The sequence below is a fragment of the Eublepharis macularius genome, chromosome 2 (genome assembly GCF_028583425.1).
Source record: "Eublepharis macularius isolate TG4126 chromosome 2, MPM_Emac_v1.0, whole genome shotgun sequence".
In the NCBI taxonomy this organism is placed as follows: Eukaryota; Metazoa; Chordata; class Lepidosauria; order Squamata; family Eublepharidae; genus Eublepharis; species Eublepharis macularius.
In genome coordinates this window covers 146,634,233-146,881,433 of record NC_072791.1, presented here as the reverse complement: position 1 = coordinate 146,881,433, position 247,201 = coordinate 146,634,233, and the positions used below count along the sequence as shown (strand labels likewise).

The window sequence follows — 247,201 nt, the reverse complement described above, 5'->3', positions numbered from 1 at the left end:
CTGAATGTCACCTTTTTTCCTCAAGGGAGAGAAATGCTCCACTAGTTAAGTGTCTTGAAATGATGTGCATGAAGGATCTTTGCAATTTAAAAGAAGCTGCAGAAGAAGCTGCTCTGATGGGTGTACAAAAGTGCCATGTAGCGAATCAAACAAAGCACTCCAGGGACATAATTTGTTCAGAGGCATAAAACATCCCTTCTCCAGGCTAGAGCTTAATAATCTGCACGGACAATGTGAGAGCATCTCACATAGGATTTTTTGCACAGTTCTGATGTGCTAATTCAGTACATCTGGTCCTCATATACTGTAAGAAGTACCTTGCTGTATTAGACTAGAAGGTAGGCCCACCCATCTGGGCATTAATCTCTCTCTAACCACAGCAAAATGTCACTGGGAAGTTCACAGGTCATGATGCAGATTTCTCTATTATTTGTTCCTAATCATTAGTAAACCAGAGGTATCCTACTCCCAAATGTGAAATATCAATATCCTATTAAGATGCGGATCCTGGTCGCTCAAGAGGGTATTATTCTAATTATTATTATTGCACCTAAAACAATTGGATGCTTTACAAAGTAAAAGAGGAAAAATAACTTCTGAAATTTGGCTACCTTTGGAATTTGGTAGAAATGGTGTTTCCTTTCTCCTTCTCACATGGGCAGTAATCTTTTGAGGTGTCCCTTCAAGAATGTCCTGCAACCCTCATTGCCATCTAGTGGTCAAAGTTAGACCAAGAAGTGCCTTGGCTGCTTATTTCGTTGAAATACAGCAATAAAGATACTGTCCAGCTCTGTGGCTACTGCTGTTTCAGTCATCAAGAAGCTGCCTCACAGTAGAGAATGGAAGCAATAACATGTTTTGTTCCCGTTAGTACTGCCCCCCTGAAAACCCCTCCTCCTGTTACATTCTCTTTCCCACCCCACCTAGGCTGTAAAAGTACAGCATGAATGGACTAGAAAAGGAAAAGTACCCTTAAAGTGTGTGTGTGGGGGGGGGGAATCATGCAGAACAGTGAGCTACCCAGTCCCTGTGCTATTTTGGAAGTAGAGTTTGCTCCTGGCCCCCATCCCCATGCAATGAGTGGTGCATTTTGATCAAATTTAGAGTAGAAATTCCCAAGGAATGAGCACAACATTGTGTGGATGTTCCCTTTGAATGCAGGGACTTCCTGCTCTGTATGTGGAGAAAAATCCACATACGGAAGCAGCCCCTTTCCAAGTCAGATACCAGAAGCAAGACAGGAACTGAAGGGAGGAGGATGCAGCTGGAGGACGATTCAGTGCCCCTCTCCTGTGTGTTCCTTTTACTGCCAAAGACAGATATACACTTCCTATATGTAAACTGAGTTTAAAAAAAACACATTTGCTGTCTTGACGTCTAGTTTGCCCTTCTATCTCTGGGGTGTCATAACAGGCTTTTTCACTGCTAAAAATGAAGACCCCATTTAAACTCAAGCCAGGAGATGAGTAAGAAAGTTTTACCCATGCAGTATTTAATAGAACTGATATCTCATTTAAACCAAGGGTCTAATGGATACATTGCTAGTATGCCAGGGATTTGTAGTTTTGTGTGGGCAATGCACTAGGAGGTTAGTCCCAGAAATCTCTCTTTTTGAGACATTGGCTGTGTGAACCGCCGCACTTTTTGCTTCTATGCAGCCTGGTCACATTGGAATAAGTGTTAACACTATTACTCTGCTGGAATTTACTGTACAAAGCATTGCAATTATTTCTTGGGACAGAATTGATCATGTAATATGATCATTTTAATATGTAAACTCATTGAAATATGAAAGTTGTCAATTACCTAGCACTTGGACTAAACCATAAAAAGTAGCAGGATTCAATCAAAGTTCCCATTGTCCTGTGATAGAAAAGAGTCCAGTAGCACCTTTAAGACTAACCAACTTTACTGTATCATAAGCTTTTGAGAATCACAGTTCTCTTCGTCAGAGAAGAGAACTGTGGTTCTCGAAAGCTTATGCTACAGTAAAGTTGGTTAGTCTTAAAGGTGCTACTGGACTCTTTTCTATTTTGCTACTACAGACTACCATGGCTAACTCCTCTTGTCCTATGATAGTTTGCAGCCTTACATTAGCCCTGCTTCACCACCAGCTGTTTAATCTGGAATTACACAATTAATTGAAATAAAGACTAGGTTCTCTTTCAGGAGTGTCATCAAGAAAAATAGGGTGTTAGACAAGTTACATTGCATACAGTAATAAAAAACTTTTTGTGTATAACTTTTCTTTTAAAGGGGCATCTTACATTCAAGATCTCCTTTAATAAGGTGTGTATGTGTGTGCATGTGTGTGCATCATTAAGTTTCTACTAATAAGTTTCATATCCAGCTTTCTTCAAGAGGGACACTGTAAAAAAATTTCAGACCTGGCATTCTACTATTCCTTATAGCATGACAAAGTGCATCTGGAAGAAAAAAAAGTCAATAAATAAAGTGGGTTGCGTGTTTACACTGGAAACCCAAGTCCCTGTGTGTGTCTCCTTCCTCAAATCTTCTGCACCCTTATCTGCTCCATCTGTGGGTTTCAATTTCCCTCCTTTGGTGGCTTCATCTCCTGTTCTGGGTGCTGGAAAGACAGCCTGTTTCCTTTCATTTGAACCTAGATGCCCCTTGACCTGCTTTGAAGTACTGGCACACAGTAGATGATTGCTCTGTAGGCCTGCAAAGGGAGAGTCTGTGTCGGTGCAGAGGAGAGTAATGGGTGGGGCACTGCTGAAAAAGCAGCATTAGTGTAAACCAGCCACAGTGGAAAATTCACCCTCAGCCACATCCTTCAGCTGTTTATCAACTCTGAGAGATTCTCATAGAATGAGAGCAAGAACAGCTTTGGTCCACACCACAAAACATAAGTTGGCTTCTTCAGGAAGAATTGAAATAGTAACAAAGAACACCTGTTGCTACAAAAGCAAATAATAGACCATGAAGATAGGAAGTGCCCATTCAAAAACTTAGTGTCAACCACAGTCACCAAAAATAGGACATTATTATTATTATGTTTAAAAAAGACATTTTTACATTGTATTATTTTCATCTACACACTGAGAGAGAAATTTGTTTATAATCTTATAAAAAGTAAAACACAATCCTTCTTTTGTCTTAAACACAAAAAGGAGCCACCACATCTACAAATTAGGGTTGTCTACTCCAGCTTGGGAAATTCCTGGAGATTTGGGACGGTGGATCCTGGGGAGTGCAGCATTTGGCGACAGAGAGATGTGATGTCACAGAACAGGAGTCCCCAGGGGTGAGCCAGCAGGCACCTTGGAGTTTTGAAAGGAGTGGTAATAGGCTTGCCAGATTCCCACTGATGGCAGGAAATCTCCTGGAATTTGTAACCTCTCCTCACCAATCACTGGTGATGGGAGAGAAGTGAGGCCGCCCAGAGTTTGCCTGTCATTGATGGGAACCTACAATAAAAAGATAACATTTATACCAAATACAGTGGACCCCAATATTGAAATGTTTGAAAGGGTGGTATTAAGGGATATTAGAGAACGTGAAAACAATAAAAGCAATAATTGGAATAATTTGACTAGAGGGGAAAGGAGGGCCTTAGAGACTCTGGCCACGGATTCAAATATTGTGATAAAGCTGGCAGACAAGGGTGGGGGGGTATAGTGATAATAGACTCCAAGGATTATATTAGTGAAGTGACATGCCAATTGAATGATAGACGAATTATATGCCCACAATGAGGGATCCTACAGAACACATAGGAAACATCATTAAAGTGCTAACAGCAGGCTATACTACACCATCCATTCATAAGTTTCTTATCAATCCAGCACCGAGGTACCAGCATTTTACATCCTGCCAAAAATCCATAAGAAGGGATTCCCACCCCCTCCAGGGAGGCCCATAGTTTCGGACTCTAATTTGATACTAGAACCCCTGGCTCAATACGTGGATCAAAATCTCCAACCCTTGGTGAAAAAGATTCCAAGTTACATACTGGATACCAGGAAGTTTATTAAATTGGTTGAGGGACATCCTTTAAGTCATAACACAGTGATGTTTTTTTTTTAAAAAAAATTTTATTGGTGAGTATACTTTTCAAATTCAATACATACATTCCCTCAATATCTAATTAACCCTATCCCCCACCCTTTTCCTCCCCCCTCTCTATCGACTTCCAACAGCTTTCCAACCCTTAACCCCTCTTATTACTTAATAAATCCCTTACTCTAAGCACATTCTAATTCCCCCCCCCCAGGTATGCTATCATATATATCAAATATTCTATCAATATAATATACTTCTATCAATTATGCTATCAAATATTCTATCAGTATAATATACATCTATCAGTTTTACTATCAGTATAGTACAGATCTTATACCCCTCAATATAGCAGACCAGTATAATATAGTATAATATATAACAGAAGTCTTAATTTAAACATATTCTATTTCTTTTAAACCAATATTCTATCAAATATACTATTGTCATTATAATATGTATTAAAACCCCTACTGTGTGCCCTGCCACCAATGTGGCACGGCATACAACACCATACTACACCTTCATTATATAATATACAATCTGATCCACTAACATTCTAATATATATAGTATACCCCATCAGTATATTTATTTAACTATTTCCTTATTCATATACTCTAAAAAAGATATTACTTATCCTAACCTCCTTATCTTATTCTTTACAAAATCAGTTCTAATTTTCACCCCTTTTCTACTATATTATAATCCAAGCTTAGATTAAAATAGATATAAATTGGTATAATGGTAAAGTCACTTCTCTCTTCTGTTTAAAATGTCTTATTTTAAAAATTCTCAAACTGCCACAGTTCTCCTTTCACATCCCATTTTTTTCCAAAAATTGTTTCAATTTCGCCCAGTCTGCCAAATACTGTCCCGGATCTAGGTCTTTGAGTTTTCTTGTCATTTTATCCATCTCTGCCATGTACAACAATTTATAAATCCAGTCCTCTACAGTAGGTACTTCTTGCATTTTCCATTTCTGTGCATACAGTAATCTTGCTGCAGCTGTCATAAAATAACAATGTTCTATTTTGCACTGGAACATTCTCCATTCCCAAGTTTAGTGGGTTCTTATTTATTTGGGTTTGTAACACCTCATTAATTACTTCTATTATATCTCCCCAGTACTTCTTCGCTACTTCACAAGTCCACCACATGTGGTATAATGATCCTTCGTGCTTTTTACATTTCCAGCACTTATCTGACATATTAGCATTCCCCAGCGCAATTTTCTTCGGTGTTAGGTACCATCTGTATATCATCTTGTATACATTGTCTCTAATGTTCGTACACGTTGTAATCTTAATTGTGTTCTTCCACAAGTGCTCCCATGCCTCTATTGCTATTTCTTTATGAAAATTTATTGCCTACTTCACCATCTGTACTTTCACTACTTCATCTTCAGTATACCATTTTAGAAGTATCTTGTAGATCTTTGAAATTTGTTTCTTATCTTCTTGTAGCATTACTTCTTCCAATTCTGAGTTTTCCATTCTTATTCCTCCTCTGGAACAGTCCGATTTGTAAAGATCTCTAATCTGTCTATATTGAAACCAGTTATAACAAGGAGACAATTCTTCTTCTGATTTTATTTTTGGCATTAAATATTGTATTTGTATTATCTCCTTGTAGGTTAAGCATTGCTGTTCGTTCTCGACAGTTCTCGGGTCTATTACTTCATACGGGACCACCCAAGAGGGGATTTGATCTTCCAGATACATCTTATATTTCTTCCAAATTGTGAAGAGGCTTCTTCTAATATAATGATGCAGAAACAGAGAGTCCGCTTTTATTTTATTGTACCATAGGTATGCATGCCATCCGAATATTTTCTTATAACCTTCCAATGCCAGAAGTTTGCGATTTTTCAACGTTATCCAATCCTTTATCCATGTCAAACAAATTGCTTCATAATACAGTCTTAAGTTGGGCAGTTGCAAGCCACCTCTTTCTTTCGCATCCTGTAACACTTTCATTTTAACACGTGGTTTCTTGCCTGCCCACACAAAGTTCGAAATTTTTCTTTGCCATTTTTCAAATTGTTTAAAGTCTCGGATAATCGGGATCGTTTGTAACAGAAACATCACATGAGGTAGAACATTCATTTTTATTGTCGCGATTCTGCCCAGCCATGATAAATTCAGCTTGTTCCACTTTATCAAATCTCTCTTAATTTGTATCCACAACTTCTCATAGTTGTTCTTAAATAAGTCTATATTTTTTGCAGTTAGTTCAATTCCCAAATATTTTACTTTGTTTGTTACCTCGCAGTCCGTTAATTCCATCAGTTTTTGTTGTTTCTGTTTGGTCATATTTTTGCATAGTATCTTCGACTTCTTTTTATTTACAAAAAAAACCAGCCAGATCTCCAAATTCCTTTATCTTCTTTATTACCTTTGGCATATTGTCAATTGGATCCTCTACAATCAACATTATATCATCCGCAAATGCTCTGACCTTGTAGGTAAACTCTCTTATCTTTGTATTGTCGAAGGCTTTCACGGCCGGAGAACAATGGCTGTTGTGGGTTTTCCGGGCTATATTGCCGTGGTCTTGGCATTGTAGTTCCTGACGTTTCACCAGCAGCTGTGGCTGGCATCTTCAGAGGTGTAGCACCAAAAGACAGAGATCTCTCAGTGTCACAGTGTGGAAAAGATGTAGGTCATTTGTATCTACTCAGGAGGGGTGGGGTTGAGCTGAGTCATCCTGTAAGAGTTTCCCAGGGTGTGGAATGCTAATGGCGGGAGGCTTCACTGTATCCTGAGGAGGTTCTTTTGCATATGGATTGGTACTTGATGTGCTAATCTTCTCTGCAGAGCTATTGTCGGGGATAGAATGTTTTGTTAGCCTGGTGTTTTTCAGAACTGGAAACCATGCTCTGTTCATTCTTAAGGTTTCTTCTTTCCTGTTGAAGTTTTGCTTATGCTTGTGAATTTCAATGGCTTCCCTGTGCAGTCTGACAAAGTAGTTGGAAGTGTTGTCCAGTATTTTGGTGTCCTGGAATAAGATACTGTGCCCTGTTTGAGTTAGGCTATGTTCAGCCACTGCTGATTTTTCAGGTTGTCCAAGTCTGCAGTGTCTTTCATGTTCTTTTATTCTTGTCTGGATGCTACGCTTTGTGGTCCCGATGTAAACTTGTCCACAGCTGCAGGGTATACGGTATACTCCTGCAGAGGTGAGGGGGTCTCTACTGTCTTTTGCTGATCGTAGCATCTGTTGTATTTTTCGGGTGCAGTATTCAGACCCACCCAAATCTGAATCATCAATATCTCCAAAATCAATATGAACAGCAATGGAGACAATGGGCAGCCTTGCCTTGTGCCTTTGCTTATTTTCAGTTTTTTTGTCAAATCATCATTCACTACAATCGCTGCACTTTGGTCTTTATAAATTCCTTTAACTGCTTGTATGAACTTTTCTCCCATTTGCAGCTTTTCCATGGTGACGAACATAAAGTCCCAGTTCAAATTGTCAAATGCTTTTTCTGCATCTACGAAAAAGAAACCAACCTCTTTATCACAATGCTTATCATAGTATTCAATAGCATTTATTACTGTTCTCAGATTGTCTTTAATTTGTCTATTAGGTAAAAATCCCGCTTGTTCATCTGCAATGAATTCCGACATCCATCCTTTAATTCTTTCCGCCAACACCTTTGCAAATATTTTATAATCATTGTTCAACAATGAAATTGGTCTATAATTTTTAACATTAGTCAAATCTTGTCCTTCTTTTGGAATCAATGATATGTTAGCCTCCTTCCAAGAATCAGGAATCCCTTGATCCTGCATAGCACCATTCATCACCTCTTTCAGGAGAGGTGCCAATTCTTGGCCCATTATTTTATAAAATTTTGCTGTTAGTCCATCCGGGCCTGGTGCCTTCCCCAATTTCGTTGATTGAATAGCTTCTTTTATTTCTTCTTCTGTCACTTCCTTATTCAATTTCTCTTTCCATTCTTCAGAGAGTGTCAGAAGTTTCATCTTATCTAAATATTCCGCTATTGAATCTTTGTTCACCTCTTTTTTGGGGTATAATTTTGCATAAAATTTAAAAAAGGCTCTACTAATGGCGACTTGATCACTTAATAGCTTATCATCTTCTCGTATTGTACTAATAATTTTCTTCTCCTTCCTCTTTTTTAATTGCCATGCCAAATATTTCCCAGGTTTATTTGCACCTTCAAACGACCTCTGATTCATCCTCTTTAAATTCCACTCCAATTCTTTGTTGTTCATTGCCGATAACTGTTCTTGCAATATTTTTATATCCTGATATATTTTCTTTTTGCCTGGTCTCTTTTTGAGCTGAATCTCTTTGGCTTTAATTTTTTCCATAATTTCTTGTCTTTTCTCCTCCTTTTTCCTCCTGTCTCTCGCATTCAAGTCCATTAGTATCCCTCTGATCATGGCCTTATATGTGTCCCAAACCTTATTTGTCGATACTTCTTTATTCAAATTGTATTGCAAAAAGAACTTGGTCTCTCTTCGCAGCAACGCAATATTCTCTTCCATTTGTAACAGGTCTTCATTTATTCTCCATCCTCTTCTTTTACTATTCTTACCAAATTTCCACACAATTGGATTATGATCTGAGCCTACCTTTGGCATTATTTCCACCTCTTTAGTCCAAAGCGACAGTTCTTTGGAGGCCCAGATCATATCAATTCTTGATAGTGTAGAGTGTCTTGCAGAGTAATATGTATATTGTCTATTCTTGGGATACTGTCTCCTCCATACATCCTCTAAACTTTCCTGTTTCGTAATTGCAAAAAATGACTTTGGTAGTAGTCCTCTTTTTTTTTGTGTAGTCCTAGATTTCTTGTCTTCCTCCAAGTTTGTAACTCCATTAAAATCGCCTGCCAATATTATTTGGTCATAAGACAGTTCATCTAACTGTTTTTGTAAGTCCGTAAAAAAATTTTCTTTTGCACCATTAGGCGCATAAATTCCAATCACCAATGTCTTTTTTGAATTCCAAATTATTTCCACCGCCAAATATCGAGCTTCAACATCACTAAACACCACTTTAGGCTGTAGTTCCTCCTTTATATACAGCACAACACCCCTCTTTTTCTGTTTGGAGGCAGCTACAAATTCTTTTCCAAGTTTTGCCATTTTCAAATATTTTACATCTTGCTTTCTAATATGTGTCTCTTGTAGGCATACAATTTTACATTTCTGTTTTACAAGCCAGTGGAAAATAACCTTACGTTTACAAGGTGAGTTTAGTCCATTTACATTCCAAGATATAATTTTACACTCCATGATCAAGCTTTTGTGGGTTTTGGTAAGTCCTTTTCATTTTTACTAATAAAATCCTCCATTTCCTGGCCAGATCTGATGCTCTTTCTTGCTCCACCAAACTCAAATGTCAGTCCCTCTGGTATTTCCCATCGGTATTTTACTTTCATTTCTTTTAACATCTGAACTAGCTCTCTGTATTTCTTTCTTTCCAACAACACCGATCTGGGCAGTTCCTTCATAATCCTTACCGCCTTTCCATCAACTTCTAGTTGATCCTGAAACTGTTTGGTCACAATTAGTTCTCTTGTATTTCTTGTCGTAAATTGCACAATCATATCCCTTGGTAACTTCCTCTGAGACGCAAATTTTGAGTTATTTCTGTACACCACATCTAGGAGAGTTGCAATTTCCTCTTCCTCCTTCCCCAGGTACTCTGCCAAAATTTCTATAATCTGCTCTCGGGCGGTCTTTTCCTCTGTTTCCGGGATCGAATGAAATCTTAGTTGTTTTTCCATTTGTTTACTTTCCGCGATGGTCACTCTCGCTTTCAATCCTCTCATCTCTGTCTTCTGCAGATCCATCGTGTTTTCTACTACCTTAACTCTCTGCTGCGTATCTGATACGTCTTTTACCAGTTCTGCCATTTCTGATTTAAGTGTCTCTTTAAAGTCTCTAAAGTCTTTTGCCATCTCCTGTATCATACCTTTGAGCTCTTTATTGCCTTCTGTAACTTCAGAAACTTTTTTATCCAGATTCTCCATCGCAGTTTGCCACTCCTTCTTCAACATCGTGGGGCTAGATTTACCACGCTCCCACGAGTCTGCCCTTTTCCTTAAATCCGTGGCGCTGATTTATTGCTTCCAGTTGCTTTAAAAAGTCCCAATTTACTCAGTTTTTGTTAAAAGTTGTTTTGCTCAGTCCAAAATGTCAGGCGTTTTTTCTCTATGGTTTTAACTTGAAGCAAACACCCTTACCTTCTTCCAAGATGTCCTACTTCCTGTTTCCTTGAAGCCAAAACTTTGCCCTTCTCCGAAATGGCGAACTTCCACTTCCTGTATTAACACAGACCGCCTCTTGCCAGTCTCTTTATGGTCCTTACGTACTTCCTGTTTCTTTAATGTTTGCAGCAGTTCTCACGATATTCAAGCTTTCCCACAGTCCAGTATTTCTTCTCACCGCAGGTATGTAAACAATATCCAATTTTCCGCCTTATCTACTGTTTAAAATGTCACTTTTTAAATTTTCCCTTGCCGGAATCTTCCCCTTCACTTAATCAGTCTGTTGCAGTTTTTAAATCCAGTTTTAAACTTTATTGCTTACTTAAATCTGTCCCGGTTTGAGAGATAGCAATCTTTACCTTCTTAAACGTCTTTTCTTGGGTTGTAATCACTGCTTCTTTTAATCAAACGAATCCGTTTCCCTTGCTGCTTATCGAAGCTCGGGCATGCAGGTCTTGTGCCAATACAATTGACTCCTGAGCCGCTGCAGAGATCTTGGCAAACCTGTCTTCAGGTGGGACCTCAAGGGCGGGAGAGAGCTCGTTGCTTAGAGCCCCCCACCACCCGAGATCAATGCGCCCTCAGATACAGTGCGTACTTGCCTGTTCTCCGCCTGAGAACAGGGGGCCGCGGGCAATCTGTGCCCCTCCAGCCTCCACAAACAGCGGCATGGACAGCTCAGCTCTTAGAGCTGCTTTAGACCTCCATGGATCCCGAACCGGAAGTCTAACACAGTGATGTTGACGGTGGATGTATTGGTATTATAAACTTCGATACCCCATGAGGAGGCTCAAATTGTGGTGGTACAATCCCTCTATGAGAATGGACATGTAGATCATCCCATTACGTTTATTTTGACATTACTAGATATTTTCCTAGAGAAAATTTTTTTCTGCTTCCAGCAAGATTTTTTCTACCAGGTAAAGGGGGTGGCCATAGGGTGCACAGCCACCCCTAGTATTGCTAACTTATACATGGCTAAGTTAGAACAACATACCATATTGAATCAAGCAGCCAATCCTTATTATGCTAATATAGTATTTTCCCAAAGATTTATTGACGACCTGTACCTAATATATAATGAAGCCTCCACAGTCGACAGCTTTGTTAATTGGACCAAAACACTGGACTCCAAAATCCATTTCACTTGGAATTACAACAGGAATTTTGTTAGCTTTTTTGGATGTAGTCACATTTAGGACCTCGGAAAACACTGTGGGTATAAGACCCTTCAGGAAACAGACCGATAGAAATTTATATCTGCATTTCTCTTCTCATCACCCACCTCATTCACATTATAATTTACCATATGGATAGTACTTAAGGCTTCACAGAAATTCATCTAGGAAGCTTGATTTTGCCAGGGAGAAAGACTAGCTAAGAAAAGATTTTCATGAATGGGGAATGACTCCCAGAGTCATGCCCATTCTGGAGTGCACATTTCTATTTCGACATTCTTCTTCCAACTGTTTGGAAGCTACATAAGCTGCATTCACATGTCAGTTGTAACCACAGTTAAGGGAGAATGTGCGCAAGCTCTGCTTGTTGCTAGATTTATGGGCACACACATCCTCCCTAGATCCTTCTTGCACTGAGAATTAGTCCTTTTTTCCTACAACATACATGAGCAGGGACGGGAAGAGTTAAGTTTCACCCCACCATCCTTAGAAGCCTGGTTAGTTGGGAAAAGGGAGCTAATTCCAATTCCCCCATCATGGTAACTGGGATGATTGTCTAACCACGGTTCTCAGTGTGGGAAGGGAGGGGGAGGAGGGAGAGACAATTCTAGACGACTTGGGAATGTGTACATTTTTCCTTAACTGCAGTTACATGTGATGTCTGACTGCTGTGAGTTACCTATAATGGTGCTGGATGAAATATTATTATGTCACTAATGTGGCTGTGGTTTTATGTTTATGAGGTTCAAAAATGTGTGGTCAGATAATGCTTCACTCTACAGATATAATCTCTTGGCTTTGATTAGGGACAGATCAGAGTTGAAAGATGAGTTGTCAAAGGGGCAGGGCTTGTGTGAGTTTTACTGTAAATTGCTGCAGGAGGCCCTAATTTGGATCACATTTGCAGCACAGGGAAATATTTAACTCTCCCCCTACACACACACATGCACACACACTATTTTCCTTACTTCACCACCACCACCCAGCTACTCTGCTGCATCGGGGAAACATGTAGTTTACAAGCTTGCCCCTTAAAAACATCCTAGAAAGGCTGAAAGATAATTCAGCATTTGCTTTCTTACATCTCCAGAGACCCATGCTCAATAATGACAGAGGTAAGAGAATAATATCCTAAAGAGCCGCAACACCATCTCCCCAAGCAATGCAGGAGAAGCCACAATTATTACAACATCTTTTGAGTATTAGCATGGCAAGAGAACAGTCATCTCAAATGGCAATACAATTATGGATGACAACAGCAATTGTTGTTATTGTTATTATTGTTGTTCCCTTTGAAAGTAGAAGGGAAGGACAAAAGATCATAATCTTTCTTATTGAGTATTTTAGATAAGTGTTTTGTGCATCTTTCAAATAGTTTTTTACATCAACAGATTGCTATTAGGATTCCAGCAAAATGGAAAAAAAAAACCTGCCGCCTTAATAGAAGCATAATGAGAAGCATAATGGCCAATTCTACCTACTACCCAAAATCCACAAACCAGGGAATCCAGGACACCCCATTGTTTCAGGAATTGGCACTATCACTGTAGGAGTCTCAGGATATATGGACTCTATCCTCAGGCCCTATGCCACCAGCACACCCAGCTATTTACAGGACACCACTGACTTTCTCAGGAAAATACAGTCCATTGACAACCTACCAGATGACACCATCCTAGCAACCATGGATGTGGAGGCTCTGTACACCAATATCCCTCATGCAGATGGACTGCAAGCCATCAGGAATATTATCCCGGACAAAACCACAGCACACCTCACCACTGAACTTTGTCACTTCGTACTCACTCACAATTACTTCGAATTTGGTGACAGTTTATATCTACAGGTTAATGGCACAGCCATGGGCACACGCCTGGCACCACAATATGCTAACATATTCATGGCAGACTTGGAGCAATGCTTCCTCAACTCCCATCCACTGAAACCGCTCCTGTACTTAAGGTTCTTGGATGACATTTTCATCATTTGGACCCATGGGAAGGAAGCCCTTGAGGGAGTTCATCAACAACTTTCACCCTACTATCAACCTGAGTCTGGACCACTCAACACAATAGGTACACTTCCTGGAAACCACTGTACAACTACATAATGGACAGATAAATGCCACCTTATACCAGAAACCCACCCACCGATACTCATATCTACATGCCTCCAGCTACCACCCTAAACATACCACTCGGTCAATTGTCTATAGCCAAGCCTACAATCATATCTGCTACAATGCTCTTGATCAGGACTCCCACTTAAGAGATTTACAACAAGCATTTTTGTAACTACAGTACCCACCAAATGAGGTAAGGAAACAAATCAACAGGGCCAGACTAGTACCCAGAAACAGCCTGATCCAGGACAAACCTAAAGGAACTAACAACAGAACACCACTGGTTGTCACCTATAGTTCCCAGCTCAAACCCATCCAATGTATCATCAGTGATCTACAGACCATCCTGGAAAACGATGCCTCTCTCACAAGCCCTGGGTGGAAGATCTCTCATTTCCTACAGACAACCCCAACTTTAAACGACTTCTCACTAACAACCATGAATCGGCTAGCAGAGTCACCAGCACAGGTACCAGACCCTGCAACAGACCTAGATGCCAACTCTGCCCTTGTATCTACCCAGGAAATACAATTTCAGGATCCAATGGCGTCAACTACACTATCTCTGGCTCTTACAGCTGCTCATCCTCCAACGTGATATATGCCCTCATGTGCCAACAATGTCCACCTGCTCTGTACATTGGATAAACCAGCCAAACTCTGCGCAAAAGAATGAATGGACACAAAATGGCAACAAATGGACATTAAAACTGGCAACATCCAGAAACCAGTGGGAGAACACTTCAATCTACCAGGACATTTAATCAAGGACTTAAACATCACCATAGTTCAACAGAAACATTTCAAAAACAAAATCCAACGGGAAGCTGCTGAATTGGAATTCATATGTAAATTTGACTCAGTCAGACTTGGATTGAATAAAGACTATGAATGGTTATCTCATTATCAGAAGTGACTGCTTTTCGGGCATTATCAGAAGTGAATGCCTTTCAGGCATTCTATTCAGATTCAGCTATGGAGAGGAGGGGTCACACTGAGCCTGGATTGTGCACTCCACCTCTTTCATGACTTTTACAATTGATTGCATCTACTCCCCCTCCCTTCACCAGCTATATATATCTGGCCAGTTTCTTTATACCCTCCATGCATCTGACAAAGAGAACTGTGGTTCTCAAAAGCTTATGCAACAGTAAAGTTGGTTAGTCTTAAAGGTGCTACTGGACTCTTTACTATTTTGCTACTACAGACTAACATGGCTTACTCCTCTGGATCTATGATAATGGGATGTAACAGTCTGACCCTTGTATCACCATCCTGTTGTCCTCAGCTCGTGTCATCATTCAGGAGACCCCATTGGACATACAAGTCTTGCTGCACTCTCTGTAGAGATGCCAAAAACAGGGAAGCAGGAAGGGAGGGGAGGAGCAAAGGTAGGGTTGCCAACTGGTATGGAGAAAAATGTCCTGCCCTCCAATAGAGGCTTAATTTATGGAAATGGAAGGGTTGCCGGGTGCCCACCAATGGCAGGCAAATTCCCAGCGGTTTGCCCCTCTGCCTGCCAATAACTGCCAATTGGCAGGAGGAGGCAAACCACCTAGCAATGGCCCACCACCCGCAGGCAGCCTGAGAAAATGGGCACACACGCCTCAGTGCCCAACCACAATGACATCACAATGACAACTATAGTTTTACCATAGAGTTTCCTGAGACGCCTAGAACTATTCCAACTAGACCAGAGCTTTATTTTTATTTAATTTTCTCTCTCTGCTAGTCTGCTGCTCTGAGCAGCTGAGGGCAATAGAGCAAATTATCTGGAGATAAGCAGGCAAATGGTAAGCCTAACTTTGGCTCACACCCAAAAGGAACACGCATCTGGCCACATCCAAGTTTTATAGGTACCTGAATAGAAAGTGGGGGGAGGGAGGATCCTCAGCAAAGTGGTGTAGGTGGTTGAGATGTTCCTCTACTCCTTTCCTCCCTGCAGCCCATGAGACAATCAAACTTCTCACAGTTTCTTTTTTTCTATGATGCAGTGATCCTCAGGTGCTTGTAAGAATTTTGTAACATGTAAAACAGCCATAAGTTACAAACACCGCAAAATAATTAATGAAAGGTTTCTCTTTGAAAAGCTGTACAATACACGGCCTGTGATCCATAACATTTATTCCTGCAACAAATTAAGCCCAGCTGCTTTGAAATGTGCTTAACGTGAAGGCCATTGTATTAAGAATTTTTTTTAAAAAAATTATATTAATATTTTATTTATTAGCTCCAACAGCCACAATGTTGAGCTTGTTCATTTTTAATTTACAGATTTTAGCCAGATCCCAGAAAATCAATATGGAGCTAATGCCATAGCTGTGAGCCATAAATACTTGGAACTTACAAGTCTGACATATTCAGATAATAATGTGGGGCAAACCAATATGTCTAGTGGACTCCTGCACAGCTGGAAAATGAGCAAAAAATGAGGCTGAAAGATGTTGCTGATCTGGTGAAGATCCACGTGAACAGAGCTGAAAATTGGTCATGAATATGGATTTGAATTTTCAAAGCAGCTCTTTCATTCATGTATTTGATCAAATACCTCAATAGTCGGTGCACAGCCTTAATGCAAATTATGCCTGATGTGCTCATTCCTGCTGTAATTCATGCTGCTCCTCTGAGCAACATATATATGACAGCTTTAATTTATTAGTCCTCTATGTATCATGGCAGAATAAACTGCAGTCATTTGTAGAATCTTACATTATGGCATCTTCAGCACAGAGCTCTTCACCTGTTTTTGAGTCTAAACAAGAGTGGCAGGTGGGCCATCCATATGCAGATGGGATGGGACAGATTTCTAACTCTACCTGCTCGCAATAATGCCATTTTTCCTTGCATCCACCATTTCCCCCCACTGTCACCAGCAAGCTTTTTGATGGCTTCAAATAACAAATCAGTAGCTGCTATATTCCTATAGCAATATAGCTAAAAACCCTCTGGTATTGCAAGGGGGCAATGGTGGGCATGAGGTGATACCAAGGAAAATATGGAATAACATGTCCCCCCCCCCCAAATGTGGATGCATCCTCATGAGAAAGCAGCCTATGTCTGTGTCACTTTTTATACACATTACCTAATGCAAATATATCTATTATTAATCACAAGAGCTAGTCTGAGCTAGACAGACCAGTGGCATTGAATAGGGCAATAAGGCTAGAAGATTCAATCCCCAGACTCTCTATTTTAAAACAAAATGCACAACTCTGAGGTAACAGTGGTTCTGTCATTATCATTGTTGCTGGTGGGATTCTTCCTCAGTTCACACTTACAGTGATGATTCTACACTGAACAAGGGTTTTTTTTAACACTTATTAGTTGTGGGTGGGTTTTTGCACCAGATGCGGATTGGACCCTACTCCTCTCCCCTGTTGTTGTCATGCTGCTGTCATGGTTCTCCACCATCTTTTAAAATGCTTCAGTTGTCGCACAGTAGTGCTCAAGAATAGCACATTTCGTAGTGCTTCAGATCACAGGTGTAATTTTTGTGGGGGGGCTGAGGGGCTCAGACCCTCCCCAGGCAACCAGGGACACATGAGGGGCTCAGTTACACAAAGCCAGCTGAAGCACAGGACTGCCCACCCTTCCTGTTGTATCATATTACAATTATTATGGTTCTTTGGGATTTGTTCCCAGTTGTTAATATTTATTTGTGTATTTATTAAGAATTTATATGAACTATTTACAAATAAATGTTACAAAAGAATTAAGAAAGACTGAAGGAAGATATATGATTTTGAAAATCAGGCTTTTGGAAAGCAAGATTTACACACTAGCAACAATATATGCAAGAGAATGCAAGAGAAAACGTTTATGAAAATGTTTTCCTATCCATTTTAGATTTTCAAGAAGGAGAGATAGTGATCTTTGGATACATTTATGGAGTAATGGATCTAAAAAAGATAGGTGGGAAAAAACCAAAGAAGGCAAACTTCCCTGAGAGAGACAAAACATACTCAAGGATTGATATGTGCTGTATATCAAAAACCTTAGTTATTAATCTAGAGATTGCAAAGATACAACCCCAAACCTTTGCAGATCACTATCAGTTAGTAGTTACTTAGTAACAAAACAGAGGCAGAAGGGGAAGATCAGGCCGGTGCTGAGCGCAGGAGCACTCCAGGGCCCATCACACCACCCTGGCAGCATTCCTGCACTCTGCACTGGCCCAATTTGGCCTCAAACGGGCAGAAATTGGGTTGGTGCAGAGTGCGGGAGCACTCCAGGGACTGTTACGCTGCCATGGCAGCATTCCTGTGCTCTGCACCAGCCCGATTCAGCCTGAAGTGGGCAGAAATAGGCCCAATGCAGAGCACAGCAGCACTCTAGGGCCCATTGCACCAGCCCAGCAGTGTTTCTGCAATCTGCACCAACCCGATTTGGCCTCAAACAGGTGAAATCGGGCTGAGTGGAGTGCAGCCGCACTCAAGGGCCCACAACAGGCTGCCCCAGGAAGATGGAGATTAAATTATAATATTTTATTACAAGAAGACATAGTAGACTCTCGGAATGAAGCAGCGAGGGCATGGCAGCTGATTTATGAGCTCTCTGTCGTGATCTTCCCGGTTCCTTGCGACTTGAGAATTCAGGGCCCCAAGACCCCCCCCCCCGCCATGGAGAGGGGAGGCAGGCTAGAGCAAGGTGGAGGAGCTCAAGGGGACTGGCAACCCCCTGTGAAGCCCCCACACCGGCTCAAACGGCAAGGACCAAGGGAGAAGCCAAAATGGCTACGAAGCTGCAGAATCCGAAAGTCTGACAAGCGAAAATAAAGCAGATTCCTGGCAAGACAAAGCAAAGACATCTGAAAGGCTGAACAAAAGCAAACCTACTAGACTTCCCATCAAGTAAGAAGATTGTTTTATGACTTTACGAGGGCTAACCAGCTTGATAAGGAGGGGATTAATTAACCTCCAGCGAGGCGGCTGCATTTACAAATGCTGGGAGCTGGGAACTAGGCACAGAAGAGTGATTAAAAGACTCTCCCAGCAGAGAGCTGGAAAGCAATAAATTTCTGGAACTATAAAAAGTAACAGTGGAGCTTTCTACCACTTTGACAAAAGTCTTGACAGAACATCTACAAGTAACTTTAAAATCACTTTTCTGGAAGAAGTATTCCCTAAATTGCAAGAAATTGCCAAGCTGATGAGCGAGTTATTAAGTAAAGCAGATGAGATACTTGGATTGGAAATGGACAAAGACATTGTGAAAGATACTAAATCAGAAGAAAATTTCAAAGGGACAGACTTATCTGAAAGAAAATTAGAGTGGATTGATGAAAAGTTCAGTCTACAAAATGGAGGAGTATACCAGTCCTTTTTTGTGAAAATACAAGCTACAAAGAAGAAAGGGGAAAAGTAACAAAGCAGAGCTGTGGGGAAGGAACCAAGCGTACCGCTTCTGAATGAAGAAAAAAGTATGCAACGTATATTTAAAAAAGAAAATAAAACAGAGAGACCACAGCATGTTTACTGACCCCTTCCAGAATTGGCTAGAAGATAAGAAAAGTCACCTTTGGCTGAGCACTGGAAAGGAGGACTTGTTAGAGGAATTAAGAAGAAGAAAACGAGAATGAAACTCAGATTATGATCCAATAGTACAAGCTTAATACAATGTCCTATGTGTATTTTTCTTTCTATTTTGTTATACTGTTTATGTGCTCTGAAACGATTAGAGAGCGGGGAATTGATGGGTCTTTAGTGCCTTCTGTCTTCATTATTATTTCTTGAAAGAGAGAAAGAAGGAGAAATATAATGAAATTCAGATTATGACCCAGGGTTTGTTGCCTTTTTATGCTTAATAATGTTTAACATAGACTTATTGGAAGTTTAGATGTTTTATAACATGTTAGATATTGTATGTTCACTGTTAAAGGACTAGAGATAATGTGACAACTGGGTCTTTGGAGTCTTCTTCGATTATTCCTACTTTTTAGTTACTCTCCCTAGAGCATAAATTAGTGTTAGACTGGTACAAAAATATCTTTTTACATTGATATATAGTAATGGTCATTTATCTTTCCGCTCATATCCTCTGTCCTTTTCTTATATTTGGTTCCTGGAATGATTAAGGGATTAATACCCTTGGCTAAAATTCAAGGGATTGGAAATGTTTCTTAAAATGAAATATACATAACATATATAAAAGAAAAAAAATTGTAAGAAATGAGATAAGAAAAAGAGTAAGTGGATAAAAAAGCAAAGAAATTAAATAATGATTGGAGAGATTAAAAGGGAAGTTTGAAGGTATAAGGGGCAATAGCTGGGTTATGCAGTGGTTTTCTTAATTTATGGATTGATGGTTATACTGGGGAAAAAATTTTTTCCTCTTTTTCTTTTTTTTTGAAGCATTGATTACATAATGAAGGTCTTATACACGAATCTGTTACTGAAATGTTTTTTCTTTTTGTAATCCCCTTCCCCATTATAAAAACCTAATAAAAATAATTTACCAAAAAAAAGAGGACATAGTAAAAATGGTTGCTATTATCATATAATTTTAACCGTTTACAATATCATTGTTTATTATATATTTACTCTTTCTTTTCTTTTTCATTTGATGTAATTGTAATTGTGATATCATTTTTATTTTATTTTTTCTATTTATACACTGTCTTAAAATACCTGTAGCTATGGCCCACACAAAGTAGCTTAGTCCTTAAAACCCTGGCTGGCTCTACCCACTTTCAATGTAGCAACAGTCAGACTACAATGCCTCTGTTGGGCCCAACATACTGGTTTAGCTCTAATTTAAATTTGGGGAATGTTAGAAAAGGAGGAAACCCAAATCGCTTTTGGGTGCACACCCCTACTCTGTCCATTGCTCAGAAACTGAGTACACAGCAACTCTTTTGTATTCTACCCTGACTCAGAGATTTCAATCATGTATTTACCAAATCAAGGCATCTGTGAATAAGGTAAATGAATAAGGGAGAAACAAGACTCTTGTAAATGAATATCCAGGAAAACTTTTAAAATGTCCCCCTACAGGCTTTTCTGTGTCAAATTTGTGACCATTAGTTTTCCTTATGCACATGGTATGTATATTTGCAGATCTTAAAGTGACTATTCTAAAAATGAATTTCAAAAACAGGACACAGGAGATTGCTAAGATACCACTATAACCACTGGCCAACTCCCACTTTTTCCTAGATTTGGCCCAGCCCAGGAGTGTTGTTAGGGGTGCCCAGGAGTGCCCACCCCTCCCAAATTTCTGGTGAGCCTCTCCCTAAATCCCCCATGGCCCAACCTCCATAGATAGTAGCAATGGAGGCCCCTCCCTTTGATGTTGCTGGCTCCTCCCTATGATGTCACTTATAGACCTAGCTTAGCAATGCCTTTGGCCCAGCCCCACCCCCAGGAAATTGGAAAGTCTACACCCTTGCTTCAGACTATGTAATAATCTTTCAGTACATGCATAGTGCTTCAGAATAATACAATAGCTGAATCCTTCAGTAGTACTAATGGCTGGAAGGTACTGTCTGAGGGCCAAGCTACAAGTGACGAATGACACTTGAACAGCAAGTGGATTGAATGGAGCGCAAGTGAACAGGGAGAAATACATGGTTGTTGTGGGTTTTCCGGGCTGTATTGCCGTGGTCTTGGCATTGTAGTTCCTGACGTTTCGCCAGCAGCTGTGGCTGGCATCTTCAGAGGTGTAGCACCTCTTCAGAGGTGTAGCACCTTTTTTTGGTGCTACACCTCTGAAGATGCCAGCCACAGCTGCTGGCGAAACGTCAGGAACTACAATGCCAAGACCACGGCAATACAGCCCGGAAAACCCACAACAACCATCGTTCTCCGGCCGTGAAAGCCTTCGACAATACAGGGAGAAATACACTTGCCGTTCAAGTGTCATTCGTCACTTGTAGCTTCGCCCTGAGTATCCCATTGTGGCCATCGATATTGAAAAAAGTAATCAGTCTCCTCCTGCTAGCAGGAAGAGGAGACAGCGCTTCAGGAAATTTTCAAATGCTAATAAAGAGAGCAGGGGAAAAACATCATTTGGATTGTTGTAATGTAGAAACAGCACTAAAATATTACCTGATCCATTTAAAAAAAAAAAAAATCTCAGTTTTGTAGGTGTCAGCTACAACACCAAGACAATTCACTGTGAATATTCAGAGGAAGAAGGAAAAGAGGAGGTTTCCTTTCATTCAAACACAAAGCTTATCTTCCTTCCAGATACATGAAAAAACATCATGCCAGCAATGCCATGCTGGAGAAGATCAGGCTTTTTTCTGGTTTAAAACAGGGGTGGGGGTGTAGGAAAAAACACAGTTATTCACAATTTGTGCAGGAATAGCAGTCAACATCACATGGAAACAAAAAAAAAAACCCTGCTGGACAAGAGTTTCTGAAATAGAGAAAAAACTCCATGTGAAATCACCAAAAGCTGAGAAAGAGCTCTGCCTGAAGGCCAAATCACACTTTATGTCTTCTAATGTGTATTTTATTTATTCTTTCATATATGTGAACTATTTGTGTCCCACTTTCCTCTCCTGAGGGACCCAAATCAATAGCAGCAAAAAGTGCTAAATAAATAATCTAACAAAATAACAAGTAGGAGCTGGAGTTCCCCCAACCTGACTTTGACAGTTAGAAGTCAGGTGTAGGGGAACTTTTTTCAAGCCTTTCACTGTGTGTGCAGCCCCCAGTGGTGTTTTAGGTCAGGAAAATGGCACAAAGGAAAGACTGAAGCCCCTTCTCCCACTGCCCCACAGAGCCAATCCAACATAGAGGCCCTTGTGCTTAGAAAACACTAGACATCAAAAAAGCTTTTGACACTCTTGAAACATCATATTTACTTTTGTAACTACAACATATGAATTTTGGCCCTAAAATATGCCAAGCTTTAAGCACTATCTATTCTCAAGCTAAAGCCAAAATTCAAATAAACATTACATTATCAGACGAAATAAATCTTACTAGGGGCACAAGGCAAGGATGTCCCTTATCGCCACTACTCTTTGCGCTAGCTATAGAATCCCTAGCTAATGAAATACGACATAATACACAAATTCACAGAATAACAATTGCCTCCAAAAAATACAAATTAAGTATGTTTGCTGACGACATGCTATTGTATATTACAAATCCAGAAATCTCATTAATGCATTTGGAAAGTACCCTGGACAAATTTAAACAGTTATCAGGGCTGAAAGTTAATATACAAAAATCAACAATAATGCCGATCAACATTTCACAATTAGCAAGAAGCAGTATCTCTTCAAAATACAACTATCAATGGGCAAACAACTATCTCCCATACCTGGACATTAATATTCCATCTAATTTGGCCCACCTACTAAAATATAATCATTTGCAAAAAATCCAGGAAATAAAAAAAGAACTATTAGAGTGGAATAAACAACAGCACAGTTGGTACTCTAGATTCCACCTGATCAAAAATTTCTCACTCCCTAAACTTACATTCCTGTTTCGCACTATCCCGATAACAATACCTCGCAAACTGACAAGGCAGTGGCAAACAATTTTCAATAAATTTCTATGGAGCTATAAAATTAGCTCTAGCAAAATTTTGCTACTACAGACTAACACGGCAAACTCCTTTGAACCTTTACACAAGCAAACTGATCCCCACACCAAAAGGAGCTGTCTGCATCTCCATATCAAAGGAGTTGTTTACATCCCCCCTCTCCTCCTCCCCCCTCCCCTCCCCTCCTCTATATTTGACCAGTTTCCTTCTGCCCTCCATGCATCTGACGAAGAGAACGTGATTCTCGAAAGCTTATGCTACAATAAAATTGGTTAGTCTTAAAGGTGCTACTGGACTCTTTTTTATTTTGCTACTACAGACTAACACGGCTAACTCCTCTGGATCTATCTACTGGTAGAAAAGCTCTATTAAGAGGAGAATCCAACACAGCCCCAATGAACTGTATAGTATGGGCAGGAACCAGTTTAGACTTTTTGGCATTGACCACAAGTCCAAAATCATTACAAGTGGATAGGATACGGGAGATATGCTCTCTTAGGATGTCTGGAGATGAAGCAGTAATGAGCCAATCATCCAGATAAGGATATACAGAACACCTTAACTGCCTAAGGTGAGCAATCACTACAGCCAGCTTTGGACAACTCGTGGCCTCATCCTGTATGACTTTTTATCCTCAGGAAGAAGGTCCATATAAGATGATATCTTTTGCCAAAGAAGGGTCTGGTAGCCACTTATAATTGCCAGATAATTAACAATTTTAATGTTAGCAATGCCTTGGTACCAGTGGCAATGGAGGAGGCATCCAAACAGGATCTCAAGTACAATGTTTCTTCTTTTGATCCCAGAAAGGGAACGCTGAACAGGAATAACGTCTGTAAATATCTCCCCAGTTGGGCACATACAATGGTGGATCATAATAGGGATACTATGGAACCGAGTGTTGAGAATGGTGCTCACGGCCCAAGCAACAGGAATGGTGGGTACATCCCTTCTCGGGGGCAAGGACCATCTCTTCTCCTGACTCTGAAGAAGGAGAGAAAGGAGGGGCATCCAAGACCATAATCAGATCCAGAAGGTTGAATCAGATCTGGCAACTTGGGAGGTTCAAGAGGTATAGAACGAACCTCCTCTCTTGAGTGCTTCATTTTATGCTTATGCTTTCTCAGGAGAAGATCTGAGGAACCCTCCCGTGTGGCTCGCAGAACCAGTGAAGCATAACTCTTTGACACTGACAGAGCTTTTCTACCTGCTGTCAGGTCTGAAGAGGCTCAGACCAGAACCAGTGATTCCTGAGACCAGGAATGGTGCCATGGTCAGTTCTGTGAGGAGGCCATCAGGTCCAAAGACTGCTTGGCAGACATTGGATCTGATTTCAATGTGGATGGATCCTAAGATGATCAGGACACTGAGGCTGAACACACTGCTGGGGAAGATTTCTTTACTGCTGGACTTGTGGTGCTAGACATAGCCTTCTCCTATAACAGTGCCTTGAGGTGGGTGGCTTGGTCTCCTCTCACTTTACGTGTAAAAACCTGACAGTGCTAACATTTTTTGGTGATGTGCTCTTCTCCAAGACATAGAAGACACAACGAGTGGCCATCAGTTTTTGTCATCTTTGTGTCCTCACATTTTCTTCTTAAATAAAGTCTTATCAGCCATCTTTGACACCAAAGACAAAAGTACAGTAGGAAGACAAAGTTCTCAGAAAAACAATGAGAAAAACAAGGAAAAAACACATAGCCCTCTTAGAAGTGAAGGAGAGCTAGAAAAAAAGAAGAAAATAAGACAAAAAAAGCCAACAAAATCTTCTTATGAGGTAAAAGATTCATCTCAGGAACAGCACAAAGAAATGCTACAGAGACGTCTGCTCTTCGCAGTGGTGAAAAACAAACTGAGGGAAAGGGGACAATTCCTCTAGATCACATGACCATTTTGATAGGAAACTGAACCAGCCTGTGATCTGAAGAGGGAAGGGTCACCACCTCAGAAGCTGTAAAGCTACGAAATCCTATTCCAAGCAGCTGGCCTGCGCAAGTGCAGTCTCAATGTATGCCTGCACAGAAGACCGCGGATGAACCCAGCCCTTACATGTTACAAATTGCAGCATATACTTTGAGCCTGTGATACTGGAGAGCTACTTCCAGTCTGAGTAGATGGGGCAATAGCCTGGCTCTGTATAAAACTGTTCAGCCATGAAACATGATGAGAGTGATATGACGTACAGTCTAGCATGTTGAACTTGGACTGGGAAGATTTGGGATGAGAACCAAGCTTAGTTATGAAGGTCACAGGCTAGCCTTGGGCAAGTTACTCATTCTCAGCCTATCCTACCTCTATAACTCAACATTATACTGAGTTCCTTGGAGGATGGGCAGAATACTAATAGAATAAGTATGGTTAATATTATATATTTAAAAATATAAAATACAGATTAAAACCACCAAAATAAGCTAAAGTAATAATAAACAGCAGATTTAACATTCAAATGTATGGAGCCAATAAGTCAAGCTTAAAACAGTTTCACTTGGCGAAATAAATATGCTTTCATAGCCACCAGAGAATGTGCTAACTGAACTGCACAGGAGAGGAAATTCCACATCTCAGTGCCATTCCACAAGAGAAAAAGCTCTGACGCATGCTGCCACCCACTGCAAAGATAACACATACAAGAAAACCTTGCTAGATGATGTCAGTGCTTGAGTAAGTGTACTTTAGATATTCTAGTCTGAACTTATTTAGGGCTTTAAAAGTCAAGAACAGAAGTTTGAATTGTATCCAGAAACAAAATGGAAGACAGCTTAATTGTACCATTTCAATAGTTGTAATGTGAGCACATGATGAGTTCTGAACAATAGAGAGGGAGTCCAACTCGTTCCGCGTCGCTTCCGGGTGCTGCAAAAGGATTATGTGTTGAAGGAAACATACGTGGAGAGACAGGTTATATGCCCCTGATGAAGTCTTTATAGACGAAAAGCTGTGAGAAAATCTGCTGGCCCCAGTTCCGGGCATGCATTTGGATCTTAACCTTCTCCACACTACATATGTCAAGGAACAAAAGAAAGAATGTTACTAAATGAATTCTTGGGACTCAATTTGACTTACCTTTACACTCCCGAGGTCTCCTATGTGGGACTCATGGTTATCGAATTGTATTCTCGTTATTGAAGTGATTATATAAAAATAGTCAATAGAAAGTGTTAATTTCAATAAGTTGTACATTGCCTATTTTAAGTAATTATGGCATATTGTATCGATGAACATATTAAGGCTTATGTATAACTTGAATTATATGATGTTGGTTCTGTTTTTGACTATTTGTGACTAATTATCACTCCCGGGCGGTTCTCCGCTCCTTGTTTGCTATAGTTTCCGGGAGCAGCCATATCTGTTACCTTTCGGTATACCAGACTAAGCTGATAAAAGGCACTCCTGGCAACTCGCTGACCAAGCCCAACTCTGTTGAGCACTGGTTTTTACTGCCATTTATCATGTCATGTTAAACTGCTTACATTTTGTTTCAATGTTGTTTCAGCTCTATATCATATCTCTGCTTGCTTACACATGTTTGCAGTCCATACCCTGTTGTATTGTTTATTGAATGCCTAAGCTGTTGATTGTCTTGACTTACATTGTGTAATCCACCTTGAGTCTCATTGAGAAAGACGGACTATAACTAATGTAAATCAAATGAATAAATAAGTATCCCCAAACTGGGGGGATACTGAAAGCCTCATTCAACATAGGTTGAATCTTACAACCCAAGCCCACAGAACTCTCAACCAACTGTGCCCTGTCTGGGTAAAATTTCAGTTTTTTCATCATCATCCAGCATATCCAGGGCTTTTTTCCAGCAGGAATGCGGTGGAATGGAGTTCCGGAACCTCTTGAAAATGGCCACATGACTGGTGGCCCTGCCCCCTGATCTCCAGACAGAGGGCAGTTTAGATTGCTCTCCGCGCCACTCAGCGGTGCGGAGGGCAATCTAAACTCCCCTCTTTCTGGAGATTGGGGGGGTAGGGCCACCAGCCATGTGACCATTTTCTTCGAGGGCTACCCACTGAGTTCCACCACCTCTTTTTCCAGAAAAAAAGCCCTGAGCATATCACTTCCTTCAAAATAAGATCCAGACACTCCACTGCTTTCTTCGGATCAGAAGAGCAGGAGAGGTACAGGTGGAGGTCATCCATATTTTGAAGAATTCGAGGCCTAGACTTGCCAACAACTTTCATATAGATATTAAAAATACATGGGGCCAACACGTGTAGGAGAAAGTAGATCAATGCATGCAACCTGGCTGATTTCTATGTTAATTGCCTCTTTGTGCATTCTTTGGGCATTCTTTGAGCATTCTCCCATAATAAGGATTGAGGGATACTCTCCATGCTGCTACAAACTACCAAATGTGGAAAAAAATCACCCCTTCTCTGTAGGGGTCCTCTGCACACAACCAGTTTGCTACATGATAGAAAGCATCACTGACAGCGATTTAAAAGCAGCCTCCTGGTGACAGATGTTTGTTTCATCTGTGCCAGTCCTAAGTGAGAAATTCAGAATGCAGAGATTAACAAGCAATTCCATTCAGTAGATCAGATCATCACTTAATATGAATCACCAGAATCAATCAGAAACAATTGTTGAAAATGTTTTACCCAGCTTGTACTTCAACCAGCACATCCTAATAATTAGCTGTTTTAAAGGGACTTAAATTTCCTGTGAATTTCAGTGGAGATTTTCTAAGTGAAAACAAGAAGAATCATTTCAAATTATTTCAGATTCAGAACAACATGTGAGGAATGTTCTCACACAGTAAATTGCTGAAGATGAGATGTAAAATCCCCGGTTCAAATTCTTCTTAAGCAATGAACTAATATTCTTTTTGGAAATGTTTCACACACCTTACAAAAAGGAGCAATATTCACAAGAGGTCATTGGTCAGAAGGGAATATGTCCCTGTTGGTAATGTAATCAGATGCTCTCTAACCATCATTCATCAGATCAACACAGTTGATTACTTGAAGCAGTTGTTGACAGGAATGCAAATCTTCACATACAAATACCCAACTGAAAATAATGCAGTGTGAATGGGCAACATCTATATCCAGGTGCACAACCTGATGCACATCTGAATATGACAATCTACAGTGCATTACTTTCAATGGCATGTACACCCCACCCACATTCTGGGGATACCTTTGCAAGGGATATGCAATTTCCAATCTGAGTATATATCTGAAAAACATATTATTGTGTTTTTAAGATATATCTGGGTATCGAGAATGATATTCAAGATTTTTAGAATACCAGTAACTGGGTTTCAAATGTTTCTGGGAATATTTGGGAATATTCAGGAATATATAGGACTGGCATTTTAAGGCTCCCAAGCCTGGGGTTTTCCCCATTTAATATGTTCCCCAGGCAATAGGAGGGAGGGAGGCATCTCTCCCAGGCAATGGGATCAAACATTAGGAGGAGCATTAGAACTCTCTGGCCCATCTCTCACAGCCCTTCATAACTCACTGAGCATGGACAAAGAGGACAAAAAGCTCAGAAGAGCTTTTACACTGGCAAGAATGAATGCTCTTCCCTCGGCAGTTTTGGAGGGTAGATACAAGAAAGTACCATATGCTAACAGAACATGCAGATGCCCGTATGATAAAACTGAAACCACTGAACATATGATTATAGAGTGTCCCATATTTAATGAGTTAAGGATTAGCCTAATCATCACGCTACTTAAAAATATAGAACTACCAAATATGAGAGCCCAGGTGACATGGTTACTATTGGATACAAATGATTGTTACTCTTTCTGTGGCAAAATATATAGGGACAATAATTAAACATCAGAGACATGATATCAAGTAAGGTTCTTCCCATTTTAATTTCTGCTTAAGGTAATAGCCCTATGAGCAGTACTAGACAGACAGACAGAGAAGATAAAAAGCAAGCCTGTGCTGCAGCTTGACTCCATTTCAGCACTAGATTTTTTATTTTAGACCTGGTCGTGCTTGCTGTTGTTGCTCTGCTCTGCACTTTGGATTTCTACTATCGGCTGCTGCCTGTCTGGATAGACCTTGTAGTGTGCAAGACTGGTTTGCCTTTAGTATCTGTGTTTTTTGGTTTTGCCTGTGGGTGGGGGAGTTGTAATTACAGGGAGTCTTTGTTTTCCTTCTGGTTCATTTTAAAAATAGTTTTCCTTGGTTTGGTTTTGTGCTGTTTTTAAAAGAGTTTGAAAGGCTCGTGCTGTTTTGTTTGGCTCTCTTCTGTTGACTTATTTTAGAATTTTTAACTGCTTTGCATTTCTTTGTTTTTAAAAGGTTTTAAATTTTTAAATAGTTTGTGCTTTCAATAGGATTTCCAGGTTGGATTCTATGGTCTGACATTGGCTCTGTTGGGCTTGCCACACAGGCCCTGTGTTCTGCTTGGCTTCTGTGTTTTGACATTGGTACAGTCGGGCTTGCAACAGTTTTCCTTGCATAAGTTGTTTGGTTTTACATTGGTTGTACTGGACTTGCCGCACTGGTCCAACATTCTGCTGAGATTCTCTAGTTTGATGTTCTATCTGAATTGGTCTCCTTGCGAGTAATAGAGAGTGGGGGAATTAGCAGCAAGGAAGACAGCTATGCGAGAGGCAGTAACTACGGGATCTTTTCCACTAATTTTTACAGAGTCCTTTCCCAGATAACAGACGAGACCAGTGCTTTAAGTTCAAAGGGCAATATTTTATTGAAGAGGAAAAACACATGCACAAACAGGAGTAAATAATAAAATGGTTACACACAGAGAGAGTCCTAAGAAGTTAGCCGGAAGTTGGAATAGAGGGAGGGAGGGGAAATATATCTATTTATCCTAGAGAGTAGTCCAGTCCATGGAGGAAGAGAGTAGCTTCAAACTTCCAGCATCCTCAGCCAAGAGAACAAGAGGCTTAGGGTAACCTCAAGGGAGCAGCACTTCGGATCCAATAAGTGTGCATGATTTGAATGGGGCAAGGGCACTATTCTTATAGGTAAAACATGCCCTGAGGTGGGAGAGTCATCTCAGCTGTTGGAACAAAGACTCCAATGGTCAGTTCCTAGGAATAACAAAGGTATTATTACCTTGATTGCTAGATGCCGGGGTGTGTGAAAGAGAATGCAAAGTCTCTCCTGGAACTGCACAAAAGGGGCAGTTTGTTAATGGAGTCCACTGGAGCAAAGTTGATGAATTTAGTTGTGGAATGTACCTTTCCCAGGAATGAATTATTAGAGCTTATGAATGCTAATTGATTTTCTCCTCAATCATGGGCAGGAGATCTCATCATGGAAGGAGGGAAAGGAATGTGCTAAGTGGGAAGACACTGCGAGACCTTTGTTGCTCTGGATTCCATTTGGAGCTGGGAAGACTGTATTGCTGGTCACTCTGCATTTACATTTGGCATTCCATTCATGCCCTGGTCTCACGGGCGGGACTCAGCAACTGCTAGCTGGAATTTCCCTGTTTGCAAGCCAAACTGCTTTTAATCTAGGGGTCTTATAATTTTATATCACAGGTAGCTATATTAAATAGCTATTAAAGATGGCAGAGGCCGGGCTGACTGCTTACAGTTGGTTCTATTGTGCTTGTTGGTTCTTTTTGCATTTAGAGGTTTTTGGCCAGTGGTTGCTCTTGAGTGTTTGCCTATTGGCTTCCTTATCCTGGAGAAAGCATGGCATTTTTCCCATATGAAACAATAGAGACAAGTAGGGTAACTTTGGGTCACCTTGTTCAGGGGCTTGTAGAACTGGACCCCTTGATCCAATCTGCTTGAAACTTAGGGTGGTGTTTAGTAGAGAGGCAGGACCACTGAAACAGTGATCAGGGAAACAATGGTGTCTTCCACACAAGTATGGGATCTTGTGGTTTCCCCATTGCTGTTGCTGCTGCAGATAAAGCACAGCAGCAACAGGCCCTCCACATGGCAGGTTTCCTCACAGTTTCCCTGCCCAAATCCCTGGAAGAGACCACACACACACACACACATACACACACACAGAAGCCACCGGAGCTTTTGCAATTTTTTTTTAAACTAATGCTAGAATATCATTATATCAATATACAGCTGTAACTATATTTGTAGCAAGTTATCTAAATTCTCAGCTTTCATTTTTTAGAAGCAAGTTTAGCCTATTTTCACAAGTGAAGGTGCTAAAGACCTATTTTAAAAAAATAAAAATAAAAATGGAAGTTGAGAATTCAGAGAATCTGCCATAGTTATTGTTATAATAGTATATCAATATAGTAATGTTCTAATGCCATTTTTTTAAAAAAATACCAAAACCCAGTGACAGGAGGAGGAAATGGCTGCTGCAGGACAGGGTCCAGGGAAAATGGCTGCCATATGGGCCAGAGAATCCAAATGTACTCACCCACATATCCAGGCTTTACTGTGATCTTTCCCCAAACTTCAGAGTAAAGCAGGTTGAAGAAAGATTGAAGAAAAGCTGGGGAAACTCCAGGCAGTGCACTAATGCACCATGATGCTGTGGGAAAACAGGAGAGAGAAAAAACTTCCCCAAAGCATTGAACTTGGGGCAGATGACCCGTGCAGAAAACCCCAGTATGGAAAAACGGCTTGAAAGAGAGGGGCTGGGGGAGATTGAGGACCTTTTTGACCCACCTGACACAATAGCATTCCCTCTGAAAAGCGCACCTCACAAAGGTTGGATATAGCACTGCTGTGAGCTTACTGGATGGCCTTAGATGAGCCATTATATTGCAGCCTCAGTGCCTGATCTGCAGTCGTGAACCACTCAGCCTGTAAGAGTAAGGTTGGAGTACAATACTGATTAATGAGGTCATGTATATAGAACCCTCAGAACAGTAAAAAGTGCTTCATAAATGATCATCATCATCATCATCATCATTAAGTGCACATTTGTTGCATGCAAGCCCCATTTCTTCTCCCAAAGGTGTTTTCTGTTGTGGGAAAGTTACATTTCCCGAGCACTATTTTAAACCCAATATCTTGTTAGTGGGAATCTGCAACACTTCCCCCAGATATTTGTATTCACTTGCTATTGTATTTGTAGATGGCACATTACTTCAGTGTCACTGAAAAGGGATTTGGATGTCTGCTGCAGAGAGCCTGAAATGTTGCTGAGGTCCAATTTGTCTGATTGTGTGGAAAGAGCCCTTGAATTGTAAACTCCCATTTTTAAGGGTTGGCTGACTATCAGTGGATGCTTACAAGAATGTTGTCCCACTGGCATCAGTTCAGAACTGAGGGGAAATGTAGCCACTCTGTTGACGTTAGAAGGATTATGTTACAAAAGAATCTGATCTAGAGAACATCCTTAATGCTGATGTTGAGATCAGAGTCTAAGGGCAATTTTAAACTAAGCTTAAATTGCTATTGAACTTCTCTAGAGAGGGGACATTTTTAATACAAATGAACATTCTGCAGAATGTTGTATGTGTGTGTTATGACGCTAGTTATAGCAAAAGCTCTTGTGGCACAAAAAAAAAAGGCACACACCAAAACCACTAGTATCGAGTCTTCTCTCTGGCTTCAGTGTGATGTGAGTTTCACTGAATCTGTATGTTGCACTGCCCCCAAGCTGGCAACCTTTCCCAGTGAAAATGCATTGCTTGCATCTCTTCAATGATGAAAATCAGAGAGGATGAAACAAACGGTTTTGATTCAGCTAACTCTCTGGACCATCTAATGTGACAGCCTGTCCTGTCATTGAGAACAGGATACATGGCCTGAATTCAAGGCTACATGGGACAGACGCAGCAGAATAGTGAAAATGAGGTTGCTGAGAGACAGTGGGAGTGGTGCTAAGGAGAGGACAGAATGGTTTAGGAAAGATGGGGCTTGAGGAGTTTCTTGAAGGAAGGAAATTGGCTTGAGGTCTTCCAGAAATCCTTTTGTAAACTTTTTGTTGAGCAATAAATGAGCAGTAAATGAAATGCACAGTCCTTATCTGTGTGTGGGCTCGAGTACCAGTATCTTCCTCAGGTCAGCGCACTCAGAACAACCTCTCTGTAAAATGAGAATAACAGCAAATACTTTGCAAGATTGTTTAAGGATAAATGAGTTAAAGGAAGAATCCTCATTCTGATAGAAGCTCCGATAGGTTTCCTTTTATTGTCTCTGTAAATTGTGCTTCTGTAATCAGACATGGACATGGACTTTGACCAGCCCCCAACTCTTGATGCTGCACCACGAAAACTCCAGGACAGTTTTATGTCATGAACCACCTTCCTCATTGGAAGAGCTGATGCTATAGAGAATCAATAAAGCACACCCAAGGGCACAAAACAAAGAGCATGCCTGCTATGCAACAATGCAGAGACATTCATTCAATGGGGTCAACAGTGTCACGAGTGCTCATTGTTCATTATGAGTCTCAGAGCTGATTGCCAGCTACCGGGATATGGTAGTAAATTATAATGACTCCATCTGCCTCCAACTAGCAATGAAGCATATGTTTGTTCGGGAGAGTTACACACACATCTGGTGCCTTTGGACCAATTTATGGTTTTTCTGGTTTAGAATGGGTCAACACAAAGCATTCCTCTTATGGAGCTGTATCCCAATAATTTGGATTTTAAACTACCATCACATGTCTCGTTCCTTGTAACTTCTGCTCATATTTTAGAAGAAGCGAAGAGAAAATGTCTGTGATGTGACCTGGACTGGACATCAGTGGACAAACTGGCTAACTTTACTCTATTACAGTCATCTTTTATCAAAGAGGAGGACCCACAGTTCAGTATATTAGCTTTGATACCCCATAATGGTGCTCAGACAGGAATATTTGTTAAAAATGTTTCTTCACAGTGTTGCCAGTTTCCCTCTAATTCTACCCTCTGCTCAGTGAAAGCAGAGTGCCCCAAGTAGCATGTTAATATTTGTGATTTTGAAAGTCTATTTGTCCCACCCTGACACACAAATATAATTTTGGCTTTTAGCCCAGCCCAGGAATTTGATGAGGGAAAGCAGGAGCCCTCTTCCTTTTTTGCTTGGAAATGGCACTAGAGACTGTATAACATTCAAAAAAGAAATAACAACTTTATTTAACAGGCAGAGATTGAGTAAGTGTAGTCAGGGGGATGGAAATGCAGAGGTAAAATTTTGCTGGTATTACAGAATTCACTGTGTAATGGGCAAAATAGTATCCTTGAAGCTTATTTTCATACATTATTGGTTCTTAACAGTGAGAGGTGTTTTACTTAGAGTCTGTCTACACGAGATGCCTTGGCGCATGTTCGTCAAGTGTAGGGAGAGGCAATGTTAGCCGGGAAGCATCGTTTAAAAAGACAGAGCTGGCAGAGAGCACCCCTCAGAGGGTTTGTTAATTTCATTTTTGCCTCTCTGAAGGCTCTGTCAATTTCACCTCTCCAGTCTAAAACTGTGTGGGATTGCAACTAGAGGGCAGTGAGGAATGGAAATGCGCTGGAGCTGCCTTCCAGAGCCAGGCTTGGACCTGGAGAGGTTATAATAGGCTGAAGTTTCCCTTCTGGCATTTTACAGCCCCTTCACACAGCTCCAGTGTGTAGCAAAGCCTTTGCCCTGCTGCCTGCTCTGTCTTTTTAAACTACCCTTCCCAGCTAACATTGCATCTCCCAACATGTATTCTTCATGTGTCAGATGCCTCGTGTAGAGAGACTTTAAGTAATCTAGTTAAAGCAATGTTTCTTCAGGAAGTTTCCTATGACAGTTCAGGTTTTCTGGAGTTAGTCACTTTCTTTGTGCAGCTAATTCACTCCTTTCTTGAAACTAGAGGGTATTTCTATCTCCTAAGTAGTGTGAAACAATTTTTCCTTCACAACAGACTTGGAAGAAATGGCTTCTTTGAAGGGCACAGTCTGTGGTGTTATGCCCTACTGAGGACCTTCCCATCCCCAAACTCCACCCTTTTCAAGCTCCATTCCCAAATCTCCAGGAATTTGCCAACCTGGAGGTGGCAGCCCTAATTATGTTGTAGGTATTCTAGTTTCACCAAATGAGCGTACGAAAGACATGAAAAAGTTTCAAGTGCAATCCTGAAATGTGCTCAGCATGTCAGTGGGGCTGCTCAGACCATTTGGATCATATCCCAAATTTCTGAGCAATGCAATGCAATGCAATGCAATGCAATGCAAGACCAGCAAGGTATCAATACAACACTTTGTATTAACACCAGCAGGGCATCTGGTTCCCAAGAATGTCACTTTGAAGCTCTGTCAAATGTGAGCTGAAGATCTGAAGGGATTTAAAAGGTATTATGGGACTGGGCTTAATCCTACCAGACTTTGCTTTTAAGAAAAATTTCAAAGATTTAGGTTGCAGGATTGGGCCTATTTGTATTTCTTCTGGGTTGCTAGTTCATTAAAATGATTTATGATCAGCCGTTGCCCTGACGACCCCACTGGATTTCATTGGAAGCAACTGCAGCTGTTGCTAAATTTAGATTCAACTGAAGGAATGAAAAAGAAGATCTTATCTGAGAAGGGAAATGGGAGGGGTGTTTAAAAATTCATTGACTGTATGCTAGAAAGAGATGTTTCCAACAGGACATTTGGTTGCTTTGCGACAGCAAAGAAAAATCTGGCATTCAAAGGATACGGCAGGAAGGGCTGCACCACAAGCACTTGGAAAATGGATCCAGATGCAGGTGAGATAAAAGCAACACAACAAGACAAACCCGGGTCCTGTACAAAAAACAGATGTTTGGCATAACATTGAGGACAATAATCCATGCTGGTACCCCTAATATAATTATCAGGAAGCAAATCCTACTGAAATGAATAGGTTTTTCTTCCAACTAAATGAATGTGTTTCTATGTGATACAAACAAACTTCTCAAGCACTCCTGTTTGGAGCATTCCTAATTTGAATGTAATTATTTAAGTGGTCCCAAGTTATCATTTTCCCTTGTTTGTCTTAAAGGCAGCTACTGAACCCACTCATGTGAACAGTGAAACACAGCTTGGAACCGTACTCAAATAGTACAGGTCACAAAGTCAGAGTGCCCTCTAGAGAAAGTTGCACCCACACATCCCACAGAATATACGGGAGGGGGTAAACCCTCTGCTACTTGGTGCCTTTTGATAATCACTCGCCCTCAGACTCACACATTTAATGTATAACTTATATGTTTATCAGCCTTGGAGAAAGCTGTCAACTGGGCACAACCTAATTTGCTTCGATTGAGCTAAGGAAATGGATCGAAAGGGAGATGGTTCAGATTGCCCTTAGCCACTTCCAAACTCATCCTCCTCACTCGAATCCCTTGTCCCATTTCCCAGCTGCTTAAGTACTGGGAGCCAGAGGCATCTTTGAGTATCTGCATATCACCCTCACTGACAAATCAACACCAAATGCTCATGTGCTTTGTTTCTCCATCTGGGGAGTCACCCTGCAGTTTGTGGCCTTGCTGCTTGTCTGCATGTAAATCATGTGAGTTTGGGTCAAATAAATTCCCTTTTGTGTTAGGGAAAATCATTAAACAATCAATAGTTCAGACAGCAGGGAGGCTTCCCAAAGTATTACTATATCATGGTGCCTCAGAATAAGGAATCAGGTCACCTGTAACACACATCTGTTCAATATACTTTGCACAAGTGAGACAGCCAGACAAGGTCATGCCCAGAGCATCTGAAACTCCTACAGGCTTCCAGTTGTTCATTCACACCTGTAGAACAGTCGTTTTTGTCCATCCCCCCCTTCCAGGAGAGGTCATTGGTTCAAGTACCATTAATGTGATCAGATTCCTTTCAACAAGAGAGCACTGGAGACCCACAGCACATTTATATAATTGATTTATTTAAAACGTTCAAGTTGAGCAGAGTGGAAAAGCAAGCACATAGTCAATACAAAAAAAACCCCACAACCCTACAGCTATGATTTTGAGCCTATATTCAATACAACCTCTAACATTTTCTTAATGCATTATTCTTACTGTCTCCAATCAGCATTATCTTGGCAGGTTGTATATTGTAATTTATTGGCAATACATTTATACCTCCTCCTCCATTCCAGGTTTGACAGGAAGCATGCTTGGGGGGTTTTGTACACAGAAATGTTGTCTTAATTGGTACATGTATAAAAAGGAGGTAATTAACTTTACAAAGATTTAACTGTAAAAGCTGGCCAAATAGGCAGGCATGTTTTAAAAAAAGATTGTACAGCTGCAAGGGTTACTGTAGTTATACCAAACTCCGACAAAAAAATTGCATCATAGACTCAGGATAATTTGTCCCATCAAGTCTGAAATCTTGCACAGAGACTCTGTCTGGAGATAATGAAGCCTGCTTTCAGAAAATTCTAGTGTAAAATGGCTATTTTTGTTATAGAAAATTTAAAACTTGCCTTGTGACTGATCCTTTTGTGCTTTCAAAATTTGCCTTCAGCTGCTTCTTTTCCAACTTATCTCCCATCAAAAATTCACAGATAATCCAGGGTTGTTCCATAATTGGTTTACTGGAAGACTACTGCATGTTAATAAAACTATTAGATGCAGTCACAGAAGAAAGGGTGTATTTAAGTGCATGGCTAGATAATAAAGTAAGCTTCCTGTACCATGAAGAAAAATGGCCATTGCCTGCCAAGCCAAAAGTGGAGCAGGCATCCCCAGCCATGCTAACAGAGCAGGTTATTTAAGGAGGGGGATCTCAAGCAAGTTAGACTGCATAAGGAAGAGAGTTTATTTCAGCTGATGTATTTATCTTTAAAGGATTTGAATGGTGAAGATATTTTAGTTTTAAAATTACACAGTGGCACAGTATAAACCAAGCCCTTAAAAATTAAGTCATTGTGTGCCAAAAAAGCACTCTTCTTTTGACACACAAGTTGAAGTGATTTATTTTTATCTTTTTATTTCACACAGAGTTCTATATGAACTGTACCTTCTGTGGGAAGGTAAGAAGAAAAATTAAATTATACGGCCACAGAATACTCATGCAAATCGGTTTTAGGTAGGTAGCCATGCTAGTCTGTAGTAGCAGAACACCTTTTAAAGACCAACGCTTTAAAGACCAACAGCATTTTCCTTAGTGTAAACTTTTGTGGTATACACTTTGTTACTATACCACAAAAGTTTATACCCTGGAAAAAAAGTTTATACCCTGGAAAAAAATTGTTGATCTTTAAGGTGCTATGAACTCAAATTGTGTTCAGGTAAATCGCCACTTTTTCTTTTTTAAAAGACAACTCTGATTTTTTTTAAAAAAAACATTGGTTTAAGAAGCACTTACAATTTCACTCATGCTCACATGATATGTGAAGGATAAGGCAGATACTTTAACTTCTGCACCATCTGGACAGTGTAATCATAGTATCTTAGGCTCTGTCCAACATTATCTTCTCTTTTAATCTTAATTCTCTTTCTCTGCAGGTTGGAGATTCATCAGTGTACATGGAGTGAATGCAGTATTTGTGTTGAATAAGAATTTGATTCCATGGGTAAAACAATGACATGGGAATTCCCATTTGACATGCAACAGCAATGTCAGTTTGGAAAACAAGAAAAGAGTAAAGAAAAAATGAGGCTACGCAGAGCCTCTGGGGTAAGTATGCACAAAATGCCAGACTATACAATGTCTTGTACTGCTCGTACAGTAAAGAAGTTAAGATCGCAGGCATAACTTATGATTTCCATATTATTTGGAGCATAAGTGATTTATTAAGTGCCTTTACTTCTTAGAAACTTTTTTTTTTACTTTCAGATGTAGAGCTGGGAATAGATGCATTCTGTAAAGATCAGTGAATGTGTGAAATTGCTTAAAGCAGATCAACACAACAACAAACACATAGGCACATATTAAAAACCTAATAAAGGTAAGAGAGGAAAATCAGGAAAGATGCCTGCTATCATAAAGGGAATGACAGTAACATTAGTACTTTGAGATATTAAACACAGAAGTGGACTGAAAATAGGAAGAGAAACTGGCATTAGATCTTGACTACACAAATATTAGCAGGGTTTTTTTTTTCTAGAACAGATAAGGAAGTAGTTTGATACAAACAATTGTTCTGTAGCCAGTGGGCTTCTTCTTCCTCTACTGAGCATGTACACAAAAATCCAATAACATAGGCAGATGAGACCAATATTCTACCCCCGATCCATATACAGGATAACTTCACAGGTCCTGGCATAAGATCTGCATGGGAAAAAGATGGATACTTGGATGGTGCACCAATATTGATGCTGCCTCCTAAGGGCTAGTCCTCTTCAATAGTAATTGTTCCAACTTTGTGCAGATTCCTTTACACATCAAAGCTAAAGTTTAGAGGTGAAGCAGACAAGTGTTTCCACTGACTGCTATACCAGAAAATGGTAGAGCTTAAAAAACTGAGGTAGTCAAATGAGAATAAAATTCAGGAGAAATGACAAAAATTGTCAATGAAAAAGAATGTCAAAGTTAAAACAAGACCACTCTGTCTTTCTGTGCATTGTTCGTGTGCTGCAAGGACTGAAAACAGTTGACACACTCAAACTTTCTGAGAATACAACTTGTCAGGTAAAGTGGTTTGTGAAACATTGGTGAGCCCACTTTAGAGTCAGGACTGGAACAACTATTCCTTTTTTTTTGGTTAAAAGTTTTTATTGGATGAGGCAATATACAATAATTGATTAATACATTAATCTTATCCTAATTAACCCTTCAACTTATATATATACCCCACCCCCCACCCCTCCCCCTTTTCTTTGTTGACTTCCAACAACACTTGAACCCCCCTTTTATTCATAGATATTATTATTACATTGTATTGCTCTTACTCTTACCCTGATAAAGATCTTAATATATTTTTCTTTCATTAAAGTCTTTTTATATAAAATTTAAAATCCCTCCAAAGACCACAATTGTCCTTTAACATCACATTTCTTTTCTAAATATTCCTTAAGCTTCTTCCAATCTTCCAAAAACGTATCTGGATCTTGCTCATTCAAATTTCTTGTTATTTTATCCATTTCGGCCATGTACAACAGTTTCCTTGTCCATTCTTCAACATTCGGTATTTCTTCTTTTTTCCAATATTGAGCATATAAAATTCTTGCCGCAACTAACATATAATATAACAATGTCGTATCATTTCTATTGACCTCTTCTAAATGTAATGATAGTAATAGCATTTCAGGATTTTTAGCAACATTATATTGTAATATCAAAGACATTTTGGCACATATTTTAGACCAGAAGTCTCTAGCCTTTTGGCAAGTCCACCACATATGAAATAGAGAGCCTTCATGCTCCTTACATTTCCAACATTTGTTTGATAACTGTTTGTTAGCTATGGCGAATTTTTTCGGTGTTAAGTACCATCTATACATCATTTTATATCCATTCTCTTTAATACTTGTACAAGTTGATATTTTTAAGGTATTTTTCCATAATTGTTCCCATGCTTCCATGGCTATTTCCTTGTTACAATTTATAGCCCACTTTACCATTTGAACCTTAACTGTTTCATCTTCTGTGAACCACTTCAATAGCAATTTATACATTCTGGATATTACCTTAGTATTATTTCCCAGGACTGGAACAACTATTCCTGAAGGGATTATGAACAGGGTAAAAACTATGCCCTTACAAAAACTACTGTTTGGGTTAATGCAATCAAGTGGTAATCCTACTCTTGCATTGTCCTTCAGGGTGCTTGTTTCAGGCTGCTCTACCTCAGGCAGTGAATTTTTAGAAAAACTTATAGGCAGTGAACTTTGGACAAACGTCTTCCAAAATGAGCCATCAGTGCACCCAAGTCTCACCTACTTCTTGGGACTGCAGGGGAAGCAACACAAAAGTGGCACCATCTAAGAGCGTGGCTCACAACTGTCTGTATTATACAGGCAGATGAATAAGATTAGACCACCTGATGAATTAAATAAGATCTTCAGGCATCTACAGATATTAAGATAGTAGCATGATCTTCTACTGTCTGAGTCTTATCTTCTCTGAGATTAGCTCTGAGGGGTAGGATCTTTGATTGCTTCCAAGCAACAATAGATTGAAAAAGATGTCTGTAGCAATGCCTCAGTGACTTTCTAGAGGCTGAGCGTCATGGCTTAGGATGTTATTATCAAGATTAAGCTACCCCAGCTGGCACATCAGTAGCTTTCTGCAGTGCCCTATACTCCACACGTGGCTTGGTGCTGATAACAGTTTTGATTTTTGTGCTTGCATTTGCAGCCTCGCACTCCTGACAAGAGACTCTACTGTGCATATGGGCCTCAAGTCAATTCTGCACAGTTGTGCGTAAAGGTAAACCACTCCAGTAGAGTGTTGCCTGCAAATTTCCTGTCAGCAAGCAGAAAACTTTCTCACCTCAAACAGAGACCACACGTACAGATAACAAGAGAATAAATATAGAAGGAACAAAAAAAACAGACAGACCCAGGAAGTGCAAGGCTATTTATTGAAACAAAGGCAGTTATTTCTGTCAAGCAGGGTCTATTTGTATGTGACAGCCACATCAGTATTATTCCTCAGGCAGGCACCTTTGCAGGCAGCTCAGCATCTTTGCAGATACTGAGCTGAACTACTTCCTTAATAAGCTTTGGCTAATGTTATGCACAAACTTGTGCCTTAGGTGTCCCTCTCGCCAATCACAATAAGAGACACACACCACGGAGTCCTGTAGAATGAAGCAATATATGATTGTTTAATTTAAACAATGGAGGAGCCCATTTTCACAGGAGTAGGTGGTCTCCTTGTGTCCAGAGCTCATCAAAATTACAATAGAAACACAGGCAATTAATACTTTCAGATAATCATAACAATATTACAGTATTCTAATATTTGATATCTTATTGGCTCGTAACATATCTAGGGTCAGTTCTGATTTGAAGATGCAATTCTGGGCTGGCCCCTCTATTTGGGGGAATTCCAGTCTTCACAGTTTTTTTTCCTCTGCCCTCATTTTGGAAGGACACTGTCTAACCTTTTACCTACTTTCTTCTGGGCATAATACTTTCAAGGGCGCCAATGAGTCTCAATCTGGTGGACAGGAAGGGATGTTTTTCTATTCGTGTCCTTTTCCCCAGTTTCTTATCAGCTTTAAGGAAGATAATACCACAGGTGGCTAAAACCAGCTTGCTGCATCAAATCAGTTTTCTACAAAAGGCTCTCTGGTACTGATTTCTATTGGAATCTATAGAATAATATAACATATAATATAAGTGCAGCCCTAAAAGCAGTATATCAGTTCTTACAGAGTTTCAAGTCTTCTTGTTTCAAGTGTCAAATTCTTACAGGTTACATTACAAGTACTACTTTGGCTCCTAAGCATAGAAAAAGTGCAAAGGATGTAATACTGAAAAAGCATAGGTTTAGTATATAAAAATAAGTATATAAAAACCCTCCAAATCTATGTCCATCAGACCCCCCTTTTCGTGTTGTTGAAATGTTACTGTGGCACACAAGCAGCAGGAGAAGGGGGCTATCTGTTTCAAACACCCTGCACTGGGTTCAGCCGATTGGCTGAAGGTGGCATGGTGTGAGTGAAAGTGACAGCCCCGTTCTTCTGCTGCCTGTGAGCAGCAAGAGAATGGGGCTGTCTGTTTCAAACACCCCGCGCCACCTTCAGCTGATTGGCTGAAGCCTGCATGGGGTGTTTTGAAACTGACAGCCTTCCTATGCCAGTTGCAAGCAACAGGGGAAGGCTGCAACTTTCAAACACCCCGTGCTGGCTTCACCCGATCAAACACCCCACACTGGCTTAATTTGATCAAGTGAAGACAGCGCGGGGTGTTTTGAAAGTGACAGCCTTCTCCTGCCGCTTGCAAGCAACAGGGGAAGGCTGTGACTTTCAGATGCCCCGCGCTGTCTTCACTTGATCAAATTAAGCCAGCGTGGGGTGTTTTGAAACTGACAGCCTTCTCCTGCTGCTTCTGGGCAACAGGAGAAGAGAGCTGTCAGTTTCAAACACCCCGCATCAGCTTCAGCAGCTGGCACTGGGCATTTGAAATGCCACAAAACACGAACCACGAACTGATTTGTGAACCAGGGAAAGTTCATGGAAGGTCGTGGTTCCTTGTTTGTGGAACGCGATGATCCACAAATCACATGGTTCTTTTTTTTTCAATTCGTGCCCATGTCTAGTCTGAACAGAAAATAATAGATGCCTAGATACTTTATTGGGGAAAATAAGAATAAGAAATCAGAACTTGGATAAAGAACAAAAGCATCTTAATTCAGTTGTTTAAAACTACTTATGTTGTAGACATTAGTATCAGTGCCATCCTAATCAGAGCTGCACCCTTCTAATAGGGTTGCCAACTCTAGGTTGGGAAATTCCTGGAGCTTTGGGGTGGAGCCTGGGGAAAGGAAGCTTGAGGAGAAAGGTGCTCAGCAGGGATGTGACACCAAAGAGTCCACCTTCCAAAACTGCAATTTTCTCCAGGGAAACGCATGTCTGTAGTCTGGAGATCAATTGTAAATCCAGTATAACTCCAGGTTCCATCTGGATCTGGATATCAATGCACTCAGAAGGGTATAACTCTGCTTAGAATGGCACAGTAAGTCTATACTAGAGTCGTTAACTAGCCACTTAACAATAACATAAAATATATCAATCAGACAATGACTTTACAACTCCCCATTTCCAAGTTCCTGTTCAACTTTCTAGCAACACAAAGCTGCTTCACACACTGGGGCAAGGACAAGTCAGCTGGCAACCTTCTTTTCAGAAGCAGCTAGATGGGCCCTTTGCAGATGACGGCTTTTGCTAGCAGCTGAGTTTTCATTCTGGTCCCCCAGCGTGTAGAATAAGAAGGCTGAGATCTTCCTCCATCCAGGGACAGTCTTCCCCTTGGCTTTCAGACAAGCATCATCTGGTTTCATAGAATCATAGAGTTGGAAGGGGCCATACAGACCATCTAGTCCAACCCCCTGCCCAGTGCAGGATCAGCCTAAAGCATCTCTGACAAATATTCATCCAGCCTCTTCTTGAAAACTGTCAGTAAAGGGGAGCTCACCACCTCCCTAGGCAGCTGATTCCACTTTTGAACTACTCTGACTGTGAAAAAGGTCTTCCTAATATCCAACCGGTACCTTTGTGTGTGTAATTTAAGCCCATTGCTTCGCATCCTACCCTCTGCTACCAACTGGAACGGCTCCTTGCCCTCCTCCAAATGACAGCCTTTCAAATATTTAAAGAGAGCAATCATGTCCCCTCTCAATCTCTTCTCCAAACTAAACATTCCCAAGGCCCTCAGCCTTTCCTTGTAGGGCTCAGTCTCCAGACCCCTGATCATCCTCGTCACTCTCCTCTGCACCCTCTCGATTTTGTCCACATCCTTTTTGAAAAGAGGCCTCCAGAACTGCACACAATACTCCAGGTGTGGCCTGACCAAGGAAGTATAGAGAGGGGCTATGACCTCCTGCGATTTTGACGCTATGGCCCCTTTGATACAACCCAAGATTGAATTAGACTTTTTTGCCACCACATCACACTGACTGCTCATATTTACTTTACAGTCCACTCTTACCCCAAGATCCCTTTCACATATACTACTGCTCAGAAGTGTATCCCCCATCCAGTATTTGTGCTTCCCATTTTTGTGGCCCAGATGTAATACTGTGCACTTGTCTTTGTTGAATTGCATCCTATTCATAGCTGCCCACTTCTCCAGAGTATTCAGGTCTTGTTGAATTTTAATTCTATCTTCTTGGGTGTTTGCTACTCCTCCCAATTTGGTATCATCAGCAAATTTAATGAGCAGCCCTTCCACTCCTTCATCCAGATCATTGATAAAAATATTGAAAAGACATCATCTTTCTTTCAGACATCATCTCTCTCTCTCCCCCCATCTCCACCCCTTTCAGCTAACAATTTTTCAGTGGTCACTTTTCACTTTCTCTGTTAATAGTTATGAAAATTAGTTCTTTAGAAGAAAAAGAGCCTAGGGTTTAGAGATCCCAAATGTTGAAACTGGAGATCCAAGCAATCAAATCCAGGTAGAAATTCAAAGGAAAAAAGATCCAAGAAAGTGCACTTGGAAATCACACAGAGAGGATAGAGTGCAATAAGGAAGCTGATTATTGAATAGACATGGGCACGAACCAAAAAAATGTAATGAATCCGCGGTTTGTGGTTCAGTGCCGACGACAATCCCGAGGTCGCGAACCACAACGAACATTTTCCATTGCCGAACCGGTTCACAGTTCGTGGGGCTCAGAATGGCCCCCGTTGCACTTAGAGAGCCCATATTCCCAGGGAGTGTTTTGCAGGCTCTCCTACAGCCATCACCCAAGTTTGGACAAGATTGCAAAAGGGATCTTGGAGTTATACCCTCTCCAATCCAAGGCCCCCAGGAAACTCCCACAAAAATCCAACCTGAATTATACTCTCAGTTTCTCTCCCCAAAGGCTAGCAAGTGGAAAGCAAGAGCTCTGTCCGACTCCACTGCTCGCTGAAAGTGAAACCCAGCCTAGGAGCCCACGGCTATTTATAAGCACAGGTCCCATTGAGCAATGCAGGAGGTCTGTGTATGGCCGCCAGAGCTACCTATCAGGGTTTGCAGGGATGAGATTGGAGTGCCCATGGCTACAGAACAACCCCTTCCCCCTCCCTCCCCTGGGTGTCTTCTCCCAACTTGTAACCGCTTTGCAGCTCCATGGTTGGAAGGAAGACCTGCCGATCAAGGTAAGCTGGGCTTCCATTCAGGTTTCCAGGGCGACAGAAGGAGCACAGACAGAGTTCAGGCATTCCCGCGGGTCCGTTTCCAGGAAAATTGATTGCTGGCGCCTGACTGTCTGGCTTCCCAAACCGCAGCCGAACGCACCGAACCAGGCCTCTCCCAAACGCAGGTTTGTTGGATGAGGACAATCACAAACCGCCGGATCGCAATTGCCAATTTCATGGGTTTTTGAAGTTCGTAATGCGGTTCGTGCCTATCTCTATTATTGAACACATTTGGGAGGCAATCGGATGAGCCATTTCAACGTATTAACAAGTGTGTCTATACAAGTCCTAGGCTTTTAGCCAATATCAAGTTAGATAAAATGCAAAATTATATAAAATACTGGGTTTAAGATAAAATATAAATACAACCCCCCTCAGCTAAACATCCCTACAGTCTCAAAAATTATACTACCAGATTTTGGCATAATGCTGTGCCAAAAGAGTACTTTGCATCAAAATCCCTTGAGCAAAAGTCTAAGATGCTTCAGCATGTGGTGGAGTCAGTTTCTCTCATGACTTCCATTGTGCTTCTCTAGCTATAATATGATTAAACTGGGCTTCTCCTTTCCTACCTATTCTTCTGCTGACTCACTTCCTACTGTTCTGCACACACACAAAAAACTAGTTTGCAGGCTCTGAGTGAGGCAAAAGGCTGATTGGTCATGAAACCAAGATGGAAGGAAATAGAAGCCAACTTGAAGCTTAAAAGACATGGAAACACTGGTGCCAAATTTACAACATTTAAGTGCTAGCCAAAGACTTTAAACAAAATTTTCCAAGGCCCTTTAAATCCCTCTGCTCTGTGGAGTCTTATTTTTATCAAATTGTTCTGCTTTTAATTATTTTGATCGTGGTACAAAAGCAAGAAGGAGAAGAACATGCCATTGAGTCACTACACCTTCCATGGGGTTTTCCAAGACAACCTGATAAATTAACTTTTAATCAGAGCCAATGTGGTATAATGGCTAGAGTGTCAGACTTGCAAAAACCCAGGTTCTAATCCCCACTGTGCCGCGAATGCTCACTGAGTGACCTTGGGCCAGTCAATCTCTTTCAGCCAAACCTACCTCACAGGGTTGATATGAAGATAAAAGGAAGGAGAGAAGAATGAAGTTGTAAGTTGCTTTGGGTTCCCATTGGGAGGAAAGCGGGGTATAGATATCGAAAAATAAACTAAAAAAAATTTTTTTTGTTGTATGTTGGCTATTTGAGGATTTTAAGAGCTTTCTAAGTCTGTATCTGGTATAGTTTTAAATTATTTTATTATTTTTTTCTGGGTTTGTTGCTGTTTATCCTTTTGTTTTTTATATATTTATTTTATTTTTGTTGCTGTTTATCCTTTTATTTTTTATTTTTTCTAATTTACTACATTTATTATCTTGCCCTTTCTCAAAGCGGCTCATACATCAGTCTCCACTCCCCCATTTTACCCTTAGAACAAACCCGTGAGGTAGGTTAGGCAGAGAGAATGTGACTGGCCCAAGGCCACCCAGCAAGCTTCATAGCAGAATGGGATTTGAACCCTCTTTAAAACCCTAGTCTAACCATTATACCAAGCTGGCACTTGTTTCAATGTTTATAGAATTCTTATACTGCAATTTTATGCTGAGTTACTCCAGTCTAACAGCTCAAATATACACGTTAGAAAATTTTCTGTGTTTATTTTAAACTTTGATTTGGGTTTTTCTTTTTTTCCTCCCTTTTTGAAAATTTAACTGCCATGATCGATTTATCAAGGCAGGCAATGGGGTGGAGCCACTTCTGAGCTACTCTTACCTCCACTGAGGAAAACTCACAAGTACGCAGCTTTTCTCCCCCAGTGTGGGTAAAATCAGCTCTAGAGTGGCTTTCTCCCATATGAAATTGGCACAGGGAAGAAATAGTTAGTTTCTCCTCTGTCCATTAAAATAGGCATGGACTGGCATAATCCCATAGGATTGCACTGGTATTGTTGTAAACTGCCTCCTCACTGATTATAGGAAAGTAGGATATAACATTTTTAATTGAACTAATAAAAACATGTTTTAACTGTATGGCACACAACGATTCAGTGGGTACAGAACCTCCACATCCATATTTCTATGCTGGCAAAAGCAGCTGAATTTCCTGTTGTGCAATTGTTCATAGCAAAATAGTGAGATCTCAAGTTCACACTTGAGGATTGCCTTTGTTCATGGCCATTCTAGTCCAGAATGCTCAATGTCAATTTAATGAAAGGACTTGTTGTTCTCCTTTCCAAGAGATGTAAAGTTCTGTGGACTCTATCTCTGCATGTGTGGAAATTATCCTAAAAGCCTTTCTTAATGTAAACCGCAGTTTTCTCTCTTTTCATAATGAGTTTCCTCCAGTTTGATACACCCTCGGTGGGCTTTAGTCTTTATTTTTTATTTTTATGGCTAGGTGGTGATGGTGGGGAGTTCCCTCAAGTCACAGCTGACTTATAGCAACCCCTGGTGAAATTTTCATGGCAAGAGACTAACAGGTGGTTTGCCATTGCCTGCCTCTGCAACCCTGGTCTTCATTGGAGGTCTCTCATCCAATTACTAACCAAGGCCAGCCCTTCTTAGCTTCTGAGATCTGACAAGATCAGGCTCTACTGGGCTATCTAGGTCAGGGCCTTATGGGTAGGTACGATACGGAAATATGGATCTTCTGGTTGAGAAAAGCCAGCAAGCAGTTCTAGTACCCTGAACAATAGGGAGAGAAGGTTGGTAAAGCAAACTTCAAGCAACTGAGATGTGACGCAAATAACCACATCAGGAGGAAAAAGTCGCTTTGTCTTCCTCCCAACCCCCCTCCTTTTGCCCATAGCAGGTAGCAGAAGTTTCAGGGTAAGGACAGAAACATGCTATCTGTATATGTTCGGATGAGGAGGAACGAGCCGATGAGATTCAAGCATCTAGCCTTTATCCCATTGATGTTGGTGGGGATATGGGGTGAGTAGTACCAAAAGGCTCTTTCATGCATGCAATAAATTAAGATCTCTTTTATATGTGTGTGTGTGTGTGTGTATACATGCACATACATGCATGCAGAGAAAGATTCAACAGGGATGCTGATCCCATACTTGTGCAGCACAGTGAATGAGCTATGAATTGATAATCCCTGTTTCAAATAATCAGCTGAGCTGAAAACTCTCTAGTTTGCCATCAGCAGGGCACTGTTTCTCTGCCTCATTCCCAGTCCTTTCCTGGTCTGTTGGGAATATAATAATGCTGACCTGTCTGTGGTCACAAGGATTGAGTGAATCAATATGAAATACTTTAAGCATTTAGGAAATGTTCTATAGAAATGTTGTTGAGTATTATGCAGCTCTCTTTTCTCTGGAGTGTGTTCAGAAATATTACGTCCCTGGAAGGTATGTGCAGTAAACACTCATTAACAGAGCTTCATCTGGCAACAAGCCTGGGTTGGCTGAGTGAAGCCACCCAATGCCAGAGCTAATACTGGCCCGCATCCAGGATATCCAAAAGAATACTTTTCCCCATATGATGTCCTTCATACAGTTGTGTTCTTTCATTCATGGAAGTAAGGTAAAAGGCAGCTAGATCTTGGGGCATTCTTGTGAGGGCCCACTTTCTTTGGAACACATGAATAAACGCACCTGATCATGTCCCTTGCAGATTTTAAAGATTAATTAAGGCCTTTCTTTTTAGAGAAAGCCTTTGGGTTGCTGAAGTGAGATGTGTTTTTCAATGGATTTTGTGCACTGATTTGTTGCATGTTCTTTGTTGCTGTGTAATTTTTTTATTGGTAATGTCTTGTAAGATGCTGTGAAAGTCTTGCTAGCTGAGTATGTGGGTTAATTTGTTTTTAAAAAATGATATCTTCAGGATATTGTGAACCAAACTAATTTTGAGATTGCTCTGTTCTTCTGCAGCCGTTGTCTTAGTTAAGTGCAATCATATGTACTCTTAAGTCCCATGACAGTCTTTTGAGACCTGCTTCTGAGTAAACACGCCTTGGATTGAGTTGTCAGTCAGATCCCTGGCTTGAGTACATCCCATCTTTCAAGTACGAATGTAACCAGTAGATGATGTGCCCTCCACAGAATATTTATAATTCTTAGCATTGATTGTCTCCGTTGGCACTTTTGTTTGGATATAGGAAATAATTCTGTGTCTTATAGCAAAAAATTCTGATACCCAGATGTAAACTTTTCTAGGAGAATGTAATGAGATTTTTTTAACGAAAGGGATTCCAAAACTCTGTTTCTGCAGAGTTTTCATCTGATGGATCCAACCCTATTAAAACAAGCTATGACCATGTACACTGACCTGAGCTCCTTGGAGGGAGAATGGGATAAAATATATTAAACAGACAGGACAAAACCTGAGATATAAACAGTCACTTCAGTCCAGCACTGAAGATTCATGCATGCCCATTTATACTTGCAATGTTATTGGAGCCATTAAATATGAATTAGCACTTCAGGCAGTAAGTTGCTGATGAACCTTACCAATTATTTGGACTTTTGATTTGTTCTTAACCATCCACCATGACAGCCTCTGTTATCTACTCATCCTCCATTGATATCTCCTTTTAAATAGGCATCATGACTTTTGTATATCAAGGATTATCAGCGATGGAGGACGGTTCTTTTATTTCAGCACAACCCAAAGCTAATCCTTTTAGCTAGTTGGCAAATATGATGTCGTTACTAAATTAGTATAACCAGAATGTTCAGGCAGATCTTAAGTTACAATTAAAAAATCAAAATAAGGAAACAAAAAGTAAGTCTGTGCTGAATTATTTAAACAGGAACAAAGTAAAGTAAGTAAGTGTGTATTCTTGTAGGTTAATAACGGTGCTGAATATATGACAGAACTAAAATCCTGTATTTTTATAAATATGCTATGGCCTACAGCTAGCATAGTACTTTACATAATATTTATTTAGAGCTGTCAGTGATTTGTAGGCACTGCCCACAATGTGATGTATAATATACACTATATAACATTTAATATAATTTGCAAAAATCAACTTATGATAATGTATTGTACATGTCATCCATCCATGAGATTAATGGAGGTGGAAATGAATAAACAAATGAGTGAACTAATACATTTTTCCAAGTGCTGCATTCTCTAGGAAAGGCAATAAATTTTATGTTCTGCTCACAGTCAAGAAAACATCCAGTGATTAACTAGGAATAGGTGTAACTTAGAATCTCCAGGATAGTTTATTTCTATTAAGGATCACATCTACAGGTTTTTCTCAAAATAATGAAGCTTAACAGATAAGATTTTTAAAGAGAAGAAATTGGTTTTTCATACCAGTTGGTAATTGAGAGTGATTTCAGCGAGTGTGTGTAATTTCATTATCCCTTTGAGTAATCTGGATAAGCAAACCAGAATTATTTAAGGTAGAGAGAGTTGGCTTTGGACTTGAGCACCTGGAATAACAGTCACAAGTCACTAGAGAACTCCAGACACATCATTTTCTGTCAGCCATAGCAGACTGAATCAGATAAGACACAGAAAATTCCCTGAACAGAGCTCCCAGCATTTTAAAAAATTCAGTTTTCAGCCACTCCTTCCCCCACTGTTTTCACAACAAAAAAGGGCCCCAGATATTCACTAAAATGAAATAGGGAAGAATGCTTAAACTTCCCTTCCCTCACATTACAGTTCTGATTTGAACTGCTTTGCATGCCTGAATACTGAATATCAAAAAATGTGCCAGGACCTCCCTTTGTAGAACTCCCACCATCTTCCCAAGCATAATAGTGCAATAACCACAGTCAATATCTCAAGGCTGAAGGACACAGGGTCACAGTAGACCATCATTAGAAAGGGCTGGGCCTTCAACAGATCAACAACAGAACTTTCTAAATCCAAGATGCAGAGGAGTTAGCTGTGTTAGTCTGTAGTAGCAAAATCAAAAAGAGTCAAGTAGCACCTTTAAGACTAACCAACTTTATTGTAGCATAAGCTTTCGAGATTCACAGTTCTCTTCATCAGATGCATAAGCTTTCGAGAATCACAGTTCTCTTCGTCAGATGCATCTGACGAAGAGAACTGTGATTCTCAAAAGCTTATGTTACAATAAAGTTGGTTAGTCTTAAAGGTGCTACTGGACTCTTTTTGATTTTTCTAAATCCAAGTGTTCATTTGTTTTTGTTTTTCTTGAATTTTTAGTATATAAATATTAGATAAGAACGGGGGGGGGGAGTTCAAAGATTTTTGCCTATTTATAATGAACAATAAAAAAATAATTTTCTTAAGTTACCTTTCCTATCTACGCAGCCTGCATAGTAGGAGGAATCACATAATTATATAAGGCCGAGAGCAATCTTAAAAAATCCACTGGGAGATATCTTGGTTGGGATGGGTAGTAGTAGGCTACCGTTTGGAGCACTGTCAAGCGGGACATGGGGACACCAGCTACCACTGACTTTTTAAAATCAGAAATGTTCCTAAGAGGCTATTTGTTTTAAAAGCCTTTAAAAAACAGTTCTTAGGTAGGGTTAATCAGTGCTACAAGAGGGGTCGTGCACCTACTGGATCTGGGTCTACCTTAACTATGACACTAGAATGATTTAAGAAATGTAAAGCATGATTAAAATTATTAATAATAATGAATGGGAGCTAATTATTTGCACATAAACTTAGGGGAAATCATGTGTAATGCTGGGAATCCATATTTGGATTTCAAGTGGTTTCACTCAGTTGCAAAAAGCAGTTGTGTTGTGGGGAATGGATGGGGGTATACTGCTGGGGCGGGGGGCGGGAAAGCAGTCAGTTCTCTTCTTCATGCTGTATTCTCAGAAATGGCCTTCCCCTGGGTTGCTTTAAGCTCTATGAGGGGAAAAGACATTTACCTGTATTGTGTCTGCCTTTTTCCATTCACCTCCACAGTGCTGCAGCCCTGATCCATATGCCATGGCTGCATTTTGTACTATTACAAGTTTGAGGATCCAAATGCAGATCCCTTACATCATATGCGCTTTGAAGCTGAGATTCCTTTCTGAACTTTTTAAAAATAATCCTTATATGAAAATTCAGTTCATTTTACCGCATCATCATAGAAGTTAGTGTGGTGTGGTGGTTAGGGCCACAGATCAGGATCTGGGAGGCCCAAGTTGAAATCCCCACTCTCTTATCGAAGCTTGTTGGGTGACCTTGGGCCAGTCACACCCTCTCAGCCCAACCAACATCGCAGAGCTGTTTTGGGGATAAAATGGGAGAGAGGAGAATGATGTAATCTGCTTTGGGTCATGATTGAGGAGAAAGGAGATGTATAAATGAAATTAATCAATAAATAAAATTGTCATTGTGGTCATTCAGGGAATCTGTGCTCTCCAGTACTAGTAAAGGGGAGCACAGCACACAGGATTTTAAAAACAAGATAAGCTGGGGACTATTTATAAAATGGAAGGGCATTTTAGATGGCAACAGAAAGCTAGGCAGGTATTCCACCCTGTTTTCCTTTTTTTAAAGGGCTGCATAAGTGGTCTCACACTTGTGGGGCAGCACACTGATCCCTGTACTCACAAATATATTTGTCACATTTACACTTTCCATTTTAGTTGTATGCATAAAACATCTTGAACGAGATTGTTTTCTACACAGGCACAATATTCATATGCAGACTATATAGTCTTGGCATTCCTCGCTAGCTTGATCGGAGTGGATGCATAGGTATTTTTAAATTTTTTAAACTAGAAAAACAAAGACTGACAGCTAAAAGTAGGCAGAGTTCTATTTATGTTGCATGCTTAATTGTCATGTCCAGTGGAGAGCAAAGATGCTCTTGGTGCACATTTGGACTGTTCCAGTGAAGTGAGCTGAACTTAACTTGAATTTTTAAGATTCTCCTCTCCTCTTTACCCACTCATCAAAATTCCTCTTAATCAAATTATTCTTCAGAGGAGACCAGCAACAAGAAAAGATGGTAATTGGTGTGGCACTGGGTGATCATACTCGAAAGAGACAAAGAGCATAATTTGCATTTGGAAAGAATCTCTTCCAGATACAGTCTATTATAATGAATGGGGATAACATGAATTAGCATTTTTGAAATTTCCCCATTAATTTTAGTGAATGATACATTATGCCTTACACATGCAGAAAGTGAATGTCTTCATAACATATATGCAGGGCACTTCTTCATGTGCTACTTGAATCAGCTGCAGTTTAAATCAGGTTTATAAAACCTAGATTTGCCTATCTTCATTTACAACATTCAGACATTCATATAATACAAGAGAGTGGCTCAGTTCAGGCACAAAAGCATTGTTTAATTTTTAACCATGCTTAGTTTATGAAATCAGGATTGGGCTTACAGACAGTTACTCAAATCCTGGTTTGCCTTGACATACTGGTTTAATCACTTTCTCTGAACAAGTATTGTTGGGGAACGCATGAGGGCAAAACAGGAGAAAAAAACAGAATAAATGCAAGATCTTCACAGTCAAATGTAGTTAAAACTATTGCCCCAACACCCCAAATACACCATAAATACATAGACACTATTACGAGGGGTCAACTAGCTGTTTATTTATATTCATATATTTAATTATTTAAATGACTGATCTACATCATTGCTTATTTGAACAATTTTGAGGGCTGACTGCACTAAGCAACCTTCTTGAGTACCTACTAGGCAAGTCCACCCTGAATCCAAACTCACCTGGCATTTTTGCCAGCCTTGTTTATTCTCGCCCACACAGCCGTTCTGTGCCGAGAGGGATGCCCAGCATTATCTGCTCCCCTTGATGGGCCTCAAGGCAGCTACCAGGTTCGAGAGACAATGCTCAGAACCAAGGGCATTCCTTCACAGCACCACCCAGCTTCATGGCCTGCGATGACCTGTTCCAACATGCTTCTCCCATCATTGTGATTCCTTTGGGTGTTTGCCAATTAACCCTACCTATCCTGAGCAGCCCACTCAATTCCTGATGCAGGGGGTTAGCCTAGCTTAACACCCCTTGCCCCATTTGCTGACTACTAAGTCAAGTAGGCCCTGATGAAGATCAGCCAGATAGAAGTCACACTCTTGCTTGGAAAGGTGTACCGTACCGGGTCACTCCTATATAGGTACAGCCTATCATGTCGGATCCCAGCATGGGGGATAATGACCCCCACCCTCCCTGTCCAAGACTTCTTTGGTGATCGCCCAATTGGTCTTCCGTCTGCAGGTTTGGCTGTTCCCCTCCAGACCTGTCTCTGCAGGAATTCCATCCAAACCTGCAACAGCCCCAGGCTTAAATCCCTGATCTCTTCAAATCCCTCAAGACGCTAATTATAAGTGTGACACCTTTGTCTGCACCAAGTCATTTCCCCATAAATGAATGACCAGAACTTTAGGATGACTGCCCTCCCACAGAACCTGGTGAAGGGCAGAAGCTGGCCCTGCACTTGCCTCACCAACTGATGCTTGCAAGGGGGAAAAGGCCCAGCTGAGTCCCTTTTGTCACCCAAAAGACAATCAAGTGGCCCAAAATGAGGACATTGTCAGGTCTCCAAGATAAGCACACACCTGCAAGACAGTAAATCAAAGGATTACCCGCAGCTCAGGTAGGCAGAGGGGCCCCGGTTATCGAATGTACCTTTTAAAGACTCCAGATTGCCACCAGCCAACGTGCTGAATAACCTGACCTGGCAGGCCAAGACTTGCTGTTGTTGAAGCAGCCCCAATTCAAAAGTAATGCATTCCAAAAGTGCTGGCTGGCAGCCCCGTTTCCTCTAAAACACACTTTGTCATGGCTCAAACCAGAACTGGGTAAGTGGCAGCCCACTGTCATGCTGAAATAAGTAGCCTGAGGAGCCATCCATCCACGTACTCACCCAGTGCCTTCACAGAGCAAAGTCAGGCATTCTCTACAGCCTTAAGGACCACCTGGTGCACCTTGTCTGCCTGATCTGTCTTAGAATGCCAAATGAATAGTCTCACACATGCACCCCAGAACTATAGTGCCCTCTGGAATGTGTCCCCCCCATGACTTTGCCAACTCTTAACTTATCTGCAAGGCCTTGTAGAAAGCAACCAAAGCTATCACCCTGAATAGCAGCTTCTCATAGCTGCTAACACATTGTTTCTTGTACCCCCACCTGCGCAGCCTCAAGAGATTGGGTGTAAATGGCCTTTTACCATCCCTGCAACATCCTATGCATCTTAAAATCTGCAGATGAATCTTCTACTCCCTCAGCCTTGTGAAAGCCAAAGCTGCTAAGTAAGATTTAAGGGTTCTGACTGCTAAACCCCGCTGTCTCAAGAAAACCAAAAAACTGCTGAATGTGCAAGACAGGCAACCGCCAAAACACTCCCAAAACTGCCGTCCTCCTAAAGGCCCTAAACTCCCATATTTGCCTGAGATAAGCTATCCTAGTGCTCGGGGCTAGAGATGCCAACACCACTATCTGCACTTCCACCTCCCAAGCTGCTAGAGGCTCTTGGGCATTGGGATTGGTCTGGAGTTTGTGCCCAGTGCCAACTCTGCTCCTGGGAACAAAACAGCATCTGTCAATGCCTGATACATATGCCTTAAGCATAATACTAAGCTGGAGGCAACACAGCATCAGCTCCCTGACCAGCTGCATCACCCTTGTGTTACAGGAAGACTGGCTGTTCACCACATGTATCGCTGCAGCATTATCTCACCAAAAAAGGACCACCATGTTCCTGAGCTGGTCTCCCCAAATGCACACTGCAACCAATAGGGGGGGGGGAATCATCTCTCTCAATATGCCCTCAGACTCCCAGTCTTTTGGCCAACACTGGGCACACCAGTGGCCCTGAAAGTACACCCCAAAACTGTGCCTCCTGGCCGCATCATGTCCCAACAAATGCTTCTGCCTCCAAAAAGACACCCCATTGAATTTTTGCACAAACTGCAGCCATATGGAGGCATCCTGCTGCAGCCCCAAATGCCCCTCAATCTGCTTTCTACATACTCGGGATCTTTGGATCCTTGTCTATATGAGCAATTAAGTTAGCAAAACTCTAGAAAATCTTTGCTTGAATGTATCTTTAGTCATCCTATGGATTATAAACGACCCAATGGAAATGACATTTTAACCTTCCTATGGAAGTGGCAGAAAGCCCATAATTTAAGTATCTGTGTTAAGTAGAGCAAAGGATTAATTCTGTATTGACCGGGATGAATGGAGTAGATTTGCTGGGGTATGTCATTACTGGAAGCTATATATCAAGGGTCAGAAATATTTTATAATTAAAAAGCCAACCTTCATATAATTTCAGAGAAAGATTGAAAAAGAACCTTTATAACAAAGCTTATTTGCATAACTGAAAGTATGCACTTCAACAGTACTGATAATTAATATGTTGATTAATAATACATAATGTTTCCACAGTCCTAACACTGGTTGTTGCAAGTCTTTTATTAGGAAGTAGGACATAGGCACTTTGGCAGTCTTCAAGGAGCGACTGGATGAATACTTGTTGGGGATGCTTTAGGCTGTTCTTGGCTTGGGCAGGGGGTTGGATTCGACGGCCAAGGCCCCTTCCAACTCTAATGATTCTATGATACAAGTCATAAATACACACAAGCACATCTTGCACAATTTTTTAAATGCGCTGTCATAAATCTGCACATGGTACCTTTAGATTACTGGCAACTGTTCGCCTCTCCCATTTCCCTTTCTGTAAAGCATCCCTAAGAAGCCCTTTAGCTCCAAAAAAACTTTTCCTGAAATTCCCTTCACATTCTGGTTATTTTATGATCCACTTACTCCTCCAACATACCTTAACTGAAAGATTTCACTTTCTTTTTTTCAAGAGACATATTTAGTTCCACACAGAGCCGCATTTGGTTCTTGAGCCATAGGTTGCAGACCCATGCTACAGATTTTGACAGTGAGGTCATTTTTAACGAAGAGAGGGACCCATACTTGAATTCCTACTTGGGTCTATTCAATGGGGCTTACTTCCCAGAAACGCATTCTTAGGATTGCACTGATAGTCTTAATTGTTGTGGCAAGAAGGTTAGAATAAGATGTGAAGCTTCCAGTAGCCAGAGAGGCTGCTTTGTATGTATATTAGGATTAAATCACAGACAGAAAGGTTTTTTGAAATGTTTAGCTAAAAAAGATAAAGCAGTGTTGGCTAGCAGTCGTTGAGGGGGAGTAAAGCTGCTTTCAGCTTGTGGCTGTCTATCCTATTTTTCTCATCTCTGTGTTACTTTTTTTGCAGTGGTCAGCTGTGAAGGTGGAGAAAAAAAGAGACCTGAAGGTCAGTACCTTCACTCAGGCAATGCATTACTTTAATGCCATTAAGGGCCAGATGAGATGTGGGGAAAGTTCGGATGTGATTATTTCTCCTGAAGTTTTAAAAAGTTTTAAGCCCCCCTCAGTGGAGGGGGGCTTAAATCAAGACCACAGCACTGAAGGGGAGTGTACTGTTTTCTGGAGGCAAGTTACTCTTCCTAGTGGCTGTTTGCCTTCCAAAAGAGCCATGTGTTACCTGTGGATCTAATGTTTGTGAAAATGTTGTGAGTTGATTGGCTGGTCCATGCCTCATCCTGTGCCCTGTCCCTTTTCACCTCCATGTTTCTTAATTAGGAAGGGCAAAAGCCAGCCCAAATTCAGTGCTTTTAAATCCCATTGATTTCAGTGGAAGAAAGTTAGCAATGCTGCCGAAATTCAAAAGTAACAGACTTGAAAGACATATGTACTCAGTGTGTTATATATAAATGTATTTTGATACATACATCCTTGCCTCTAAAAATGGTCTTCTGCTGCTTAGATCAAGAGCATTCATTTTATTTATTTATATAATTTTTTATCCTGCTGTTCAACCAGAAATGTCTGCAAACTGGCTTATGAAACAACAAGAAAATAACTATTTAAAATACATTTGAAGCAAATAGCCAACAACAACAAAAATTAAACCAGTAGAAACAAAATAAAACCACCCACATAGAAGCAACCAGTAGAATTAAAAACTAAACCCAGCACTAAAATAACAGTAAAACAGTTTGGCAACAATAAAACAAGCCAATTTCAAATCAGCCCCAAAATATTATTTTCAACAGCCTCCTGAAGTCTAGGATAGTTGAAACAGGGTGAGCCTGTCAGGAAAGAGAATTGCACTGTTCCAGTGCAGCCACCCAAAGCCATGAACCTACACGCCTTATTTCTGTTGTCAGGAGACCACTGTATGACTCCGCCAATATTTTCATGTGGGTAAAGGTACTAAACTACCTTTGTGCCCATTTGCAGGACTTTAAAACCTGCACTTTGATTTTGTTGCAGAAATAGACTGGAATCCTTCAAGCTGCATGAGAACTGGTGTCCTTTGTTGCCAAGTAGGCCCCCTCCCCTGCTTTGAAGCCTGCCATGAACTGTGCTAAAGTTTCCTGCGTTGCTGTTTTACTGCTACACCAAAGACTGCTTTGCACGTGTGTGTTCTGGTACACGTGTCAGTTTCCTGCCTGCGTGTCAATTACCTTGCTTCTGCTATAGACTGTGTAGTTTACTGACTCCATGTTTGGGTAACTGCACAAAGGACTCTCTTTCTGGGCAGCCCTGCCCTGCCCTGTATCTGGAATTCCCAGTGTGTGTTTGGACTGTGTTCCCCGTGCCTGCATTGCCATCTGCCACGGACCGTGCCTGTTCCCTGCTTTGGACTGTGTTTTAAAGTGTTGTTCCCGCTGCCTCCATGGAAGCCTGCCTCATATGGGCCCAAGCCGCTGCTAGCAGCCGGGCGCCTGCCGGGGAAACCTCCAGCGAGCCTGGCTAGGCGCTCCCTGGTCAGTTCCCGCCTGGAGCCTCCCACGAGCCGGTCCCCGAGCTTGCCCTCGCTACCGGGCAGCCTGCTATCCAGCCCCAGCTATGCCCAGCCGGCATCCATGTTCTCAGGCACCCAGAAGACCCAGAGGAAGAGACTGCTTTGGGAAGCCATTTCGGCGAAGCGGGCACACCACGTCCGCAGCGAGAGCCCCTCGCCCCGCTCTGCATATCTTAGGAGCCGCCCCGGAGAAGGAACTAAGTGCCGACCATCCCAAGCACTTAAAGAATGCATCTCAAAGAAACCTCCGCATTCCAAAGCTGATGACATCAGGACAAGCCCTGTCCGCTGGAACATCCTTTCAGCCCACTTGGATTTCCCCCTCCCTCTTTTGTCCTCTCTTCCTGAGGTGTCACTTATCACAATCTGATTACCAAAGTGGCCCATCCAAGCCATTCAGTAGCCCATTAGACCCTTTGTTTTAATCTGTGAGAACCACCAAGTACAGCACCAGCCCCAGGGTACGTTTTGGGGTATTTAAGCTGGTCTCTCAGACCACTCGGTGCTTAGGCCATTCCTATCCAGACCCCCCCTTTCTGTCCGTGGCTTAGGCCATTCCTATCCAGACCCCCCCTTTCTGTCCGTGGCTCAGGCCATTCCCTATCCAGACCTCCTTGCTGTCCGTCTGTGGTTCCAGTGCTGGCACTGGGCCACCCTCGCTGCCGTGTCTCTGCTTCGCTCCAGGATTGTGAGTATTTCCCTTACCATCGTTGGGAACCAGCTAATGCGAACGTCTCTGTATTTCCTACTCTATATTTCTTAGACCTTGTATGTTCTTTGTATGATTGTGCAAGCTAGGCTTACGCTACACTCAATACACGTGTTTGGACCTTACTCCTTGTCTGCCTCTTTTTCACTAGAGTGTCTGGGATCGGGACCTCCGTAAACATAGGTTATGATCCTCGCTTAATATTAATAGTTACAGACTGCTACAGCTAATTCCCCATTATAATAAAAGAGCAGTTCTGGTAACAGTTTACTGGTGGAGAATGCGGGCATAACCCAGTTCGTGTGAATGCACGTGAGTCGACACGCGTGTCTTCGGCGAACTGACTTAGAGGAAAATTTTCCAGACCTCAGTGTAAAGAGCGCAATTTAGCTCAGGGAATTAAAAGTGTGAGTGTGTGTGGCTCTAGCGAGCATTTCTATCTTGTGGGTTGGCTTTTCCCCCATTTCCTCCTTCAGCCAGCTTTGGACTACTTGCCTTTTGTGGTGCACCGCGAGGCCCTCCAGCCGTTATAACCGGTGTACTGTGGGTGAGGACCTCTGAACTGGTGAAGTTCCTGGCCACCTTCCGGGCCGCCTAAACGCGTCTATGTGGGTGGGATCCCAGAAGTAGGCTCTAGATATATACGCATATATACTTCCTGAAGCAGCACATATAAAACTCTCTTCCGCCCTCCCCCGTCTCTCCTAAGTCCGTCCAAACCCCCGTTCCTGCCAGCACTTAGGCTTCAATCCCCGCTCCGGAGGAAACATGAAGGGATCGTTAGTCCGTTTGGTCAGTTTAGCTTTGGGAATCTAAAGCCAGGTTCCTGAAGCCCCGCGGCAGCCGGCCGCACCGTGCTTAAGAGTTTTAAGTTAGACTCTTGGGCGCCTTTCCGCTTGCGAGTTTTAAGTCAGACTCGTGGGCGCACCTCGCTTGGGAGTCAATGGGACTCTTGGGCACACTTTTGCTTGGGAGTTGTTAGAACTCTTGAGCGCACCTCGCTTGGGAGTACAGTAAATTTACTCCTGGGCACTTTTGCTTGGGGACTTGCAGAGGCAGTCCTTGAGCGCATTTAGTCTTTTGGTCGAGGCTTGGAGACAGTTTAATCGTTTGTCTCTGAGCACGAGGCCTGGGGACACTTTGAGTACAGTTCTTGGGCAGAGAGCTTGAGAGCATTTTGGCTTCTGAGCAGAGGCTTGGGAGCATTTCAGTTTCTAAGCAGAGGCTTGGGAGCATTTCTGGTTGCCTGAGCAGAGGCTTGGGAGACCCCCTTAGTAGCAGTTCCTGAGCAGAGGCTTGGGGACACGTTTGGTTTTCTGAGTATAGGCTTGGGAGACCCCTGAGCTTTGGCTTCTGAGCAGAGGCTTGGGAGCACTGAGCGTTTTGGTTCTTGGGCTTAGAGAGCTTGAGAGCACCTTCTGAGCCAGTAAACTTTTCCTGGTCCCGTGGCTTGTAGGTAAGCTTGAAACGGGAATAGGAATTTTCCTTCTCCCCCCCGGTGGAGAAGGATTGAGTGTAGAACCCTTAGAAATACCCTTGTGAACCTAAAAGTAGAACCTTAAAACCCCCCAGTAAAAACCCTTGAGGACCTGAGGGAAGGATAAACCTCCCAAAAGGGACATAGAGAGGAAGAAGTTGTTAAAACCCTTGAGCAGCTTTAATCGCCCCACCCCTGGTATCGCTGATCCACTCTTTAACCTCCCCCGAGATCAGCCTTAAACGAAAGTAAAAATGTACCGGGCAAACCCCACCGTGCCCCGCCTGGAGAAGTGGCTAGTTAAGAAGGGAGATTGCCCTTGGGAAGCCGGTTCCTTCAAGGGACCCGACCCACTCCAGATAGTTAGAAGTGCCTTCCAAGATTTTTGTGAAAAAGAGAAACCCAAGTCGAGCAAGAAGGACAGATACGGAGCTTGGGCACTTTTTACTGCCTTACAGGACAGCGTGTCCCTGATAAATAAATTACATATTGCGCAGGAAGATAGTGAGCAGGAAATAGAGAGGCTCAGATTAGCCCAAGACAAAGAAAGGAAGGAGCTAGAGGAAAAAGCAAAGCGAGAACAGGACGCCCTGCATCTAGAAATCCAGAGTCTCAGGGCCAAACTAGCCGAACAGGAAAGAGACCATGAGGAGAAAGCAGTTGAGTGGCGCGCTGAACGCGTCAATTTCATATTGGAAAAACAAGGATTAACCACTGCCCTTCAGGACGCCCAGCACAAGGCTGAAGCGGCCTCCGCTCGTGCCGATATGGCTGAGCATGCAGTAATCGAGGGACAGGAAAGAATCGCTAAGCTAACCCATGCCGCCCAGTTCATGGCAGAGCACAATCACTCCAAGGTAGCTTCTGCGGACCACTCCGCTTGTAAGAGGGAGCTAGAGGCCCTAAAGCAGCACCTGGGGATGCAGCAGGCCGTAATTTCCGCCGTGCATCCCGCAGCCCTCTTGGCCCTCCCCGAAGGCAGTACCGACAGTTGGTCACCTCCTTCGCCCCAGCCCGAGGAAGCTCCACAGCCCCTCCATCCGATAGCTACCAAAGAAATTGTCTCCACAGACGAGGATGGCAGGAAGACAGACCGAATAGTTAAGGAGACCCGCAATTGGAGGCCCGATGAGCTCCAGGCCATAGCGGACCGCATGGGACCCCTGAACCGAGACTCAGCTATACAATGGTTTGCACACGTGACCATGTCCCAGCCCTCCGCCAGTGGCTCCGATGTAGCTCAGCTGGCCCGCCATTGTGCCAGCCCCGAAATAGTCACCTCTCTCAACGCATATATTTCTAACCGGAGACTAGCCACTCGCAGTCAGTATGGTGCCATGAAAGAGTTGTGCGCCTTCCTGTGGCCCACCAAGAGTTTAAAAGCCCTGTATATTGCAGAGTCTCAAAAACCCGGAGAGGATCCAGAGGCATATTTAGCCAGGAAACAGCTCCTAGCCGAACTAGCAGACGAGGTAGATTTAGATTTGAGCGACATGCCGGACTTCGACGACTTAGAATTCAGGAGGGCAGTCATAGATGGACTCAACAGCACCACTCGCCTAGCCCTAGCAGGAGTCGAGCCCGGGAGCATTACATGGGGAGAGCTGGAATCCCGCATCAGGAGCATTGCTGGCCTGTTGCGAGAGACCGGCGCCATCCGCCATGTAAAGTCCCCGGCCTCTCGTAGAAAGGAAAGCGAGCCGATAAGTGCAGTCACCTATGCCAATCATGGCCCCCACTCTCAATACCGACCGCAGGGACGCAGCCCGTACCCGGAGGCAAGGGGAGGGATCCTGAGGGGAAGGAGCAGTAGCTTTAACCGGGGAAGAGGACCAAGGGACTACCGCCCGGGAGTTTCCTTTGCGCCCACCCCGAGTTACGGCTCCTCCTCCCAGCAGGGACCCCACGAGCCCCGATTACAGGAGGCGCCCCTAGCCCCTTCTCACTCGCGAGCATCACACCCGTACAATCATCAGGTCTACCCGCCTCCAGATCAGTCTAACGCTTGGGGAGCATCGCAGGGCGACCACGAGGGCTACCGGGACCGCGGCAGCACGCCCCAGTCCAGGGACTCCCTCCGTTGGGAACTGTGGATGCGCCTCAAAAACATTGGAGCGAACATGGAGCTATTCGATGGAAAGCCCACGTCCGTTCTAATGAAAGCGATCATGGAGTGGGAAGACCAGCAACAGCCCCCAGTACCTCCGTCAGCGCCCCCTTTACCGCCGGACCCTCCCTTCTCGAGTCCCCCGATAGCTGCGGTCCGGGAACGACCGAGCCCCAACAACCCCTTTAGAGGAAGCGCCGCTTCCACCGACCAGTGTGCAGGATCAGAATAGGGTTGCCCCGAGTCCCAGTCTCCCTCCGTGGGCATAGTTGCCAAACTAAAGCCGGACACATGGGGGAGACCGACAGTAAAGGCAGGGATCGGGACTCCCGGGGAAAAGAAGAAGCCTGCCACTCTCCTCATAGATACCGGAGCTTCACTTAACATACTCCGGCCCACCTTAGTCACGAAAGGCACCCAGACCCCCACAACCATGCAACTCGCCGGTTTTGGAGGCGGCATGCAGGAATCCCAGGTCTGGCAGGATATCCCCCTCTCCGTTGGGAACCTGGCCACCAGGATTTCGGCATGCGCAAACCGGGGAGAAGATGATGGACTTTTGGGCATGCCATTTTTCCGTGCCGAGGGACTGACCATTGACCTAGCAAATGGGCTCCTGTGGCGCATCCCAGGAGGCCCAGACTTCGTCAATGCAATCCATCGGTGCGCAGCCCTTAAGGCCCCCCTTCCTCTCGCCCCCATCACAGGAGACCCCTGGGTTCAGGACTTTCCCGAAGTGTGGGTGACAGACAAGGCCGAGTGTGGGATAGTGAAGGGCGCCTGCGTCCTGATTGAAGGAAAGGACCCCCCTCCCCAACGACAGTACAAGTACCCAGCGGAAGCTGAGGCAGGGATAGCCAAAACTATAGAAGGACTCCTTGAGTGGGACGTCATACTCCCGATGCAGTCCATCTGCAACGCCCCATTGTGGCCAGTTCTAAAAGCAGATGGAGTGACCTGGAGAATGACGGTCGACTTCTGTGCCCTGAATGCCACCACCCCTCCAGTTGCCCCGGTTGTGGCCAAGTACAATGAGATCCTAACGGCCATTGCCGCTGGGTCCCGGTTCTACTCGGTCATAGACCTGGCCAACGCTTTCCACTCCATCCGGTTGCATGAGTCTTGCTGGTACAAGTTCGCGTTCACTTTCCGCGGCCAGCAATACGCATTCAAACGGACACCCCAGGGATTCCACTCCAGCCCCAGTATTTGTCATGCCCATGTAGTCCAGATGTGGGAACGCCTCCAACCCTCCTCGAGGCCCCATGTACTGAGCTACGTGGATGACATTTTAGTCCACGCCCCCACGGAAGAATTAGCCCGCCAAATCACCAGGGAAGTCCTGGAACTCCTCCGAGAGACTGGGTTCAAGGCAAGCAGGGAAAAGGCCCAATTGGTTCAGACCAGCGTCAAGTACCTGGGTCTGACCCTGGGACCCGAGGGTCGCACCCCGGATGCCCAGCGAATGGAGGTCATTTCCAAGCTGCCTGCACCCACCGATGTCCCCTCCCTCAGAGCCCTTCTAGGAACCTTTAACTTTTCCCGAGACTTCATCGAGTCCTTTGCAGACAAAGCTCGCCCCCTTTACGCCCTCCTCAAGAAGAACACTCCCTGGGAGTGGGGACCGGAGCAACAGACAGCCTTAGCCGAGCTAAAGCGCAGTCTGGCCGCAGCCCCGGCCCTAGCCCATCCAGATGTCACCCAGCCATTCTTTATTCAGTTAGCAGTATCAGACAAGAGCATAGGAGCCACGCTCACCCAGCAGCAAGCGGGAACCGCTAGAGTAGTAGCCTATGCCTCTCGCAACCTAACCGCAGTAGAGACCAAGTTCAGCCCATGCGAAAAGACTTGCCTTGCTCTAGTTTGGAGTCTGACCCATTGGGAATTTATCATAGGAGGTTCACGTACAATAGTTCAAACCACTCACACGCCTCTCAAATATATCCTGTCGGGAAAAATACAAGACGGACAAGTCTCAAACGCCCGCATAGCGCAGTGGACCCTGGCCCTAGTCAACCGCGGAGTGGAATTTAAAAAGGAGACCACCGAGCCTCCAGCCCCCTATGGCCTATTGGTAACCGGGACCGAGCACGAGTGCCCCCTGGACCCGCCACCGCAGGTTGTCTGGCCAGTCACTTGGGGAGTCCCGCTAGAGGAAGCCCGACAGAACGGCTTCACATGCTGGTTCTGCGACGGCTCCTCCTTCCACGTTGGAGGCTCTCCTCGGACAGGCTACGGCGCCGTGCGAGTGAGTGACGCCCATACTCTCAAAGGTCCAGCCCGCCCCCATTCCAGCCAAGCGGCTGAGGTGCAAGCGCTTCTGGCAGTGCTCGAGTTTGAGCCCCCAGAAAGCCCGCTGGCCATTTACACAGACTCGGATTGGACGGCCAAAGCCGCCACGGTCTGGCTCCCGGTATGGCAGAATCAGGGGTGGAGAGCTAGCGATGGGAAACCCGTAGCCCACCTACAGCTATGGCAGCAAGTAGCAGCACTCCTTCAGTCCCGCTCAGGCCCAACGCAGGTTACCCATGTCAAGGGACACCAGAAGACAAACTCAGAGACCGCTTATTGGAATGACCAGGCAGACCTCGCAGCCAAGGCAGCCGCCACTGAAAATGCTCCCCTACTGGAACCAGCTACCGATTGCCCCTTACACCCTGTCACCACTCGAGCACAAGCCCGCAGCCAGGCTCAGGGAACTACGGGAACACTAGACCTAGCGCAACTACAGCTATCTGACCCAGAAATAACTGACCTCCTAACCGCAGGGAGAGATCAGACAGGAAGACTAATGATCCGAGAAGAGGAAGGCATAGTTTGGGCAGTAGATGCAGCCGGCGAACGCCACTGGGTAGTGCCACTGGAAGTCAGGGCCGACCTGATTCAGTTTGTCCACGAGCAGGGACACCGAGGCAAGGACCTGACTCTGGAAAGGGTAAAAGAGGTTGGATGGTGGCCTGGCATGCGCACCGAAGTAGCGCAATGGGTGGACAACTGTCTGTCCTGCGCTATGGTCAATGCAGACCCCACCGGACCTAGAGCCCCCCTCCAGCATCAGAGAATTAACGGACCCTGGGCTCGCATACAGATTGACTTTATCGGCCCCCTTCCCCCCACTCCTCGCGGCAATCGCTACTGTCTCACTGTCATAGACCCCTTTAGCAAATGGGTCGAAGCGTTTCCGTGCAAGCGCAACAATGCAGCCACCACAGCCAAACTATTGTTCAACAATGTCTTTTCAAGATGGGGCATCGTGAGAGTCATGGACTCTGATTTAGGCTCACACTTCATCGGAGAAGTCACCCAGGAGCTGTGCAAGGCGCTAGGCATCCAGCAGCGCTTCCACATAGCCGGCCACCCTCAAGCCTCGGGCGCCATAGAAAGAACCAACCGGACCCTCAAGGAGGCTCTCCGCAAAATGGTTCGCTCCTCCGGGAGAGACTGGGATGAAAAACTCCCCATAATCCTAATGGCCATCAGAGGCACCACCGCAGTTCACGGGCTCACCCCCCATATGGTAATGACAGGGCGAAGAATGCAGCTCCCGGAAGCCTTCTGGCTAGATACGCAGCTCCCTTCTGATATGCAGCCCGTAGTGATTAATGACGCCTGGGTCCAGGATCTGCTCTCATCCATACACGCTGTCCACATGCAAGTGGCCCAGAAGTTGGGCACCGCTCAGAAAGATATGGACCGCAAATTAGGATGGGTCAGGAACCCCAGGCAGTGGGAGGAAGGACAGCTCGTTCTGTACAGAAAGTTCTCGCAAAAGGCGCATTCACTAGCAGCCAAATGGCAGGGCCCAGTCCCCATCACGAAAAGAGTCTCCCCAGCCGTCTATCAGGTAGCTATCCAGAGAAAGACAGGAGGCACTTGGTTAAAATACTTTCACGCCTCTCAGTTAAAAGAATGGAAAGGGAAGCCGCGGCAATCTGCCCCTCCTGTGTATGACCCTGGGGGAGCCGCCACCAGCCCAGCCCCCCTCTGCCCAGTGATTCGCCAGATATCCCTTCACCCTGGGCCAGAGATACCCTGTGTCCCCTTAGACCAGACCTTTTTAGCCTTAGTATAAAAGAAACAGTAGAATATGTAGATATAGGTGTGAATGTCAAAAGTTTTTCCAGTTCTATTCTTTAACTTCATTAGGCGGGCCCCACAGTTGGGACCCTTGGGGAAGACACGGCAACCAAAGCCAAATAGGACCACCACCGAGAGTGATTCGTAATTGGATTGTAAGCCGCATGTTCGGGAAAAAATTGCACAGGCAAAAGAGATTTGCTGTGTGTGAAAGTGTTTGGAGAGGCTTTAGCCCAAGAGTGAATGCATTTCCAATATTGGAGACACACCAATGAAGGTGATCTCTGTATTTGAAAACATTTCACCCGCCGTGCTGGTGAAGATCCCGCATCTACGTAGATTCGGGGTCTCACCTGCCAGACCCACGCTTTCGCATGATGGTCGGCTTTGGCTTTGAGGGCCGTGCCTCCCCTGGAAAAGGACCCCCAAATAGCCCAACATCCCTCTTTTACTAATGTTCATATTCGTCATGGTGAGTTGCTATACGGCGCCACCAGCCAGTACGCTTTAGTGCAAAAGTAAAAGACCCGCCAGTATTTTGTAAATGTGTGCCCTCTGGAATATGTTATTGAGGTGCGTTCGCAACGCACAAGGGGCAGCGTGCCTCATTTACATAGCCAGGATCCCCCGCGCCAAGATGACCCCCGAATAACCCAGACCCAGTGGCGCCGGCAGATCTCGGCCGTCTCCGCCGCTTTTCGATAAACGCCGCCGAGCGCCCTCGGCTCCACTTCGGCCCTTTCCGTCAGCAGCCGCCCGCCCCACGTAATCTTTTCCCTTGCCCGTACCGTACAAGGGAAAAGAAGGGGGGGAGACATATTGAAGTTATAATGAAGCCATGCCAGGCCTTCCAAGTGAGGGCAACCCGAAAGTACCCCACACCCGTATGCTTCTTGCTCAGTGTATTTTTCTTTTTGTGCTCAGTGCATTTTTCTTTTTGCCCGATGTACCTTTTTTTTTTAAAACCAGAAAATGGGGCCTCCCGAGGGAGTCCCTCCAAAAATTGCTAGTCCTGCAAACATATGACGAAAGCCCATTTTTAGGAAGTTAAGCGAGGGCCCCCGTCTGCAGCAACCCTTATAGTTAATGGAAGCCGCTCTTTAGTTTTTTTCCTTTCAAAGCGGCAAGGCCAGGCCGAGCCGGACCGATAGCTCTCAGCCCGCAAAATAAAAGCAGCCCGCCACCGAGCAAGGGGCACCTGAAGGCCACATAGCCTAGGCACCCAGGGACCCCTGGGGCAAGTTTGCATAATCCCGCCTAACGTTCAGCCGACCCTTGCCCGACGCAAAGACGTTTCCCCTCTGAAATATACACGCTTTAGGAAGAAGCCTCCGCATAGGAGTTCCCCAGAGCAACAAGCTGGAAGGCTCGCTTAGTGCTCTGGGACTTCTCGTTCGAGTCCCGCCTACTAAACAGTGCTGGCAGAAAAACGCCCTCCCTTTTCTTTTTCCCTGCTTCACTTCATTTATTTTGCTGCAACAAACTCAGGGAACCTGTACTTATATCCACAGGTCTCCCCAGGATATTTTCACTACAGAAAGGAAAAAGAAGGCCAGGAGATGAGGCACCTGGCTACTCTGTGTTTGCTCGTGCTGGCAGGCACCCTAATAGAGGGACGCCCGTCCAAATTAATGCCCTACCCCCACTGGAGATGTATCAATACACTGGCAGGAAATGAAATGATGGTCTGCAAGGTTGTGCAGCAGATTAATATGACCACCCCCACGGATCGCACAAACTTCCGCAGTTGTGAAGAGCAGTGGATCCGACCCCCAGAGCTTGTTATTTTATGTGTGGGAGTAAAAACCATGTCCCAGGAGCTAGTGTGCTACTCGCCTACCGATACAGTGTCACCACTTGCTCCGATTCCATGTATGTTTCTTCCCCGTATAAGGCCAGCCCCCACCGCAGTCCCGGTGGTAGACAAATATACCACCCCTGCCAACTTCGAAACCTCGCCATTTGTCACTGAGGCTCTCGGACCATACTGTGAAGTTATTTTAGTGTCGGCCGCAGTATGGAAGGCAGGAGACCCCTTTAGGATGACCATCCTACTAGGCACTACTACAACTGAATCTGCATCAGTCACTATCACGCCCCCTTCAGGTGCAGTTCTCTCCTTTGCTATAGAGCGCTGGGAGAACCTGACCTGGATTGTAAAAGAGGAAGACCTAGCCAAACATGGCCCACCCGATTGGATTCTGGTTCAACAGACGCCCGAATGCCAAACCAAGCCCCTAGTAGAGAAATTCCACCGGCTTGGGCTGCTCTTTGTAAATTTGACTCACGAACCAGGCAATTATTCCCTGCTGATCCGGACCCAGGAGACCCACACCATCCAAATTGACCCTTTGATTGCTAGCAGTGAACAATTGAGCCAAGGCGGCACGCATATAGTGGGCTCCCATGTTTTGAAAACTGACATTCGAGAGAGAGTTCTAGTCCGCCCTCAAATGTCTTTAAAAGAGATCCGCATAGACTTAGCTGAGCTAAATGTAACCCAGAGGCTGCCGCAGTGCGCTCCCTATCTGGAGGCCGGTAGCAAGGGTTGGAATGCATGGCTACAACTGTGGATCGATCCCTCTCCCTCTCTCTCGCGTGCCAGACGAAGCATTGCCGACTGGACTGCTCCTGCAGCCGGAGGCTTAGCAATCATGGATTCGGTCAACATAGAGACTCTCGCTAATAAGTTTGCCCATGTCACGACTAGCATCTCCGACTTAGGTAAACCGGTGGTGCAGTCCCTAAATTCCATTTCGAATGGGCAACACGAGATCAGCTCCATTTTAGTTAACTGGGAGAGTCAAATTGAAAGAGATTTTTCTCTGCTGCTCAAAGGAACACAGTCTTTTGAACGCAACGTGTCAATAGCCATGGCATGTATGCAAGCCCAACAATTAAATCAGGCTGTGGCCATGGGGCTAATTCGGCAAGCCACAGACGGGCACTTGCCCCTGGAAATTAAAAGATTGATTATGCCCAAATTGTCACCCATAGAACTGGAGCTTGAATCCTGGTGGTCTCTCGTAAATTCCTCATTCTCACCGACCACCCAGGAGCTTAAATTATTTTTATTAACGGCCAGTGCGCACGAGTCATTCCATGTGTATCCAGTTGTGCCTCTGGGACTCCAAGTCAGCGACACCGACGTCCTCTACGCCAGACACCCCGACCATTGGGCCCGCTTCACCCCGACCGGATGGCAGCTCGTCAGCCTCCAAGGGTGCCAGCATCGAGACCAGACCGGCTTCATTTGCCAAGACCAAGCCTTTGCACCACATCACCCCTGTGTAGCCCCGCAAGTCGACGCCCTCAACGAGTGCTCTTTCGAGGTCGTCCGGGAGAACAGCTCCGCTGTGGTCTACCTTGGGAAAGGATGTGCCTGCGTGCGAACGGCCTGCGACTTTGTGATCCTGAACTCGTTCCAGCTTAAGCCCGTGATCCCGGGAGTCAACCGCTGCTTCTGTAACCTGTCTTCGGTGGCAGCCTGCGACTTCACTTACACGGTACCGGTCTGGACCCAAGAAGAGATCCTGGTGGCACCCTCCATCTATCGACATGTGAAGCCCATCTCCCTTGGCATCGGTCTGGAGCTAATCCACGAGCTCCTGGCACACCCGCAGCTCCACCGCACCCTCCAGAGCATCCAGAGGGACGGGGACACTACTGCTTTGGTTGTGTCCCACAACGGAAAGGAGATTTTGGATCTGGTCCAGCGGATTAAGACCACCGGCGAGCATTCCTGGTGGGAGACCCTCTTTGGCTGGAGCCCCACTGCCACTGGAATTTACAATTTGGCTTTGCACCCGATCATTGTTATTTTGGCCTTCCAAGTTTTGTTATGTGCCTCACTGCTCTATTTGGGCTGTTGGAGCCGCCGACAGCTCCAGCAACTCCAACTATCCTACCGTCTGGACCATTACAATCCAGACCTCCTCTTGCCCTAATGGTTATTCTTGGCGCCCCGTTTTCAGCCCTTGTTTGTTTTATTGCTTGTGCCGGTATGAACTATGATTATGTTTATTATGTGTATGAATCCTGCACCGGCCCCATGGACGCTCTGCTGCCGGACACCGCTCCGAGGCCCTCTTGTGGACTAGGGGGGGACCTATTACTCTGCCTCCCAGCCCACGGCCCGTCTCCAAACGACCGCCAGCAGCGCCACCTCCATGAGGACTAGAACTGTGTGCCTGAAGCCCTTCTCGCCGCCTGCCGACCCTGCCCTGCGGATTGACGCAGACAGCAAGGGGGGGTGGAAGTGTGTTTTGGAACACATGGACTAAGTTTGCTTGTTCTTGTAAATATGCAACCCAGTCTAGCAGCTGTACTGCGGACTGAGCCGTCTGTGATCTTTGCTGCTCTATTGTTTTACGTTTCTTATGAATTTCTTGCCATTGCTTCTTATGAATTTTAACTCCCATGAATTTAGCCCCGAACTAACCCCTCCCTCTATCTACTGCAAGTGCGCCCATGAACTTTATCCCGATGAATTTGGTTTTAACCTTTTGAATTGCCTTCTTAACCCGACTCCCTCCGCCGAGGCAGTTCTAGTCTATGAATTTGATTTTAATCCAGCCATATTGATTTGGTTTTTAATCGCAGAGTTTATTTTTCTGTCCCCCATGAGCCCTTCCGCCGCTTACCCCTCATGAATTGTTTCCACGCACTTGCTTTTATTCTTGCTGCTTTTGACTTCATGAACTATTGCTTTTAATCACATATATGTATTTATGATTTTAACCAGTTATGAATTAGCCTACCCTCAATGAATTATGCCATGCTTGCACATTTCACTTTACCTTGTATGAATTGCTTTTAATCCTACATTCATGAATTGAACCATGAATTGTCTTTGCTTTTAAATCTTATGCCTATGAATTGATCCATGTATATTAATTGCTCCTGGTTTTTAGTGCTTTTAACCCATCATGAATTCCGTATGAATTACCTCCCATCATGAATTAATCAATGTACACAATATGAATTATTGCTATTTATATGCATGAATTGCTCATTGCTGCCTATACTACTATGAATTGCTATTACTTATGAATTATTGCTATTTATTCTGACGATTGCACTTAGCACACCCCCTGGTGTGAACCCAGAGACCTGCAGCCCATTGGCTGATCTAAATTGCACTTATTCGGTTAGGTGGTTCTCCAAACTAAATTTTTTGAGTGACGCCTCCCCCTCCTTCCCTTCCCACTCCTCTTCCGCTCGAAGCTCGACCACCGGACATTGCCGACCACCTCGCCTTTGAAGTCAAGTTCGGAGACCCGCGCGCCTGACGTCCCGGGGTCTCCGAGGGGGGGAATTGTTGCCAAGTAGGCCCCCTCCCCTGCTTTGAAGCCTGCCATGAACTGTGCTAAAGTTTCCTGCGTTGCTGTTTTACTGCTACACCAAAGACTGCTTTGCACGTGTGTGTTCTGGTACACGTGTCAGTTTCCTGCCTGCGTGTCAATTACCTTGCTTCTGCTATAGACTGTGTAGTTTACTGACTCCATGTTTGGGTAACTGCACAAAGGACTCTCTTTCTGGGCAGCCCTGCCCTGCCCTGTATCTGGAATTCCCAGTGTGTGTTTGGACTGTGTTCCCCGTGCCTGCATTGCCATCTGCCACGGACCGTGCCTGTTCCCTGCTTTGGACTGTGTTTTAAAGTGTTGTTCCCGCTGCCTCCATGGAAGCCTGCCTCATATGGGCCCAAGCCGCTGCTAGCAGCCGGGCGCCTGCCGGGGAAACCTCCAGCGAGCCTGGCTAGGCGCTCCCTGGTCAGTTCCCGCCTGGAGCCTCCCACGAGCCGGTCCCCGAGCTTGCCCTCGCTACCGGGCAGCCTGCTATCCAGCCCCAGCTATGCCCAGCCGGCATCCATGTTCTCAGGCACCCAGAAGACCCAGAGGAAGAGACTGCTTTGGGAAGCCATTTCGGCGAAGCGGGCACACCACGTCCGCAGCGAGAGCCCCTCGCCCCGCTCTGCATATCTTAGGAGCCGCCCCGGAGAAGGAACTAAGTGCCGACCATCCCAAGCACTTAAAGAATGCATCTCAAAGAAACCTCCGCATTCCAAAGCTGATGACATCAGGACAAGCCCTGTCCGCTGGAACATCCTTTCAGCCCACTTGGATTTCCCCCTCCCTCTTTTGTCCTCTCTTCCTGAGGTGTCACTTATCACAATCTGATTACCAAAGTGGCCCATCCAAGCCATTCAGTAGCCCATTAGACCCTTTGTTTTAATCTGTGAGAACCACCAAGTACAGCACCAGCCCCAGGGTACGTTTTGGGGTATTTAAGCTGGTCTCTCAGACCACTCGGTGCTTAGGCCATTCCTATCCAGACCCCCCCTTTCTGTCCGTGGCTTAGGCCATTCCTATCCAGACCCCCCCTTTCTGTCCGTGGCTCAGGCCATTCCCTATCCAGACCTCCTTGCTGTCCGTCTGTGGTTCCAGTGCTGGCACTGGGCCACCCTCGCTGCCGTGTCTCTGCTTCGCTCCAGGATTGTGAGTATTTCCCTTACCATCGTTGGGAACCAGCTAATGCGAACGTCTCTGTATTTCCTACTCTATATTTCTTAGACCTTGTATGTTCTTTGTATGATTGTGCAAGCTAGGCTTACGCTACACTCAATACACGTGTTTGGACCTTACTCCTTGTCTGCCTCTTTTTCACTAGAGTGTCTGGGATCGGGACCTCCGTAAACATAGGTTATGATCCTCGCTTAATATTAATAGTTACAGACTGCTACAGCTAATTCCCCATTATAATAAAAGAGCAGTTCTGGTAACACCTTGAAACACTGCAGCTTGCCCTTGTCAATAACCAGGCAACCACATTCTGGGTCATTTGTCAATTGTCTGCCTGTGTAGCCTGCACTCCTGCTAACTTGGCAAAAACGCTCTGTTGGACCCTTTTGTTGATTCCCAAAACTGACCTGAAATTTACACAGCAATACCCTTGGCTCTCATGTACTGAGTTACACACTGAATTTGGCCAGAAATTTCCAAGTCAGAAAAATCCCAGGCCAGACTGTTTAAGGAAAACAAAAGCCTATGCATCATATACACTAAACCAACCAAATAAAATTTTTAGCAAATCACTCAAGACATGCAGTACAGGTGATCTATGATGATCAATCTTGTGCCTGATGCATAAGGAAAGAGGAAAACATTTTGGTTATCTAGGCAACATGCATCCTACGCTTCCCTAATGAGCACATTCCTACAAAGCAATTGTGCATAGCCAGTTTAGAACCCTTGAAGAAATCTATTTTTGAAGGATTCTTTGTCTAAAGCCATGTATAATTGCTGATACCTTTGCACAGTGCTTTTTTTTCTTTAAAAAGAGATTCCAGTATTCATGATATTCACTGCCTTGGGGACCCAAGCCTACCACCCAAAAGAAATGCCAGTACTGCAGAAAGAGTTGCTGGTACTGCATACTGGCACATAGAGCCACCCCCCACCCCAAAAAAAGCCCTGGCAGAGCATCTCAAACTAAGAGGAGTTAACCAACTCGAGTATGAGAATTAAGCTGTAGGGAATGAGAAGTAGGAGGTCTTGGGTCAACAGCACTGAGAAAAAACCTATGCTTTATTCTATGTTTCATTCTAGATGGACAATATCTTCATGTCTCCCCAGCAGAATGGGATGTGACACTCACTGGTAACGACTCTAGATGTTTTGGATGGCTGGAGATTTTTCATGAAGAGAATTGGAAGAGAATTTATAGCAACAGCTGGAAGCAGCAGAATGCAGAAGTTGCATGTAAACAGCTTCATTGTGGTCCCCTTTTAGGCATGCTGAATCAGACTTCTTTATCACCAGAGAAGCAAGTCGGTTGCATGATAATAGGCTGCCAGGGGAATGAGACTACCCTGAAGGACTGCAAACCGCATAAATCTAACTGCACACAGTATCTGAACGTGGCCGTATTTTGTCAAGGTACATGCTATTCTCCTTTGCTTCTTTCTGTGTCTGTATAAGAAAAACATATACAAGCAGCAGGGGTGCTTTGAAAGCACCCTTGATGGTAATCAATATAAACAGACCTTATTCTGTCCTGGAGCAAGCTCTGAAAAACTGGTTTATAAATATTCAGTGTGGTTGAGTTTGAAAGAGAGAAAAGCTTGCAAAGAGGGCAGCTATTGGCTTTCACTTGTAACTGTACACACCTAACCCACCCTCCATGCACCCTCTGAGCAGTTTTGCAATGGTTTCAAAAAGTTTTCATAATAGTGAAACTGCTTTCAATACACTTTTCAAAAAGCGGGTGGCTTGTTCTAAAGTATGATGGGAGGAACAACATTTATGGCTGAATCAGCTTTGATTTGCTTCCATGTAAGGCAAATTGTGATACTGAGATCACACAGCTATTAAAACACAGCTCAGGATAACCACTGTTGAAATGTTACAGTGATCTTCAGCTTTTGTTTCTTTGGTTGATATCTCATCCCTCCTAAAATACCTTGGATTGTATTTATCATTTCAGACCCCATTAAAACCTCTTCTGACTTACTCCAAACATCAGCACCATTGGTGACCTCATCAAAGACGCCCGGTAAGAAAATAATAAAGCATAGCTACCTCACCATCTCCCTGACTGCTGAAAGTGATCCATGCTACAGTAATTACACATTGTAATTGTAATAAAATATAACCTCAATAAAAATAAATATGGGAAGTAGAGATTCACAGAGTGTATTGCAAGCTTCCTGATTATTGTGGACCAGTAAAATATATGACAATTTGCTATGGGTAGGCTTGGTCAGTTAATATGTGTTATGCTGCCATATATCAGGCTTTAGTGCCTTTCTGCACAAATGCATCTGAAGATGGAACCAGCATTGCAATGGTAGTGTCCAAAAAGTCACTTATCTGACATACTGTATTTCTGTTCTGATTGTGGCTCATTGGATCCACTAAGATGTTCTCACAAAAGGCACACCAAGGCTAATGAAAAAGCTCACAATCAGTACTGGCTAAAGAGGATGAAGACAACACTACTGGAGGGCAATGCTGACCAACCTTTTGGTTATCAAACAATGCCACTATGCAGACCTATGAGCCTTATTATGATTTTTCATCTAATGCACTGTGCTAAGGGGTAGGTAGCAGCTCAACATGTGATAAACAGAAAGGCTTCTAGATCTGATTCATTGCCAGAACTATGGTCCCTCTGTGTTCTTGTCCAGATTGGCTATCCTTACAGCAGGTCAAGAAATGGTTTTAACCTAACCTTCTTGTGTTTTTTTTTAAATAGTCAGATGCTTCACATACTTTATCTTTATTATTCTTACAATAGATCTTGGATAGTAGTAATATAGACCAAATACATTTCTAGTTCAGGGCAACACCCATGGTGCTTCTTGTTTCTAGTTTATCCTACAACACTCCTGTGAGAGCCTAGGCAGGGCCAAAGTCATTCCAAAACTTCATGGCTGAGTAGGGGTTTTGAACCTGTGTCCTCCAGTCTTAGTCCAACCACACTGGCCCATTATTATCCTCAAGTCATAGATGCACAAAATTTATTCTACAGTACCTACAATACAGATAATTACTTTTGTAAGATTGTCCAGTAAATTCATGCAGAAAGTTCAGATTCGATCTGGAGACCAACCAGTTGGTACCTGATGCTGTTAACCGCTACATTACACTACTTGTTGGTGCATTGGATTCACTTTCCCCATGTCTTTCTCACAAGACCCTCCAAGGACAAGACTGGAAGATGGAACCTCACTGTGTTCTGGGAAAGCAAGACTACACTTAGGAGACCACTGGGAAATGGTCTGCCTTGGTTTACAAAGATGGTGGACAAAACTGGCCCCCATGGACTGCCAGCAAGCAAACTGTGATGATGCAACAGGGATACAGGACCAGGGGAGGATGCAGCAGCCTGAGCAGTGGGCCAAGGTGCAGTGTGAGAAAATGAATCTTAGCTTGGAGTGCTTGAACAGGACCAAGGAATGCTTGAGTGTAAGCTTAATAAAATGTACAGGTGAGTAAGACTGTCTAATTCTTAGATTCACTATTACAAGGAGCAGGCAGAGGTGTCAGAGTGGAGGCAATCTACACAGAATAGTAAATAAGACTGAAGTTACAGTGAGCTGCACCATTTCAGACTCCAGGTAAGAGGTCATTTTTAAAAGTAATTCTTTACATATAAAAATCTTTCCACTAGTAAGCCAAAGAAAGGGCTATGCTAAAATTGTCTGCCTGCCATGCAAATTTAATACACGCAGGAAAAGGTTTTACACAGAGGAGCATTCAAAAATATGAACTCTCCAGACCCCCATCTGTAGACTGAATTGGTGCAGTCCAGAGTTCTATCTTTGTCTCCCATTCTGCATATTATAAGGAATGGCTCTAAATTCACTGGACTATTTGTATAGGCTGTGGCTGAGTTTTTGAAGGCTGTAACTAAACAACACCATCCCATCTTTCACCTCATGCTTCCTTCCTCGAACCCCTCCCTGCTGCTCTTAAACTAGACATGGATCTGCTACACACATCCCCTCAACCTCCCCTCAACCTTTCCAGCATGAACATATAACTGTTTAAAATAGGAATCCAGTGGCACCTTAAAGACTATTGAAAGCTTATGATGTTAGTCTTTAAGGTGCCACTGAAGTCCTGTTTTATTTTGCAATTATTATAGAACAGTTTCCCTGACCTGGATAGTCCAGGCAAGCCCAATCTCTGTTAATCTTTTGCCTTGAAAACCCCAGCAGGGGCTATCATAAATCATCTATGACTTGGTGGCAGTTTCCACCACCACCATTGAACAGTTACCCATCTCGAGTACAACTCTGAGTGAGAACAAAACCACACAATGAAGCACATGGCAACTGTACTTTGCCCATGGTCCCTTCCTTCCAGTTTGTGTATGGCTAGGTTCATCCATTTTTATCCATTCTAACTGGCAATATGCAGAAAGGACTGAAAGATTACACTTTCAAAAATCATGAGAACTCAAGTCTGGAACAAACACAGGATAATAATAGCACATTTTTTGTCAAACTAGGGTCCAAGGACCCCTGGAAATCTGTGAGGGTACTCCAGAATGTCCACAAGTCCTTTTGGCAAAAGAGAGCTCTTATGTCATTCAGCTAACAGGAAAAAGGAGTCCACAACAAACTAGACGTTCCTTTTGTTTTAACAAATCAGGTATGGCTTTCCCAGATATAACTAGCTTTCCACACGAACACCTTTTAAAGGACCACAAGGACCCCATTTGGCTCAGGTCTGTGTTGGGGAAGGAAGGGCTCCTGTACTCTTCCCCTGTGCTGTTTTCCTTCAACTCAGGAAAAAAGTGCTTTGCGGCTGCAGGGAAAGTGATTTCCCTGTATCTGACTCATTAACGAACATAGCATCTAGGTTGTCTCCTAGGAACTGGGGCAGGGATTTTCCTATTTTGATGAAGGAGATGGAGTTGACCTACTCCTCTTTCAAAGAGCAGGAATGTATAAAGGTGCCACCACCTGCAGTCACCTAGTTTCCAAAACACTTTTCGGCACTATCCACAAAATGCTCTGATTGGTCACTAGGAACAAATAGGCCACCCATAGGAAATCTATTTGATCAGGGCACCATGGAGGTTCAGTCTTAATACAATCATCACAGTTACTTCCAGTATACAACTGAACTGGTTTTCAGACTATTTCCCAATGCAAAGGACTTCCCATAGAGGCAAGGAGATGTTCTTCTGCAATAATAGCCAATTTTTATTTTCAGCAGAATACTGGAAGTTAAAAGTTTGAGTTCTGGGGCACATTTTCACTGATGGAAGGAACGTTCATCAGAGGAGCAAACTTTCTTTTCCTCCCCAAATGCCCCCTGAAATGCTACTGTAACTCCAGGGGGAGAGGGGACCTCCAGGAACAGCATGAGGGTGGGAGGGGGAATGGGTGAAAATCACCCCCTTTCCTTGAATGGAAATCCTCTGAGGGATACTTGAAGCACAGGTAGTACATAGGAGCATGTACTTAAAGCAACAGATAGTACGTAAGGCAACATCGTAGTGAATGTATATACAGACCTTGTAGACCCTATACAGACAATGTGCTCATTTTACTGGAACTTCCCTTTAAAGTGCACACTTCAAAAAGTGCTGTCAGATGCCAGTGAGGGATGAAGGGAGAACTTGCAGGAGGTCATCACTGAGAAAGCGTGTATATAGTTTTTACAGCTGCATGTGCTTCACATACATTGCCTCAGAAATCCTCACAATAAACCAAAGCAAAGCAGAATATTATCTCTGTATTAGATGGCGAGCTGAAAGTGAGATTTGAAGACAAGTCAAGATCATTTTGTTGGTCATTGTCAAAGGCACTTTTACTTATTTGAAGATGGGCTTTCTCTTAGGAATGATTCAACATGTACTCTCATCCTGTCTCTAGGCCAAGATGCCAAACCGGTGTCATATACAGAAACAATCCTGAAAATCCTCTTAGGTCTTGTTCTGACAGCAGTCTTCCTGGTTATCTGCATACCCCTTACCTATAAAAAATTGGTGAAGAAATGTAAGTGGAAATCCTTTGCTGTGAAGATGAGACTAGAAGTATTTGCCTTTGTAGCAGTTTAGCCCCTATTTAGTTTCTATTTACATGGATGTATGGTAGCCCCAGTAAAAGCCTTGTCTATGGAGTTTCCGGCATGGAAGCACATACTACAGGGATGCGGCTAACTTATTTACAGAATGAACAGGTTAGGTCTGGGGTCTCCATCCTGTGTAACAGTTAGGTGTGAGTTGTGAGTTTTCTTCAATTCCTTCACATGTGATATCTATTCCCTAACCCTGCCCCTCACTCCCTTTCCTACTTCTTCCCCTGCCATAGGAGAGAAGCAGCCCATGCACTGTCCTTTCTTTCCTCTCTTCACATTCCATTCTCCCCTTCACCTCAGCTCAGTCCAATTAAGTCTGGTGCAGAGACAGAGTTACTCACAGGGCCTGGGTTGTGGGGGCAGGAAAGGAAAAAGGACAAAGGCAGGATTGCAGTGCTGGCATCACAGGACACACTCAGCTAAGGTGCCAACAGCAATAGTGGTGGGCCCAATTAAATGGGCTCAACATAAGTATCTTACCTGTGGTTATATAGGGAGGCCCTTGAATGTGTTGCCTTCTTTATCTATTATTCCCGAAAGCGGGCAATATGACCAAGTGGTCCACTGTTGGAAATTGTCAATATGTTTTTTATTATTATTTACAAACTGGTGGAAGCTGAGTCAAGTACAAAATACCAATAACTATTTCATTGGCATGGGTCACTTAAAGGCAGTGAGATGTAGGATAGTACCAGTTCTTCTTCAGGTCCTGAATAAGCCAAAAAAAAAGCTGTTAATCACATCATTTTGAGAGCCATGTGATTTGCTGCAATTTGCTCTATTCCCTAACTTCCCTTTTCATCTTCCCTTGTTGCAGATTCCAAGAAGCAGCAGCACCGGTGGATTGGTCCAAATGGAGTGAACCAAAATGGTAAGAAAAAATATATACAAGGCAGAGAGGGAACTATTTTCAAATACAACAAACATTTGCACCCATTGTACCACATGTGAGTGCTGTTCATGCGAGTCAGGAAGCAGAAGAGAAACTAAATATATATTCTAGTCTAGTGGTCCCACACCTTTCTGAGTCTTTAGGTACCTTTGGAATTTTGAGAGGGTGAGCACCACGCCAAAATAGCTGCTACCACAGGACGTGGAGCCAAATGCTGCCTCCCACAAAAAAAAAAATCACATGTCAACCATGCTAATCCATGAAGCTGCCTTACTCAGGACCAGCCATTTAGTCCATCAAGATTAATATTATCTATACTTTGGTTGGAAACATGGTCCACCCACTGGAAGGAGAGCAAGCCAGAGAAGGAGCGGGAGGGCTTCTACACCTGAACACTTATCATACCCTCATGCAAAAGCCCGACTCCCTGGACTCTAAGACTAGAACACAGCTTCCATTCTACTTTGCAAAAGAAGCTAATGGCAACAGGTGGTCAGGCCTGAAGGGGGAATGGAATTACACACTCTCTAAGGAAAGCCCAGGTGCTTACCAGTCCTACTGATCCTCCACTGGGTGTGGTTGTAGAAAGCACTTTCATGTGAATGACAGCAGTCAATTAAAAGCCCTGCTTTACTAAGGTCACATCCAGGGCTTTTTTTCAGGGAGAACGCGGGGGAACGGAGTTCCGGCACCTCTTGAAAATACTCGGCAATAGTGCTTGAAAATAATATGATTTCAAAGAATCCTGTGTTTTTTTTCCCTCATTTCTCTCTTGAGAGTTCTGCCACCTCTTTTCCCAGAAAAAAACCCTGGTCACATCCACTTTCTGAAAAGCTCAGCAGGTGCCAGGGAAGTAGTGGCATGTACCACGGTACCTATGAGTACCACACCATGTTGGGGGACCCTGTTCTAGTCTATTCAGATCGTACATTCCTATTATAAACTTGATGAAGTCTCATTTGGGGTAAATATTCTCTTGCCTCTGTTCATTGCATCTTAAGTGCTACTGTGGTCAATTTAATCTCTGATGAGTATGCCTTTGGGTTCACTGGCTTGGTAACAGGATGGCTATTGGTCAACCAATTTGTTAAGTGGTTTGCAGAATGTAACCACATAGTAAGCTGAGGTTTTCCTCAAAACCAACCGACCTGATGTCTCTTAAAACTTGTTTTACATACAAGATATGTTTTCAAATACAGTAGAGCTAGATGTGTGGAGGAATACTACCAACAAAGATATTGTGCAGCATTTTGCTATTTATTCATGAAAAACATTTCAGAAATATGGGATGGGTGAAAGAATGGCATCCTTAGTTTATAATCCAAAGATTGGTGGACTCTGTATTGGCTTTACAAGCTAAAATTCAAATATTTATTTGAAGCTGTCTGGTGTCTGAGGCTCTGCCTCCAGACTTCACAGAAGAAGGGGAAGAGAGACAGCCAGACGACCACCGCTCAGATGCCCAGACAGGCACTAAGACCATGCCACACCCAGCAACACAGTAAAGGAAAGAAACACCCAAACCCCAGAGAGTCAAATGGGACAGGTGGAAGCCAACCAGGAGGTTAGGAGCCCAAGCCAGGAGGGAGAAAGCACAGGCATCTGAGACAACCAGACAGCAAACTCACCAGCAGTAGCTGAAGGACAGCAAAGGCAGCACCAGGCCACACCTCAACCAGCAGGCAGGCTAGAGGAGGCTGGAAAGGAGAGACTGGGAGCAAAGCAGCCACAGGTAGGGCTGCCTGAGGTGATTAACAGAGAAAGCCCAGCAGCCAGCAAAGGAGGCGCAGGTGTGGCTGCTCAGAGCAGCCAGCAAAGCAACCACAGGTGTAGCTGCCTAGGACAGCCAAGGCCCTGGCTAGAGAGCTGGGAGGGCATGGTTGGCAGGTGGAGCTGAGGATGGGAAGAAGGATATAAGGGAAGTTCTCTGACAAGGTGAGGTGGTGAGTTAGGAGCATAGAGGGGGAGGGGGCTTTGGGAAGCTGGAGGAAGCAACCGGGAGTCAGCCAGGTTGAGCAGGCCTGTGAGTGGGTTGAGAGGGAGCGAGGGTGAGGTATACCCCCCCCTTCCACGGAGCGAGGCCCTGCACCATCCCTGATGGCTTTCAAGAGTAAAAATCAGGTATGCCAGCGTACAGCACCATGGCGCCACATCCAAATCTCTGTGAAATATGTAAGTGGGTCAGAAGAATGAGTTATTTTCTAGAAATAAGACTATCTAGGCATGAGACTTCCAAGACATGCAAAGCCTTTCATTCCAGACAGAGTACTTAATGGTGAAGGAAAGACACTCTTCAAATGTTCGTAGCTATCCCCATTCTTTACCATCAATTCACATGTTCCCCAGCTAGTTTCAGTAAGTACATCATAGAATGAGCTTTTACTCCCTCTAGAGGTAGGAACTAGTTTGGCAGCTTTACAGTGCTTCATAAACAGGTCTACTCTGAATCTTATTCAAGTGGTCTATTCAATGGGGCTTACTCCCAGGAAAGTGTTTTTTAAAATTGCGCAGCTGGTAGGTCATTCTGCTCTAGCCCTCCATTATTATAACTCACATGTGGCTCTGAATTTAAAATTTTCAGTTGAGTATAAATACATGCTTAGAGTTTAAATCTGCTCTGGGTAGGAAGTAATTATTAATTCTGTACCATGCTTTTCCTTTTAGTTTCATTCCATCGCAAGAGCTCCTCAGCTTTCCAGCCACAACCTGAATGCCAAGGAGTTCAGGACGAGGAGAAAGCCCATATCCAAGGCCTCAAAAAAAATTCCTACCTCTCACCCTATCCAGGTAGCAGAAATCAGGAAGAGCGTAACAATCTTTCTGGCTGTAGCACATGATCCTCTTTTTTAAATAGTATTTGTAACACTAATGGTTTGTTTATGTTAATTTTGGTGACAACTTGTGAAAATGGAAACAAAACAACTTTTTGTTTCTGAGTAGGCAAACTTGCAATGGCAAAACAGATCAGAAGGTTTCCCAGTTGTCAAATTGTATCCATTCCTTTTTTCATACACTTGTCACATAATGGCTGGAAAGTCTCTTCTTCCCGGGGGTAGAGTTCCAATGAAAAAGGAGAGTATCACAAAACAAGCTAGCAGGAAAACCAATCGCATAAGTTATTTGTAATTATGATTGGGTTTCTGTTTAGTTAGGTTTCATAATAGAGTTCTTTTTCTTGCTGAGGGCAGAGTTTCAGCACATCCTTCTTCATATATTATTATTGATTATGTATTTTATTTCTTACCCACTTTTCTCTAATTTATAGACTTTAGATGTGGGACAAATTCCTAAAATGAGAAATATTTGCTTTTATTTTTATGCAGCTGCTTTGCTGTGTCTTTTTAAATCTTTGTTTTACAGTATTGTCTTATTGAATTATTGTAAAGCTACTTCGGGAATACTGTATTTGAGAGTGAAGGATATACAATATTTCAATTACATAAATAAGCAAACACAATACAACGAAACTATCTTAAGACACAGCATAACGGCACTCCAGATGCCTTCCAAAGGAGGAAGGGCCAGAGACAGTGATCCTACTTGAGACAATGTTACATGCTCACCAATTACTTGAGATGTGAGCTGTCCTGGGACAGAGTTACCAGTTCTCATTTGTTTTTGATGAGAGATTTATAGCATATTTGCAATACCTGCTTTGTTTAAAATGTTTAAGTTAGGAATAGACAAACTCTTAACAGCAGACAGCACAGCCACTGATCCTGTGCACATGAAGCTGCCTTATACTAAATCAGACCCTTTGTCCATCAAGGTCAGTATTGTATACTCTGACTGGCAGTAGCTCTTCAGGGTCTCAGGCCGAGGTCTAAATCTTGTGTATGTACACCAAATGAGAGCAACAGCACCTATATTAACCAGTGCCAGCATCAAACTCATCAGTCAGGCTTTCTCATCTGTCTCCAAATTCAGATTTTTAAAAAAAACTCCTCCTTGTCCCCTTGCAGAGCACTGGTTCTGAACCAGCCCATATAGTAAACTGCCATTCCAGTCATTCGCACCCATTCAGGAAATCCCATCCGACCAGCTCTATTTACATGCCATCAGCTTAGCCAATAGTCACCCAACAGTCATAAAAATAGCATGCATCATCCAAACAACAGGGCGCACAGGAAGGTCAGGGGAAGGGGGGCGCAGAGTTTAAGCTCCTCTCAATCAGGCGCTCCATTTTCAGGGTGTTTAAAAAAAAAAAAAGACTTCCCCTTCCCACCTACCACATGAATGGGAAAATGCATTAATAAATTACATGATTTCCCCCCCCCATTATCTCAGGTTTGGCCCTTGGTTCCTACATTTTGACATTCCTCTAGGATGTAGCACCTTTTGAAGCTAAGAATGTTTGTCTTTTTCCAGCTCTGGAAGGGGCAACTCACAGATCTTCCAACCCCTTAGACTACTCCTCTGACAGTGACTATGACTTATGTTCTGCACAACAACTATAAAATCTCCCTGACAGGTATGTATGTCCTCCTGTGTACTTTTCATATCCCTTTTTTAATATAATTTTATTTTTCCATATCCCTTTGTTGGACAGTAAACCACAGTATTGTCTCAGCAGGTAATATTGCAAATGTTATTAGCCTTGTTGTGACTTCTTAAATTCTGGTCAGGCTGAATTTCATCAAGTTCATTTTCTTCCTGCAGGAACAAGCAAAATTCAGCAACAGGAAAAATGGGAGGAGGAAGAGGACACAAAAAAAATCCACTGTTTTTTCACTAATCACTGTAAATACCAGTTGCAACTTGTTTTCACCATCTTCATAAGAACATGATGGTTAAGTATACTTTTTTTTCTACACACTGAGAAGAATTACTATATCTTTCCCCCTTTCACCCAAGTGATAAAAATAAAATAAATAAAATAAAAATAAAATCTGTTAGATTTTTTTTCAAGTCCAAGCAAACTTCAACAGTGGGATTTTGAATGTATCAATCTGTAGGTCTAGAAGATGTTCTTAGACTTATATCTTAGTAGTACTACTAGTACTAAAATAATAACTTAAAAACTAGGGCTTCTGCAGCCTGAGGGATTGGTAATCCTTATTTGGGCACCCAAAAATGTTAAGATCCTGGCAAACACTACCAGCTAGAATTTCTAGAAACATGAGCAACTTTGGAAAGGTTCAGCAGTCACATGCATAAGAGGTGGTCCTCAATAGGCAGTGCAGTTGACGGGATGATTTTAGTTAGCCAGAGGAGTGGTAATTAGAAAGTAGGGAAAGCTACTATTTGAACCAAAGCTCTTTAGAGCTTCCAAGCGTAAAGGCATATACCTGTATTTTATTTATAGATGTGCTGTAACTGAGCAGATATAGGAGGCAGTTATAATGGGTTAACTAAGTTTTGTCTGAATTCAGATGTTATATAATTTCTGAGTTATAACTATTCTTATATATTTTATTTGTAAGTTGTACCAATAACTGAATATGTAATAAAAGGGGCAGAAACCCATGCAATGACCATACCTGCCACAAAGTACATGTGTTTTGTATTTGGGTAGTTGCAAACAGCTATGGTAAGGTGGGTCACAGTTCAAAATCTTGAGCTCTAGCTAACCAGTTTCACTATTCCACCCATTTATATGGGATTAGGGTAAACCAATACAATCAGGAAGCAAGGTAATTGAGGGGGGAAGGTCTTCCGGTTTTGACTAAACTCTTTCGAACCAGCTCATCTCATGCTATACCCAGAGACTAAACTTTCAAATCAGTTTTTGCCATTTTTATATTCAGTTTTCAAAGCATTAAATACATTTATCAGAAATAAATTTTATTCACATCCAGTCCCTAGTGTGATTTCTGTATATAATTGGAAGCTTAATTGCATTCTGACAGAGCTGTCAAAGTTTACATTCTGCAGCATATTCAGCGATTCACAGAGGCAAGTATGTTCCAAACACACTAACTTTACTGAGTTTCTACTTGTTTCCATTTCTCACATTTACCTCCCAGTATAAAAACAGATTTTGTTACCTCTGTTTTGTGTCACTTCTTTTATCCAAGCAACACCACCTCGAGAGAAATCAACGTGATACCAACAACAGAACTGTGGTTGATAGATTTAGGTAAAAATCTAAATCAGAGGAATAAACCCACCCAAAGGAAGTCATATTAGATGTGAAAGACAAAGGACACAATTCAAATGAAGCCCTTTTAAACTCCACTGATTTCAAGCACATCTTTAACTCTCTGCTGTTGAAGTCAATAGAATTTAAAAATAATAAATTATGGTTGAATTTTGTCCAATGTGGAGTTTGATTCAGAAACCAGGACGGTATATCTGGCATTTTGTAGTCAAAATATGAGCACAGAAAACATGCTAGCATAGGTGGCATGTTTGTACAACATTAAGACTGTGTAGTGTGTCTAAAATATTCCAAAGCAAGATGCCTATGCATTTCCCAATCAACACTCCCAAGTATTTTAACAATATAGGATTGGGTTCTATGATCTGTCAGCAAAAGGTGCTTGCAAGGCCTGCGTGGTCTAATAGCCATTCAGGTTGAGAGGCTACAGTAGGCATGAAGAAACAGTATGAGATTGCCTTGTCTATTCATCAGCACAGCTCCACTGAGGGAAGTTACCTGTTGCAGCCTTCTGCCCTGTGTGCCTATTAAATCACATGTATCCCACAACACCAGGAATAAACTGTTCCAGGGATAGAAATGACTGCTGGATGGAGGGGAGCAGGGGAAAGAACCATAATGCTTAAATCTGCAAATTATAGAATCCAAATCATACACTTACTACAGGAATGCACCTACGCACCTATCTCAAGTGATATAGTACTCTTGTGCTTTGTATCTGGCTACCCATACCTGAGTGCAAATGGTCAAGTAGGAAGCTGCCCTCAAATCCTTAAGATAAAGAAATCTCTCTTAAAACATCAGAGTTTAAGAGTGAAGCCCAAAAATCTGCTTCAGAATTGCTTGGACAAATATCAAGTCAATACAAACAATCTAACAAGCATCTATATGATCATTGCATAGGAAAACTTTGAAGTATACAGTATAGGTTGCCTAGAACTAAGAAGAATGCCTCTATAGTTGTGTTAGTCCAAGTATATTATGTAACTTCAGACAGTTTATAACTATAATTGTGTGAGGATTCCATTTATTGGTCAGCATGAATCAAACTATCCTTCACTGCAGTTTTCTAACATTTCGTTTTTGTTTCTGTTGCCCTATACTGTTTCTATAGTACTCTTTGTGAATTTGCTGAACATATTTCCTTCTCTCACACATCTGGGCCAGACTTCCCCCCACCCCAAATGCCATATATATCCAAGTATGTTTGCTCACTTCTACATGTAGCAATATTTTGATGTAGTATGTTAAAAAAAAGAAACAAACAAAAAAAGGAAACTATGAGACACTTGCAAGGGACTTCGAATTTTCTGGGATTATGCAAGCACAAAATTTAACTACATTGTTTACCAGTGTCATCACCAGTGAACTATTTTTTTTCCTTTGACATCCTTTTAAACATTTTTTTAAAAATTATCCCCTACTCCTAACCAAAAAAAAAAAAATCCAACCAAACTGCCTTTTTTCCTAAATATTATTTTGGTGTTTCCTCATACTCTGGCATTCTAATAGGTTATCTAGTATTGGGCTGATTATGAAATACAAAGCTAGGATGGGTAACTGATAGCTGATGAATTAAATCAACAAAGAAGGGAGAACGGGCAATGACTTTTACTTATACTGAAACAGAAGGCATACATCAAAGTTGTAAATAAAGAATAAGAAAACAAATTACACAATAAAGAAAAATGGATGATGGAAATTATAGAGAACAGAATAGAGGAAATCTGGTTTGAATGATGCTGATGAGGGGAAAGTTTATTTGTGCATGGGGAGAAAAGCTGCATGAATGAGTACAGAAAAGAGGAAAGATCAAATTAGATAAAATAGGCCATGGCTGCAGAAGATGAAAGGGTTTTATTGACATGAATGACAAGGTCAAAGGGGGATGTTTGCTAAGCAACAAAAAGGATCAATAACAAATCCTAACCAGTCACCACTTCATTTTCCAACATCATGATAACTCTGTGCAATTCATCAAGTTTTATTACCATAATTCATCACAAGTATAGAATTACTTTCATCAAATTCCAAAAGCATTCAGTCTAGTCTATTAGTAGTCTCTTTTTTATAAATACGTTACAGGCAAGCAAAAGAATAAAGTGCTTAGCAAAGCCAACTTATTTCCATTAGGACCCCTCTGTGCTCGATTGGTAGCCAGTGTTTCTTCCCATCAACTATGAGAAATGGGACAGTGATCAAAGGAGGCAGGAAGGAGAACCATTACTGAACCCCTTCTTGTTAACCTCAGAGTTCATTAGATTACAAAAAATAGGACATGTTCATCCATTTATGTCTATAGTTCCAGTGAAGCACACCAACAAAAATACGGATGCTAGGCTTGTCTGTTGCTCCCAGGTGCACAAATGGGTCATAATCTAGACAGTAGAAAATGCCCTCAAATCATAGCTAACTTAGTGACCCCTGGTGGGGTTTTCATGGCAGGCGACCAACAGAGGTGGTTTGCCATTGCCTGCCTCTGCAACCCTGGTCTTCGTTGGAGGTCTCCCATCCAATTACTAACCAAGGCCGATCCTGCTTAGCTTCTGAGATCTGATGAGATCAGGCTCACCTGGACTATCCAGGTCAGGGTATGTCTAATTTAGCTTTCTATAAATTAGCTTTCCTATCCCACCTTCCATGAACATCATTTGCCCCTACTTAACATACGCCATAACCTAGCACAGTCATTTTGTATTCTCTGTACATCTGTTTGGAGAGGAAAGGTTATAGACAAAGTGAGCCCAAGGAAAACTAGAAGGGTGGAAATATACGGTTGAGAGGAACGTGCTGTGCTCTGCAAGTATGTCCAGTGTGGGAAACTAAATGGACACAATACTGGAATTTAGAGCAAGTGAGGCAAGGTTGGTGTCTCTGTTCTGCTAGCCAGTATACTACTTCTGAGGCACGTCAGGGACTACGATGTTCCTTCCATTTACTTTCCAATAATGTTTTAAATGCCATAAGAAATCATATTCCTTCCTTCCCTGGCGAGCATATTTTACATTAGAAATACTTGACAAAGTTTCGCTGTCACTCCTATAAGTTCTGTGTAAATATAAGCGTGCAGAATTCTGTTTATATATATTTAGCACACTAAAGTAGAAAACTACATAAACACACATACAGGGCCAGATCCATATTCCTGTCATCAAGTATGTCTCAATGGACTTAATTGGAATAATGCTAGTTCACATCAGCTGAGAGTCAAAACCTCTATTTTACTATGGGTTGGACCAATTCATTGGTCAGTGCAACGGGCCACAAATGGCTGCCTACAATCAATGCATACTGCTACTTGTAAGCAGAACTTTCCTACAGCATCCTTCCTTCTCAGCTCTTACAGCATCAAATCAAGTATGATACCAATAATAATGCTTATACAAAGACGTCTTTCAGGACAACACTTCCAAGTTTCATCTCAGGCCTCAATAGCTAGCAAGAGTCAATTTCTAAGGTAACTCTTCAGAACAAAGAATACTGCCTAGGATCCCTGACTAGTATCCTGACCAGGAAGGACCTCGAGGTGGTAGAGGTGGTGGTGGATATCCAAAGGAAGGGCTTGGGTTTACGGGATATGGAGGCTGTGGGGGGACTGGGAAACTAGGCACCGGAGGCTGGGTAGGATATGGGCACTGTGAATTTCCCCCAGATACGAAATGAGGCTGAGGAAATCCTGGCCCTGTTGATGGAGCCCTAAAAGGAGGTTGTGGATAGCCAGGGCCAGCAGGAGGAGGAGGCGCTCTCGACGGAGACCAAGGGTATACCAGAGATGAAGATGAATCTCCTGTCTGAGACTGGGGTACTGAACTACCAGAAGAGACCGGTGGGTATCCAGAACCTGCAGGTGGTTTATAAGGAAATGGGGCTTGGATACTTGGCTGAGAGGAAGTAACATGGCCTGCTATAACAGGTGTCCCTGCAAAAGGAGCTGGTTGGAGATTTCCGTGAACTAAAGGGCCAGTAGGCATGCAAGGAGTTAGACTGTAAGGTAAAGGAAAGGGTGGTCCTCCAGCTGGGCCATTCTGTGGCTGCTGATTTGCAGGCCCAGAAGATGTGTGGGAAGGAAGCTGATGGTTGAACTCAGAGCCCTTGTTTGTCTCTTGAGAAGACTGAGATTTCTTCAGCACCTCCTGAAGCTTTTCCACTTTCACTCGCCGCACATGAGACAACTTCCTTATGGAGGAAAACTGCTCAAGGAATATCTCCAGAGGCACCTCACCCTCCAGGAATTTTTCAGCCATTACCTAGAAAACAAAAGATTAAAATTAATTAATGATCCTATTAAGAGACGAGGAGCCAGCTGTCTACTATGCTCCTCAAAGTACTCTGTTGCACTGAGATTTCCTTACTCAAAGAAAATGCTGTCTGTGCCAACTAGTTGCCCTGCAGGATCAAACAAACAAGGCATGGAGGCTAAGGCTCCCCCCTGCTGCTGCCTTCCCCATCACAGGTATTCAGAGGTTTGCTGCCTTTGGATATGGAGGCTCCCGTCAGACACCATGGCTAGTAGCCATTGATGGACCTCTCCTCCATGAATCTGTCTAACCTCCTTTTAAAGCTATCTATGCCAGCACCCATCACTACCTCCCTGGCAGTACATTTCACAGCTGAATTACTTGTTGAATACAGAAATCGTTCTGAACGGATTTCCCAACTATCTCACTGGGTGCACCCAAGTTCTAGTATCATGGGAAAGGATGAAAAAGCTCTCTAGCCACTTTCTGTCCCCCATCCGTAATTTTATAAACCTCTATCACATCTCCCCTTCACCGTCTTAGAAAATAAACTTGAGAAGTACCAGACTTTCCAGTTTTTCTTCAAAGGAAAGATGCTCTAAACTTCTCCAACCTTCTAATCATTTCTGGTTCTGCAATGTCCTTTTTGAGATACCATGACCAGAACTGCATGCAATATTCCAAATGAGGTTACACCAGAATTCTGTATAAGGGCATTACAATAATTGGCCATTTTATATTAATTCCTAGCAAGGAGTTTGCCTTTTTCACCACTGCCACACAGTGGGTTAACATTTTTAATGAGCTTTCCCCAACAACCCCGAGATCTCTTTCAATCTCAAGGTCAGCCAGTTCAGACCATGTCAGCATATATTTTTCCCAATATGCATCACCCTACACTTCCCTACACTAAACTTCATTTGTCGCATTGTTGCCTACTCATCCAATTTGCAGAGATCCTCCTCCTGCTCTTCACAGCTGACCTTGGTTTTCAACATCCTGAATAATTCTGTGTCATCTGCAAATTTGGTTACTAAACTACTCAGCCCCAATTCCAGATCATTTATGAAAAAAATTAAATAGTACCAGTTCCAATACTGATCCTTGTGGGATCTCACTGCTCACTTTCCTCCACTGCAAGAACTGTCCATTTATTCCTACTTTCCACTTCCAAAGAAAGGCAGAAGTGTTCAACTTGGTCCATGAATGAGAGTCAAAGAAGAAAAATGAAAAGAGAGACACAGGGCCACACTGACCCAAACCTTAAGGAACGAGACCCCAAAAAACCCATGCAAACCAAGAGCTTATCCTCACAATAACAGACAAGCAGATAGAAACAGATAGAAAAGGCAGTGCTCAAAGTGTTTTATATCTCACTAGCTGGGAGAAAAGACATATGAATACATAGGCGCACACATGCTACTTCTCCACTCAACATACACAACAAAGAAATCAAAGAGCAACTTGGATTTATTCCTACAACAGTTCATACCTGGCACTTTAAGATGACACTGTTCTATCAGTGGCAACTATACTGAACTCCTAAATATGACATAACAAGTGGGGACTCACAAGGACTTGTGGGGGCATATCATTTCCCCCTCCCCCACCAAGTCCTTTTTCTCTTTGCTGCCAATCATAGCCTATCCTCTTTTTCCTGCTTCCTTCTCTACTTCCCACCCCTGTTATCACCTCCCCCCCTTACAGCCCAGCAGCATAGTGGGGAACCTGCAAGGACTTGCTTGAGGGTCCTTCACATTTCTTTGAATTCCCTTGTTCACACTATTTCCTCTTTCCCTCCTCCTGGCAGCCTCCATATGCTCACTTTTCCCCACGTCCTTCTTTCTTTCAAGCCCAGTAAACAACTTACCCTTTCTCTGCCCCCTCTTCATCTATATTTATTAATTTACTTCATTTATATACTGGTTTTCTCCACAATGGAGACCCAAAGCAGCTGACATTGTTTAAATTAAATCCTATAGGGGAGAAAGACAAAAATTCAAAGCCTATAACTGGAGAAGGGAACACTGAAGACCAGCAGGGAGTGGAACATATGCTAGGAAACATTAACTCGCAGGTAAGCACAGAAACAAAAACCTCAGGGCACATAACTCATGGCTTCCGATGTCTTTACACTAATGCACAGAGTATGGGAAACAAGCAGGAGGAACTTGGTCCTAATACAGGAAGGGACTATGACATAATAGGCATTACTGAAACTTGGGAGAATGACACTCACAATTGGAATACTAGGATTGAGGGATGCAACTTGTTCAAAAGAGACAGACAAGTAAGAAAGCGGGGAGGAGTAGCATTATATGTAAAGGATGTATGTACTTGTGAGGAAATACATGTATTTGAGCATGGAAATGCAGTTGAGAGTCTCTAGGTAAAAATAAAAGGAATAAGAAATAATAGTGATACTATGGTGGGGGTCTGCTATAGACCACCAAGCCAAACAGAAGACTTGGATGAGAAACTCCTAGAACAAATTACAAAGTTCTCAAGAGACGGGACACAGCGGTCATGGGAGATTTCAACTACCCAGATATCTGTTGGAAGTCTAACTGCTAAAAATGAAAGGTCAAATAAATTGCTGACTTGTCTTGCTGACAACTTCATTTTTCAGAAAGTGGAGAGGGAAACAAGGGGTTCGGCTATCTTGGACTTGATATTCACCAACAGGGAAGAACTGGTTGACGAGGTGAAAGTAGTGGGCACCCTGGGTGGCAGTGACCATGTAATCTTGGAATTTACAGTCCTGGGGAAGGGAAAAGCTGTACGTAGTCAGACATAGGCGGACTTCAGGAAAGCAAATTTTAACAAACTGAAAGCTATGCTGAGTAGAATCAGATGGTCAGAAATACTTAAGGGAGTTCAAGAGGGGTGGGAGTTTCTTAAAAGCAAAATATTGAAAGCACAATCACAAACGATTCCTTTGAGAAAGAAAATGGGAGGAGCTTAAAGAAGCCACAGTGGCTCCATAAACTGCTTTCTAATGAATTGAGAAATAAAAAAATGCTCATTTAGGAAATGGAAGGAGGGCCTTATAACCAAGGATGAATATAAACAAATAACCAGTGCTTGTAGGGAGAGTGTTAGAAAAGCTAAAGCTCAGGATGAGTTTAGGCTAGCAAGAGATGCTAAAAACACAAAAAAGGTTCTTTGCTTATATTCAAAGTAAGAAAAAGAGCAAGGACATGGTAGGCCCATTGCAGGGACAGGAAAGTGAAATTGTAACAGGTGATGAAGAGAGGGCAGAACTGCTCAACTCCTACTTTTCCTCAGTCTTCTCCTGCGAGGGAAATGGTGCTCAACATGGCAATAACAGAACACATAAGTGGGGGGGGGGGGGGAGTTACAGCCTAGGATAGCATAGAGGTAGTACATAAACACCTAGTCTCTTTAAATGGAACTAAGTCATCAGGGTCAGATGAATTGCACCCAAGGGTACTAAAAGAACTTGCAGATATAATTTCTGAGCCTCTGTCCATCATTTTTGAGAATTCTTGGAGAACAGGTGAGGTTCCAGAAGATTGTAGGCAGGCAAATGTCCCCATCTTCAAGAAGGGGGAAAAGGAGGATCCAGGTAACTACCAACCTGTCAGCTTGACATCTATAGCTGGAAAAGTCTTAGAACAAATCATCAGTCAGTCCCTGAGCATTTAGAAAGAATGGCTGTGATTACTAAGAGCCAGAATGGATTTCTCAAGAACAAGTCATGTCAGACTAACCTTATCTCTTTTTGAAAAAGTTACTACCATGCTGGATCAGGGGAATGCTATAGACGTAGTTTATCGAGATTTCAGAAAGACTTTTGATAAGGTTCCACATAATATCCTTGTCAACATGTTGGTAAAATGTGGTTTGGATCCTATTACTATTAGGAGGATCTGTAACTGGTTGACAGATTGCACCCAAAGAGTGCTAGTTAATGGTTTCTCGTCCTCTTGGAGAAGAGTGACAAGTGAAGTTCCTCAGGGATCAGTCCGGAGACCTGTTCAACATTTTTACAAACGATTTGGATGAAAGAATAGAGGGAATGCTTATTAAATCTGCAGATGATACTAAATTGGGAGGGGTAGCAAATACAGTCAAAGACAGAGTAAGGATATAGAATGATCCTGACAGGCTGGAAAACTGGGCTAAAACAAATAAAATGAATTTCAACAGAGATAAATGCAAAGTTCTGCATTTAGGAAGGAGAAAAATCAAATGCATAATTATAGGATGGGGGAGACTTGTCTTGGCTGTAGTATGTGCAAAAAGGATCTAGGGATCTTAGTAGACCATACACTGAACATGAATCAGCAGTGTGATATGGTAGCTAAAAAAGCAAATGCAGTTTTGGGCTGTATCAACAGAAGTATAGTGTCCAGATCACGAGAAGTGATGGTATTGCTCTACTCTGTTCTGGTTAGACCTCACCTCGAGTACTGCATTCAGTTTTGGGCACCACAATTTAAGGATATAGACAAGCTGAAACATGTCCAGAGGAGGGCAACGAAGATGGTGAGGGGTCTGGAGACCAAGTCCTATGAGGAAAGACTGAAGGAGCTTGAAATGTTTAGCCTGGAGAGGAGACGACTGAGAGGTGATATGATAACCATCTTCAAGTACTTGAAGGGCTGTCATATAGAGGATGGTGCAGATATTTTTCCCGCTGCTCCAGAAGGTCGGACCACAACCAACGGCTTGAAATTAAATCAAAAGAGCTTTTGGCTAAACATATGGAAGAATTTCCTGACAGTTAGAGAGGTCCCTCAGTAGAACAGGCTTCCTCGGGAGGTGGTGGGCTTTCCTTCTTTGGAGGTTTTTAAGCAGAGGCTGGATGGCCATCTGACAGCAATGCTGATTCTGTGAATCTGGGCAGATCATGAGAGGGAATGCAGAATAGGTTACAGCAGTGCTTAGTTCTTGTGGCCTTCTTACATGCCCAGAGTAATGCTGATCACCACCTTTGGGTCAGGTAACAATTTTCCACAGGCCACTTTGGCTAGGGATCCTGGAGGTGTTTTGCCATCTTCTGGGCATGGACCAGAAGACAACCAGCCTTGACTGGGCTACAAGAACATGCTGGATTTAACTGACTGTTTTTTTGGAAGAGTTCCCAGCTTGCCATGCAGATGGGGGGGGGGGGTAATGCCGATAAGGGTTTTATGTTTCCTCGTCTTTCTCTTAACTCATCTGCTTGAACAATTCATGGGGTCTCTCACATGGTCAAAGGGGGGGAGTAAGCAGCGAAATTTTGGAATCCTGGTATACATTTGGAATTCACATAATAAAGAGGATAAAATGGAACTTGTCAGGAGTTTGCTTTAGTACTATTAAGATCTAAAACTGACTACAATGGATTTATTGAGCCCTGATTGCGAAAAAGAGCAATGGTATTAAGTGGGTGTCCTTTTGAGGGAATTACCAGCCCACCCCACCAAGGAGGTTTGGTTTTATTTCTCTCCCTTGTCTGTTCAGCCCATGAAGTCCCATTGAGTTTGCAATGCAGATTTAACATCATGGAATGCCCTTGAGTTTTATATGATGACAACAAAAGACATTTTTAACTGGTTATGTACTTTTCAACACCTTTGGGTTCATGCTCTCTTTTTAGCGATTGTAAGTGGGTCTAAGATCTTGTTTGGTGATAATAGTTTGTAAAACAGAGGATTTTTACTTTATACCATCCAGAGAGTGAATGGGATTGGTAGATAGGGAAAAAATGAGAAAAGGTTGAATAGGGATATTGAATCCAGTTTAAAGAACAAAAGGGTATGTGGTTAAAAACAATATTTGGATGGCCCAATGCCTTCCCTCTGGTCATGATGCACTTAAGGGATATTTTTACCATCATTTAAAATCTTCCATATGGAATACTGCTTTCAAACTTGTCAACTGATGCCTCTAAACGTGTAATCCAGCTGAGTGCACTTTTCAACCACCTTCATGAATGAGTTCTAAACTCTCCGTTTTCCATCAGATGTTGCTGCCCATGATATAGCAGGCCTGGAGATTTGGTCCACCAAAAGTGAACTGGACTCGCACCAAATGGGGAAAGGCTGTACTTGGACTCTTCTGGCTAAGAATATTGCCCTGAATAGCAGAAGGAAGCCAAACCACTCAGGCGTGAAAAAGGATGTGAGACCATTTCCCAGATGTAAGCACCAATAAGAGTGGCTCTGAGCAGCTGAAAACCTCCACTTGGCCTAATCCTGAAAGTGATGCAGCAACATGAACTTTGTCCAGCCCTGGAGAGAGAGAATTGAAAGACTTGGACTTGGACTCTGTATGTTCTTTTCCAGCTTGCAAGAACAATTGCCTGATGAAGGACTTATAAATGCTTCAGAAACAACCGCCGAGCACACCAGCAGATACCCTGTCGTGCCTGTTGGAGGTAGTGGCGGGGTGGGCCTTGAAGTATCGCAGGCAGATTGTGCTGGAGGACTTCAATGTCCATGTTGATGATGCTTCCTCCGTTCAAGCTGTGGACCTGGTGTCGGCCATGGCAGCACTAGGACTTTCCCAATATGTATTGGCCCCTACACATAATGCAAGCCACATGCTGGATCTGATCTTCGTGGAGAGGTTGGATGTGGTTCTGAATGCGATAGAGCTGGTGCCATGGTCAGACCACTGTGTCCTGAAGGCTTGTTTAGGTATGCCACCCCACCCACCCCGCAAGGGCGGCGAGCAAATGTATGCTCACCCATGGAGACTTATCAATCCAATCGGCTTCCAGAATGTTCTGCGGGAACCAATGCGGTTCGTTGGATGAGCTGGTGGAGGACTGGCAAGTCCGGCTCTTCAAAGCCATCAACAAAATTGCCTGTCACCCTCTTCATCCCCATAGTTGCCAAGCCCCTTGGTATACGGAGGAGCTGAGGCAGAAAAACTGGGAGCTAAGATGGCTTGAGCGCGTGTGGCAACGATCTCGGGACGAAGAGGCAAGAATATCCTATAGGCTGTTTATGAAATCCTATGAGGTGGCAGTGAAAGCTGTGAAAAAGGAATTTTACTCAGCTTTCATTGCGTCAGCTAGCTCACGCCCAGAAAACCTGTTTAATGTGGTACACTGTCGGGGGGAGACCATCAAAATTTGAATTCAGACATTAGCTGTGAGGCTTTTGTGAGAGGCCCCTTGGACATCTTCTGGGCCAATATTCGATCATTTCAGCCTATTCTTGGGGGAGGAGGTGTAAAAGATTCTGCAGTTAGTGAGGCCCACCACATGCATCCTGGACCCATGTCCTCCAGAAGAGGACTTGTGTATGTTGCTATAATTGGTAGTTTGGGTTTGATTCTGACAGTTTTGGTGGTGCATTTTGCACGCCTGGTATTTCCTTGGGGTATAAATGACCAGAGGGATGGTACAATTCATTATTGGTGAGTTTGGTAAAAAAAAAATTCATCTCTTAACAGCTAAAGGTATGAGTGGATTAATGTAATGGTTCCTTAGGGGAAGTTCCTTATGGGTTTCTCTGGTGAAAAGAGAGTACTTTTAATAGCTATATTGAAACATGCCTTCCATCTAGCAGTTTTTAAAAGAGGCCTTTTCAAAAGAGGACATGCCCTCATTGTGGCCGTATAAGGGTTTTTAGTATCTGTCTGCCTTATTTGGTATATACTATCTTTAAGAACGAGATTGATGAGTCACATATCCAAGTTATACCATCTCATTTACAACAAATGGTAATTTAGCACTATATGACTGAAATGTTAAGGACATGGTTTTGTTTAAAATTTACCACCATAATATTTGAGCTTACTGGGGATTTAAATGGGAAAAAATCTTTTACATATTAAACCAAAATTTAATATCCATCATTTTAAAAATTACTATTGAACTATTGAACTCTGGCCTCAAACATACATGACTTAATATTTTCTGGAGTTGTTTTTATGGAGAGATTTCATTCAGTAAAGGCATATTTGAAACAAAAGACACAGAATTCACAACAATACTAACAAGAGATATATTAAGATTGTGCACACTGATGGAAGTTTGTACTTGAGTTAAGGTCAATGGCCATAAATTGGATTTTAATCAGAACCCAAATGGTGTATGTGCAGATGAAATGATTGGCATTCAAAAGACATGTAAGCTATTCTGTCCTCTGTGTGTATACACTCTGGTTGATGGCTCTCTCTCTTTAGCTTTTTGGTAGCATTAAAAGGGGGGGAAGGGGTGCGTCCACCTTTGTTGATTTAACTTACCCCAGAAGGTGCCATGAGTTTGCCATAATTTCTATTTGACACTAACAAAGTGCAAAGATGAGCAAATTTTAGAATTTTAAGCCATATGTGATCATGTTAATGCAGCCTTAGCTCTGACAGCTTTGTCATTTGAGCAAAGTTTTTTTTAATTGAACTAATAGTTTTACAGAAATTGGTTTGCATTGACACTGTTTACATCAGCCAGGTTGTAGTCAAACACATCAGGTATATAGTTGTCATTGGGTATTTAGACAACCTACATGACTGTGTACCCTACTTGTGCAATTCCCTAAAAAGATTTGGGATTTAGTCATCTCTTTTGTTTTCAGGCAGATGTCTCAGATATACTGTCTTGGATGCAGGATGAGCTACACAACCATGTGCAGTTATGGTGTCAGCGTTATTAAGACTTTATTGGGTTTGTGGAGACCTTGCCCAAATTTTGGAAAGACATTATTACCTGGCCTAACTGTATCTACCTAGTCAGATAGTGCTTCAGTTGCCACAATTATTGCCTCAGCTCTATGGGTCTGCCTGGTAGGATGTAGACCTGCCAGCTTTAATATGGAAACATTATGTGAGTTGATTTTGGCTTGTGGGTTTTGATCCCTGTGCAGAAATAACTAAATTGTAGCAGCTGTTTTGGGACTCCAATGCTGTGTTGAGGACTTGTGACTGGTGATTCGACTGCAGCACGGGCAACCGTGATTAAACCGAGGTCCTTTGAACAGTTTCAGATGTGCCAGAATCAATTTGCCCTAAGACTTTGTCATAGCTACATAAAGGGGGAGTTGTATGTGCTTTGATTGGATCTGAATAAAAATTACACCACACACGTGGTATCCACTGCACACACTGACAACAGAACAAAAAAAAACCCCTTTGGTCCTGGCCTGCCTTAAGGGATTTTACTTATGGTATTTTGCTGTTGCATCAGTTGTACACCAATGCTGTGTAGAAAATACAGAGATGTTTCCAACTGACTCTGGAGGTTCCACAGGGTAATACTAAATGACTTATGTGCGTATGAGATAGAATGATGCTCAAAGGGGAGAATCTGTTAAGGAATTTTTAGGCCCCATTTCATAAAATCTTATTCTGAGCATACATTCAAGCTACAAGCACAGAGAAATCTGTAAACAAGTAATGAAGCCTTGCTCTAAGTATCACATTCCTTCTTCTGAGATATCCTGCTTGTTACATATGTCTCCAGTGAATGAGACAAGTCACTGAGCAATGTGTAAACATTTTGTTGTTTTGGTTATTCTAATTAAATAAGATTTAAACCTTGAATGAATTCCTTCCCAAGGAATATATCAGATACATGGCTCCAGCTTCTCAAATATTTGTATAATTCATTTATTACTCAAGCTTGTCAAATGCCATGTTCTCTGGGAAAATGTGTCATTCTGCATCAGTCTGACAAAGTGTATGCATCATTTTTACAGGATTTCATTCTTTGATCCTTTATTCTGTAAACAAATAGCAACAGTCAGTACTGAAAGATATATAAGGCTCTCCAATGCTACTGGTCTTTACACGTGTCTCCTAGAAATGGAGAATGTGCTTGGGGTTATTCCATGTAAGAAACAAATCCATTTTTCCTCTATAATCATTGTGTTTGGTGTCTTGAAATATATATGGGTTAGTAGTAGTAGGGGACTTATAAATTGGAAGCAGAGTACTATTACAAAAATTCCCCTAACAATAAGATACCATTCTAGCATCTACATTTGTAGTCCTCAGAGTGCTTTGATGTATTTTTGCACCTCAAATACTGATCTCAGAAGCAGCCAACAGAGCAGTGAAAGGAAGCTAAGAAAGAGAGCACACCTGACTCAAAGCCGCAGCCAGGCCCACGGGTTCTTCTGCATCTGTCTGAGAGTGCCACAAATTCCTGCCGCCCGCATTATTTATGTCACCCAAGCTGCAGGTTCGCCACCTATAATATAGGTCCTATATTCTAGCAAAGAAATAAGCCATAATAAGGGAAATCCTTGAGCTATTACTGAAAATACATGGAAAGACAACCCCCATGTCTATGGTGGTGGTTGGTATCTATGTTGGGACAGCTATGGGAAGATACACTCCTAAATGAAAGCCTAGATAAACAAAGCAAGGTCAAAATGTGGAGAAGAACAGCTTTGGAAAACACTTTTCAACATAAAATAGGTCTCCTTTTCCCTTGAGTTTAAATCATAGGCTGACCTCAGATTCTTCTTCAATTTTCTGCCCTTCTATCTGTAGAAGATTTAACAGGGTGCCAGGTTGCATCACAGCAGATAATTTCTCTGTGGAAGAAACAGAAAACAATGAGCAATTTGTGTCATAAATAAATGAGCATTTCACTTCCATCTTCATTATACCAGCTCTTGTTTTTATGCAAGCATGCAGGAGTACACCAGGATCATCACCTTGTAACCAAGCATTTATTTAAGAATCATCATTCTGGAACATTTTGATGCACTTCATAACCAAGGGGGGGGGGGGAGTGACGCCGCAAAATAAAGAGCTCTGTTCTTCTTGTACAATGCACAGGTCAGACGCAAATGTCACTGGCATCATGGGTATACACCTTCCATTTATGCCCTCACAGTCTACTTTGTGAAAGTAAAGCCCTTGCACAGAGGGAACCAAACTGTTTTTCTAAGAGCCAAGCTACAAGTGACACAAGTTGGACACTTGCCAGCTTTCCTCAAGTTTTGATAGGAAATGTAGGCATCCTTGTCTTACAGTTGGCTTGGCTCTCCATTTAACTGAAGTTTACAACCCCCCCCCCCCCCACACACACACATACAGCGGAGGGGAAGGGGGGCGCCTAGCAAGAGCCCGACGCCTGCACTCCCCTCCTGACCCGCATGTTCTCCCTCCCATAGACTGCCGCTCTGTAAACTTAAATTAAATGGAGAGCCAAGCTGCAAGACCAGGACGCCTATATTTCCCATCAAAACTTGAGGGAAGCTGACAAGTGTCCAACTTGTGTCAGGTGTCAGTTGTAGCTTGGCTCTAAGTCACTCTCCCTCATCATTACACACAGCTGCACTGAGAATGTAAACAAACAGGACTTGCCTCTGGATTAGATGATGTCAACACTAAAGTTCACCCATACTCCCCAACATCAAAATACAATCATAGTAAATGTTCAATGAGAATAAAGATCTGAACCTTTACCTAGTTTTGCCTTCTGCTCCTGACATCGCTCCACCAACTGCTGCAGATCCTGATATTTATCAGAGAGGTTTGCGCGTCCTGTTTCTAGGGGCTCCTGGAACTTCAGGTTCTGCTCTGCCAAGCTACGATTTGTGGCCAGAGCCATCTCTCTTTCCAATTGTAAATTCTGAACCTGAGAAAGATGGCACATATTTAGAAAGGAATTGTTCCCCTTAATTTCAGCACCCTTTCCCCAGTGGTTATGATGTATTTTAATGTATACCTCATTAGACTCCAGTGCCAAATGCTCGATCTCTTCCGAATTCTCCTGTAGTTCCTTCAGCTCATCTACAGTCTTGTCTCTGAATGTCTCCATCTTTAGGGGGGCTCATGAATTCCACTAGGGTGAGAAACAGAACACAAATATAGTCACTGCCCCAAGGAGCTTAAAACCTAAAGTGGCCATGAGGGAGACAACTAAGAAAGAAGTGAAAGATGGAGGCACGGATAAACAAAGGAAGAATATGCATTCACTCCAAATACACAAGAGTAGGCTTGGTTTCAATGGAGAACTGGTATTAAGTTGTTGTGGTTCATGTGTGTTTTCAGAGAGATTCAAAGAAAGTGAGAAGAGTGGCAACACACAGGTGTTCTGAGAGGCAGTTCCTCATATAAGGGGCAGCAAGAGCTAAAAGGGAGAATCAACTGAAAGTGCAGGAGTTCTTTGGATAGCTGACAGTGGTGGAGCTGGAACTCACAGGCAGAGATGTACTAGAATATGAGAATGGAAAGACGGGGGTGCCGAGAGATTACAGAAGACTCTGAAAGTAAGGATGAAGATTTTGTCCCAGATCCACAATGAGGCAGGAAGCAAGCATAGGTATTTGAGAAAGGATTTGATGATTCTGCTACAATTATTGTTAGTTTATAGAACCCCTATTCACACACTAAGCAAAGTATGTAGAACTTGTATACAGCAGGGAAACAAGACGATATTCATCCACCTTTCTGCAACTGCACTCTTTGGCCATCAAAGTGTTACTGCTGTGTAAAAACACCAGCCCAGATGATGATCTTTACCTATCAAATTTGTTAAGCAACGGACACATTACTAACCCATTAGCATTACACATGATTTATACGTGATGACCATCATGTATAGGTAAAATAAGCCTGAGTGAACCTGACTGCAGTGGCTCACCAAGACTCTCGACACACTGAGCAAAATTTGAAGAATCGTTACTTAATGTATGAATAGGGTTATAATGTCATCAGCATATACACAATGACACAGGACAGGACTAATAAAACATCCCTCTGCAAAAGCTCACAGTCTCAAAACACAATGGGAAAAATCAAGAGAAAAGGAAGGATCTATATAGAGAAAAAAATAAAAGATTGTGAGGAAGTGTCCTGATATCAAGAAGACAAAAGAACTTTAAGGATAGAACAAATGAATTAAGGATACCCTACATGATCTGCAAACAAAAACCCCTCTACAACATGCACACAAAACCCTTAGAATTCACTCTTCCTTTGTTTCATGATACAATGTAAAGGGTGTTTTTTTTAAAAAAAAAGAACACACACACACAACGGAGATTCAAGCTAACTCTTTCCCTATATTTCCTGGTCATTTGGCAATAGCCAGTGTACAGCTGTCTACTTATTCATATTGTTCTCATTTCCTTTAAAAAAAATTGTTCCATGCCATCAGTCCTTACAAAGACAGTGTCTGTCCCTTTCTTTTTCTACCACAAGTCATTTCATTAAAAAATATTTTATATTCAAAATACTCTGTCTTCATAACATCACAGACCCCAGACAGACAAACCTGTTATTGCCCACTGTTGGCGCTTCTACGTCTGATTCAAGTGAAACATCTCACAGTCTTGACTCAGAGGATTTTGCATCAGTATCTAGAAGACAAATAAAGACAAGCTTGTATTTGAAACTCAAGTACTCTTCAGAGTGCAAGCGACCACAGCTATATGGATTAAATTTCTTTTTACAAAGAATGGAGAAGAAATTCTAGTTCCACAATTATTATCACATTTGGGATGGGTCAACTTCACATATTACGTTTTTAGATGTTTTGGGGGTTAGCCCTCAAAAAAACTACAAACTCTATGGCAAGCACACTTTGCACTAGTACACTCAAAAGGAAGCTACGACTGATCACCAATTTTTATTCATTACACATCCAGCAGCAAGTCCAATTTTTTCCTCTATTAAATGCATCATTGCCCTAAGTGTGCGCAACAATAAAAATAAAGTCATTTAGCAAGCCCCTTGATAAACTCCACTGGCCACTTGGAAGAATTTTTCACTTAGCAGACAATGAAAACTGAAAAGTTTCAAAGGCTGTTTCAGGTGCTGGTCTTCAGTACAACAGCAAGATTCAAGTCTAGTGGCATCTTAAAGACCAACAAGATTTTCAGGATATAAACTTTTGAGAATGAAAGTGCTGATGAGGGCGATTTGACTCTCCAAAGTTTATATCCTGAAAATTTTGTTGGTCTCTAAGATGCCACTGGATACAAATCTTGCCATCCTAAAGGTTGTGGCTTAATGGCAGAACACCTCCAGTGGATGCAGAAGGTCCCAGGTTCAGTCCCTGGCACTTCTATTTAAAAGGTTTGGGTAGTAGGTGGTGTAAAAGGCCTCTTGCCGAAACTCTGGAGAGGAATTGCCACTCAGAATAGACAGCACTGAGTCTGACAGACCAACAATCTGACTCAGCAGAAGGCAGCTTTAGATATTCCAGTGTACTCCCAGGTATCACAGCATGTTTGTCAGCTCTTGAAGTTTAGCCACACCTACAAGACTTCGTTAAATCACAGTAGCAGATACCTCAATTCCCTCAAGACTTTGCACAGGATCAGTGACGGTGGGTCATCAGAATGAACTGTTTCAAGCTACAGGCAATGACCTGCACTAAGCACTATCATTATAACGAAGAGCAAAGTGGCTGGCCCTTGTGTGGATGATGAACGCAGCAAAACCAGGCCACCACAGACAAGGCAAGGACCTCTACTACCTTGAGGGACTCTACTTCCTTGGGGGGGGGGGGTTTTGAGGAGGGCAAAATAAGTCCCAGAAGAGGCAGAATGTTGAAAGCAACTGAATGTCAATTAAAACGGAAGGCGGGAGTGTAGTAGGAGAAATCAGTCCCAGACAGTTTCATAATTTCCTGGAAAGGGGAATTTCCAGACTGTTCTTCCTTTACACAAGCCCCTAGCTTATTAACAAATCCACACAAGAGCCAGCGATGCATAAATATGGCATGCATAAAGACCATGATTTATTTACAACAATAAATTTGTTGTAAACACACTCCATAGTGCATTGTCAGAATGTGGAGAAAAGAAAGCCTGTTGGCAACAATAAATGAGGCAACGCTTATTCACACTGCAAGTTGTTCTTCAGAAAACGGAACATCATTTAGGCCATAACCATGTATGCTGGCACTGTGCCACAAAATAAAATGAAGAAAATGAGCATAAGTTAGTCCACATATTAAAAGGCAGATTAGGGATCAGGATTCATGAGTGCACCAGGGCATGAGACCGCCCCCCCCTCCCCCGCCAAATTACCATCAGAGAAGCCACATTATTTGGCTGAGCGTTTCTAGAGCCACCTAATTGCCTTTTTTGGCTTTAATCCCAACTTTAGCTCTAGCAAACGTTAACGGCCACCATTCATACTGATGAACACGAGAAATGCTCCTTCAGAGTTAAATTTAAGCCACAAAATCTATTCTCAGTAGCCGCACGCAGCTGCAAAAAGCAGTACTACTAGCAAAGCTGCCGTTGAGCACGGGCAAGGAGCGCAGCCAGGCTCCCATCGCCCACCGAGAAGCGCCGAGCCTTACTTGGGGGCGTGGCTTCCCTTTTTATTTATTCATTTATTTTGAAAGGAAGGAAGTCCCGTCCGGGGCTGCGTCCCACGACCATCATCGACGCCTGTTGCGCCCACCAGCACGGTGGGGAAAGAAGGAAGGCTGGTGCCCCTTCATCGTTTGCTCCTTCAGCAGGAAAGGAAGGAACGCAGAAATACGCAGGCGGTCGGAAAACTGACCCCGGGGGAGCGGCACTGCCTAAAAGGCTCAGTGGCTGCCGCCTTCCTAGACGGCTCCCTCTCCCACCCTCGTCCTGCCTTCTCGAAACCCACCGCGAAGCTCGCTGCCTTTTCTCGCGAGAGGGAGCAGGAAAGGGTTAAGCAGTAAACGCCTGAACAATCGCAACTCACCTGCCCGAAGTTACAAGGAAAGGGAGCGAGAGGCAGGGAATCCCCAACCGCGAAGAGTTTCCGGCTTCCGGTTAAGGGCCGGAAGCGGTGCGCTGTTGCTCTATTTTCAAGGAGCGGGAGGAAAGCGATAGCGGTTTCTTCCGTCACTTCCTCTCGTGCCGGTGATGGTTCGGTCCCTTAGCAAGGGCTCAGTTGCAGCAGGCGAGCTTGGTTTGGCGGCCATTTTAATGACACGGCCGGCGGTTCGGACTCTCGCGTTTGGGGGTATTTCCTGTCCCCGAAAGCTCAAGAAAAAGCTGCTTCGCACGATACAGAGTATCTCAACACCGCCCCGTTTGAAGTGTGTTATATTATATTAATTCCTGTGCACACGTGGAAGTGTGACAGCCAGGATAGAGTTGTCAGTTTGTTAAAATTTTATTTTTCAGAGCTAGGAAATTAACACTGCAAGCAATCGTATGAACGATTGGTTCTCATTTTACCTTGCAACTTCTTCCTACCCACTCACCCACTGCTGTTGCCTGAAGTGTCAATTTAGCTGCTTTTCACGGACTGTCTCTGCGTTTAGTGAAGTGAGCTCTGTTTTACGAGATCTGATGCTGGAGGAACTTTTGTTAGTACCCCTCTTGAATACTGAGCACAGTTGCCTGCTTCATCTCAAATCAATGGCTGTAGACTGGAGGAACTGCATAGAATTCGCTGTAAAGTCTAGAATCAGTTGGTGCATGACACAAAACAGATCTATTCACTGTTTGGTTTAATTTGAGGGAATATGAAGCTTCTACATAAAGAACATAAGGCCTTAACGTTTGTGTTGCCAGATGTGTTCTGGTAACTTATTTGTCTTTATCACAGGACCAGCAGAAAGTTAACAAGTGATGCTTTCCCCAGCACTAAACTGAAGTAATGAGAATTTCATATGCTATATTCCTGCCTAGAGTGTGGATGTTAAAAGCACCAGTATAAAAAGTTAGTAACACCCAGTTGCAGTTAGCTTGCTGGACTGCTCTTGTAAGCAAGATAGCATGAATACATGCTAAAAAGAATAACAGCTGGGATTCACTTTCCTTCCCAGAGCCTGCAGGAATTCAGAGTTTCGGAATTGCCTTTGGTTTCTTGCTAAGATGCTATTTAGTCTACAGTTCGGAGACCCTCCTTCCCCCCCCCTTTAACATTAATTGATCTAGAGGGATTGTACATGCAACATTCAACATGATCATTATTGCAGAACTTTAAACTTGCAATAAATAAGACCATGGAAACATTTGTTCATATTCTTGTATTTAAGTACTTGTCTCTAATGTTGTATTGTTTAAACATCTTATTTGTGAATGGTGTTAAGTTTACCAATTTGATTATGCTGCAACCCACATTGATCACCTGTTGCTGATCTACAAAATTGAGCAGGACCCCTGTATGCTAAGCAGTCCACATAGCTGGTCTCATGGTGAGCTTAAGATGGCTTTAGGCCTCTTCCTGCATTCAAGGTTGTATGCCGCTACGTCAGACTGAAAAGTGTGGAAAGCTGCCTTCTGGATGTGGGTCTGTCAAAACTCTGTACAGCATATATGTAACATTAGAGTTAAATTCCCAGATATTTATACCAGTAACTGTATGCTGTAATGTACACCTTTATCATGTGGCACGAACTTGATCTGCATTGAATGTAACATTTTCCACTAACCACTGTTAAGGTCTTTGAGGACAAAGATTCAAGAGCTCTTTGGGAAACACTCTTACTGCCTATGATAACAAAAAAAAATGCTTATCTTTGTTGCTATGGGTCATGCAAAGCAAAAAATAGGAGTTCAGTCTGTTTGGTTTATCAAAAGAAATGGTTCAGAGGTTACTTGATTACAGCCTTGTGCCTGCTGTTGGGAAAATACCAGGTACTAAAAGCCTCCAATCTCTCTAAGCAAGAGGAAAAGGCATTGCAGATGGGTTGGTGGGAACACTGTAGCCTAGTTCTTAGAGGAATGAGATGGTACACATATGTCTTAACTTTTAAATGGGAGGAAGGAATGAAGAGTGAAATCAGGGCTATGCATACTCAAGAGGTCATGAATAAGCCATGATATAGAGAGCCCTGGGAAAGTGATGAATGTGTGTGTCTTAAGAAACACCAATCAATACCTTTGCAAATAGGGCAGCACTTAAGGTGCTTGTTCTGTATGTCCTCGATAATATTTTAATCTCAATATGTGACAGCCATACAATAAAACTACTGGCAGACCAACTGACACATTCTTCAACTAGGTATATTATTAGGATTTCCAGCTCCAGCCAGGAGCTGGAGGTCAGGGATTTGGGGGGGGGGTCTGGAGAGGGTGGAGTTTGGTGAGGAATGAGAGCTCAGTAGGATGTGATGCCCTGCAGTCCACTCTCTGAGATTGCAATTTCCTCCTGGGAAATTGTTATGCAAATAGGCAGTCTCCTAATTAGTTGGGGGAAATTAGCTTAAAGGAGATGAAGTGAGAGGGAGAATGTTTATGGGGATTTTCCCCCTAAGAGAACTCTTGAAATAAGCCAGCCAGATGGCTTAGCCAGAAAGGTTTTTATCAAAAGAGAAATAAAAGTAAACATACAATCTCACACCAAACACATATGAAGCTGACTAAGAGGAAATCAGGGAGGAAAGGGGAGAAAGCAATTTTGGGAAAGGCTATAATTACCAGTCTCGATGGAGGTCCCTGGAGGCGGCAGTGAAATTATACAGGATGTATAATTATACATAGGGGGTGTATATGTGGATCCAAACACACATACTGGTGGGTAGGAAGTCCAGATTCAGGACAAAATGCTCCCTGGGGTAAACATGTCTTCACCCCAAAACCAATGATTTAATGAGTTGGGAGAGGCTTAATGAGTCTATTTGAGGTGGACTATAGATGTAAGTGGTCCTTGACAACCCTTTGAGAACTGGATAGGAAAAGCTACCAAGTTTGTTGAATATGTTAAATGATGCTTCATCGGGGTAAGTGGGTGAGGGGAAGTGAGACAGGGCATGGATGAGATTAGTCAGGAGTTTCTTGGGAGACCTCATTGTCCTAAGTTATGCGTCTGTCCTGGGCATGGAAAGGTTCTTTAGTCAGCCACCTTCTCTGATTCTCCTAAGATATTTTCCAGGCTCTTACCTGGCTGGCATCCATTTTGTTTTTATTTCAGGCCAGGCAGTGTCTTGCATTTATGCTATATGAGGAAGGATGTTTATGATTTCATATCCATAAACTGGCCCTCAGCAGGAGGAGGGTTGTGACTGCTTAACAGGATTGATCTCTAGTCTGGAGATCAGTTGTAATTCCAGGGGAACTCCAAGCTCCACCTGGAAATTGGTCAGCTGCACACAGAAGGCTGGCTAGAATCTGCCACTTATTTTCTATTTGCACTCTTAATGATTCTGAGGTCCTGGACAAAAAGCAAGGATGGGCCTCCACACACCACCTTTATTCCCACCCAACCCACTAAACGAGTACAGCAAGTCCCCCACTTACAAATGGGTTGTTTTCCATAAGTTTGTAAGTCAGGTGTTTAGAACACAGAATGCATTTTCCCATAGAGATAATTGATGGAGGTTAGATTCTCTGGTTAGCACTCAGAAGCCTGTTTAACATAACACATAGCAGAAATGCTGGATATTTGCAATTAGAAAGAATACTGTTGTAAAACTATTGTAATTAAACAAGATAGATAGTTTTTTTTAAAAAAAAATCTTCAAATGTTGGTACTGCCTTGCTTACAGGAAGTAGATTTCATTAGAGATTGCCAAAGGTACATGGCACAGATCATACTTTGGGGGGGATGGGAATGGAGTCCTTCATATATGAAGCTAAAATGCTTTAACTTTTTAATCTACTGCTCCTGTAATATTTTTTCACAAACACTTAAAAGGGGGAAAGGGGCCAATTTAACACAAATCAAAGGCTTGCCCGTCTCCTCTTGCTTAGTCTCCATCCACACCTCATTACCAGGGAAACCAAAGCAGTGCTGCAGTACCATGCCTGAAGCCAAGCCCCCCTCCACCCCCCTCCATTTCCCACCAGTGCCTCTCAAATTGCAGTGGCATCTGCAGCAGTAGCAGAGGGAAATGAAAGGCAGCATATAAATGTTTTAATAAATAAATAAGATTAATAAATAAGATTTAATAAATAAGATTCCAAACCAGCTTTGTTGGCTTCTGCAGTCTGTGCACTCTGCTGAAACTTACAGTGCAATCCTAACGGGGGTGGGGAAAGTGAATAGGAACTGAACTAAGGCTTGCAACAGCGGAACTGGCTCTTACGTGCGCGTAAATGCCCTTCCATTGGCAGTGGCACAAGGCGCAGCACCGCTGGCGGGCTGGCGCCACCGCAAGCAAGAGGCGGCCGGGCGGAAGTGGAGGAGCGGTGTAGAGCCCTGCGTCGGTGCAGGAGGGGGCGGGGAGGGGGAGGGGGCGGAGTTAGTTTGCTCCCTAAGCCCTTCCAGAAGCGGGAACGCCCACAGCAGTGCAAAAGAGCTATGCCACGGAAGAACAAGGTGTCGCCCATAGGCGCCCATTGAACGGCGAAAACTCAACCCCCTCTCCGAGCGCCCAGCCCCACCCCCATGGCCCGAAGGAGCATAGGATGGGAACTATCATGGGGACCAATCAGCGTGTGCTCCCGGCATGGACGAGCCCTCCTCCCCACACCCAATCACCCGCAAATGCATCCCTATAAAACATCCGGCCAGCACTGCCTGTGCCCCAGGTAAGTGAGCACATGGCAGGAAGCTCTGCCCGTTTGCTGTGTGTCGTGGGCACTTTGAACAGGGGGCGGGGAGAGAGGGTGCCCATGGTGGCAGGCACTGGGTGCACTTTGGGGACTTTGTGAGGAAAGTGGGAGAACTCTGCGCTCGCTGAAGGGAAGAAGGGCAAAGTCCAGAATGTCTGGCTAACTAACAACAGCCACTCCTGTTTCCTTGTAGGTGTCCTGACTCTGAAGTTCCAGCTCAGTAAGAAGCGAGGGAGCACTGACAGGTAAGGAGGAGATGGGGCGATGGCTAACCTGTCCCGCTGATTAGTGCTAACTGCCCCATCACCTGAACCCACCTGACCACGAGCCTCTTCAAGTGAGGCTCAGCAGGGGAGGGGGCGATGGCAGCAGCCCCTGCCTCCCCCAGAGGTAGTTGCCCAGAAAACTACTCTTTACCAGGTGTTTGTAACTACCAGCTCATTTCCTCCCTTAAAGGTAAAAGCACCCCAAGGCAGAGTGCATCCTCGCCAGACGGTCTTGCATCAGCTGGTCACTGCTGCTGCTGTTGGTGCTCTCTACTATGCACATCTCCTTAGATGTTGGAGTGTGGGCTTTGCCTCGGCTGTGGACCGAGGCAAAGCCCACATGTCTGTCTTTCTCTTGCAGGCATGTCCCGAGCATGTCTGCTTCCCCTCCCCCCGCCAATCCTCTCCAAGTGACATCCGGATCCAGCCCAGGAAGCAATATCTCACAGCAGTCCGCATCTCAGCCTCGCCCCTGGGAGCTAGAAGGAGGGCTGCGCAAAATGCCTTGGCCCCCTTTCCAGCCTAGAAACAATGGCACTGTTTCCAGTTTAATAAAACGAGTTGAAAAACAACAAACTTGTGTGTTTGCATGCCTGACTGACTTTGTCCTTAGCCCCTCCCCCAACACCCTGTCACACATTTCCACTCACACATCCCCACAAATGTATCAAGCGGACCCCGTTCAGCCTCCCTGCCCCCTTCCTCCCCCCACTGTAATGTCAGGCAGAGGGGAGGGAATTGAACTGTGGCCCATGCATGTCTGTGGGGAGGGGGGAGGCACTGAGAACTTTCATTCTCTGATAGGCTGAGCGGCTGGCATCTGATAAGCCAGGAAGATGGTTGCTGCAGGTGGAAAGCTGCTGCCAGGGGGTGGGGGATGTGTTTGCAGAAGCAGGGATGGGCTTGGCATGGGGAGGGTCTGTCAGTTGGCTCTGGGGAGGCATCTCCCCAGTACTGGGACATAGCTATCAAGGTCCAGCCCCCACTCTCACTTTGTAGAGATGCAGTGATGTGTTCCCGTTGCGTGGCAGCAGGTCTGAGCACACTTTTCATTTCCCTCGTTTCCAAACGGCCTCCCAGCCTCCCACGTGGTTCCAATGGGCGTTCCTGTCACTCATTGCCGGCCCTGCCTCCCCCCCACCACACCTGCTTCTCCGGAACCTGGGGACTAATTAGGGTTGCCGGTCTCCAGGTGGTTAGAAACAACAAGTCTGGGAATAAACCGTTAGCCAGCAATTGGATTGTATAATATTCTTTTTAAGTAAGTGCAAAAGTGCAAAAAGTGCCTTAATAAATATACAATTTCAATAAATACAATTGATCACAATCCTTTTCCTATGTTCAAGTCGTTATGGTAAACACTTATATCCAGCAAAACTGTAATAAACGCCACAATGGGCTCACTCATAAAAGTCACAGAGCTAAGAGAAGAGGTGACTCCAGTCCAATCCAAGTAGCAATAATATCCAAAGATGTGCCGACGGGATTATGCAGGCATACTATACAATTCCCGTTTCGTGTATATCACACTTCTTCTGGGCACAGTTAAAGCTGGACCGACGACTCACATGGATGCTGGTGCGCATGGTAGCTGGAGATCTCCTGAAATTACAACTGCTCCCCAGGCAACAAAGATCAGCTCCATACTGTCTGGCCCTACTTTTCGGGGGGGAACCGTTTTCTTTGGGGGGTGGCAGTGGAAGCAGGTATGTGCAGGCGCACCGAGCACCTCATCAGAAATGAGGGCTGGACAGGCGAGGGGCGGGAGTTCGATCTGGACCTTCACTGTCACTTCTGCCCCCCCTCCCTGGCAGGGATGCCTGCCCTCTGACGGGGGCCTATTGGAGGAGGTGGTGGCGGCGGCAGCGGGGATCATGGCCTCCCCATTGGCTACGCCGCTGCTTTTCCCTCCCCTGAATGTGAGGGGAGGGGTGTGGCTATTGGCTGGTGTGAGCAGGGTTGTCGGGGGAACGGTGGGCGGGACCTCCCAGGGGCCGCTGCATTTCACCTTGCCACGCTCGGGCGCTGGCGGAACTATCCTGCAAAAGTCAATAGGGTGCCGTCCAGCGCTGCCCCATTTACACCAGCGCACGAGCGATGGTGCTGCCTGGGGGGTTAGGATTGCACTGTTAGTCTTGGATCAAAGAATGGAAGTTAAATTCTCTCCACTAACAAGCCACACATAGTACCAGGCAACTGCTGATAAGTAGCTAGTCTTTTAAATAACATTTAACTTCATGCCATTTTCATCACTAAGATAAAGGAACAAATATGCTTTAGTAGGACATCATGGCAATATCAGATTGACAGAAAGGTCACCTCAGTCCTCCAACCATTTTGTTCCCAGCCACATGGAAATCATCATCGGTCTCTTGATGTTTGCTTATCCCCAGCAGTTCAGGATGCTGATAGCATTAATGGAAAAGTAAAGTCTGTTGTCAATTCACAGAGTCCTGGGATTGAAAACGTCTGTAGATAATCAGCCTCCCTTACCATTTTTCAAGCCCTTCACAATAATAGCCCCGTTCAGTACCAGTAGAATGGAAGTGTAAGCCACAGCTTCACTGGTCTGATGGAATCTTTGCTCCAGCCCTAGCAGAAACCCCTCGGAGCCAGGGCATCACGTGGGCTGAAGGCAATGCAAAAATTAACAGCACTGATCAAGGAGAGAAAAAGACAAATGTTATTGAATGGATAGACTATTGCTGCTGTGGGAAAGGTTGCATGAGTGGTTCATTCTTATGGCCCCTTCTTACATGCCCAGGGTAATGCCGATTGCTACTTTGGGTCAGGAAGCAATTTTCCACAGGCCAGTTTGACTAGGGATCCTGACAGTATTTTGCCATCTTCTGAGCATGGAGCAGGAGTCACTCAGGGTGTGAGGGGGGAGGTAGTTGTGAATTTCCTTCACTGTTCAGGGGGTTGGACTAGATGACCCTGGAGGTTCCTTCCAACCCTATGATTCTATGACTATTAGACCCCTTTCCTTTTTTTTGGATAGGGGTGAATATTCTACACATGAGTGTTAGAATCAGAGTACTTGAAGTTCTTTTTCAAAGGGTTTCAAAAAAAGAGCAGCAGGATTTTGTAACTTTTCTCATTACCATCACAATCCAGTAGGTTCACTGTAATACAAAGGGCAGTTTCCTATATTATACAGCAACAAATCCAGGTTTACTACCAAGTAGCTACTCAGCAATGAGCTATAGTCAACCTCAGCTCTTTCACAGTGAGGGCCTTGATGATACAAGTCATGTTTTCAGATACCTATTCATCATCACTACATTTTTAGATGCCTACTTAAAGAAGTCTTAATGTGTTCAGCAAAAAAAAGTGTAAGGTGTGAAGCCTCTTTAGCATTATGATTACTTGCTAGCATACACACAAATGCATCAATTATGCCATGAAGCATGGGAGGGAATTATATTTTCCCATCAACTGAACACAATGATTTGAATGTAAGAAAATGTAGTTTCCACACTGATGGATGTAGTAGGCAGGGAAATATTATCTGGATCCTTCATAAGGACTTGATGGCCAGTGTATTTTTAAACATACTGGTTTGAAAGGCAGGCCAAAAGTGTAAACTAAATAAAATGGTACAGGAAGGGCTTGGCTTTCCAGAATAATGCTAAAATTAAACTTTTATAAAGTTCATAAAATGGCAAGCACAAAAAATAGTTGTGTTACTCAACAACAGGGATGTCACTGATGTCAGGAAAATATGAAGTTCCCACAACAGAATCACATTCTTTAAAAACGGATCTTTTGATTCTTTGCAACTCGGGCTTGCTCCCTAATTAAACAATTATCACACAATTACTGATCAAACCACTGTTCCATCTAGCTGTCTGTTTTCTGACAGTGAGTTTCAAAGATCAGGCAGCGAAAAGTCTTTTTACCTGTGTGGTGAATGATGGGTTAGAGGGCAGATAGGACATGACCGTTATGGTGACTGACCAGCTTGGAGGAGACATGGAAGCTGGGAAAAGCCTCATCAAGCCTCACTGAACCAGGTTTGACTTTAAACATGGCATCTGTTTGATATGTTATCACCTCTCTTGGGCAAGCTGAGCCTGGCGGGCTTTTGGGATCCAGAATTGAAGGCCTAGGTTGGTTAAGGCTTTTGTTTTTTACACATGTGGGAAGAAACCTGAATAGGAGCTGTCCCTTTTGTGCATTGGTGTATGTGACCATATGGAACATACGTGAGTGGCTGTGTGTGAAGGTATGCCGACAGATGAGCATCCAGTCCATGCATGCACCCATTTGCAACTCCTGGCAAGGCAGGGAGGTCAGATGCTCAGGATTTGTTAGTCTCAAATACCATGGCAACCTTTTTATGTTTCTTTCCTTTTTGGGTAGTCTGCATTCTAGTCCTGTAATTGTATTTACCCTAGTGTTGTATATTGTAGTAATAAAGTTTCTTAGTTAAGACACTTTGCCTTGATTCCTACCCACGGCCTTGACTGCATACTCATGCTACAGAAACATACTCTTAAGTCACTGTACCTCTTGGCAGCAACCAGGAAAAGGGTGGGGGGTGTAAGGGACAAAGGGGACAAATAACCCAGCATTGAGGGGTTATGCTGGGTATTTTTGAAAAACCCCTTTCTCCCATTCTCAAGTGTTCTGAGCACCTGAGATTTGCTGCAGTTCACAGAAATATCTCTGGGACTTCCACCAGTTCCACCTTTTTAATTTTTCCACCCATTTCTAGCATGTTCTTTCCTTTTTTAAAAAATGGATTGTGATTTTTGCTATAGTGGTGAACATTGAAGGCTAGTAATACTGCTGTGGTTATCTAGCAGTGGCTACAACCCCACTGACAGCACATTCATTTCTGAAATCCCCCACTGTTTTGTTGTGTTAGATTTCAGGTTTTTCTGCAAACATGGGGCTTTTCTCAGGTTTGTTGAAAGATCTGTCTTGTCTGTTCATGGGCCCAGTCATCAGATTTAAGTATCCGCAGATGAGACCATGTTGAGAATTCACTGTATTGATGTTTGCTTACTGTTATGATCCAGACAGACTAAATGGCAAAGTACATTTTAAAAAAGATTCAAACAATTTACAAGATTTGAGACACATTGGCTTGGTGTCCTGTTAGCAATCTGTCTTAGCAGGATGTCATGTCATGTATACACACTCACACACACTCACACACACATACATAAAATTTTGAAGACTCTGTCTAATCTTTGAAAATTCCTAGAGAACAGGTGAGGTGCCAGAATATTGAAGGTGAGCAAATGTTGTCCCCATATTCAAGAAGGAGAAAAAGGACCCAGGTAACTACCAACTCGTCAGTTTGACGTCCATACCTGGAAAGGTTTTAGAACAAATCATCAATCAGTTCTTGAGCATTAAGATAAGACAGCTGTGGTTACTAAGAGTCAGCATGGGTTCCTCAAGAACAAGTCATGTCAGACTAACCTTATATCCTTTTTTGAGAGAGTCACTATGTGGTTGGATCAAGGGAATTCTGTGGACATCGTTTATCTTAATTTCAGTAAAGCTTTTGATAAGGTTCCACATGATATTCTTGTTGACAAGTTGGTAAAATGTGGTTTGAAACCTATTACTGTTTGGATTTGTAACTGATTGACAGATCACACTCAAAGAGTGCTTGTAAATGATTCCTTATCCTCTTAGAGAGGAGTGACAAGTGGAGTGTCTCAGGGATCTGTCCTGGCCCTGTGTTGTTCAACATCTTTATAAATGACTTGGATGAAGAAATGGGGGGATGCTCAATAAATCTGCAGATGATACTAAATTGGGATGGGTAGAAAAAACAGTAGACAACAGAATCAAGATTCAAGATAACCTTGACAGGCTGGAAAATTGGGCTAAAACTAACAAAATTAATTTCAACAGAGAGAAATGTAAAGTTCTGCATTTAGGTAGGAAAAAACAAAGGCATAATTATAGGATGGAGGAGACCTTTCATGGCAGTAGTCCATGTGAAAAGGATCTAAGGGTCTTAGTAAATCATACACTGACCATGAGTTAGTAGTGTGTTGTGGTAGCTAAAACGGCAAATGCAATTTTAGGCAGTATCAACAAAAGTATAGTGTCCAGATCACATGAAGTGATGGTATCTCTTTATTCTGCTCTGATTAGACCTCACTTGGAAGACTATGTTCAGTTTTGGGGGCCACAGTTTAAGAAGAATGTTGACAAGCTGGAATGTGTCCAGAGGAGAGCAACCAAGATGGTAAGGGGTCTGGAGACCAAGTCCTGTGAGGAAAGGTTGAAAGAGCTGAGTGTGTTTATCCTGGAAAGGAGGCAACTGAGAGGTGATATAGTAAGTCTCTTCAAGTATTTGAACGGCTGTCACATAGAGGCTGGAGCAGAGTTGTTTTCTGTTGCCCCATAAGGTCGGACCAGAAACAACAGTTTAAAATGGAATCAAGACAGTTTTCGGCTAAACATTAGGAGGAACTTCCTGACAGAGCGGTTCCTCGATGGAAGAGGCTTCCTCTGGAGGTGGTGGGCTCTCCTTCTTTGGAGGTTTTTAGGAAAAGGGTGATGGCCACTTGACAGCAATGATAATTCTATGTCTCAATATGAATTTAGGCAAATTAAAAGAGAGAAAGAACGAAGAGATTAGCCAGTGCTAGGCTCTCACAGCCCTTTCTTATATGCCCAGGATAATGCCGATTGCCACTTTGGGGTCAAGAAGGAATTTTCCTCCAAGCTAGATTGATTGGGGAACCTGGAGAGTTTTTGCCTTCCTGTGGGCATAGAGCAGTGGTCACTGGGAGAGAGAGGCGGTGAGGTAACTGTGAATTTTCTACATTGTGCAGGAAGTTGGGCTAGATGATCCTTCCAGCTTTATGTTTCTATATTTCATCTGTAAGGTACCACTGGACTTTTATTTTGCTATGACAGATTAACATGGCTGTGTGTGTGTGTTATGTTCCATCAAGTCATGACTTATGGCAACCCTATGAATTAATACCCTCCACAATATCCTATCATTAACAGCCTTGCTCAGATACTGCAAACACGAGGCTGTGGCTTCCTTTACTGAGTGAAGCCATCTCGTTTTGGGTCTTCCTCCTTTCCTACTGCCTTCCACTTTCCTAGCATTATTGCCTTTCCCAGTGAGTCTCACGATGTGACCAAACTACAATAGCCTCAGTTTAGTCATTTTAGCTTCTAGGAAGAATGCAGACTTGTTTTGATTTAGAACTAGTTTGCCTTTCTGGTGGTCCATGCTATCTGTAAAACTCTCCTCCAACACCACATTTCAAATGAATCATTTTTTTCCTATCTGCTTTCTTCATTGTCCAACTTTCACATCCATAAGAATACCATATTATGAATTATCTTGATCTATGCCCTCAAAATCGTGTTAACTCCTCAGTAGTCATTACTTTTGTCTTTTCAATGTTCAGCTGTAATTCTGCTTTGTTGCTTTCTCCCTTAACCTTCATCAACATGGCTACCCCTTCACAAATGTCATTTGACATGCCTTTCAGATCATGCAAATGATATTGCAGATAATGCAAATAAAAAAATGGATGAACTTGGAAACTTTTTTCCAAGTCTTTACTTTAAGGACATTTTAAAAAATCTTATCAGGAAAGTTTACATTTCTTATCAAACTCATGAATGTGATAGGAAAGGCCTAGAGCCAGATGTATATAAGGAGCAGCACTCAGTTACTGCTGTACATTTGGGACCCACTCTTCATTTCCATCAACGGCTTGGGGATAAACAAGAAATCATGAAGTGGCTTCTGCTTCTGGGCCTAGTGGCACTTTCTCAGTGCCTTGTGACCAAGTAAGTATTGGACATTCACTTTTCTTTAAAATCAGAAAGGGTGGTAATTTTCAGGCATATCCAACCCCATCTTTAAATTTCATGAAAAATATCTCTTCTGACAAATTTTCTTTCTGTGATCCTGAACAAGCCATAAAGCTTGCAAATTGAAAGATAGCTTTTTTTTCCTCCCACAATTTTCTCTTTCCCGTAAATTCTTAAAGTAGCCGCTACCTTATTTCTATACATCTGAGTACCTTATGAAGCAAAACAAAACAGGAGTACAGTGGCACTTCAGAGATTAAAAAATTATAGCAGCATAAGCTTTTGTGAGTCAGAGCTCTTTTCCTCAGGTGCATGAAGTATGAAGCAATTATTAATCTGGATCTCCAAGGTCTACTACAGCGCAGATAATGAAAGTCCTAAAAAGAAAATTTGAATTTGAAAAATCTTTAGTAACAAAGATCATCCCTTTCACCTTCTCATCTTTCTCTCCCCCCTTCTCAATCTTTGCTGCTTAGGGTGCCCCTGAGGAAGGGGAAATCCCTGAGGCAAAGCCTTAAAGAACATGGACTGCTGGAAAAATTCCTTGAGAAACATCCTTACAACTTGGGCTCAAAATATTTCCCCAGCCAAGCCAATGCCAATGCTGCTGAGCCCTTGGAGAATTACATGGATGTGAGTATTATTCATTTGGATGTTATACCTTAAAGAATAGGCTACTATCCTGGGCTTACTGAGGTTCAGTGGGCATGGAGCGATGAGCATCATGCCCGTGGAATGACTATCCATTCATTTTAGAAAGAAACGTTCAACAGGCTCAGCTTCTGAACTTGTCCCTGTATCTCAGGAATCATGAAAGCCAACCTCTCCCTTCCAAAAATTCACATTCTTTATTAACCATCCCCAGATTGTTCAGGCATTTATGTTCTTTATTAGTCATTCTTCCACAAAAGACCATCCTTAAATTCCAGTTGAAGAGCTGAACCCCAAATGATGTGTGTTTGCTTCTTCCTTTCACATACCAGCTAGCCAGAGGCAGTACATCATAAGCAGAAATGAGTCCAGCAGCTCCTAAGCAATGCCAGAAGAGCACAGCACAGGCTGAACATAACCCATGGCATCCCAATTCAGTGGCTCGAAATCAATAAACCAGATGTGTATACTTAGGCCAGAGACAGGCAATAGTTTTATGCACACATTTTGTTTCTTTGTCACTTCTGGTCAAATAGGCCCTACAGGTCTTTGAAACAATACACAGCCTTGCAAAACCTTTTGACCAGAGAGGCAAGTGGAATAGGTTAATGTACACCTTCTATGTGGATAGTTTGATACCAGTGATATACACTCTTTATAGTGACCCATTTTTTGCCCTTGCAGATTGAGTACATTGGTACCATCGAAATTGGTACTCCACCACAGCAGTTCATTGTCCTCTTTGACACTGGCTCCTCCAATTTGTGGGTCCCCTCTGTGTACTGCTCTAGTCAAGCTTGCTGTAAGTAGCATCTAACATTTTGCCTGGAAAGAACTAGGTTATTCTTTATTTCTCGTGTACAGTGTATATCCAAGTAGACAGAGAAAATAATAAGGCCAGTGCAAACACTGGGCATGACTAGCCAGCTGCCTAGGATCTCCTTTGGGAGGTGGACGCACAGGAATGTATTAGTCCAACAAGCTTTGTGAGGATAACCAGAAGGGACATTAAGGGCTATATCTCTCTGCATCTGCTGTGCTGGCTGAAGAGGAGCATTCCTCTGAGATTTTCCAAGGTGCTTTTCCTTCACAATGACAGCCAGCATGCTTGCACCTGAGGCTAGAGCTTGGAGTTTCTGCATCAGAGAGTATTGCTTTAAGGCAGCTTGAGCTCCAGCACCTCTATTAAACATCATCTGAATACCAGAACATCATCAACTCCTTTGTTGCATTTGCAGCCAACCACAACCGCTTCAACCCTCAGCAATCTTCCACCTACCAGGCCACTAGCCAGAGTGTCTCTGTCACATATGGCACTGGGAGCATGACTGGATTCCTGGCCTATGACACTGTCCAGGTAAGCTACTACAGGAAACAGGAAGATTAACCATCATTTGGAAGCTACATGAGCATGAACATGTGTGAATGATGGGAGAAACAAAATTGAGTTTGGTTTGGATTTTATGCAGGGCAAAACCTTCACAGTACATTCTCAGCTTGCACAACTTGTGAACCACCAAACTGAAGTCAGCCCTGGCTTCTGTCTTGCTGGATGCTATTGTTTTTAAAGTTCCAAGCAAACAGTAAAACAGGAGAATTATCAAGTCCTAGTGAGTGACCGTGTATGACTAGTGAGGTGCATTTAGTTTGCAGAGCCACAAGTTTTACAGGCCTGGATATCCAGCATGTGCTCCCACATTGCACTGGACAGAAAAGCAAACCTCTCAACCATACTGAGTTTCTTTTGTCCACACCAGAGTTTCCCAATTGTGTTCCAGGAAAACTTATTGGGGTGCTACCATAAGAAAATCAGTAATGGTGACCAAATTTCCATGAAAGACAACCTGCCCCCTGCTATTGGTCCAATGAGCATCTATAGTGGCCTGTATACAAAAGATTCCATGTTTGCTTCATATAAAATGATTATAAGGTCTACAAGGCCAGACCTAGTGTATATACCCAAGCCTAGGATATATACCCTAGAATATTTACCAGAATCCTTTGCAACATGCAGAGTTTCCATAGCAGATACCTCAATGTGGAGTAGGTTCTCTGAAGTTAGAGTATGAAAACTATTGTGTTAGGGAAATGATGCACAGTAAATGAGATACAGTATCTTGGTGTCATATCCAGTAGATCTGGCAATTTACAATTAAAATATCCAGATTGTATAACTAAAAAAATTAAAATAACTCATGCAAACTATGGTCTGTTAACTGCAAGCCCATATCTTTGTACATCAGTCTTCACTTTCAGTACAGTTCATTGACTTAATTGTATGCATCTTGCCTTTCTTTAATCACTGAAATGAGGGCAGTGTACACAAGTTCTCTGGAGGTCTTCCACCCAGGGATTGACCAAATCCAGTTCTTCAAGAAAGTTACTTAATAGCATGTGCTTGGTTGAGATGAGCTTTTCAATGATGGACTTAAAGCGCAAACCTCTTATCCATACATTATACAGGATGAAATGCAACAACATGCTTTGTTTTCTTGTTCATATTACAAAAATACTGACCTCCTGCCTCCATGCACATGCATCATCAACTAGTACTTGGAATCTTTCTTCAAGCTTCATCTATCCAGAGTTATATTAGTCTATTTGTAGCGATAACAATAGTCTTGCAGTATCTTCTGAATCAGTTTCCCACTCAGGAAAACTTACACCAAAATAAATTGGTCAGCCTTATAGGAGCCACACAATACTGTTGTGTGTTTGAGCTTTGTTTTGTGTCTGATTATCCCTATTCTTTCACTTAGGTGGGAAGTATTGAGGTTACCAACCAGATCTTTGGCCTGAGTGAGACTGAGCCAGGATCCTTCCTTTATTACTCCCCCTTTGATGGCATCCTGGGTCTGGCTTATCCAAGCATCTCCTCCTCTGGAGCCACACCTGTTTTTGACAACATGATGAGTGAGGGCTTGGTGTCCCAAGATCTCTTTTCTGTCTACCTGAGCTCGTAAGTCTGGGCTAGTTGTGCATCTCTCTGGGAAGGGGCTCCAGTAACTATGAATTGCTACTGAACAGAGGCCATCATCCATATCTTTAGATACACAGTAGCAAGGGTCTCTAATATGGAGACCCAGGTTTGTATTTGGGTCAGATAAATTTAAATAGACCACATTTAGGGAGAAAATAACAAACTATCAACATATTAAAATGTTGGGATGCAGACCTGATTTCCCACCAGGCAACACATCAACACAATACTGGTTGAAGGATTCTTTAAGTAAAGGGCTGAGTAAAACTAAACTAGATAACTGCTGGATCCATTCCAACTTATTTGGCTTGAGGAACTGTTTTCCTAACTCAGCCAAGGAAATAAATATGTTTGGACTGAAACCTGCCTTTGTGGTTTGACCCCTCTGCTTTTATATATGTTATCTGTCCCTTCTCCTAAAGTGACAAAGTGGATTTTTAGTGGATCCTTGCTGGTTGGTTAGAGGTCGGTATAGATACTATTGATAGGGAACTCCATCTCATAGGTATAAAGGGAGCTGTAGGATTGAAAAGGTTTGAACATTCAGAACTAGGCAGTATATCAGATGGTGCTCCTCCCTTTAACATTAATTCCTGATATACTGGAAGGAATCAGGACATCTTCTCTTTGTACTGGCCTCAGAGGGTTTGAGATCTAGAAACCTGTGCAATGAATTGTCATAAATTCCACCATTTTTACCGTTTTCCCTATTGATGGTCTTCAATTGGAATCTTTCTGCCAACCCCCTCTGACAACTCCTTGTTCATTATTTTTTAGCTCACTGTATACTCTTGTATGTAATATGAAGTATTTAAACAATAGTTTATGTAATTGTTCATAGCACGTCACTCCAGTTCACACACTATCTCAACCATCTTCACCATAAGAATCCTGTGAAGAAGGTCAGAATCAGCATTATCGTTGTCTTAGATGCAGAGGGTGAATTCATGGCTGAACTGGAACTTGAAAGGGGCCTTCAGTTCACAACTTCAGTTCTTATCCATTACATCTTCTCTCTCATGACTGGCTTCTGCTTTCCTTTCTTAGTGATGACCAGAGTGGGAGTTTTGTGATGTTTGGTGGTATTGACTCCTCTTACTATTCTGGAAGCCTCAACTGGATACCTCTGTCTTCTGAGACATACTGGCAGATTACTGTGGACAGGTGAGCAAACTCTCTAATCTTGAGAAAACACATCCCCCATTCATTTGAATACTATCAGGAATAATGTGCAGAATTGGATGTGATTACATGTGTTACCATGCCTCAGAAAGGCTGAGAAAGAAAGATAAGGCCTTCCCATAAAAGAGGGCAACATGTCAGCCTTCCAAATAAATGTGTAAAAGTTACTAGTCCGTGAAATTTTTGACTAGTTCACCTGCCAACATGTACCTATGTTAGGACATGTCACTAGGAGACTTAGTGGTTTAACAATCATATACTGTCCTTATGATGCTCCAACATCATAGCACCCTTGCCAAATGACAATTCCTAGAATTTCCTCCAACTTTGATGGCTCAAACTTGCCAGACTGATTTACTAGGAATTATTCTTGCTTTACTCAGGCTACTGGGTAAATGGCTATTTATAAGCCTAATTGACATTAGCAACCCCCTACTCACCCACTGTAACTTGTATTATAAAACAAATGTGGCCACTACATCTTAGTGTCAATCTGCAATGCCTTTCAAAGTTTTTGTTCTCAATTACGAACTTGGGATCGCTCACAGTTGTAGAAAGCAGTTCTTTTTAATGGAGGAAGAAAGTCGTTTGATCTTTGAAAAAGACTTCAGTACATACTGAGAACACTGGGAACATTTGCCCTAATTTCTCCATGGACTGTTTGTGACAAGAATTATTAAAGCTGTTCTCTTTTTGCTAACCTGACCTGTGTTCCATTCAGCATCACCATGAATGGCCAGGCGATTGCTTGCTCTGGTGGCTGCCAAGCTATTGTTGATACCGGCACCTCCATGTTGGCTGGTCCTGCTAATGGCATTTCTAACCTTCAGTACTACATTGGTGCCAGCCAGTCCTCCAATGGTGAGGTAAGAAAAGGAAGGACACCCTTCCATAAGTACTCAAGAAGACATGGACACAGAGAGAGAGAGAGATCGTTGAAACCCATTTCTAACTGCTAGTATGTAATTTGTTCAGTGTTTTCCCTGCATTAGCTACAGCTGGATCATGGGGAAAGGGAATGGGAATGACACGTTTGCCATTATCCTTTAACCCTTGCCTTCCTACCATCTTTCTTCAACATACAAAATGCTCTTTCTAGTGGCTAGAAGGGAATATATATGGAAGTTTGTGAATCTGTGGTTTCTGGAACATCAATAAGGGATTGCCCTGACAGTTGGGATTTTGAGAAAATAAATATGCAGCAGCTACTCTTTTGTCAATGTTGGGGAATCAGATATCTGCCCTCCAACATCTGTTTCAGGAATATCATATTTTCCCAATTTTAAACCCATAATATGTTGTTGCTATAAAAATGTCATTTTTACAGCTCTCCAGCTAAGGACATCATTTTTAATGTAAATAATTCAAACTGCCACTGGTATGTGGAAGGCAGTTGCATGTACTTTCCTACTTAAATGCTCTAATATAAGAGTGTCCATGCATCACTAATATATAAATAGAAAGAAACACAAAATGGCAAAATAAGGACAGCCCAGTCACTTGTGGCATACCTCCACTTTTTTTCTGTAAGAAGTCACAAATGGTCAACTACTAGTAAAAATACTGCCCCCTTTCATTAAGATGGGATGGGAAACTTGCTGGGCTAAGGCTTGTAGTGCTATCCTGCAAAAACTAAAATGCCCTGGAGTTATGCTTTGATTGTCAAGATATGCCACAAAGAGAAAAGACTTGTCATGAAAGCTGTGGGTGTTTGAGTCTAAGCTCAGCTGATTTTAGAAGTTGTTCCCATTCTAGCTTATATTCTTTCCAACTGGGCTAATTTTTAATCTATGTGTTGCAGTTTAACTTTCCCTTTGCTTTCTTTCTTTTTCATCCCTCCCCTTCTATATCAGTACATGGTCAGCTGCAGCTCCATAAGCAGCCTGCCTAACATCATCTTCACCATCAACGGCATTGAGTTCCCTCTGCCCGCGAGTGCCTATGTTATCCAGGTAAGGATCCAGTGTCATCAAGCCTGGGCTTCTCTCCAGCCATTGGTGTGAGAGGATCATCCTCTCAGCTTGCTTGGAATCTGATCCCTGAAAAGCATAAAACAAACCATTGCACTGCAACGTTCCAATACCTCCTATTCCAGTTGCAAACACTTTCTCAAATGTAAGGTGTTTTGAACATGTGTGGTGATTTGGTTTCATAGCATGCCAGGACTGCCACAGTGCTTCAGAAAGGTGTGTGTTTTTGGAAAAGTTTGAGACTGCAGAATTAAAATAACCCATTAGCAACAAATTTGACTATGGCTCAAGTATAGTCAGTTCACATCTGATATGTGGTGGCAAACAATTCTGTAGAATGAATCTGATTGTTCACTAGTTCATCATGCATGTGATGATCTAATATACATCATGGATACCACATGTGTGAAGACAGTGGCTCCTTTCATATGGTGGAATGGAGAGTAGCATGTCCTCCACATTTAAAGAGAGTGCCTACACAATGTGCTCATTCTGAGTATGACTTGAGAGGCCTCCTGGGGCATTGCCTTTTAAAGCAGATCAAATATAATCCTGATCTGGTCTAGTTTAAAGGGGGAAATGTGATGGAAGGGCTGCAGCAGAAATGTCCCAGTGAACTTTCCATCCACAGCCAATGGAAGAAGGGGGAGCTAAGCTGCACACACACACACACTCCCCATACACACACCTGAGCCCTTTAAAGAACTTTTCCTACCTTTCCAGCAGCTTGGCTGGGAAAATAGAACAGAAGGAAAAGGGGATTTCTGGCCACTGGAGGAGCCAGCATGATTGTTGTCGCATCAGTGCATCTGCAAGGAGTGCAGGGACTAGGTGTGTGGATGCTGGAGCCTGCTTGCCTCCTTGTTACTTGCTGCTACTGTAGCAGGGGTGTATTTTCATCTCTCCCCCCCCCCCGCCCATGTAACCAACCAATCTCTCTTTGGGCCACACTGCATAACATGCAAGTGTTCAGATAAAGCATGGGAGGGAGGTGACTGAGAGACAATGAGCGTTTAGCAGTACACACACTCTTGCTTACTATTTGTGCAATCCTCAGAAGATTTCACACAAAGTGATGTGAGTGTGACGCAGTAACATCATGAGCTAAATACAAAAAACCATGAGCAGATCTCTGCAGGTGGACTGAATCCTTCCTGCCCAATCCCATCTTTTGCAGCCTTCCACAGCACCCAAAAAAGCTACTGCTGAGTTTTGGGGGACCCTGACAAATAGTGTGGGTGGCAGCATGGGTGGTGGGCGGGCTATACTTTGAACATGAAGTCTGAAAAAAAATGTGATCCCTGCTAGTGTGAGCAAAACTGCATTCCATTTATGGAAGCATTCCTTTGGATTTAATCCCATGCCGCCACCACCTAAACGCTGCAAAACCCTCCCTTCCAAGTAATTCAACTCAGGCAGTGCTATTGGCATGTAGAACCCACCACTCAGTTGTGTCTTGGTATTTCTTATTTCAGAACCAACAAGGCTATTGTACGAGTGGCTTTCAGAGCATTGACATCCCCACTGCCTCTGGTGAACTCTGGATCCTTGGAGACGTCTTCATCCGTCAGTACTACTGTGTCTTTGACAGAGCAAACAACCAGGTTGGCATGGCCCCCGTGGCATGAACACACCCCCATCCATTGGCCAAGCAATTCCCTAAGGACAGTCTTTACTTCTTCAGGACTAAATTTAGTCAATATGCTCCTTCTTCATAAGCTGTAACACTAATAACAGTAGAATAAAATAATATTAAAGCAAATGGAATCATTGTTTTGTATTTCTTACTTACTGTCTGAATACAGAACTGCCTGGCTGGGCAGTTGTAAAGGTCCAATGTGTTTTATCTCTTTCTGGCTTCCCTGATTCTGTGTTGTTCTCTTGGAAGCCCTTACTATTTGGTTCTATCTGGTAACTTAAACACAAAATTCTTAAAGATGTCTGTCTGGGGACCAAGATGTCTGTCTGGGGACCAAGATAATCCAAACTATGGTATTCCCCGTTGCTATGTATGGATGTGAAAGTTGGACAATGAAGAAAGCTGACAGCAAGAAAATTGATTTATTTGAAATGTGGTGCTTTTTGGATGGCCAAAAAGACAAATAAGTGGGTACTAGATAAAATCAAGCCTGAATTCTCCCTAGAAGTTAAAATGACAAAACTGAGGCTATCATACTTTTGGTTACATCATGAGAACACACAATTCTCTGGAAAAGTCAATAATGCTAGGAAAAGTGGAAGGCTGTAGGAAAAGAGGAACACCTAAAATGAGCTGGCTTGACACAATAAAATAAGCCACATCCTCCAATTTGCAAGATCTGAGCAAGTCTGTTAAGGATAGCACATTTTGGATTTCATTCATAGGGTCACTATAGGCCGGAGGTGACTTGATGGCAGATAACACACACAAACACAAAATACCTGGCACTTTATGCTGAATTAGTGTTCCCCCATTCCAAATGTGGTCAACAAAGCTATCCTATGATCCTGCTACACTAGAGGCCCACCAATGATGGCATAGCTTAGCTGGCATGCCATTGTCTCCCAAAAAGGAAAACAGAGAGGTTCTGAATTAGCATTGTGCTGCTATAGTATTCCAGTGGAGCCATGCCAATGTTATGCCAGAGCATGGTCCTGAACACAGGCAATGCAGGAGACCTTGGTGTATGGCTCTCCAGTAAGCATAAATTAACCATTGGAGCGGCAGAGTAATGCCACTCAAGCTTAACTTTTGTAGGATTGTTGGGGTTATCTCATTTTGCTTTCAGCTTTGTTACATTTTGAGAGGCTTCCTCAGTCAAGTTCTGAGAATCTTTGTTCTGATGCACAAACAGAATGTTGTGTCTCCACAAAAATGGGCTCAATGAAAAGCCTCTGTTTGAAATTGCCAGGCAGGCATCTATATGTTGGCCTTCACAGCAGGTTATTCCTTGTAGAGCGTCTTTATTAAAAATAGTACACTTTGAACACTTAGCTGTTCTAAAAACAATTTTGTTGAAATACATGCTAAATTTATGTGACACAAGCTTTGATTTTTAAAAACAAATCTCTCTTTCAAATTGTAATGAACACCAAATTATAATATACACAGTTAAGGCTTTACAAAAAACATAAAACACCCATCTGGGAGTTCGCTTGCAGCATATATTAGCCCACCTAAGGGTGAGTTCACACGTGCATGATTGCCATTCAATTACTCAAGAGATGTCACTTGTGTATGAAATAGCCATCACAAATCAAACACCACAGAAAGCCTTCCTGTCACCTCAAAACATCATGCTTTTAACCTTCAGCTGAGTATCAAGTGATGTGTCAGCGTGTATCAGCTCTTTGATTTAAGGGACAATAGGAATGTTAGGAATAAGGAATGGGTTCAGGGAGTTTTTGGAGCAGAAGAAAGCTGATAACCTGCTCTTTTGGCACCAGGCACATCCAAGGATCTGCAACACTTACATTAAAGCATATTTACACATAAAGTGGGTTGGTTCTAGGAAAGGTGTTAGGAATCATTAGAAATTTTTTAACTTTCTCACTAAATTATACTTTTCAGGGTTCTTTGGCAAAGCCACAATTAACATAGCTTAACATCAATATATGTTTGAAGTATAGAAACACCTCCTTGAGGCAGGGAGGTTCTGCCACCCATTTTATGGAAGAGGAGCTGAAACATTTCCAGTGGTTTGTGGTACAGTATGCAAGTATGCCGAGGACTCTTGATTTTCAAACTAGATTCCTAATGTGTCCACATGGAAAGATTCTATTCTGCATACTGGCTTTTGCACCCATGGCAATCTCCTATTTCAAAGCTGCTTGTCTTTAATTTGTGATTAAAGCATGTTTATGATTTGTCACATGATGCAATCCTTGTTACTGATCTGGAGCAGGGCCTAGATAGGAGACTGGTTAGGAACCATAGGCAAACCTAGGCTTGCCATTTCCCCACTGAGAGTGGGCAATTCCCACCATCAATCCCCTGCCCTTGATGGTTTGAGGAGAAAAAAAATGGGAGAGAGAATTGCATCAATGGTAATGGCTCTAGGAATTTCCCCAATCTCTATGGTAAAGATGATAGAGATTTGAGGGATTCCCATAGCATATCCTGGAAGTGATGTCTCATACTCCAACCCACCACTTGGAAGTGACATCACCTTCTCTGTGATGCTCTAGGAATTTCCCCAGTCTCTATGCTCTTTGTGTAGTGATTGGAGAAATAGGAAGTATCTGTGGTAAAGACAGGTAGGCCTTGTAGGCCTCTTCCTAAGTCAAACCCTGCATTGACCACCCTGAGGCCAGTTTAATGGAATGCACAGCCTCTATTGGATATGCTTTCATTTACCTTATGGAAGACAGGGGAAATTACACAGGCCAAAGCCTCCCTGTGACTGGACAGTGAAAGTCAGATGTGTGCTGGATGGACACGGAGGCACATATGTCCGAGGAATTAGAGGATAAGTGCAGAAATCCCCCGCCCCGGTGCCCCCACCCTCCAAACTGTTGCTAGGGAGACCTGGCAACTCTACTCAGAGGTAGAGCATTTGCTTTGAGTACAGAAGTGAAAGATGAATATAGATGTGAAAGACCCCACCTGAGACCAAGGAATGCTGTTGCCAGTAAGAGTAGATGATATTGACCTTGACATACCAGTGGTCTGACTCCAGTTTATGGCAGCTATATGTGTCAGATTCATCAAGCCAGAGATTCAATACCAAAAGAATTAGGGCTTGCCCCCACAGTAGTTATATGCTCTTCATTCAGTAAAGGTTCTGAGCTCTAAACTAGAAAAGTAGGAATTATCTATGGTAAAGGTAGGTGGGCCTCGTAGGCTTCTTCCTGAGTCGAACCCTGCACTGCCACCCTGGATCCAGTTGCACAGCCTCTATAGGATATGCTTTCACTTACCTTATGGAAGGCAGGGGAATTGACATAGGCAAAAACCTCCCTGTGCCTGAACAGTGAAAGTCAAATGTGTGCTGGATGCAACCACTTTCCAAAATGCCATATATGGATGTGCCCAAGTAGCAAGTTGATACTGTACGTTTAAACCCATCCCAAACCTTGTTAATTGCCATGATTTATAACCAAGCAACTCCAGGAGTTGCCATTTCATGAAGGAGCCAAAATTAACCAACAAAGAATTTATGGGTCTTTCACAAACTGCAATACTTAGGGTTCTTTGCAGAAAGCCATGGGAATTAGTGATATTTCAAATGATTAACATAGATGTCCCCCTCTTAGACTCCTCTCTGAGGTAGTTTTTTCAAAAGTCTCCTGCCACTACTTTGAGGAGTGCACTGGAAACACTTTCCAGTCCCAAAACAAGTCCAAGGATCGTAACAGACCAAATTATTTCCTGGGGGAGGGGGAGCGGTGTCTGGTAGCTGGCATCTCACATCTAAGATTTTTTACATGAATTTCAGTTAAAATTTCAAATATCAAAATATACATTTACCTACAACCTAGAATGAACATGTTTACATTCAGATAACACAAGGTGTATATTTTATATAAATCTAGTTTCAACATACTATAATCTTTTGAACTTTAGAACTCCATACGTACTAATAAATCTGTTACCAAAGCAAGAAAGGACTTCAGAGATATGCTTTAGTATTAGATTCACACACACACCAGTAAGTAAACACAGTGAGAAAATAGGTATGGTTATGTTAAAATAAATTTGGTCAGAGAGTATACTTTTGGCTGCAATGAAAATCAGCCAGCTTCACTTCAAACCCCTCAGTGCTGAAGTTTCCCTATAAGCCTGCAAGCAGCAATAAAATATCTGTGCTAGTCCTGGACTGTAAAGAGATTTACTACATGGAGATCTGCACAGGGATTACTTTCACTGCAGATCTGCACAGGGATTACTTTCACTGCAGTGCTGGCAGCACACCCAATCTCACAACATCAAGAAAAAGAGATGCAGTTATTGGTGTTATCCAATATATCCTTCAACAGCCACATTCCCAAAGGGGCAGAAGGAACTTTTGGAATCTATATATCATAAGATTGCAAAGACATTCCACTGCATTCTACAGTCAGGGAGATATTTGTTATAGGTAATAGACTGGGTCTCATCTCCTTGACAGTAGGATAAAGTTCACATAAGGCCTAACCAAAAGACCTGCTCTTCAAGAAGACAGAGAGTAGTGTCAAGGAAAAGTAGTGGCTGGGCCAGCTCATACCACTAGTGGCAACCCTATCTGTAGATGTCCTCCATTTATGAGGCTGAAGTGGTTAGATTTCTCCTGTTCAAAATAGGCCCTCCTTTATGGAGCTGTGCCATTGATGTTGTTTTCATCACTAGGGGTCAGTGGAGGACTGCTCCCTACAGTTTGCTGGCCCACAGGTAAATTAATTGTGTGAGATGAGTTCCCAGGAAGTTCTTGAGAGTCTGGAGTGGGGCTTGTTGATGGTGGAGGTGGCAGAGGAAACCTGTCGGAATATGAAGGACCAATGGGATCTGTGTGGTTAGCTGCAGTAGGTGAAGTGGGAGTGTAAACAGCAGTGGATAGTACAGATGTTCCAGTTGTCCTTGTAATGAGAGAAGGCAGGTGAGGATGATCCGAAGGCGAACCAAAAGAGCTTTGTCTGGTGGAAGGAGTCCTGACACCTTCTGCTTTGCTTAGAAGTGGCAAAGTGCCTCCTGGCCTCATCCGAGGGGTCACAGGATAGCCTAACCAAGAAAAAGAAGGCCTGACACTTGGTGGTCTGTTGAGTCGCAGCCTGGAGGGATCCTCTGGCCTATTTTGATGTAGCCCAGCATTCCCTGATGGAGTTGGGGTCACATGCTGAGTCTCCCAAGTAATTGTGTTGCTTGACGCAAGAGGAACTCCTGGAGTGAATGAGGCAGGTACAGAGATGCTAGCGCAGAGGCTGCAGTTGCCCTCAGGTATCAAGGCCATGGAATGTCTTTGAAAGGCTCTCTCTGATTCTCCAGCCTCTGGATGAGATGCAGCTAGTCTATTCTCCAGTGAGGCCAGGGCATCTGGTGTGAAGCAACCACAGACTAGGTTTAACATTCATTATTCTTGAACACTCCCCAGGGCCATTTCAGGTCAGGGAAAAAGTGTGTGTGGCAGGGAAGGCTTAAGCCTCCTCTTCTTGTATGCTGTGATCCTAATCCAAATTGGGACCATGCATGTCTGCAAATTAAGCACCAAATTCCTCAAGTACATTTGGCCAACAGGATTTGGTCAACAGGATGGACACAAGGACCTTGTAACCTGTAGTTAGGCCTTCAGTGTCTGCCCCACACCAATACTGACAAACGAAGTCCAAATTACGTAACTGGTAAATGAATGCAGTTTCCACAGTCACAACTATGTGCAAGAAAATGATTAAGTTTCCATAACATGCAAATCATCCTGGATTAGATCCTGCAGATCTGTTCAGCTAATGGGGACACTTCCCACTGGTGAGAGGGGTCTTCTGATGACTCTTTTGCATCAAAGTAAAACAGAAATCAAGTGGCACTTTTCAGACTAACCATGTGTTTTTCAGCATAAGCTTTGATAAGTAAGAACTCACATGAGCAAGAAGCTCTTTGCACTGGAGGAAAGCACTGCAGTTAGCAGAAGAGATAAACAGAATCCAATTTTGTATTTTATGTTTCCAAAATATTGAGTTCCTTCCTGTGAGATTTCATGGTATTGAATTAGCAGAAACAGACTCCAAGAAAACCTCAAGAAACATGTCAAGATCACACTTACCTGGCACTTCATTACCGTGGCAGTCCGGGCAGCAATGTATAGGGGATGCAAACGGTTCTGTACATGTGTTTGGACAGGGTCTCTTTTCACAGGTCACCTCTCCAAGCTGAGGAGACAGAAGGAAACAGATAAGGTTGCCTTGTCCTCTGGAGAATTGGCATTGCCAGATGCATTTTTTTTCTCACAACCCCTTACTTGAGGAGGGGAGGAAGAATGGTGGTGCAGGCAAAGGGGTATTTGTTATTGTTGAGGGAGCTTGCAAGTTAAGCGGCATCACCAAACCTTATTTTAGGCATGCTAACTATAATTGGTCCAGAAGAGAGTAACAAGGGTAGGATGGAGCATCACAGCCGCTCAGGCAGGGTGACAGAAGGTGGCTCTTTGGAGCAACACCAATAGCTGAACATCCCAGTCATCCTCCACCCTGAGTCTCGTCTGCTCTGCAGGATGCCTGAACAGCCGTCTTCTTCTGGGAAGGAAGCTCACCTCACAGGTGCAGTGAATGCAGGGTTCACCCTCTGGAACAAAAGTATGTCCATTCACCACTTTTCTTCCTTTGTAATTGCAGTCTGCAAAAGTGTAAGAGATCCAATTTTAAGAAGAGTCCCATTAGAGAGACAAAAAGCCAGACAGATAAGAATGAATGCCGCATGACTGGAACATACAGGTTAGTTTAATCAGATGTAAATCCAGGCCATCTTGTGTCGTTGAGGTGGCAATGGGGGCAGCAAAGGATCAGTTATAAATCTGAGTACTGGAGATTCACACCAATGGCCAATGCAAGTTGGAATTTTAATATTAGGTCTCATCCAAAGAAAGCAACATTGACAACATGTAGGTAACAACTGACAGGACTATTGCTATGCATACAGTTGTAGATGTGTGTGCATAAATGATTAGTAGTATGTAAAAACTACAAAATAAATACGATTACTTATTGGATTATTTACTGTTATGTGAAAGCATGGAAGCTGTCAAGTTACTCAGCACTCTTTTGTAGGCAGAACATAAAGTTCTTGGTTTTGAAGCTTATGGAGAGAGGGCAAACTGGTGCATATGACAATGAGAGCCAGGGTTGGACTTAGAGCTAAACTAGGCATGACAGAAGGAGATCAGCAGGTCGTTCTCCCTAATGTTTACATAAGTGTTAGCAGCAGGTGAATGTGGGGAGAGGTGTTTGACCATCCCTCCCATACTATTTCCTGATGCAAATCTCTCTCTCTCTCACTCACACACACCTTACGGATGCTCTACACTGAGCAAATGGCACAAAGGGGAAAGGTTTTGCAGTTTTTAACTGAGCCCCTCCTCTATTAGTGGCTATTAACACTTTTTTAAAAGTGAGAGATCTGTTTACAGATCTCCCTGTTGTCATATTTAGTTTGGGAGTTACAGGTTCATATTTCCACTTAGCCACAATGCCCACTGGGTGACTTCGGAACCTCAGCCTAGCCTACCACATAAGTATAAATACATGTGTCACAGACCACGTATATTGCTTATAACTCCTTAGAGGAAGGGTGGGATAAAAGCATTATAGAACATTTGCAGGCACTTTCAGTAAATAAGGGCCATTATATACATGAACATTTGGGGTTTCCATATGTTTGTGAGAGCCTTTGTATGCAAATTCAAAAAAATTAAGTACATGGTAATCTAATACACACATTCTTCTACACTATACACAGAATGGTACAGGTTTTCCCTCCCTGTACCATTAACTTGATTTTCATCCCTAATTTATGAATTTTCATGATAGCAAAGCCCAATGTACCCAAAAGATGTATAATTTTCTACTCTGCCCCCTCCTTAAAAATTAGGTGCACCCTATGCACTCCTTTTCTCTGATGCTGAACATCACTTGTTCTTCAAATAGAAACACCACAACCCCCTTACTAAGCTCTTTCCCGCATGGGGCTTTTTCATCGGTTCTGACCCCATGCTGCATTGACTTCATACTCCAGACTTCTGCACACACAGAGTGATTCCGCACACGTTGGATAATGCACTTCCAATCCTCTTTATAGATCATTTGGAACGGATTTTTCTGTGTGCGGAACAAAAAATCCACCTCAAACGATTGATAAAGTGCATTGAAAGTGCATTATCCAACGTGTGCAGAATCACTCACAGTCAAAATACCCCTATTCAGTCTCCTAACTGTTTCTCAGACTTTTTTGTATTCCACACAGGCTGATTCCGCACACGTTGGATAATGCACTTTCAATGCACTTTATCAATCGTTTGAGGTGGATTTTTTGTTCCGCACACAACAAAATCCATTGCAAATGATCTATAAAGAGGACTGGAAGTGCATTATCCAACGTGTGTGGAATCACTCACAGTTGCATTCTGCATCTGCCACAGAATCAATCTTTCCCCAGTTTTTCTGCAGATCTTCTCCCTGCACACATATCCTAATTTTTCCCCCCAGCAAAGTCAAACTGGGGCTTTTTGAAGTACATAATGCTTTCTTTGGTGTCAGGCCTGGCCCAGGCCCCCGCCTTTCGCCTTCCCCTATATCCCTCTGAGCCCTGATTGATTAAACTGCAACCAATCAAGTTTTTTCCTGAATTAAAAAAAATTAAATAGCAACATTGCAACAGTGATGCCGTTAAAAAGACCAAAAGAAACCCCCCTGAAAGTTTCCTTAGCACTCAACTGAGGAAACTGACCAGTCCTCAAAGCTTGCAGCAGAATTGGGGCATTTTTCTAGCGCAGAAATAAAAAACAGACACCACTTTGATTCAACTCCCTCAAAATGTAGAATTAAAGAATCAAAGCAGTATGGGCCAGCACCAATGAATAAAGCAGATTCAATCTTCATGGGTTCAATACATGGAAAGCCCAGTGTAAAGTTAATCATGCGGAAGAGGCCAAAGAGATCATGTCCCAGCAGCAAGACTATTTTACTCCCTCCTACTACACTGGCATTATTGGCCATCATATAGTGTATTGTAAGAAAACTGATTGTCATCTGAGAGCCAGTGTTGTATAGTGGTTAGAGTATCTGACTAGGATCTGGGAGACCGAGGCTCAAATCCCCTTTCTACCATAGAAGCTCACTAGGTGACCTTGGGCCGGTCTCTCACGCTCAGCTTGATCTACCACACCGGGGAGGGGGCGGGGCTGTTGTGAGGGTAACATGGAAGAGGAAAGAATGGTGTTTTCTGCTTTGGGTTCCCACTTGGTAGAAAAGTGGAGTACAAGTACAAATAAATAAAAAGACACTAACTAAGGCTATGATACTTACCATGACAAACAGGACAGCACTCCCCTTCAGGGTGGAAAGGGTATGTACAGAAGACGATACAGTCTATGGGAGAACAGGCCACAGAGCCTAGCTGTAAGAGACACAAAAAGAGACATAGCTTTTACACTAATGGCAGACAGACTGCAACTTCAAACTCAGACTCAGTACGAGTGGTGTAATGCTTCAAAAGGTACAGGTGGCACTTGGGTTAATGTTCAAAGTTCTTTACAATATTTATCTCAGTCTCCTTTTTGTCCTTAATGGCTTATTTAGCATAACACAAAAAGTGTACTACTAAATGCAATTGGTAAGGGAAATTATACTGAGGGATAATTCCAGGAGTTTTGCATTCAAACTTTTAAAAAGTTTAAACAAATTTATTCAATACAATGAAAATACACGTAATAAAAATAATATATATAAAGAAGGAACAAAGCCAACATGTATATCCACTGGGTGTTAGTCATGCGAAGGTAAGGACTATTTCTCACACTTTTCTGCAAGATCCATTCCTTGCACAGCACTTGACTATAACGAGTCTAATCTGGAACTTTCTCTGTTTTTCTGGTTGGTTGATAGTTTCACCAAGATGTAGATCTCTTCTACTTTCAACGTTCAAACATAAAGAAACAATTTTTACTTTATTTATTTATGTCATTTATAGTCTGCCTTTCTCACTGAGATTCAAGGCGGATTACACCGAGTGAGATTATTACAATCAGTATCAAGGAAGGACATTTCCATACAGCGTCAGGGACATTTTTATAAACAATGCCACAGGAGAAATACATACATTACAAAGACATAGCATTAGCAAGGATCCAATACAAAGTTGAAGAATTGCTGAAACAGAACAGAATGAATTCTAGGACTGACATTAGACAACATGAAGCACAGGTAGTATATAGGAGTATATATTTAAAGCAACAGATAATATGTAAGGCAACTGTGGTGAAGTATGTGGTCCCTAACTCATTAGTGAAGCATCTGAGACCCCCTCCCTACAATACAGCCCTCCTATCTGAGTAAAAAGCCTTTTCGAATAATTCTGTTTTGCATTGTTTGTGGAAAGCCAGGAGAGTGGGAGCTCTCCTGACGTCCTCAGGCAGGCTGTTCCACAGGGTAGGGGCCACCACAGAGAGAGCCTGTGTACAGGCTGCTGTTGATTTCACCCATGTGAAAGCTGGCACCTGCAAGAGACCCTGTTCAGATGAGCAAAGCTGCCGTGGAGGAACATAGGGAGGGAGGCGGTCCCATACGTATGCCTGGCCAGGGCCGTAAAGAGCTTTGTATGTAATAATCAATACCTTGAATTGAGCATGGTAACTGATAGGTAGCCAATGGAATAACTGTAGGATGGGAGTGGTGTTCAAGCTCCTGCTCGCTCCTGCTAACAGTTGAGCTGCAGCATTTTGCACACATTGGAGCCTCCCAGTTAACTTACATGGGAGACCAATGTATAGTGCATTACAATAGTCAAGTTTTGATGTTACCATAGCATGGATCCTGGTGGCCTGGTCGGCTGTGTCAAGGTAAGAAGCCACCTTCCAGGCTAGAATGAGATAGCAGAAAACATTTTTTTGTGACTGCCTTAACTTGTTTTTCTAATTGTAGTGCTAGATCCAGTATAACCCCCTAGGCTCTTAACCAAGTCTGCAAGGGTCAGACAAACTCCATCAAAAGTGGGGAGTACAATGTCCTTCAAGATCTCTGCCTTCCCAAAAAGTATCACTTCAGTCTTGTCTTGGTTCAATTTCAATTTGTTATTCTTTAGCCATTTTACCACGGCTGTCAGGCAGCAATCAAAGATTTCTACTGCATCCTCCGGGGACCGGGATAGCGAGATATAGAGTTGGGTGTCATCTGCATATAGATGACATCCAACTCCATAGCTGCAAATGAGTTCTCCTAAAGATTTTATGTAGAGGTTGAATAACGTGGGAGATAAGATTGCGCCCTGCAGAACTCGATAAGATAGTTCCCATTTTGGAGACAGCTGATCTCCGACGGCAACCCTGTGAGTCTGTTCCATTAGAAACTATTTAAACCAGTCCAGGGCACATCCTTTGATGCCCACTTCTGTTTCTAAATGTCTCAAAAGGGTGGCATGGTCTACTGTGTCAAAGGCTGCAGATAAATCCAGGAGGAGCAATAAGGAGGCATGGCCTTTGTCTATAGTCAGGTGGAGATCATCCACTAATGCTACTAGTGCTGTCTCTGTCCCATGCCCTGGACTGAATCCAGACTGGAAAGGGTCTAGAGTGCAAGAGATTTCAAGAAGAACTGGAGTTGGTCAGCTATTGCTCTCTCAATCACTTCGCCCAGAAAGGGCAGATTAAAGACTGAGCAAGAATTGGCCACATCAGTTTTGTCTAGGGATGGTTTTTTAGTTAGTGGAGAGATAACTGCCTGTTTAAGCGGCAGGGTGAAGGTGCCCTGAGTTAGTGATTGATTTATACTAGATCTCAGTGGTTCTCTTATGTGATCTTTACTTAATTTTAACAGCCAAGATGGGCAAGAATCAAGCGTACAAGTAGTGACTTTCATAGATGCCAGGATCCTGTTAAGGTCTGTCATTGTAATTGGTTCAAAGCTGTCCAAATGTAGGCCAGATGGTGTATTATTTCTCCTATCTCGTTTGTATTGCAGCTAGCGTCTAGACAGGGCCAGATTGAGGGGGGGCAGGGGAGTAGTTTGCCCCTGGCGCCGCCAGGGAGGGGGCGCCGGGAGCAGCTGCCAGCTGCTGGAGCACTCAGGCAGCAGCGCAGGCAGCCTCGCAGCCCCCCACGCTGCCTTTCGCCTGCCCCGTGGGACAGGGGGCGGCTGGCTTGCCGTGCACCCCCTGTCCTGCAGGGCAGGCAAAAGGCAGTGTGGCCACCCGTGCCATTCGCCCCTGTCCTGCAGGGCAGGCAAAAGGCAGCGCGGCTCCCCACGCCATTTGCCTGCCCTGCAGGACAGGGGGCATCCCCCTGTCCTGCGGGGCAGACGAATGGCTTGGGCGGCCTCGCAACCCCCCACGCTGCCTTTTGCCTGCCCTGCAGGACAGGGGGTGCGCGGCAAGCCAGCCACCCCCTGTCCTCTGGGGCAGGCGAAAGGCAGCGTGGGGGGCTGCGAGGCTGCCCAAGCCATTCACCTGTGGGGAGGCGAAAGGTGCGGGCGGCTTCCCAGCCCCACACGCTGCCTCTGCCGCTCTGCTGTGTGTGATGACATCATCGGAATGATGTCATCACGCAGCACCGGGAGCGTGCTGTGTGCACGTGCAATGGGGTCGGACTAGGGTTGTCTCAGGCGCCAGCAACCCTAGATCCGGCCCTGCATCTCGACCAGAGCATATTCGTGCTATTTTATCAGCAAAAAACTTAGCAAAGGCCTCACAGCTAATTGTCTGTTCTTGGAACTGTAAAGGTTCACATTTAGGGGTTAGAAGGTGTCTGGATACCCTGAACAATTGGGGTGGCTGTGAACTAGCTGACGCAATGGTTGCCAAGAAGTAACATTTTTTGCTGCTTTCATTTCTGTTTCATAGATCCTCCAGTGCGTTCTGTAGCAAGTTCTATCAGCTTTCACGCGAGTTTTTCGCAAGCGTCTTTCTAGATGTCTTCTGGCCCTCTTCAGGTCAGCCAGCAATGTGGTAAACCATGGTGCTCGCTTCCATCCCAAGAGCTGGAGGGGTTGACAAGGAGCAATGGTGTCAATAACTTCAAGGAGCTTTGTGTTCCATGCTACTACAGCAGCTTCTGTGGAGCATGTGTCTGGAATTCTAAAATCCTCCAAGGCATTTTGGAATCTGGAAGGGTCTATGAGCCATTGTGGGTGAATCATTTTAACTGGACCCCTATTTTGTGGGGTGTTGGGGCCATATTCACTTTTGTCTTCAGCAGATGATGATCTGACCATGGTTCAGGCCAAAGCTCTAATGTTGAAATAAGACTTTCCCTCAAAGGCTCAGTGTAAAATATTAAGTCTAGTGTGTGGCCTCTTTCATGTGTAGGGCCTGACACTATTTGAGAGAGGCCCAGGGTTGCCAGGGAAGCTATAAATTCCTGAGCTGGGCCTGACTTTGAACACTCAGCATGGATGTTGAAGTCTCCCAGAACAATAAGTCTAGGTGTCTCCAACTCCATGTCTGCTAGCAGTTCTACCAACTCAGAAAGGGTGTTCTTTTAGGACCACTCTTGGCCATTCTCATGGTTCTCAGTGATATGCAGATTTGTTTGACTTACATGACTGCAAAGTAAACCATTCATTCAGACAGACAGATTGCAGCTTGCATAAGGATGCCATGGTTTCATAGCTGAGCAGTAGTAAAAACTCAGAACTTTCCCAAAGAACTGTAAATCTTGCAATTTACTGTTTACACATTACAGCACCAACGGTCTCCCATTTGCCATTCCCACATAATGGAGGGAGGATAGCTTTGTGTTTCCAAATTTCTGTTATCTTTAAGCTATTGTGTTGTTTATTAAATGTCTCAGTCGGATTTCTGCTTGTTTCAAAATTTCTGTTATCCTTACCCTATTGCATTGTTTATTGAATGTCCTAGTTGATGACCACATTGACTTATACTGTGTAATCCACCTTGAGTGTCAGTGAGAAAGGAGGACTATAAATCATGTAAATAAATAAATAATACAAAGCAGGTTGTCAGCCTCGAGGTGGGGTCTGGAATGCTCCTGGAATTACAAATGATCGCTAGACTATAGAGGTCAGTTCCCCTGGAGGAAGTAGCAGCTCCAGACAGCAAACTCTATGGTATACCACAGATTGAAGGTGATATCTATCCCCAGATTCTCCCCTCCACAGGCACTGCCCCCAAATCTCCAAGAGTTTCCCAAACTGGAGTTGGCAATGCTTCTCTTAAGCAGGGAGTTCTAAATCCTGGAGGCCACAGCTGAGAAACCATTCACCTGCATGCCCATCCACCTCTCAGCTCTGTTAAGGGGAGCAGGCAGAACCAGACAGGATGGCTTATGTGGGTGGGCACAGTCACATAGGTACCCTAGTACTCACCATTTAGGGCTTTAAAATCAACACCACTACTTTGAACTGAGGCCAGTAACAGGCAGACGATACAGTCAGCATCACATTGCTGACATAGTTATGTATGTATTTATTTCAAAACATTTCTATGCCACCTTCCCACCCAATTCAGAGTCCCCAAGGCAGTGAACATTAACAACAACAACAACAACAACAACAACAACAACAACAACAACAACAACAACAACAACAACATTCAATTTATATACCTCCCTTCAGGACAACTTATGGCCCACTCAGAGCAGTTTACAAAGTGTGTTATCATTATCCTTACAACAATCACCCTGTGAGGTGGGTGGGGCTGAGAAAGCTCTGAAAGGGCTGTGACAGACCCAAGGTCACTCAGCTGGCTTCAAGCAGAGGACAGGGGAATCAAACCCAGTTGTCCAGATTAGAGACCTGCAGCTCTCAACCACTACACCAACTGGCTCTCAATTAAAAGCATTTAAAATATAAATATATATAAAATATTTAAAATAATTACATCTAAAAAAATAATAGAAACATTTAAAAGCATAAACACATTAAAAACACAAACAGGAAGGAGGGTTAATAAGAGTTAGTGAGGGAATACTAAACAAAACAAAAAAGTTTCCACCCACTAGCAAAAGACAATAGAGGGAGACAGACAAATCTCCTTGGGGAAGGAGTTCTAAAGTTTTGCCACATCACAGAGAAAGCCCGTTCTTAGGTTGCCATCTTGCCTCAGATGGTTGGGCACGCTAAGCAGGGCCCTCTGAAAATGGCTAGAGTGGTCGAGTAGGTTCATATGGGAGTAGGCAGTCTTTCAGTTGGTCCTTCAGCTTTAAAAGTCAATACCAGCACCTTGAACTGGGCCTGGAAGTAAATTTGGAGCCAATGTAGATGGAACACGGCTGGAGTGATATGGTCACTATGACTCACTCCGTTCAGAATTCTGTCTACAGCATTCTGCACCAACATATAGCAGCCCCACATACAGCACACAGTAGAAATCTAACCTAGATGTTACCAGGGCATGCACCATAGCAGCAAGATCTTTCCTGCCCAGGAACAACTGCATCTGGCTCACTGGCCAGTCACCACTACTATCTGTCTATCCAGCAGTAAGTCTGGGTCCTCAGTGTATATGCTCTCTGTGGCACTTCTCTTGCAGCCACATTTTGAACCAATTAAGTTTCCAGACATTTTTCACAGGCAGCCTTGCATGGTGTATGGATTACTCTTACCTGGCTGGTACCAAAGCATATGACTGTAGCCAAATCTGAACTTTTCAGGAATGGCTGGAGCTGGAAAACCAGCCTAAGCTGCTACAAAACCAGCCTAAGCTGCGAAGCGGCTTGGTCATCTTTGTGATTTGCTTCTCAAGCAGCAGTGCTAGATGTAAGAGGACCCTCAAATCATGAAACTAGTCCTTCAAGGGGAGCTCAACTCATTCAAAACAGGCTGTAAGCCTTAATTGATATATGAGACAGTCAGATGCGCACATGAGTATACACACAGACACACACACACACACACACACACACACACACACACACACACTGTTGTGATTCTATTGTTCCTATTTTCTTGCTTGCTGTCCAAAGAGAATGCTGAGCTGAGCAATGCTGGCAGTATCTACTGCAGTAACAGAGCATTTGAACCAACTCTTGCTTTTTTCATGATAGTGTCAAAGCTGTCATTATGTTGCAAAATTCAGGACCCTGAATTCCTGGGAAACTCCTAAGCAAGACACTGTTTATTGTTTGATCTGTAGGATATGTTACTAGGATACTAGTAGGGTATGTTACTAGGATAGAGAATTTCCTATAGGCCGGATAAGGAGAACCAAACACTTACCAAACAAATGCAACTTAGGCAGGGGTCCAAGATAGATGGGAAGGTCTCATTGTTGTAAAAAATCTTGCCTGCATAGGTACAACCTACAATTAGAAAAGAAAAAAAATATGTCAAGTTTGGTTCTATCAATTAGTCAAAAGAGTTTATTGTCTGTAGCCATAGGCCGTCACAATTCACCAAACATTGACAAATAAACAATTAAGTCCCTTATCACAGTTTATATAAGTTACTAAAATTAATTAAAACAATACAGTATGCCATACTATCCCAGGGATCACAAAGCAGCCTCAGTACCACCGTAGATCTTATCTTTTTGGCTGCGAGTGCAAACTGAGAGACTCTATAGGACACATGATTATCAGTGTCAGATAACAAAAACACAATCTTCTCGATTTCAGAGTATGTGTTTGTCACTGGTAGGATTCTGGCCAAAAATTTAGCTCTGGGTACACTATATAATGGACAATAAAGTAGGTAGTGGGAAAGGTTCTCCACTGTAGGTAATCCACAAATGCAGGTGCGATGTTCCATAGGGGTGTGAGAATAACGCCCTGCCAAAAGAGCTGTCTGCATCATCTGGAAGCGCAGAGCAGTGAAAGACACTCTGAGGTTGTAATGAGAAATACTGGCTAGGTAGGGAGATCTTGAATGGTCAAATTTGATTAGTTTATACCAAGGATCTGCCTTAGATTTTAATATTGATAGCCGATCCATCACTGCCCTGATGATATTAAGAAGGCTTATGAATATGGCAATATCATAAAGTCCTCCTCTGAATGTGTTTTAAACTCAGAAATACTGCCTAAGCCAGGCAGGAAAATGGAAGCCATCTCCCTGCTGGGAGATGGAAAATTACTGGCATGTGAGATGCCAGGCAAGACCAGCTTTCAGCACCCATGCCGCAGAGATGTGTAAAGATCCTAAGACAATAGGGTCTTCCTGGAGTTTCTGAATGAATCACCTTAACACACTCTACCAATGTTATTAGAAAACAATAAAAACAAACAGCATAAGATATCCAATAAGCAACACAACAGGACTAGAATTATGAAATTAAGAAAAAAACAATGCAGACATACACAAAAAAGTCTGAGTCATCACATACCATGAACAAGGAAGAAAATGGATCACAAAAGTATAATACAGGGCAGGAAACATACAGCAAACACTGCAATAGACTATAAACCTATACCCTTATAAAAGTGCCCTCCTGAACCATTCCAGTATACTACAGCTCTATTTCCTTTATAAAAAATGTCCTCTTTAAAATTTCCGTTTTACATATTTTGTGGTATGATTCAAGGAAGGCTGTTCTACAAGGTGGGGCCCACAACAGAGAAATTGCAGGTATGGGCTGCTGTTGTCTTTACCCATTTGCAAGGTGGCACCTTCAGAAGCACAGTGAGAGGGGCAATCCTGTAAATAGGTGGATCCAAGGCCACAGAGGGCTTTGTGTGTAATAACCAGCAACTTGAACTGAACCTAGAAACTGTCTATTAACCAATGGAGTAACTGCAAAATAGTGTGGCATGCATATGTTGCATAGCTCCTGATAATAACTGAGCTATGGCGTTCTTTACCCACTGGCTTTTCCAAGCTGACTTTAAGGGCAGATCCATGTAGACTGCATTACAGTAGTCTAGCCTTGAGGTTACTATGGCATGGATCAATGTGGCCAGATCAGCTGAGTCAAGGTAGCGAGCTGTCTTCTAGGTTACATGAAACAGGAGGCCTGGTGCCAAGAGCACCCCCAAACTATGGACCTGTTCCTTCAAGGGAAGTACAACCTCATCCAGAACAGTGGGTACCTTAAGGCCCAGGTCAGACCTTCTGATCACCAGTAGCATTTCTGTCTTGTTACAATTAAGCTTCAATTTATTAACCCACATCCACTACAAAACTGCCTCCAAGTGCTGGTTAAAGGTTTCTAAAGGGTCCTTAGGATCAACTGGAAGAGCAAGACAGAGCTGTGTATCATCTGCATATTGGTGAAACCTCAGCCCAAATCTCCAGGTGACCTCATCCAGTGATTTAATGTAGGGTAAAGGAAAGCACTAGTAAGTAAGGAAAGCACTAGTGTTGGAAGAGAAGGGGTTTGGGGTAGTAGAAAGTGAGTACCAGCATTCTAAAATCCAAAAGAGACAGGGAATAATAAAAGAAAATGTACCAGAGTGTTTAAGGAAAACATGGAAACAAAAGCCCCTAAACATAAGAATTTAAGTATCTGTGAAGAGCATAAGGACTAAAATTTGTGCATGTATTGATTTTACCTCAGAGATATCTATGTTAAATTACCTCAGAATTTTTCTACCCCTAATTTCACTTGACCTTTCCTCCTCTAAAATAAATAAAATAAATAAAAAAATTCTATGATGTTCCCTCCTTTTCCCCTCTTCTTTGTCCTTAAACAGCAGAAATGGCACCAGAGACGTTTTTAAAATTTTTGAATTTTAAAAACGTCTCTGGTGCCATTTCTGCTGTTTAAGGACAAAGAAGAGGGGAAAAGGAGGGAACATCATAGAAGGCTATTACATTTTCTCAGGTACTTATGACACACTTGAACAACATTCTATGCTGGGAAACTGGCATTCCTGCATTTGAAGTGCAATCTCCAGAGAAGGGGAGATGTCTACGTGCAACAAATCAGTAACAAATGTGCACTGAATGAACTGGATTGTCTGGAAAGGCCCAGAGATATCTTTGGCTAGCTTTGTTCAGGTTTTGGACATACAAAGCTTTGTTTGGAAACACTGTCCTTGCAAGGTAGGAGGGAACAGCTTACTTTTATGTCTGCTCAGTAGCTTCACACCAGTCTTGTACACGAGCAAGAAATACCAGAAGAGTGCAGAATTTGGTAAACTAGTGGCTGCTACAGAATCCCAACAATTTGAACTTGACTATTTTAAATCATGCAAGATTCCACACCTCACGGTTATAGAGATCTGCTTGTAAGCATGACTGTTTCGTTTAAATACATAGATACCACTAGAGCTTAAATGGGTCTTTTCAACTGTCAGAGCATATTTAAAACATGCTTTGATCATAATAAGAACATGAGAAGAGCCTTGCTGGTTCAGACAAAAAGTTCATGTAATCCAACGTCTTGTTTACAAAAGTGGTCAGATGCTTCTGGAAGGTTCATAGGAAGGCAAGAGCCCTCTCACGCTGTTTAGAGGGATACTGCTACTAAACTTGGAGGTTCTATTTAACCAGAATGGCTTGACAAACAGCATTTTGCAAACCTCACCATTCATCACTCATAGACTAAAAATATTAATTCAAATTCTGTAAACATGCTTTATGCAATTAAAATAAGCTAGGCAATTAAAACAAATACATTTGAATCTTCTGACTAGAAAATTTGGCATTCTGTTTTGTCAGACATAATGAGATCTGGTTTTTCAGAGATTGAAATAGCTTTCTGTAAAGAGAGAGACTACCTGCTGAGCAGTCTGGGCAACACTGGCCAGGGATCCGTATGGGGTGAGGACACGTCTCTAGGCAATCTGTCCTCTTACAGCTCACAGAACCATCTGCCTGCAATGGAAAAAAACTTCACAGAAACCCACAGCACAAACAGCTAGACTGCTGAGAACTGACTGGTCAGTAACATAGATCCATTGCTGCAGAAGCACTTTCAATTTGCAGTATTCAGCAACAAATATCATCTCCTTTGGTCTCACTTCCAAAAGATTCCAGAACTGTTAAGAACATAAGAAGAGCCCTGCTGGATCTGGCCAGTAGTCCATCTAGTCCAGCAACCTGTTTTACATAGTGGCCAACAAGTTACCTGGAGGGCCTGATGCTGCCTCCTAGCACTGGTATTCAGCACTGCCTTTGTTCTCTTTACTCCCTAATTCTAGTAGCCGCTGATGGACCTCTCCTCCATAAATCTGCCCAATTTCCTCTTAAAGCCATGTATGCTAGCGGCCATCACTATGTCTTACTGGCAGTGAAGTCCACAGTTTAATTATCTGTTCCAAAAACAAGTGTTCCCTTTGTCCACCCTACATCTACTGCCATCAACTTAATGGGCAACCATGAGTTCTAGTATTATGGGAGGGAGTACTCTATCCACTTTCTCTACCCCATGCCTAATTTTATAAAACTGTAACATATTCTCCCTTTGCTGTCCTTTTTCTAGACTGAGAAGTTCCAGACTTTCATTGGGAAGGTGGTCCAACCCCTCATCTTGGTTGCTCTTTTCAGTATTTTTCCAGTTCTGTGATATCCCTTTTGTGATCTGAGGTCACACCAGGGTTCAACTGGATTGGAAAGCCCATGGCATGTAGGTAATATTTATACAGTTTACTCTTTAAAAAGTTGCTCATAGCCTCAGAGTTCAAACTCTAAAGTCTACTAAGCACGCATATAGCATAGTCCATAGTTGTCCAACTTTTTTGATACAACTACAGCTATACAAATGGTAGCCAGAGGAGCTGAATTATCACTTCTGCCTGTCCACTTTGACATAAAAGCAGATTAGCATATAGCATCAAGAAAGCTGTGGCAGACAGGTCAGAGGTTGAGGCTCTGTGGGATAAAGAGGTCAAAGAACAAGGAAGAAAGTGCAGGGCCACTGGGTGTGGTTTATTTTCATATTTAAAATATTAAAATGCCATCTTGCAATGTGGTAGCCTATATAAGGTAGCAGATTTAATGACACTGATTGCCTGCAAACTGGTTTCAAGTAGGAAGCTGTGCTGGTCTGTGCAGGATTTGAGTCCAGTGGCATCTTAGAAACCAATGCAAAAGAATAACCTATGCAAAAGAATAAATGGACATAAATCTGACATTAAAAATCACAACACTCAAAAACCAATGGGAGAACATTTTAATCTTCCAAGACATTCCATTGCTTTCCCAAAAGTGGCCATACTCAAACAAAGAAGCTTCAAGGGCAGATTAGATTGCTAAATTTGAGTTTATCTACAAATTCAGAACAATGGAACCCCTGGGGCTGAATAGAGACATAGGATTATCTCACTACAGAAGCTAATTTCTGCTCTAATCAAGCTGCGTTGTACCTTTTACATGCTGACTCCCTTCTTCGCTTCACCCTTCCCACCTCCTGACTGGGATGTAAAGGCTCAGGAATCTCCACTTCTCCCTATGTCTGAAGAAGGGTGCTTTGACTTTCAAACGTTTATGCCCTGAAAATCTTGTTGGTCTGAAAGATGTCAGTAGATTTAAATCCCACTGTCCTGCAGACTGAGAACATGCTACTTTATAAATAAAACTCAGGATCTGAATGCTACCTAAATAACCAAGATCCAGGCCCTAAATTTTCTAACTTTGTCTCTTACAACAACAACAGAGCTATACTATACAGTGTAATGTGCCAAACCCAATGTTCAAGGGCACACAGAGGATGTGGTTAGAATTACATTACCCAAAATATCCATTGGATTCTCCTGGCCTTGGCTGGAGGAAGGTGGCAAAAGCAACCAGAAACTAACATTGTTCATGTGACAGGTGACTGAAAGGTTTAAAAAGAGTGAAGTAGAGCAGGTTATCATTCACCTGGCAGATGCATAACTCACAGGGATCACCCGGTGACCAGATTTGTCCAACTGGAAATTCAACTCCATTGTCATCCACGAAGCAACCTGATCAAGAAGGGAGGGACAATAAAATGGAGCTTTTGCACAACTAAGTCTCCGCAAGAGAAAACAAGGCATATCTGGACCAGTTTGGGTGCACTTTGTGTATCACACTAGAGCACCAGTGTAGCACATTGGAGCATAGTGGTTAGAGTTTCAGATTACAATCTGGGAAGCCTGGGTTCAAATCCTCATTCAGCCATAAACTTCAGTAGGTGACGCTGAGCAAGTCACTCTCTTTTAGCCTAACCCACCTCACAAGTCTGCTGTGAGGATAAAATGGGGAAGAGAGAATCATGAGCTCCCTGGAGAAAGGATGGACTTACAATGTGCTAAAGGTATAGATTTAACAGACCAATGAACACTGTCCTCTGCAAATAGCTCCTGCTCACATGTATTTTCATATGTCTGGATATAATGACATATGAAACTCTTCCCGGTACTTGGAATCTTACCTGTCATGGGTGCAGCCTTTCTGCAGGTGAAGCAACACTGCCCTGGGACCAATAGCCACTCATCTCGGGGACACTCCAAAGTAGGACAGGGAGTGAAGGAGCACTCAACTTCACCTTGCTAAAAGATGTGGGAAGATGTGAGAGCATATACAACATACAATAATGATAGGGATGCAGAAATGGGATCAAAACAGACAGCCCTTCGCAACCTTTTCTTTACTGAATTTTAAACTAGGAAAGTCTGGTCCTGTAAATGGAGGGCTACATAAGGCTGTCCTAATTAACCAACATTGTCCATGTTGTCTCTACTGTTTTCCGCTACAGAGGACCTGCAATCCTGCAAAAGGGCATCTTTGTTTAGTGAGCATCTGACCAAAATTAGAGTTGCCACATAGCCCATTTTAAATGAATCTTGTTTACAAGGATAAATACAAAAAGGTCTGTTTCAGTTCTAAGCAGCAGGCACCTTCAAATGTGCACCGACTGAATTGATATCCTGTTAACTGACATAACCTATGAGCAAAGCAGAGAGAAATTTTATGTCTCCTTTCTTACAGCAAAGAGATGAATTTTTACAGGGGCTGAAGTGAGAGTACGCCTGTGATTTAACCCTCAACCAGAGCAAAACAAGCACACTCTCCTAATAAGGATACACAGCTTCCCCAAGGAAAAGCATACTACCTTAAAACATGCATATGTTGGATTTCATTCTAACTTCTCTTCATCTGATCAGCCATGTGCTTCCTACCAGGAGAGATGGCAAACTATACTTACCCTGCACACACAGGTGGTACAGTCATCTCCATCCAGGCTGAACTCAGCTCCTTCTACATACGTCATGCCACGGAAATGGCATTCTGCTACAGAAGAAAACAATAGTAAGGTCAGTACTACTGCAGAAGATCTATAACAGGAAATGCAGAAAATATTAGCAGCGGTCCAGAAGATTTCGTGCTGGAAAACAGTTCTAGTCCATGTTGTACTTCTGGCCAGGATTTCATGGAGACAATTTTAATCCCTTGTGATAAAGTCTACTAGGACAAAGTCTATTAATTAGAATGATCTATACAAAGAACAAATACAACTTATTCCTGGACTACATCATTTACAGGTGCATTTGGAAGATCAATCAACTGGATGTACTCATGATCTTGCATGCCCAAGACTAGCATGACAGGGCGAAGTGTTCTAAACTTGTTTTCTCCCTGACATGCTAGCGTAGATATTTTTTTAAAAAACAGAGGATTATTTAAAAATATAACATCAGCAGTGTAAAATGATACTTAGTATGATTTTTTTTGTCTCAGCAAAGTTATATGGATGGAAAAGTCAGGCCGTAGTAAATGAACAATTTGACCAAGAATAAGTAACAAAGCTGGGGAAAAAACTCAGATCAAATGTTGACTTCCAGTTCTGTGTCCTCTGTCTAGATGACGGCACCAAGAAATCGCTGTCTGCATCAGTTTGTACAAAGTTATGTCCACCTCCAATCTGCACATGCCTGAAAGATGGGGGCCATTTCTGCCAGATTTATCTGCCTCAAATTCAATGCTTTTGGGAACTGGGGTTTTTTCCTGCTTCCCTACAGCATCATGATGCATTTTTTTAAAAAAATGGCACTAGATTATTGTTATATCAATGCACCTTTGTAACAATAAGTGTAGCAGGTTCTCTCAATTCTCAGCTTTCATTTATTTAAAATTTAATTTTAGCCCTTTCCTTTGTAGAGACATCAGGGAAGGGGTTATTTTCACAAGGGAAAGGTTAGAGAACTCAGAGAAATTGCTACATTTATTGGTACAAAGGCATATTGATGTAATGATATTCTCACACTGATTTTAAAAAAAACATTGCAAAAGCCCTGGTGGCCCCAGGGGAGGTGGGGCAATGGCCACTTCTGCACAGACCTAAAAAATGGAACAATGTCTGCTATTGTCTGCCTCAAATTTAATGCTTTTGAGAAGCCCCCTTGCTACTGTGCTTTATCTGCAGCCACACCATGGCCGTTTCCACACAGCTTACCTTCCCTCGGAACGACCCAGAACATCGCGCAAAAAACGCAGAAGATCACGTTTTCTTGCGTAAGATTTGTGCGACGTCGCGCAAATCTCGCACAAGAAAACGCGATCTTCCATGTTTTTTGCACGATGTTCCGGGTCGTTCCAAGGAAAGGTAAGCCGTGTGGAAACGGCCCATCTATGGAGAAATCACAAAATCCCATCCATGTGTAGAAGCCACTAGCTTCATTCTGTGGAAAAGAGAGTGCTCAGGTATTCCTGAAAGCTGGCGAGTGAGCTTCATGTAGGATGTTAAAGAGATCTACCTGGCTGGCAAGGACAACAGTCTATCTGGACAGAGCTGGGGCATGGACTGGGTGTACACTCAGGAGAGATACAGGATACATTGCCTGCCTGGAATCAAGAAACAACAAAGATTATAGTGAAGACTTGCCAAAGTTTAATATTCTATAGTATATCCAACTTTATTTCCAGCCATCTCTACCAGCTACCACATAAGCAAAAAATAAACAATGGACTGATTGCAATGATAAATAGCCAGCAATCCTATTGAAATCTAAATGACCCTCCTCAAGTGCTTTGATTGGTGATGGTCTTAAGCTACCTCTCATCCATAAATCATCTGTTGCAAAGGATCCCTTTCTTACAACAGACCCGAACACCCTACAGAACAGAGATTCCCCAGACTGAGTTCTGGGGCTCTCCTCTTGAGACTCCAGTAGTCTCATTGCTTGTCAGCAATGAAGGCTAAAGAGGAATGGGGTATAGCTTCTTGTGAAAGAGATCCCCTTCCTGGTAGGCAGCTTGGGTAACTGACCATCCTTGGCTGTGAGGTCATTGCCAGACTTGGAGCAGAAGGGGTTCGGCATAGAGAGATGGATGGCTCAAGGCCAGAAGAGGAAGCGTCAGCTGGCCTAGATTTGCTCTTCCATTATTGTATCATCCTCCCTTCTCCTATGAGCTTGACATCTTGTTTGCACGCTTAGGAAACAGTCACAGAGGCCAGATAAAAATCAATTGCAGGCGGGATGTTGTACACAAAGAGTGAGACAGCCATTCCTGCATGGAGTAATGAGCTCAAATTCCCTCTGCTAATCCAGCCCAAACTCCCTGGATCCTTGTAAAATGTTTGACCCACCCTTTGCACACTTGTATGTGCCACTAATTCAGAGCACATGCAATGCCCATTACATGAAGCTTGTCTGCTGTGAAAGGCACTGCTGTGAAAGGCACATTAAGTGGGGAAGTTGCCTCTCTCCCCACAAAGCAAAAGGAAAAAGAAAAGACTCTTAGGTCCTTGAACTCTCTGACACTCACCAGGCAGACACAGACTGTGCAGTTCTCATCAGAGAGCGCAAAAACATCCCCCTCGGCTCTGGCAATCCCATCATACAAACAGCCTGCAGGAGGCAGGAATCAGAGAGGGTGTTAAACTATAATCTTTTTCTCAGTCCCCCCCGCCCAAACCCTTTGGGGTCTGGTGTACCATTTATACTCAATAAAAACTTGGCTGAAGCATTAAGCTGCTCAGAGGTTACAGCTGAGAAACAGGAAATGTCCAGCTGTAATTGTCTGTTGTGTGTGAGAGAATGGAGAACTGAACTGTAGCAAGAGATAAGTGGAGATATATTTTGGTTCAAATTAGCCAAAGCCTCTCTGAAGGTCTCTTTCACGTGAATAGTCTGAGAAAGGAAAGAAAGAACATTTACAAGATGTATTGAAGAGAAACGGCTAAGTAGGTAGTAACATGTCACGGAAGATGGGGAAAGAAGTACGTGAAAAAACTCAACCTTGATTTCCCAACATACAGAATAAAAGGTGACAAAAAAGATTTTTCTTCTCCCAAAGCACTTTGATTCAGAAGGATGATACAACTTATTCTTGATATTTTCATCAGAGATAGTTGTGAACATATTCCTCTGAACGTTGACCCTTGGAATACAAATAAGGCCCATTTCACATATTACAAAACCCTCATGGCTGCCACAAGAACCTTTAATCAGATGAGTGCCATGAATTCCATGCCTGGAAATTAATTCCCAAGCATAAGTAGGTCCCATTTGGATCAGGACACCAGGGTACATGGAGAGGAGGGGTCTTGAGCCTTCTCCTGTGCAATTTCTCTAACTGAAATGGCCCTGGGAGGCCAGTATTTGCCTCACTGGGGAAACTTAAGTGTTTCAATGACTGGGCAAATAGCATCTCTAGGAGGCCATCAGAAGATGGTGTAAGGGGGGGGGCTTCACCTGTGCACCATGGTCCTAATGCAAATATGGCCTGCATGTGTCTGGGAATTAAGTTCCAAGCACAGAACTCCCAGAACCCATTTGATTGAAACATGTCTGGTAGCCACAGGGGCTTAGTAATGTGTGAATTGGCCCTCAGGAAACAGGAAACCATCAAGGAGCATGGGCTGTAGCTTTGAAAGTAAATTCAAACAGCCACCTTGAATAAGAATAAGGAAGCTGGGATGGAAATGTTTTAAATAAATAAATATTGAAGTTGTATCTCTCACCTGTGCAGCTAGGACAACACTTCCCTTCCATTGCAGGAACTGGGTGGGAGCAGGAAACCTGGCATGTCACTACTATACACAGCACCTGCCCATCCTGCAGCAGAAAAAGACAGGCTACCATAAAGATGACAGCATAGGCACCATAGCACAGAGGAGACAGAGGAGTTTAGTACATACAACTTACCTCACAGGAGCAGTTCAGGCAGCCTGGTGCTGTCCAGTGGCTCCCATTCTCATGAGGAACCTCTTCATGCCAGCAGGTCGACGGCAGGGTGGCAGGGGAAACTGATGGAGCAGCAGTACTTGGGGAAGGGGGCACCGTAACTTCCTCCCGTAGCAATGATGGTGGCAGATGGCTCATTATCACAGAGGGCCTGGCAGTTCTTAGCACAGAGGACGTGTCAAGGGAAGGACTGGATTCAGGGAATGTGTAAGTAGGTGGAAGTGTAGGGGAAGTAGGCAAGAGAAGAGAAGGGGACTGAGTTCTGGGTACACTGTGGGGAGCAGGAGCTCGGGAAGGAGGAGAGCCCCTAGGAGGCTGAAGAGGTGCCATAGATTCTGGAGAAAGGTGTAGCAAAGTTGGTGGATGCTGGAGAGACTGCAGGATTGGAGATGGGGCCAGGCTGGTCTTTGAAAAACCTGTGGGGGGCGGAGGGGGGAGGAGTGAGGGAAGGAAGGAAGGAAACAAGGCTGAGTAAGGCAGTAGTCTCCAGATCATGTACATCCAAAATATATAAACCGGCCACCAAAATGCATTCCAGCATACTTAGGAACCCTCATTGTCTCTCTCATTGCACATTCATATTGTGAAGTATTTCTACCACTAGTGGAAAAAGCCACTGTAATCATTACACTGATCTGCTCTTCAGTATTCCACTCTTAGTGGGAAACTATCCTTCACGACCCTCAACCACAGGGAACGCAGTAATAAACTCCCTAAAGATTTTTTAACTCTAAATTTTGCATTTCTGTCTTCCCTAAATAATGACCAAAGCAGATTCAAATCATTATGCGGCAGATCAATAAACACATCTTATATAGGGATTGTTTAAAATCAGCATTTCAAAGCAACCGCAAGGGCAAGCTAATAAGATCAGGGAATCATCTGCAGAGGAAATAAGCCAGGTACAGCATCTGTACCTATCATATTTTTTAAACCTTGCAGAGCCAATGAGTAGCTGTGAGAAGAGCGGGGAATTAGATCAGGAAAAAGCAAAAAAACCCTTCTCCTCTTCCTAATCAAAATAGCAGCCCACCCCCCACCCCCAGTCATGCAGCTGTTAGGAAGCTTAGAAAAAAATTAAGGGAGATTACTCGGCAGATCTCCCACATTGTATCTTGTTTGGGACATCTCTTTTCTCATGTGCCTCACACGCATACCTAATTTCCCCTACTTAGGATGACACTTAAAGTTCCTTTCAACCATTACTGTATGATACACTTCTCAAAGATTCCATACAAGAACACTTACCTTCACAGGACACTTTGTCCACACTGAGCCGGTAGCCAGGGCGACAGCTGCACATAAAACTCCCTAATGTGTTGTGACAGGAATGCTGGCAGGTTCGCTTCTCACTGGGTCGGCGGCATTCATTCATATCTGCACCAGATGCGCAGGTTGTTAGAAACTTATGTCAAAGTTAGGTTGGCTCACCAGGGACCTAGTTCATTTTCACATAATCAAACTTGGGTTTGGACCAGCCTTGAATCCTCTGTATACTATGCATTTTTATTTAGCTGGTAAGCAAGATGCCAACTAGGAGCTGGAGAATTATGATTTCCTTCTTATTCCTAGTTCTGCAGGAATCAGGAGTAGACATGAGCACGAACAGGAAAAAAACCCAAATAGGCTGTTCATTGTTCGTTCCCAACAACGAACACAAACAGACGAATGGAACCAAACATGTCCCGTTAACTAACGTGTTCGGTGTCCGGTGTTTGTCAGCGCCAGAACGGCCCCCTAAGCACTTAGAGAGCCCATATTCACAGGGAATATGCAGCAGGCTCTTCTCCAGGCATCACCCAAGTTTGGTTAAGATTGCAATATGGATCTCGGAGTAATACATTCCCAAATTCAACGCCCCCATGAAACCCCAATTCAACACAAATGGATCCACCCTCCCCAGTTCACTTTGGCCCCATCTGGTGGTCCTGAAGGCGAGCCACCTCCCCTCTCAGGGGCGGGCAGTCCAGCCGCTCGCTGGTGACACCCCCCCATGTACCTGCCTGCCAGGCCTCCGGGTCAGAGGCAGACAAAGTATCCGCTTATGCAGCAAGGTGGTTCATGACTGCAGCCGCCGGCCCTGGTGGGCTCGGGGAGGTGGTGGCAGGCTGCCTCCCCTCTTGGAGGCAGGGGGTGTGGCTGCTCACCGGCGGCACCCCTCATATGCCTGCCTGCCAGGCCTCCGGGTCGGAGGTGGACAAAGTATCCACTTACGCAGCAAGGTGGTTGATGACTGTGGCCACCGGGCCTGGCGGGCTGCCTCCCCTCTCGGGGGTGGGGGGGGTCTGGCTGCTCCATGTGCCCGCCCGCCAGGCCTTCGGGTTGGAGGCGGACAATGTATCCGCTTATGCAGCAAGGTGGGTGAGGCCTGTGGCCACCGGGCCTAGCATGCTTGGGGAGGCGGTGGCGGGCCGCCTCCCCTCTCAGGGGCGGGGAGTCTGGCCGCTCGCCGGTGGCACCCCCCATGTGCCCGCATGCCAGGCCTCTGGGTAGGAGGCGGACAAAGTATCCGCTTACGCAGCAAGGTGGTTAATGACTGCAGCTGCTGGGTGGTCAGGGAGAGGGGGACCAAGAAGTTCCAGCCATGGTGACGAGCTGTACCTGCAAGATCCTGTGACAGGGCCTGGAAGACCCCAATCCATCAGTGGCTGCTGGCATCAACCACCTCCCTGCTGTCATGGAAAGGAGGGAATGGGGCGTTGCAAGTGTTTGGGAAGGGACTCGTGGCAGTACCTGAGAGGAAGAGGTATGGACCAGGAACTAGAAAGCTCCCAAGCGAGAGGTAGTTGTGAGGGGTCGGAGTGGTCCCAGAGAGGGAGAGGAAGAAATAGGGCAGTGGCAGCAGCTGCCATCGCCCACCATCCTGCCTTTGCAGAAAGGACGGGAGTCGTGGGACACATTCCCCTCTGGCTCAAAGGGGTCCAGTCAGTCCCGTTGACAGGAGAGCCACCATGCTGTGCAACCATGCTGTATCCCTATATGGTACAATCGGCTGTGCAATCACAGCCAAGCTGTCCCTCGTGACCAAGGAGGGAGCAGTAACAGGATAGTCCCTCGTGAAGTGGTGGCTGACATGACCCGCCGTCCTGCCTTCACGGAAAGAAGGGGATGGGCAGGACAGGAGAGGTTGTTCATAAGAGTCAGAGTGGTTCCACAGAGGAGAGGTAGAAAGAGAGACCAGCAGCCCTGAGAAATGAGGGGGGCTAGAGCAGTTCCACACCGCTCCAAGATGCCTCACCTGTGCAGGCAGTATGGGCACTACTCATAACAGTTTGGGTGGCACCGCCAGACACCAATCGCCTTCCTGCCTTCATGGAAAGGAGGGGATGGATGGGACAGGAGAGGTTGCTTGGATGGGTCAGAGTGGTTCCAGAGAGGGACAGAAAGAAACGGGGCAGCAGCAGCAGCAGCTGACATCAGCCACCTTCCTGCCTTTGCGGAAAGGACATGAGTTGAGGGACCCATTCCCCCCTGCTCAGAGGGCACAGCATTTGCAACTGATAGGGCCACCATGCGGCTCAACCACATGTGCAACAGCTCCTGAGCTGTTGCACAAATGCCCAAAGGAGGCTGCCGCCAGCATCACCCACTTTACTGCCTTCACAGAAAGGAGGTGTCATGATGATCTGGCTGTGCCAGGAAGGCCTAGCAAGGCCTCAGGAGCCTGTTAGCAGTGGGAGTAGGCCTGGCTAAACCTGACCCAAACATGCCAGCCCTCATTCAAGATACCTGCTGGACTCGACGGGCAAGGGTGTGTGGTGACAGCATGGAGAACCAGGGGGCAAGATGTTTTAGTAGCCTGCAGAAGCCCATACACTTCACGATGGATATGGGCAAGCCATGTAGGGCAATAGCCTCTGCCAAGATGCGAAGGCCCGCCTCCTGAGCCCTCAACCTTGCCGTTCTAAGCGGTGCTGTCCCAGACCCTGAGGGGACAAGCAGCATGAGCGTGGCCTGCCTGAGTGCTCCAATCCCACCAGCGTCACCCTCAGGGCAAGGATTCTTGCTTGGGGTGGATTCTGGTGACCCTCCCACTGATCCCTGCTCAGAAGAGCTGGCTGCCCCCTTTCTCCCCACAATGGAAGTTTCGCTGGGTGAGGACGGAGACCACAGGCTCAGGTGGTGCATCTTCAGGTGCCTACTCAGGGCCGTCGATGACAGGTGCTTCAGGTTTTTGCCTGCACACCAGGACATCACAGGCATGGCACCGCACCACACAGGGGTCATTAGGAAGGGCCCGAAAGTGCCTCCATATGGAGGTGTTGAAACGTGGACCACTAACTGTCCCAGGGGAAGGAGGACAAACAGTTACAGGCTGCACTGCGGAGCTGGCCACGGACAACGGAATGAGGGGCGGACTGCAGGCAGGGACACCACTGAGAGTTTGGGAAGGGGACGAGAGGGATGTTTCATAAAACACAAAGCATTCCTCCAGGGATCCCTCACCCACCCCCTCCTCAAAATGTTGAGAGAGATCCTCCCCCACCAGCGGAAAGACCTCCTTGGCCTCCTCCACAGCCCCCACAGGTGAATCTAGGGGAGCGGGAGTACTCTCTGCTGCCCCTGAGCCACACCCAGTACTGCTTGCCACGAGGAAACCAGAAGGACTGCCTTTGCACTTCCCCCCACGACCACCCGTGGTGGCCACCACAACATGAAGACTCATTGTGCCACCAAACTAGAATTAAGGAGGACAGAAAAGGAGAGAACACTGTGAGCCCTCAGCCGAGGTGCCCACACAGCTGGGCCTCAGAGCCTGGCAGCAGCCCTGGAACCAGAGGCTGGGGTTAGAGCCCTAGCCCAGCACATCCACAAGCCTGACCAGATCAGGCACTGATACTGACAATAATAATAGTCAGGGTGAGCCCTCAGCCGAGGTGCCCACTGAGCTAGGCCCCAGAGCCTGGCAGCAGCCCTGGAACCAGAAGGGATAGTTTCCTATCCCACCCATCACACACAGAAAAAAGCCCAGCTCCAATGCACTCTCCCTCTCTCTGTCCCAAAAGGCTATCAACAGCTCTGTCCCATTCCACTGCTTGCTGAAAGTGAAAGCCAGAACTGGGAGCACAGTGCCCTTTTATAAGCAGAGGTCTCATTGAGAAACGCAGGAGGTCTGTGGTTGGCAGTCAGAACTGCCTAACAGGGTTTGCAGGGATGAGACTGGAGTTCCCATGGCTACAGAACACCCCCCTCCTCCCAATGTCTGCTCCCACGTTACCAGTTGTAACCAATTTGCAGCTCCACGCTTGGAAGGAAGACCTACCCATCAAACTAAGTTGGGCTTTGATTGGGGTGTCCAGGGTGAAAGAGGGAGTTCAGACAGAGTTCAGGCAGTCCCTCTCTCCGTTGCCAAGGCAATTGATTGAAGGCACCTCAGTGTCTAGCTTCCTGAACAGCGGCTGAGCGCAATGAACAAGGCTTGCGATGACCACCTGTTCAGCTGGAATGGCGTCTCACGAACGGCCCGTTCACTAGCAGCTGAGCGGCCTGTTCGTTGTTGTTTTTCCGTTCACAATGTTGTTTGTGCCCATGTCTAATGAGGAGTAAGTATACTGAAATCTCTAGGGCTTTTCTACTGCTTAATTCTCACAAGCTGAAAAAAATCTTTATAATTGCCTCATAAGTGGCATCAGTATTGTGTAATGGCAGGTATATAGGCATCCCATAGTACTGATTAGCTCCCAGAAGACTTATGCCTTTACCAGTGGCATAGCAGATTAGGTCGCTAACTCAGACTTGGGAAATGCCAGAAGATTTGGAGGGGTGGTGCCAGGGAAGGTTGGAGTTTGTGGTGGGGAGAGTGTTCAGCAGGGATGTGATGCCACAAAGTCTACCCTCCAAAGCTGCCATTTCCTCCAGGAGAATGGATCTCTGTCTGGAGATCAATTGCAATGTCAGGAGAAATCCAAATTCCACCAGGAGGTTAGTAATCCTAGAAAAAGACCTAAGTTCAGCAAATGCAGGTTTTCACAGCATGGAGAGGCAATGATAGAAAATATCTTGTTAAATTTTCATACAGTTGTTAAAGAGAAAAGGAGCAGAATCCAAAGGCAATATGACTTGGGTTATAAAGCAGACTCTGAACGAAAGGGGGCTTTTCTGCACACATTATAAAAGATCTTCCAGACTAATTGCTACAAGTATTAAAATGGTAAGAGGACTTATGAAGAAGGAACATATTCTATTTGTTTTCAAGAAAATAACTTTACAGCCACATTAGGTGATGATGCTAGATCACTCCTGGCACTTCTACCTTGTGGGTCCTGCTCCCACTTTAAACCATGAAAACCTGAACCTGCCTTAGGAAGGCCACTTCATCTCGTCTCCATATTATTTGCCTACCTCTGAAGAGCTGAGAGCAACAGCTTCCTACACAACATTTCAACCTGCAGAACTTGAATTTTATCTAGAGGCAGGAGGAGGGTGTTCCCAACGAAGGCATCAAGTTAGGTTGGTGTTTCAGTTAAAGAGAGGCACAGCCTGTTCCTCCTAGAAATCCCAGTCCAAAAACAGGTCACTTACCCATGCAGGAGTGCCGGTTGCCATGCAGGTAGAAGCCAGGATGGCAAGAACATCGGTAACTGCCAATGCTATTCTTGCAGCGGTGCTGACAGGGTGTTGCTAGGCACTCGTCAGTATCTGGGAGCAAAATGTCACTATCGTTCACCTCATAAACAAAATAACATTGCCTATAAGAACATAAGAAGAGCCCTGTTGGATCAGACCAGTGGTCTACCTAGTCCAGCATTCTGTCTCCCTTCCTAAAAACTGTGACTGGCCTGGGTACCTGCCTCACAGTTTCCACAGCTAACACAGATGCAAAGAGTTAATTTAGCTTCTCTGACATCTCCTCATCTTCCCTCAGCAATCATTTTATTCCTTGGTCATTCAAAGACTCAACTGCTTCTCTTACTGGTTTCCTGCTCTGGACATATTTCAATAAATTCTTATTGTTTGCCTTGATGCTTTTAGCAATACACTTCTCAAATTCTCTTTTTGCATACCTAATTATTAACTTACACTTCTCTCTACCTGTTTCTCTACCCGTTTCTGTGAAGGCCTCTTCCACATCATTCTATTTTATCAAGCTTGATTTCCATCCACCCACTCTTGTAGCCCCAAACAGACTTACCCTGACAGCTGTGTCGATCAGCAGAAAGCTGCATCCCTGGGCCACATTCACACACAAACCCCCCTTCTGTATTCACACACAGGCCTTCGCAGGAAGCACTCAGGCATTCATCGATGTCTGCAGAAAAGAAGGCTCCACTTGTCAGTGAATGTAAAGCAGTAGACAACATCATCTCAAAAGTAAGGGTGCTAAATGGGCCTGGTGGTTCAAAGAGAAGTGGTAGGGCTACTAGCCCATAGCCAACAATATCTGCAGATGTTTTTTCCACTTAACACCACTGGCAGAAACTAAACCAGATGTTGCACAATTTCATCTTTCAGGCAATTTTCTTCCCATGAAAGCAGATCACACACAAACACACACAAAACATACAAATGCTTATTTATTGAGGTCTGCAGTAGCAGTTGCAAAGATCCCTGATATGTGTGACAAACTATGAATGGTTTGACATGCATGGCTGGAAACAATTCAGTGTAGCCTTTGTGTGGTAGACATGTTGTGTGCCCCAATGGAAGTTTCTCAGAAACAACAGTAAGATTTGAGTCCACTAAGCACCTTAAAGACCAACAAGATTTTCAAGGTAAAATATTTTAAGAGTCAAAGCTCTCTTTGTCAGATACAAGCAGGAATGGAGATCCCTGGGCCTTGATATCCCAGTCAGAAGGTAAGAGGGGAATTGTAAGGGACCGTGTCAGGATGCAAAAGTACAATGAAGCTTGATTACAGCAGGGAAAAATGCTTAAGGGTAGCATCTGTATTGAGATAAGAATTCTAGTCTTGTTCTGCAATGGGGAGTGGGGGGTGGGACATTGTTCTGAATTTGTGAACTATAGGAAGGTCACCGTGAGTCTCTCTACATGAGCCTCTGGGGCGCATGTCCCTCAAGAGTTGGGAGAGACAATGTTAGCTGGGAAGCATAGTTTTGAAAGACAGAACCAGTGGAGATTGCTCTGGAGGGGATGGATTCTCTCACAGTCCTCTGCCGCCTCTGGCGTTCCAGACTGTCTCCCCTTCTGGAGCTTTTACTCTGCCACCTTCACTGCTTAAAACTTTGAATTAACCGAGTCTTGGCAGGACAGAGGCTCCAGAAGGGGAGACACAAAGAACACGTCAAAAGCATTGCATAGAGAGACTTTGTATTCAACTATACTGAAGGAACATCTGCAATGTAAGAAATTCAGACAGGAGTACTCCAGTAAGAACCAGCGCCTGCAATTATGTCCAGGCCAGTGGTTGTTCTTTACATCTGCAGGGACACTGTAGGTCAGAAAGCCCTCTTCAGCCTCACCTGCACACCGAACACCATTGGCAGTCTCTGTCATGGAGAATCCCAGTGGGCACACACGCGCCACCTCCTGGCAGCCACCGTGGTTGCAAGTAAGGTCACAGCCATATTCTCCACAGGCATTTGGGGGATCTGAAAACAAGAAGGGAGAAAAGTTCTTTTTTTTTTCCCCTTCCAGACATCAAGACAAGGATGAGGGAGGAAGCCTGCTTTCTACCATGCCAGTTTAAAGAGTCTGGGAAAGCAAGATGGTGCTCTTATCACTATTACGAGGAAGGCAGAGGCCAACAGGTAAGAACAGTTAACATTTACCACTGACGTAAGGTTGCCAACCTACAGGTGGGGACTGGAGATCTGCCAGGATTATTGGTCTCCCGACTAAAAATATTATTTTCCTTGGGGGCGGGGCGGAAATAGCTGCTTTGGAGGGTGGACTCTATGGTATCATACACCGCTAAGATCCCTCTTTTCTCCAAACCTTGCTCTCTCCAAACTTTACCCCAAATCTCCAGGAATTTCTAGTTCTAGAGTTGGAAACCTTATACTGTGGTAATACAGGCTAGCACAATGATATCATCTGTTGGTGAACAATCACTATGCCTACTTTGTATATAGCTGAACTTTGCATAAAAAGTCACAGTATTCCCTTTTGGCCCCATTGTTTACATTTCTCCCCTATATTTCTGAGTTCATGCCTCTGATAAGGTTGATTTAAATCTATGAAAGCAGATGTGATCAGGCCCTCTCAGAGGTCTAGAGAGGCCTAGGCCACTTCCTGATTTTGAGGCCCTTAGCCATAAAAATGCTTTAAAAATTATGACACGTGATGCCCATAAAAGCAAGTTGCGAAATTTATCAAATGCCAAAAACTTAACAAGTGTCTAAATGTGAGGCCCCTTTTGAGCTTGAGAAGCAAGCCAAATAGTCTTCCTGGCCTCTCCTCTAATTGGCCCTGGATGCGATAATAAATCTGTTAGACTTTTTGTTTTGTTGTAACAAATTAAAATGGCTTCTCCTTGGGAATAATTCACCAAGAGATTGATGACTGGTACAATTGTGAGAAAAGGGTGTGAGAAGGAGACGCTGTAGGAGTTTCAAAAGCCAGATGGGTGAGGAGGGAATGCTAGGTTCAAGAGCTGCAGGATGCAGAAAGAGCAAAGAGTGCTTGTTTTATTCTATTAAAATTTTAAGAGTTATGTTGTTAAGGGTTTTTTACACGGAAACAAAAACAAGCAATTCTTGAGGTATAGATGATATTAATATAGATAATATTAATATAAATAGCTTCCTTAAAAGGTATCCATCTCTTTCCTTCTATGTCTGACCCATTTGAAATGTATTCATTTTAGTAATCACAGAGAAATCTTAGAAGTATTTTTCTTTGTAGGTTGGGGAAGACATATATTGATCACAAGAAGCAAGCCAGCACTGTGGACCAGTTACGCAGAAAAAAAGCTTTAGGCTATCTTCATCCAATGAATAACACCACCACCCTATTAACAATTTTGCTTCTCACTAGCAAGAAATTTCAAAATACTTTCCAAGAGAAATTCATTTCCATACAGAAAGAGAAAATTGGGGCTTAACTTCGAGGTAGGGTTGCCAGATCCAAGTTGGGAAATTCCTGGAGATCTGGGGTGTGTGTGTGTGTGAAACCTGGAGAAAGTGGGGTTTGGTGGGGGGAGGACCTTGGCATGGCATAATTCCATAGAGTCCACCCCCCCCCCCCACAAACGTAGCAGTTTTCTTCAGGTGAACTGATCTCTGTGGCCTGGAGACCAGTTGTAATTCCGGGAGATCTCCAGCCACTACCTGAAGCACTTATAACAGAGTTGTTTATTGGTTTATAGTTGTTGTTTCTTCCCGTGAGGGTTCTCTTTAGTTTCACTGCTATAGTACGGGAAGTGCCATTGTTTTGTTACTACCTAGAGGCTGGCAACCCTACTATGAGTTGGGCCCTGGAGATCTCCCAGAATTACAACTAAAGTCTAGAGATCTGTTCCCCTGGAAACAATGGTGGCTTTGGAAGGTAGACTCTCTAGCATTATACCCCACTGAGGTCCCTTCTTTCCCCAAGACCCACCCACCCCAGGCACCACACCCAAATCTTTAGGAATTTCCCAACCAAGTTGGTAACGTTTGAGGGAAACTGAAGCTAGAACCCAAGACTGAAAGAAGCATGAACAGCATTATCTGTTTCTTGATGTAACCTGCAGATAGTTCTGGCTTTAGGATTTCCCGAGATTCCAAACCGGCTAAACTTCCATATGTTAATCACTGTTAGAAATGGGCATGTCAAAGGTATTGCAGAAGAAGAGGGCAAGTTCTCCCCATAAATTTACTCTCAGCTTTCACTGCAGAACAACATTTTGTTCTCAACTCCAGTAACAGACTTTTTGCCCCCTCAGAACCTATCCTCTTCCCCATAAATATTTTTCTAGAGCTTTATGGAAAAAATTTGCTAGTACAGTGTTTCCAATTTATTTATTTAGAAAAAAAATATGCTGCTTCTCCAGGAGTTTGCTGAAGAGGCTTACAAAGTAAAAAATAAATTTAAAAATTAAAGGATCTTAATTAAAATCCAGCATTAAAAACCCAGCCCAGCATAAAAACAGAGACCACAAAAACAGACCACTGACAGCTTAAAATAACCGTTTGCAGATGAAAATAGTTTTAAAATCCCTTAATTAAAAGCCTGGGTAAACAGATACATTTTGGCCTGGCACCTAAAAGCAAGTGACATAGGTACCAAGTGAGCCTCAAAGGGAAAAACCTCACAAGTTTTGTTGATGGCAAATGGGTTGTGCAATATGTGTGCTGCTGTTTTAACAAATGGTTTTAATTAACTGTATTATTGTTGGTTTTATTTGAACTTATGCTACCATGTTTTTATCTTTTTGTATTTATGTTCTTTGTTGTTATCTGCTCTGAGCTCACTTGCAGGGAGAGCAGACTACAAACAAACAAACAAACAAACAAACAAACAAACAAACAAACAAACAAACAAACGCATTCCATAAGCAAGATGCCATTATTGAAAAAGACCACCTCTGGTAGACAGCTGCTTCATCTCTGAATGCGGGGCACACAGACCAGAACGTGAGGTAGATCTTAACTGGTGGGCTGGATAACATGGGAGGAGGCAATACTTCAAGTACTATAGTAACAGGAGAAGTTGCAGTGATCAAAAGTCTTCCTTCATTGTTATCAAAGATACAGAAGCCCCAGATGCTAAGGAACAGTGTAAACACATCAAGCTCCTGGCTCTATATCTTAAATGCCAGATTTCAGTGCCTCTTCCAATCCCTAAAATAGGATATCTGATATTGTAGTCATTGACTCTTTCACACACAGATCCTCATGGTAATGAATAGGCAGCTTTCCACAAAGTTGTCTTTACCTTGACATGTAATTCCCTGCCCTCCATCCCTGCAGGAACAGACATTGGGAGCGATGCACAAACCACTGCCACAGCCAAAGGAACAAAGTGCTGAGAAAGAAACCAAAAAAGCAATCTTCAGAACAAGTTTTAACCAATCCCTACTAGGAGTGTGTGCTTCAGGTTTCCGATTCGGGTTTTTAACCCTAATCAGCCCAATTTGGAAAGATACGGGATTCTTGCGTGGCAAGAAAAATGTTGCTGCTTTCAAATGCGGGCAGCTTTTTTCAACTGAGTGGAGGGGAAGAAGGGACCTCCTCTTCACCCCCTCCTCTCAGGTGAAAAAAAGCTTTGGGAGTTTGAAAGCAGCAACACTTTTCTTGTGTGTCAAGAAAAGTGTTGCTGCTTTCAAACTGCTTTCAAATGCCTGCAGCTTTTTTCAGCTGAGGGGAGGGAGAGGAGAGGGTCCCTCCTCCTCCCCTCAGTTGAAAAAAGCGGGGGGAGTTACAAAGCAGCAACACTTTTCTTGTTACGCAAGAAAAGTGTTGCTGCTTTCAAACGCTGGCAACTTTTTTTAAAAAAAAGCATAATTTTTTAAAATAAACTCATTATTATTGAGGATGGCCCATAGCGCAGTGGTGGAACGCCTGATTTGCACATATAAGATTAAAAGTTCAGTCCCCAGCATCTGCAGTTAAAGGATCTTAAGCCACTGGTATTAGGAAAGACTTTTCTAATGGGAATATCCCTCCCCCTCCAGACTTATATGTTTTGTATTCTAGGTTTCTATGGTTTTGATTGGCTGCAAGCTGCTTTGGAGCTGGGGTGTATATCTTTTAAATAAACAAATAATGTGGGGAAAGGCATATGTTAAACAAAATGTCACAATGATATTCCATGCCTCTTGTGCATGGAGCAGACATACCTCTTCAGCTATACCATAATGATTAGACTACCTATTTCTTACGAGATCCCTTTTTCTCCATCTCATATTTCTCTCAGGGGTATGGAGACTTAGGCTATATACACAACTACCCCTCCAAATTACAGTGATCTCTTGGTTATAAAACAAAACAATGTAGGCAAACTTAACATGTCCAATGGGCAGGTTTCTTCCTTCCAGTTTACCCATCTGATTCATATTCTGGGGCACTAGCGTACTTCATGGACATGATTCAATCCTCAGGTTACACAGTGGTTGCCAATATTTACTGCAGCATGAAAATGCCAGCTGCCATTTTTTTTTTAAAAAAAGAGCCATCTGGAAATGCCTTCTGAGTACAGAAGTATGCTCATTCAGAGGATTGATTAAAAGGCAATTTCTCCATTGTCTTTCCAATGAAATATTCAAGGTGGCTCAGAATTATAAAATAAAATGTTATAAATATGCATTAATATAACACATTAAGAATAGCCATGCAATAATTTAAAAACCATTGCAAAAGCAGAAGTCATCACAAAGAAACACAATAAAGATCCTCAATAAGAGACCATAAAAACACAACTGTAATGAAAATAGATCCTGTCAAAACAGATCATCATAGCAATAGAACATATTTTTGTAGAAGCATCTTTTATAACTGAATCAGGGTATGAAATCAAGCTATTCAAAAGCTAGTAGAAATAATCACTTCTTCATCCAGCAGCAGAAAGGTAGTTGAGATGCCACCAGGTGGCCCTCCTGGGAAAGGTTGTTCCATAATCACTGTGCCACTATAGAAGAGGTCCTGACATGACTGATCACCCACTTTCATTCATTTGGTGAGGACACCTAAAACAAGACTTCCACAGAAGATCTTAAGGAATAGTCAGCACTAAATGGGATGAGATACCCAAGTCCCAAACCATTTGCAGCTTTTAAAACCAGCACCATTAAGCTGCGTCCAGAAACATTCTGGAAGCCAATGAAAAACTTTTTAAAAAGGTGTAATATGAGAAGGAATGTGTGTATGTGTCAGCACCCTAGTGACAGCATTTTAGCATAGCTAAAGTTCCCAAGAGATCTTCAAGAGCTGCCCCAAATAGAGTGTTTTATAGTAATCTAATTTTAAATATCCATGATGAATATAACTGTGGCCAAATCATTTCTCATCAGGAAGAAGAGAAGCAGGAGTGCCACTGATACCACTTAAACATTCATGGATAAACCTGGATCTCCCAGCACTTCCAAACTGCAAACTTCCATCAGAAGGAGTGCTAACCCATCTAGAACAGGTAATAAACTACTACCCAGCTTTGAAAGACATCAAATCAACAGCACCATCCAGGGCTTTTTTTCTGGGAAAACAGGTGGTGGAACTCAGTGGGTTGCCCTCAGATAAAATGGTTACATGGTTACAGCGGCGCCAAGTGCAATCTAAACTCCCCTCTGTCTGGAGATCAGGGGGCGGGGCCACCAGCCATGTGACCATTTTCAAGAGGTTCCGGAACTCCGTTCCCCCACGTTCCCCCTGAAAAAAAGCCCTGGCACCATCATTTTCAGTTTTAGTGTATTACCCAAGCAGCTGTTCAACACATCCACTGCCACATCTGATTTCACTAAAAAGGGGAAAAAATGAGTTGGGGTTCATCAGCATATTAACTGTCATGGCCTCCCCACAAAGAATCCTGGGAATTGTAGTTTGGTGAGATGTTGAAAATTGTTAGAGAACTCCCTCCTTTCCTTCACAAAATTACTGTTCTCAGCATTCCATTGGAAAAAGGAATGCTTGCTAACCTCTCATAAACTTGTGCACTTAATACTGGGAACTAAGCTGCTGCAAAGGGACCACAGGTGGACATGAATTGTGTTGACGTGTTCCATTTACTTATATCGAATGCTGCTCTGTTAATACTTGCTGCCCTATCATCTCTCCCACTTTGGAATGTCTTTTGTGTTCTTACAAGTTTGTAACCCACCTACCCACAGCCTTCAAACAAGACCAATATTAAACTGCAGATCAGAAATAAAGCAGAAGATGAGCAAGTAGGTGTCTTCCAAAGACCTCTAGATACTTACGCAGGGTGCACTGTCCACTGCCTGGAGATGGTATCCACCCAGGGCAGCATCCACTTCCAAACCCAGAGAGGCAAACATGTGGCCCCACACGGCGTCTACGAATAGAAGAAAGCCAGGCTGGGAATGGCCAGAAATAAGAACAATTCAAGTTTTCTTCTATTGAGGGGCTGATTCATATAATTGCACTGCATGACTGGCATTATGCTCAAGCTCATCTGAATTATGTGGTATAGCATGAATTACAATTTGATGTACAACTGCTTAACCCATGTATGGAGCAATTCTGCCTGGAAAAAAATAGTGCCAAGTTACCATACATTAAATGGCTACATTAATTTTACTTAAGCAGGAAGTCATGAGAGAAAGCAGAGACAAAAAATCAAATGAAAACTGCACTGAAGCTGTAGAAAAAGCCATGTAGGCAATGGGAACCCAGACTGCAGCACAGGGAGTCAAGAGAACCAGTGGTTCAGATGTTCCCTTACCCTTGCAGCACAATCTCACAGGAGAACAATTGTTGTATCATAGGAATACAAATGCTTCCTGGTGCCATTTTCTTTAGATAGCCTGTTAAGAAAAGGCACAACTTACTAATTACCTGATAACCTGTCTGTCTGATGGAGAATTAGTAAGTCTTAAGGTCTGCGATAAGGCAAAAGGACAGAACCAGAACTACGGACATGGGCAAACAAGACTAGCGTGCTGGAGTAAAAGAGAAATGAATATACAGAATGGTGACACACACTGGGGAAGGATGCAGCCCAAAGACACCACAGAAAGCAAGGCATAAATGCCCTAACATAGATGTCAAGTGTGTTGCACACCACTTCACTTTATTCAAGGCTGGGTACCTGATTCTGTTGTCTGGACTGAAGCGCAGTCACAAGACCATTTGCCACAAACCGTTGTAGTTTTGTAGATACCTACAGTCTTTTGAAATGTGCACAACAGTCACTTCTGTGAAACCGTCAGCGACGGAGCAATAAATAATAGCACATATTGAAAAATCAGGGCTTAGGCACTCAGTCTAGGCACACCCAATGCACCATCACTTCACTAGGTGTTGTCCCTCATTTGCTCAGCCAATATTTCTGTCCAGTTTAGTGGTTGTGCAAACTGGCCCTTATTTCAAAGAAGGACCATGTAATTAGGATCAAAGCTTACAGCCAGGCTATTCACACATTTCATAGAGAAAGAGGGCAAGCAGGAACATTGCAGACTAACCACATTTCAGACTGAGAAACATAGGGAGATGAGTAAAAAGAGGTGATGGACATCCTGAACAAAACAAAGTACTCCTGCAGGCAGGCACTGCTGTTTCCATACACATACACAAATGCTGCCAAGAATGCCCTGCAGGCCACAGGCCATCTGGAGCTGCCTTCCTCTATTCTCTCATGAGTATAAATGGGATCAGTTCACAGTATTTGACCCAATTCAGAGGGTCTCCAGGTCCCCAGCCAAACTCCAGAGGGGGTAAAATGGGGGGAATAAGTCTAGGACTTGGCTGCCTCAGTACAGGGATGGAATTGGGGGGTACCTCTCCACGGCGAAGTTGGCAAGCTTCTTCCTTCCTGTGTAGACTCTCCCCTGGGCCCCTTGAAGGAATACAGACACACAGGCAGCCTGGAAGAGCAGCTCGGCGAACATGACAGGCGTCTCCCAGTCCACAGAGATGCTCACTTCAGAGCTCCTTCCTTCCCCTCCCTCCCTCCCTCCTCACAGGCCCCTATAGCATGGTAGCTCTCTGGCCTCTCCTCCCCACCAAGGATGAGGCTGGGGGCTCCTCCTGGGCAGAGGAGGGGAACTAGGATCAATGATCTCAGGCTGGGGGCAGCATTGGGAACAGACTCCTCCCCACAGCCAGGCTCAGATTCCTTTGCTCCCCCAGCCCATATGTTAGGAGTGGAAAACTCTGTGTGTGCGTGTGCGCGTGCATGCATGCATGCATGTGTATATGCAAGAGCGTGCTTGCGTTCCCCCCTCCCCATAGGGGCAGAGGCACCATGAGAGGAGATGTAGTGGGAGGATCCCAGCGTTCTAAACACAGCAGCTCTGTTGTTTGACTGGGAAGAGGCTCCCCCCCCAGCTCTTGCAGGAGTCTCCTTTTCCACATCTGGCAAGCCTCAGGAATCCCCCCTCCCCTTTCCCCTCACTGGGCTGCTTTCCCGGCTGCACCAAAGAGGAGCTGAAGTAGATAAAGCATTCTAAGCCAGATCCAATGGGAGCTGACAACACATGAGGATCATGTCAAATGTGAGTAGCCCCAGAGGTGCTCCCTTGAGATAATTGGTTGTTGTGTTCCCAAAAAAGCTGCAAAGTAAAAAAAAAGAGAGGGGGGGGAGCAGCCTCAAAAGCCTGAGAGGGTTCTCCATCACTGTCACTTAGCATTTTCACTTCACACTTCAAAAAAAGCAGTTGTCATTGAGCAAAGCATCATTTGTAGTGTGACACATGGTGGTCTTTGCTGAGATCGGAAAATACGCACACTCCCCCCTCCTCACATACATTAATTGGTAGAACCATCATTTTAAAGCTTGTTAATACTAATCATGGGGTAGAAGTTGAACTAGTTCAAATTGTAAAAATGGACCACGACAAGTAACCATCTCAGCATAGTGTCTCAGCAGAGAAAAATGTCCAAAACTAAGGCAGATCCTCATCACAATCAAGGTGGGATCGGGCACAATAGCTTTGTTCGCATGTTAAAGTGAACACACATATTTCCTGCATCTATATGTGTCCATTGGTTTATAAGCAAAAGCCAATGCTTTTCACTTAATTTTGTGAGGGTTTGTAGCACACATTCAGCAGCACATGCATTAAATTTAGCATGAGAATGACCCAATATATATTTTTTTAAAAATCAAGTTTGCAAAGTACATGGATTTTATATGTGTTCATTGAAACTTGTGAAAAGGGTTGGTACACATTCATGTGGGACAACAGACCATGCCACTACCAGAGGATCAGGGAAGCTGCATCAAGAGTAGCAGAAAAATTCAGATTTTTTTTAGTCTGAAAAGGCTCTGAGGACACAGCAAGAGCCTATTCAAAAACAAAGCTGGGGTGTATGCATTTCTAATACTTTGCACCCCCAATCAAGAGCTAGTTCTAAGGAAACATTAGGCAAACATAGGTTGGGGCAATGAAGTGGGAAACATCCTGTTATCTTCAATCCAGGAGTCCTTTTGGGACAGAGGGACTGGGAACTAGAATGGCCTTAGAAAAGGGCCTCATAGTGGCTCCACCCTCCCTCTCCTAACAGCACCAAGGCAGACAGAGCTTCTGATCAGGCAAGGGGAAGTAACTGCCCCTGTTTGATGCAGCTGAAAAGGCAGCTGGAGGAGAAGGAAGTCCACTTCCCAGTGATAACCCTGGGTCGAATCCACATTCACCCATTACCCGCATGTTTATCGGTTATCTTCCGTTTGCCTCCAATCCGTGATTTTTTCCTCTTCGTTCACATTCCTGCTTCCAATCCGTCTTTCTCGCGCGTCCCTCCGGTCACACGGCTGCTCAAAAACCGCTTTTTTGGGCGGGACCTTTTTTCCCCGCCCATTTTTTTAAAAAAAATTTAGCGCACTTTTCCATTATTTCGATCTTGCCTTATAAAGAAACATCATTGAAGATAATGATGCCTCTCTGTCCCCCACTGACAGCACTGATGGCTCTCTCCTGTTTCTTTTTTGGAAATTTGGAAGCATGTGGGAAGCTTTCGTGGGCATTTCCTATGCAGGACAGTTCAGTGCCTGAATTTTACTGAAGTTTCACTTCCTTGGAGTGTCATTATTTCAATATTTCGTAATTTCGATATTACAGTGATATAAAATAAAAAAATAAAAAACAGTTAAAAAGGAAGTTTCGCGAGTCCGTTCTGAGGATAGATTCACCCCAAAATGATTTTTCAAACTACCAGATTTGATTCAGAAACAGCATAATCAATAAATCCAATGCTATGAAGTCAAAAACAGTCTTTTGCAGACTACGGAGCACTTGCAAGTTGAATCAGCCAATAGGAACTCTCGGAACGGCTGGAGAGACAGGAAGGGGGTTGGTTTTTAAAAAAACCACGTAAATTGTGCATTGGCCCGTTCATGACCACCGTGAAACTCCCGTTGAAAACCTGTGACCACATATTCGGGAGAAATGCAAATGAAATGCATCTGTTTAATGAGGTAATGTGACCGGCACTCGGGATTGCGTGGGGAATGCGGGGAACATGCGACTTAGAATGAGTAATGTGGATTCGACCCTGGTTACATAGGGTTTCCAATTCCAGCTCAGGAAACTCCAAATTTAGAAGCATTGCCTGGGAAGAGTTTGGGGAGAGGAACAAGCTCAGTAGGATGTACGTGATGCCATATAGTCTGCCCTCGGAGTCTGCCATTTCCTCCAGGAGATCTGTTCCCTGTAGTCTGGAGATCAGTTATAATACTGAGGCCGTTTCCACACACGTTGAATAATCCACTTTCAATACGCTTTAGTGCACATTTGTAACTGATTTTCCATGTGTGGAACAAAAAATCCACTTCTAAAGGATAACTAAAGTGCACTGAAAGTGCATTATTCAACGTGTGTGGAAACGGCCTGTGAAAACCCCAGGCCCTTCCTGGAAGCTGGCACCTCTAATTGCAGAACAGACTGGCTGGTATGGAGAGTCTTGCCCAGGTCCCTTCACAGCCTGGCAGGCTCAGGAGGTACCACAGCAGTGAAATGCTGTCACTCCAGTTGTGGCTGGTCATGCTGCTGCCCACGGTCATGGCTCATTATCCTTAGCTGACACTGCAGCCACAGCTGGTTCAGCCCAGCAGGGCCTGGTGATAAGTTGCAGCTACTGGAGGCTACTTGGCCAGCCCAAGTAGGAATTGCAGTGGTGGATATGAGCGATGTACTGGCTGGGGAGGGCTGCTGCAGTCCAGCACCCGGCCTGGCCAAAGGAGGAGTAGCATGAGACTGAGGCGGTGCTGAGAATGGAATCCCGCAGAGCATCCCACTAAGGGAGGAGGAACAGGACTGGGGAGGGGGAGGTCAGGGGGAGGCAGCCATCCAGGGCAACAGCCTACTGTGAATTTCCCCATGGACTTTGATGGCTCATTTGCCCCCTGCATCTGTAAAAACATTGAGACACATTACTTCTTCCTGTTTTCTCCCCCCTCTTGCCCCAGGCAAGGAGGCAAAAGGCAAGGGATGTACCCCCTTTTTCTTTTCCAAAAACAAGGTCTGTGGTTGGTAGAGGACAGGAATGTGCCTTCAAGGGAATGCTGAAAAGTTGGGAGATAGAAAATATGAAGGCATTTAAGGTTCAAGAGTAATGGGGAGGGGGGGCATGAAGCTTCACTGACTTTTTAATTAACTTCATATTAATGAGAAGATAAACTTTGGGGGAAAGGATGCCAACACTAGGATGGTGGTGTGCTACATTTCACCATAATGCAAACCTACTGGAGGCTACTTGGCCAGCCCAAGTAGAAATTGCAGACCTGACTTCCCTACCATTCTATAGTACACTTGTTCTTTGAAACAGATGAACAACGGATGGTGTCCCTTTTTGTATACTTTGACAGCACTGGTTATAATGCATCCTGCCAAGTCACATTATTTGTTTTTCTTAAGGGAAAGAAACAAACAAAACTTCTTCTGAGAGGTGCAGCTGTTTTCTCTCCAACTGAACTTAGTTCTGAATAAAGAGCAGCCCCAGTTGGAGGTAAGGCAGCCTGAGGTTCATGGTTGGGCAATGTATTTCCCCCAGCCCCAAGTGAGTACCTGTGAGAAGCAGGTGTGTTATTTATGAGAAAAGAGGAAACCAAATACCACAGTGAGAAAACCAGGCCCTGATGTACAGGCCAAAGCTCCATTTAATCCAGCATCTTGTTTCCAGTATTGGTCAGGCAGATGTCCTGAGAAGGCCGACAAGCAAGTCATGAAGGCAATCATTTTCCTCAGCATTGTTCCCAGCATGAGGTATTTAGGACTGTACTGCCTTGTCATGATTATATGCATACTAAGCTAACCAATCAAAGTAACAATCAAATCAAATGCAAAGGTATGCATGCTTGTGTGCATGGTCAGCTTATAAAATTTTGCTTTTAGAAAGACCTGTAGCAAGGCATGAGGAGTCTTGACATCCCAGGAAATAGGTGCGATGGACAAAGAGGAACTTCATTTAGGTGACAGAAAGGATAGTTACATTTTTAGGCCAAAAGCTGGAGATTTCTGAATGACAAAGTATGCAGGTGTGCGTGTTTTGCTACATCTGGTGCGTAGGAGTTTGTGGGCACCTTTAGAATTCTGACACAGCATGGTGGGCACAGCCACAAAATGGCTGCCAGAGTTTACCTTCAGTCACACAGTGAAGATTCATATGCTATGATGGGAACTGCTACCGAAGAAATTTTGCACAGCTGATCAGAATCCTTGCTGGGTGAAAGCTCCACCAGGCCCTGCTCACTTTATAAAAACATTTGGCAGGCTCCAGGGAAGGCATTGGTGGGCACCACTGGGCCCACCAGCACTATGTGGGGACACTTGGCTTAACTCATGGTTGTTTCCTATACAAGTTAGAGGTGGCCTGATCCCCATTTTTGTTGAGTCTCAGCCTTTTCCAGAGAACTTGCTGGATTCTGGGGTTTCTGGATACGAACAGAAGGTCACCTATCATAAAAGGGAAGTAGGACTGGAACTGCCTTCAGAGAGGTACTTGTGAAGACTGGAGCATATATAGGTGTGAAAAAGTTTCCCAATGGAGATCAATGGAATAACAGAGGTATTAGTCAATTGGTCAAAACTCTAGTCTACAGATCAACCTGGCCAGCTGATCAAGTTCGCTTGGGTAAGTTATGAATGAGAACTTAGCTATAGGATACTTAAGATATAACATCACTCTTTTGACTTAAAAACCGTATCACTGGTATTGAGATATTATTATTTGGCAAGAATTATCATTTTAAATAAATTCCCTTATACCGTTGCACTATTTCAATTACCTAAAGGTTGTATCATAGGATATATTACTGTACTTACATTGGAATATGAAGCTTTATGTCGGCACCTCACTTATGGAATGGCCTTCCCTTTGAGGCTTGCCTGGCACCTATGTTACTTTCTTTAAAACCCCAGGCCAAACAGTTTCTATTCGCCCAGGCTTTGCACCCAGGCAGTGATTTTTTAAAAACACTATTTTAGTTTGGAAACTGTTTTAAGATGTCTGTGATCTGTTCTTCACTATCTATATTTTTATAGGTTTTTTAATGCTGGATTTTAAAAAGTAACTTTTAATGTTTTGTTTTTAATGAGGTTTTCTGATGAGGTTCCGGGGAGGTGGCATAAAAATGTTATAAATAAATATTTTCCCTTCTTGTTTACACAGATTTTCTTATGGGTAGTTTTCCAATAGCATTATGCAAAACACAAGCATTATCATGAAACACAATATACAAATAAGAAGCAAATGTACATTCAGTTATGCAGATCTGAGAGAACAGCAGCTGTAATGTTAAAAAAAACCCCTCTATACAATTAAGAATAAGCTGGATCACAGCCATTGGGGGGCAGGGGGTGGGTGGGTATAGAGTCCAATCTCCTCCTTCCACAATTTCCCAGCGTTCATATTGGAGCCGCCACCCCCCTTGTTTACAAAAAGCGAATAAACATGTTCTCACCTTCCTGTGTTCTAGCAACTAAATGCAAATGTATTTGGCATGATTGACAAATGAGGGAAATGGTTATATCCTGCTTCATTTGCACAGGTAGTAATACAAAGTGGGAGCTTTGAATTCTCTCCAAAATATCGCCGTCTTTCTCTGCTCTACTGCAGGCAGCTACAATTCACATTTAGTGCATAGAACTTCAGGAACGGAAACTCTCTCCCCCCTCTACCAAATGGAGGTGGGCTTGAAGGGCACAAGATGTTTTTCCCAGCTTGAAAACACTCTATATCTTATGACACTTTTCCCCAACTAGTAACATAGTACTTACTTTTCTGACAAGGAGAAAAAACACAGGGTAGACATATACATTTATTGTTTATGGCTAGGGTAGGCCTGTGACAGTTTTTTTGTGTTCGCGTATATAAGTTCCTTTGTGCACCTACTGGAAGGTGACTGTGCTGCATTTGTCTGCAATGAAATGTTATAAACGTGTGTTGGAAGGTTTGCAAAACCTAACTTGTAATTCTATTCAATCTTTGCTCTTTATTCCTTCAGGATCTGTAAAAGCATTCTTTATAAAAAGAGACTTTGTTGTGGGTTGAGCACAATCTATTGCTGACTTGTGCTAAAATTATATGAAAATTATATTTCTGTATATATTTTTAAAACAGTTGTGCATCTACATGTATTCATAAGCAGGAGTAAGCACTGACTTGATGGAGGCCCTCCAGATAAATTCATAGTTACCATCCCCATCACAACCTGTCTAGTTGTTGACCTAGTAAATCATACTACAACTATATCCCACTTGCACTATTTGCCCACCACTTCCCAGTATGGATTTGCTCTGAAAAATGACAAGGCCACTAAAAAAGTACTCATATCTATACCACTCACATGAACACCGAACTACTTTCCCATTTGCAAGCACTAGAGAATAAACAAACGCAAGATTTCCACAAGTGGCAGGCATAAGCAATAGCCATCTCAGTTACAGCCATAAGATGCTTTTAGTTAATTTAAGGCCAAACCAGAAGAGCAGCTGGGAATAAAATGCAGTAGTCTCAACATTTCAAAAGTCTCAAATCTCTTAATCATTCCTTCTGGGAGAAGAGCCAGCCTCTTTGAGAGCTCCCTACTATAAAGCAACTTGGCCACCAACTCTGCTGGGTTAGATTACATAGCCTGCATCTCTTAGAAAGAAAAATGTTTCCCGCAAATACCCTGCTCGAAGAGAAAACCTTTTGAAGAACAAAATGTTTTATTGGAACCTTGCTGCTTTTGGCACTAGCGGCTATAACACCTCTGCTTGTCAACTGCATGGTACAACACAGCATGAACAATGAAGCTAAATGCCAGTAACATTGTTGGAATGCCTTCAGGCAGAAAAGAAACACCAAATAACTAGTACATGAAGATTTGTACAGGTCATGGCTTTATGCTATAGCCATTACTGGTACCAGGAGTTATGGACCTAAACAATCTGACACAGGAAATATTCTTCCCTTACAGGGAACTGTGTATTGATTCTGCAGTGTGCCATGTGCCAGTTTTCCCAAGAATTTACGCTGAGAAGACTAAACCAAGGAGATTCCCACCCCCCGCAAATGTGTTAAGAACCCAACATATTTGGAAGCCTTCTAGATGACGTGCAAGTTGCCGAAGAGGCAGTTAGACCTCCCTCTATACTTCAAATGGAGAGGAATGAAGAAGTATCAATGAGCTCTCTTTAGTCTTTAAGAGAGTGGTTGAAAGGAACAGCTGAAGCTCTCTATAAGACCAATTTGAACAATGCCTTCTGTTCCAACCAGAAGGAAGCCCAACCTCGGTATCAATAGGGATTGAATATAGTTCTTCTTGAAAATATATGGGGGGGGGTGGCTAGAGGAAGAACCACTGTTAGTAAGAGCCCCTTTTAAATCTAGCAGGATGAAGGAAAAACTAGAGCTGATGAAGCATATCTCCTCTGCCAGAAGAATGGAGACTGTTGGTTTTCAGAAGGAATGGGTGATGGTAGCTTTCTAGTCCAACTCAGAGTAGCCTCTTTTCTTGGAATTCTGCTCCCTCTGGGATGTAGAGGGAGAATCTAATGTCAAGATCAGCACTCAGCAGTAAGCAGGAAATACTCAAATAAATGTTCCATCCCCCCTTCAGCTAGGAAAGTGTCAGCCAGCCTTCTGCAAGACACATGGGACAGAGACATTTTCAAAAGATACTAAAGGTGAAATGAGTTTGAAGAATGTTCACTTGTGCACAGCTGGGGTGCTATAGCCTCCTGCATCCTTGAAAACAACACAACAGAACAAGGAGAAATTATAACAACAGTAGACAACCCTTTCCTCTTGGACTACTTTATTTGGAAAAATTCCAAAACCAACAACAGAAAAAATCATTTTGTAGCCCCTTCTTCCTGAATGAGCAGCAAGGCCTGGGGGTTAAGAGGTCTTCTACCCACCTGGGTTCCTCTTCCAGACAGGCACCTCCATAGGCCTGAGTAGGCACCATTTTCAGTCTCCCAGACACAGCCACCTGGCCACACCTCATCCAAACAGAAGAGGAAAAAAAGACTTCCACTTCAAACACAAGAAACCAAACAAAAAAAATTCATCCAAATAAAGATATTAAAAGACAACAGTGAATGAGCTGCGGGAGGAGTCTAGGTAGGGGATGCACCTTTGCCAACTGCTAGCTGTTACTCACAGGGAACAGGACTGAGTTGGCAAATGAGAGCCATAGGATTGGTGAGTCCAAGCAGAATGTGATGTCCTCAACAGCCAACACTGCATCCAGAAGTCCCTAGTGAGATGGCTTCAGTTCACAGATTCTCCACTTTCACCCAGGCACACTGCTACTGCCTCTAGTGTTACAGTGCAAATGGCTAGGGGACCCCAGCTGCAAGTGGGAAGGATTCCAAAAGCTAGCATGGAGGAAGGTGCTAGGAAATATCTCCTCGTCTAGCTAGTGGATACGGGTGAGTTCCTCCACAATCTTAATCAGATCGTCCACTGTGGCCTCCCTCTTCATCCCGCTGCCATCGTCGATCTGAAACAAGTAGGTGAGAAGCAGTCATTCTGCGGAAATAATGGTGAAGGTTGCAGTGCTCTTCTTAGTTGCCTGTCACAAGAATGATAAGGCTTGTCTCAAAAGCTTGTACTAAATGACTAGTTTTCCCAGCTTACCTGTAAGTTAGCCACCACCTCCTGCATCTTGGGTCGACTGATGTCTAGAAAGCTTTCAATCAAGTCTCCGTCAATAAACCCAGTAGCTAACTCTGTCTTACGTTCTGTATGAAATGATCTCCAAGTGCAATCAAGAATCAAGGAAACAAACCTTACAACAGACCAGCTTTAGATTTCCCTCTCAAAAACCAAGACTCCCATGCCTTCCACACACAGTAATAGTACCAACCACCAAAACATAACAGCACTTTAACAACATTCATGCACCCTTCTATAAAATTAGGCTGTAGGTTTTAGGGCAGGAATTGCATCTTTGTCTGCTGTCCTAGGCAACCGATAGATAATAGCATTGCTTTATCACAAAGAAGACATTAAGACTGTATTGTTCTGAAACAAGCTGAGTTCAGAAGGAAACATCAGATAGTTAAAAAGCTGGCTTTCTGGAGATGTGAAAATAATATTGAATAGGAAATTCTTGTTCCGATGTTGCATACCATCTAACAGCCTTTTCTGTCACCTCCTCAAAAGAAAAGGTGAACTTGTTTTAAAAAGAGACATATAATGTCCAATCCCTCAAGAGCTGGTATTTTCTAAAGCAGATTTTAGATGCAGATTTGTGTAGATTTCATCCTTAAGGGTAGTTAAATTGATGGGAAGAAGCAGCAAATCCAGAAGATCACCGACACACAATCTCTGGGCTGCTCAAGGGCCGCAGGGACAGCTTGACAGGGAGAGGGTTGCACTTTGCCCCTCCCCCAAAGGAGCAGGTTTGTATGTTGCTGCATTGTAACCTACAGATGGAGGGCGAGGTCTCCTGCATGGCCCGTAGTTACTCTATCAGCTTCAGCTGGTAACACCAGCTACAGCGGTTCCTTGAGAAGTGTGATCTGGCTACAGCGAGCCATTATCTAATCATATTTAAGTTAAAATTACAGTCTGTGGGGCTTGCCTTTGACAATGGTCTGGAAATTTCAGTTGGTGAAAATTGCAGCAGCCAGATTATTGTTAGAGGTTGGTTACAGGGGTCATATCTACACTGTGCTGAAAGCTCTGCAATAGTTACCCACCTGTTTGGGGGCACAGTTCAGAATGGTCTCTCTTATCTTTGAGGCTCTAAATGGCTTGGCTTGGGGACAGGGTACCTGAAGGACCATCTCCTCCCATATTGAGCAGCTTACCAGTTAAGATCTGCCTCATGACCCCAGCTCTCTGTGCCATCAAAAGAGAAGCAGGAGGCAACTAGAGACTGGGCATTTTCTGTGATGGCACCTTGTCTTTGGAATGCCCTCCTTTTTGAGGTTCACTTGGCATCTGCTTTACTGTATATTTAGGCACCAGGCCAAAACATATCTTTTTATACAGGCTTAAGTAGAGGTTTTAGCTTCCCAGCTTTTTAATGGTCTGAAGTCTATTTTATGGATAGACTTTAAAACAGGCCCAGGGACATAAGTTTTAATGGCTTGTTCTTGTTGATTATTGTATTTTGCTCAGTGAATGTCCTAGTTGTTGATTATATTGTATCTCACTTGCATTGTGTAATCAAGCCTTGGGTCTCAGTGAGAATGTAGGACTATAAATAAATGTAATACTGATGATTTATTATTTTAACTGTAAGCTGCCTTGAGTAGGAATCTGAAGGAAGACACAGAAATCTCCTAAACAAACAAAGCTCCAACAGGCTATGCAAGTAACTTCATCAGGAGAAACTAGTTTTTACCACAAACCTCCTCTTGGATTTAGTGAAGTCACATTTGTGAAGAACCAGAAATTTCCAAGCTGTAAAACTACAGGAACAACATATTTCTAACATGTACACAAGGAAGCTTTTCAGCAGTTCATGATCCCCTCCCAAGGAGATGATGAATGTACATCTAATCTAGCAAAAAACCAGTGTTTCACTATAAATAGTTTTGTGTTGTTTGTATACGGGTTTCCTTTATTTTGGTCATATCTGAGGGTGACATATTTTAAAGTGTACCAGATGTTTCACATACAGAGATGAAATGTATTCTTCTCTGAACTGGGAAAAGGGAAAAAGTATGGTTTGGATCCTGCAAACTGTCAGCATAAAGTTATGAAGGCATGAGATCTCCCCGCCCCCCCATTTCTAATCCTGGGAAAACTTAATCTGTGGGTCAACAGACTAGTGTGTACTAACAGCTGCAGTGGTAAGGCAGCTACAGTGGAGAGGAAGGGAATGAGGCTACCCCTTTTGGCTCTTGTGTGAATAGAGCTCTGCTCATGGAAGAGAAAAAAGGCACTATCTCCTCCTCTCCAATACAGATACCAGATTGGTACAGCAGTTAATTCAGTCCTGTTGAGCCTAGAGATAAACTTTCCTAGGATCAGAAATTGTTCCAGGTGAAAAGGAAACAGGGGAATGATCCCTTATACTTGTACTTGCTGATCACAGGTTCCAACCTGATTTCTGATCACCTTCATTTTAAATAGCAAACCACAACTTCACTCAAGAAGTTCCTATACCTTTGCTTGGTGTAACAGATAGCACAAGCTGAAACATAAACAGACTTAGTGCTTTCCTCCCTTTATATAATAGCACCCAGAAATTGGTTGCACAAGATCTTGTGCAGGCAGAAAAACAAGGAAGGATACAGTAAGTTTGACTTAGTACAAGTGGCTACCACACTCTCACTGGATCCAACCCAAAATTTGAGTAAGTCAAAGTCTGGCATGTGTGCTGAATTATTTTTAATGTAAAATATTTTGGATACAATGAGCAGAGTTTATAAAACAAAATGCCAAAATGGTATTTATAAAACAAAATCTAAATGCCAAGATGGTATTTAACACCGAAGAAGTTGGCCAATGGTAATAGTCAGATGTCTGATAAATGTTGGAAATGTAAACAACATGAAGGTTCATTTTATCATATGTGGTGGTCTTGTGACAAGGCAAAACAGTTCTGGGGGGATATAGTAAGGGCAATGTCAGATATTTTACAAAGAAATATAATTAAAACCCCGGAATTGTTGTTATTATGCATGAACTTAGAAGACTTTGATAAAACGGACAGAGTTATGGTATTTTATATGATTACGGCGGCCAGAATGTGTTATGCACAGTTGTGGAAGACTCAGGAGATACCATCTATGGAAGACTGGATTTTGAAAGTTCTGAATATGGCAGAAATGGACAAATTAACGAGGAAACTGAAAGAGCAAAGTATTGGAATATACATTAAGTTGGGGAAAAATTCAAGAAATATGTGGAGAAAAAGTGGGACATGAAGGGGAAATTGTGGTCTTTGGATAGCTGTTAAGGGGGAGATAGAAACTTACTTAAGGTTAAAAGGGGGTATATTTTATTATATTTTATGGGATTAGTATAGAGTTATGGTATTATGCTATTATAAAGTTAAGAGTAAGATAGCGTATTTATATGGGAAATAATAAGGTTGAACAATAAGAATGTATAGGTAATAGGGAGTATATACGATATTTTAGTGATGTAACAGAAGTAATAGATTTATAATATAGATAATAGGTATTTAAGGATTAGTATATTACATATATATATTTCTTTTTTCCCCTTTTAGTTAGTATATGTACTTATTATATACTTATATATATATTTTTATATACTCTTAATATAGATAAGTATTATATTAAGATAGTTAATACAAATAATAGATTAGATTAGTATGTATTATATAGATATATATTATATATATTATTATTATAGATTTTAAGAATTTATAGTATATATTCTTAAGGTTAAGTTGGGTATGGAAAACTGTTGGGAGTCACTAGATAAGGGAGGGGGGAAAGGATGGGGAAAATGTAATGGGGTGGAAAATGATAATGATTATCATGTTTATGTTTGTTAACCCATCCAATAAAAAATTTTGAAAAAAAAATTGCCAAAATCTCCAAGCATCATCCTTTTCTTTACTTAGCAAAATCAAAAAGAGTCCAGTAGCACCTTTAAGACTAACCAATTTTATTATAGCATAAGCTTTCGAGAATCAAGTTCTCTTCATCAGATGCCTGATTCTCGAATTCTTTACTTAGTGTACTGTCTTCACTATTGCTACTGTTTCTGCACTGGGAAAATGAATGTCTTTAATTCCTAAAGTAAAGTTGTATTCTTCCTTCTTCTAATTGTTCCCTTTTGTTTTAAATGAGCAGTCTCTCATTTTTTTAAAAAAAGACATGACTATGTCTATCATCTACAATAAATCCTGTTTAAGCCCACTTCACTCTGGCTTCATACATTTCATTCTGCAGGAATTAAAACTTCTAATCATTTATTGCAGAGGGATTTCTGTGTTCATCTGCTGCAGCAAACAGGAGTCTTGTGGCACCTTAAAGACAAACACATTTTTAGTCTAGTGTGTTTTTTTGTTGGCTAGAGTCCACTTTGTCAGATCTGAGAAAGTGAGTTCTAGTCCATGAAAACTCATACTAAAATAAAACATGTTAGGCCTTTTAAGATGTTACAAGATTCAGATTTACTGGCTATTTTACCAAGATGTTACAAGATTCTTATTTACTGGCTGCATGACATAGTTAAGTAGTTCTTTTTTTCAACTGCAGATGTTCCTGAGTTTTGAGTATGTCTTGCCTACCTTTTGGTCTTATCTGTCCAGTCACTCATCAATATCTTTCCTACATGGTTTTTGCCTATAGAAGTTCTTCAGAGCTCAGATTTTGGCTCCCCTCCCCACAGGGTGCGTGGTACTAATGTGTGGTGTGTGTGTGGTACGATGAAGAGAACTCTGATGAAGAGAACTATGGTTCTCAAAAGCTTATGCTACAGTAAAGTCTGTTAGTCTTACAGGTGCTACTGGATTCTTTACTATTTTGCTACTAGAGACTAACACCGCTAACTCTGCTGGATCTATGACACACAGGGTGGTGAACAAAGTCAGTGTTATTATTATTCCCACAACACAGCTGGGGAGCTGAGGCTGAGGGGAGTGGCTTACCCAAGGCCATCTGCAGAGTTCATGACAGGAGTAGGAGTTAAACTAGCAGTGTGCCAATTCCCAGCCCAGCCACTTAACCACTATGCTATAGCAGCTCTCATATTTGACCTAAGATGATATTGTATGCAAATGTATAATTTTGTTCTTAGCATGCCTTTCTTGTTTCTTGCAGTATCTCTAAATTAGTAATTTTTCCTTGGATTTTTCAAAATCCTTTAAACTTCAATATGGATAAAAGTAATACTTTTTGTTCATATCCTGTCCCAGCAACATATAATGTCAGTGGTATCACTTTCATTTTTTATAGTCTGTACTTTTCTGCCTGAAAAGTGAAATGCACAACTCAAAGAACTTAAAACTTTTAAATTACAACTTTTCTTCGATTGCTTGTTCTGTAAAGACTTGCCATTGCTAGAACCAACACAGTGTAGCAGTTACAGCACTGAACTAAGATCTCGAAGTGCCAAGTTCAAACCTTCACTTTGCCATGAAGCTCACTGGGTGACTTTAGGCCACTCACCTCTCAGCCTAACCTACGTCCCAGGATTGTGGAGAAAATACAGTTTGGGGGAGGGGAGAGCCATGAATGCGGCTGTGAGCTCCCAGGAGAAAGGAAATGAGAAATAATTTTCTAGAGACAGAGTTGGAGAATTTCATATTACTAACAATAGTCCATTTGTCTAGACACCAAAGAAAGTACTTGTTTTTTCTTTCTTGGTTCTTAAATAAACTTTAAAAATCTTTTTATTTACAAAATTTATATGCTGCCTTTCTACCCAGTGAGGGTAGATAGCTAATAGTTAAAACAGTTTCCCAGTTTGTATTTCTCCTCTTATTTCTGTCCTCATTTTGAGCGTTTCCTGTGTTAATTCCTTGTTCTGCATTGTATTTTCTCTAAACCTCTTCCTTCTCACTTACGTTAAGAACTTTCTATTCCTCTATGAACCTACCCAGCAGTCATCTTCAGAGGCCCTTCTTTGGGTGCCTTCACCATCTAAGGCTAGATGAATGGCAACCTAAGAAAGGGCCTTCTTGGCTGTGGCACTAAAATTATGGAATTACTTTTCAGGGAGATTCATCTGTCTCCTTTGATCATTGTCTTCCACCAGAAGGTGAAGACTTACCTGTTTCATTTGGCATTCGCTCACTGACCCTCCTTCCTGCTTATGCATTTGTTTTTAATTTTTTAAAAAATATGTACTTTTTGCTATGGTAAGTATGGTGTTTCTTCTCTTCATCCTTAGTTCTTGTGCAAATCTATGGGGAAGTTACCTGCATTTTTAAAATATCTTTGTACAATGCTGAGAACTTTAAAGCACTCTATATAATAAATATGATGATGATAGGAAAAAAGGATATAAGGAGTGTTCAATTTTTCCCACACTCTTGATGACTTTGTTGAGTCTGTTCTGCATATCAAGCAGGAGGTTATACCAGCTTTCTGACAGTGAAGTCACCAATCCTAAAAACGACAAGGAGAACTGATACAATGATATTTTCAAGCAACACTCAACTGTTACTATTGAAGAGTTTGTTTTTGCCCACCCTTTCCACTGTACGTCAGGATGTAGTGCAAGGTAAGATTCTCCCTCTACCTATTCCTCTCAGGACCCTTTACTCAAACTCCTTTGTTTTTCTACAAGCTTCAAGTTGTGCCTCCTCAATCCCCATATTTTAATACCCACAAGCAGTGGAAGGCCTGTCTTCCTCATACTACAAGGAGAGAAGGCAGAAGATCCTAATGGGCTATAATCTTACCAATCATTCCGTTGACTGTGCCAAAGAGCACTGAGCCCTGTGTTGGTGTGGATGTTTCACCGAGATTCTGCATGACCAGGGACCCATGGCAAAAGACATTGACAAATTCGCCCAGATGAAACAGCCCTAATTCCTGAAGATGCTGGCGTTCCTCATCAGTTGTGGCCGCACTGCAATGCAGAAAGTCCATTGGGCAAAAAACAGTGGGGAGAACACTCTCCCACAGCTCCACTCTCTGTTGTAGATACCACCTGCCTACTTCTCTCCATCTTTTATGGAGGAAACTCACCTGTCCTTCTGGCACACAAACAAGTTAAATGCATTCTCTGCCCCTAGGAAGTTGTCATCATCCAAAATCTCCACTGCACTCATCCAATTTGGATTAAAGTCTCGAGCAATCTGAAAGGGAGGATATATAACTCTCCAATAGCATGCAACAATATTTGGAAGTTCTTATCACAAGAGCCTTGGTGTTTTCTCACCCCAATCAAAATGATAGTATAGCTTTGGGATCTCTCTTGCCCAGAAGGATAACTTCTGGAAGAAGGACAAAAAGGGCTGAAGAACAGCGCTAACAGAAAAGAACCACACATTAGAAAAAGAGTTTCTGCAAGAGACTGAACCACAGCACAAGATGTGCACAGTTACCATCTCTGCCTTGAGCAACAAAGTGAGTGAGACTTCTGGGCAACTGTAAAGATTGCCAGATTATTTGTCTCAGAAAATTCAAGAATGATTACACTGTCAATTCATCCAGAAGGTCACTCTCTTCTCCATGAAGATTTTTTGTACCCACACCCAGAATCTAAATTGGATTGAATATAGCATCAAGGTGGATGGGGCAAGCCTGAAACATTTGGCACCTGAAGTGGAAAATCTATTTAGACTTCAAAGTTCACTATCCTTTAATGGCATCCAAAATTCACAACCTCAAACAGCCATCTCCCTCAACTAAAGATAGGGTTGGTATCTAAAGAGGGTATATGATACCAAATGTATAGCTCCACCTTTACTATGTTATGAGGAGAATATGCTATACAAATCTGAAGTAGCTAGAAGTCAAGGGAAAAAAGCCCTCTTATCCCATCAAGGGCCCCAAGTTGAGGCATTCATGAAGGTAAACGCACTGATACCTCTTCAAAGTTGCCTTCCATGGGCTTATAGGCAAGCAAAAGGACAGAGCGCATGAGATCTCCGACTAAGATGAAGTCGCCCTTTGTCTTTACGTAGAGTGCCATGATGTTGTTGTAATGATTGCATTCTGTGCGAAGCTCTTTCTCTGCTGTCCACTCATACAGCCGCACCTGGTGGGAGAGACTTATAAGACCCAAGACAGAATACAGAATACAATGCCAGCATGTCCAAAATGCTCACCCTTTCACCTGGTTTGCAATTTACCTCAGCTCTGGGAAACACTAATGGAAGAACTTTTGGAAGCCTTACCGTACTGTTTATGCTGGCTAGGAGTTTTCCATTGAATTCCACCATGGAATAAACAGCTCCTTTTACTTCTTTCTCAGCCAGGCTCTGCAATTTGCCTAGGATACATAACATAACAAGCTTTGAAAATGCATGTACTCTGCATTCCTCACAAAGCAGGAACCAAGGGTGGCAGAAGGAGGGCAGCTTACAAGTGCTCTTGGGGGTGAAGATATTGCAACAAATTTGTGCCATTTTGGAAAACAGCAATAAGATATTCCTAATATGCTTATTTTTCTGCCCTAGAGCTGATATAAGGCAGTTCTTAAAATGGAGGTTTTTACAGCAGAGGAGCCTTGGAGCAAAGCTCTCTCATGAGCGAGCATATAGCAGTGCCCAGACAAAATAACAATGGCTTTAAAGACAGCAAAAACTGCACTGTCAGTGATGTCTATGTTCAGAAGGGAATTTTCATATAGAGAACATGGTTTTCGTTTATTGCACCATTTGCTGTATATATAATCCTGTTTGTACTATATTCATTTCGAATTTTTGTTATCCAGTTGCCACATTGTCTATAATGTATCTTATCTTCTGATCTTATCTTATCACTCTTTTCTTTATTCCCTTATTTATTCTAATTTAGTAATCTGCTTTGAGTCTCAGCAAGAAAGGCAGAATGTAAATGAATAAATATGTGGAACTGTGGAAATGGATTCACATGTCCCATTCTTACCATCAGAATAATGAAACACCACAATACGGCCCTGTTTGGGTTCGGCTTCATCGGGATAAACCATGGCAGTGCCCACAATAAAATACGTGTTGGGGTCTTTGCCCAGTTTGCAGGAGACCAGGCTTAGTGCGTATTCATTCTGCAGGAACTGGTGAGCATGAAGCACTAAGGACAAAATTGGATAAACTGGTCAGAACTCCTCAAAACATTTTTTCTAACAAACTGAAGAGTTAAATGTGCAGCATTTAATAGAACTGAAACTACCCTAAAACACACATTTACAATTCATGGTCTCCATGCCACATATCTTCAGTTCCCCTACCTCCCAGAAACTCTCTCCCAGTCTTAAGTTCTTCTCATGAGGAGCAAAATGCTGCCCCAGGAGTTGTACCTTCAAATGTGTGCTGATCTATAATGAGCAGGTTGTGCACCTCTACCTCTTCACCAAATGAGGTCTCATGTGGGGCTGTGCTGCTCGAGAATAACTTGCTGGAGCTCACACTGCTGGAAAGAGCCTGGAACAGGGAGAGAAGGGTTATTTTTTCAACTACTTCAGTGGGCCATGAAGATACCAAAGGGGCAAGACTGCAATCAGGGTATATACTGCTAAGAAAAGGAAATAACCAAGCCCCACTGAATGGAACCAGTCTATTATATGGTCTCTGATATACCATAGAGTATATGTATAAGAGCAAGTTCATAAAGATTAGGACCACATTTATATTGAGGGGAAGGAGACAATGGAAAAGAACAGTGTTTTGGTTATGGTACAATTAAGAAACGGATGAATATCGTCAGGTTTCCTAGCAACTGTTTACTGAAGAGGTATTTGGAAAAGAGCCTAGAAGAGATAAATGGCCAAAAGTCCTGAGGATATTCTCATAATATGTATACATTAGAAAATGAGAAGAACAGGGATTTCCATAACTGACGATATCCAGTGTGTGGTTAGACTGAAATATTTATTTCCGCCACAGAACAACAGTTATCTAACCCAAGATAGGAGGACCACACCTCCTGCAAACGAGGCTCAAACGGTCAGACAGGAGTTGGAAGAGCCTATTTCCTTAGCAATGGTTAATCACAGGGAAAACATAGCTGCAGGAGTCATGTTACTGACGCTAGCTTCTTTTACAGCATCTCACACCATATAAATTTAAGGGATTTTCTTTCACCTGTGTGCTTGCACTGGGCCTCAGCGCAGTGGTACCTCCACTGGCATCCTGAACCTCAATGCGACTGGAGAGCACTCCAAAACACTGAGATACTTCCTGATAGCAGATCTTCCTGCATGACAAAAACAGATACATGGGCAAGGGAACAAAAAAATGCACATAGATTTACCAAGTACCAAGACAGTGAAAAAGTACACCTGTGCTTATTGGTATTATTGGTATTACTGAACTTTAAAAATACACAGAGAAATATTCCCCATACCAAAACCTCTCATGTGAAAGCCCCTAAGTGAGAGCCCAACCTACCCTTTCTACTAGAAAGGGCAAAAGGAAGAGGAGGCTTCCATAAACAATAAGCATGACACGTAACCTTGGGCACTGTAAAGGTTATTGACCTAATGATGGGTCACCTGGGCTCACCTGGGTGATTCGTAAAGCGGAACAGTGCGGATATGCAGCTTCTGAATCTCGTCAATGGTGCCAATTGTCAAAGTGCTGTTGTTGGCCAAAGCCAGGCTGCAAAATAAGGACAAGCAAAACATACCAAAGAATAGTTTCCAGTGGGTAGCTGTGTTGGTCTGCAGTTGAAGACCAAGATCCGGGTCCAATAGCACCTTAAAGTGCAACTAGATTTCCAAGGTATGAGCTTTCAAGACTCAAAGCTCCCTTTGTCAAGATACAAGGAGTGGGAAAAGGAAGGAGTCTTTATAATCCAGGCAGAGGGTGGGAGGGGTATTGTAAATTAGACTGTCAGGAAGCTAGCTATAATACATGTTGTAATTAGCTTGACAGTGCAGAGGTGCAAAGTACCTCAGCTTCTGTAATGCCCCAATTTAACCCTGGGGGAATTCATTACTCCAAATTTGCAAATAAACTCAATTTCAGCAATTTTGCTTTTTCTGTAAAGTTTCTCTGCTTGAGAACTGCTACTTTTGAGTCACCGATTGAATGTCCTGGGAGATTACTTATTGTAAAGTGTGTGATGTTTGCATTTATAACATTGTATCTGCTCCCATTGGTTGCTTCCTGCTCCTCTCTCACTGAAGCAGCAGCCTTTTTAGCTTCCTCATCATCTCCTGATAGTGTTACTGCTTCAGGTTTCATTAACTCTAGCAGGGATGATCTCAATGCCAGTCTAAACTGTCTTTCAGAAAACCACCCCATCTTATGTAAATGTAACTATTCTCCATATTGTATTCCTCTTGCTCTAAATAGGAAAAAAAAGTTTCTGATCAGTTTCGTACTGGAATAAATTACCTGAAATGACGGCTGCTTTATTTTATCCTTATTAGTGACCATCATCCATTAACAGCTATACTGAGTTCACATATGATGTCCTCATGTTTCTTGTACATCTCTTTTTTGGAAAATGCAATAACTCTTTTAGAGCTAAGTGCAACATTCCTTCTTGCTACAGTTCTATATGTGGGGTGGAATTGGATTTCCAGCACTGCAGGATTAAACTTTTATTTAAAATGTTTCTCTGCTGCCTTTTCACCCAAATAAGGTCACCTTTCTGGCTACTTGTTGTTGCCTACAGAATCCATAATTGGTTCTCCTTTCTAAGCGAACCACCAATTGAAGAGAACTAGCAATAAATGTACTGTTGAAAGCTCTAAAGATGTATCTAAAACCAAGTTGAATTGCTTTTTCAGTTCACACACCAGTGTGGCTATTGCTATCTGGGGCCTTAGTGAAACAGATGATATGATGCAGCGTTAGAGTTGGGGCCAACACCTGATCACATGGAGGCCTGTTGGTGAAATTTCTCTTCTAGGAAAAAAAGAGGGAGGAATAAATCATGTAAACAGGGCCTCCCCATAACTGGGTGTGCAGAGTCCCTTTCCTTCTTTTACAGAGCTGCTGTAGCATAGTGGTATGTGGTTGGGCTGTGAGTCAGCATTATGCTGGTTTTAATCCCATTATTGTCATGAGTCCAGCAAGTGGCCTCGGGTAAACCACTCCTTTCAGCCCTAGCTCCCTAGCTGTATTGTGGGAAGAACTATATTGACTTTGTTCATCACTTCGAGTGGAGCACTAATCTGTCTAGAAGAGCAGTATATTAGTATAGTGTTAGAGCTGACGTAGTGTACTGGTTAAGTAGTTGAGCTGTGATTAAGCATTTAGTTGGTTTGAATCTCCCTAATGCCATGAACTCAGACAATATATATGATAGGAATACACCATGAAAATGCAGACCACTTATCTCAGAATGGGGACTGATAGTTTCTGTATTATTTTTCTTCTTAAGAAGGAAGAAATGTAGCAAGAAGAATACTTCCAGTTTCTGAATTATTTTTCTTCTTAAGAAGGAAGAAATGTAGCAAGAAGAATACTTCCAGGAAAGAGGCAGAATGAACGAGAGAGGTATGTGTTCTGCTGGTGGTAGTGGTTCTCTGAAGATGATTTAGGCTGGGTGTGTGGGGATCTCCCTCCAATAGAATTCCTTCAACACAGAATAGGACCAACCTAGCAGAAGTTAAAGTCCAAAAACAGGAAGATAAAAGCGCTGCTTCTGCAGTGTGAGAGAAACTGGAAGAGAGTGTTAGGAACAGCAAAAGGAAGAGAAGGGGAGAGAATCCAGGGATACAGAGTTTGTCCATGGAACGGTCTGTTTTTTGGCTATTGTTTTGATATTTGTAAGTAAATATAGTGCTTATTCTTGTGACCTCTGTATGGGATAAACAGACTGCTTATTTAAAAGCTCATTTCCAGAAATTTGAGTGAATGTCCCCAGCTCACACTGCTATGACTTACTCACAAGAAAATTGCAGCTCCTACATATAAAGTAGGACTAAGCAGGGAGTAAGGGAGAACACTATGCTCTACCTATAGCAAGGCAGTTAAACAGGAGCAACAGAATATACTCACCTGTCAGGATACCCATCTGAGTTGAGAGGACACATGTAGTTCACCTCCTTAAGATTAACATTAGAGAAGACTAGTTTGTGATTGCTGCTGTAAATCACAGTTGGGCGGTCAGAGCAAGCAAACACATTGGTGGTGGAAAGGGAACGAAAGGTTCTAAGAACAGTGGGCTGGGTTCCCAAAGTCACTTTCTTACGATCACTCAGCAAACCTGGTAAGGAAAAGTAAACACATTAGGGGCTATCCCTGTTGATCTGATCTTGAAACTTCCAGGTTTTCCTGGATTAGGACCTCTATATTGGAATTAGATAAGATCCTATGGCACAGACTTTTCCAGAGTGGGAGTCTATTTTTGAAAATGCACTACATGAAGTTATTGTCCAAAAAGCAATAGTGTATTAGGGTTTTCAGTGACATAGCTGCAGTGTTAGAAACTAGTAAAACCTGGAGATTATTCAGATTCACAGTATTTCCAAGGGGGCTCACAGTGCCCTTTAATGGATTGTAAAAAGGGGGTTTACAGAGAAATGACTAACGAAATGATTCTGGATGGGAAGAATTTTATTCATCTTTTGCAAGCAGACAGTAAGGCCCCTGTTGGTTTATGAACAAGACAGACAAGACTATTAAAGATACTCCAACATTCCATAATCACACCCTACTCCTCCAAAAAATTAATAAATTCACTCAAATCAAGGATAGCTTCTGGAGAATACTAGAACTGCAGATATGGTGGAACAAAATCTCCCACTGTTCCTATATAAACATCAACCATTTTATAGCCCAGATATTCAGATGTTGCCTGGTTCTCTCATTACTGGGCAACTGCACACAACACACACCACATACCAACTACAATAGGTAGCCAGAGAACTAGAGACTGTTTTCCTACCCATACATCTCACTCACAAAGAGGATCAGTTGGACAGTAACCAGGGCTTGTGTACTACCTGAAAACAACTGAAAAACAACATGAATTTCATAGTTGCTCACTCACCCGTGAAAAATGTTCTTGTTCAAATGCTACTATGAAGAGCAAAGCAGAAAACTATCTTTTTCTATAGAACTCTTGATTATATTGAAGTCCAACAGATCTTTATTTTGGGGGGGGGGGCATATCAAACTTTCAGAAATGTCCAAATGCTTGTTCTCTCTCTCAGCAAGCCCAGTACAGAAAGAAAGTTTGAACTTAAGGAGACGACAACTCACCAGTCTCGATGTTCAGCCCAAAGTAGAAGAGCGCCCCATCTCCTAGTGCACACAGAAGGTAATGGCTATTCTCAAAGGTGGTCATCAGAATGGATCGTGGAATAATCTCTGGAATAAGAAAGGTAAATTAGTCCACATCACCCTTAACAATACTCAGCCTTCTCAACACAGAACATACACAAGCATACCTCCTCCCAACATCTCCTTGTGTAGCAGGTCAAATGAGGGCAGCTTAAGAATACGGGCTGAAATGTCAGTCCAGAGGCCAATGGCACACAGAGGGGACATGCCACTGGTGTCCCCCAAAGGAGTGATGTCCAGGCAGGCCACCTCATGCTCCATCTCTGTGCAGCTGACAAGGAGGAAACATGTCAGTATTACACAGAATCATGTGGCTTGCCACAAGGTATCTCACAGTAGGGGGCTCACTCACCTTATCTGCTTGAGTTCCCGAGGGTGAATCTCTAGGTAGTAAAGCACTCTCCCCACAGCCACCACCACTTGACTGCTGTTACAAGAAGCCACACTGACGTTCTTCCCATTGGGTTCTTTCCACTCACTTACAAGGGCCTTGGGTTCCTGAGTGACAAGGCGCACTGAGGCTGATGTGATCTGCAAACAGAACGCAAACTGGTACTCTGTTCTAACTCAAAGGTAACTTGTCCTTTAAACTGGTCTATACATGCCAGACTTGCTGTTCTTCAGCCCTGACAGGACAGCATGCTTTACAAATTTCCTCTTTCTCAAGACTTTTTCATTACCTGGATTAATTGCTGATGGGCCACATTGCCACAGAAGAAAGTTTGTTGATCATCCACAAATCCTGTCAATTCAGTTTCTTCTACTTCCTCCCCATTCAACATCAGAACCCTGCAAAATGAAGAAAGACTCACTCAATTACCCTTGCAAATAATGCATCCTGATTCTCAAGAGCATACTTAATCTAATAAATGATTGCTGCCCTCCTACCTGGTTTGGCCCACAAAAGACAGCACTAAAGTGTTATCAGTTTCACGATGGGAATCTGATCTCAGAGGCCACAATCCTGAGCAGCAAAGAAGACAAAATGTTTATGAAATAATCACCACCAAAAGACAAGATCTCTAACTCATCCATCAAAACATACCAAGCAATTGCCTCTCCCCTTTCCCTTCCCTGGAGAAAATGTGCTCTGTGTGAAAGACTCTCAGGTTTGCATAAGTTTCAGAAATAAATAATTTTGGGCATACATGCTCTGTATATTTTATTCTGACTCCAAAAGCCGGATTTTCAAATAATATATAACTTTAGATGGGTAAAGAACACAATGACTGGAAGGCAGAGAAAGACGAGGAAAGCACAGCAATGGGAAAGACAAACTGACTGGAAGAACTGGGGGGGGGGGGGGAATGAAATACTGAAATCTTGTGTTCATCCATATTTGTACTAGCTACCTAGTTTTTTAGTCTTCTTTGAAATACTGTGTGCATTCCTAACTAGGAAACCTTGCCCAGCTTCTAGTAATTTCTAAACCTTCACCTAACACTGTTTTCACTTTTTGGTACCAATATGGCAGCTAGAAATCTTGTTTTAAAGTATGAATAAATTTATTTGCGGTCAGAGACCATAACAATGACAATACATCCTTATCAATCAATAAAATAATTAAATCCAGTGTAAAAATGTAAAGGACATAAAAAAATACATTTAGCATTTAAAATCTTATCTTAAAATGTGTATAGTTCTTTGGAAACCGCAGGAATTCTAATATTTAAAACACTGACATTAAAATAGTTAAAATTGTAAAAAGAGCAGGAGACTACGTATGGCTATTCTTTTTATTATGGAATTTAACCAGATAGAGAGAGAATTTGGCTATTTGCCTGGAGACAGTTGGATTTTCATCAATTAGGAGTTTCTCCAGGTAGGCTTTATTTGCCTCTGCAATTGGTGTGTCTAAGAGTGGGGAAATAAACTTGTCCCTATAGACTTGATGGAAAGGACAACGAAAGAACATATTAATAAGTGATTCCACTTCACCAGTGGAGCAACGGCAGCGTCTATCCTCATATGGGATCTTTCTATATTTTCCTTCAATGTTTTAAAGTAGAAAAGCTCATTCACAAAATTTCACATGTGGCAACCTTAGCAAGATCAATACCCAAACTGTTCACAATATACATTAATGTAACTGAAGACAGTGATAAAAATTCCTTTGTATATGGTTCACAAACCTTTAATTCCTGGAAGATCAATGCTAGCATGTTCATGAATTCCAATCCCATTCCGGATAATCCTCAGAGAGCCTTCTTTGTAGGCACCAGAGCATGTAACCAGCTGTGGAAATTGCAGACAACCATTAACACTCTCTACAAGAGAGTAACAGATATTAAATTAATCTAATGAAGTTCTTGAGCAATGGGAAATATTTTCTACATTCTTTTAGAGAGGCTGTTATGTAAAATGCTCAGGAGAGATATCCTACAACCCTATTCTCCTAACCCTGTGAGAAAGCAAGATCTTTCCAAAGGAGGCTCAATAACCACACACAAGAGCAGAGTTTGGCAGAAGAAATAATAGCCTTTCCCCAAGTCAAAGTTTTTTGAAACACCCTCCCCATTCACAAAGCTGGAGGAGTAATATGGCTGGAATGTGACACTTTGAATGAGGAGACTGGATATAAATCCCCACTCAGCCACTGAGCTCACTTGATGACTAGAAGCCAGTCACTGTATCTCAGCCTAAACTGCCTCGTAGGTTTGTTGTGAAAGAGAGCCATATCTCTCTTCGGAGAAAAGGGCCTATAAAAGTGCAGTACTATAAAAACTAAAAGCACATATAATAAGTTAAACGAATAAGGAAGGAAGAGCCAAGTGTACCTGCCCTTGGCCCTGTCTCTCAAGATCTACCACACACATATCCACGATGGGGCCAAGATTCGTGAAGGTTTCCATGGCCACCACATATGAGCCTTGTTCATTACTGTCCACATTGAGCTAGGAATGAAAATAAGAGGAAAAGGCCTCTGAAGAAAAATTACAAACACCACAGAAACTATTTAAAACAGGAGGCTGCCAAAAATACTGAGGCGAGTGTTAAGGACTCTATAGGGCAGTAGAAATACTTCAGAGCTTCCCACTTAGGCAGTTTAAAAATACTGTTCGCACCAAACAGATTAGCAAACAGCCATAGCTTCAGAGTTAATGAGAGTACTGTGGATTGCACTTTACCTTTACAAGTTGGGAGTCACCAAGCCGAGAGCCAACAAATACAACACCATTGTCTAGGTAAGTCAGGCATTCTGCAATGGATGTCTAGATGTGGAGAAAGCGCAGAAAGAGAAATATGTCAATAATAACAACAATAATAACATTGGATTTATATACCGCCCTTCGGGTCAACTTAACACCCACTGAGAGCAGTTTACAAAGTATGTTATTATTATCCCCACAACAATCACCCTGTGAAGTGGGTGGGGCTGAAAGAGCTACGGAGAGTTGTGACTGACACAAGGTCACCGAGCTGGCTTCAAGCAGAGGAGTGGGGAATCAAACCTGTCTTTCCAGATTAGAGTCCTGCCGCTCTTAACCACTACACCAAACTGGCTCTCACCAGTTTCCAAGTATGCAGGTATGATCTTGAGTTTGGAAAGGAAAGCCTAAGTTCAATACTTCACTTGGCTACAAAAAACTTAGTGGGAGGCATGAAACAAGCTACATTCTCAATCTAACCTGTCTCCAGGATTAACGCGCAAGGCTAATGCACTTTTCCAGGCTCCTTTAAAGAAGGGCTCAATATAAATGTTTCAAATACATTACAAAAAAACCACACTTTTAAAAACTGAAAGCCAAACAAGACGAGATATATGATGAAGAATTATCTATGTTCTGTATGATCTTTGATGAAATTCTTTACCATATATTTTCTGACACTGGCATGTTGATGCCTCAAATTTCAAATAAAAGCATTCAGATGTTCTTTTTCCATAATATACCCCCCTTCCCCAAATTGCTATTAGCACCAACAGGAAGAAAAGACAGGCAACCTCCCATTCATTTATCTGAAAACAGAGCTTGAAGGTTAATCCTACTCCATCTTGCCACCTTACTTTAGTGATTTCAAAATATGGTTCTCAGAAAGGCTCAGATACTGGAAGAAAAATGGTAAGTGCAGCAAGGTAGGGTACAGGAGTTCAAGGTTTCGTTCCCCATTCCCATGTGCTCTTTGTAAAGTTATATATACACCCACACACATACTTCTTGGGTATTCCTCCTTTTCTAACTCATTCACACAGCAATACACTTTTCTGTGCCACAAGGGAGAATTTTAATTGCTTCTAAAATGAGGGTGCGTTCTCCTATTCGTTTACAATTTGGCAGTAGGAATCCCATGGGTGAAAGGTACTACCCTTGAGAATTTTATCCTGGGGAGAGAGGAAGGGAATTACACCTGGGAATATTCTTGTGATGTTCTCTGGATTATAATGAAAATGTAATCGTGACTGTTTTAAGAGTTGGTAAGCATGGAAGGGATGGCTAGAGAGGCACAGAGAGTATGTCAATGACAATGTGAGAGGAATGGTGTTTTGTGTGTGCCGTATAGATGAAAACTGGAAGAGGTCTACCAGGAGAGTGTGAAATGTTTCAGCATGTGTGAAGAATCTGTTGGGAGTCTGAACGAGTCAGAATGTTTGTCTATCAGCCTGGTATATTTCTTAGCTAACTACTACATTTCATCATTGCCTTAAGATTTACTTCCTAACTTTTCTTATTATGTGTGTCTGTGAAATAAAATTAAATCATAATGATGTTTCCTCACAATTACTGAGTAAAGCATATGGAAGGTGACAGTGGTTCTAACAGTTTAAGGTTTACAGAACTGGAAGGTAAAGAGGCTTCAGTTCACCACCAGGGTATGATATGATATGGGAGGGCATAACCATGGAATATAAAAGGACCCTCAGGATACCGAAGAGCTTATAAGCAAGCTCCAGGAAGGGAGATTAGGACAATCACATGGGAGGGGGAATGACAGCGTCCAGTATCCTATTAGGGACAGCCTATATACAGTGGCACCCTGACCTAGAAGGCCCAGGCTAGCCCTATCTCATCAGATCTCCGAAGCTAAGCACAGCTGGCCCTGTTTAGTATTTGGATGGGAGACCATTGAGGAAGTCCAGGGTTGCTAAATGGAGGCAAGCAATGGCAAACCATCTGTTTGTCTCTTGCCTTGAAAACCCTATGAAGTTGTCATAAGTCAGCTGCCACTAGAAGGTACTTTACATGCACATATACAGTGGCAGGTTGTAGTCAGCTGGGGTGGGAACCTTCTGAAATAAGGAAAGGGTTCTGAAGTGTAGGAAATCTGCCTCCTGAGATGTAAAAGAGGGAAGGTTTTGCCACAGTGCTTTCTGCTGAAAGCAACAGTCATCAGCTCAATTTCCTGATATAACCTACTTTTAAATCTGATTCAATTTTTTAACATAACAAAATCACCAACTCAGAATCCAGAGGGTGGGGTGTATACCCTCCCAACAGAAAATGCTCTTCATTCCTGAACATGGCAGGGCTTGACTCTCTCAGTCCTGCCCGAGTGTTAAAACTTTACAGACAAGCAGCAGCAGCAGCAAAAAAAAAAAAAAAGACTATTGGGGGAAGGTCTTGATATATTCCAGCCTCTGCTGGAAATTCTTTCCCCATCATTTCCACACCCTCACTTTCCCAACTGTCTGTTTCAGTGAACCATCACCAAATCCCACCTCCCCTGCCCACAACAGGAGAATGACTACCTCTCCAAGCAGCTCCACACGCAAGTCCTTCAGACTAACGCCTCCATCCATCAGCTCTTCTTTCTCCAACAGCAGCATGAAGAGGCGGCCTTCCATGTCCCCCAGAAGGTAACGAGACCCGTTTGGATCGACGCGGTTATGACATACGATTGTACTTTGCTGTTTCACAGAAGAGCTGTTATTCAAAATTCTTTCAAGAAGCAAAATGAACTAAGCTCTCTGAACAATGAACCGCGCTCTCTGAAAGCTTTGTCTATTTTTACCCTAGAAAAGGGGCAACAAGACCTAAATGCATTAGAGAACTTAAAGAAGGCAGAAAATACAATATTTCATTATGGACTGACAATAAAAAACTGCGTTGGATCAAAGTATTTCATTCTATCAGTGCCTGTATGTAATCTTCAGCCTCTCTGGCACAAGGACTCCTTTACTGATGTTGATGCAAGTGTGTTCTGTCAGCCAAAAAGGTCTTTGCACAAGTGGAACCAGTGATTTCAGACTGACCTCTATGTGATCTGGTTGGTCCTAATAAAAGGTATTATGTAGATTCTGTTCTGTTGTTTTGGATCTTTGATTTTATCACCTGGTTGTTGTTTCAGGAGATATTCTCAACGTTTACTTACAAGTTGCTTTCTTGTAATAGCAACTATCAGCAAATAATTATGCTAGCAAAAATGCATAGGGAAAGTTCTCAAAATAAATTCTGTAACAGCATCACATTTCCTGCTTGATGTATAGCCATTATTTTAAGACTCACAAACTACCTTATTTTAAACATTTATATCCCACCTCATAAATAAAGTTTAAGGAACATAACAATCTGCTATAAAATATAATAAAGGCATCCAGAAATGCAGTAAATGCAAGTCAAACATCAGCAGCAACTGGAAAGGAGGCTCTCAGAACCATCATTGTCCACAACCAAAAGCCTAGAAAAGTGTGAACATCTTCACCTGGTCCCAGAAACTCAAAAGCAGACAAAAGACACACAGACGCAGGGAGTGGGTTCTGCAAATAAGGTGCCACAACACAGAAGGCCCTGCCTGTGGTCACATCACCTGACACCAGCGGATGGAAGAACACAGAGTAGGGTCTTAGGCAAGTTCATATGGGAGCAGCTGGTTCTTAAGATTGTTTAAGGCGTTAACATGCAGCAGTTGCACCAGCAGAGGGTGCACTGGAGTGATGTCAACATGCCTTGATTACCTCCCACTTATGCCTGCTGTACACGTGTGGTTCTCTGATTATTGTGCCAGTGTCTGCATCTCCTTTGTATGGTGAATGCTGGTGACCTCTCCCTCTCCTTGCACAGGAGCGGTCTTGGGCATTGTGTCAGGATTGTCTCTGCCAAATGAACTGCAGAAGCATGCAAATGATGTGGTTGGAATAGTTATAGTATTGAATTACACTGTGTAATCATCCCTGGGTCTGTGAGAAAGGTGCACTATAAATGTGAATAAATAAATGGTTCCTTCTTGTGTGTCCACCCCACAACAGGAAACATAGCTGCAGGAGGGACTTGAACCTGCTTCAGCATGGTTCCTTGGACTGTGTTTGTCCCAGGGTTCCTACTAGTCATACCACCATAGCCCACTCTACAGTGAGGCAAACTGTGTTCCCTTTCTTATTCTGTTGTGCATGTAGGCAAAAACAGGCTGACGTCAGGGAGATATGATGGCATCTGCATACACTGGTTCGCTACTTCCATATATGGAAGACACAGCAACCACCATCAACATGCTGCTGCATGATTGGTGGGCTGTAGTGGGATTGCTATAAACTCTGATGTAATGGCTATGCTCTCAGCTCCATAGCATTTGGTCTTTTAAAAAAAATGTATTTGCTCTCTGCTGGAACAACGTAATAATAAAAATCCTCTCCCCTAAAAAAAACACGTTTATATTCACATTTTCCCCCAAAGCCGCACACAGACATTGTTTCCCTTATCCAATGTTAATTCAGCATTGCTACCCCCTCCCCTGCCCAGTCTTCTTTTTGATTCATACATGACTTCAGCCTATCACTGAGTGAATGCGAGAACATCCAAACAGCACGCGATCCATAATCTTGGCTACATGCTGATCTCAAAAGCAAACAAAACTAATTTAAAAAGTGAGAGTCATGCTTCACTGAATCAACTTTGTCTGCCTTAAGATTAAAGGCAGAACTTCCTAAATAAATGAACACTTGTGTTCCCATCTGCGGCAATTCCAACAAAGAAGCATCTTCCAAAACATACGCAAATATTTGAAAAAGTATCAGCTTAAATCAAATAGTGGATGATGGTCCCGAATTTAAACAAAAACACTTCTCTATAGAAAAACATCTTCATACCTTGATGATGGGTGGGGCTATAGCCAGGTATTTATCCCCATTGTGATAGGTAATAGATTCTTGTCCTATAATGATAGCTCCACCAAATGGCTCCGGTACTGTAAGGAACATTTTGAGGGAATACACATGACCATGTATAAATCATCATAACAAAAGGAAAGGAATACATAACTCATTCAACTACACACACACACAAATAATCAACATCCTTCTCCTCAGGATATACATCTCTGGATATTTCGGTATATTTAATTAAACTCTCACCTAACTGCATTTTGATACTCATTTACTCTGTACTGAATTTCACAAATAAATAAAAACAAAACCAGCCTCGTTTTCAGAGGAATGAAGCAGCTTTTAAGCAGAGCTGTGCATTAATGACTCAGAAAACTAAAACAAATCAAATCAAAAGAATTTTAAAAAGTGAATATGATCATATATTTTACTACATAATGATATTGCCTCTCAATCAGGAGAAGCAAGTTGATAACACAATCTTATTTTTCTGCAGAATTTTTCTGGAAAGGAGTCATTAGCCTAGATTTTTTTTTAAAAAATTGCACAGATTGTAGGGCTCTCACAAAACTATCAGTGAACCTGAATCCTGACCTTAAGACATTGGTCAACTTGCTCTTCTAGGGCTTAACCCTCTCTTTCTAATACAATCCTACTCTGCCACTGTTTGAAGACGCAAAGTCCTCAAACAAGTGAGCATCTTAAAGATGACAATTCACCATCAGTGCTAGCATATTTGGGATTGTACAAATAGTCTTGCAAATGGCCAATCGAGTCAGGCAGAGGGGCACTGTCTTTTGATAAAGAGGGACGGATAAAATGTGCAGTGTGTTAATGTGGCATTCCAGTAGATGTATTAAGGCTACAAGCAAACATGAGCCATGCACACAGCTGGCTCAGTGCAACCCTTTGCTTAAACCAGGGCAATACAGACTCAGCTATACATATGGTTTTTAATCTAAAAATACAGCAGTCCTTGCTAAATAAGTGAGGGAAAAAAGCCACTATGCAGCATTCTGGAGTTGGTTTTAAAAGAAGCAGCAGCAACATGGGTGAACGAAGTCCTCTTGTGTGTCTGTCTGGAAGGCTGCACAAGAGGCAAGCAGACTGCTTTATAACAACATTCCTTTAAAAACCTCCTTACCACTCTTCTATGCAGATTACTACATACATACAATGTATGTAATCTTCTAAGATTACTACATATATACATACATACAATTTCATAAGAGCTGAAACATCATGATATCACACCAGGGACACAGCAAAAAGTGGGCTGGGGTGTACAGGGCTTATCCATTGTATTCTGCTCCCCACCTCTAGATAGCTGAAAACATTCATCAGTGTCTACAGATAATTTACTAGGATTAAAGAATAAACTAGGAGGAGAAAGATACATGGCCAACTAACTTGAAAAAGCACAAACTAACAAGCATGGGGCACTAGCAAGCAAGAACCCAGACACTGAGTTGCAATGTTGATGGCACCTACAGAAGAACAGCAGTAGATGCTGCAACATCACTGCAGAAAGAAGTACAGACAATGTATTAGAGAGGGAATGGCAGCTAGCCTGCTTGATAAGAAAGTACAATTCCTGCTTTTTCACACTAACATAGCTCCAGTGGCTGATAAGAGAACTTCAATGAGCAAGAACTAACCTGCAATTACCATGGAGGCTTCAGCCTCCACATTCTCCTGTTTCCAGGGTCCCTTGTTAAACTCCTTCTCACGCAAAGACACTTCGTAAGTCTTGACATGCCGGCCCTGTGGATCCTAGAAAGAGAAAAGCAACAGGATCATTGGCACAAGCAATGCACAGCCATACAACAATCTGCACAACAACAAAAATAAGAATGAGCGTCTGTGTGTCTGAGGGAATGCTAAAGAATTTTCCTCTACCTGAAGACCATTGATATTTTAAAGCTGAAAAAAAAATTTTTAAATGGTAACAGGGAACGTTGAATCAAACTGTTAATGGAGGACCTTTCACATTTATCTTGCACAATATAAAACATAGAGAGGATGTTTTTAATGGCATATGGGAAGTTTGTTTCTTGAAACATTTCTATATATACTACGAATCTAATCTCTTTTCCATAACTTGAGGAAGGCTTCAGATAAATGTTGGTATTGGGTACTGTTCTGATTAGTATATGAAATGAAGTCTTGCCATGTTTCAGAAAAATCTGACATTCTGGCATTACCTTTAACAACTCTAAGTCGATGTGTCAATTTTTCTGCAGTTAGAGGACACTAATTATTAGGTTCCCAGAAAATTTGGTAGTGTTTGCTAAAAAATGATCCCCCCCCACACACACACCTCCTGGATAGTCCCCAGATAGTTTTCCCATGGGGAATAATGGCCGAATAAATTTGGGATTCTCTAATCTTGTTGAACCAGATTAGAGAATCTTACCCAGATTTTTGTTTGTTTGTTTCCCTGAAACCAGGATGTAGATTTTTTTTGGTGCACACCCGTATTAGAGATTCAACCAGACCCTTCAGACCATGCTGAGAAAGCAAGTTTATGAAAAGCCCACCCAAAGGGACCTATCATCCTGCGGTTATTCACGTTGAAGGAGACCCTGCAACCCTCCACCAGGTACGCACCATTTGAGCTGCTGTATGGGCAGAAGCCCCAGGGAAGTCTGGATGCGGTCAATAGCCAATGTGCATCCATGGAAGACAACATGCGGGTTCCAGCCCCACAGTACTTGCAGCAGCTGAGGGCCAGTTGGAACAGGCCTGAGAAGAAGCAAGCAATCATATCCTAGTGGCCCAGACCTATCAGAAGGCCCACTACAACCAGGGGACAGTCATGCCAGCTGCAGGAAGGCATGTAGGTCCTGGTTAGCTGTCAGGTGCTGGATACCAACAAGGGAGACCTGTGGCAGGGCCCTTTCTGGTCATCCGTGAGTTAGGGCTCCTGTTCTGTGAGGTGTAGTGTAGTCCTTCCTGATGGCACCAGAAAAGGCTACACATTAATGAGCTGAAGGAGTGGCATGACCAGCAACCCTCTGGCTGCCAGCTGAGCTCCCACAGAGCTCCCACAGAGCCCAACTCACCCCCAAGTCAGGGAGGAAGAAGCCTGAGTCATATTTCACAGCCTCCAGCAAAGCCAACAACTATACCTGCTCCACCTGCCCTGGGAGTCAGCCCTGAGATGGCACAAGCAGTGAGCCATGTCAAGGGGCCACCTCGCAGCCAGCTCACGTTCACATGTCCAGCTCATAGGGTATCCATAAGGTTCAGAAGGCAGAGCCGCACTGGCCCCAAGCTCCTTGTGGCTAATACGGGAAACTCCAATACCAATTGTGTCAAGGTGACAACCCTCCTCCCTGTCGATGCAGCTGCAGAGCAGCCTGAGTGGGGCTTGGATCCCAATTAGGCTCTGCCTGAGGCCTCCCCAGCTAGAAGCTGGTGGAGACAGAGACTGGGGGAGCCATTCGTTCAGAGGGTACTGCAAGCCCTAGCTGCAGTAGGCTCATGCCTTGGGGGACAGGGAATAGGAAGGTGGGGCTGTAGATGAGGGAGAGCATAAAAACGAAGCTCAAAATGCTGGCCATGGAAGAAAAGTAAACTGCGCAGATGGGGCGGGGGGGGGGGGGAACACTGTCCTCTGAGGGGGCTGCAAGGGCTTAGGGTGATGTAACCCTGTCCTGAGCCCCCAATTCTGAGGCTGCGGGGTATCCCCAAAAGGACCGAGGTAGGACAGCAGATGGGCAGGAGGCAGACCCCACCCAGCCCAACAGCTCACAAACTGGTTTCAATCTCAAAATAAAATGCATGAGCAAACAAGAGTGCTGAAGACTCAAAAGTAAAATTTCCCTAATTCAATGAAACTTTTAAATTTCTAGACAGGTAAATCTCCATTGTAGATGCAATTTTTATTAATGAAGTTAGTGTTAGCAGCTCTATCTTCTGATTACAGCACTTTAACAATGTGTAGATTTAATCCAGTTTCTAAAGTGAAATGAAAAATATACCAGCCTAGATCCAAAGAACCACACTGCTATTTACACACATTCATGGCAACTTTAGACTTGTTTCTTGAGCAACAAACTGCTCTTTTGACTTTGTTGAAAGTCCTGCATTTTCCGGCTCTCCTCCCCCTTAGTTAATATTCTGACATTAAGGTCTGACTTCAAGAATGAAGCTCAGAATGGAACAGATCCTCACTCACTGGCTCTTGGCTATGGAACAGTGCAGAAAAAGTCAAAGGAATCAGTAAAAAAGAAGAAAAAAATTACAATGGAAGTTTGATTTCTTTCAATAGAGAAGGTGCTGTTTGAAGAGTTGCATCCAGAAAACTGCATATTAGCAAGTGATCTGATTCTGCACAGTTAAGTCTATACAATGAATAATATATAAAGTCATGGCATGTGGACTTGAAATACAATTTTTTCGCACTTCATATGTTGATTGCTATGCATGAAAAGCCTAGCTGAAAATTAATAAAATATCAAAACATCTTATACAAGGAATAACAAAGCAGATAAAATGCATACCCTTCTTCACATGTTAAAACTGGCTACAGTGCATTGAAACAGTTTGTTGGAAGATATGCCTGCTAACAACCGTCAGTACTTACACAAGAATGATATGAAATGGGGCAACATTTTATTTCAGAATATAAGCATGGATTTGTTTAAACCCGAACCTTTATTAATAATCCATGAAATGGAAGAACTACATTTCATAGATGCCCATCCACACACTTCGTTTGAATATGAGATATGAGATTCAAAAGTTTGCTCTTACCCAGTCAATTTCAATTTAGCAGTGAATACCCAAAGGAGTACTTCCTTTGCCAGCAGCCCAAACTGTATTCAGATATGTTTTAAATAAAAATTATCACTACAGCTTGGAAGTTGCAAATATACAGTTTTTGCACATTATTAATGTGAAGTCTCTGAAGAACAACATAGTGAATCAAGTCCACACAGGAAGAATATATCATGGTCAAAAACTTCTAAAGCAGAACTATCTTATAAACAAGCGTTTCAGGTTGGAGAACCCATCTTACTATATAATTGAGAAAGCCTATTTCAAACAACTCACTTTATACCCTGGTGCACCACCAGAGGGCGTTGCCATGGAGGGAAGCCTAGGCAAGGCACTATGTCCCTCCAGAAAATGTGCCATGGTGGGAAGCCCAGGCCGGGAGCAGGAGGCAATGCCCACCACCCAATTTAACCCAGCTGATATTAGCAGTGGAGCAGGTGGAAATGCCCACCCCCTGCCTTCACCCAGCTGGCATTAGTGGCAGAGCAGGTGGCAATGCCCATCCCCACCTTAACCCAGCTGGTATTAGGAGTGGAGTAGGTGGCAATGCCCTCCCCCTGCCTTAATCCAGCCAGTATTAGGAGCGGAACAGATGGCAATGCCCACTCCCCACCTTAACTCAGCTGGTATTAGGAGCTGAGTAGGTGGCAATGCCCCCCCACAACCCAGCTGGTATTAGGAGTGGAGCAGGTAGCATTTCCCCTCCTACTTTAGCTGTTATTAGGGGCAGAGCAGGTGGTAATGCCACCCCCGACCTTAACCCAGCTGGTATTAGGAATGGATCACTGGGCAATGCCCCCCCTTCACCCAGCTGGGATCAGAAGCAGAGCAGGTGGCTTTGCCCACCCACTGCCTTAACCCAGCAGGTATTAGGAGTGGAGCAGATGGCAATGCCCACCCCCACCTTAACCCAGCTGGGATTAGGAGCAGATCAGATGGCAATGCCTGCCCTCCTTCACCCGACTGGTATTAGGAGTGGAGCAGGTGGCAATGCCCTCCCCTGCCTTAACCCAGCTGGTATTAGTGGCAAAGCAGGTAGCAATGCCCACCCCCTGCAATCACCCATTTGGGATCAGGAGTGGAGCGGGTGGCAATGCCCACCTCACACCTTCACCTGGCTGGGATCAGGCGCAGAGCAGGAGGCAATGCCCTTCTTCCCTTCACCCAGCTGGGATAAGGAGCAGAGCAGATGGCAATGCCTGCCCTCTTCAACCAACTGGAATAAGCCACTGAGCAAGCAGCAATGCCCACCCTGTTTTCACCCTGCCAGAGTCAGGAGCCAAGCATGCAGCAATGCCTACCCCCCTCCGTCTACCTGCCCGAATCAGGAGCAGAGCAGGTGGCAATGCCCGTACCCCATTCACCCAGCTGGGATCAGAAGCAGAGCAGGTAGTAAAGCCCTCCACCCACCTTCACCTGTCAGGATCAGGCACGGAGCAGGAGGCAATGCCTGTTCCTCCCTTCACCCAGCGGGGAGCAGGTGGCAATGCCCACCCCCCTTCACCCAGCTGGGATAAGGCTCGGAGCAGGCGGCAATGCCTTCCCCCTTCACCCAGCGGTAGTCAGGCGCAGAACAGGCGGTAATGCCTCCCCTTTACCTGGCATGTATCACGCATGGAGCAGGTAGGAAAGCCCCCCACCCCTTCACATGGCCAAGATCAGGCAGATCAGGCATGGAATAGATGACAATGCCCACCCCCCTTCTTCACCAGCTGGAATCAGTGATGGAGGAGGAGCGAATGCCTGCCCGCCTGCCCGCCCCCCCCTTTTCTACAGCCCATTGTATTTCCCCCCCACAATGGGCTTTGTTGCTAGTGGTACTATATGATCTCAACAATGGTAGTCTAAACAAAGGACAACACAAGAGGGACAAGTGATGCTTGCTTCCTGTGAATATATTTTGAGCAATACAGAATCTAGATACTGGGAACAGCACTGAAACAAGCAAAGCACAAAGGTCTTCTTGATTCAACAAGACCAATGAGCACCACCACCCCTGCCCAGCAATTCCCTTTCCATCATGGGTACCTGATAAACAAAGCAGATGGTTGGGGCCTGGCATCCATATAGGAACTTGACATCAATGACCTGCAGCTCTTCCAGTCGGATATTAAATGCCTTTAATTCCTTATTTTCCCGCTCCAGAGGAATAACCTTGAAGAGGCCATCATAAAGCCGCAATCCAATCATCCTGCATTCAGGATCAATTATGCCAATTATACCTGTTTCAGAGGGACGACCGATACGATCCTACAAAGCAACAGGAAAAACAACTTTTCTCAGCAAGCTCCAGTTCAACAGTAACCGTTGTCCAAGCACTATTACCAAAAAAATTTTTTTTACTCTCCTCTTTTTCCCACTTTTGACAGAAGCTGCTCTAAGGAATCACTGTTAAACAAATGCTATTAAATGGGCTTTGATCATACAAAGTACAGTGCAATGCTGCTTTTACAAGATATAAGCTCAATATCTCAAATCAGAAGGGCCCCATTTATAAAAAATGCAGTCCATGTATAAGAAGTTGCCTTCCTCTATGTTTTCAGGCTATATGCAATTACACCTTAGAAACACCTATCTTATGAGTGAGCTCATGGGTTCTGCATGCTGAATGGATATTGTTATAAACGAAGCATATATATGAGTGGTATACAAACTAAGGACTTAAAAAGGGGAAAGAAATGTGTTGATAGTGTGACCTGAACTATGCAATGCATCCTGAACTATTCAAGGCATCCTTTTAAGACAGAAAATAACTCCAACCAATGCTCCACAAACATATTGTCTTTCTTTATTTTACCTTTCTACAAGCATACCTTCATGCCTCATTGAATCCCCCATACATACACATCCCAAAAACAAACACCAGCTTTCCATAGAACAGAAATCAATTATATAGACCAGTTTCACAATTGCCATTTAAATCAGACTACAAAAGCATGTTTATACTTTAAACAGCAGGCAATCTACCTTCAGCAGGACGTAAAAGGTCACAAATGGTACAAACAGCCATAAATGTGACACAAGATGATGGCCTGTATAACCAGAACCACTAAGGCACTTATCAGTCATAAAGGGAAAAACTATACTTACACGGCTTACAGGTGACTCAGGCTAGATTCTATCTCTTTAGCAAAACTACTTCCCAGGACTGTTTCAGGATTAAAAAAAGGGGGGGGGGAGGGTAACATCATGTATGGCAATCTGAGCTCCTCAGATGAAGGGCAGCACACAATCAAATAAATAAGCTACAAACATATCTGGAAATCAAGGCTCAATGAAAAAGCCATAAGAAGGTTTATATGCAGAAAACACCCACCCATGTAAACTGACCAAACAGCTAAGATAAGTATGGTGACTAGAGTTGTACTGTCCATTAATTAATTTCTACTACTAGTTCTTTAAAACCAGACTACAGAAAATCTATTGAGGTTAGCACAAAAACATTGTTACCCTACATCATGCTCTATCCAAACCACCCAATCTCCCCTTTCTTACCTGCACATTGCCATGGGCACGGGTAATGATATCGATGCTCTCCCCACTTTGTTTGTACTCGAGAATGCAGGCGTTATACTTTGCTGTTAGAATAAAGAGCAAATCCTTGCTTTCCCCCTTAAAAATAAAATTAAAAAGCATTCATGAAAATTTCACACAGAAGCAGCCCTGCTGATCTTGGCTTCCTTGATCTCAAACAGCTCTAGCACAGCAAGATCAAGAGTGGCACAGTGGTTAGAGTACCAGACCAGGATCTGGGAGACATAGGTTAAAATTCCTATTCTGTCATAAAACTTGCTGGGTGACCTCAGCCAATTGTCCTCTCTCAGCCTAACTTGCCTCTTGAGGCTGCTGTGAGGATAAAATGGAGGGGGAAAAGATGTAGACTGCCTGGAGGAAGAATAGGATAAAAATGCACTACATAAACAAAGGCACAGAGGCTGCTCTTACTGCCATATCAGTGATTATGGGCCACTAAAAAATGTTCAGCCCATGGTGAAATACCAGCATCATCAGCTCACAGTCATTCTATGTCAAATTTAACCTGGCCAACAGTCATGAAAATCTATTTTCCCATCCCCAGATTAGCTCTTTTCAAGCAAAGGCAGAGCTGCCAACTACAGAGCGGGAAAACATTATAGGGGTAAAATATCCTCCCCACTTTTCAACAGACCCTGGTGTATGGAACCGGGCTTCTTACAATGCAGTAAAGCATAATTACTCATATGACATACTGCAGGAGGATGGCAAAGAGGAACACACATACGGCCTGAGGGGGGGAAACCTTGATCTCCAAATGCACGAGTAACTTGTCCCAGGAAAACCTGTTGGGTGCAAGGCAACGTTGTGTATCATTTGTGAAGGAGACGCACCTTGGGTCGGAAGAGCTCCATGACCGCGATTTTGCCGTACATGCCCACCTCCTTGACGGGCCGCAGCCCTTCTGCCGTAACCACATAGATCTCCAGGCGCGTGTTCTTGGCAATCAGCAAGTTTAGGTCCTCGGCAGAAGTAAAGTGGCCTGGGGCGGGAAAACAGCATCGCAAGGCTACAGAGAAGAGTTTCTACGAGGACAGCCGCAGCCCCCCACCCGCTCACCTTCTTCTCCCGCCACCACGGACAGCCCCTCCCCCTTCACTTCCCCCAGCACGGGAATGCCCCTCCCCCTGCCATTACCGGTGACGCAGCCGTTGACGGCCGTGGGCTTCTGTGCCGTCACCACGTAATTGCACGACATGGCGGCTGTGGGGAGTGGGAGAGATGAAGAGCCACGGAAAGGGGGGAAGAGAGGAGGGATGGAAGCAGGCTGATGGCCACTACCGCCTCCGGCACCAGCGAGAACCCGCCACTGCCAGAGCGCCCGCTCCGCGCGAGGCACGACGGGAAAGGAAAGAGCGTGACCAGGAGGATCGAGACTAACGCGCGAGGATGATCGCGCCCCCTTCTGATCAGAGGGAGTAAGTCAGAAGGGGAAGAACGCGAGAGATTCTAACGCGCATGCGCAGGATCCCGTTCGGGCCGCTGAAGCGATAATATAGAGAGGGGGAGGAATCGCGTGGATCAGACTAGCGCAGGCGCACTCTTGTGATCTGCGTGCTCAGTCCTGCGTTTCTCGTCTCCCTCGTGCCTCCTTTTGTGCTCTGCAGGGTTTGCGTTGGGTGCTGAAGTCAACCGCCCGAGCTCGCGCCCCGTGTTAGGCTTAGCTAACTGGCTCCTACTTCCCCCTCCCCTCTCGCCCCTATCAGGTGGGCCGTGCCTGTTCCATGGTGAGCCAAGAGGACTTTGACCTCCAGGGCGTAGTCCGTGGGGGGGCTTCAGGCGCCCCAGTCCCGCCTCCCTCCTCTTCTCCAGTCTCTCCTCAGTTCTCTTCGGGTGGAGGCAGTCCCCTATCCCGCTGTAGCCCCAGCGCGGCCTTTCAGTTCGCCTCCTGGCTTGGCGGCAAAGAGCAGGAGCTCTCCCCCTGTGACTGGCAGGCAGGGAGGCAAGTCGTCCTCCCCCCCCCCCCCGCAGAAACTCGCACTGACAGTCCAGGGTCGCAGGTCCTGGCGGCATGGAGGTGAGCCCTAAGCGGGAAGTGGCGTGAAGCCCCTGGCTTGGACAAAGAGTTGGAGACCTCCACCTGCTATAGATGTTCTTAGCTTAGCATAGCTAGCGAACAAAAGGTCTTTTTTGTGGTTAGATTTGAATTGCCCACAGTGATATTTCAAGATTCGAGTCCAGTAGTATCTTCGCTACTTGCATTTCATGGCCCTTTGATCCTGGTGTCCCCCCTCATTCTCTTATGTAGAATGGCTGTATGGTGAGGATTCACTTATAGCATAATAAAATGTTAGCCTTTAAAATGCCACGAGGCTTCTTTTTGTTTTTGCTGCAACAGACAAATATAGCTATTTCTCTGGAATTAATATACAGTTAGAGATGGCTAGAAGTGTTATTGAAATATGGCAGATTCCTCCAGTGCCCCTATTCTTTTAACAGAGCCTTGCTGAGATGTTTTTTTTTAATATAACTTTTCTACACCCAAAGAGTTTTTTTAACTTACTCAGTTGACAATCCAGGTAAATTCTGCATAATCTTGCCTCTGTATGGATTTTCACATGAGGCCTTAGGAGCAAACTGACATTTGTTCTAGTGTTATTATTTTGTATCAATTGTAGTGCAAGCTGCTGGAACAGTCCTTCCCATCTGGAGGATCCTAAATGAGTTTGCATGTCATAAATCTGGCTTTATAATGAGTACGGATTTTTAAAATATTTCAATATTTTTCAGTATTTTTAACAGCTCCAGTTGATGTAGAATTTCAGTGGTCTGATTTGAAAAACTGCATCTATAAAAAACATTTACATCTATAAAAAACATTTACAATTCTATAAAAAACATTTACCATGCAATCCTAAGCAGAGTTACACCAGTCCAAGCCCATTGATTTCAGTGGGCTTAGACTGGTGTAACTCTTCTTAGGATTGCACTGTTAGTCTTGAAGGTGCAAGCCACTTACTGTGAAGTCATAGTAATAGGAAATTGCTTTGATTATTTTTAGTTTTAAAAACTCATCTATCTCCCCATAAAGGTTTAAAAAGTTGGAAGAAGAAATAGTTCAAAGAGATACTTTGGTAAGGGACAGGGACTATAGACTAGACTATTGAATATTGTCTGCTGATGTAGATAACACTTCTACTGGGTAGTTTAATGTTGGTAAAGATGTCATGTTAATTACTTACACTTTAATTCAGGAAAGTTTTGTTTATGTGTTTGGCTTTATGTTACTTTTCACATTTGTATCTGTTTTCATTGAATTCCCTAACATTTAATCGTATTGTGTTTTTGCTTTGTGAGTGTCACAGCTATTGATTTTATTGTATTCATTTGCAGTATGCAATCTGCCTTGGATTTCAGTGAGAAAGGTGGATTATAAATAAACAACAATAATAATATATCTAGTGCTACAATATTTTGAACACCATTTTCAGTATACTGCATTTGCTGCTAACTATTCTTCACCTGGTGACTGTTTGACCCTTGTGACATTACTGAAGTATGGTTTCAGTCTCTGAGTACATAAACAACAAAAAACACCAGCAGTAGGTGACTAGCATTATTATTATTTGCTTTCTCTTTACCTCAGTGGGGACTCAAAATGTTTCCATTATTCTCTCCTCTATTTTATCCTCAAAACAACCCTATGAAGTAAGTTAGGATGAGAGTGTATGACTAGCCCAAAGTCACCAAGCAAGATTCCATGACAGAGTGGGAATTGAACCTGGATTTCTCATATCGTAGTTGCATTGTTTCTCACATGTCATATGCATGTTTCCTGATGGGGAATTTTAACCCAACACTCTTAGTCAATTGTAGATTTCCCCACTTCACTACTAGTCTGAGAAACTAACTCAAGGCATAAACTTAGGAATCATGGAGGAAAAAGGTTTCTTCGCAATAAGCCTTGAGGCAATCAGAGTTTGGTATCTGAATTCATACAGAGAAACAATATCACTTGCATTTTATACCTTTCAATCTCCATAGAAAAGATTATATACAGTCATAAGATCTCATATGGTTTTGTAAACAAACAAGTCAAAATACTTGATCTTCTGGACAGTGGAGATTAACAGGTCACAGTAAGCAGTTGAAAGAACATAGTAAGAATAACATTTCTGGCTGGTGCCTTTAATTTCAAAACATAACTGGGCAAGAATCCTCAAGGCTGGGACTGAATATATTTGGATATAAACAAGTTTTAACTTTCAGCATATAGTAGAAGTAACTTGCTGTACCCTTTTCATGGCCACCATAGTAAAATGTCATGATAATTACTGCAAGAACAGAAAATACAAAACGTGGGGCATAAAGAAGAATTTTCTCACGACTTTAAGCAGCCCTGGTCAATTAGTTTAAATTGTAGAGAGGGGCTATCCCAAAATTCTGTAACAGATCCAGACCTTTAAATTAAGGGCAAAATCTTGGCAGTGGTGTTACTTGTACAGCACTGGTATGTGCATTAGGCTGTGCTGTGTGGTTTGTATATAGGACTTGGTAATCTCTTAAATGAAAAGAATTTTTTAAAAAGGAGAAAGCTCAGCACATCTGGAGACTAGATATGGGGCTCTTGTTATCTCTCTTGTAAATGTAGCAAGCCCACAGCTCTTTTAAGATGAAGAAGGAGTATGACAGGCTTCATGTAATATCCAAGAGTGAGACTGCTGCAGCTGCATGTACACCTTTATGAGCCTGGCAGTCTGGCAGCGACTGCTAATATGCAAGATTATAAATAGTTGTTACATATTGTTACTTTGGACTAAAATAGGTAGGAGTCTAAACAAATGCAATACAAATGTTAGATATCACTCTCACTGGGTTGATAAGTGCATGTGTGCAAATACTGTATGTTTTTTAAAAGGGATACTTTTTATTCATAATTGCTGTGGTCTGCAGTTTCTGTCATTGTGGAGGAATAGCTTATGGGTGATTAAATAGGATCTGATAACTTGCTGGTTGTCTAGTCTCGATTTTTCTCCAGCCATCCTTTTATCTTGGGATTGGCTGGCCAGCAATCCGAGAGGACAACGATCTTGATTTAATGTTTGTCTCCTAATTTGTGGTTTCAGATGTTAGGAGAGTCATGAAAAAAGCTGTGCTGTGAAAGTGTCATGTGCCTTATCACTTCCAGTGTAATAGCCAGAGGGAAGTGCTGTGGAAAACATTGTTTATTTAAAATGTGTATACTCCTTTTTGGCCCAGCTGGGGCCCTCAAAACTTGCTGTTAAAAGTCACCTTTTAAAAAGTCACTTGAACATACAGGTTCTAGAAATGGATGGCATTTTCACATCTCTTGTGCAATAACTCCTTTCCAGTTTCAACAAAAACATGAGCCACTCATCTGCTTATAAGCATTTGGTGTAGTATCCAAAACAACTTTGTAGATCAGCTAGTCATGTTTGGAATCTCCTCTTTGTAGTAGGGTGTGTGTGTGTGCGTCCGCATGCTCATGAACCTTCTTGTGTATTCCTCTTCTAGGGGTCAAAGAAGCTAGTGAACACAGTTCTGAGTTGTGCAGATGATGCATTGGCTGGAATTGTGGCCTGTAATCCTGGCCTCCAACTGCTGCAGGGTCACAGAGTGGCATTGCGTTCTGACCTGGAAAATGTGGAGGGCAAAGTGGCACTTATATCTGGAGGTGGTTCAGGTCATGAGCCTGCCCATGCAGGTTTGTGGGGCCAGATTTATGGAATCTTTGTGTATATGAGCAGGCATCATGGTGGATGCCTCCCCCTCCTCTTGGTTGGGTACAGATGTGGTTTGGGTCCATTGATCTGATCTGTTTTGCTAAGTTCCCTCTCCCATCCAGCCCCTTCTGTCTGCTGTTACCCCCGTGGGCAAACAGCCATACAAGATGAGGATGCTACAATGAGAAGGGAGGAAAAATGGCTTGTTCCCTCTTTATACAGTATAGCTCTGCTTGCAGAGAGGGAGGACAATTTCTCTTTCTCTTTAATGCAGCCCCTTGACTTGCATTGGTGCTTGTCCATGTGTTTCCTATGACCCTTGGAATCATCTTTCTGTGGGTCAAAAGGGACTTTTGGTGCTAGGGGAACATTACCCAGATTCTCAGTTTGCTGAGTCCAACTTCACACTTACTGACAGTATGCAGTAAGCTGAAAATCTTATTCTAGCTGCAGTGGGATTCTAAGAACATGAGCAAAGCCCTGCTGAATCAGACCAGTAGTCCATCTAGTCCAGTATCCTTTCTCACACAGTGGCCAACCAGTTACTCTGGAGGGCCAGCAACAGGACAAAGAGGTCAAGACCTTCCCTGAATGATACCTTTTCGCACTGGTATTCAGAGGTTTACTGCCTCTCAGTGTGAAATTTCCCTTTATTCGTGATGGCTAGCAGCCATTGATAGACATATCCTCCGTGAATCTGTTTATCCCCTTCTGGGATATTGGTCATCAAGAGTAGTGGTCATCACTACATCCACTGCCAGTGAATTCTATAATTCAATTACTCATTGAGTAAAATACTTCCATTTGTTTGCTCTGATTATTTTGAATTGTAGTGTAACTGGGATGTAAAACAGTATATGTGATGCTAATGCAGCCTTGTTTGTTTCCTTCTTCAGGATACATTGGGAAGGGAATGCTCACAGGAGTGGTGGCTGGCCCAGTGTTCACTTCTCCTGCAGTAGGCAGCATTCTGGCAGCAATCCGAACTGTGAGACAAGCTGGAGCAGGTATAGCAGTACTTCTACTGAGTGGGCATATCTTCTGAATGTCAGATCCAGTGGAATTCAATTCTTTTCTTCTTTTCTTTAGTTGGGACACTGCTAATAGTGAAGAACTATACTGGGGATCGTCTGAATTTTGGGCTGGCACTGGAGCAGGCACGGGAAGAAGGAGCTGTTGTGCAAATGGTGGTGATTGGTGATGACTCTGCCTTTTGGACACAAAAGAAGACTGGCAGGAGAGGTCTCTGTGGCACAATACTCATACATAAGGTAGGAGGCATCCATGGCAAATTTAAGGCCCAGTTTGACATTGACTCAGGGCTGCAGTGCACAACAGCACTTCCAAAGTGGAAATGGTAGTTTGAAGACTGAGAATATTTTTAATTTTTATTTATTTAAAGCATTTATTAGCCTCCTTCTGCCTTACAGAACTCAAGGTGGCTTACAATGTAAATAACACAATAAACATAAAAAAATACATAAACCCACAATTTAAAATCACAGTCTAAGCTACCAACAAGTAAAAACTAACTAAATATTATCCTGAATAAAACCATCTTCAATTAAGTGAAGAGAGTGACAGGCCCAGGCCCACCTCCCAAGGGACACCGTTCCATAATCGAGGAGCTGCTACCAAAGAGACTGTCTCTCATGTACCTACCAAATGAACATCTTTGATTGATGGGGCAGTCAGGAGGGTCTCTTCCTGTACTGTTAACTTCCAGGCAAAAACATCTGGGGGAAGATGGTTCTTTAGATAACTTGTTCCATGCCATGGGTAGCTTTAAAGGATAGATCCAACACCGTGAATTGGGATTGGGATTGGATCAGTAGCCAGTGTAATTGCTGTAATATTGGGGGTCACATGCTCCCAGTAGCATACAGTGGTTTGTTACCTGCCACAGTGTCAGTTCCCTTGAACTGCAAAAGGGTATGGTTCAGTCCCTAGGACTCTAGCTATCTGTTAGTGTTCTGGGGCAAACCTAGTTACACACTTATCCTAGACCATTACTATAAATATCCTGTGTTATCTGTTGTGTTTTTATCCTGTCCCTTCTACCAGGAGCTCAGAGTACATAGTAGTCTCATCCTCCATTCTGTCTTCACAAAGAACCTGTGATGTCGTTTAGATAGAATGATCAAGTGGTCCAAGATAACCAGTGAGCTTCATGGGTGACTGAAGGCTTCAACCTTGGGTCCCCAAGTCCTAGTATGACATTGTCTACTACACCACATTAGTTTTATCATAGGTTTAAAACTTGTGCACTTTGGAGGAAGGTTCTTTTATTTTTGAAATTCATAGCTGAGGTAAGGAAGAAAATGATGTATAATTGACATTTTTTAAAATGGTGGCCATGGCTGTCCAATGAATAAATGTTGGTATTTGTGAGGTCTGAATAGATGGTTCCACTTTCTCTAAAGGGAGGGCATAGCACCGTTGATGAATTCATCTATTTAGTAGCTTTTAGGATTTGTAAATTCAGTGTTTGAAGAAGTACTTGATTACAAATATGATGAAGTATTTTCAGTCTTGTATCACAGAGATGAAATCTTCTTTTGACATTATCTTCGTCTGAGGAGTAGAAAAATTTCAGAGCTTATCACCTTGGCAGAAATTCTTTCATTGTGTGCCATGAGATATCAGCTATTGGCAAATTACAACAGTGAAAGAGGTGTACATTTCTACAGTGTTTTCATGTTCTACTTTTTATTTTGTGGTGAGAGTTACTATAAATTTTCCCCAGACCATGTCATTACAATGAGCAAAGAATCCAAGAACAGTAGTAGAATGGGCTAGACTTAGTTTACCAATAAGTTATCCCAGGTTGCAGTCAACACACTAAGGTGATCAGGTTCTGATTAAGGAAACAACTTGAGACAAATAACTTGTTTCAAGCAGCCCCTGTATCTCTCCACCCAGAACTGGGTCCATCAGTAACAGAGATAGACTGCAACATTTTTGATGCAGTGAAGACATGGGGCATGGATTTGAATCCAATAAATTTATTTCCTTTGTTCTGGAGAGCCAGCAACAGAAGAGAGAAGAGTCTTCACACAGCCTATAAAGAAGGTAATGTGATGATAATAAATGTTCTGGAGAGATTTTCTTATGGAACTCAGTCATAGTTGATTGCTATCACAAGAAAGAAAAGCAAGATATTTGAAACGAGGCCAACTGTAACCAAGAGCAAGAAAAAGTGTAGAAAAATGGTTAACAGCACTGCAGTGAAACAAGTAATTGATCTAACCAATAGTAAAAAAGGCTTCTATGACTTTAGAAGAAATTGTTCAATACAGAATTACTTCTCGGAGCTTTACAGCAGAACGGGCACATCAGAAACCTGCCAAACCAAAATCTGATATTAATTATTCTTCTGTCAATCTAATTATGATAGCATCATTATTTTGCATTAATAAATATTGGAATGATATGGAATACAATCCCACCAAACAAAACATGTTTGTTTTGTTTTATTATAGTACATCATTGGGTAATACCTTCAAGTGTTTTACTTTATGAATGATGCCTGAAGTGTTTTGATAAAGAACTGCTAAAGACTATTTATTTATAGTCTGCCTTTATCACTGAGATTCAATGTGGGTTACAATGTAGGTCAATACAGTCAATGGCTTGGACATTCAGTGTGTGATGTGCTGTCAGGTTGCTTGCGTCTAGCTTATGGCAACATCTATGAATTAGCAACCTCAAAAATATTCTATTATTAATAGTTTGCTTAGATCTTCTAAAATGGAAGCCATGGGTTCCTTTATTGAGTCAAGCCATCTCATTTTGGGTCTTAATCTTTTCCTGCTGCCGTCCACCTTTCCTATAATTGCCTTTTCCAGTGAGTCTTCTATGATGTGAGCAAAGTACAACAGCCTCACTTTCATCATTGTAGCTTCTAGGGAGAATTCAGGCTTGATTTAGTATAGAACCCATTTACTTGTCTTTTTGGCCCTACATGGTATCTGGAAAACTCTTCTTCATCACATTTCAGATAGATACATTTTCTTCCTGTCAGCTTTCTTCACTGTCTTATTTTCATATCCATACATAGAAATGGTGAATACCATAGTATGAATTAACTTGATCTTAACACATACTTATGCTTTAAGATCTTTCCTAGTTCTAGTATCCCCTCTTGGATACACACCATAACGTGGTGAGGGAAGTTGAATGTGTCAGTGAAGCTGAGAGCAATACCATCAGGAGGTTAGATTCAGCCAAGAGTCTAAACTCCTACCAGAGTCACTCAAGGCAAAATGGTTAGCACTGAGCCACCAGACTAAGATGCATCCATCCCCTTCAGGAATCAATGGTCACATCAGCAGAAGAGGACTGATAGTTCCAATGGTTATATATTCCACTGATGATATATTACGTAGTGTCGAGCTGTCCTGTTGAAGCACACTTACAGCAACAGACTGTACACAATAGTAGTCTACAGACTCTATCCTTTTCCAATGCATTTGTCTGAACCACTTCCTTACAGCACAGTCCAGTTTCCTGTGTAAAAAAGCCCACCAGAATAATTCAGTTTTGCATTGTTTGTAGAAAACCAGAAGACTATGAGCTTTCTTGATCTCCTCAGACAGACCATTCTGTAAGGTGGAGGCTGCCAGAGAGAACGCACGTGTATAGGCAAGCTGTTGATTTTGCCTGTGTGCTGGGTCGCACCTGTAGAAGGTCCTGTTCAGACTAGTACAAAACACAAGCACCAATATAATTCAAAGTCATTCTGGTTTGTTTTTAACATCTTCCCTAATGGTCTTGTGAATGCCTACTCAAGCAGTCGTCTGCTCATTTTAACATTTTCTCTTGAATGGCATTACTATTTCTTTGCTTACCTTTCCTTCACAGTTAATCTAACCCGCTGTGGTTTAAAGTCCAGCAGACATGATGCATACTTTATATTGAAATCGCTGTGGGCAGTGCTCACTGCAACTCAAATAGATAATTCCTGAATCATAGTTTTTGATGTAAAAGATACCAGTATATGGATTGTTGGCTTGTACATCAGTCATATGACTGATCAAGTAAGTGCTCAGGAAGTGCCCAGGACAGGCACTATCATGCTAAAATTGGCATCATTGTCTACAAAGTGTGATCTGTTGCTCTTGGAAGTTTACAGATTCAGAGAATAAAGGGTTTCTTCATTTATTGTGAGGACTGCAGTGAAGTACATTTTATCAAGATTTTTGATATACATGGAAATTATGCAACAGCTTGGAAAAATACAGAGCTCACTGAAGATCCGTTTTGATAAACTGGCTTTATTCACTGGCATACTACATTACGCTAATCTGTCAGTGTCAGTTTATCTGCTCATGCTTATAACTGGCAGCAAATGACATACTATGATTTTGCAAGAATTTTTGATTCCTTTGAGTAGCACTGTCTACTACTACTCGGGTCTACAAATGAAAAAACTAATAATATGTACCAAATTACTCAGCAAATTTTGGGTGAATGTTAGTACTGGATATGTTGGAAACCTATGATGCACATTAAGAATGGACATCCCAAGAAGAGTGAAATTGTCTCTAGGTAATGAAAATAGGCATTCAGATGAGTCAATTAAAAGTACTGTTTTAGAGTCATCTGAAGAAGACAGTAGTAGAAAAGACATAAATTAAGACTATCTAGTGTATGCCATGTCACAGGGTTCAAATTTGAGTATTCTACAATAATTTTTACCTTTGCACTAATATTAAATACCAATAAATGCACGTAACTTTGCAGAAAGAAATTGTAAAGTTTTGTTTGTGAAACAAAAATTCTTCTTAGGTTTGCATTTAAAAACTTAAAGCTACCAGACAATGGGCCCCTATTACTCATCAAAAGAAATATATTACAATGCATATTTAAAGGCATTTAGAAATTCAAAATCTGTTTTATAGGTACTTAGACATAGATGTTTACTGATTTCATTATTCACAGCTGTAAGATGGCAATGGAACACAAACGTTAGAAAAGTGATCCTAAAGCTAAATTTTATCCTAAGCATCTAACTACTAATTTTAAAGTACTATTTTTTAAAAGCAGCTCACTCTATGTAAATCTGTAAGTGCCATCCTTAAAATATGCCATGTATCAGAAAGCAGGTAGCAGATTGTGGTATTGATTCCTATGAGAACTTGTGACTTGTGAGGGAGAGCTTTAAAAATGTGGAACGCTTTATGGATTGTCATGTAGATATAAACCTTTAAAATTTCAGTTTTCCTGTTTTTCTGGGCTCTGCCAGGCCAGACATATGGGTTGCTTTCAGGTCTCTGTAGATGGGTTTGAGTAACAGGCTTGATAGGAAGTTTCTTGCAACGTTTGAAATCTCAGTTCTCTCCTAAAAACATAAAGAAGGGTTTCTGTCTTTCAGTTGTTCTGGAGATACATTTTAAAGTATCCATTGTTTGTATATGATTGTGAATTCATTCTTTTTTATAGCATTGACCTACTTAAAACGTCAGAGCACGTTGTAGCACAAGGGATTTTTTTACATTCTTAGAAACCTGTAATATTACAGATGGTAACCATTTTGAAAGATGTATATTAGTTAGGTTGCGATTCTGGACGTACTTACCTGGGAGTAAAGGTTATTGAATTTTATGGGATTTACTTCTGGGTAAATATGCATAGTTGTAGATGCACAGCTAGAACCATTGCAACCAGACCTATTACAATCAGGTTTACATCTGAATAAATGGAATATGGGGCTAACAGTATATGATGTCTTGGAACAGACAACTCTGAACAGACACAGTGTGAGAGACTTCTGTTCCTTCCCTGAAGAGACAATATTTTAAAAGTAAAGGAAGCAACATTATCTCCATTCATGCCACTGGGGATATGGTACACAAAACATACAAGAAACATGCTCCAAGTGAACCACAGCTAGAGACTTGGTCACCAGCATTGCCAATCACGTTATTCATAACCATTTTTTGTCTCCTTGAAGCATCTAGTTGGGTTCCTGTAATATAAGGTACAGTTACAAGTGGTGAATTGTAGTAATTCTTGGTACAAAATTCACTGCAGTGCTTTTCTTTATGTTTAGGTGGCTGGGGCTTTGGCTGAGGAAGGTGTTGGTCTGAATGAAATTGTTCGCAAAGTTACTCCTGTTGCAGCAGCAATGGGTGAGTGTTCAGTTACCTCAGCCTTCTGAGGTAAACCTTTGGCCAGGTTTAGACAATAGTTTTCCATCTGGATGATCGAGTGGTTTAGGAGATGCATACCTGCTCTGAGTTTTACATTGAATTTTAAGGCAATTTTTGCAATGCAATGAATAAAGATTTAAAATTGGTAATTCCTGTTGGGGAATTAGCAGCCATCAGTGGGCTGGGAACTCCTGGGGGACTTAGTTATTATTACAAGCGGTCAGTGAATCCTTCCAGCTTGGGCAGATTTCCTACTTCTCCTCCTGGGATTCTACCAGCTGGCTTGCTGCGCTGCGGCTGTCATGAACTCTTCAAGTCCTCAGGGAGCCCAAAGTGTGGTCAAGAACAAAACCCACTTCTGAGGGGGAAGAGCCTCGCCTCCCATGGTAACAACTGCTACCACCAGACCTTCTTAACTAACCCTAAGCTGAGAGACCAAAGAACAGAGTCTGCATCCTTACCAGGTGTTGATCAAGAAGTCAGCTCTGTGAGGTTGGATTCCTGCAGACTGAGCTCAACAGAGAGCTCAACACTTACTTGGTAGCTGAAGCCAAACAGGCCAAAGTACTAGGTTCAGATTGAAGCCCCCAAACCCATAATACCATGAAAATATAAGTAATAAAGTTTATTAAGGAATTGTGCAAAAGATTACAAATAAAGAAATCGTGCAAGACAAGAAAGAAAACAATAAAAGCTAAGTTATAGATCCAAAGGAGTTAGCCGTGTTAGTCTGTAGTAGCAAAATCGAAAAGAGTCCAGTAGCACCTTTAAGACTAACCAACTTTACTGTAGCATAAGCTTTTGAGAACCACAGTTCTCTTTTTCAGATGCATGGAGGGTAAGAAGAAACCGGTCAGATATATAGGTGGAGAGGGTAATAGATGCAATCAGTAGCTTCTGATAATGGGATCAGTTGGCTTCTGATAATGAAGTCAGTTACTTCTGATAATGAGATAACTGTTCATAGTCTCTATTCAGTCCAAGCCTGACTGAATCAAATTTACATATGAATTCCAATTCAGCAGCTTCCCGTTGGGTTCTGTTTTTGAAAGGCTTCTGTTGAACTACAGTGACCTTTATGTCCTTGATGGAATGTCCTCGTAGACTGAAGTGTTCTCCCACTGGTTTCTGGATGTTGCCATTTTTAATGTCAGATTTGTGTCCATTTATTCTTTTGCGCAGAGGTTGACTGGTTTGTCCAATGTACAGAGCAGATGGACATTGTTGGCACATGAGGGCATATATCACGTTGGAGGATAATTGACAAACAACACCACTTAAAGCAGAATCTCAGCCGTGCAAAAAGAGGTGCCATAAACAGCCTCCAAAATAATTCTGGCATCGTAATCAAGGGAACTGACAAAGGTGGCGTAGTTGTCATCATGGACAAACATAACTACGTACAAGAAGCAGAGAGACAACTCTCCAACACAACATTCTATAAAACACTACCTTCTGACCCTACAGAGCTATACAGAACAGAACTCAATAAAATATTAAAGACACTCCTCAAGGACATACAAGAACGTATCCATATGGACACGCCCCAGGAACCACGATCAGGAACATTCTACCTACTACCCAAAATCCACAAACCAGGTAACCCAGGACACCCCATTATTTCAGGAATTGGCACTATCACAGTAGGAGTCTCAGTATATATGGACTCTATCCTCAGGCCCTATGCCACCAGCACACCCAGCTATTTACAGGACACCACTGACTTCCTAAGGAAAATACAGTCCATTGACAACCTACCAGATGACACCATCCTAGCAACCATGGATGTGGAGGCTCTGTACACCAATATCCCTCAAGCAGATGGACTGCAAGCCATCAGGAATATTATCCCGGACAAAACCACAGCACACCTCGCCACTGAACTTTGCCACTTAGTACTCACTCACAATTACTTCAAATTTGGTGACAGCTTATAGCTACAGGTTAATGGCTCAGCCATGGGCACATGCATGGCACCACAATATGCTAACATATTCATGGCGGACTTGGAGCAACGCTTCCTCTGCTCCCATCCACTGGAACCACTACTATACTTAAGATTCTTGGATGACATCTTCATCATTTCGACCCATGGGAAGGAAGCCCTTGAGAGATTTCATCAGGACTTCAACAACTTTCACCCTACTGTCAACCTGAGTGAGCCTAGACCACTACACAATAGATACACTTCCTGGACACCACTGTACAACTACATAATGGACAGATAAATACCACCTTATACCGGAAACCCACCGGCCGATACTCATATCTACATGCCTCCAGCTATCACCCTAAACATACCATTCAGTCAGTTGTCTACAGCCAAGCCTTACGTTACAGTCGTATCTGCTCCAATGCTCTTGATCGGGAGTTCCACTTAAGAGATTTACAACAAGCATTTTTGGGGCTACAGTACTTACCTAATGCAGTGAACAAATTGACAGGGCCAGACTAGTACCCAGAAACAGCCTGCTTCAGGACAAACCTAAAGGAACTAACAACAGAACACCACTGGTTGTCACCTATAGTTCCCAGCTCAAACCCATCCAATGTATCATCAGTGATCTACAGACCATCCTGGAAAACGATGCCTCTCTCACAAGCCCTGGGTGGAAGACCTCTCATTTCCTACAGACAACCCCAACTTTAAACGACTTCTCACTAACAACCATGAATCGGCTAGCAGAGTCACCAGCACAGGTACCAGACCCTGCAACAGACCCAGATGCCAGCTCTGCCCTCATATCTACCCAGGAAATTCTATTACAGGACCCAATGGCGTCAACTACACTGTCTCTGGCTCTTACAGCTGCTCATCCTCCAACGTGATATATGCCCTCATGTGCCAACAATGTCCATCTGCTCTGTACATTGGACAAACCAGCCGACCTCTGCGCAAAAGAATAAATGGGCACAAATCTGACATTAAAAATGGCAACATCCAGAAACCAGTGGGAGAACACTACCAGGACATTCCATCAAGGACTTAAAGGTCACTGTAGTTCAACAGAAGCCTTTCAAAAACAGAATCCAACGGGATGCTGCTGAATTGGAATTCATATGTAAATTTGATTCAGTCAGGCTTGGATTGAATAGAGACTATGAATGGTTATCTCATTACCAGAAATAACTGACTTCATTATCAGAAGCCAACTGATCCCATTATCAGAAGCTACTGTTGCATTTACTCCCCCCTCCCCTCTCCACCTATATATCTGACCAGTTTCTTCTTACCCTTCATGCCTCTGACAAAGAGAACTGTGATTCTCGAAAGTTTATGCTATAGTAAAGTTGGTTAGTCTTAAAGGTGCTACTGGACTCTTTTCGAATAAAAGCTAAATATCTGCCCTAAAATACTTTATAGGCTTTGGTTACCTAACCCAGATGTACCTTATCATGTCAAACCACAAATGTCTAACGGAACTAAACTGTTTGCCAGATCCAAAGCTCAAGATAACTTGTAAGCAGCAAACAAGCTAGCAAAAAACAAAATGAAGACCCTTCTTTATCTCATGCCAACTGCAGCATGGCCTTGTCCGGATGTCTCCTGTCATACTCTGCAAGGCCTGTTTGATTCTGTGTGACTCTAATGTTAGAAGCTGTTCTCTGCCTGGAATGTGACAGCCTGCTGTTACCTTTTTCTCAGCCTGCGGTTTCTCTTTCGCCTGAGAAGCCGGGCCTCATAGCCTTGGAGTTTCTCACACATCATCTCTGCTATGTCCTGTTGCTCATTTATTAAACTTGGCTTACTGTTTCCTAAAGGGGGTGGGTGGGAATTCTGAGGCTGGGCTTAGACTCCTATATACGTTATGTGCTTGTAGAAAGTCGCCATTCCTGGCAAGGAGTGTAATAGGGAATGAACAAGTAGCTTATCAAATAAAATGCTTTAACTTACGCAGTTCCTGGACTCATGCAGTGAAGTCTTCGAGAGTTACTTGGCAGAACCTCACAGACCTAATCCTGCTTGACCAATCAGTGGTGTTGCTAAGATGTGTGAACACATCTCTCTGCAGCTGAAAAATGTTCACAATCAGAGCAACTTGCCCCTAACCAGGATTCCTTGTGCTAATGAGATGGAATGCAGATGGAGAGCCTCTCTCCTGGTTATCTGGCCTTGAAGCACTCTGATCTTCCATGATCTCATCTGCACCTATGTCCCTTAGTTCCATCTCCTTTTATCTTTGGGAACTGTTAACTCAAAGCTTTAGTAAGTTTCCAGAGGATTCTCTTCTGTAGCTTAACTAGGTCCAAAAGGCCTAGAACTAGGCTTGGGTGAGAATAAATCATCTACTTTTTCCCCTCTCTTTTCTTGGCATGGCTTCATGCATATGCATTTCATGGCTATAAAAACTGTATATGAATGTTTCTGGTCAATTATGCTTAACTGGCTGCTATTTGGAGACATGTATTTGGAAGCCAAAAAATGGACTAGCGTAGGCCAGTTTCTTGACAATGGCCTGCTTCAGGCCCCTATCCAGCCAGGCAGCATTGGACCATTTTCAGCCAGAGGCCTCCAAGTGTGAAATGGATAATTTTAGGCAGCTACACTGGTAACTCCGAACTATAGAAATATATTACGCTTTCTTATTCTATGTCTAGTATATGCAGGGGTCATTTCCTAGAAAAAGAACTGCAGGAACTCATTAGCATAACTCATTAGCATATGCCACACCCCCTGACATCACCAGAAGTGTGTCAGAAGGCAACATCCACCCCTCAGGCCCCTTTCCGCAAAAATCTCCAGGTATTTCCTTAAAGCAGAATGAACTCAAAGCAGCTTACCCTCCTCTGGAGAGCCAGCCCTGCTTGCACCCACGCACTCACTATCTCGCACAAGTCACAAATGAAAATAAAGTAGCATGAATTCCAAACAGCTTGTTCCTTTGGAGCCCAGCCCCACTCGGCTTGCACTCATTCACTGAGAGCCAAGCTACAAGTGACACCTGACACAGGTTTGACACTTGTCAGCTTCCCTCAAGTTTTGATGGGAAATGTAGGCATCCTGGTCTTGCAGCTGTAATGGAGAGCCAAGCTGTAAAACCAGGGCGCCGACATTTCCCATCAAAACTTGAGGTAAACTGACAAGTGTCCAACCGGTGTAAGGCATCACTTGTAGCTTGGCTCTCATTTTCTCTCTCCCCCCCCTCACGAGTCACAAATGAAAGTAAAGCAGCAGAGCAGAATGAATCCAAGCAGCTTACATTCCTTTGGAGCCCAGCTCCACTCAGCTTGCACCCATTCACTCATTTTCTCTCTCCCACCCCCCCAACAAGTCACAAATGAAAGTAAAGCAGCAGAGCAGAATGAATCCAAGCAGCTTACGTTCCTTTGGAGCCCAGCCCCACTCGACTTGCACCCATTCACTCATTTTCTCTGTGTGTCCCCCCCCCCACAAGTCACAAATGAAAGTAGAGCAGAATGAATCAAAGCAGCTTACATTCCTTTGGAGCCCAGCCCCACTCGGCTTGCACCCATTCACTCATTTTCTCTCTCTCCCCCCCCCGCCCACGAGTCACAAATGAAAGTAAAGCAGCAGAGCAGAATGAATCACAGCAGCTTACGTTCCTTTGGAGCCCAACCCCACTCGGCTTGCACCCATTCACTCATTTTCTCTCTCTCCCCCCCGCCCACGAGTCACAAATGAAAGTAAAGCAGCAGAGCAGAATGAATCCAAGCAGCTTACGTTCCTTTGGAGCCCAGCCCCACTTGGCTTGCACCCATTCACTCATTTTCTCTCTCTCCCCCCCCACCCACGAGTCACAAATGAAAGTAAAGCAGCAGAGCAGAATGAATCCAAGCAGCTTACGTTCCTTTGGAGCCCAGCCCCACTCGGCTTGCACCCATTCACTCATTTTCTCTCTCTCCCCCCCGCCCACGAGTCACAAATGAAAGTAAAGCAGCAGAGCAGAATGAATCAAAGCAGCTTACGTTCCTTTGGAGCCCAGCTCCACTCAGCTTGCACCCATTCACTCATTTTCTCTCTCCCCCCCCCCCCAACGAGTCACAAATGAAAGTAAAGCAGCAGAGCAGAATGAATCCAAGCAGCTTACGTTCCTTTGGAGCCCAGCCCCACTCGACTTGCACCCATTCAGTCATTTTCTCTGTGTGTCCCCCCCCCCCACAAGTCACAAATGAAAGTAGAGCAGAATGAATCAAAGCAGCTTACGTTCCTTTGGAGCCCAGCCCCACTTGGCTTGCACTCTTAGGAAAAGGAATCACATGGGCGGGGCCAAAACCCATGTGACCTCTTTTCAGATCTACCAGAACACCGTTCAGGTGCATTCCGCCTCCAAATGAGCCCTGAGTATATGTATTGTCTACCCTTCAATCAGACTTCTAATCTCTAACACAGTAGTCCTAAACAGAACTAACTCTCTTTAGGATTGCACTGTGAAAGCTGCAATCCAGAACCAGCCATGTCATTAAATGACTGAGGGTAGGCAAACATATTTTCTGTAGACCAAATAAATGTCTCGCCACATATATTACTATTTTTCAAATGTATATAGATACTGTTGTGATTAGTAAAACACAAATTAAATTAAAAGAGTTTTTGAATTCATAGGCGCTTTTGTCATGTATTTTCTAAATCAATGGATACTAATAGTACAACTACTGTCATGTGGGGATCCATTAAATTTTTGGCCTTTACATTTGAAGTCCTCACATTTGAAAAGACACTGCCTTGTATCACGTAATACAGTCTGAAATTTTTTTCTCAAACATGTGCCGCATTGTGGTGGTCTATTTAGAGCACTGCACACTTGTTTACTTGATTTTCTGTAATAAGACAAAAAAGAACCCAAACTACAATATGAAGTTTTTCTTCCTTTATTTGCAATAGGCACCTTGGGAGTGAGTCTGTCCCCATGCAGTGTCCCTGGATCCAAACCTACTTTTCAGCTTGCTGAGGACGAATTTGAACTAGGCTTGGGTGAGAATAAATCTACTTTTTTCCCTCTCTTTTCTTGGCATGGCTTCATGAATATGCATTTCATGGCTGTAAAAACTGAATATGAATGTTTCTTGTCAATTATGCTTAACTGGCTGCTATTTGGAGACATGGTAGTGAATTGGAGATACTATTGTAGTACAGTGTATAACCTAGGGATATGCACAGGAAAAGTTTTGGTAAATTCGGGTTTGATAATACTGAACTGAAAAAAATTTCTGTTTTCCTTGAATACCAAATTCATTCTTCAGATTGGTTTAGAAATACAGAGCAAATTTGGTAAAATTCGCCCATTGTTTCTTATAGGAAACTCAGTTTGGAAATATCCAGTGGCTTGTGGGGGGGAATCATTTTTTTACCAAATTTCACCAAGTTTGCAGGTGACCTACTCCTAACTGTCCTTTAATGAACCTCCCGGTTTTATAAAGATTGGACCCAATGAGGCCATTTTATGGCCCCCCAAAGAAGGTGCCCTCAGCCACCTCCAATCTCTGTTGTTCCCTATGGGGAAAATTATGGGGGCTATCCAGGGGGTTGGGGGTGGCATTTTGCAAGCAAAATCAACCAGATTTGTAGGGGACTTGCTCCTGACTGTCCTATAAAGACTCTCCCAAGTTCCAGGGAGATTGGACCCTGAGGTCCAATCTTGTGGGCCCCTAAACATGGTGCTCCCAGCCACTCCATTTGTCCCTTTTGTGGGGGAAAAAACTCCAAGCTGACTCCCACTGTAGAAACACATGGACCAAGGCTGCCATGGCCAGAGGCATACTCCCAAATACAAGCTCTACACCAGACAATCCAACAGCCAAACTGACACCCCCTCAAACCCCAGCGCCCCCTGACCAGGCTGACCAGCCACTCTCCATTCCCAATGATGAGTTACAACTTCTTTCCCAAGGGGCATGTACATACAGGGCAAGGATGCCACAGCCAAGGCATGCTCCCAAATGCAAGCTCATCCTTGGGGAAGCCCAACAGAACCAAACTGACCCCCCGCCCAAAAACAGCGCCCCTCTGAGGAGTCTGACTAGCCACTCTCCATTGTTCCCTATGAAGACCAACATCACACCAAAGAATCACCCAAACCAAATTGAAGCAAGGAACAGTTTTGGAACTGGAAGCAAACTGAAGCAAGAGAATGGAACCCCCCAGAACCAAAGTGAAGCAAGGGGACCAACTTCACACCAGAGAATCACATCCATTTCACCCAAACCAAACTGAAGCAAGGGACACTCTTACAACTTAGTCGAACAGAACCAGTGTCATTCACAGCAGCCAGGCACTGGGTTCAGCCAGTGGGTGAGCACCACACAACAGAACCAAGCAGTACCCAGCCACAAGCGTAAGACAATGGCATGTGCCAAGCCCAGTTACATAAGATGGATCCCATTCCCACCCACTGCCTCAGGCTGAAACTGACTGTGAGGTACTTGGGAAACTAGTAATTCTTTCTCTGCAGCAGACTTCATCATTGCCCCCCCTCCCACCCCTGCAATGAGGAAAGTGAAGTTAACATTAGAACAACAACTTATTAGAACCACATATTATATCAGCCATCCCTGCAATGAGGAAAGCTAAGTTTGGTTAACATGAACTTCATGTGGGTGTTTCTGTGGGTTTCCTGAGGGTGTATCGTTCTCTGCTTTCCCTGATGTCTCTCTCTGACTCTTCCCACCCCAGTGGAAAGAGAAGAGCCCAACCTTTCTGGGGACTATTTTCTCAGTTATTTTCTCGGTTTCTCAGAAATGTGTGCTAGCGTGGGCTGGTGGTTTTGTGGTGAGTGTGTTTTAGGGGAGGGGGTGTCTAAATTGCAGTGTGCATTTGTTGTGCCAACTGAATCAACTTCTCCTGCTCATTTTCTGCCTAACTTTTAAGTCTTAGGAAGAGCATTTTTCCCCACCTCACAGAAAAAAATGATGCAGTGGGAAAAAAAATGATTCTATTCCATTATCTGCACGTGCATGTTTCAACTACTCTTCTTCAAGGGGATCTTATAAGCATATAAATAAAAACACGAATGAATATATTGTCATTTGTTTGTTAGGATCCAACCCTCTTATAGGACATTTTTCTTTCAAGCAGCTTGAAAAGTTTAATCAGTCCATAAGACAAGAAATAATACAGTCTCAAAAATCTCATTATATGTAACTTTTCTGAGGTAGAGTATATTTTTAAATGTCCTTTTGAGAAATTGTACATTGGCAAAACATTGGGGAATACATGTTGCAGAACACAAAAGCAGTATTCATCTTTAAAATAACAGGGTGCTCCTTTGGTTCAGCATTTTGTAGAACACAACCATGGTCCAATAGAATTGAAGGGTTGGGTTATTTTTAAATCTGAATGCCCTATGGATAAAGTCCTATTGAAAAAAAGAGGCAAAGTGGATCCTGAGACTTGAGACTCTAATCCCTTGTGGGTTAAATGAGAGCTTCGTATTGATAACTCTCATATGCGATAAAAACCTAAGTCAGACTTCTCTCCCTGAAATTCTATTGCTGTGGGGACTACTGGATGCTACTATACATGCCAGTTTTATACTTATCTTTCTTACTTGTGAAAGCTTAAGAGTCCTGTATACAATTTCTTTTTTAAATATGTTTCCAACTGTGTACTGCACCTGTATAATTCCTGTAATATTCTCATGTATCTATGATTCTGTATACGTTTATGCACTTTTCTAATGTTCACTGGCACTTTTATTATGTATTTTGTTACGTATTTTACTCCTTTTAAATGACAATACATTCATTCTTGTTTTTATTTATATGCTGATAAGAGCCCCCTGAAGAAGCACAGGCAAAACAGATAAGGGCAGATAAAAGAATAAAATTATTTTTTCCCACTGCACCATTTTTTTCTTTTTCTTTCTTCCTTTTTTTTTGTTCTTTTGCTCTGTATCTGATTGGCCCTCCTCTCCTGTAGCCTGCATAGGTTTATAGAAAGGTCTTGTCTGTTCATGGCTACAATCTACAAATTTAAGTATCCATGGATTTGACCATATAGATATGTCTATCTTGCAGCAAAGTGTAAGAAATAGAATAATTAATTTCACATGGTTTTTGTGATTCAGGCAGACCTGTTGGCCTTGTACCTATTACACATATTTCTCTCTATCATGTATGTCTTTTTACTGTACTAAATACGTAAGAAAAAGACAGTATATCTATGGAATGAGTGGACTAGGGTAAACCAACTGTATTATAGTCCAATGACATCTAGGATTTCATTGCTTACAGTGGGCTTAGAATGAAGTAGCTGCATAGGAGTGCACTGTTAGTCTCCCTAACGCCTACTTCTGCTTAGAAATGAGCTAGGCATCACAGGTGCCACAGCTGAGTCTTTGTTCTTTTTGCAGGAATTCATGGTGAAGCAGGTGTACGCAGGATGAAAGTAAGTTGGCTGTCCCTTCTTGCAGGACCAGACATTTGTGGCTGTTCATTTATAAATTTCCTTTCCTTCACAGATGATGCCAGCAGATAAAATAGTGAAAATAATGCTAGATCACATGACCAATCCTTCCAATGCCTCACATTTGTCCCTCAAGCCTGGTGAGTAACAATCTTGGAGTTGAGCTATCCATACTAATCAGAGTGCAGAGGATGCTTGAAACTACTTTCATATATATGTGTGAGAGAGTGAGAGAGTGTGAGTGTGAATGTAAGAGAGTGAGTGTGAGTGTGAGTGAGTTATGGAACTGGAATTCATCAGGTGGTGGGGCAATTAGTGTGATCATTAGTTTTCTGCGTTAACCTAGGTGTGGAGAAGCAGCTTGGGAGAAACTTTCAATGATACTCACATTTTGGCTTTCAGGTGCTTCTGTAGTCTTGGTGGTGAACAACTTGGGAGGCCTGTCTTACTTAGAATTGAGCATAGTGGCTGGGTCAGCCGTGCGCTGTCTTGGTAAGTTATTGTCCTGAGACTGGAAGTGAGGGGAGATTAAAAATGAGACTGAAAGATGAGGATTTTTGCCTAATGAAAACCAAAAAGTAAAGTTCAGCAACACAAAGCAACCTCAGTAATAAAACATTAAGCAAAATTTTGTAAATCAGTACTGGGAAAATGCCAGGCTGTCTGGGTGTCTAAAAAGTTACTTCATTTTGTGAAGGCTCATGCCAATAAGTTCATACTGGTGCCTAGAAAAGTGGGATATTTCTGATTCAACTGCTAAGGTAATTACCAATATATGTATAATTTTCAAGGTGGCTGATTCTGTGGATTGGGACCCATGTTGAGACAAGACTTTTTATCAAGTATGGGCTGTGGTGCTGAGAGTGGGGGAGTGGGTGGCAGTAGTGCTGCTGGCAGTGGAAGAGGAATCGCTGTTGCTAGCACCACAAACCCCACTATCACTTCCTTTTCTAACCAGCTGATGAGGTGGCAGCAATGTGGGCTGGGGAGCTGGTGGCAGTAGTGCGAGCCCCGCCATTACTTCGTCTTCACAAGCTCTATATGCAAGATAGGAGGATCCACCACCCACCAGAAGAGAAATTGTGTACATCTCCCACCGTAGTACCCGCTGTATTCCCCCTCCCACAGCTGTGTGGGATAAGAATGATAGAGGTGGGGGAGAGAAGAAAAGTAACAGTAGGTATGGAGAAAAGGGAGAATGAGACAGAGAGAGGAGTGACAGTAGGCATGAGGGAGAGAAAGTAAGAAGGAAGTGACAAATTTGGGGGAAAGAGAAAGACAGACTAAGAAGGAGTGGTGGAGGTGGAGAATAAGCAAAATTACGTGATGGCTGCTTCTGCAAGTTCCTTGTGGGTCCCTGTTTGTTTGATCTAAAAGCCTGTTACATTTCATTTATTAGTCTGAATGGCATTCAGAGTCTTGGAACTGGAAGGGACCAAAATATTATGCATTCCTACACCAGTAGATGATGGAAACGGTGCGAGCTATACCTGTCCCAGAGTTTCTAGCAGTATGGTCTCATTTTAAAGTTCTCAATTTCCCTACTAGAAATTAGCACCTTCCTTCCTTATTTGATTTTTAATAGAACAGCACATTTATACTAAGATACAATGTATATAAAGTGTTCCAATTACTTATGCATTCCATCTAGGTTTTAGAATTTGAAAACTGGTATTCCCTGCTTATGCGCATTTAGTTTTTAGAATCTTGCTTTTTTTTGTCTTAAGCAAGCTTCTTCGTGACTGGTCTTACCTCTCCCTCATAGTATAGTCCCTCCCCGAGAACAGTTCCTCTCAGTTCTGCTTGCTTAATCATTGCAGAGAACAGGGGCATTCACATTGCCCGAGCTTTCGTTGGCTCCTTCATGACTGCACTGGAGATGGCTGGTGTCTCGCTTACACTTCTGCTTGTGGATGATGAGCTCTTGAACCTTATTGGTGAGTCCTTTAGATATCCTTTTTCCTTCCAGCCTTGCCAATTGGAAGATGTTGTGCTTTAATGATGAGGAGGCTAGAGCAAGGACTTTGCAGATGACAAAATTATTCAGGATGGTGAAAACCAAGGCTCAGTGGGAAGAGCTCGAAGAAGATCTCCAGATATTGGGTGAGTGGGCAACAGTTTGGCAAATGAAGTTCAGTGTAGGTAAGTGTAAGGTGCACACTGGAACAAAAAAATCTAAATTGAAGTACATACTAATGGTGTTAGTCTCTTGCCTTGAAAATCCTATGGGGTTGTCATAAGTCAGCTGCAACTTGACAGCACTTTCCACCATCAAAGGGGACTGAACTTGCTGAGACCCAGAGGAAAAGAAATCTTGGGAATATAGTTGATAACTCAATGAAAATGTCAACCCAGTGTGCCACATCAGTGAAAAGGGCAAACTCTATACTGGGGATAATTAGGAAAGGGATCGAAAATAAAACAAGCAACATTGGAACCCCCTTGTGTAGATCTATGGTACGGTCTCATTTGGAATACTGTGTAAAATTCTGGTCATCATATCTCAAAAATTACATTGCAGAATTGGAAAAAGTACAGAAGAGAACAATCAAGATGATCAGGGTGTTGAAGCATCTTTCCTATAAGGAAAGGCTGAAGAGTTTGGGACTTTTCAGCTTAGAAAAGAGATGACTAAGGGAGGTGTGATAGAGGCGTATAAAATATGCACAGTGTAGAGAAAGTAGAGAGCTATTTCTCCCTCTCCCAAAAAACTAGAACTTGAGGATATTCAAGGAAGTTGATGAGCAATAGATTCAGGACAAAAGAAAATGCTTCTTTATTCAATGAATGGTTAAAATGTGGAATTCACTGCCAGAAGATGTAGTGATGGCCACAGGCACAGATGTCTTTAAAAGAGGATTAGACAGGTTCATGTTGGATAGGTCTATCAGTGGCTACCAGCCATGATGACTAAAGGGAACCTCCACATTCAGAGGCAGTAAACCTCTGAATATCAGGGCCAAAAGGCAAGATCAGGGGAAGGCTCAGCAGCTTCTATGCCCTGTTGTTGGCCCTCCGGATATCTGGTTGGCCACTGTGAGATAGTATGCTGTGCTAGATGGACCATTGATCTGATCCAGCAGGGCTCTTCTTACATTCTTATGCTTTGGTAAATATGTATGATGTGTTGAAGCTTCATTTTCTTCCTGATAATCCTATTTTAGCCAGGCCAAAATGGACCCTATACATTCATACCTTGCTTGCAGGCTATTGGTAGGAAGTCCCACTTTTGATATTTCATGGTAAGAGGGGCAAAGTATTTAGCTATCTTACTGATTGTAAGTGCCTGCTTTTCCTGGGTTATTATGGGCTATTACCTACATAGTAGCCACATCTGCCTTCCATTACATGCATTCAGACATGCTCACTCAGACATGCTCACTTGACACTGTCTCAGTGCCAATCCTGATTGGGTATTTGGCATTGTGATATATTCATGATGTGTGATCCTGATGTGAGGAAAAAGCCACTTGGTAGATAAAGCAAAACTAGATACCAAGGCAACTTCTGAAAACAGGCAGTGAACAGCAGGCAAATGGGTACAAAAGATGCCACCCCCAATCCTATCGTGCCAAAATGGTTTTCCATGGCCTTTGGACAGGTCCAGAACTGAATACAGGCCTAATAATTGGGCATTTCTAGTCTATGACCACAGCTAGTTTAATATAAACCCATTCTTCTTGGTCCACTTCTTCAGCTCTGTTGTTATGGGGTCTCTACATGTGTTGTGGAGTGCCTGCTTAAAGAGTGGCTTGCTTGATGGATGCAGCTGTTTATAACTCAGATTTTTGTCAGCCTATTGATTGTTGCTGTTTTCATAGATGCAAGCTAGTTGTTGGTGTATCATGAAATTGCCTATAGCTGAAACTCAAAAGTTTTATGTTTCAATTCCTAGATTCAGAAACCACAGCTGTGGCCTGGTCACAACATGCCAGAGTGTCGGTATCACGCAAGAGAAGAGAGAGGATAGCACCTGAGAAATACCCCGAGGAAGAGAAGTTTGTTCCAACAGGAGGTGAAGTACTTGTGACCACTTTGGAAGTTCCTGTCATACCTTGGCCTGATTCACTTTGTCCAGCATGATATAATGTCATTCTGTCATTGTGGATGTCTCTTGAGAGAAGCAAGGTGCAATGCCTATACAGCCAGGCATCATTAAGATGGTGCTTGTGACCTGAGCTGATTCCATACAGAGGATTTTCCATTTTAGCCACCTGATTTATCCCCATTTCCACATTGATGTCTTCCGCTGCCTGATTTTTTTTCTCTCTGAAAAAATCTACTACTTTTTAAACCACACACACTCTGTTTATTTCCTGCTATAGTGGTGCTGGTCAATGTATTCTATCTTCTGGAAAGGAGAGCTGGTACCTGAATGCAAAGAATGCCCCTTCCAGTCTTTTTTGGGCAATGAGCCCATCCACTACCACCCCCAGCAATGCAATAGAAAGCTTCTTTTTTTAATTGAGGAGGGGGCTTGCCATAGCACTGGTCTTCAATAGTGTCAATAGAATATAATAAATTCTCCATTTCTGGTTCTGGTAGACAGGCATAGCCATGTAGACTTCCTAAAAAGTCAATGTACTGTATTCCCAGGGAGTGATTGTATGCTGGCTTTATTACTGTATTTTTAAAAAACATGTTTTCCATTGCATTGCTTTACCAGTCTTTCAGGGAAATGTATATGGTCAATATCAGCCTGTTTTTTTCCTCTCACAGGACAGAAGAAATGTATGGGAAGCTATTAGTTAGCAACGGTAGGGAGGGTTTTCATCCCTATGCTTGTTGCAGAGATGAGGGGCACCTTTTTCCCCTGCCAAGCAGCAGAGGCATGCAATTCCTATTTGAAATATAGATTACTATACTGGCAGTCTCTGGAAGTAATTAGCATTACCAAACACACTGTGCTAATTGAGCTAAATAGATTTTAGCACTTTTCCTGAGCAACACTAAGCATGTGCAAAGTGGGGGGGGGGTAGATATTCATGATATAGCAAGGCAGCTTACAGAAAGTGGATTTGATCCACATCTTGTATGAAAAGAATACCATAGCTAATTATGAGGAGAAACCACATTAGCCTGTACCATGTGGGATCTCCATCATAAATGTGAATGAACAAACTGTTGCACTGGCCACATGGCCATCGTGGAAAATACCCTCTGTGTGGAATCACTCCTGCTTGGAAGACAGGGCTAGCAGTGTGTTGACCAGGACAGTGAGCATCCCTGTTCACAAGTTATGGTGAATGCACATACAATCCATGTATGTCCATTGAGTAATTCCCATGTTTCATTCAACATGTTACATTCAACTCATAACTAAATCCCACATTCTAGTGAATTGTTGCCTCCTGTTCCCTCTTCTGCTTCTAGTTGACTCTTGTTCCATCATAATATGTGTGACAGTTTACTTTTTAAGGAAGCTCCTTCCTATCAGTTTCTGAATCTCAGGATGAAATGGTGGCAGTCATGGATTCTTTAGTAATAGCACAACTTACTGAAAAGAATTGAGTTGTCATAGATTACTTTGTGTCAAACCATATTTTTAATGGAGTTATTTTAAACATTCTGCCACAAGGTGTGAGATGTTAAATGATCTGATATAGACATTGGTTTCAAACCATCTTTTAACAAAGCAATAGCTGTTTAAGAGTTCACCCTCTTGTTATACTAGTTAATATATAGCAGAAGTGCATGGCAAAACCAGTAGTTAGTTCCATGAGGCAACACATGTGAAGCGGGAAGTTTTACTACCTAACCACAGATCTTTTACTATTTCATTTAGTGCCAACCTCCCAACAGATTATATTAGTTCTAGAGACAGTATGCAGTACTCTGCTGAACTTACAGGAGAGACTCAATGATCTGGATCGTGCCGCAGGTGATGGAGACTGTGGCAGCACACATGCTCGTGCTGCCAGAGGTTAGTGCTGTTTCATTAATGGCCCCAGTATTCTTTATGTACTTGGTCTCAATTGATGTTTCATTATAAGATTGGGGGTTACATTAGTATACTGTTTTCATAAACTTAGATTTATGGTACACAGTTGCTTTTCTGAGGCAAGAAAACTGAGGGTCTGAGCATCTCTTCAGATTGCTTCTCTGTAGGAGAATTATATATGCTCATAATGGTACATTGGAAATATATTAACAGAATTATTTAGCATAATTGCTTTGTAAAACAGGCCCTTTTTCAAATCTCTTAGCTTTTCTTGGTACTTACGCTGGTGAAAACATAATTTGCAACTATTAATGATTCCTAGCCAGAATACAGTCATCTCTAACCTGGGAGTGTTATTTCCTCAGCAATCCAGGAGTGGCTGAGTGTAAACCCTCCACCAGAACATCCATCTCAACTACTCTCTGCCCTGGCAAGATTGCTGCTGGAGAAGATGGGAGGCTCCTCAGGGGCGGTGAGTGCTCGACAGGTGGATTCCCCCCCCCCTTCCACTCCCCAGCATACATTGACTTTCAATGACTTTGTGTTTGGAAGAAGGGAAACAGTACTGCTGGGCTTAGGGAGAGAGGAGTAACAATCTGGGAAGAGACAGTGAATGAGCCTTTTTATTGCTGGTGTATAGCTACAATTTTGAAAGTATGTGAGCATAAACTTGTGATAATAAAATATTTAAAAAGGCTTCTGTTTAGTCAAGGGATGCAGGTGACTTTCAGTTTAAGCTGAAAACTGATATACACTTGCAGATGGAAGAATAGGGACCTTTCTAGCTGTGGCCAAAACTGAACCATTGTTCAGCACCCTGAGCTCTCTGGAGAAAGGGTATTAATGTAATAGGTACTGTATTTACTTGTAGGTAAGATGACCCTGAAGGTAAGATGACCCCTTAAAATGTTATACACACACAAAAATTTAAGATAACTATAACTTGTATGCAAATACAAGATGACCTTCTCTTTTTATTTTTGATGGCATACCTGTGAAAAAACTTAGTTTGCATTTGAGTAAATATTGTACATTACAATATCATAATCTGATACCTACTGGAGAAATATTATTTATCTTGGGTAGGTAACAATAAATTTTCAAAAACCTCCCACTGAAGACTTCTATTATTCTAGGTCTCTCAGTTTATAGTATTAGATTTCTTGAATTTCCATCCCAGTGTATCTGTTTAATCAAGCAGATTGTAGCCCCTTTATTCAGATATTTTATAGTGTTAGAACAGTTATTTCATAAAAATCAGTGAAATTAATTACATTTTCAATGTGCTACTATTTGTGCTTAGGCCAATGTAGTAATGTGTGTCAGAAATGGAATTGCTTCATAACCTTTTACAGCTCTATGGGCTGTTTCTGACAGCAGCTTCTCAGCCCCTACGAATGAACAGTGAGCTGTCAACTTGGTCAGTGGCCATGGACGCTGGTATTGAAGCCATGAAGCGGTGAGTGTGGCAGATGTGATTGCAATACAGTAATTGTGATGTGCAGTGGGTTTGCTTCTACCCTTGCTGTCTGGTAGAGAACTGCAAGGGAGAGGTGAGCACTAGTTATTCATGCAGGGCCTACAAGGACTGTTTTTCTCTGATAGATATGGTGGAGCTGCACCAGGAGACAGAACCATGGTGAGTCTAGAACTGTCACTTGTGACATTTCTCCTGCTAATACCATGATCTGACCTTGAGGCAAAAGATACTAAAGTTCTAATTTCATATAGATATATTAATGTCTTGCAGACCTTGTCATAGTTACCTTGGAACACTGCACTTAAAGCTCCACACAACTGCATATACCATTTATTTGCTACTAGTGAGTCTGTAATGTGTCAAGTTTGCACTGTATTTCTAGACTTGTCCATGTGTCAGTATGGAATTCAATACTGCAGTATTTTCTGATTTTTGCCACTTCTATATAGCAGCAAACTGATACAAATTATCATTAATATTAAAGATAAGTGACTGGCATTCTTAACTTTAAAGTCTTAGAAGGAACAGTAGCAGAGATAGATACTGTGTACAACAGCCTATATTAGAACAGCTTGGCATATGATGTTTGTATCTACTTGTTTACTGTCCTGAGTTCCTGGAAGAGTAGTATACAAATGAGAGAGACTGAACAAGCCTTTCACATTTTATGTCTGTTCAGTGAAACATCTGTGACAAGTCCATTCTGTGTCATTGTATCTTTATATCTAATACCCAAGGACATGTGCCTCCCCTTCCCCCCCGGAAATTAAATATCCATACATAAATATGACTAATACTATATAACATATTTAAAAATAAATGGAAGGGGGACCTGTGCTGACTCTTTGGGGCGGGGTGTTCAATTTCACCACTAGTAATGTTCTTCTCCATGCACACTGGCCAGCTCCACTCCTCTCTCCACCCCAACTCTGCTTCCTCTCTCCCCAATTCTCCTTATGTTGTTGCTACAACCCTGGCCTGGCCTGGCCCGGCCCGGCCTGTTGGGGAGAGAGGAAGCAGAGTTGGGGTGGAGAGAGGAGTGGAGCTCGCCAGTGTGCATGGAGAAGAACATTGCTAGTGGTGAAATTGAACACCCCCCCCCAAAGAGTCAGCACAGGTCCCCCTTCCATTTATTTTTAAATATGTTATATAATATTAGTCATATTTATTTATTTATGTCATTTATAGTCCGCCTTTCTCACTGAGACTCAAGGCGGATTACATAGCGTGAGATTAGTACAATCAGTATCGGGGACATTTCCATACAGTATCAAGGACATTTTCATAACAATGTCATCGGATTTTACAAAGACATAGCATTCACAAGAATCCAATACAGAGTTGAAGAATTGCTGAAACAGAATATAATCAAATCTAGGACTGACATTAGATAAACATGAAGTTCAGGTAGTATAAGAGTACATATTTGAGCAACAGATGATATGCAGGGTAATGTAGTGGTGAAGTCTATGGTTCTTAACTCATTAGCGAAGCATTTGATACCCCTCCCTATAATACTTCCCTCCGATCTGAGTAAAAAGTCTTTTTGAATAATTCAGTTTTGCATAGTTTGCGGAAAGCCAGGAGAGTGGGTACCGTGGGTACCATCACCCACTTGTAGTAAAGAGATCATCATAGTTCTTTCCCCATTGTAAGTCAAACCTTATCTATGCATCCCTCCAAGTCAACGGCTGAGAACAGCTGACATTTGCCGCACCAGTAACAGCAAAGATTAGGAGGTACTTGATTGGGAGATAAGGACCAACCATTATTCGTCGAGGTGGAGCTGCTCCTGCTTAATTCTTCTTCTTTTGGCCAGCTGGATTCACTCTTTGCTGCTGCTGAAGAGCTGAGAGCTCTGAGGAATCCTGGGGCAAATCTGATACAAGTTCTGACCAGTGCTGTACGGGTGAGTTTATGGACTTGCACGAAACCCAAGTTTTCAGAGGTTAGGGGAAGAAGAGGTAGACTTGTAAATAAGTTTCTGAGAATGTATATATGCAAGCACCCGGTATCTGTATTTCTACTGGCATGTTGTCAGGTCAGCATAAGTCTTTATACTGAATTGCCAAGTTAAGAACATGATCAGTAATCCTTGTGTAATGCTGTTTACCACAGGAAAACTCTCAGTCTGAAAAATCCCCAAGCACTTAAACATAATTCTTCAGTGGTTTATTTGCAGAATTAGGGCCAAATGACACAACAGCAGAACTGGGGATGTCTAGAGTTGAAGAGTAATGATGGCTTGCAGCTTCAGATAAAAAAGTATAATGCTACTGGCAGTGTCTTCCTAAATTTGGTACATGGGAGAGAGTATTCATTCCTACCCTTTTCAGTTGCTGGTGAAGGGGGTTACATACATATTCTAAACTCATTTCTTGATCTCTCCTGCAGCGAGCAGAAGAAGCTGCTGAATCTACCAAGAATATGGAAGCAGCTGCAGGCAGGTCCAGTTACATTGGCTCAGCCCGCCTAGATCAGCCAGACCCTGGTGCTGTGGCAGCTGCAGCTATTCTTCAGGCAGTGTTGCAAGGACTGCAAGCTAAACCAATGTGACTTGGTGGCATAATTTTCCCTCGCCACAAACTGATTCATCAGTTGGCAAGATGTTGCAGGAGCATCCTTCCTTTCCTGTATAACGCTCTGTGCTTGAATCAAAGGATCTTCAGAGTGATAAGGTGCTGCTCCTGCTCTACACAGTCTGCAACCATACCTGAGAGTGTTCTTACAATGATTTCTTTTTTAATTTCTGCAAGCTCAAGCAAATGGATAGGACTTTTCTTTTGCTTGGACCAATATTTTTGCTTTTCTAATTCCTGCTGTAAATAAAATATTTTCTGGAGGTACTTGCAGAGTACTGTAGAAAAGAGTCAATTACATCCTAAACTGTAACATCTCCCTCCTGTTTGTTAGAGCTGTACTTTAATTAAAGCCATGTACTGATGCACTTAAATACTATACCGTCTCTGATGAGGACTGTCACTCTTTTTGCAGTAAGGTTTCTGACAGCTCAGCCAGAGAAGACACATGTCTCCCACATGAGTTATCTGACCAGAGTTCAATACTTTTGGGTTTTTTTCCTCCCTTGCTTCCCCATAGTATCATGGTGCATTGGTGCACCTCTGGGGTTTCCCTGGCTTTTCTCCATTTTTTCTCAAACCTGCTTTGAGTTTTGGGAAAGATTACAGTAAAGCCTGGATGGCTGCTATGTGGGTGGGAAGATTTTGATTCTCTGGCCCACATGGCAGCCATTTCCTCCCCTTGTCACTGGGGGACGTTTTATTATTTTTTTAATCAGCTTTAGAATGTTGTTATCACTGTACATGTAAGAATAGCTGTAGCAGGTTCTCTGAATTCTCAGCTTTTATTAAAATAACTTTTCCTTGCACAGATACAAGGAAAAAGGCATATCTTTGCAAGAGAATGAGCTAGAAATTTTCTTTTTAAAAAAATGAGAGCTTGGGAATTCAGAGAACCCGCTACACCTATTGTTACAATGGTATATTGATATAATGATTAGTGCTGATTTTTTTAAAAATCCAAAAGCCCTGTGGCTCAGGGGAGGGGTAGTGGCTGCTGCCAGAATGCTGCGGGAAAACCTACCGTGTGGGAGCTTTGTTGCTGCTGTGCTTTATCTGCAGCCACAGTAGCAAAATCACAAAATCCTGTTCCCTTGTGGAAGACACCAGATATTATACCTTCTAATCTTGTGTAGATTCAGGCTCATGGAGTTTTAATTTACCTTTAGGGAAAGGGAGAGTGTGTTAATCCTTTTTTTAAAAATTTTTTTATTGGAATTAGAAATATTTTGTCATTTATAACAATCAAATTACTTTAATATTCCAGTTCTAACCCCCTCCCTTCCCCCCCCCCCGTTTGTTGACTTCCAACAGTTTTCCAACCGAGAGGGTGTTAATCCTTAACTGCTTGGCTTCCAGATTAGTTCTCTTCCCCCATCTTACCATACCATAAACATTTTAAAGATACAGTAGTACTGATTTTTTCTTTCACTTTAAGCCTAATGTCTTAATGACTGTGCCAAAAAGTAATGCTCTGAGTCAGGTGATGTCAGAAAGTGATGGACTTCCACAGCTTGTTTTAGTATAGGAATCTATGGGTATCAGGGCCTGAAATGAGGCAGTTACCCAGTACACGTGCTTATTTCTTCTAGATCACCCTGCCAGCCACCATTTGTGTAATTACAACCAACTATATGACTCTTTTCCTAGGATATTCAGCACTAGGAAAAGCTATTGGTCAAGACAGTTGGTTATTGTGCCAAAAATGGTGACTGGTAAGATGACTTAGAAAAATAAGCATGAATATTGCATGCTGGGATAGAAGGTATGTGCACAAGCATAAAGGAATTACTTTGCTTCTAATTTATATGATTCAGTCTTGTGACTTGAATCACTGACAGAGGCGGAGGCAAGAACAAACAGCTCTGAAGGAACTATTCTTCTTTTATCCATTGCTTTAACAATTTCTAGGTGAAAGTCGTTTTTTGAACAAGGACTGTGTTTGATTACTAATATACAGTAGACTATCTTTTGGAAAGAAATTAGAAACAGGCATTGGATACAGCAGAAAGCTCATAAAGGCAGTGCTTTCCTCTTGTAAGAAGAATGGGCTCTCAAGTCACAGCTGACTCATGGCTATCCTAGCCACAGGGTGTTCCAGGAAACAGACAAGCAGAGGTGGTTTGCCATTGCCTTGTTCTGCATAGCAATCCCAGTCTTCCTTGGTGGTTTCCTATTCAGATACTGACCATGGCTGACCCTGCTCAGCTTCCAAGCTCCAGTAAGCTCAAGCAAAGTTACTTTGGATTGTTGCCTTATAAACAGTGCTGCAGTAATGAGGGAGAAATTAAGCAAACTCTCCTCTGCTCTAAGCAACAGGAAGATGAAGTGATTTGACCTGATTTGTTCTCATAGCTGCAGCA

The 247,201-nt window shown here is 42.9% G+C and overlaps 6 protein-coding genes across 9 annotated transcripts; 3 read left to right on the top strand and 3 right to left on the bottom strand.

Moving 5' to 3' along the window:
- Positions 1-48,515: 48,515 nt before the first annotated feature.
- Positions 48,516-86,595, top strand: CD5 (CD5 molecule). 2 transcript variants are annotated; one of them, XM_054972303.1, is made up of 10 exons: positions 48,516-48,594; positions 57,815-57,853; positions 75,388-75,717; positions 76,265-76,333; positions 77,477-77,770; positions 80,172-80,294; positions 81,194-81,247; positions 83,933-84,055; positions 85,637-85,739; positions 85,928-86,595. In XM_054972303.1, the coding sequence occupies exons 1-9, from the start codon at positions 48,525-48,527 to the stop codon at positions 85,723-85,725; spliced, it is 1,191 nt and encodes a 396-aa protein (XP_054828278.1). In that variant the 5' UTR covers positions 48,516-48,524; the 3' UTR covers positions 85,726-85,739; positions 85,928-86,595. The 2 variants fall into 2 exon arrangements, with proteins under 2 accessions (XP_054828278.1, XP_054828279.1); XM_054972304.1 differs by lacking the exon at positions 57,815-57,853 and having other exon boundaries at positions 48,530-48,594.
- A 2,369-nt stretch (positions 86,596-88,964) lies between these two features.
- Positions 88,965-107,296, bottom strand: VPS37C (VPS37C subunit of ESCRT-I). Of its 2 annotated transcripts, none has more exons than XM_054972176.1 (6): positions 107,216-107,296; positions 104,799-104,883; positions 103,248-103,364; positions 102,986-103,157; positions 102,023-102,105; positions 88,965-91,615 (listed from the first exon to the last, which is right to left on the bottom strand). In XM_054972176.1, the coding sequence occupies exons 3-6, from the start codon at positions 103,338-103,340 to the stop codon at positions 90,866-90,868; spliced, it is 1,098 nt and encodes a 365-aa protein (XP_054828151.1). In that variant the 5' UTR covers positions 103,341-103,364; positions 104,799-104,883; positions 107,216-107,296; the 3' UTR covers positions 88,965-90,865. The 2 variants fall into 2 exon arrangements, with proteins under 2 accessions (XP_054828151.1, XP_054828150.1); XM_054972175.1 differs by lacking the exon at positions 107,216-107,296 and adding an exon at positions 106,839-106,984.
- A 12,668-nt stretch (positions 107,297-119,964) lies between these two features.
- Positions 119,965-128,455, top strand: LOC129324519 (pepsin A-like). Its single transcript, XM_054971823.1, has 9 exons — positions 119,965-120,020; positions 120,521-120,677; positions 121,380-121,497; positions 121,934-122,052; positions 123,455-123,654; positions 124,723-124,839; positions 125,579-125,723; positions 126,711-126,809; positions 128,303-128,455. The coding sequence occupies exons 1-9, from the start codon at positions 119,965-119,967 to the stop codon at positions 128,453-128,455; spliced, it is 1,164 nt and encodes a 387-aa protein (XP_054827798.1).
- A 471-nt stretch (positions 128,456-128,926) lies between these two features.
- VWCE (von Willebrand factor C and EGF domains) lies at positions 128,927-171,928 on the bottom strand. The gene is made up of 20 exons (XM_054972929.1): positions 171,802-171,928; positions 170,262-170,356; positions 167,285-167,374; positions 163,888-164,016; positions 162,600-162,716; positions 161,990-162,106; positions 156,716-156,844; positions 155,429-155,883; positions 155,245-155,338; positions 154,047-154,129; positions 153,035-153,122; positions 151,486-151,571; positions 150,712-150,829; positions 150,177-150,262; positions 148,094-148,190; positions 144,654-144,736; positions 137,793-137,883; positions 135,026-135,108; positions 134,540-134,645; positions 128,927-133,815 (listed from the first exon to the last, which is right to left on the bottom strand). The coding sequence occupies exons 1-20, from the start codon at positions 171,909-171,911 to the stop codon at positions 133,097-133,099; spliced, it is 2,976 nt and encodes a 991-aa protein (XP_054828904.1). The 5' UTR covers positions 171,912-171,928; the 3' UTR covers positions 128,927-133,096.
- Positions 171,929-180,245: 8,317 nt separating this feature from the next.
- On the bottom strand, positions 180,246-212,964 carry DDB1 (damage specific DNA binding protein 1). Its single transcript, XM_054971304.1, has 27 exons — positions 212,775-212,964; positions 212,471-212,619; positions 211,599-211,715; positions 210,132-210,353; positions 204,977-205,091; positions 203,304-203,401; positions 200,970-201,128; positions 198,412-198,495; positions 198,061-198,177; positions 197,416-197,518; positions 196,172-196,247; positions 195,964-196,072; positions 195,636-195,814; positions 195,391-195,554; positions 195,203-195,310; positions 193,997-194,204; positions 191,546-191,641; positions 191,126-191,237; positions 190,342-190,465; positions 189,951-190,115; positions 189,239-189,333; positions 188,929-189,099; positions 188,085-188,194; positions 187,796-187,965; positions 187,397-187,499; positions 181,090-181,213; positions 180,246-180,952 (listed from the first exon to the last, which is right to left on the bottom strand). Exons 1-27 carry the CDS (start codon positions 212,833-212,835, stop codon positions 180,869-180,871), a joined length of 3,423 nt encoding a protein of 1,140 aa, XP_054827279.1. The 5' UTR covers positions 212,836-212,964; the 3' UTR covers positions 180,246-180,868.
- Positions 212,965-213,136: 172 nt separating this feature from the next.
- On the top strand, positions 213,137-245,217 carry TKFC (triokinase and FMN cyclase). Of its 2 annotated transcripts, XM_054971093.1 has the most exons (18): positions 213,139-213,654; positions 214,971-215,183; positions 217,113-217,302; positions 218,218-218,328; positions 218,411-218,592; positions 224,376-224,454; positions 231,320-231,409; positions 234,786-234,820; positions 234,894-234,978; positions 235,241-235,330; positions 236,659-236,775; positions 238,734-238,853; positions 240,624-240,761; positions 241,145-241,251; positions 242,135-242,238; positions 242,385-242,418; positions 244,079-244,168; positions 244,654-245,217. In XM_054971093.1, the coding sequence occupies exons 4-18, from the start codon at positions 218,235-218,237 to the stop codon at positions 244,813-244,815; spliced, it is 1,527 nt and encodes a 508-aa protein (XP_054827068.1). In that variant the 5' UTR covers positions 213,139-213,654; positions 214,971-215,183; positions 217,113-217,302; positions 218,218-218,234; the 3' UTR covers positions 244,816-245,217. The 2 variants fall into 2 exon arrangements, with proteins under 2 accessions (XP_054827067.1, XP_054827068.1); XM_054971092.1 differs by lacking the exon at positions 214,971-215,183 and having other exon boundaries at positions 213,137-213,654.
- The last annotated feature ends 1,984 nt before the right edge of the window (positions 245,218-247,201 follow it).

Excerpts from the sequence above, each read along its gene's own strand:
- CD5 (XM_054972303.1), top strand. The coding sequence starts at position 48,525 with ATGAGGAGGAACGAGCCGATGAGATTCAAGCATCTAGCCTTTATCCCA. Across the intron at positions 76,334-77,476 it reads GACCTCATCAAAGACGCCCG|ACCCTCCAAGGACAAGACTG; the intron begins GTAAGAAAATAA and ends CTTTCTCACAAG. Across the intron at positions 84,056-85,636 it reads CTACCTCTCACCCTATCCAG|CTCTGGAAGGGGCAACTCAC; the intron begins GTAGCAGAAATC and ends GTCTTTTTCCAG.
- VWCE (XM_054972929.1), bottom strand. The coding sequence starts at position 171,911 with ATGTTCGCCGAGCTGCTCTTCCAGGCTGCCTGTGTGTCTGTATTCCTT. Across the intron at positions 167,375-170,261 it reads CAGTGGACAGTGCACCCTGC|CACTTTGTTCCTTTGGCTGT; the intron begins GTAAGTATCTAG and ends TTTCTTTCTCAG. Across the intron at positions 135,109-137,792 it reads GTGCTGTCCTGTTTGTCATG|ACTGCAATTACAAAGGAAGA; the intron begins GTAAGTATCATA and ends ACACTTTTGCAG.
- TKFC (XM_054971092.1), top strand. Across the intron at positions 218,329-218,410 it reads TGTGAGACAAGCTGGAGCAG|TTGGGACACTGCTAATAGTG; the intron begins GTATAGCAGTAC and ends TCTTTTCTTTAG. Across the intron at positions 218,593-224,375 it reads GCACAATACTCATACATAAG|GTGGCTGGGGCTTTGGCTGA; the intron begins GTAGGAGGCATC and ends CTTTATGTTTAG.
- DDB1 (XM_054971304.1), bottom strand. The coding sequence starts at position 212,835 with ATGTCGTGCAATTACGTGGTGACGGCACAGAAGCCCACGGCCGTCAAC. Across the intron at positions 205,092-210,131 it reads CCATCTGCTTTGTTTATCAG|GATCCACAGGGCCGGCATGT; the intron begins GTACCCATGATG and ends TTCTCTTTCTAG. Across the intron at positions 203,402-204,976 it reads AGCCTCCATGGTAATTGCAG|TACCGGAGCCATTTGGTGGA; the intron begins GTTAGTTCTTGC and ends TGTTCCTTACAG.
- VPS37C (XM_054972176.1), bottom strand. The coding sequence starts at position 103,340 with ATGGAGACATTCAGAGACAAGACTGTAGATGAGCTGAAGGAACTACAG. Across the intron at positions 102,106-102,985 it reads GGAGCAGAAGGCAAAACTAG|AGAAATTATCTGCTGTGATG; the intron begins GTAAAGGTTCAG and ends TTTCTTCCACAG. Across the intron at positions 91,616-102,022 it reads AAATTGAAGAAGAATCTGAG|GTAATGGCTGAAAAATTCCT; the intron begins GTCAGCCTATGA and ends TTTGTTTTCTAG.
- LOC129324519 (XM_054971823.1), top strand. The coding sequence starts at position 119,965 with ATGAAGTGGCTTCTGCTTCTGGGCCTAGTGGCACTTTCTCAGTGCCTT. Across the intron at positions 124,840-125,578 it reads TGGCAGATTACTGTGGACAG|CATCACCATGAATGGCCAGG; the intron begins GTGAGCAAACTC and ends TGTTCCATTCAG. Across the intron at positions 125,724-126,710 it reads GCCAGTCCTCCAATGGTGAG|TACATGGTCAGCTGCAGCTC; the intron begins GTAAGAAAAGGA and ends CTTCTATATCAG.